General features: G+C 31.6%; 29 protein-coding genes, 1 long non-coding RNA gene and 1 pseudogene across 34 annotated transcripts; 16 read left to right on the plus strand and 15 right to left on the minus strand.

Moving 5' to 3' along the window:
* Positions 1–3,647: 3,647 nt before the first annotated feature.
* On the minus strand, positions 3,648–6,541 carry LOC107623448 (uncharacterized). 3 transcript variants are annotated; one of them, XM_016325709.3, is made up of 2 exons: positions 6,408–6,541; positions 3,648–4,791 (listed from the first exon to the last, which is right to left on the minus strand). In XM_016325709.3, the coding sequence occupies exons 1-2, from the start codon at positions 6,487–6,489 to the stop codon at positions 3,740–3,742; spliced, it is 1,134 nt and encodes a 377-aa protein (XP_016181195.1). In that variant the 5' UTR covers positions 6,490–6,541; the 3' UTR covers positions 3,648–3,739. The 3 variants fall into 3 exon arrangements, with proteins under 3 accessions (XP_016181195.1, XP_016181196.1, XP_088342136.1); XM_016325710.3 differs by having other exon boundaries at positions 3,648–4,831; positions 6,408–6,528; XM_088486010.1 differs by having other exon boundaries at positions 3,648–4,800; positions 6,408–6,496.
* Positions 6,542–7,484: 943 nt separating this feature from the next.
* LOC107621251 (syntaxin-132-like) lies at positions 7,485–14,416 on the plus strand. The gene is made up of 13 exons (XM_016323283.3): positions 7,485–7,628; positions 8,349–8,456; positions 8,617–8,673; positions 9,759–9,807; positions 10,483–10,571; positions 10,882–10,955; positions 11,452–11,494; positions 11,780–11,840; positions 11,939–11,964; positions 12,064–12,141; positions 12,733–12,813; positions 13,347–13,412; positions 13,583–14,416. Exons 1-13 carry the CDS (start codon positions 7,611–7,613, stop codon positions 13,757–13,759), a joined length of 927 nt encoding a protein of 308 aa, XP_016178769.1. The 5' UTR covers positions 7,485–7,610; the 3' UTR covers positions 13,760–14,416.
* Positions 14,417–16,304: 1,888 nt separating this feature from the next.
* On the plus strand, positions 16,305–17,157 carry LOC107621878 (ethylene-responsive transcription factor ERN1). Its single transcript, XM_016323859.3, has one exon. It carries the CDS (start codon positions 16,412–16,414, stop codon positions 17,024–17,026), a length of 615 nt encoding a protein of 204 aa, XP_016179345.1. The 5' UTR covers positions 16,305–16,411; the 3' UTR covers positions 17,027–17,157.
* A 3,148-nt stretch (positions 17,158–20,305) lies between these two features.
* LOC107624283 (tubulin alpha-5 chain-like) lies at positions 20,306–25,338 on the minus strand. The gene is made up of 5 exons (XM_021115045.2): positions 25,078–25,338; positions 23,813–24,027; positions 23,548–23,747; positions 21,864–22,372; positions 20,306–20,743 (listed from the first exon to the last, which is right to left on the minus strand). Exons 1-5 carry the CDS (start codon positions 25,188–25,190, stop codon positions 20,434–20,436), a joined length of 1,347 nt encoding a protein of 448 aa, XP_020970704.1. The 5' UTR covers positions 25,191–25,338; the 3' UTR covers positions 20,306–20,433.
* CSD3 (copper/zinc superoxide dismutase 3) lies at positions 23,914–29,954 on the plus strand. 2 transcript variants are annotated; one of them, XM_016325072.3, is made up of 7 exons: positions 23,914–24,040; positions 27,575–27,713; positions 27,795–27,992; positions 28,081–28,112; positions 28,310–28,385; positions 29,000–29,053; positions 29,759–29,954. In XM_016325072.3, exons 1-7 carry the CDS (start codon positions 23,996–23,998, stop codon positions 29,785–29,787), a joined length of 573 nt encoding a protein of 190 aa, XP_016180558.2. In that variant the 5' UTR covers positions 23,914–23,995; the 3' UTR covers positions 29,788–29,954. The 2 variants fall into 2 exon arrangements, with proteins under 2 accessions (XP_016180558.2, XP_088342137.1); XM_088486011.1 differs by lacking the exons at positions 23,914–24,040; positions 29,759–29,954 and adding an exon at positions 29,483–29,680 and having other exon boundaries at positions 27,523–27,713.
* A 155-nt stretch (positions 29,955–30,109) lies between these two features.
* On the minus strand, positions 30,110–33,170 carry NCBP (Putative cap-binding protein). The gene is made up of 6 exons (XM_016325071.3): positions 32,912–33,170; positions 32,433–32,528; positions 32,238–32,342; positions 32,047–32,124; positions 30,560–30,679; positions 30,110–30,475 (listed from the first exon to the last, which is right to left on the minus strand). The coding sequence occupies exons 1-6, from the start codon at positions 33,053–33,055 to the stop codon at positions 30,344–30,346; spliced, it is 675 nt and encodes a 224-aa protein (XP_016180557.1). The 5' UTR covers positions 33,056–33,170; the 3' UTR covers positions 30,110–30,343.
* A 5,677-nt stretch (positions 33,171–38,847) lies between these two features.
* On the plus strand, positions 38,848–45,332 carry LOC148582047 (uncharacterized). Its single transcript, XM_088495178.1, has 3 exons — positions 38,848–39,744; positions 45,043–45,162; positions 45,291–45,332. The coding sequence occupies exons 1-3, from the start codon at positions 38,848–38,850 to the stop codon at positions 45,330–45,332; spliced, it is 1,059 nt and encodes a 352-aa protein (XP_088351304.1).
* Positions 45,333–46,761: 1,429 nt separating this feature from the next.
* Positions 46,762–49,193, plus strand: LOC107624132 (uncharacterized). Its single transcript, XM_016326595.3, has 3 exons — positions 46,762–47,336; positions 47,564–47,883; positions 48,861–49,193. The coding sequence occupies exons 1-3, from the start codon at positions 46,979–46,981 to the stop codon at positions 48,975–48,977; spliced, it is 795 nt and encodes a 264-aa protein (XP_016182081.1). The 5' UTR covers positions 46,762–46,978; the 3' UTR covers positions 48,978–49,193.
* Positions 49,194–55,759: 6,566 nt separating this feature from the next.
* LOC107622556 (glutamate dehydrogenase 1) lies at positions 55,760–59,738 on the plus strand. The gene is made up of 8 exons (XM_016324500.3): positions 55,760–55,938; positions 56,048–56,161; positions 56,935–57,231; positions 57,311–57,427; positions 57,941–58,191; positions 58,315–58,390; positions 58,466–58,552; positions 59,231–59,738. The coding sequence occupies exons 1-8, from the start codon at positions 55,831–55,833 to the stop codon at positions 59,414–59,416; spliced, it is 1,236 nt and encodes a 411-aa protein (XP_016179986.1). The 5' UTR covers positions 55,760–55,830; the 3' UTR covers positions 59,417–59,738.
* Positions 59,739–59,841: 103 nt separating this feature from the next.
* Positions 59,842–63,526, plus strand: LOC107622559 (putative galactose-1-phosphate uridyltransferase). The gene is made up of 4 exons (XM_088486013.1): positions 59,842–59,892; positions 60,893–61,402; positions 61,849–62,139; positions 62,991–63,526. Exons 2-4 carry the CDS (start codon positions 60,914–60,916, stop codon positions 63,255–63,257), a joined length of 1,047 nt encoding a protein of 348 aa, XP_088342139.1. The 5' UTR covers positions 59,842–59,892; positions 60,893–60,913; the 3' UTR covers positions 63,258–63,526.
* A 194-nt stretch (positions 63,527–63,720) lies between these two features.
* Positions 63,721–66,403, plus strand: NDF5 (NDH-dependent cyclic electron flow 5). The gene is made up of 3 exons (XM_016324501.3): positions 63,721–64,353; positions 64,587–65,033; positions 66,044–66,403. The coding sequence occupies exons 1-3, from the start codon at positions 63,829–63,831 to the stop codon at positions 66,236–66,238; spliced, it is 1,167 nt and encodes a 388-aa protein (XP_016179987.1). The 5' UTR covers positions 63,721–63,828; the 3' UTR covers positions 66,239–66,403.
* A 327-nt stretch (positions 66,404–66,730) lies between these two features.
* LOC107622555 (protein SINE1-like) lies at positions 66,731–69,563 on the minus strand. Its single transcript, XM_016324499.3, has 3 exons — positions 69,402–69,563; positions 67,678–69,011; positions 66,731–67,399 (listed from the first exon to the last, which is right to left on the minus strand). The coding sequence occupies exons 2-3, from the start codon at positions 68,998–69,000 to the stop codon at positions 66,917–66,919; spliced, it is 1,806 nt and encodes a 601-aa protein (XP_016179985.1). The 5' UTR covers positions 69,001–69,011; positions 69,402–69,563; the 3' UTR covers positions 66,731–66,916.
* Positions 69,564–73,305: 3,742 nt separating this feature from the next.
* Positions 73,306–78,850, plus strand: LOC107621250 (Pentatricopeptide repeat (PPR) superfamily protein). The gene is made up of 5 exons (XM_021112945.2): positions 73,306–73,564; positions 74,044–74,219; positions 74,730–75,147; positions 75,240–78,433; positions 78,515–78,850. Exons 3-4 carry the CDS (start codon positions 75,031–75,033, stop codon positions 78,333–78,335), a joined length of 3,213 nt encoding a protein of 1,070 aa, XP_020968604.1. The 5' UTR covers positions 73,306–73,564; positions 74,044–74,219; positions 74,730–75,030; the 3' UTR covers positions 78,336–78,433; positions 78,515–78,850.
* Positions 78,851–78,907: 57 nt separating this feature from the next.
* On the minus strand, positions 78,908–194,123 carry LOC148582048 (uncharacterized). Its single transcript, XR_015882680.1, has 2 exons — positions 194,010–194,123; positions 78,908–80,022 (listed from the first exon to the last, which is right to left on the minus strand). It is a non-coding gene; the product is annotated as an uncharacterized LOC148582048 (long non-coding RNA).
* LOC110262499 (NADPH-dependent aldehyde reductase-like protein, chloroplastic) lies at positions 78,984–88,211 on the plus strand. The gene is made up of 2 exons (XM_021112949.2): positions 78,984–79,882; positions 86,757–88,211. Exon 1 carries the CDS (start codon positions 79,003–79,005, stop codon positions 79,843–79,845), a length of 843 nt encoding a protein of 280 aa, XP_020968608.1. The 5' UTR covers positions 78,984–79,002; the 3' UTR covers positions 79,846–79,882; positions 86,757–88,211.
* Positions 84,286–85,687, minus strand: LOC148582049 (uncharacterized; annotated as a pseudogene).
* Positions 86,834–89,526, minus strand: LOC107622666 (glucan endo-1,3-beta-glucosidase 8). The gene is made up of 3 exons (XM_016324648.3): positions 88,641–89,526; positions 87,482–88,147; positions 86,834–87,383 (listed from the first exon to the last, which is right to left on the minus strand). The coding sequence occupies exons 1-3, from the start codon at positions 88,994–88,996 to the stop codon at positions 86,942–86,944; spliced, it is 1,464 nt and encodes a 487-aa protein (XP_016180134.1). The 5' UTR covers positions 88,997–89,526; the 3' UTR covers positions 86,834–86,941.
* Positions 91,375–92,331, plus strand: LOC107621247 (E3 ubiquitin-protein ligase RING1-like). The gene has a single exon (XM_016323280.3). The coding sequence runs from the start codon at positions 91,375–91,377 to the stop codon at positions 92,329–92,331; it is 957 nt and encodes a 318-aa protein (XP_016178766.1).
* Positions 99,993–101,771, minus strand: ANAC087 (NAC domain containing protein 87). Its single transcript, XM_016325188.3, has 3 exons — positions 101,564–101,771; positions 101,189–101,466; positions 99,993–100,809 (listed from the first exon to the last, which is right to left on the minus strand). Exons 1-3 carry the CDS (start codon positions 101,721–101,723, stop codon positions 100,414–100,416), a joined length of 834 nt encoding a protein of 277 aa, XP_016180674.1. The 5' UTR covers positions 101,724–101,771; the 3' UTR covers positions 99,993–100,413.
* On the minus strand, positions 106,459–111,281 carry LOC107623054 (apyrase 2). The gene is made up of 9 exons (XM_016325186.3): positions 110,642–111,281; positions 109,319–109,447; positions 109,162–109,218; positions 108,986–109,078; positions 107,728–107,933; positions 107,527–107,618; positions 107,190–107,407; positions 106,926–107,115; positions 106,459–106,841 (listed from the first exon to the last, which is right to left on the minus strand). The coding sequence occupies exons 1-9, from the start codon at positions 110,948–110,950 to the stop codon at positions 106,729–106,731; spliced, it is 1,407 nt and encodes a 468-aa protein (XP_016180672.1). The 5' UTR covers positions 110,951–111,281; the 3' UTR covers positions 106,459–106,728.
* On the minus strand, positions 113,285–116,863 carry LOC107621246 (aquaporin SIP1-2). Its single transcript, XM_016323279.3, has 3 exons — positions 116,549–116,863; positions 114,285–114,557; positions 113,285–113,434 (listed from the first exon to the last, which is right to left on the minus strand). The coding sequence occupies exons 1-3, from the start codon at positions 116,861–116,863 to the stop codon at positions 113,285–113,287; spliced, it is 738 nt and encodes a 245-aa protein (XP_016178765.2).
* Positions 118,290–124,250, plus strand: LOC107621245 (uncharacterized). Its single transcript, XM_088501620.1, has 15 exons — positions 118,290–118,389; positions 119,089–119,183; positions 119,257–119,370; positions 119,659–119,763; positions 119,881–119,952; positions 120,470–120,582; positions 121,342–121,473; positions 121,574–121,642; positions 121,888–121,975; positions 122,068–122,139; positions 122,350–122,450; positions 122,559–122,676; positions 123,353–123,412; positions 123,567–123,677; positions 124,122–124,250. The coding sequence occupies exons 1-15, from the start codon at positions 118,290–118,292 to the stop codon at positions 124,248–124,250; spliced, it is 1,479 nt and encodes a 492-aa protein (XP_088357746.1).
* On the plus strand, positions 125,817–131,893 carry LOC107623111 (ARM repeat superfamily protein). The gene is made up of 9 exons (XM_016325266.3): positions 125,817–126,187; positions 126,938–127,288; positions 127,380–127,595; positions 128,715–129,361; positions 129,613–129,709; positions 129,807–129,860; positions 129,946–130,052; positions 130,201–130,397; positions 131,068–131,893. Exons 1-9 carry the CDS (start codon positions 126,020–126,022, stop codon positions 131,703–131,705), a joined length of 2,475 nt encoding a protein of 824 aa, XP_016180752.1. The 5' UTR covers positions 125,817–126,019; the 3' UTR covers positions 131,706–131,893.
* On the minus strand, positions 132,040–133,418 carry CRR3 (chlororespiratory reduction 3). The gene is made up of 3 exons (XM_016325267.3): positions 133,045–133,418; positions 132,694–132,824; positions 132,040–132,314 (listed from the first exon to the last, which is right to left on the minus strand). The coding sequence occupies exons 1-3, from the start codon at positions 133,248–133,250 to the stop codon at positions 132,190–132,192; spliced, it is 462 nt and encodes a 153-aa protein (XP_016180753.1). The 5' UTR covers positions 133,251–133,418; the 3' UTR covers positions 132,040–132,189.
* LOC110267895 (peroxisomal ATPase PEX1-like) lies at positions 143,372–145,586 on the minus strand. 2 transcript variants are annotated; one of them, XM_088499673.1, is made up of 3 exons: positions 145,328–145,586; positions 145,069–145,242; positions 143,372–143,816 (listed from the first exon to the last, which is right to left on the minus strand). In XM_088499673.1, exons 1-3 carry the CDS (start codon positions 145,526–145,528, stop codon positions 143,793–143,795), a joined length of 399 nt encoding a protein of 132 aa, XP_088355799.1. In that variant the 5' UTR covers positions 145,529–145,586; the 3' UTR covers positions 143,372–143,792. The 2 variants fall into 2 exon arrangements, with proteins under 2 accessions (XP_088355799.1, XP_088355781.1); XM_088499655.1 differs by lacking the exon at positions 143,372–143,816 and having other exon boundaries at positions 144,858–145,242.
* LOC107621243 (F-box/kelch-repeat protein At3g23880-like) lies at positions 156,045–157,376 on the plus strand. Its single transcript, XM_016323277.3, has one exon. The coding sequence runs from the start codon at positions 156,045–156,047 to the stop codon at positions 157,374–157,376; it is 1,332 nt and encodes a 443-aa protein (XP_016178763.1).
* On the minus strand, positions 165,021–175,873 carry LOC107622012 (serine carboxypeptidase-like 20). Its single transcript, XM_016323952.3, has 14 exons — positions 175,740–175,873; positions 173,409–173,554; positions 172,103–172,179; positions 171,829–171,951; positions 171,266–171,368; positions 171,129–171,169; positions 170,651–170,752; positions 169,783–169,863; positions 169,434–169,685; positions 168,300–168,365; positions 167,528–167,649; positions 166,559–166,672; positions 165,365–165,410; positions 165,021–165,275 (listed from the first exon to the last, which is right to left on the minus strand). The coding sequence occupies exons 1-14, from the start codon at positions 175,871–175,873 to the stop codon at positions 165,192–165,194; spliced, it is 1,491 nt and encodes a 496-aa protein (XP_016179438.1). The 3' UTR covers positions 165,021–165,191.
* LOC107623907 (Phosphoenolpyruvate carboxylase family protein) lies at positions 191,069–192,390 on the plus strand. The gene has a single exon (XM_016326307.2). The coding sequence runs from the start codon at positions 191,167–191,169 to the stop codon at positions 192,253–192,255; it is 1,089 nt and encodes a 362-aa protein (XP_016181793.1). The 5' UTR covers positions 191,069–191,166; the 3' UTR covers positions 192,256–192,390.
* Positions 194,124–195,101: 978 nt separating the features above from the next.
* Positions 195,102–210,162, plus strand: GYRA (DNA GYRASE A). The gene is made up of 27 exons (XM_016324875.3): positions 195,102–195,747; positions 196,406–196,475; positions 196,596–196,661; positions 197,512–197,613; positions 198,846–198,890; positions 199,003–199,101; positions 199,203–199,289; positions 199,745–199,815; positions 200,804–200,912; positions 201,002–201,064; positions 201,774–201,839; positions 201,957–202,045; positions 202,852–202,900; positions 203,474–203,560; positions 204,230–204,323; positions 204,508–204,578; positions 204,691–204,780; positions 205,527–205,652; positions 205,751–205,908; positions 206,474–206,555; positions 207,586–207,750; positions 207,858–207,959; positions 208,301–208,437; positions 208,750–208,870; positions 208,958–209,012; positions 209,164–209,263; positions 209,750–210,162. The coding sequence occupies exons 1-27, from the start codon at positions 195,323–195,325 to the stop codon at positions 209,856–209,858; spliced, it is 2,838 nt and encodes a 945-aa protein (XP_016180361.2). The 5' UTR covers positions 195,102–195,322; the 3' UTR covers positions 209,859–210,162.
* A 415-nt stretch (positions 210,163–210,577) lies between these two features.
* LOC107624345 (protein C2-DOMAIN ABA-RELATED 7) lies at positions 210,578–213,070 on the minus strand. Its single transcript, XM_016326846.3, has 4 exons — positions 212,959–213,070; positions 212,663–212,795; positions 211,366–211,461; positions 210,578–210,981 (listed from the first exon to the last, which is right to left on the minus strand). The coding sequence occupies exons 2-4, from the start codon at positions 212,771–212,773 to the stop codon at positions 210,676–210,678; spliced, it is 513 nt and encodes a 170-aa protein (XP_016182332.1). The 5' UTR covers positions 212,774–212,795; positions 212,959–213,070; the 3' UTR covers positions 210,578–210,675.
* Positions 213,071–214,538: 1,468 nt separating this feature from the next.
* LOC107624344 (3-ketoacyl-CoA synthase 2-like) lies at positions 214,539–220,149 on the minus strand. The gene is made up of 3 exons (XM_016326845.3): positions 219,303–220,149; positions 215,302–215,761; positions 214,539–215,096 (listed from the first exon to the last, which is right to left on the minus strand). The coding sequence occupies exons 1-3, from the start codon at positions 220,107–220,109 to the stop codon at positions 214,768–214,770; spliced, it is 1,596 nt and encodes a 531-aa protein (XP_016182331.2). The 5' UTR covers positions 220,110–220,149; the 3' UTR covers positions 214,539–214,767.
* Between the last annotated feature and the right edge of the window lie 4,503 nt (positions 220,150–224,652).

A 224,652-nucleotide genomic window follows, 5' to 3' on the forward strand; every position in this document is an offset into this window, starting at 1 on the left:
CAATTATGAAGTATATTTAAAAATTGGCATTATGTTTTCAATTATTTACATATTTACTTAACTATTTTTTCTATTAATCTGTTAAATCAAACACATAAAAGCATATAATTTGTATTTATATTTACTAGAATTTTACATACATAAATCAATACAGTTTGCACCTATATTTTTAGAATTTGCATACATAAATTAATAAAATTTATTTGTTAAAATAATTTAATATTTATACTGGCTAAATAATGACCAAAATTACTAAAAGTTACTAGTTCCCAAAAATTTTTCATAAAATATTAGTTTATAAATGAATTAAAGAAAGTCATGTAACTCTTTTTTCATTTTTAAATTATACAAGAAAAAACTCTCTTTAATATATATTATATAGAATTAATTATCAATTTTTTCATCAATTAAAAAGTACATATGCCATAATTTTTATAAAAAATAATTATATCAATTAAAATTAAATTCATATTTTAGCTAATTAATATTGTTTTGTCTTAGCAAATTAATTTTATTATTGGTATTAAAAATTTAAAATTTTTTTTTTATTTTTTTTGCAAGACTCATTAAGGATTAAAAAAAAAAATTAAGAGAGTCAAAGACCAACTTATATATAAAAAGAGGTCCAATGCAACATAAATGGCTTCTCTTTTATTGTGTCTAAGCAAGCCAAGCCACCAATTTTTTAGGTCACTGAAACTAGCCAAATTGCTTCCCCAACATAAAGATAAAATAGTACACGTGTTGCAAAAAGAGTTATGTGATGGGAATATCTGTAAACTAAAATCTGTACACTATAATTCTCCTTATTGTAATGGTATAATTTGGCCCTACCAAATCTTATACAGTTGTACCTAGGCCCAGGTGATAAATGAGAAAATTAGAAAAAAAAAAAAAACCAGTTAATAACATTTATTAACGCCAATTATTGTAAGGGTAAGTCTATGGTGCCGTTGGAATGTGACGCGTGCATCTGTATACTTACCAAAGAGACGCGTGCATGTGTATACTTACCAAAGAGACTGTGTTTGTAGGGCGACTATATTGAGGGATGGATTGTTCCATTTTTTTGTTTATGCCATGTTTATTAATTAGGATTAATAAAGTCTTTATTGTGTCATTGGGCTTGGACTATGCTTTTTGGGTTGGACTAGTTGAACTTTGATAGATTAATGTATCACTAATTTATAATTACAATTATTCATTAATTTTAACCGTAAAATTTATAAATAAAACAAAAATAAAGCTGAAGGACGTGATAAATTAATAACCCATAGCATGTTGTATAGTAATTCTTTGTGATCATTTTGAAAATAATATATTAATAACCCATATTAACATTTTTTTAATCTTCTAAAGTACAAATTAAATATAATATTTTTTTTTTAAATAAAAAAGACTAAATTATCAAAAGTATTCTAAACTATTAAATCCTTGAGAAAAGTTTTTTCAAACTTGTAAAAATTAAAAATATTATTAAATATTTTAAATTATGATAAATATACCTAACCATTATATATTATAGATAAAATTTTACTCTCCTCCTCTAAAAGATGCTAAAATAATACTCGCGTCCTCTTTATTTATAAAATGTACATTTTTTCTCTAATAATTTTTAAAAAACTTCATCTTTAATCCATTTTAAATTTTGTGTTAATTAATGTTAATTTTATCCATTTTTTAAGAAAAATAATTTTTTTTACAGAAATACTCTTTAGAAAAAATTTTATTTTTTTGTCATTAAATTTTGCTTACCAAAATATTCTTTAATAAATTATTTTTTATTGATTAAATTGTATTTTTACTAAAATATATTTTTTTTAAAAATTTAATAATTAAATTATTTTTTTCTAAGATACCCTTCAATAATTTTTAATTATTAAATTGTGATTTACTAAAATTTTCGTTAACAATTATTTTTATATCTTACTATTAATTTTTTGATATCAATATATATTATTTTAACATTAAATAAAAAAATCTTACCACTGTTAATATTTATAACAATTAAATATATATTGATATCGAAAAATTAATAGTAAAATATAACTACAATTGTTAACAAAAATTTTGGTAAAATTATAATTTAATAATTAAAAAATTATTGAAGGGTATCTTAAAAAAATAATGTAATTATTAAATTTTTTTAAAAAATATTTTAGTAAAATTTAATGGAAAAAAAATAAAATTGTTGTTAAAGGATTTTTTGTGAAAAATAATTTTTTTTTTTAAAAGTGGATAAAAGTTAATATTAGCTAACACAAAAAATTTAAAATAAATTAAAGTGGATGTTTTTTAAAAGTTATAAATAAGGAGAATGTACATTTTATAAATAGAAGGGAGAAGAGTGTCATTTTAGTATTTCTTAAGAGAAGGGAGTAGAATTTTCTCTATATTATATTATTATCAAAAAGGATTTTAACGATCAATATTGATGTCCTTTTATGCAAAATATATTTTTTTTTTGGTCAACAAAAAAAAAAACACCATTTAACAATGGATTTTCTTTTTTTTTTCTCTTGGTCAACTTCAGCCTTTCTTCGTCACGCCTAATTAATTAGCATTATGTGAAAACTACCCAGTGCACCTAACACCAAGTCCCAACTCTCAGACCCTTATGTGCCCAATTTTCCTTCATTACAAAACAACCAAAGCATACTTAATTAATTAGCATCCAAAGAACCAAAACGGGATAGTTGGATCCGTCACAATGCGGTGATAAACAACGTGAAACAGGCACATTTTCTACACACACGGCATCTTTATAATGCAACACCTAATGACAGCATCACATGATGGTTTTTATTATCAGCACCATAGAATTTCCCTTATTGTAATGGTATAATTTGGCCCTACCAAATCTTATACAGTTATACCTAGGCCCAGGTGATAAATGAGTAAATTAGAAAAAAAAAAGAGTTAATTGTGTCCTTTTTTTATACGCTGCAAAACGTATATATAAAAATTTAGGTTTCAATATTTCTCTTCATATAACAAATAACAAAAAACAAAGAAAAGAAAAGGAAATATAACAGCACACAACTTGGTGTTGTACATCGAAATTATTTCAAATAACATCAATCACCTTTTTGAAATTGACAAAAAATACATAACATTAGTCTTTGTGATTTCAGTATACTGACATGACTTATTGAGATAGACCATTAATGATACTAATTATATTATATGATTATATTATAATTTAGAGGAGTGCTAAAGAGCCAGTAAATTTTGTATTTTGTAATTATCAATTGACTATCAATAGTATTTTTAATGGTATAAAATTACATCTAATAATAAAAGATTACTTACTTTTTTTTATAGTTAAATGCTGACCAGATTGTTAAAAAAGTACTGACACCTTAGAGCCGTATCTAATAATATGTATTATGACACGTGCCATAATAACGTGAATGGAAAAAAAATTGTCATTCAAAAAAGAGGCGCAGGGAGACACTTCCACGGTTCCACCCCTGTTCCCGCTGCCTCGATCAACATCCCAATTCGCGTGCTTGATACAATTACGTCTGAATTATCTTTGTCCCTAAAATGGTTCAGAAATATCAGTTGCATAGGTTGCTGTCTCCATTAATCCATTTACAGCCTCTATTATATCTTATGGAATGTGGTTTGGGAGAAGTCATGTGTATGAAGCATTAAATGCTGCTAACCACGTCGGTTATCATTCAAAAGATACATAGTTTACAATGTATAGAGTGCATATAGATACACATAACTGCTATTCTACTAAAACTTTGGCCTTCTCCATGTCTGCATTACCTTCGTTTTCATTCAAGGCTTCTTTTATCTGTTTTTCAATGTCAGCCTTTTTTTGTAGGAGTGTTTCTATCTTCTCATTAATCTTCCCAAGCTTTTGTTTCAACTTGGTGACATCGTTGGACTTTTCCTTTCCAATAGGCTTTCTCTTCTTTCCCCCTTTAACCTTCTCTTCTTTTTCCTCTTTCTCCTTCACTTGGTTCACATCATCTTTCTGTTGTTCTGCTTCCTCTTCTCCCTCAATTTTTGGTTTCATCTCTCTCTTTTTTATTGACTTCTCACCTTTCTCATCATCCTGATGCTCCTTTTCTTTTTCCTTCTTTTTCTTCTTCTGTTCTACAACAACTTCTTTAGTTTTTTCTTTGTCCTCCTCTAGCTTGATTTTCTCACTCTTGTCCTTCTTTTCGTTTTTCTTCTCCTCCTTCTTGTCTTTCTTATCTTTCTTCTCATCACCATATTCTCCTCCCTCCTTTTTCTTCTCTTCAATTTCTACATCATCCTCCTTCTTTTCCTTTTTCTTCTTCTCATCCTTCTTTTTCATCTTCTCTTTACCATCATCTCCTTTGTCTCCTTTTTCCTTGTCCTTTGTTTCATTTTCTACATCCTTCTCCTTCTTTTCCTTTTTCTTCTTCTCTTCCTTTTTCTTCTTCTCCTTACCATCCTTGTCCTCGATGTCTTCATTTTTTTCCTTGAGATCTATTTTGCCTGCCTTGCTCTTCTTTTCCTTCTTATCATCACCTTCCTCGCCATCATTTTCTTTCCCTTTCACCTTCTCATCGCCACTTTTACCACCTTTTTCTTTCGTTTCCTTCTTCTTCTTCTTTTGCAGTTCCTCCTCATTCTTTTTCTCTTTCGATTCGTTCTTCAGCTCCAGTTCTACCTTCGTCTTGTCCTTTTTCTCTTTGGATTTGTTCTTCAGCTCCAATTCTACCTCGGTCTTGTCCTCCTTCACATCACCCGGGTTTTTATCGTCAATCTTGATTTTCAGGGACACTTTAGATTTGTCTTCCATACCTATAAACACTGATGATGTAAAAAATCTTTTTGACTGAATCTGACAATCCAAAAATCAAAGAAGTAAGAAGTATGAAATTCACCTTCCCCTAAGGAATTCACTGATATTTACTATCTAAAACATTCAAACAACTCTATACTAATGTGAGAACAGAAAAGCCTCATAGCAAACAGGTATTATCATGCCAAAAAACACACAAATATGAATGAAAAAAATTGGTTTTATCTATCATTATAGTTTTGTTATATTACTCAGCTTCATTGTCATTGTGTATGCTTCTTAAATTGCTACTTTGTCTTTCACCACCAATATAGTGCATCATTTCAACAATATGGATCCGATTCAAATACATTCAATTTAATTAAAACTAAAAATGCAGCTCAGCATACAAGGAAGAGGGAACTAAGAAGCATCAATGGAAAAGAAACTATAATATAGCCAGATGATTTCGGGTGATTAATGATTAACAAACTTTGAGAGCAGAGTTTGGAAACTCAAATAGAATGTCAAATATAGATTTTTTAAAAAGTTATTTACATAAAATAACCAAAATAGAGCATCTGTTCCAAAGGATGCCAACCACTATGGGAAGGGTCATACTTGAGACAATAAAAGAAATAAGGGATAAGTGCACTTTTTACACTTAATGTTTTTGAATTATTTCAATTTTACCCCAACTGTTTCTAAATTACAATGAAATTGCAACTGTCTAGAAACATCAAAGGTAAAATTGCAACAACAACAACAACAAAGCCTTGTCCCACTAGGTGGGATCGGCTACATGAATCAAACGACGCCATTGTACTCTGTCATGTATCATGTCTACAGAGAGACTGTTTACTAAAAGTAAAATTGCAACAATAATTAAAAGTAAGGAGGATTGGAAATGCTATCTCAGTCATCATATATTCATATGGCTACATTAGATTTTGTCTTTGAGATGGAAATACAGGGATACAGAAACAAACACGGATATTTTCACTATCTATGTATAGATAAGAATCCAAACCCAGCCTTTGTAGCCTTATTCCACTCGTACCAAAAGATTTTTTAGTTTAACACTACTGAAGTGGATTTGGAAATCAATTCCTTTAATCTAATTCAAACCGAAGCCTCAGAATTTCACACAACTTGTGGACAGCCAGCAGAAACTTCTTTGGGTCCAGTTTGACATAGGGGATGAAATTGTGGTGAAAAGCTGATGAATTATGATTAATAGAAACTCATCTTTTAACATTTTATTGCTGTTTCCAACCCCATACCAAACCAATTCATGAAATAAACTATTCAGTAAAGAAATAAAAAACAAAATAAAATAAAATTCAGCTGCAACGATCATTTACATGAAGAACCCTAGTCCATCCAAAATCAATGCAAAACACGAACCAAATCAAACATAACATACTGCATATATATTATCGATATAAAACATATTTTCAATAATTCAATTTCTGCTGTCACGAAAACATAACATTAGCAGACTATCACAATTCCAAATTAAAAAAAAAAAAGCGATCAGGGAGTTGAATACAATCCAGGCAGAGATGGAGACAAATCAAAGATACAGAAAAGCAGATTTGTGAAAATCAAGAGATTACGGAGAGAAATACGGTACCTGAAGAGAGGAGAAAGTAGGTTAAGAGCAGAGTATAGAAGTGAAACAAACGGTGGCTTCGTAGTTTCTGGAGTTTTGTCATTTTGCGGTGAGTCACTATTACGGACCTCACTTACTTGACACGAAATTAGAAATCTTCTTTTTTTTAACGTTTTCATCACGTCCGAATTTAATTTTTAAAAGAAACATTTTATCCTTTATCCTAAAAATTAATCACAAAATCAATTATAAAAATATATATTACTTTGATGTATATTTGTTTCAGGTTTAAAGTAAAAGATAGAAATATAAAATAAAAATGTGTAAAGTAACAATTAGATATTTTAAGATTACGATAAATACGTTATGTTATGTGTTTTTATTTATTTATTATGTAAAATTTAACTGTTATACTTATATGTATAGTTAGTTATGACGTATTTATTTATGAAAGATCTTATGTAAATAATAATTTTTAGAATAAAACTTCACCTATTTTAATAATATTATTGTAAATAAAAAGATGTTAATAAAAATTACATAAAAATTTAAAAAATAATAATATTTTATTGTCTAAAATTATATTTTTTCATACTCATCTAAGCAAGAAACCATTATAAATAACAAAATTTATATACATATATTTACTATGGCAGAAAATTCAATTTGTAATTTTTTTAATAATTAATTAATCTAAAATCAAAATTTTTAAGAATCTAATGGTCATTTTACTCGTAAGAATGTCATCTTTTAATGCTAAAAAAATCAAACATAGTCAAAATAATAAAAATATAATTTTTATTCAAAATTAATGAAAAAAAACAGATAAAAAAAAATTGGTAGGACGTAAAAGTAATAGTGATGCATGGATGTGGTGTAGGCGTAGGGCTTTCTATTTTGATAAATTTATTTTTTTTTTATTATTTTGCTCGATTGAAAGTTGATGATCTGTGGCAGAAGCATGTTGTGTGTGTGTCCGCATTGGTTGGTGATTCCGTTTCCAAAGCATGCATTGTTACTCCGTATGATGACAACGAAGAAACGAAGGAAATAAAAGTAACAGAAACCTAACCATTTTCCTTATCTCCGTGCCTCTGGCTCTGGGTTTGCACTTGGCGTATGGCCTGGTTTTTTCTTAACCAGGTCGTCCTTCCCAGCTCCCATTCTTCCTCTCCTTGCGTTCCATTCCGCCATTGACATTCTTCAACTTTAATTTCTTCCACAATGAACGATCTTCTAACGGTATTTAATCCTCTTTCACGTAATAATGTTGATTCATATTTCTTGTCTAATTTGTGTTCATCCAGATCCAGTTTTGTTTGGGGGTTTTGTATTAGGATTGTAGATTTTGGATGTATTTGTTGTCTAACTGATATTTATAAAATGAGGAAGTATAGGGAGCTAATGGAGTATCTGTACAATGTGTACAATGGGAGTTTAGGAATGTTCGATTCAGTAGGATATCAGATGTTTATTATTCCGATACCTGGATGGTTATTTTGGATAACATGATGTATTGTGTTTGAAAAATTAGTTATATTTTACTTTGGATGTTCATTTTTTAACTCATATTGGGTCAAATAAATAATCCATTGTACGCATTCTACAAATAATCCATTGGCTCCCTAGCGGGATTCTTATAAAATATTGCATCTATTGTGACGTTTTTGTAAAGGTGAAATTAGGAATTTCAATTGTTTTTTCCTTTCTTTGTTTTGGTACTATAGGGAGTAGATTATAAAATTTTTCCTATTGTAACGTTTTAGCTTGGAGTGTTCTATTTTACACACTTTGTATTCTACATGCATCATAGATCAGCTTATTCTTCAATCCTATGCAGAGCAAGAGCTAATAGAATAGCAGTAATGTCTGTGAATATTTTACTTAGGAATTAGAACGTGTAGATGGCATATGCAACATTAAGGTGAAACTATATTTATTAACTTGACCTTTTTTCTTTAGGAATCATTTGAGATCCCACGTGGCCAAGGTCGTGGTGGTGTAGACATTGAGTTAGGAGCATATGGAATGAACTCAGGAGAACTGGGCTTGAATCTTTTCTTCAAAAAGGTGTTTGTTCTTAATCCTTATACTTATGTTGAACACCATTAATCAACTTTTCTTTCTTTTTTCCCCCCTCAATTTTGTAAAATTACAGAATGACTTTAAATCCATGTTCAATCATCTTGTCATCTCATGGAATGTATGGAATTTCTCCCTTGTCTTGTAGATTCAAGAGCTCGATAAACAATATGCTAAGCTGGATATGCTTTTGAGAAGGCTCCAGGTAAGCTGTCTCACCCTTAAACACACCTGTAACAAAAAATTTACATTGATAATGAATCAGTTTTGTTGTTTTTATGATGAACACCAAGATATTAGATATACTTGTACTAGTGTCTTAACATAAATATGATAAATACAGAAGCGGTCAATCCAGGTAAAATATCGATATTAAGGGTTATACAACCATATAAATACTTTTCTTCTTGAATTTCTCCTTCCTGACGTACACTAGCACAGTTAGAACTTGGAAGGGCCACCAAAAGAACCATTAGAGAGATGGCGTATATCCTAAGGACTGAAGCAGTTTCCTCTTGTAGAATTCAAAGTCTTTGGCTTGAGAGGGAAAAAAAACTAGAATTTTTAAAGGGATTTCTTCCTCTTTTTTAACTTCTTAGCTTTAGTATACAGTTCTGTAAATGGTCTTATTAGAGGTGTTTTGTTGATAGATATATTATAGAGATTGGCCTGCCTTGTTAGGTGGGTTGATCTCATAGGGATGACACATTTCTGTTTCTTCTTGTAAGGACACCATATTCTTTACGTACTTCGTTCATTTTTTTTTTTTCTGATTCTCTTCATGAAAGTTGTTCCTGATAAGAAAATTGATAAAAAAACCACCCAAATTCATATATCTCATCTTATAAGTACTTTTAGTTCTCTAAAATTAGCAAGTAAGGACGTTGTCAGAGAGTGAAAAGTGTTTGTTTGCAATTGATAGACAGCTTGCATGTCAAGAGTGAGGGAGAAACATAGGAGAAAGAAATGTTGCGATTCGAAAACCATTTATGAAGGACAAAGAATGAGAAAATTCTAGCTTGAATGCAGTTGAAATAAGCCTTGAATTGTTGCTCTATTTAGTCAGATTTTTAACAAGTTAATTGACGAAATAGAAAGTGGAATAAATAATTTGCTTTTGCTCCAACTTCAGAATTTTCAAATTGGTAAGAGTAGAGCACTCTGTATGTATGACTTGTTTAGGAAAATTTTCTATTAAGTGTTGTGCACTTGTGCTTGCTTGTTTCTGTACTTTATCTAGTAAAAACTGCTTGCAATTTTTTCATCATTTTGCTCAAAACTTGCTTACAGGAAGCCCATGACGAGTCAAGATCTGTGACCAAGGCTCCTGCCATGAAGGGTTAGTATAATTCCGGTCTGTTTTCTTAGTTTCTTCCTATACAATTCTTTTGCATGTTTTATTTCATGTGCTTCTTTTGAGCTAAAGATTGAATTTAGTTTCATTATCATAAATGTAAATTCCATACTGAATAAATAAATGAACAATAAGCATGCTAATGCTTATTAATCCACTTTTCTTTTTATTTATATTATAGTTTGAGACTAATAAATTATAAAAAGTTATCATTTAAAATTATGAAACTCTTTTATTATCAAAACTAATTATATATCTTGTAGTGGAATGTCTAAAATGGCGTGTTTGATTGATAAGTCTTTGGAACACAGTTAAAAAATGATGTAAAGTGAGGGTGGTCTTTTCACCTTTTTATTAGATTTGTTGGGATGTGTATATGAAGTTCATTGAAACTGCAAAGGGACAACTATGTTGAATGGGACAGTCGCAAAGTTGGAACTGCATAAGAAAGTGTTGAAAAAAATGAAACTGCTAAAGGCAGTGGGATCAAAGTTGGATAAGTTGAGAAAATGATGTGCTATGGAAGCAATGATTGCAGATGTTTGATACCACTTTAACTTCAGCCAGAGGATACATTTGAATATTGGTGTTTGGAAGTTTAAGATTGACTTCACAAGTACTAGACTAATTAATTCTGTTCGATCCACACATCCTTTGCAGCTATTAAAGAGAGAATGGAGAAAGATGTTGATGAAGTTAAAAAAACTGGATATTACATAAAGACAAAAATTGAAGAACTGGACAAAGAGGTGAGATCTCTAATACATGTTTGTCAGGTTGCATTTGGATTTTGTCTCCAAGACTAAAATACAGAGACAGATATGGATATTTCCTGATCCTATTTTTCAAGAAGTAAAGAAAATGCAAGAATTTTCTTTCTGGGACAATTTTTTTGTCTGTCACAGCAGCCTGATGAGTTTCTGTGTCCACTGTCTTTGTATTTCTATCTCAGTGACAGTATCCAAATGTAGCCACTAAAGTTTGAATAAAGACGTAGATTCTTGTTATACAGTCCCTTTTCTCCTCCCTTAACACCACTTAGTCCATTTTCTGTTGCAGAATTTGGCAAATAGGCAGAAACCTGGATGTGGAAAAGGATCAGGTGTTGACCGATCACGAACAGCAACAACTATGTTAGTGCTTTTCCAACTCTCTAGTTATTATTATTATTGTGTGATATAAATGCCTTACTGGTTTGAATTTCAAATTATAGTATAGTGCAATTATTTCTCTTTTCTTTCTCAAGTTTTCAAATATTGAAGTCACAAGTTCTGCCACTGCATAAGTAGAATTTGTTTAGATTCTGAAAGGTGAAAAATGTCTCAGTATACAAATCTACAAAGAACCTTGCATATCATATTCTTCAATCTCCAAGGATGTTGACATTGTTGCTATTATATTCCAGAAATCCAATTTGTAACAGTATATTTGAGGGCCCAAAAGAAATGAGGAAAAATTGAAAAGCCTTGCTTCTCTTTGCCTGATTTTCTCTTTGCAGACAGTGAAATCTACCTATAACATTGGATCACAAACAAGGATTACACAGAAGTATTATATTGTAATTGTTATTTGCTTGATGTTTGACCAATGTTATATGCACCTGATTTTTTGTATTAAATTTTTTTGCAGTAACTTGAAAAAGAAACTGAAGGACAAGATGGCTGAATTTCAGGTTGGTTTGTCTAAACTTGTCTCTTTTGTTTTAGAGTTGTGTTTAGTTCTTTCATATAGTGTGTTTAACTCGTGCAGATGTATACTATATGTAAAATACATATAAGAAAATATTATGTCATAATTCTTCGTGAGATTTTGTTTAATTGTTATGTAAGTTATCAGGGAATTATAGAAGTTAAACCACAAGTTTTATGATTTTTGAACATATGGAATTTATTTTCTCAATTTTATTTTTCTATATAATGAAATCTGGGTTATATCTAATTTTTTTAAATCTTTGCAGACCCTTAGAGAAGCCATTCATCAAGAATACCGTGAAGTTGTTGAGAGACGTGTGTTTACAGGTTAGTTTTTTATATATAAATCCATGCAATTTGATTCCATTGATTTTCTTTGCCGTGGAGTTAAATTTTTGGTATTCCCTGTTTTTCATGGTTGTTAGTAACGGGCACAAGAGCTGATGAGGAGGTATTTTCATTTTTCCCTGAAACTTTTTTTTTTTTTTTTTTTGATAGGAAACTGTATGCCTTTGAGAAGTTTTTCTTCTAATCATTTAACAATGTACAGACAATTGACAGATTAATTGAGACTGGAGACAGTGAGCAAATCTTCCAGAAGGCAATTCAGGAACAAGGAAGAGGGCAGGTTTGTCTCATTCTGATACTTTCTCCATCTCTTCCTCTTCATTTTCCTATTTAATTTTCTAGCTTTTTTAAGTCTTAATTTAAGTCTTTTAACTCAGTAAGATATATGTTATTTTTGTTTTGGTTTTGGTCCAGTAAAATTTAAAAGTTATCTATTGTTGTCTTGGCCGTTTGTTTGCTCCGTTAAATGTTAACGATTCTTAACTATCAACTTCACATAAAAGACCACTGCACCTGAGTTTTCACCAAAAATTTAAGTTGTATGTCATCATTTATTGAAGTCCTATGATGGCAAGTACAAAAATATTTTACTTCTAAATTTTACTGAATTAGAACCACGGGGACAGAAACCAAAAAGAGCATATTTTAGAGTCCAAAAATTTATTTAAGCCAACTTTCTAACGTGAATATCTTATACTCTCCCATAACTTTCATCATATGCACTTTTTCAAATCCTGTTTCTGGAATGAGTAAGGAGCATTGTTGATGTTCCTTGCTTCTTGGTCATTGGTAAATAGGCTGAGGACAATGAATCTTAAGAATTTACCTTCTTTTAGTTTGTGCCTCTCAAACTTCTATGTTCTCTATGTAGATAATGGACACACTAGCAGAAATTCATGAGCGGCATGAAGCAGCTAGAGACGTTGAGAAGAAGCTTGTTGAATTACAACAGGTAATTTGTTTCAAATAATCTGCATCAACTACAATGTGATAGTATCCTACTAGGTCAGATTAGCTACATGTATCAAAGGATGATATCCTGTACACAGTGGCGAGGAATTAATAGTAGTTACTTTTTTTTCCTCCCAAGATAGACTAGTGGTTACTTTTTTCACCATGATGTTGTGGTAGTAATTACCTTTTGGTTTCTAAATCTATTCTGTTTAAATATAGGTACAGATTTTTAACACTTCATCACCCTACACTCTTTCACTAGGGCACATCAGTGACCATTACAAAGTACAGACTAGTATGGAGTTAAAAAATGTGTGCAATGAAGATATTTAATGTGTATAAATAATAAACTAGTATGGAGCTTTTATATAATAGTGTAAATAAAACTGATCCATACAAAAGAAAGATAAGATATACGTTGCATTGCTACATCTGTAGGACTAGGAAGTTAAAGATGCAGTTAGAAACCTTGCGAAAATTATTGTAATTTATTTTCTTTTGTCTCTGAAATGTATTTACATGTCTTGGCAGATTTTTATGGATATGGCAGTATTAGTCGATGCACAAGGTGACATGCTTAACAACATAGAAACACAGGTATTTGGATCATTCCATAATACAAAGCTGTTGGATTGTGTTTGGATTCTGTCTCCGAAGAGAAATATGGAGACAGAAATAGAGACACTATTTTCTTTCCTAGAGACAGAAAATTTCTATATTTTCTATATTTTCCAATGAATGTTTGTTTGTATTTTCTGTTGAATCAGGTTTTAAATGCAGTAGATCACGTGCAACAGGGCAATACAGCCCTCCATAAGGCAAAGAAAATTCAAAGGAAATCTAGAAAATGGATGTGCATTGCACTCATAATATTTCTTGTCATTCTTATAATCCTCCTTACCAGTGTCATCAAACCATGGCTTGCCAAAAAGCAGGGTGTTTAATTACTGATTCTTGATCCATATGCCTGTGTTTGGTCTGTGTCCCGCTGCTTTTTCATATTCTTTCATTCTTTTCCTTTTTCTTTTCGTTTAAAATATGCACACATTTTAGAGTAAATAGTCAAACTAGTTCTTCAAATTTCACTCATTAGTCAAATTAGTCTCCCAAATTTATCAAACATAAGCTATGTTTGTCTTTGCTTAGAGTAATTCGGAGGATAAACATAATTAACATTAATTAATTTGGAGGATCAATACGATTTAGTGGAAATTTGGAGATTAATTTAACTAACGAGTGAAATTTGAAGCATCAATTTAACCAAACACAGTGTATATATATGTGTCTCTGTTTCTATTGTGTCTGTTCCTATCTCCATTGTCTTTGTGTTTGTGACTCTAATGTCTTTGTGCTCTGTTCCTTTTGTCCTAGGAAATGAACCAATTCGTATCCCATCTTTCTCCTTTGTCACTTCCTTGTTCAGCTTTTGTTTGTTTTTATACCTTTCTCAGTGTTGAATTGACTTCAATGAATCCTGCATCAATATACAGAAAATTCAGTTGAGTTGTGTACTAATTTCTGATTTTGGTGGACAAATTGGGCTAAAAAAGCTCAAAAAGTGTATACGAGTTTCTACTTGAAGAAAACACATTGCTTAATAATAATTGGTGTACATTTAATTTTCTACTAAACTATCTCCGACAAAAGCTAGTGAGTGTGATCATAATTAAAGTGAAAGTTGATTCGTTGAAACAGGTTTGCTCATATTTTATATTTTAATGATATAGTTACACTGATTAAAAGGTTTAAAAAATCATTATAAATACAAAATACATAACTATAATAATTTCCAAAAGAAAAATTTTTAAATTATACATAATTTATTTACAAGTTGTAATATTAATTGCAGTACAAATTCGATTACAAGTTACTATTGTAGATAATAATGGTGAAAAAATCAGGTTATTAAGGTTAAGAGTGCGTTTACTTTCTATTAAAAGAATAAGTGTATAAGAATATTTTATATAATTGAAAACAAAAGTTGAAAATTAATTGTTCTTATAAATTTTTTACAAATATCCAAGTACATGAGAAGAATGATATTTTTAGTTAAAAAACTCACTTTTAATCCCCCTCCTCCTCCCCCCAAAAAAAAGAAAAAAGAAAAAAAGAAGCAATTGTACCTGAGATACAGATAGATCATAGATGCATGTTAAGGATCATTGTGCAGCCTCCAAGTGGAAGTCATTCAGGCATTTGTCATAATCCTTTCAAGTTTCAACTGCGGAGAAGGACAGACACTAGCTTCTTGCTTTGGTTTTGTCTTACTAAGTTGTGATCTTTGCCTTAGATTCTTTTTCTTTTTTCTTTTTGTCTTTTCACCAGAAGAGAAAATATTTACAAAAATACCGACAGTTGCACTTTGCAAACATGTAGGGTGTAAGTATAATCTGAGACAGTTCAATACTTTCCCTTTACTATTATTATTACTTGAAATTATTGAACATTTCTTATTTAATACGTGCAGTGTGATTTTTTTAAACAAAAATGTAGGAAAAATAATTATATATGTATCTTAAGAGTGGAAAACTTAAACAACAATAGAATAAGATTGTGAACTATGTATCAATCAATAATACGTGTGTGGATTTTTTTTTTTTTTTTTTTTTTGTATTAAGAACTTAAAAAAAATGAAAAAGAACAACCCCCAAATTTTGTACCCAAGAATAAGGTTCATACAGATGTAAACAACTAAACATCAGTTTAAGGTAATGATAGTATAAGGTTCTTTTACCAAATTGCTAGAACGAAATGTATGTAGTGCAATTATGCCTTCTAGAAAAATTTGTAGTTACAATTAAAATTACATTAATTTAATTATGTGGTGTCCTACGTCCAAATTTAAGTCTTATCCTACAGGTCTCGAGAATTAGTGATATTAAAAATTATATGTGTTACCAATTTGTTATTTATTTATTGGGGAAGACTAAAAATTTCTAGTAAAGCACATCATTTGAATTGCAATCTATCAAGAAAAAAAAAATCTAAACGCCGTTTGAACTTTGAATGCAATGCCAACAAACGAGACAGGTACATACGGCGGCCATTCTTATGACATTGAAGATAAAGTAAGTTAACATGTCCATATCATGCTGAAGTTTTTAATACTTCAAATTAAAGAAAAAAATACTATCAAATGACAAATTTCAATTTAAAAAAAAATGCTAGTTCATGTGCAATACATTAAGAGCCCACTTGTACTTCTTAAAAACCTTATCAACTTTCGTCATCATTATATATATAATTTTTCAATTAAGTTGGGTTAATTTAGTGATTAGCTCACAAATCCGTTTAAACAAGTGTTGGAATTCGAATCCTGCCTTATTCATGTAGTAATCCATTTGACAGTAGCAAACCCTTAAATGAAGTTTTGATTTACGACGAATTAGTCATTCACCTGATGAGTTGGAAGATGTTTCCTGAAACCAAAATATATATATAATTTTTTTCAGGTCACAAGCAACTACTTGAGGAATTAATATAAAACTTTAGGTGTATTCTGCATCCTTCAAATTCAGGACTTTCTGCATCAACCCATATTACTTTCAGATTGTTCTGTTATTCTTTTATCGACTGTGTCAACCATCTTTTAGCGAATGGAAATTGAATTCCAGCAAGCAAAGCAGTACTCAGTGAAAGATTCCAGCGAGCAAAAAGCAAGAAAAAGAAACAAGAAGAGTAGTAAGTTTGTTGGAGTGAGACAGAGAGCATCAGGGAGATGGGTAGCTGAGATTAAAGACACAACGCACAACATCAGAATGTGGCTTGGCACTTATCAGACTGCAGAGGAAGCGGCCAGAGCCTACGACGAAGCCGCGCGTCTTCTTCGCGGCTCCGGTGCTCGGACCAACTTCATCACTCATCATTTCTCGTCGTCCTTGGATCCTCCTGTCGCTTCCCGGATTCGGAATCTTTTGAACAGCAAAAAGGGAATCAGCAGCAGTGATGAGATCATTGAGAACTCATCATCATCATCATCGCTTTCGGGTTCGAGTGAGACAATTGTTACAGAAAGCACACCAACAATACTATGTGATGATAATGCTTATAGACCAGATTTGAGTAGTTTTGAAAGACAAGTATCAGGTTCAGGTTCAGGTTCACCTTATGCAATTCATGGGGTTCATGGATTCATGGATGCTTTTCAAGTTAAGGACTCTAACGAATCTCTCTGGGATCTTCCACCTTTGATGAGCTCGTTTTTCCCTTAATCATTTTTCCCAGTTTCTTTTTTTAGGTGTGTATAAGTTTAATCTTGCTAGGATTTTATTGCCATAGTTATTAGATTCGCTGCGATTTCGAATTCTATGAAACTCTTCAAAATCAAAATCTTTTAATTGAAGTCGTCGTTGTGATGAAGAAAGGTTAAGCATTGATTGTCCTTGTTTTCATCCCTAATTTATAAATTGCAAAAGAGAAAGAACAAGAAAACAATGATAATTGTGGAGTAATGTGAATAATAAATTAAAAGAAAAGATAAAATTAAAATTAAAAATTATGATTAGCATTTAAAGGTATTCATATTACGTACAATTATTCCTAATCTTACCGTAACTTTTGATACACAAAACTGGTCGTCATCATTCTTCGATCTTCACCTTGCACCACTACACCTCTAGAATGATTATTTTTATTCTTTAGTGGATGGTTATTTTCACTAGGGGATGAGCGACCCCAATAACGGTGTAGGACAAGCCAAACAGCGAAGGCGAGGAGGAGTCTGTCGGCGCCGTTCGTTTCGGTCTGGAGGAGAGGGACGCCAATCGGGTCCTTGTTGACGAACCATCGGCGGTGAGGAGGATCCGGCGGCGACGGGCCTATGATAATGCCGTGAGGAGGAGACGCGACGCCGTTGGGAGTTCTGGCCAAACCAGCGACGGATGAGGAAGCTTGGCCGCGAGGTTGGTGTCGGACGGGGTAGAGAGCGATGCCGGTTGGGAATAGTTAGCGAAGCAGCGACCGCGCCCACGAGCCCAGCGACGAGGAGGATTTCAGTATGGAAAGAAAGCGATGCCGCACTTGGGCTGGTGACGATAGCGGCCAATGATGAAAAGAGAGCAATGATGTGGGGGCTGCTTGGGGTAGGGACCATGTTGGTAGTGTTTTGGGAGAGGGAGCATATGGTTAAAATTTTAAATTGGTGGGGGGATAAACTTTTTTTTTTTTTGTTACTTGAGTTGGGGTATTTTATTTTTAGAGGAAGTACATAGAGCTAATGGAATATTTGTACAATGTGTACAATGGAGTTTTAGGAAGTATTAGAGATATAATGATTAGTGTTACTTTTTCCCATCAGCGTAAGCTTTTGGGATGAGTGATATCATGACATGGTATCAGAGATTTAGATCCGAAAAGTCAAGAGTTTGATCCTTATTTTTAATTTTTAATGGGCCAAGAAATCAGTCCGTTGTTCACATTATTCAGATTTTCTATTGTCTACCTAGCAGAATTGTCAACTCTGCTAGGTAGACAATAGAAAATCTGAATAATGTGAACAACGGACTGATTTCTTGGCCCACTGAAAATTTGGCCCAATACAAGTAAAAAGTAAACAACCCTACCCAAATTACTTAAATAAAAAAATTACTCAATTATGCAAAAAATTTAACCGTGTCAAACCTTAATTTACCACACTAATTTATCCAAACAGCTTATTCTCCTCAAACTTTCTGCCACCCCACCTTCATCAATCATTCCACTTTACGGGCGTCAATCGCACCATCACCTGCGTCAATCACACCCCTCCCCTGCACGTCTCTCTCTCCCGCGCTGGCAGCTAACGTTGCTGACGGACTCCTCCTCCTCGTTGCGCGTTTGTCGTGCTCCGTGCGTCTCTTTTTCCCTTGTCGAAAGCCAACCTCAGCGTCGATTTCAACCACCGCGAGAAAGAAGGTCAGCTCTGTACTCTCCCTTGCCGCGCTGCTTGGCTCACCATCCACCATTACCGCGCGATGCTCACCCACTCATACTTGTTGTTGGACTCCTTGTATTCGTCGCTGGTTGGCACACAAACACCATCACTAGTGGGTTTTAATTTTTAAAAGGGTGTTCATGAAATGCATTTGGTTGAGTGAATGAATTTTGCTTCTCCTGTGCATAAAACAACCATCTACGTAACACTTAAAATAACTATTCAACTTTCTAGAAAATTGAACATCCCACATTTGTTAACTGTTTATACTTAAAGCGAATCTAATAAGATAACCATCCAATTATTCATTAAAACAACCATCTGCACCAACAATAACCATCTGATTTTGTATTGGGCGGTGTCGTCGGGAGTCCACGTCGGTGTCGGCACAATCGGGAGAGGAGGAGGAGGGGATTGCAATGGCGCAAGTGAAGCTGTGGCGGCAAAAAAAAAATCAGAGATTAAAAGATTATGATGAGATTAGAAGTAATTGTACGTAGTTTGAATTTTAATACCTTGTCTTTTTTCCGAAAGCTAGAGTTTTATAACGAGAATATGTTCAGTTAGCCATAAAATGGAAACAAATCTACATGACTCAACTTAGGAGTTCAAAACTTTGAATTAAGATCCGCAACCACATCATGCTAAATTGCAAAATGATATTGATATTAATTTACATAATTTAATCACAGCAAAGCACATTACTGGCTAAGACAATCCGGAACGGAGCCTCATGTAGGAAAAGGGAAATAATGGTCCCTTCCAAACTTTAAATTTATTTTATAAATTATATATAAATTTTAGTTTAACTTTTTTAAAAAAATTATTTTACTTTTTTTTATTATAAAATTAATTTTTAGTCCCTCCCTAAAATTTAACCTAACTCGGCCCGTGAAAGCAATGAATTATTGGTGGATATAAGTTATCTAAAATGTGAGATCAGACTTTAGTGGGTGAATGATTCATGACATCCAAAGATGATATGCTTACATCTTGCTTATCATTCCAAAGACAACATCTTCAGTTTTCACCCCCTTCTTGTAGTAAGAAATAAAGGTAATTAAACAAGTGAATGTTGACTAGAAAAAATATAAAAAATAAATACTATTTTTTTATTATTTGTCCAAAAAATATTTTTTTTTTATAATTTCTCAAATTATTCAAATAATTAGTCCAACCAATTTTCAACCATTTAAGTAATTAATTTAAACGATTTCTGTAAATATTGACTTGTTGACGTGTTAAAGACTTCATGCTTAAATTAATTATTTAAATGATTAGAGATCGAATAAAAATTTTAAATTATAAAAATTTATTTTAATTTTTTTATAAATAATGAGAAACTGAAAAAATACACTCGAAATTTGGATTTCGGACCATGAAACTTGAATCAAGCACTGTATCTTACATGCATAGTTGCATACTAACAATGGCTAAACCTTAATTTGAAGCAAGAAATCGCAAGTCCTGTGAAATTACCTGTCAAAATCAAACTCATCGTGTAGCAAAGAATAAATTTTATTTAAAAAAAAAAAAAGCTAACATAACTATAATGATATGTATTCAAAAAGGTATTAAAAAAAATAAAAGTTTTATATAAATTATAGATGAATGATGATTGATTATAGAAAAGATGTGATATAGCATAGAAAACAAATAGAATATAATAATGTGTGGTAGAAGATAAAAAAGAAAAAAGAAAAATGTTTAGTAATCTTCTTCAACTTCTTGATCTGCACCTTCTGCACCAACTTCTTCGTAGTCCTTCTGGAGAGCAGCAAGATCCTCACGAGCCTCAGAGAACTCACCTTCTTCCATGCCTTCACTGACATACCAATGAACAAAGGCTCTCTTTGCGAACATGAGATCGAATTTGTGGTCAATGCGAGAGAAAACCTCTGCCACTGCCGTGTTGTTGCTTATCATACACACTGCTCTCTTCACCTTTGCCAGATCTCCTCCCGGCACCGCCGTTGGTGGCTGGTAGTTGATTCCGCACTTGAATCCAGTTGGACACCTGCAATTTCATCGTAATATTATGAAAAAGTACCAGTAGACAATAAAAATATTAAACAATATGAACAATAAATATATTAGATGTTCATTTCACTAGCTGTATGGATGGTTATTTTAATATTAAGATTTAGATGGTTAATTTAGAAATGTAGTATATTTTTATTTGATTGATAGTTATTCATATTGTTCAAGAGAGTCATTATTTACCTAACACTCTTCTAATATTATTCCTACATCAAACACTCTTAATAATTATAAAAATACTATTATTATTAATTGATCAAACTAGCTATAAACACAAAAAAATAGTTATAAAATTAATTATTTATATAAAATATATATTAAAAATATATAATAGTTGAAGTTATTGATTATTTTTATGTATACATAATATTTTTGTTAACTAATTGGATATTTAAATTATTTTTTAATAACAATTATTCTAATATAATTATGTTAGAGTAATTATAGTATTTTAAAAAATATTGTTAAAATTAAAATAACTCTTTCTAAAAAGTATTGTTTAAAAAAAATATTACTAAAATATAAAAAAAAATTACTTTAATTTTAATAATATTCGCATAATCACTGCAATTACCATGACATAGTTATATTAAAATCCACTGATATACAAAAAAAAAAAATCAAACCATCAATCAATCAAGCGAATAAAAATACAAATTTGACATCTCATATTTTTTTATTATACTACAATATTATAATAATTAATTTAATAATTAAATTTTAGTGTGTATATAATATATAATATTTTTTTTAATTAACAAAAGAAACAAAATACATATTATTTAAAAAATAATAATGTCACTCTTATTATTTATAATGTTACTCTATATATGATTTTTTAACATTGTATGTATACATAAATTTAAAAAAAAAAATAGCATCATTAAAATAAGAGCAATAATAGCCAATGAATTATAACTCAAATGACATAGTCTCTCCATACTCAATTAAGAGGTTGCGGGTTCCAGTCTCTTATCTTTGGTAAAAAAAAATAAGAGCGATAATATCTATTTCTATTAATCATAAAAAAAAATAATAATGTGTATTATAAAAGGCTTAAGATGGAGATTATTTAGAGAGGGAAAAAGTGTAGTTACCAATCAACAAATTGAACGGTTCGCTTTGTCTTAATATTTGAAACAGCAACATTAACATCTTTTGGGACAACATCTCCACGATACATTAGGCAGCAAGCCATGTACTTTCCATTTCTTGGATCACACTTTGCCATCATATTTGCCGGCTCAAACACTGCTCTGGTGATCTCGGCCACCGCCAGCTGCTCGTGATACGCCTTGGCGGACGATATCAGGGGCGCATAGGAGGAGAGCATGAAGTGAATTCTTGGATACGGCACAAGGTTTGTTTGGAACTCTGTTATGTCAACGTTTATGGCTCCCTGAAATCTCAATGAAGTTGTTAATGAAGAGATGCACTGAGATATCAAGCGGTTCAAGTTGGAGTAAGTTGGTCTTTCAATGTCCAATGATCTTCTGCAGATATCGTATATTGCTTCGTTGTCCAAAAGCACAACCACATCGCTGTGCTCAATTAGAGCATGGTTCGCAAGAACTGTGTTGTAAGGTTCAACCACAGCGGTAGATACCTTCAACAACAACATTATTCAATAAAGCACTAATATTTAAGCATGAATTTGATCAAACATAGAATATATATATATATATACCATAAGATATCATCAGGCATGCCTTTATCATTAGTACATCACATATTGACACACTTATTGAAATATTTTATATTTCAGTGATTGATTTTTTGTGTACATAACTTTTGTTGTAAAAAATATAGTCAAAAGTACAGGGAGGTAAGAAATGTAAAAGAGTATCATCCAAATTAAAAGCACATAAAGTAATATATCAATCTTAGATGATATAATAACATCTTTCAATTCAATTTATTCTAATCTTAGCTTATTTTGTAATGATTTAGTGTAATTTAGGAGTGTTCAAGATATAATTTGGCCCAAAATTAACTCCAGACCCAATATATATTTTGTTGGGTTTAGATTTTTTTTTTTTAGTGCCATTTTAGGGCCGGATTCGAATTTTGCTTCGAATCATCTTATCTAGAATTGGTTTTTTTATAGTAGAAAGGTTTAATTATTCTGTTGGTCCCTATAGTTTTACAAAATTTTCAATTAGGTTCATATACTTTTTTTTCCTTTTAATTGAGTCCTTGCACCAAATTTTATTTTTAATTAGGTCCCTATACTTTTTTTCTTTTTATTTGGGTTCCTGTACCAATTTTTTTTTAATTGGGTCCCTATATAATTAAACCAATTACTGTTAAGAGGGACCTAATTGAAAAAAAAATTTGGTGCAGGGACCCAATTAAAAGGAAAAAAAAGTATAGGGACCTAATTAAAAATTTTGCAAAACTATAGGAACCAACAGAGTAATTAAACCTAGTAAAAATATATATTTTAGAATAAAATGAGTAGAGTAAATTATATTTTTATATTTTAATTTATATTTTTTATATTATACAATATTACTTTTGTTTTAAAATATAGTATAAATATAATGTAATATTTATTAAATTTAATTTTTAAAATTAAAATTTTATTATTTTAGTATATAAAATTTACAAATTTATATATATTAATTTTGCATCAAACCAATCTGGTTTAACTCGGTTTATTTCGAGTTACTTTCGCACCAAATTAAAATAGATCTAATATCTTTTTAGGGCCGTACCTGTACCTAATCAAAATCGACCCGATCCATGAACACTCCTAGACTGTAATTAATTAATTAATACCTGGGGAGAAGGATAAATGATGAAGCCAAGTCTTGACTTCTTGCCATATTCAGCAGACAAGCGTTCCAAAAGCAATGAGCCTAAACCAGAACCAGTGCCACCAGCAGCAGCATTGAAAAACATGAATCCTTGCAAGCCACTGCAATTTTCAGCCAACTTCCGAATACGGTTCAAGCATACCTCTTCAACTTCTCTTCCAACTACAACATATATATTATTTTATTATATTCGATTCAACTAAATTCACTTGAAAACACTGACTGACCTGTATAACGTCCTCTTGAAAAATTATTAGCAGCATCTTCTTTGCCAGAAATTAACTTTTCAGGATGAAAGAGTTGTCTGTAAGCACCAGATCTTACTTCATCAACTACAGTGGGTTCAAGATCAACAAATAAAGCCCTTGGAACAAAGTGACCAGATCCACTTTCACTAAAGAATGTGCTGAATGCATCGTGTTCTGAAACTTCTGCCGAATCACTACAATACACAAGTAGGTACAAATTGGTATTTATCATTCTATATTTTATAGGAATAAACTTTTTTTTTCTTCTGTTAATTATTTGTTACAATTATGCTACGTGTACACTACCAAAATTAACCAGCGGTATAAAATACATGTTAGAATACAAATATCCAAAATTTATTAAATCAATTACTCAATTCTCAAATATCCGAAATGAATTATCAAATTTATTGGTGATGTTGGTTACTAAAGCATAATAAGAGTAAATACTCTATCCGGCCCTGACAATTATCTCGAAAGAATAACGAGGTAAAAAAAAAACACCAAATCTGACCCCTAATAGCTCCATTGCCAAAAAAATCTGACCTCGTTGTCCTTTCGAAGTAATTGTCAGGAGCGGGTTGGATTTTTTTTGTCAAGGGTCTCGTTGTCTTAACATAATTATCGGGGTTGTTTTGGATTTTTCTCTAATAAGATGCATGTTTATTCATCATTTAACAAATTTTCATCACACAACCAAAGAATAATTGAATACACTATAATTAAATCGAGCAAGATGAATAATCAATAAATAACATTGAAATTAGCAAAGCTGAAATGTCAATTCAATCCACGGCCTACAACCGACCATAACAAGAAGAATCCTTAGAATGCATGCAATGTTTCAAAGGCATTAACTTTCTTCAAATGAAAAAAAAAAGGTAGCAGAAGTTCCAAATTGGTTAAATGAACCTTTCCCATGTTTGTTGGTTTTCTCTTCCTTTTTTTTTTCCTCGGTAAAAAGATACACATTTGCTATAATGATCCAATAATGAAAAATTCATACAAAATACCAAAATTGATAACACTGATAAAAAAAAATGCACCCAAAATAATAAGAAAATCCTTGGCATTCAAAGAATTTTCCAGCAAGTCAATCAGAAAGAACTTATGAATAAAACTAAGAATTACAGTAAATGCAACAATGAAAATAAAAAATCGAAAGCACAAACCAAATATGATTATATTTTTTGAAAAAGGAAAAAAAAGCTAAATAATTTCGTTAAAGATGAGAAAATATAAACCTGGCCATGACCCCATCAGGTTGAATGCCATGTTCAAGGCAATATAGCTCCCAACATGAATTCCCAACCTGAATTCCAGCTTGTCCAATATGAATGCTTATTATTTCTCTCATCTTTCTTTCTCTTTATTTTTATTTTCTATATGAACGAAGAACGCTAATGACAATAATTATTGACTTTCGAAGAAATACAACCAAAATGAGAAGGAAAATGCAAAAAGTAAGAAATGGAGAAGGAGAAGAAGAAAATCTTATTTTATCCCTTTTCTCCCTAACTTTGCAATTAACATCTAACACAAACTAAATCATTACGTTAAACTCGAAAGCCCAAAAAACTAAGTTTTAGCCGTTGATTCCATGTTTAAGTTAATGGACGAATTTCTGTTTTTTCTTTTTTCTTTTTTTTAATAATATTGACTAGCAGCTGTCATTTGTTGCCAAATTTACGGGGATTGAAGATTTTTTTTTTTTTTTTTTTTGCTTGAAATATTAATTGAGTTTATTTGATGGATTTTCTTTACTTCAAGCAGAATGCGTCTTTTTTTTAGGACGAATTTCGTAAGATTTATGCTTTTTAAAAGTATACTAAGTGTATTTGATAAATTAACATCAAAGTAATTGTAGAAGTTATAAAAGTTATATTCGATAAAATTGTTTTTAAATTTTAAAATACTTTTAATAGATATAAATGTCATAAAAAGTGAAAATAAATTTAATTTTTTATTAGGTATTTTTATAAATATTTCTAATTTTTTAAAATGAAAAAGATAAATATATAATTTTTTAATACCAAATACAAAGGTACAACTTAGTAAGACTTTCATTTTTTGAAAACAACTTACTAAAATTGATCGTTGAGGACTCTAATTTGGATTTTGTGTCATGGATTCGTTCTAATCTCAACAAAAATGAGTTTCTCTTTGCAGCGGCCTTTTGGTGGATTTGGAGGGATAGGAACAATGACATCTTCCACCAAGATGATCCATGGAGTAAGGAGAAAATTGTTCACTTAGTTAAACATGCTGCTCGAGATTTCTCTAATCTTGTTATCAACCAAAAACATATTATTCCTTCTTCTTTGAAATATAACTGGGAATCACCTCCAATGAATGTCTGTAAAGTGAACTGCGATGCAAGCGTTTTTGAAAATGAGCAATTAGCTGGCTTTGGATGTATTATTAGAGACAGCATGGGAATTTGGATACAAGGTTGTTCTGTCAGTATACCTCTTTTTAGTATTCTCTGTTGTGAGCTTCATGCTATTTGGAGAGGGCTTGTTATGGCTTGGGATTGCGAGTGTAAAGAGGTCATATGTGAAACTGATAATCTTGATGTGTTTCTTCTTGTTTCGCGAGGCGCAACCAGAATGATTAGGAATGACTCTGATCTGCTTGACAAAATCAAAGAGATGCTCCAGTGCAATTGGACAACTACTTTAGTGCTCATCCAGCGAACAGCAAACAGAGCAGCTGATTTAATGGCTAAGACTGCTGTTTTAAACAAGCAGGTGTATCTATAGTGGTTACTGTCTCCTAATAATTTAAACATTATTATTAGAGAGGAGTACTACTCTTTTTCTTAGGTATTTTTTCTGTGTTATGATCAGTCACAAAAAAAACATCAAATTTGATAAATCGAAATAAAGGTAATTTTCAATAAGAAAAACTTATAACAATTGTAAAAATATTTCTATAAGAAAAAAAATAAAATTTTTGGAATTTAATAATTTTTAGTATTTTTTGTTATTATTTAATCAGATTAAATATTAAATTATTTTTAATAAACAAATTTTTTAAATTTATGTGTGCAAATTTTATATATATATATATATATATATATATATATATATATATATATATATATATATATATATTAATTTATGTATACAAAATTCTGATAAATATAAATATAAATTATATATTTTTTGTATATAAAATTTTTATAAATATAAATGTAAATTATTGTTGATTAAGTATTAATCAAAATTATTGAGATTAGTTCGAACAAAATATACCAATGAGAGCCAAAGTGAGTTGCTTTTGAAAGTTAGAAACATCACTCAAATAACTTTTGTTGATTGATTTTGTCATTTGTGCAAAGAGAGTTATTCACAACTTATCCTAATTTTATGTGTCTTGAGAATATATATGAATATTGTTAATTAAAAAATTGATATAAAAAATATAATATTTAAATTTTTAATAAATTTGTACTCATTTATTAAGATAAAAATTTAAAATCTTTTACCAAGAATAGATTTATATGTTAACTAAACCCATGTTATTACCAAGGGTATAAATTTAGGATGAATCTTAATAAATAGGTGCATAAATAATAAATTTCTTTTTTTTCTAAAATTATGAATAAGACTCAAATCTAAAATGCTGATGAAAAAATTATACAATTTGAACTATATAGCTCTTTGATAAATCCTTCTTTCTTGTTGCTATTATATTTTGTTATTGTTTAATTTCATTTGGATGAGTTTATATATCCAGAGATTGAAACAAGAAAACATCAGTGGCAGTGAGAGAGAGAGAGAGATGGAAACTGGAAAGGGAACCGTCAAAGCTGTGGCTCTCATCGTCGGAGATAACAACGTCAAGGGTTCTATTCACTTCCTTCACCAATCCAATGGTTTCTTCTTCTTCTTCTTCTTCTTCTTCTTCTTCTTCTTCTCAATTTCACTTCACTGTGTATGTCGATGGATGCTTGCAGGTACTACTCATGTTTCAGGAAGGATAACAGGACTCTCACCGGGGCTTCACGGCTTCCATATCCATGCTCTTGGTGACACTACCAATGGCTGCAATTCCACCGGTCCTCACTTCAATCCTCTTAACAAACACCATGGAGCTCCTGCCGATCATCACCGTCATGCTGGTGATTTGGGTAACATTCTTGCAGGCCCTGATGGTATGATTTTTTATCAATTCTTTTTATTTTCTCAATTCTTTCTATCAATTGATTTCCTAACAACACATTTTGTTCTTTTCTCATTCAGGGGTTGCTGAGATTTCTATCACAGATTCACAGGTAAATTACACAACTAAACTTTGGTTATTGCTGTGTTTGTAGAATTCAAATTTGACATCTTTTTTGTTGTATAATTCACATTTCAATTTGACAAATGAACCTTTATTTGTACTTATCTCTTTCAACTTTAAATGTAGTTCAATTGGATCTAGAATGCTTTAGTTCTTCTTTCTGATGCCTTTCCGTTTTCGATGTAGATTCCGTTAAGTGGAGTGCATTCTATACTCGGCAGGGCGGTTGTTGTGCATGCTGATCCTGATGACCTTGGAAGGGGTAAGATAGGCCAAGTAGTTGAACATGTCAATGTGATTTACTCTTTTTTTTACTCCATAACCGTTACTACTCTTGGATTATTTTTCCTTAATATTGAGATGTTGAAAGAGAGAATTATGATTTAGTCCTGGTTGATTCTGTTCTGTTGAAAGTGCACCTTCACATTCTGTATCTGGGTGCTTGGTTGGATGTTATTTACTGCGAATAAAATCTGTTATTATGGGAAGTACAAAGGATTTTGTTCACTTGCTTAATGACAATAAGCATTATGCTTCATATTATTTACTCCAGCTCTTTCAATCTGATTGATATCTTGTATTTTTTGCACCATGTATGAGTCTTATGCTGAAGTGCCTTATTTGTTTGTTTAAAGGTTTATGTTTATTGCTTGCTTTATAGATGCATATAGTGTAAAACCTAACATTTTGGTTGCTTTGAATACTGTCTCTGAGACACTGGAGATAGAAATGCCTGCATGTTTCTTTGTCTTGTCTTTGTATTCATATCTCAGACATAGTCCACGATAAAGTGTTACCATTTATCTATAAAATTGATACTGCTTTGTACCTATTCACCATTTTTGAGCTTTTGAGCATTTGTTTATCATGAAACAGGTGGTCATGAACTCAGCAAAACTACTGGGAATGCAGGTGCAAGAGTAGGATGCGGTAATACTTCTGAACTTTAGATTGTCTACTGTTTAGTATAGTGATTCCCCATTACTAAGCTATGAGCTATTCTGGGTGTGTGGTTTGTGGAACATTTTTTAGATTCCTAGGAATCAGAACATGAGAAATTTGAAAACAGTCTGCAAAACCACATGCTCATAGTTATTGAATGGCCACAGCATATGTATTTTTCTTGTCAAACATGTTTGAGTAAGGACAAAAGAACCTTCCCTAGACACTTATCATGATAAGTTATTATGTTTTGGGTAAATTACACTCATATATGCTGAAGTTAGACAATAGTACATCATCATCATAGCCCTTAAATTATTCATGTAATTTATTCTTACCTTTTCTTTGGTTTAAATGCTTGAAAACTTAATTATTCATGTACACAATTACACATCATCATCATAGCCATTAAATTAGGTTTGCTCAGCATAATAGGCAAGGAAGAATGTCACATATCCTGCAGTTCAGTTCAGGTGTACAGCCTGCTGCTTCTTGCTTTATATGCACCTAAAATATCACAGCGCCATCCTTTCTAGGACTTTTACAAAAATGTCACTATTTTGAAACTATTTACGCCAACGTTTTTGCGCTACAGTGGTAATTTGAAAAGAATATATTTTGAATATTAGTTCATGAAAATGGGTCTTTGGTATCTTATACGTTGAAGAGTGACAATTGTTAATTGTGTATCAGGTATCATTGGCCTTCAGTCATCTGTTTAAGATGGTTTGCTGCAGATACTTGATATATTCGCAGGTCTATGGTTTCAATATAAGATTAGAAGCATGATGTAACTACTTTTATAGCAACTATAGTGTGACATGTTAAAAGTTTCATATCAACTCCATGACAATCTTGGTTCACAATATATAAGGTGGAGTTATCTTGATCTTGAGATTGATTTGGCAAGAACGGTCTTCAACATCATCCCGGATAGTGCATCCGCACATTACAAATTAAGAAACAAATAATCCCAATTCTTGAATCAAATGCGCCAACACATTCTGTTACACACTGTTAAAATTTCGTTGTTAACAGCATCGCTTGCATAAAATGTAATATTCATATTAAGCGTTAAGAGTTAATCAATCTATCATCTGAATGAAAATGCTTCTCCTTCAAAAAGGATAGGATAAGAGAGATAAAAATTATTTACAACTAAACACTGGGTGGACATGAACATGTTGACTGCAAAGCTGAGTTAACTAAATATAATGAAACTAGGTAAATCAGTAACAATGTTAACTGTCTCACAATGTTGACAAAGAATGTGTACGGCTAGCCTCTCAACCAAGTGTTCCTGTAAGATGAATTGTCCTTTAGGGAGGCATCATGGGGCTTGTACTCCATAATATAGCCATGAGGAAGCTTTAAATGGCGCTTAATGGAATCTCTGAGAGCCATTACAGCCTGGAAAGCGAAGCAAGATATAATTAGAGACAAGCATGAATATGCATTTACACACATATGTCCAGAATCCATAATAATGCCAACCTGATTGTCAGAAGCGTTGCGATTCCAGACGCTAAGTATATCTTCATTAAAACGAATGCTAAGTACTGCACCACATATCTGATCTCCATAATCCAATTGGTCACCTACTAAGGCAAGAACCTGCACTCAACAATGTAATGCTATTACTACTTTCACCATTTCCGAGTCCAATAATAAAAGATAGAAATACAACAGTAATTGACAGCATGGATAACAAGATATTTTGTTGCCATCATAGATTTATTCTGAAGGGGAAGGAATATGTATTTGGTTGGGGACAAAAGCATAGGAAAGACTTTAATCAACAAAATCAGGTCGATATAATTAGAAAAGTCATTAAATTGTCACCATATGCAAAATTGTCGGTAAAAATAAAACCAATAGGAATTGCAAACAGAAGAAAATCAGCTAATCCATTTGCATTTTTTTCCAAAATGATGAAACTAGTTCAGTCAAAAATCATATGCAAGGAAACTGATGAATAGGATTACTTTTTCAATTAGTCACTAGCAAATATTTCCTCTTTAATTTATCCGAAGCAAACAAATTTTCTTTAATAGGATTCCTCACTAATTAATTACATCATAAAGAGGAACTCGAGGTTTTGCAACTACAAATACAAATTCAAATTCAACTGTAGTCAAGGAATTTATTCTAGGACTAGTTCTATATGGTGTTCAAAATTCATAATTTGCTTTTGAAACAATTTTATTTTCAAATTGCACAGATTCAAGCAATGACCAAGTCTTCCACTTGGGGGGTAGCTACTAGCTAGCTACATGGATTGTTCGACACTTTTGCATTCTATTGTAAAGCGTGTCTATAGTCAAATTATTAAGTTATAAATATTTACTAATGAATGTATAGCGGTTACTCACGCGGGGTGTAGTAAGTGAACAAACTGGAAATTGGACGGAAAATACCCACATAACCCACTCTAAAATCCATCAGGCAGGGAAATTTGGGGATTTGGCGCTCCACATGTGATCTTTGTGAGATTTGCCACAATAGGCCGAGATTCTGGCAGCGATCTTGCCAGGGATGGCTAAGACCAAAAACCAAGATCGCATATGATCTCATCCCAGGTTGTCACTGAGATGGGATGGGAACCTCACTGGGATCGCTGAGATTAACTACGATGTTTAAAGATTCATTTTTGTCTTCAGTTTCAGTAATTTAAATCAAGGCAGAAACATATACAGTTCATATGCCACTCAATTATTAATTATTCTTCAATTGTAAGGGTATATTCAGATAGCAACAAGATTAGCCTACATGTATCAATACATAACATTACAATCCCTAAAAATAAGTAAAATATTTTTTTTTTCAAAAAAAAAGAAGTTTTCCGCTTTTCTGTAGTATAGATTTAAATAATCACTGGAAAACTTCTTTTGAAGCTTTAATATTACTAGTACAGAAATTATTAGCAGACATTTATCAGGGAATAAAAAAGAAAGAAGACTCAGAGAAAATATTTGACTCACCAGGTTCTCCCAAAAACGACCCGAGACAGCTTTTTTGAACCGTATAATCCATTTACCACCATTGCAGTTAGCAGAGTCCTATTTTCAAAAAGGAAATAAAAAAACTTATAGTGTGTTATTTGAAGTTTTACAGCTTATACATTATCAATCAACAAGAGAATGCAACTTCAGCCAAGTCTTTAAGTACCTACCTCCCAAAGGGGTCGGATTCCTTCCTTAAAAAGATGCAAATCTGTTGGACTAGGCAAAGAAGAAGGTCGAGCAAGATGGCAATAGCAAACCCAAAATCCTTCAACCTATTTATATAAACAAACAATTGTCAAATTAAGAATACATGACAATGGATTTATATTCAACAACAAACCTCAGTATAGTATTCTACTTACAGTACTGAAATCAACAATCTTCTTAATGTTATCCTCATATGATGTTTGATTTCGAACTCCTGGTGTTCGCCGTGTGTACCAAAATACAAATTTGTGCTGCTCAAGGAAATAACCCAACAGAAATCAACTGAAATGTCAACCGACACCAAGAGCTTCTATGGAAGCGAAAATGGAGATAAATTCGTATAAACACCAAACATAGTAGAACATAATGTCAAGCTGATAAGAGCTTAATCTAATTAGAACGAAAACAAGCCAGAAGAACCCCTTCTTTAGGAATGAAAACAGAGAAGAAAAATGAAACTAGCATTTAATTTTCAATGAACTGTACCATGCTATTGTCGCAAGTAATCGTTCGAAAATACAGAAAGTACAAAGATTGGATTCAAAGTTGAGATTCACCTAAAACAAGATAAATTAAACTAAAATGGAGGAGAAAAATCCTTCTTTTTTCTCTGAAAGAGGATGGAGAGATGAACCTTTAGAGGGTGAAGACCAGCTTTAAGATCACGAGCATGGCGCTCCTCGACTTCGGAAGAAGAATCTAGGGTTCGCTGAGCAGTGTCAGAGTTAGTGTTGTTGTTGTTGCTCTCCAATTCCTTCTTCTCCGCTGTGAAATCCATTATCGGCTGCTAAAACCCTAATCCCCTTTTCCCCTTATTGTGTTGTGTGTTTAATCTTCGTTTCTTCATATTGGCGTCTTCAAATCATTATTCTATCATTTCATTTTTTATTTTTTAGGAGTATTAGTAAATAATGACTATTTTAAACAATATGAATATCTACCAATCAAATAAAAATAAATTACACTTTTAAAGATCTAAATTAACTATCTAAATTTTAATGTTAAAATAAAAATCTATACACACCTAGTGAAATGAATATCCAATATATTTATTATTCACATTATTTAATATTTTTATTGTCTACCTATACTACCTGTGTGACTAAATTTTATCACCTATCTTACAAATATATTAAAATCAGTTACAAAATTTATTTATTAATATAAAATACATATTAAAATATAAATATATATTAAAAATAAATTAAATTATATATATTTATATATAAATATATTAATAATTAATTTTTATATATAAATAATATTTTAAAAATTTTATATATTCATCTATAAAATTCACAACATAGATCGATTTGATTTTTAAATTTTTAGTTACAATATTATAATTTTTCATATTGAATTTTAGATATTATAGTAATTTTTTATTTTCTTTAACATTACTTTAGTAAATAGAATGATGAGCTGGTACTTTTTTACTATGTAGAATAATAATGATATCTAATCAAAGTTAAAATGTCCAATCAAAATGTGTACAAACATTGAGGTACCTTCCGATCTCTTTAATGGAAATTGGGTACGTGAAAAGCTCGAATGAACTCCTGAACGTGAGCGAGAATTTTGGCTGTACTCAGGATGGTAGCGATTTCTTGTCGCCAATTCCTTCTCCAGATTCTGGACTCTGTGTCTAATTTGAGTTTCTACATGATTCGAGAGTTGTCGCTATCGATACCACCAAAGGAACGCTTTTTTGGAGATCAGGTATGGGAGTCGTCTTGGCGAGAGGGAGTTTTTCAGCATTTTTGAAAAGTTTCCGAGCTCACTCTACTCCTAAGGCGGCCCCCTGGACGCCCGGTAGCACCTCCCTCCTCTCGTACCTTCTCGGGACGAGGGATAAGATCCATGTTCCGCTCGCGTCAGGTCCCCCACATACGGCACCAATGTTCGTTTGCTCGTTGAGACCGATGATCGGTTGTATGGTTAAGTGTGAGCAACGGTGAGATGTTGAGAATCAGGACCTGGATGCGAGCTTGGCGAGGGGGAGTGGGGCCACGATTATCGGTAAGTCGGCGGTATAAGCTACTTGCAAGGACACTTCGATGCTAAAATTAGTGTCCGTATGATGAGGCGGCTAATTAGGATAAAAGAATGATGTACCTTAGGAGAGGGGTAGGTCTCTCCCTTTTTATACTTTATACTAGTGTGGATCTTTTCGCTCAAACCCATTCGCCTAAAAATTTCTATCAGTTGTCTAGTTCTTTTCCAGGAGGTGGTGTGACCTGTGGGTCACTTTAGCTTGTACGAATAAAAAATCTGTCAGATCTAGCGATGCTCATGGATCGGATCCGATTCGCATATCTGCGGTGTTTATTCAAATCCGATTTGAAAATTGCGGATATGGATCCGATCCGCAAGACTATCGGATTACGGATTTTTTGTAGATATTCGCATATCCGCGTATCCGCAAAAATAAAGAAATAAATAAGTAAATATTCTTTTTATGTTTTATTTCAACTAATAATTATTATATATGTTATATTATTTTAATTTATTATTTAAAAAAGTATGTTTAATATTATTTTAAGAGTAAACATATTTAAAAGAATAGAAAAATAAATTTTATTGATATTTTTTTAATAAAAATAAACTTTTAAAAGTGTTTTTGTGTCTTGTGGATATATCCGATCTGCATATTTGTGGGCCGGATCAGATCGGATCTGTTCATACCCTGACCCAATGATAAAGGTCCAGGATCCAGGCAAAGAAGCCCAACCCAAAGGGTTGGCCCTCACCCAGTACCAGCCTTCATCCCAAGAAGTCGGTACTGAACACGACCTGCTCCAAAGAAGTCGGATACGAGGGTTAGCTGGCAGATAACACTCATTCGAATGAGTAACTGCCCCTAGAAACTCTCTAACCACTTCATAGAGCCATATCTTAACCTCCCTAAGATATGGGAACGATTATCCACCTAAAAAGGTGGCACTACTTCAGCGGTGGTTATTGGTTCACCACTATAAATACACTGACACCATTCAGGTATCTCTAAGTTCCAATACTCTCTAACCTGCTCACACTCTTGCTAACTTAGGCATCGGAGTGTCTTTGCAGGTACCACCCCCCATTCTTTCACACATACAAGTCGGACGGAGGAACACCGAGTAACAGATCCACTCGAAAGCCACCTCCTTCATACGTTTGGGCCAACCAACACCATCCAGCCCATTAATCTCCGGTTACCCACCGTAACATTGGCGCCGTTGCCGGGGACCCGAGAGATCAACCAGTGATGGCGGATAGATCCCCTGAAGAGGGTCATGTGGAGACAGATTCTGAACAAGAGAATCTGAACACTGGAAACAATGAGGCAGACCAGACCCTTCACCAGGAAGCCAATGATCAACACAGGGAAGGCACCTCCGGAATCAAAAACCCGAAGGTAAATTCTTCGGAGGGGCGCGAATCAGAAAAAGAAGGACCATCCCACGCAATTGAGCTCATGGGATTAGTCCACAGTCGCCTCGAGCAGCTAGAACAGGAACGGGAGCGACAAAAGGAAACCGAAAAGAACCTAAAAGAGGAGATGGAGCGACGAAAAGAGTTAGAAAGAAAACTCTTAAAGTTAGAATCCTCCCTCAAAGGTCAGAACTCCCACGACGGTAGAGAAGATTCGCCCTTAGGGGGGGAAGATCCTTTTAGTGAGGACATAATGAGGGCAAAAGTTCCGAGAAACTTTAGAAGCCCCGATATGGACCTCTACGACGGAACCACTGATCCAAAGCATCATCTGAGCAACTTTAAAAGTCGGATGTATCTGGCTGACGCTTCTGATGCTACGCGATGCAAAGCTTTTTCGACAACCTTGTCAAAAGCAGCGATGAAATGGTTCGACAGCCTCCCTCCGAGGTCGATTACTAGTTTTGAAGACCTCTCAAGGAAGTTCTTGATGAGGTTCTCCATCCAGAAAGACAAAGTAAAACATGCACCGAGTCTCCTGGGAATAAAACAGGAGGTCGGGGAGTCCTTACGAGCCTATATGGAAAGGTTCAACAAAGCATGTTTGGAGATTCAAGACCTGCCCACCGAGGCAGTCATCATGGGGCTAGTCAATGGTCTTAGAGAAGGTCCCTTCTCACAGTCCATATCAAAAAGACACCCCGCCTCTTTAAGTTATGTACAGGAAAGAGCTGAAAAGTACATCAATATGGAAGAAAATGCTAAGCTAAGAGACCTGAGTTGGCGACCTGGTCACTCTCCCTCAACAAAAGAGAGGGAGAGGGAAGCCAAGAAGAAGGAAGAACTCGGCCTCGATAGGCCAAGAAAATATCACTCTTATACTCCTCTAAAAGTTCCTGTAGTGGATGTATACAGAGAAATTTGCAATACTGAAAGGCTGCCTCCCCCCAGGCCCATTAAAAATAAAAGAGGGGGGAGCTGCGGTGATTACTGTGAGTACCATAAGATATATGGGCACTCCACAAACGACTGTTACGACCTTAAAAATGTGATAGAAAAGCTGGCCAGAGAAGGTCGGCTTGACAGATATCTCATAGAAAGGTCGGACATTCATGGAAAAAGAAAGCGAGATGATATGGATAGAAGAGACCCACCACCACAAACTCCGGAGAGACATATCCATATGATCTCAGGAGGGTTTGCGAGAGGGGGACTCACAAAATCTTCTCGTAAAAGACATCTCAAGAGAGTTTACCAGGTCGGAGAGGAGTCATCCGACCTCCCTACCATTTCATTCACAAAGGAGGATGGGCAAGGAATAATCCCGGGGCACGATGACCCAGTGGTAATTACCATGATCCTGGCAAATGCCCATCTCCACAGAACACTAGTAGACCAAGGAAGTTCAGCGGACATCCTCTTTAAGCCCGCTTTCGACAAACTGGGATTAGATGAGAAAGAGTTAAGAGCCTACCCCGACACCTTGTACGGATTAGGCGACACGCCAATAAAGCCACTAGGATTTTTGCCCCTCCACACCACCTTTGGAAAGGGGGAAAATCAAAGACTCTGAGTATAGACTTCATAGTCATCGACGTGGGGTCAGCCTATAATGCTTTAATTGGCAGAGCTACCCTTAATCGACTCGGAGCGGTGGTATCGACGCCCCACCTCTGCATGAAATTCCCGACCTCAGCGGGGATAGCAACGGTGAGGGGAGATCAGAAGTTGGCAAGGAAATGCTACAATGAAAGCCTAAACCTGAGAGGAAAGAACAAAGAAATCCACACAATAGAGCTCGGTGGAGCAAGGATTAAAGAAGAGCTGCGACCACAGCCCGGGGGAAAAACCGAGGAGATTCAGGTCGGCGAAGAGGAAGGAAAAACCACCCACATAGGAGCCAACCTAGGGGAAACCCTAAGACAAGGGTTGACTAAGCTCCTAAGAGATAATTCCGATCTCTTCGCCTGGAAGGCCTCCGACATGCCTGGGATAGATCCCGAGCTCATGTCCCACAAACTCTCGGTCTACTCGGGGTCCCGACCTGTGCAACAAAGAAGACGCAAGCTCGACCCAGAGCGAGCCCTAGTAGTGGAAGAGCAAGTACAGGCGCTCCTGGAAGCTGGCTTCATCAGAGAAGTCAAATACCCAACATGGCTAGCCAATGTAGTGCTAGTCAAAAAACAAAATGGCAAATGGAGGATGTGCGTCGACTATACCGACTTAAATAAGGCATGTCCCAAGGACCCTTATCCACTACCAAGCATTGATGCCCTAGTAGACTCTAGCTCGGGGTATCAATACTTGTCGTTCATGGATGCCTACTCGGGGTATAACCAAATCCCGATGTACGAGCCAGACCAAGAGAAGACATCATTCATCACACCCAGAGCCAACTTTTGCTACGTGGTCATGCCATTCGGATTAAAAAATGCAGGAGCCACCTACCAGAGGTTGATGAATAAGGTGTTTGCCTCTCACCTAGGGAGCTTAATGGAAGTATACGTCGACGATATGCTGGTAAAGACCAAGAAAGAAGTCGACCTCTTGCCTGACCTTTCACAAGTCTTTGACACCATAAGGTCGCACGGGATGAGACTAAATCCTGCAAAGTGTGCCTTCGCGGTGGAGGTAGGAAAATTTCTGGGATTCATGCTAACGCAAAGAGGGATCGAAGCCAATCCCGATAAGTGTAGAGCTATCCTGGAAATGAGAAGTCCGACTTGTTTAAGAGAAGTCCAACAACTTAACGGCCAACTTGCAGCTCTCTCCAGGTTTTTGGCAAGATCAGCACTAAGATCCCTTCCACTGTTCTCCCTATTGAGAAAGGGACGCTAGTTTGAATGGACTCCCGAATGCGAGGAGGCGTTCCAGGAGTTCAAAAAGTTTTTGAGCCAACCTCCTATTTTGACCCGACCTGTAGCCGGAAAAGACCTCGTCCTATACCTATCCGTGGCAGACAAGGCTGTCTCAGCAGCCTTGATAAGAGAAGATGAGGACAGTCAACACCCAATCTATTTCATCAGTAAAGTTCTACAGGGCCCTGAGCTAAGGTACCACAAACTAGAGAAATTTGCCTACTCCTTAGTGATAGCCTCACGAAGACTACGGCTTTACTTTCAAGCTCACACAATAAGAGTCCGCACGAACCAACCCATGAAGCAAATCCTCCAAAAGACGGATGTTGCAGGAAGAATGGTTCAATGGGCAATAGAGCTCTCCGAGTTCGACTTGAAGTATGAAACTCGGACGGCGATTAAAGCCCAGTGCCTCACCGACTTCATTGCAGAATACGCAGGAGATCAAGAGGATAAACCAACTACATGGGAACTCTATGTAGATGGATCCTCCAACAAAACAGGAAGTGGTGCAGGCATAATATTGGTAGATGAAAGGGGAACCCAGATAGAGCTTTCCCTCAAGTTTGAATTCCCAGCTTCAAATAATCAGGCAGAGTATGAAGCCTTGATCGCAGGACTGAAGCTGGCAGAAGAAGTCGGTGCTACAAAGGTGATGATATACAGCGACTCCCAAGTGGTGACCTCCCAAATAAGTGGAGAATATCAGGCAAAGGACCCAAACATGAAGAGGTACTTGGAAAAAACTTTGGAGCACCTTGGGCGCTTTGCAGAAACCGAGGTGAAACACATAACTCGGGATCTAAACAGCAGAGCAGATGCCCTATCAAAGTTAGCAAGTACCAAGCCAGGAGGAAATAACAGAAGGCTGATTCAAGAGACTCTCCAGGAACCTTCAGTGGTAAAAATAGAAGACAAACAAGAAGTCTTCGAAGTGGTCGGATTAAACCTCGGATGGATGAACCCCTTAGTCGAATACCTGAAATTCGACATCCTCCCCAAGGAGGAAAAGGAGGCCAAGAAAATCCGAAGGGAAGCACAACACTACACCTTGGCAAGAAATATCCTCTACAGAAGAGGGATATCAACGCCATTATTAAAATGTGTACCGACCTCCAGAACCACCGAGGTATTAGAGGAAGTACATAGTGGAATCTGCGAAAACCATCTCGGAGCAAGGTCATTAGCCAGGAAAGTAATCCGAGCTGGATTCTATTGGCCAACCTTGCAGAAAGATGCCACAGAGTTTGTGAAAAAGTTCCAACCATGTCAAATGCACGCAAATTTCCACGTGGCTCCTCCAGAGGAGCTCATTAGCATCACTTCTCCGTGGCCCTTTGCAAAATGGGGAATGGATTTGTTAGGTCCTTTTCCTCAGGCGCCAGGACAAGTCAGGTACCTAATAGTGGGAATAGATTATTTCACAAAGTGGATAGAAGCCGAACCACTGGCCACTATCACTGCACAAAGAAGTCGGAGGTTCCTCTACAAAATATCATCACAAGGTATGGGATACCTTATTCCATTACCACAGACAATGGAACCCAGTTCACCGACTCCACCTTTAGAAGCCTAGTAGCCAGTATGAACATCAAACACCAGTTCACCTCGGTGGAACACCCACAAGCCAATGGGCAAGCCGAAGCAGCCAACAAAGTCATACTGGCAGGGCTGAAGAAAAAATTACAAGATGCGAAAGGAGCTTGGGCTGAAGAGCTCCCACAAGTACTATGGGCTTACAGAACAACCCCCCAATCCGCCACTGGAGAAACACCCTTCCGACTAGTTTATGGCGTAAAAGCCATGATCCCAATAGAGGTCAATGAGCAAAGCCCAAGAGTGATTTTCCACGACGAGATCGGGAATATACAGGGGCACAAAGAGGAGCTCGACTTGCTCCCCGAAGTCCGAGAAGAAGCCCAGATAAGAGAAGCAGCATTGAAGCAAAGGATGACCGCAAGATACAACAAAAAAGTCATTCGAAGGAGTTTCACCCCAGATGACTTGGTCCTAATCAGAAACGACATTGAAGTCAACAAATCTGGGGAAGGAAAGCTCGCTGCTAATTGGAAAGGACCATACAAGATCAACGAGGTCTTAGGAAAAGGCTATTATAGGGTAACCGACTTCGACGGCAACGAGTTACCAAGATCATGGCATGCTTGTAATATGAAAAGGTACTACAGCTAAAAGCGAACCCTACTCCCTGATGTACTCTTTTCCCAACTTCATGATTTTTTCCCAAAATCAAAGGGTTTTTTCTGAGAAGGGTTTTTAACGAGGCATCACAGTAGGGGCTAAGGGAAAATAGATTGTCAAAAGCCCTTAGTAGCAATAAGGTACCTCCTCAATTAATAAAGATCTCTTTCATTTTAATATCTCTTTTAAATTCCCTTTTTTATTCTCTTTCTACGAAACGCGCCGATTTAAGCTCGACAAAACGTGAAAATCCCATGAACCGACCTAGATGGTCGTCAGGATAAAACGACGAGGTACAAGTCGGCGTAAAGAGGCTATAGAAGTCGATCATGATAAACTCGGGAGCAGTCCGACTCATAAGTCGGAATGCGAAACCGAGTAAAACTAAAATGAATCGCAAAAGTAGCCTAAGTCACGAAAAGCTCAATGAAACGAAATTGAGTACTAGGAATAACAAAAAGAGATAGGAAAAAACTAAGAAAAGATTATAAGGCTGCCCTGAAGATCAAAAAGATTCAGAAAAGCAGACAATCCCAAAGAAAAGGTTTTTTCCAGAAAAGATCAAAAATCAAAAGAACTACGAATAGAAAAGCATGCGCGCACAAGGTAACTCAAAACCCTTATCCAAAAAAAGGGTATTTATTTAATCGTTAAAATTAAACCCTTATCAAAAAAGGGTATGATAAAACTATTTTGTTTACGGCCTTAAAAGGCCAAAAATTGTTCAAACATCAACAAATAAATATAAAGAGTTTAAAAAAGGGGGCCCACAAGCCGGACCCCCAATAGCCAACAAATTACTTCTTTGCAAGAGGAGTAGAAGGATCACCACCACCAGGACCAGGAGTTGGAGAGAAAGTCAGAGGAGCGGTAGAAGAGCTCGGAGCGTCCTTAGAGCGAGGAGGGGACTCTATGATCCTCTGCCCCCGAGTTTTCAAATCGGACTCGGACTCCACCACGGGGACAGGAGGATCCACGATGGCACCATCAATAACAATCTTATCAGGGTCTAAAGGAGAAAGGTCCAAGTCAGGAGCAATGACTCCGACCTGCTCCTTAAAAACCCTCCAAGCCTCATCAGCACCATCCGCAATAGAGTCCTCCAACTCGGTATAGGCCTTCCGGGCATTCAGCAAGTCATTCTTTACAGACACAAGATCATCAAATAAACTGTTGTAGCTGGCTTGCGCTGCCTTTCTCAAATCCACCTCCATGTTGCATTGGGCTTGCAACTTCTTCTCCTTCTCCCGGAGGCTATCCCTCTCCTCCTTCAGCTTGGCGACTTTCCCTTCCAACTTCCTCTCGTGCTCCTGATATATGCGAAGCCTGCCTTCCAGCTCCTCGACCCTCGAGGTCATCCCTAAAGAGCTGAGAGGAGTCTTCTCAAATATATCTAAGAGTTTGCCACAAACTCCCGCCGTCTTGAGACTCTCCTCAACCACAGCAGTGAGGTAGTGCCAAACAGAAACATCATCCATGCTCATACGAGCATGGGGATAAATGTTCTTTCGGACGAACGCAAGAGCGTCCGCCTCACCAGAAGCGCCAGACTCTAAGGTCTTACGCTTCTTCTTCTCTGGTTCAGGAGTAGGTCGGACAGAGGGGGGTGGCAGAGAGGAAGCAGAAGAGGAAATCACAATAGATTGGGAGGGAGTCCCGACGTTCCGAGGAGGAGGAGGAGGAGAGACAACCGCCCTAGCACCACCAGACCTGGCACGAGACCTCGCCTTGGCCTCCTGAACTCTTTGGTAAGACTCCTGGGCATTTGTTTTTGCCATCTCTGAAAAAAGCAACAATTGATAGATTAGACAAGTCGGAAGAATTAATCAGACAAGTCGGAAAACCAAATGAAAGCTACCTAGTTGCGCCTGGATAAAACTCGGAGACCCCTGGAGAAACTTTTTCGTGTCCAAGTATGGAGACCTCCCCCAAACTTCTCGGAGGAACCCCACAATGGCTGGCTCCACATCATCCAGGTCGTCAAGACCATATTTTTCACAAGGGGAGGCCTCCAACCAGTATAAAGGAAAGCGGGGGGAAGAATTATCATCCAGGAAAAAGGGGTGGTGACCCTCTACAGCTTGCACTTTGAAAAAATAGTTTTTGAAGTCGTGGAAGGATTCGTCAAAAAGGGTGAAAATTCTCCTACCTTGTATGGCTCGGAACGATACCCACTGTTGTTTATTGTTTAGCCCACTAAAGGATTTTGTCATATGAAAAAGATAGAAAAAAATCTTTAAAGAAGTCGGGAACTCTAAAGCCTGGCTGATGAATTGATAAATTTTCAAAAAACCCCAAGAGTTGGGGTGAAGCTGGGTAGGAGCGACTCGGCAATGACGTAAAACAGACATCTCAAAGTCTGAAAAAGGAAGAAAAACACCCAAACGGGTGATCATACACTCATACATAAAGAAAAAATGGGAGGCCGCCTCATTAGCCCTCCCAAAGCAAACCCGGTCTTCTGGACCCGGGGCCACTAACTCATACTTCGGCTCGTCTTCCTCAGAAGAACAAATTCTGTGGCGAGTACGAAGATGGGTGATAAACTCAGAATCGACTGAGGGTTCCTCCCCTAAGACTGTGACATCAACCCAGTGAGAGAGAGCATCTACAGAAGCCATTTCTTTTTCTAAAAAAGGGGTGACAAAACCTACAAGGGGAAAAGAAAATCACCAACACGGTCTCTAAAGGGAGGGGGATGCGAAACTAAAGTCTGCAAATCAAATTTATCTACAAAGGCATATTAAAGAACTAACCTTTTATCTGGAAATGAGGGTTGGAAGCAAAAGCCTTCGAAAGCACAAGAATACAGTACGAACGAATGCAAGGGAAATTTGAAAGATCGCAGAAACGAAACAATGAAAGAGAGAGAAAGTATTTATAAGAACGTTAGGGGCATAATGGTAAAATAGGGGCAGTCATTAATGAAGATGCACCGTTACCAAGGCTATTGAATCCCTACGCACACCCCTAACGAACACGACGCATGATTAGACGTAACTGTCAGAACCAAAAGGTCACGAAAGGTCACGTCGGTTTCAAACCATCACGTCGGTCCTCTTACAAATCGGCTACGACCCCGAGTAGAATACTCGAACCCAAATCTTAAAAAGAAATTGGGCTCGAGTAGGGGCACTGTTCATACCCTGGCCCAATGATAAAGGCCCAGGATCCAGGCAAAGAAGCCCAACCCAAAGGGTTGGCCCTCACCCAGTACCAGCCTTCATCCCAAGAAGTCGGTACTGAACATGACCTGCTCCAAAGAAGTCGGATACGAGGGTTAGCTGGCAGATAACACTCATTCGAATGAGTAACTGCCCCTAGAAACTCTCTAACCACTTCATAGAGCCATATCTTAACCTCCCTAAGATATGGGAACGGTTATCCACCTAAAAAGGTGGCACTACTTCAACGGTGGTTATTGGTTCACCACTATAAATACACTGACACCATTCAGGTATCTCTAAGTTTCAATACTCTCTAACCTGCTCACACTATTGCTAACTTAGGCATCGGAGTGTCTTTGCAGGTACCACCCCCCATTCTTTCACACGTACAAGTCGGACGGAGGAACACCGAGTAACAGATCCACTCGAAAGCCACCTCCTTCATACGTTTGGGCCAACCAACGCCATCTAGCCCATTAATCTCCGGTTACCCAGCGTAACAGAATCCAAACTTAAAAATTATGAATATCGGATCCGATCTGATTCGATGATTTTAGTGCGATCGGATCGAAATTTTAACCATATCTAATTCAATCCGATTCACATTCACCCCTATTAAGATCAGTAATCTACCGAATGGATTTTCGGCCCTTATTAGGCTGGGCCAAAAGAGATGTATTATTGTCAAGGTTGCGAGAACCGGACCGGTCAATAAACCGGTAAGGTCACTGGTTCAATGGTTTACTGGTTCGACCGGGGTTCAACCGGGGTTCAACCGGTTTAATTAAATATTAAATAAAATTATTAAAAAATCTAAAAATAATTTTAAATATATAAAATCAAGGCTTAACCTTGAAGTATACTACAATATCACTAGTGATTGACACAATAGTAAATACTGCTAGCTTTTCTTTTTGGCATTACAAGGGTGTGGCTACTTTTCTCTGCCAAAGATGTTTACAGAAAGTATTCAAGTCTTATACAGATACAAAGATACTCAGCAATAAAAGTTTCATGGATAATGTTCTTCTCAAGATCATTGAACAATTTAGCCACAGCTTTGTTATCACCTTACCAATTGATTTCGGAGCATTATTGTTCCAAAGCTTCAAATGTTTCCGGAGCAGGTAAAGATCATGATGCTTCATCTTGAATGGTTGAGTCCTGTTGTGGAAGGAGTGTTCTCTTTGACAAAGATAGATGACATTGCAATTGCTCAAGGTTCTAAGGCTCGGCCAATTTTCAAAGTAACTGCTCATTGGAGGAAAATTTTATTCAAGCAAACTTCTTATACTCAAGAAATTCAGCAACATAGTTGGTAGTAAATACAACCAATATAGTTATTTTCTCTTAAAATTATTGGTATTTCTTCCAGATATGCTTAATCTTTTACTCTGTTTCATGTCATGCTGCTTAGTATTCCTTTTCAATTACTTTTGCTATTTTGTATCATTTCTAGCTTTTGATTGGTACATTGAGGAAAATCATGACTATATGGCATTTTGTATTTGTCAGATGATTAATCTTTATCTTACAATTGAAATTAAAAAGCTCTCGCTCTTTTCAAGATAGAATATAATTCAGCAACCAAAATCATGAAGTAGCAAACAAATTCATGAAGCCAGCAAACAAACAAATAACCTCAGAAAATGAAAAATCAAAATCAAAATCGAACAAATAAAGCAGCAAACAAATTCATGAAGCAGCAAACAAATTCATGAACAAATAACCTCAGTTCATGAAGCAGCAAACAAATTCATGAACAAATAACCTCAGAAAATGAAAAATCAAAATCAAAATCGAACAAATAAAGCAGCAAACAAATTCATGAAGCCAGCAAACAAATTCATGAACAAATAACCTCAGAAAATGAAAAATCAAAATCATGAAGCCAGCAAACAAACAAATCATAATCAGAAGGCAGCAAATAAATCAAGAACAGAGTCTTACCGGCGGCGAGTGAGGACGCGGTGTCGGCGACGCCCCAACGAGTAGGCGAGCTCGACGACGGCAATGAGGAGGCGGGCTTGGCGAGAAGCAGGATGCGATGGTGGTTGCGGCCCTCAACATCGGCGCTGCTATGGATGGGTGTGGGTGGCTCAGTGGCTGCTTGCTTGGGTGGCTCGGTGGTGAATTTGGGGCTTGGTGGGTGAATGCAATGGAAAGGGGAAACTGGAAAGTGGAATGGAAACTGATTAGGGTTGCTGTGGGTTACGCGATTTCTCCTTTCTCTTTTTTTTTTTAAAAAAAAATCCAAAACGACGTCGTTTTCTTCCTCAGAGTGCAAACCATCAAATCGTAAAAAAACCGGACGGTTCTCCCGGTTCACCGGTTAATCACCGGTTTGACCGGTTTTTTGCTAGACGGTTTTTGGCGTTATCCGGACCGGCTAAGTGACCGATTCTCATTTTTCCGGTTGAACCGGCCGGTCCGGTCCGGTTTTCAGAACCATGATTATTGTCATGCCTTGGTTGTATGTCTGCGATTAAAACTTAAAAGTGAGGTCATAATGAGTCATACATTAGTATAGCTCGCTTGTGTGTTCGGTGGTGGTTTCAAAGGTTACGATACAATATTAGAAATTACTAACACCTATTTTTGGTATAAAATAGTGTGCACGCAATTATAATTACACAATGAATTTTGAAAATTAATTAGATAAATGTTGTTAACAACAATTGCTTTAAGAGAAAGTAAATGAAAACTTTTATTTAAAAAAAAAAAAATCATAATTTCATGATTCATATAAAAAATATTTTTGTATTTTTTACAAAAGTAAAAAATAAAAACTTATTTTAACAATATAAATAGATAATTCAAAACCAAAAAAAAAAAAAAAATCCAATAAGAAGCGTATGGTAGAGGATTTTCTCCTTGTTGGGGCATGTGGACCGTTCCTAAATTTGTCATCTTTAAGAATAGACAAAAACTCAACTCAAACCATCTCATCATTTCATTTTATTTGCTTTCCTTATTATACCTTTTCAGTTCACTCTTCTCCCACATGCTACAACACACCCTTCTTCATTTGTTTCCTCAACTATCAAATTCTAGACAGAGATCATGGATATTGAAGAGTGGGAGTACCTTCCAGATAATGGGTACCTTGATTTCAATGATGAGGGTGGCAAGCAAATCTTCCTTGGCAAGAGAAACTTAGAGCCAAAAAGTGCTTTTGACATGGATTACTTTTGTTCATCTCCACCAAGAAGCCCAAGGACCATGATGCACAACAATCACAATCACAATCAACTTGTTCCTCTTCCAATTCTTTTACAACCCAGAATCGGAAACTCCTCATCAGATAAGAGAGACATCACAAACAACGTTGTTTCCCCTAAGACAGTTGATCATGATACTGTCTCACAGGTTTTCTTCAAGACCAAGGAAAACGAATTCGCCGACATGAAATTGGACACAGGTATATAAATACACGTGTTATTTCACGCATTTTTAATGTGTATTTTATATTTTCGACAAATATTCTATATAAATAACTGAATTTTTGCATATACATTGGTTTTTATGTATTTTATACGGATAGCTGATTCTTAGCATTAGAGAATGTTCTAGAATGTTCTATATACATATAATACCTTGGCTAGAACATTGTTTGGTTGATTATTGGTGTTGCTAACATGCATACAGGTAGCTTCAAATTTGAGGAGAAAGGCGAGATGATTACGTCTCCAAGAATGATAACTTCGCCTAGAATGAAGATTGAGAAGAAAGAAGTTCTTGGGATGGAGTGTGATGATGAGGATGAAGAGGAAGAGGATCGAAGTTGGGAAGAAGAGAATGAGGGTGGATTCAACATATGGAAGTGGAGCTTGAGTGGGGTTGGAGCTATCTGTTCTTTTGGTGTTGCTGCAGCCACCATCTGTTTTCTCTTCTTTGGAAGCCACCAAAAGAGGAACAACATCCTTCACGACAACAACATTCGCTTCCAGATCTATGCCGAAGACAAGGTTAGTTAAGAATTGTTAGAATTTAATCAAATCTGTTAAATTATTTAATAATTTTTATCTATTAACTTCACATAAAATTTAATATATCTGAATTTTTATCATCTGAACATATTTTATAAAAATAATAATTAAAAATTATTAAATAAATTGATATGATTAATTAAATTGCATAATATATGACACGAATCAATATTTTAACTGCTATCTCTACATAAATAATTAGGAAAAATATAGGGAGTCAATGAAATATTTGTATAATGTGTACAATGGAAGTTTCGGGAGTATTTTAGTGTTATATTTTTCCATCAATATAAACTTATAGGATGAGTGGTATTATGATATGGTATTTTTAGATCTGAAAGGTTAAGAGTTCGATTCTTTGTGAACTTTAAAATTAGCTTATGATCCATTGGCTCCCTAGCAAGACTCAAATAATTATTCTTAAAAGAGTAGGAATTTATTTGTAGAATATTCATAAACATTATTTAAAAGACAAAAATATTATTTATAACATAAAGTTTTTTTAAAACCTTTACTTTTTGAAAAAAAATTATATTTCAAACTAAGTCTCTCTTTGAAATATTGAACAATTTTTTTACTTTAGTAGATGATTTTTTTTTTTCTAATAGATCTTTTGAGATAAATGTGTTACATCACGGATCTGGCTAATTTTTATATTATGTATCCGTGTCACAATAAAAAATTAAATTTTAGAAAAAAAAAATAAATGGTGTTGTAAAACTAATTGCAAAATATGTAATCAAAATATTTAATTAACTTCTTACTATTTTAAATGTCATATAAACATTAATATCTAATTAGATGACCGTATAAAAATGTAAAACAATTAAATTCGTGATACTACTTTGAATGATGAATATTTTAGCCAGATTAGGTTAAAATTTTAATAAATGCATGGTTATGAAATTATTGGATAATTGGGCTGACCCATGAATATAATTTGGATATGATTGCAGAACATTAAAAAAGTGGTACAGCATGCAACAAAATTTAATGAAGCAGTTTCTGTAGTGGCAGGTGTTCCTATAAGCAGAGCTCACATAACCATTGGAGGTTACTATGATGGACTTTGAACCAATTATTATGTGATTATTTCTTGAAAAAATTATTGGCTGTTTAAGCAAAAATATACTTCTGTAAATAACATGATGCAGGGATACTTCTGTTTTCCTTGTAGATACACTAAATTAGCTAGGGAAAAAAAAATTAGAGTGAAGATTATTTAGATTTGTCTCTATTAATTTTTGTTTTGGTTATATTAGTGCAAAGGAAAAGATTAAAGAGTTCAATCTTTCTATCAAATTAGTCATTAAAAAAGAGCTACAATTATGAAACTTCAAAAAACAAAATCTATATATAAAACACTATGCATGATAGTGTTTGAATACTATATTTTTATATTAAAATACAAAATTGTGGGACAGAAATTTTTGTAATTGTAGAAATAGCCATAGATATACATATTTTTTATTTTTATATTTTGCATTTTTTATTTCTTTATTTTTACTTTGTATTCGAATCAACACTAACCAATTCTTCGCTTTTTAGTTTTTATACTAAAAATATTCACCAATTAATATTTTCCTATCTAAATAAATACAATCTAAGACAAAATGAGAACTAAATATCTAATTGCAATCCTTTTAAAACTTACTAAATTACCATTTTTTTTAGTACAACTAAATATTTTTTAAATATTGTCTTTTATTCGGTCTTTAGAAAAAAGAAAAAATAAAAAACAAATAATTTCTCTAATTTTTTTACCAATGGTACCGTAAAAATGAATATTTAAATTAATTAAATATTAATAAATTTTTAAAAACTTAGCAAAAGCTAAATTTTAAAGGACAAGTAGTATTTTCATTTTTTTTATACTATTTATCAACATGTCACCGTTTTTTTTTTTGCAGATGGTAGCAATTTTTTTCTTTAGTGCTTAAGGCCTAAATGGAATAATAGCCAATGAACTATAATTCAAATGATATAGTCTCTCCACTCTTACTTAGAGATCTCGAGTTTGAGTCTCACGCCTAACTTTGGAAAAAAAAAATAATAATAACTTCAATAAAAAAGTTTTGAATGAAACAACTCCTTCACCACATTATAAAAAATCCTCAAGGAAAAAATATCTTCAACATGAAAAAAGGTTGTGACTTTATGTTATTCTAAACTTGACCCTTCATCTAAAATTTAACAATACATATTATTTTGTTCTTGGATTTACCATACCAAAATAGCGAAGGTTGAGGTTACTATCAAATAGTTTCTTCTCCTCTCTTCTCACGTCTCCATGACAAAAAAACATGGAGATATTTATTATGATATGCATGAAGTCACCAAGCTGTGAATAAGAAAGAAAACGAAAATATGGTTGCAAACAAAATGAGATTTATTAAGAGATGGCCCACTTGGGAGAACTACTCTCTCAATTTGCATCCATGGATGATTTCTAATGGCACACGTTGTTCAGTGATTGTTAAGTTGCATTGTCAATATAAGTGACTGGTTGGTAGGTGTTAGTTGGAATTACACAAATTTGTTCAATGTATTTTGAAAGAAAGTACAAATTTGCATAACCTTTTTGGAAACATGTTAAGGATACTTGTCAAGGATTCGGATAATATTTTATTTTATTTTATTTTATTAAAAAATAGAATTAAAGGATTCCAATAATATAAGATTCGGAACTTGAGAATCAGGAAAAGGGTGAGTGACATTGGACAAAAGGGAATCTCAATTATATACTTGAGAAATTTTGTGCTTTTAATTTTTTTTATTTTACAAAATTTTATGAAAATGAAAAGTTGAAACAATAAAATATGGTTATGTTTTTGAAACATTATATTCTTCGGAAAATGAATAATTTTTTTTTCTTAGTATCTTTTCTTACATTTGATTCTAAGGCTAAGTTTGTTTCTGATAATAAGACAGGACAAAACATTGAGAATAAGATAAGACACTGAAGGACAGAAACATAAATTTTTGTGTTCTTGTATTCTGTTTGGTGAAAAACTAAAATAAATTATGAAAATTTAACTTATTCTCATTTTTTTCATTTAAAAAATTTGAAATAAAAAATATAATAATAAAAAATATAATCATAAAAAATTAATAAAAATAATAAAAAAATAAAAAATAAGTTGTGTTTCTTGTTAGTATTTATGTGTCTTTTCTTTTAGGATGGACACAAAATACATTAATACATTGTCTCTGTTCATGTCTCTTTTACCAAACACGATTATGTGTTTCTATGTCCCTATTGTCCTATCCCTATAAACAAACGCAGCCTAAAATATGATTGACAGTAAAATTTGAATACATGATTCTATTAAGAATTAAAGTATGTTACGTTATTATAAAGGTTTTCACAAGTGTTAGGTGTAATCTAGCACCATACATATTTTTTTTTCATCATATTTAAATTTTATAAAATATAATATCATAATTTAGAAAAAAAATATCCATCTCCGTTTATTGGTGAAAGTGTTGAGCTGTAACTTTCCTTTTGCTCTTGCATCTGATGGCTTTTTTCATTGATTTAAATATTAATAAATATTATTTTTTAAAATTATCATAAAAAAATCTTCTAATAATACACGTGAGTTATTATTATTATTATTATTATTTTTTGTTACCCACGGTATCTCCCAATCCGATAGGCTAAAGACTAATTCGTCGCGGATCGGAGCTCCATTTAAGGGTCTGTCGCTGGCCAATGAGTTGCTGCATGCACAAGATGAGAGTCAAACCCCCGACACTTACTTAAACAGACGAGTGAACTGACCACTCGATCAACCTAAAATTATTATTATTATTATTATTAACGCACGTGAATACTACACACAAAATTGGGTTTACAAAGATTTTTTTTTTGTCAGTGGATTGAACAACCTCCAATTATAGATACTCCAATAGATTGGATAATTTTCAATCCCTAGGTATACAATACACCCACACACTCTTCACATATTTTATCACATTTTTTCCTCAATTACAAAGATCTGACACCTATTTTGTATAAGGTGCCTGCAAAATGGGCTGCCATTTTATTTTTGGCCCAATACAAAATGTAAATGGAGTTTACTCAGAGGCCCAACTCCTTCGAAAAAAAAAAAGACGGCAATGGTGGTCAGATTAGACTGGAGGGAAGCAAATACCAAAAAAAAAAATTTAAATACCAAAAAAAAAAAAGACTGGAGGGAAGCCTTTTTGGAATAGGACTTGATTAAAAAATTACTAGAAGCTTTTGGTTCTTGTGATTGTTGGATCAACCATATCATCAAGTGTGTGACTTCAATAGTGACATGCATATCATTTTTCACCTTATTTGTTTATCCTTGCTGCTAAAGGCTAAAGCTCTTTCCAATTTGTTTTGGAAAACTCAAGCATCTCCTATGGATGAATGAAGTTAAAAGGATTTAGATTGTGGTGGAAGAATACTGATAAATAAAGAGAATTACTGGATAAGCTTAGAGAAACTCACAATAAGCAAACAGTGGATGGATCATGGATGGGTTTATTTTAATGATTTTTCAATTGAATAAGGCTGTGCATATAAGCAATTTTTGTTGGAATGCATAAATACCTCTAATTATTAGATAAACAATGTTACGTTATCAGTAAATATTATTATTTTAAATTAATATTTAATTAGTAATAATTTTACATTTATATTTATAAGTATTTATATACATAGATTAATATAATTTATACTTATATTTTTTAAAATTTATTACATAAATTAATAAAATTTATTTGTTAAAAATAATTTAATGTTTGTATTTGACTAAAATTACTAAAAAATAATGTTCCCTAGAGTTTCTGTTATTATATTACATTTGTATTCATAATAAAATATAAATTATTTTGTTGAATTTTATGTTATAAATTATAATATATTTACAAAACGTTTGACTGAACTTCTAAACTTTTGAATGAATTTGAACCCTTCAATTATCTAAGAGAGCATCTGGTGCATGGCTTTGAGAGCATCATATCATAACCACGTTCTTTTGAGTCAACGTAGACTTCGTGCAAGGCAAGTACATGGTGACAAAGAAATTATGTGGCAAAACGTTGTTGTATTTCAAAGTTTCAATAATAAATGGACAATAAAAATAAAAATATGACTCAAGCTTTGTAATTTCTATTAACACGTGGAATAAAATATTTGAGAATTAACTATGTACTAAAAAAATTTAGACCCCGATTAAATCCTAAAAAATATTATCCATAAAATAGATTTTAAGTGATTTAAAAATATAATAAAAATAATTAATAAATATTATATTTTTTATAAGTGAATTTTATATTTAATAAATGATTTATTTAATTAATCTGAATTTTTTAATATCATTTAAATAAATATTTAGAAAGTACATAAAAAAACAGAGTAAAATTTGCTTTTTAGATTTTTTATTTAAAAAAATGGTCATTCACAATATTTTTTTTTTTGAAAATCACTAAATATAAAATTAGAAATAAGTATTATTTTGGTTCCTAAAATTTAGGGTTAAAATCAAATTCATCCCAACGTTATTTTTTGCATTAAAATTGTTCTTTTTATTTTTTACGGATAAAAATACTCTCTACCATCACCACCTTTACCACTACTACCATCTCTTTTACTCTCACTAAATATCAATAATCAGATTTAAGAACACAATATTCAACATCAACAATAATCCATTATTTAAATTCAGAAATAACAACATCAACTACATCTCTTTTCCTCTCTTCCTTTCTCCTTCTGGACATTTTTTTTAAGTTTATATTTTTTATTAGGAATAATTTAGTAATAAAATAAAAAATTTTATTAAAAATGACAATTTTAATATACCAAAAATAATGTTGGAGACTATTTTAAATCCAAAATAAGTTGAAGGCGAATTTGATTTTGATCCTAAATTTTAAAAATTAAAACAATACTTATCCCTATAAAATTATTAAATATTAAAGATAAAAATATCTTAATTTTTTGATAGTATTTACAAAAATTTGTATTAAAATATAATTTTTTAAATTTTTTTAGAATATATATTAAATATTTTTGTTATCGCATTTTTTAATTTTTTAAGAATTTATTTACTCTTAACATTTTTTAAAATTATTTTTGTTAACATTATTACGAACTTTTAAATATTATTTTAGTAGGTTACTCAATATTTGACGAAGAGTTAATTGATTTGAATTTTGACCAGCAAAATTAAATGTACATTATCACGTGGAGGTAATGTAACGTGGTTTAAGAAACCTTTATTTTGAAGTTTCCAGAATATATTATAAACTCTGAATGCCAACTAGAAGATAAGAAAGCCGAACATGCTGGACAGTTCAGATGCTAGTTTTTCTTCTAAATAATTAAATTTTAAGAACGAGCAGGCAATTATTTAGAATAAAAAATAAAATTAATAAAAGAAAGAGGATAGAATAAAATAGGCACACCGACTAATAAACATATTCTAACAAATCGGTGAGCATTTTCTCCTACTTTGATGGATACAGAACAAAAAATGTGTCCTCTAACAATTTTCCATCTACTTGGATGAAAAGGACGCAACAACATCTTCAAAAATGAAATTCATAAAGCCATATCAAATCAAATTATAATTACTAGAATAATTAAAATCTTGATTTAATTCTTAAAATTTATACTAGAATAATTTTATAATTTAAATATTATTAAAATTTTACGTTTTATACATTTAATTTATTTTTTTAATTTTACGTAAAATTTTAATTTTTTATAGCTTATCTTATTTTTAACTAGGGTTGTATTAAGATGGATTTTTAAAAAAAAATTGGATAAACATATATAAGAGACATGCTTTTTTAATTGATAATTCAAAACCTTTTCTTTATTAAAATAAAATTTTAAAAAAATGTATTAACGCATTTTTAACAATTTTGAAAAGCTATTTTTTCTCTACAAAAGTCAATCTAAATGCACCAATAGCCAAGTGGAACAATTTGATTTCTTTTTTTTTTTTTTGTAATTTTGGTTCCACCCCTTGTAGTTCCGTTTTTTACTTTTTAGACTAATTTGCTAGAGGTGTTTGCGGTGCAGTTTGGTTCGGTTTTAAGAAAAAAAAGTCATCCGATCCGAACGTTTAATTTATGTGTGGTGTAGTTTGGATTGGATGAACTTTTTTTAGAAATCCGATCCGATCTGATATGATTACAAGCTGTTTGGATCGGTTTGGATTTGTGATTTTTTAAATAAAAAATTAAATACATATAACAAGTTTCAACATCAAATTTTAAATAATTAACAATGACATAACAAGTCTTAGCAATATCTTAAAAAGCAACGATAACATAACAATAGAAATAAAATTATAGGTTAATTAAAATAAATAAATAAATAATATTTTAAACATAAAATATTTATTAAATAATAATAATATATAAATAATAAAAAAATATATAACAAATTGAACATATTATAAGTATAATCATGAATATAATAATAAAATAATAATATTATAATACATTGTGCGGTTTGAATTGAATTAGAGCGATTATAAAAAATAGATCCGAAATCCTATCCAATCCAACCATTTACAAAAAATAGAATCCAATCAAATTCGAATTAGTGCGATTTTAATTGAATTTTGAATTTGAACAACCCTACTAATTGCTGTAACGCTGACTTTGATCCACGTATTGTTTCACGTTTTGCTTTATACTTATCCATGTTAGATGCCGCCAAACTCTTACTAGTAATTAATTGTTAAACGTTTTATTATATGCTTTTTATAGTATGAAATAGTGGACGTGTTTTTCTTCTTCACGTTTATCTTGTATTTTTTTTTTCTCCACACGATACCTATATAAATACACTCGCAACAACTATTTTCCGCATCTTTCAAATAATAACTACTTTCTATAAGATTGGATTTGTGTGTATTACATTTTGGGAGAAAAATGAATGCATTAGCAGCCACAAACAGGAACTTTAGGTTGGCTTCTAAGCTTCTTGGAATAGATTCAAAGCTTGCCAAGAGTTTGCTGATTCCATTCAGGGAAGTGAAGGCAAGTGTGTGAATCTCAAAACAAGAATATGTGTTTGTTTGTTTGTTAATAATTAATTAGTTCTTCGTTCTTGCAAAATAATCTTCCATCACCATTTTTTCTAATGCAGGTTGAGTGTACAATACCAAAAGACGATGGAAGCTTAGCAACTTACGTTGGATTCAGAATTCAACATGATAATTCTAGAGGACCAATGAAAGGAGGGATTCGATACCATCCACAGGTTTTCCTTTCTTTTCCTTTTTTTTATTAAAAAAAAAAAACAGAAAGAGACCATTTTTTTAAAAGGTAATATAATAATTTAGTTAAATTATATCATCATTTTTAATTAATAATTTCGCATAAAGATAATTTCATGTTCATGTTTTTTAAAGTAATTGAAAATTTTAAAATATTAAAAACAGGCTCAAATTTTTAAATTTTTTGGTTATGAGCTATGATGCACAGAAACTAACGTAAGTTGGCACAGATGGATGAGGATTTGTGCCTCTTAATCATCTCTCCCTTTGTACAATAGAGGTTTAGGGATGTCCGATTCAGTATTAGAGATATAACCATTAGTGTTATCTTTTTCCATCAGTTGAAACTTTTGGAATGAGTGGTATCATGACATAGTATCATAGCTCTAGATCCGAAATGTTAAGAATTCGATTTTTGGTGAACCCAAAATTAGCTTAAGTTTTTGGGATGAGATGTTTATTATCCCGACTACCCGAATGGTTATTCTAGATAATATGAGTATATTCATTTTTTAACTCATATAACCCATTATACACATTGTACAAATATTCTATTCGCTTCCTATCAGGACTCAATTAAAAAAGTGTCTATACTTCACATGTTATGAAAATGAAACAAACTAATTGGTTCAATAAGATTAATTGAAGACCGAAAACTAATTAATTTAAAATAATAAAACATAAAATTATTGCTTTTCTTTTTAAAATTATATATAAACTATAAAATAAATAATGAAATTGTTTGGCACTGTGAAAGGTTGAAACGGACGAAGTGAATGCTTTGGCGCAACTAATGACGTGGAAGGCAGCAGTAGCAAACATACCATATGGTGGTGCGAAAGGAGGCATAGGTTGTGATCCTTCAGAATTAACTGTTTCTGAGTTGGAAAGACTTACCCGAGTTTTCACTCAGAAAATTCATGATCTCATTGGAATTCAGATTGATGTTCCAGCACCTGACATGGGAACTGGACCCCAGACTATGGCCTGGATCCTAGATGAGTATTCCAAATTTCATGGCCACTCACCTGCAATTGTCACCGGCAAACCTATTGTATGTTTTCTTAAATGCAATTCAAATGTTTAATTATAAATTGCACCTAAATTCAATTAATAAACCCTAATTTGCGTAGGATCTTGGTGGATCTCTGGGGAGAGATGCAGCTACAGGGCGAGGAGTGCTGTTTGCAACTGAGGCTTTGCTTAATCAGCATGGAAAGACAATATCAGGCCAACGCTTTGTCATACAGGTACTCATATTATCTGTATTTTTATACAAATTAATTATTTTTTAGTATTTATATTATATAATTGTTTATCTAATATTTTATAAAATCAATTTAATTATTTGACTCTCAGTGGAAAGTAATTTTATAAGTGTCTTTTAAAAGAACGGAATGGATATGATTGGAAGATTGTATAGACATGTATCAAAATTAAACTCATTGTATATACTCTAATATTAGATACTCAAATTAAACAACCAACTTGGATTGGTCGAGTGGTTAGCTCACTCGTCCGCTTAAGCAAGTATCCAGATCAAATCCCGTCTTGTGTATACAGCAACTCATTGATTAGAGGCGGACTCTTAGACGGAGATCAGATGTACAACAAATTAGTCCTTATCCTCCAGAAACCATGAGCAACTTAAAAAAATTACTCAAATTAAACGTTTATAACATTTTGACATGTTTGAAAACAAAACTTAGTATCATATAAAGAATTTATATATGAGATGAAATGGATGTTGTTAATCTGTTCAGGGATTTGGGAATGTGGGGTCTTGGGCTGCCAAATTAATAAGCGAAAAAGGTGGAAAAGTGGTAGCAGTGAGTGACATAACCGGAGGAATCAAGAACAGTGAAGGTTTGAACATCCCAAGCCTACTAAAACATTCTAAAGAACACAGAGGAGTAAGAGGATTTCAAGGTGGAGATCCTATTGATCCCAATTCAATATTGCTTCAAGATTGTGATGTTCTCATTCCTGCAGCTCTTGGTGGTGTCATCAATAGGTGCTTTAATTTACTCCAGTTTCTTTTTCTCTATTTTCTTCTATAAAATACACATTTATATACTCAAATTCTATTGTGCTAAGTCTTAACTTATTTGGTTTTCAACTTGTGCTATAATCGAAGGGAAAATGCAAATGAGATCAAAGCCAAATTCGTTGTTGAAGCAGCCAATCATCCAACTGACCCAGAGGCTGATGAGGTTGGTTTTAATATCTTCTCTCCTTGCCTTCTCTCAATCAGAAAGTATAATGTTAACCATTGTTCTATGTTGCAGATTCTCAAAAAGAAAGGAGTAGTGATCCTCCCAGATATATTGGCAAATTCAGGAGGAGTTACAGTTAGCTACTTTGAATGGGTGCAGGTACTAATCCAATTATATTCTAGCGAGTTTGAAAATTAGTTATTTTTAGGGGTGTAAGTTATCGAATCGGACCGAAAATTACCGCAAAACTGAACCGAAAATTACAACAACCGATTTAAAAACCGAAAAAATCGTTTTTTTTTTGTTTTTTCCTGACAAAACCGATCGATTCGGTTCGGTTTTCGGTTGGCTCGATAGAAACCGAACCGAAGATATGCATACATTTCAATGTTTTAACCATTTTAACTTTTAACCTAACAACAAAAATCCTCAACCCCTAACCATTTCAATGTTTTACTCTTATTATTTCAGTTTATTGACTATTTTAAACCTCTAATTATTGTGATTTATATTCTTCTCATTAGAAATTAAAAACCAAAAAAATCGACCGAACTAAACCGCTGTTAGTTCGGTTCGATTCGGTTCGGTTGTTGTAAAAACAGTAAACCGAATATATCGGTTCGATTGGTTTTTGGTCCAAAACCGAACCAAACTGAACCGATAACACCCCTAGTTATTTTTACTGATATTGCAAAACAGTATATGAAATTTCCAATTCTATATTTCTGTCCATGTGACACAATCGAAATATAAACCCAAATATGAAATTAGAACAATATTGGAACATGTCTAAAAAGTCCACAATCCAATAAATGATAATTTTGGCACACATGACAGAATATACAAGGGTTCATGTGGGATGAAGAGAAGGTGAACAAAGAGTTGAAGACATACATGACCAAAGGTTTCAAAGATGTGAAGGAGATGTGCAAAACCCATGATTGTGATCTTCGTATGGGAGCCTTTACCCTTGCTGTTAACCGTGTGGCAAGGGCTACACTCCTTAGGGGTTGGGAAGCTTGATCACTCTTCATTCTTCAGATCATTGTCTTTGCTCATTATTTCAGCAATGTAGATTCAGTGTTCAAGTTTCAGTCTCTGCAATACCATACATTTTTTTTTGTTTGTTGTTGTTGTTCTCAGCAACCTTTACTAATTCAGATAAATCTCATCTGTAAATGCTTCGAAAATTTTGTTGATTTGTTCTCCTCACATCCACTTTTTTGTGTTTTCTTTTTCATGGTTTCTTTATATTCTTATTCTTATGAAAAGAACTTCATTGAATTATTGTATCAACATATTTATTTTGACATAATGTTGTATAAATATATCTGTTTCTCTGTTAGTCTTGGAGCATTGAGCAGGGAATATTGTTATTTATATTTATTTTATTATTTTTCTTTGTATTTAATTTTAATTTTTTTGGTAAAATTTGTATTTAAAATTATGAGATTCTGAGTGATAATTCTGGAATAAGAGATACTAAGAATAAGAAGATTGTGACACCTAAGAAAAAGGGATATAAAAAATTGTGCTTTTGCATTTTGTTAGAATCTAGTTTGTTTGATAGTTTAAAATTTTAGTCTATTGAACATGTTGAAACATAATTCGGTGACACAATTCTTACATGTAAACAAGATTCATTAACTTTGACGGAGATATTAAGTAGGGACAGAAAGCGTGATAAAGTTAATTGCTAAAGACTATAATATCGTTTTTCAATCGATAAGTTAGAGATTATCAATTCATAAAATAATTAGCAACTGAATTGAAGTTTTATCAAGGAAATAAATTAACATTTATGTCTTTCTTGTGTAAATTTATGAAACTGATTTTATACTATTAAGAGATAGACATTTGATAATAAAATTATTTGAATTTTTTAAATTATACTTCTTAATCTAATCTCCTCCCCATTCTCATACTCAATTCTTTACCATCATTAATTCATTATCTAAATTATTTTTCATCCAATTCTCATCTGTCATTATAAGTCGCCTATTTGATTTGAATACAGAAACAAAGAAAGTATTGGACTGGCGTATGGGAAGGAGGAGTGTTTCACCTCGTTGTGGGATCAGAGAAAGCAGACCATGCGAGTTGTGTTCCTCAAAATGTAAAAAAAAAATTACCCAGAACAAGAAAAACGGAGGGTCCAAATTCCACGTTTCAAATTTCAAATTTCATCAGCTGCAAATCGGACCATGCGATTTGTGAAGCAAAATTTCATGACCAAAAAACTCGCATGGTCCGAGTTGTGTACTCTGAGTTTTTTTCAATTTTTTAAACACAAATCAGGCCCTCCAATTTGTGTACTCTGAATTTTTTTTAATTTTTTAAACACAAATCGAAAGGTTCAATTTGTATACTCCCACAATTTTAAAAAATACCAAAAATTACTATGTTAGAATATATTACTCGTTTTACTTCCGTATCAAAATTTTTTAGCCTCATAAGTCATCTACTTTTATTTTCGTCTACAAATGAAAAGTGAATAAGAAAAGGAACAAACAGCGTGAGATGGCAGCAACTACAAGTGGTAGCGCAGGGAATCGAATCCCAGAGCTGAGAAAAGACGCAATCTCAAACCGATGGGTAATATTCTCACCTGCCAGAGCCAAACGACCCTCCGAATTCAAGTCCAACTCGCCGGCCGTCTCAGACCAACAGCTTCACCAGCGATGCCCTTTCTGCATCGGCAATGAGCACCAGTGCGCTCCTGAGATCTTCCGCTTTCCACCTGACAACCCCGATTGGACCCTCCGCCTCATCCAGAACCTTTATCCTGCTCTCTCCCGCGACCTCCCTTCCCCCGCCCCTGCCCGACTCGCTAACAACCTCACCGGTTCGGTTCTTGATGGCTTCGGCTTCCACGACGTCATAATCGAGACCCCGGTTCATTCGGTTCAGCTATTGGATTTATCGCCGCACGATGTTGCCCAGGTTTTCCTCGCTCATATCAAGAGGATCCACCAGCTCGCTACCAATGACTCTATCAAATATGTGCAGGTTAGTTTTTTTTTTCTTTTTTGCGGTTTGGAGTTCTTGACAATCTTGTTAGTTTGGTTAGTATCTTAGACACATAAATTCTTAGTGTTAGGGGATATTAGATTCGTAAGACTCGCATTCAGTTTTCCTTGTGCGAAGTTGATAGTTGAGTTTAACACATTGCTATCTAACGATTTTCAACTATTATCTTCACGCGAAGACATCTGCATACAAGTTTTCATCTATTGGATTTGTTTGATTGTTACTAAATACATTTTAAACTATTAGTATTTTAATCAAATGGAAGTAGTTTCAAGCTAAATTTCTGACATTTTCAATAATGACTTCAGAAATTACGCTAAATCTAATCTTGCATTTTTATCAATAATACTTTCCTTCTTCATTGTCTTCTTGCACTTGCTTCATATAATTTATCATGTATAAACTTGATGTATTAACATTTGAAGGTGTTCAAAAACCATGGTGCTTCAGCTGGTGCATCAATGACTCATTCTCACAGTCAGATGATAGCTCTTCCTGTTATTCCACCTAATGTTTCCGCTCGTCTCGGAAATATGAAGGATTATTTCGAGAAGACAGGCAAATGTTGTATTTGTGAAATTCAACAGGAGGATCTTTTAATTGATACATCTGATAACTTCTTTTCACTGGTTCCGTATGCCGCTACATTTCCTTTTGAGATATGGATTGTTCCCAGGCATCACTCAGCTCATTTCCATGAATTGGATGCCGAAAAGGTAGTGTTTCTTTGTTCTTCAAGTGTTAATAATGATTAAGTGAAAATTATTTATTTCTATTTCAATATAGGACATATGATATAAGTCATGGATTAAAAGTCTTAACTTTAACCGAAGAATTAGTGCCAGCTGTTATAGTTTTGGTGCAGGGGACATAAACGTGTTGAACAATTAGATTTGAAATGTTGTTAGACAGTTAGTTGTTTCTGTTGTGTAGTATGGTAATTTTAGAATACAATTGCATTAATTGTGCTTGGAATCATGAGATTGGTGAAGTGCTTATAAAACTATAATAAGAACTCGGTAAAGACGAGTAGTATTTGTGTACGTGGTGTTGCTTAGATGTTATGCAAATAGCACTTAAAGCAATAGGGGATTTTATTGCTATTGCAGAGCAATTAGATATACAACAACCAAGTTTTCTCTCTCTAGGCGTAATGAAAAAATACAACTCCTCAGTCATGCCATGTTTGCAGCTAATCAATCTTGTGCAAAACCCTGATTTCCATTGAAGAAGCTGGAAATTGGCAATGATCTCGGAAGAGAATGATAGCTATCTATAAAAAGTGATTTGTGGTCTAACAGACATTGTGATTTGAGAATTTATTATGATGGTGCAGATTGAGCTTCTTTAACAGAACAGATTGCTTGCCCTAAACCCACATTGTGTATTGTGCAATGCCATGGTTTAGCATATTTGATCATATGCTCCTTGTGTAGCCATATCTAGAACTAGTTGCGCACTATTATCATTTATCAACTATTTATATTCGTTTATTAATTTGTCCTTTTCAATTTCAAGGAGTGATTATTGTTATTATTATTACTATTTCTTGACTTTGATTTTGTAGGCCATTGACCTTGGAAGGTTGTTGAAACTAATGCTTAGAAAGATGTCTCTGCAATTGAACAATCCACCGTTCAATTATATGATTCACACTAGTCCATTGCACAGTAATGCATCAGAATTAGCATACACTCATTGGTTCATACAGATAGTGCCTCAACTAACACTGACTGCGGGTTTTGAAATCGCAACTGGGTGTCACATAAATCCTGTTTTCCCGGAAGATGCTGCGAAGGTTCTGAGAGAAGTAAATGTACCAGAGTCAGGATGAACCAGGTAGAAACATGAATGTATTGAGACCTAATTGATCAACTATCCTGTGATCGATTGTATACTTCGAATCTCCATTGAGGGAGTTCAACATCTTGCATGTGACTTCAATCCTAGTCCTGAAACCATAAGTTATCGGATATTGGAAGCAAACCATTTACTATGAATAAGTATGTTGGCAAAAACCTTGAGATACTGAAAATTGGAATGAAATGTTGATTATGAATATGTGGGTTCATTTAGGAACGAGTTATGTTGAACTTATGAATGGTTCCATCATTTCAGTTTTCTTTCTTTTATAATGAGTAGTTTCCACAGATTATATGTCCCTTTGTAAATAAATTGAAAGAAAGAAAGAAATTTCATTGATAAAATGTGTAATGAAAGACAAGCCAGTGTGTTGGGAAAAGGACAAACACTAAGAAATATCTTGGAAATATCTTAGATTATAAATGTGTAATGTAAACTTCACAGAACCAACCTCAGCCCTCACCTTATCCTCTTATCAATTCTCTCTTGGTCCCTCCAAAATGTGCATAACGAGACCTCACTTGCTATGAACCTTAGAAAGCATGGCTCTAATAACTTCCCTTTTACTCCCCACTCAATTCAATTCCAGCAGCTTAGCTATAACTTGTGCTATTAACACACCTTCACACACTTATTTTAAATTTCCCTCAGGAAACCACACTTTCAACTCCTGCAAGCCATTGGCAGCAGTTGCTTCTTCAGTTCCATACCAACCCACCAACAACTTGGACTACCTTGAAAAAGAAGAGTTCATTGGACATGATGGAGTCACCTTTGAAGCAGTCGGCGATGGCTCCGTCGTTGCCAAGATGGAACTGAAAAACGGAAGCGTTGTGAGCATGTTGCTGCCCAGTGGGGTGATCACCTCCTACAAGGCTCCCATGTGGCATGGCGGCACGGTGGAGCTGCTGCACACTGCGGTGTCAGAGGGAGATCATGGTGCTGCCCTCATTCAAGGAGGGATCTTTTCAAACTTCACTTTCACAACTGATGACTGCCAAGTTTCTTTCTCTCCAACTCATTGGGTCCTCAGTAAAATTAAAAGCCACCCTGAGGAATCCATTAAGGTCTTGTTTTCCTTTGCATAACTCAGTAACTCCATAATGGATTGCTTTACTCCCATAAATATGAACACAACTTGTTACAGTTAGTTAAGAGTGGAAATTCACGTGCAGTTGTCAAAGCTGATATTTAACTATTGTCATTACATATTAAAGCAACTGCACGTGAGTTGTCACCTATGTAGTAGCTTATAATGTTTTAATTTATATACTTAGATCCTAGAACATATGTGGTGCAGGTAGAATTAATAAATAAATCATCAGAGGACAAGATTGGAATTAAGTACATTGTAACTTTAGAAGAAGATGGGTTGCAGTCAGAGTTTGAAGTCCAAAACTCAATGCATTTACCCCTTCAGATAACAGGGTCCATCCTGAGCCATCTGACAGTGAGTTCACCAGAAGCAACCTATGCAGTTGGATTAGAAAGATCAAATTACTGGAGGAGGCCCCTTTTGGAATCAGAATTTATTTTGAGTCCTCCTCCGGATTCTAATTACCAAGAAGGGTTTGGAAAAATATGGAACATACCAGCACTTCAGCAACTAATTCCTCATTGGGGTGCAACAAAAGATCAGAACAAAGAAGATATGAGTGGTGAAGAAGAGGATGGGTATAAGAATTTACGAGACAAGATTAGTCTCATTTACACAGATGCCCCTCGTAGTATTACAGTTATTGATAGGGTAAGTAATCCTCTAGTTTTGGTAGCTACAATAGGAGAGAATAAATCACTAATTTAGTTCTCAAAAAATTATGATTTTGATTTTTGACAATTTAGTTTTTAAAAATAATAAATATCTCTGTAATTCTTTAAACTAAAAATGTTTGATAAAATGTATTTTAAAATAAGATTTTGCTAACTTCTGTCTTAAGACACATGTTAAGAATGGGAGCCACTTACATAAAGACATTTAAAACGTCTTTTTTTTAATATATTTTTTTAATAATTAAAATTTAACTTATATAATCAATCAAACTGTATTATTTTTATCAAAATTATACCAAATAAATTGGTTTGACCGAAAAATTGATAAATTAAATCTTAAACTGATCTAAATTAATATTTTTTTATAAAGATGATTATAATATCTCTATTATAAAAAATGACTTAAAATATATATATATTTTATTTTTAAAAATTCTAAATCCTAATTCTTCTCTTCTCTATATGCAGTCATAGAATTAGAATTTAGGGTTTTTAAAATTAATATATATAATAAGAGGATTTTAGATATTTTTTATAATAAGAGTATTATAGTCATTTTCTATAAAAAAATTAATTTAGATCAGTTCAACATTTAGTTTATCAATTTTTTGGTCAAATCAATTTATTTGGTCGAATTTTGACAAAAATAACATACTTTGATTTTTTTTGGTGACTATACTTTGATTGATTTTATAGGTTGAATTTTAATTATTAAAAAACGTCTTTAGAAAAAACGTTTTAAGCGTCTTTATGTGAGTAGCTCCCGTTAAGAATACTATAAAAAAAAATATTTTATTAAATAGCTAAATCTTTAAAAAATATTTTATCAAATTTTAGTAGTGAGGAGTTCTTATTTGAACTAAAAAGTTGATGGCTAATTAAGGTAACCCACATTTGGCATCTAATTTAATTTTCAGTCCAAAAATGTGATTTATTTCATGCTAATTCTTTTCATGATTTCATGAAATAAATGTTTCCTTGTATCAGGGTAGAAGAAACTCATTGTCAATTGGAAGGATCGGATTGGACGAGATGTACCTCTTCAGTCCTGGCTCAAAAGTTGAAATTTACAGCAAGTATTCTTACATATTGGTTGGCCAAACTGCCATTCTCAAACCAATAGTAGTAAATCCTCAAGATGTTTGGAACGGAGGGCAATACATACACAATCCAAATCTATAATATGATGCTTAAGCTAAGCTTATATTACAATTAATAGAAAATTATGATTCATGTTTGCAATTTTGGTTTCTCTTTTGAATTTTTATTTCCATTCGATATTTGTATATAAAATATTTACTTTGACTTAATTATTAAAGTATTATACTAATTCTAAACCATACACAAGTACACAACCACCTCACATTTTTCATCTCATAGTAATAAAATTGCAAGTTGATAGGATGTATGATATAAAATGAGTCACTTAAATATTTTTTGAGAAAATAATCGTTTTGGTATCTAAAAGATTCTTTGACAAATTTGACAAAATGAACTTCTAAATATAAGTTTTGTTTGACAAAACAGCCTAAACATCTCGAGTGATAAGCTAACAGTTAGCCTGTTTTGTCAAACAGAGCTAATATTTGAGGTTCATTTTGTCAAAAACAAATATTGAGGTTCGTTTTGTCAAATTCAGAACCTTTCAAGTGCATAAATGACTATTTACTCATATTTTTCTTTTTGTTTTCCTAAATTGTGACTTTGTATAGAAAATCAAGAGAGAAGTGCTCAATTTTATTTGATCCTTTACATCTACATTGAACTTACCAACATTCAGTTGGAATTGACTGATACTTTACATAAAGGTATACCTAAAATGCTCTTAAAATATAAGTCTGTAAACAAGGAATGAACACATTATGTAGGAACAAGATAATGACCATCTTCCTGATTGGTGATCCATAGTAATGGAGTAGCCATTGCAAGAAGAGCAAATGAAAGGCCACAAACCACTTTATATTTAGTCTTCTGAAATGGTTTTCGAATGCGAACCGTCTCAATGTTATCACTATTTTCAGGAGGCACCTGCAAAGCAGAACCAACAGGAATGTCATCTGTTGGTGAGACTGGTTCTTGCCCATCTTGGAACTCATCATAATCAAATAAGCTTCCGTTTGGATTACAATCACAGTTCACATAGTCTGTGAAACAGTTTTCGTCATGTTCGAAGTTGGATCTTCGGCTCCTCTCCACATTGCCGGTCGATAGACTCCTGACCCTTCTGCTCTGCCTGTTGGAGCAACACGAAGTCTCGGCATCTGGATCTTCTAGAGAGTGAATGAGCTTCTGAGGGGTCATAAAGTTGTTCATGGTGTCGGAATTAACTCCAATCTGTGATCTCTGAGTACAATAAAGAAAACAGGAATACTCTCAAACTCTTGGCAACATAAAAATAAATGAAAAGTTTCAATTAACCACAAAATCACACATTCTGACTTGAGATGTATACACACGGAAAGGTTATGCTAAATAATTGTACATTCAATCTACACATTGCAAGGTATGAATTTGTCTCTTTTTTGGTAAATACTATTCAAAAGAACCTCTGTTCCTAATTTCTTCAGCCACCTTTTTATGAAATATGAATAATGAATACTATCAGAGACAGAAACACTTACTCGGGGACTTGTGGTGGTACTTCTGGATACTCTATGACAAGAATTCATGTTCACGAAACCAGCAAACTCGTCTGATAAATTTCTTGCTTGATTACAAAACGGATTCTCAGTGTGTCCCGACCAGGCATTTTCCTGAGCTACAGCTGAGAACAAACCATCTCTGAGAGACACATCAATCCGTCCATTTCCTTGACTCCAAAGCTTCCGGTTCACACCCCTTCGACTATATTTTGAGTGCTGCGAAGGTTGACTCGCTAAAATAGGAGACTTCACTGCATATTCATATCCAGGAAAAAAGTCCAAGGTTTGTGGTTCTGGTGAAATACATGCAGTAGGAGAATGATCTTCATCACCATAAAAACTATCTGCCTCCATACAGTCACTCCTAAAATTTGACCCTGTTACTGATGCAGGACTCTTTACACATGATTTTTTGCTTGCCGTAATTCTCCTGGCAGTTTGCAGAGCTTCATACGCAGCATCTTTGACACATGCCATGTTGTCAAATTGACAGATCTCCATCTTCTCAATTATCTGTTCTAACTCTGAGAAAATACTCCTAGAGTCTATACATTTCATCAACAAGTTCACCATTTGAATGGCTGCAAGTCGCTTCTGAAAATTCGCCTCCAATATCTCAGCTCCAGCATTTAGTATTCTTAGTCCTGCTTGTATGAGTAGTCTTGCATAGGCTTCAACAATCAAAGGATTGGACTTAGCTAAGGACATAACCAAATCCATGTGTGCATTGGCCTGAGACTTCCCCTCTAACGCCGCAGCCACATTCAGGCAAACCTTGTTAACCATTTCATCGGAGGCAAACCGCCAGTTGTCTGAATCCACTAGAGCCTTCAAGCAGAGCGCAGCACCGGAGGTCAAACACTCCTGAGTACTCGAGAGTCCATCACATAGAGGCTTACAAAGCGAACAAATTATGTTCCTCTTCTTGTCTTCTGCGGTTGTTGGGTCAATTCCATATCTTGCAATAGCTAGAACCACCTTTGAGCAAGCTTCCTGAATCTGTAAAGATCCTGCGCTTGATGCTAAGGTCTGAACTATGGATTGCATAATACTACCTATCATGGGAACAATTTTGACACTATGAACCTGTGCAAGAACTTCATAGAGAGAAACTGTGAGCTCCTTCGATAAGGAGCCGATTTTCGCAGTCTCGAAAACTTGTGCAACAAAGATCGGAATTGCCTCGATGTCCAAATCTTTCACATATGACTTCAATGATCTCATCACTGATTTGTAGCTATCTGGATCTTTGTCAAGATTTTCTAGCTCTCGCAACAGTGTTGGACTAAAACTTTTTCCCATTGCTTAATTAACTGAAGCAATATAACAAACACCATGAATACAATAGTAACAAAGTAAATTTCAAAAGCACCTACTTCCATCGCATGGTAAATATATTAATCATTTTGGGCATTCTATATTGCCGAATTGCAAGAAAATTTGGGATATTAACTGAAAGTGCTAACTCGAAACCCAGTACCTCATTTCTTCATCTTGAGATATTAAAAAAAAAAAAAAAAAAAAAACAAATAAAGAACCAACCTTGTGAATCATACAGAAAAGGTATAAAGAGTCGAGTTTCTTTTGATTAAAAAGATTGCAAAACAAAACACACATAGAATTCAGAAAATGGATTCTCCAGTTAAAAAAAAAAATTAAAAAGAATAAGTTATAATTCAATCAAGAAGGAAACAGAAACACACCTTTACAGAGTAAGAAGGAATGTTTTTGAAGCTGTGTAATGTGAGTGTCACTGTCTGAAAGTGTTTTTGGGTTTCAACTTTCAAGTTTTCAAATGTAAGCGTTATTTTAGGGGTTTGTGTAAGAAAAGATTAAAAGAAACACGTTCTGTGTTTTCAATTTCTGGCTTTATATATACATGGAATGTTATATTTGTATTCATCAACTATTTAATGCACAATCAATTCATTTCCATTTTAAAAATTCTTCCTTGAAAATTCCACCGCTATCCTTTCTTTGGTGCTTAGTCAGCTTAGATTTTCAAAAGCAAAACTATCTAAATTTTGAATTTACAATATGTCTCACACTTGAATGGTTTTTTTTTTAGTATTTTTTTTGTTCTATCTATAAAATAAATAGTAAGAGATCATACTTAATTTTTTAAAATAAAATTCAAAATTTAGAAGATTTAAATCCATTAGAATAATAATACACTAATGAATATGAATTAAGAGTAATTACTATATTTTTTAAATAGGATCATTTCTGATATTTTAAAATACACAAAAAATCTCTAATATTTATTTTTGTTAGATAATAGAATCTTTTCCCATTAGTTACTAACAGTAAAATTTTATGAACAAATAAGTCCTAGAATAAATTATAAAATAATTGCCAAAAATTTTAAAAAATCAAAAAATAATTTTTAAAATTTTTTAAAATATTTCTTTCAAATGATTATATATATTCTTTTAAATTAGCAAATTTTAATTTTTTTACATTTTCAGTCTATTTATCTTAAATTTAATTATTTATATACAATTTTTTTATATATTTTCAAAAGGCACTTTTTTTAAAAAAATTAAAATAAATAGATTCATATTTATTTTTTACCATACAATATATTTTAATTTAATTTAATTTATATATACCAAATTCTATAATATTTTTTAATAATTAAAAAGATTAATGAGATATTATTATTTGAAGATATCGGAGAATTTTCATTTAACATAAAAATTTTCACATCAATTATTAGAAATGTTTGTACAGATCCTTACAAGGTAACACTTTAAAACTTATTAACCATGTCATCTATCAAATTAAAATTATAAGCTTTGATAAACTACAAAATCAATATAGATGATTTACAAAATCTCAATGTAAAGTTTTTAATAGAGAAAATGACAAATAGGTCCCTCACCTTTTGTTCTGTGGACATTTTCGTCTAACCATTGAAAAATATTTTTAAGTCCCTGACTTTCACAAAACTTGGACGGATCAGTCCCTGACGGAGGCATTTGGACGAAGGGACTGATCCGTCCAAGTTTTGTGAAGATTAGAGACTTAAAAGTAGGGCTGGAAGTGAGCCGAGCTAGACCAAGCTCAAGCTCGGCTCACGAAAATTGAGCTTGGCTCACGGCTCGGCTCATTAACAATCGAGCTTATTTCTTAAGCTCAAGCTCGACTCACCAAAAGCTCACGAGCTGGTTCGAGCTCACGAGCTGGCTCAAATAAGAAACATAAATACATAATCTATAATTTTATATCAATAAATTATAACTTATATATTTTTAAAAATATTTGAAAAGATCAATTTTATATATTGTTTATCTATCAATAAATTATAAATTTTTTATTTATGTCCTATATTAAAATTATATGTAAAAAATAAATATAAATATTAAATAATTAAGATATATATATATATATATATATAATCGAGCCAGCTCACGAGCTAATGAGCTGAGCTTATCCAAGCTCAAGCTCGGCTCATTTAATTTATGAGCTCAATTTCAGGCTCAAGCTTGGCTCACCAGCTCACGAGCTTAGCTTATCGAGCTGTTAACGAGTCGAGCTCGAGCTGGCTCATGAGCTGGCTTGACTCACTTCCAGCCCTACTTAAAAGTATTTTTCAATGGTCAATGATGAAAATGTCTGCGGGGCAAAAGATCAGGGACCTATTTGTCCTTTTCTCTTTTTAATATTTTGTAATATTTGAAAAAGAAATATCTTGACAAATGCAAGTGTTTTGTTTATGTTTATTAGAAAATTTAGAAATTCAGTTGGTATAATGTTACACAAAATATACTTACAGTTAAAACTATGTGTCACCACAGTTAATAATTATGCAAAAAAAACACAATTTTTTTCACTTGAATTTTTTTTTTCTAAATTTATTTTATATTAATATCTTAGGAGTTTAGGTATATAAATAATGTAATGACCTTCATAATTCAATAACCTCTCAAGTTTAGTTATTATTATTGTGGTTTTTATATCATTTTGATATAAGTATCATATGTTAACGATTAAATAATGTTATTTCTTATGATATTTTATTGTTAATAAATAAAATTATTTTTTAGTATATATTTTGTTATTTTTTATTTATTATATATTTTTCAATAATATTTATTTTTCTGATTAGCAAAAATATTATAAGACGTTGACTTTTGAAAAAAATTTAAATCATTTGAAGAGACTGTTGTAGAATTTTAAAATTTTTTTAGGTACTATTTTGAGATTTTTTAAAATTTTCGAGGAGTATTTTGTATTTCACTCTGGGAATTGATTTGTCCAACTCGCACATAGGGGTGTTCATCAAAAACCAAATTGTGGTTAACCGGTTAAAAAATCATAACTACATTTTGGTTAACCAGTTTAATAAAACAATTTTAAAAATTATATCCATATTTTTTAGAATTGGTTAACCAAAATCAAATTAAAAAAACCGATTTTTAATCGGTTAACCAAAACCAAATTAAAATCAAAACCTAATTTCAAAACCAAATTACATACTCTCTCTCTCCCTCTCTCCCCCTTCCTCTCTCTTTCTCTCTCTCTCTCCCTTCTTTCTCTTCTTCTCTCTCTCCTCTTTCTCTTCTTCTCTCTCTCCTCTTTCTCTCCCTTCTCTCTATCTCTCTCTCCTCTTTCTTTTCCTTCTCTCTCTTCCCCTCCCTTCTCTCTCTCTAAGAGAGGGGAGGGGGAGAAAGAGGGAAAAGGAAGAAAGAGAGAGAGAAGAGGAAGAGGAGAGAAAATGAGAGAGATGAAAAGAAGGAGATAAGAAAAAGTTACTCGTATCATTTAGAAAGAAATTTATTTATAGAAAATACTGAAAATAGATAAGAAAGAAAAAGGAACGAAAGCAATGGAAGGGATTTCATTATTTACAAATGTTACTCGTATCATTTAGAAAGAAAAAAAACGTAGATTAAAAAAATTAAATTAAAAGAAGGTTTAAAAATTTGGGTTTTTGTATGTAAAAATATTAATTTTTGTGTAAAAATCTATTTTTATATGTAAAAACCAATTTTATGGTAAGTCACAAAAAAAAAAAACCAATTTTATGGTATAAAAACCAATTTTTTAGTATAAAAACCGGTTTTTTCTATAAAAACCGATTATTTTTTAAAAATTGGTTTTTACTTTAATAACCGATTAAAAACCGATTTTGAATTTCACTAATCGATTAAAAATCGATTTTAAATTTCACTAACCGGTTAATAACCGATTTCATCATGTAAAATCAATTTGGTTAATTAACCAATACTATATTTTTGGTTAACCAAAAAACTGGTTTGATTTTTAGATTAACCAAACCATAAACACCCTTACTCGCACATATAAACACTTAACAGCTACATGTGAGAATCAACGTTCCACAATAACAGACTAATGGAGGGACACTATATTGTCTAACGGAAATAAATGTCGAAGACTTGTAAAAACCAGACCGACTTGTCTGGTTAGACCATAAACCGGGCACCTGACTGGTCTGAACTAGTAATTGGATCGGAGGCTCTTCAAAACCGGTGCAACCCGGTTTGAACTGGTACATTTTTTGTTAATAAAAACCGGTGACCCATCCGGCTTTGAAAAATCGGACCGGTTCAATGTTATCTTTATTGTTTTTCTGTTTCCTCTGAAACCCAAGAGGCCAAGACTCCCCCCATCCCCATCCCTAACCTCAATCATCTCACACCAAAGCACAGACACACAATGTCAAAGTAGCAGCGGCCTCTCATTCACCGGCCGCGTCTCCGTGCCTCTCATCAGCAGCTCTGCCTTGTCTCCGCACCCGCAGTTCTTGCGCACCCGCCTTCTCGTCTTCTCTGCTTCTGGCCTTCTCTGACTCCGCCTCTTGCTTCTGTTGCATTGTCGAAGCTGAGCTAGGTTGCAAGGGGTGAGCTTTACATTTTTTTTATTTTGGTTTATATATGAATCTGTTTCCTTTCTCTTCTAGCTGAGCTTTATTGTATATTAATCTGTAATTAGTAATTACCAGAAGGAAGTTCATTAATAGAGGGCAGCAAAGCTAAAATCTAGATTGCTCTATGCTAATATTTTCACCTTTGGAATGAAACTTTGCAACATTTAACAGACTGGTTAATTAGGTCCAAATCATAATTTATGGGACAATTTAGAGCAATTGAGTAGTCATATGGAAAAAAAAATAGACAGGATTTTGTTAGAAAACAAAATTAACCTTTGACTGCCAATCATCATCATAAGACAATATCATTGTTCACTTGCAAGCTAGGATTTCATAGGGGAATGAACCTGTATTTGTATGATCATTTAAATGATTTCATTAGAGGACATTGTTATACTAAAGCAGTTAAGTATTGATTAGTTTCTTGTAATATTTTTATTAATTTTCAGGAAATGGAGAAGACATTCAAGTATTGAGGTATGAGCATGGGCAGAAATATGATCCACATTATGACTACTTCCCTGACAAAGTTAATATAGCTCGAGGTGGACACCATCTTGCAACTATTTTCATGTATCTCACTGATATGACCAGTAGTGGTGAAACAGTATTCCCCAATGCAGAGGTTTGTATAGTAATTGATGCACTACATTCCTCCTAGTTATAAATTTATTACTGAACAACCATTACAGTTCATTTCAATTTGAATAATTATATCTCTAGTTATACCAATCTTTTTAACATGTGATCTGAATTTTAAGTTTTCTTATTATTTTGTATTTTTTATTTATGTAGGACTGAACCAACAGTTCAACTTGTAACCAGTAATAAGTTGAACCAGTAATCTAGTGACCCAGTAGTTTAACCGATTTGATCACTGATTTGGTTTTTACAACACCAAAACCATTTTTCACCTTTCTCCAAAATTGTTGTTGACTAGATTAGAAGAAATTTTTTATTTATCCAATTTTTTGAAAAGGTGAATTCTGAAATAATATCATGCTTTTCTTAAAAAACAGGAGTTGCCGATTACCAAAATTTTCCTTAAAAAAAAAAAAGCAAATTTAGGTCCCAGAATAATTAAAGATAGGGTTCTTCTCATCTTCACAGAATAATCTCTGTCTTCCAATTTCAGCGCTGGCAATAAGCTGTGTTTGGAACACAAGATTCTGGTTAAGCTAGGAGGTTGTGCTGGAGGTTCCCGCCGATGGTGGCTCAGTAAGTGCAAGGCCTTATCATTATTGTTTGGTGCCCCATTGCATTAAACTTTTTAGCATAGAGTTTGGAGTGCGATATGGAATGAGAATTCAGGATGAGTTTTTTCATTTCTTTTGGAAGCATGTTGAAATTCAAAGTGGTTAGAGCCTTGTGTGGATTTTGTTATCAGTGAGGGTGATGTTTAGAGGAATTATTAGATGCTAACCCACCAATAATCTATGCTTCCTTCCCCCCTCTCTCTCCGAGGGTTCTTCTTCACATGCCCCAAATCCTATTCTTTCCCGAGGAAATGTATGCATCAATTTTGCCCCAACCCCATTCCAAAGAACTGTAAGGTAATGCTATTTCAACCAAAAAGTTCTGCGCTTGGTTATAATCATGCTCTTTTATGTTGAAAAGTTGATGTCTTTTAAGTTTCTATATGTAGCTACTAAGCGGAGCAGTGAGTTTAGCTGCCTTCAACAACACTGTAGTGAGCTATGTGAATGGCTATGATGAACTTCCTGAGAGGAAAGGTGAAGAAGCGGGTTCGGAGGGATTTGACTTCTTGCATCTCATGGAAGAACGTGGCCTTCGTGCAAATTCACAAACCTTTCTGTGGTTGTTAGAAGGATGTATTAATTATGGATCATTTTCTGATGGTTTGAAGCTTCACGGGAAAATTCTAAAGATGGGTTTTTATTCAGAGCAGGTGTTGTGTGATCGGCTGATCGATTTGTATCTCAAATTTGGTGATTTGAAAGGTGCAGTCAAGGTTTTTGAAGATATGCGTGTTAGACCTCTGTCTTGTTGGAATAAGATTATTCATAGATTTGTTGTGGAGAAATTTAATTGTCACGTTCTAAGTTTGTTTCAGCAAATGATGAAGGAAGAGGCGAAGCCTGACGAGAAGACTTTTGCAGGGGTTTTGAGGGCATGTAGTGCTGATGTTCCTTTCTATTATGTGGAGCAAATACATGCCAGGACCATAACTCATGGTTATGAAACCAGTCCATGGATATGTAACCCTCTGATTGATTTATATTTTAAGAACAACTTTGTAAATTCTGCTAGGAAGGTCTTTGATGATATACAGAAGAAGGATAGTGTTTCTTGGGTTGCTATGATCTCTGGTTTATCGCAATGTGGCTATGAACAAGAAGCCATTCATCTTTTTTGCCAGATGCATACATCAGGATTCTGCCTTACCCCGTATATATTTTCGAGTGTTCTAAGTGCCTGTACAAAAATAGGATTTTTTTATTTTGGAGAGCAGCTCCATAGCCTTGCTCTGAAGCAGGGATTCTCGAAGGAAATATATGTCTGCAATGCCCTTGTGACGTTGTATTCTCGATTGGGGAATTTGATATCTGCGGAACAGATTTTCAATACAATGTTAGAGAGGGATGGAGTTTCATATAATTCACTCATCTCAGGTCTAGCTCAACAAGGATATGGTGACAGGGCTTTAAAGTTGTTTAAGAAAATGCATCTCGATAGCCTCAAGCCAGACTGTGTCACAGTTGCAAGTCTTTTGAGTGCCTGTGCATCAGTCAGAGATATTCTGAAAGGAAGACAACTCCACTCATATGTAATAAAGGCAGGAATGTCGTCAGACATAATCCTGGAAGGTTCACTTCTTGATCTTTATGTTAAATGCTCGGATATAGAAACTGCCCATGATTTTTTCCTGACAACAGAATCAGAAAATGTGGTGCTGTGGAATATGATGCTCGTGGCTTATGGTCAGTTAGACAATCTAACTGATTCAGCTCAAATATTTACACAGATGCAGATGGAAGGCATTGTACCTAATCAGTTTACATATCCAAGTATTTTGAGGACTTGCACCTCGTTGGGAGCCCTTGATCTAGGAGAACAGATTCATACTCAAGTGCTTAAAACTGGCTTTCAGTTCAATGTATATGTTTCAAGCGTCCTTATTGACATGTATGCTAAACATGGAGAACTAGTTACTGCCTTGAAAATCCTTAGGAGAATAAAAGAGAAAGATGTTGTTTCATGGACAGCCATGATTGCTGGTTATGCACAGCATGGTATGTTTACTGAAGCTCTTAACCTCTTTGAAGAAATGCAAGATCAAGGGATTCAATCTGATAATATAGGATTTGCAAGTGCAATTAGTGCATGTGCAGGTATCCAAGCACTTGATCAAGGACGGCAGATTCATGCACAATCATGTGTCTCTGGTTATTCTGATGATCTTTCAATTGGTAATGCACTTGTTAGTCTTTATGCTAGGTGTGGGAAAGTACGAGAAGCATATATTGCTTTCGATAAAATATTTGCCAAAGACAATATATCATGGAACTCATTGGTGTCAGGTTTTTCACGAAGTGGATATTACGAAGAAGCACTGAAACTATTTGCTCAGATGAATAAAGCTGGACAGGAAATCAATTCATTCACATTTGGCTCTGCAGTTAGTGCTGCTGCCAATGTTACTAATGTTAAACTAGGGAAGCAGATTCATGCCATGATTAAAAAAACTGGTTATGATTCAGAAAGCGAGGTTTCTAATGTTTTAATCACGTTATATTCAAAATGTGGTAGCATTGATGATGCTAAGAGGCAGTTCTTTGAAATGAATGAAAAGAATGAGGTTTCTTGGAATGCTATAATTACAGCTTATTCTCAACATGGCAAAGGATTTGAAGCTCTAAGCCTTTTTGAGGATATGAAACAGCTTGGTGTATTGCCAAATCATGTTACCTTCGTTGGAGTTTTGTCTGCATGTAGCCATGTGGGTTTGGTGGATGAGGGAATTAGCTACTTCAAATCAATGAGTGAAGTACACAATTTAATTCCAAAGCCTGAACATTATGCATGTATCGTGGATCTTCTTGGGCGGTCTGGTCTTTTAAGTCGTGCAAGGAGATTTATAGAGGAGATGCCAATTCAACCAGATGCAATGATCTGGAGGACCCTTCTAAGTGCATGTATTGTTCATAAGAATATTGATATTGGAGAGTTTGCTGCAAGACATCTTCTAGAACTGGAACCCAAAGATTCAGCAACATATGTTCTGCTTTCAAATATGTACGCAGTGACTGGAAAATGGGGTTGTAGGGATCGGACAAGGCAAATTATGAAAGATAGGGGGGTCAAGAAGGAGCCTGGTCGAAGTTGGATAGAGGTTAACAATTCAGTTCATGCATTTTTTGTTGGTGATCAGAAACACCCTCGTGCGGATATGATATACGAGTATCTCAGAGATCTGAATGAACAGGCGGCTCAAATCGGTTATGTGTCGCAACACAATAACCTTTTGAGTGAGGCAGAGCGAGGTCAAAGGGATCCAACGCAAATTATTCACAGTGAAAAACTGGCTATTGCTTTTGGATTGCTTAGTTTGTCTAGCTCCACTCCCATCCGGGTTTTCAAAAACCTACGTGTTTGTGGCGATTGCCACAGCTGGATTAAGTATGTTTCCGTGACAACGAATCGTGCTATTATTGTAAGAGATGCTTATCGCTTTCATCATTTTGAAGGTGGTGTTTGTTCGTGTAAAGATTATTGGTAAGGAAGATGGTCAACGAAATGAACATTCTGGATTTTCGTTATGCAAACTGCTTATGAAAAGATTCACATAATAATCTTAGCATTTCTCCCAAATCTGTGGTAAGGCTATATCTTTTTGAGCTACACATTTTACCTTTCATGAGAAAAAAATTCATTATTTATATGTTCTCTACTTTACAGGTAGTTAACAGGGTATCCTATGAGATGTGTATGATCCAAGGCTGTAGGGTGTGAAGGGAAAAGGATCATGGAACTATGGAAACCTAAAATTAAATTGCTCCTTAGCGATTGTAACAGTACACACAGATGGATAGTGATGGAATATAAGTAGAGCAAGCTTCATGCCTCATGAGAAGACTCATTAAATTGTTCATATAAATCATCTTGTACAAATTTGTTTGAAGCCAAATGTGAATTTCAACTTGTAAAATTGTAAAACTTGTTACTATAGTAGGCAACCACTATAGTATTACTGTAAATTGATCCATTTAATTTAACAATCATGGTATAAATTTAGTTGTTTTATCATATTGAAATAGAAAGGGGAGATATGGAATTACAATTTAGTTAAATAATTGAAGCATGGAATTGATTTGATTTAAAGCAATCGAAATTAGACAAAAAGAAAAGCAATCGAAAGTCCAAAGTCCAAACACTGCAAAGGAGCCATGGCTTCACCAGCACAGGGACAGGGCGGTACTACTTCTTCTTCCACACAAACCCAAACTCTTCCGTTTCCTCTTCCACTGCAAGATAGGGTGGCTATAGTGACTGGCTCCTCACGTGGAATCGGTCGTCAAATCGCCCTCCACCTCTCTTCACTCGGAGCCCGACTCGTACTCAACTACTCCTCTTCCAACTCCTCCCCAGCCGACTCACTCGCCGCCCAAATCAACGCTACGTCCGCCTCCTCTGCGCTCCCGCAAGCCATCGTAGTCCGCGCTGACATCTCCGACCCCACTCAGGTCCGGCACCTCTTCGACTCCGCCGAGAACGCCTTCAACTTGCCGGTTCACATCCTCGTCAACTCCGCCGGAACCCTAGATCCCAAGCAGCCCTCCATCGCCGACACCTCCGACGAGAGCTTCGACCATGTCTTCGCCGTGAACGCCAGGGGCGCCTTCCTGTGCGCGCGGGAGGCGGCGAACCGGCTGAAACGCGGCGGCGGGGGGCGGATCATACTGTTGTCTTCGTCGCAGGTGGCGGCACTAAGGCCGGGGTTTGGCGCGTACACGGCCTCAAAGGCGGCAGTGGAGGCGATGACGAAGATCCTGGCGAAGGAGCTGAAGGGGACCGGGATCACCGCGAATTGCGTGGCGCCGGGGCCGATCGCGACGGAGTTGTTCTTCAGTAGCAGGACGGAGGAGCAGGTTCAGAAGCTGATTGAGGAGTCGCCGATGCAGAGACTTGGGGAGACCAAGGATGTGGCTCCTCTGGTTGGGTTTCTGGCCTCTGATGCTGGCGAATGGGTCAACGGTCAGGTTATTCGAGTCAACGGCGGTTACGTGTAAAACGGTTATGGCTTTGGTCCTTATGCCTTTCACCAAGGTTAGTTATGATGACAGTTACGGTTTGTTATAGTTGGTTATCAGTCCGTTATGCTGACCTGTCAATTTCAATTGTTCTGTTGCTCTGTCAAGTGAAAACTTAAGGCATATGGATTTTGTATCATGTTATTTACACCAGCACTTAATTTTTTTTTGGTGACTAAATAGAAAAGAAAGAAAAAAAGAGACAAAACCAAATTAATTGGCTAGGGTCATATCTAAATCTATTAGATGTTGAAGCTCACTCCATGGTTGGCTCCAATTCGAGTGAATGTCCGCCACAGAAGCAGCTGCTTTAGCCATACAATCTGCAACACTATTTGCAGTCCTCTGAATTAAAAGAATAGAGACTCTCCAATTCCAATTCATAACCTCCTGTATATGTTTTGCCAAATCCCATTCCGGAATATCCTTACCAAGCATTCTTTGGTTTACCAAGAAAAGAGCTTCTAAACAGTCTGTTTCACAAATAACCTCACGAAATCCACTCTCCCAAGCAAGAAGTAAGCCTCTCCAAATTGCATATAATTCAGCAAAAAGAACACTGCACACTTCGACTTTCCCAGTGCAACCTTTCAACCAACATCCATCAGGATTGCGAATGATACAACCAAAACTAGCATAGCAAGAAGGAGCAAACCAACTAGCATCACAATTCAATTTAACAGAATAAACTGGAGGTGGAATCCAATGCAAACAAAGTGAAGGAGGAGACAGAGATTGATGCATAGCAAAAATAGTGTGAAACTCCCTTACTGAACTACGAATCAAACTCACCACTTTACTAGCACTCCATGAATCATCTATATTAAATAAGTCATGGTTCCTGCTTCTCCAAATCCACCAGATGGTCGAAAAGAGAAGAAAAATATTTTCACTCCTTGCACCTCTATAGAGCCAATCATGTAAATTCGAGTTATCTGAATACAGGCCTAAAAGGTTCCAGACCTCCTTGGCACTAGGGCACTCCCGAAGACAATGAAGAATTGATTCAGAACCATTCTGACATCGTTGACAGGTGCTAGATAAAGCTAAACCACGACCCAAACGAAACTCTGCTGTAGGAATAGCATTATGAAGACTGAGCCAAATCAAGAACTTGTACTTCTCAGGAATATGCAGTCGCCATATCCACAACCAATTATCATGCTCATTCCAGTCAAACTTTCTTTTGGCTAGCCAACTATACCCACTCCTAGCTGAGTAAAGTCTAGAAGATGCCACACCCCACGACCAACCCGAACTCTCTCCAGCATTCAAATCTGGATTATAAGCATTCAAACGCTGTTTGACATCTTCTAGAATGATAGAGAAAATATCATGGAGATTCCATTGACCATCTTTCCAAACGTCTCTAATGGTTAAATCAGAGTCAGATATATGTACAAAAGGGACATCTTGAGCAATTGGACCCTCAATACTCCAATTGTCAAACCAAAAAGATTGATCAAGTGACCCAACGCACCAAGAGAAGGCATCCTTAAGAGCACCAAAAGCCTTTGAGATACTCTTCCAAACATGAGAAGCATTGCAAGGGACAGGGCCATCTAAAACTCCCTCATTCCTCATATACTTCGCCCTCAATAGAGCAACCCAAGGCTTGTCCTGACAATGAAAAAGTTGCCACACCAATTTACCAAGTAAAGATATATTAACACATGCAGGATCTCTAACACCCAGGCCACCAAATTTTTTTGGAGTGATCACGGTCCTCCAATTAACAAGAGAAAGACCTTTACCATCAACTTGACCCTTCCAAAGGAACTGTCTCATCATAGAAGATAATTTATCGCAAACCCAATTTGGAAAAAAAGATACATGCATATGATAGACAGGAATGGATGCTGCAACAGAATTGATCAGGCAAAGTCTCCCTGCTTTATTTAGAAGCCTTCCTTTCCAATTAGCTAATCTTCCCCTCACCTTTTCAATCACCGAATGAAAAGAAGCCCTACTGGTACGGGAATGATTAAGGTTAACTCCAAGATATCTTCCTAAGTCCAAAGCAAAACGTATTGAAGAAACACTAGTAAAAATATCTCTTCTACGAGCAGTCACATTTTTAGAACAAAAAGCTTTAGACTTTTCAAGATTCACTTTCATGCCAGATGCCTTGCAAAAAATGTTAAGAGAATGCATGACCATTTGGACCTGACTCTTTGTAGCCTGACAGAAGAGTAAGAGATCATCTGCAAACATCAAATGAGAAAATTTTGGGCCACCCCTAGTGACAGAAACTGGTTTCCACACACCCTCGACCACCTTATGAGATATATAGCAAGCAAGTCTTTCCATACAAAGCACAAATAAGTAAGGAGACATTGGATCGCCCTGTCTAAGCCCCCTTCTAGGAGCAAAACTATCCAATCTATTCCCATTCCACATAATAGAAAGAGATGATGCACGGACACAAGTCATAATCAAATTAACAGTGATGATAGGAAAACCAAAAGCAATGAGAGTACTCTCCAAAAACCTCCAATCCACCCTATCATAAGCTTTTTCAAGATCAATTTTAAAAGCAAGAGTACCTTTCTTGGATTTTGTATGCTTCATGAAATTCAGAATTTCTTGGGCCACAATAATATTATCAGGAGCACCACGACCCGGAATAAAACCTCCTTGTAAAGGACTAACAATATCTGGAAGAAAAGGCCGAAGTCGGTTAGTCAATACTTTTGTGATAATTTTATAAACAACATTACACAAGCTAATAGGCCTGAAATCCTTCATAAAGGTAGGGTTATCAATTTTAGGAATAAGCACAATCAGAGTTTCCATGATGCTAGGATTTAAGAACTCTCCCAAAAAAGCGCTCCGGACAATATTCCAAATCTCAGTGCCTACTATCTCCCAATATTCTTTAAAAAAATAAGCTTGAAAGCCATCTGGACCAGGAGCCTTAAAAGGGCTCATACTGAATACTGCTGACTTGACTTCCGCAAAAGAGACAGGGTCAATTAACCTAGCACAAGCCTCAGTACTTAGAGTGGGCATCGGAACATCCAATAAACAATCAACCTCAACCTCTTCCGTTGTACCAAAGAGATTCTTGTAAAAAGAGAGAGCTTCTTCCTGGAGAATATCTGGATCAGTAGACCAAGACCCATCTCTAACATATAATCCATGTACTCTATTATGGTTTCTACGTACCAAAGTCTGAAGATGAAAGAATTTAGTGTTTCTATCCCCATACTTGACCCACTGCTCTCTAGATTTCTGGTACCAAAAAAGTTCCTCTTGCAACAAAAGCCTATTGTAATCTTCCCTCAGTTCAGCTTCTTTAATTCTCAGAGATAACACATCGGTAACCTCCAAACGTCGTTGAATCTGATCAATCTGATATTCCAGCTTATTTTTTCGCACAAAAATATTTCCAAAAATCTTTGAGTTGAAGTCCAAAGAAGCCTGTTGAACCATCTTAAGCCTTTCGGTAACACTTCCAAACTCTTGATTCCAAGCCTTACTAATAACATGTTTATAAGAAGGATGTGTTGCCCACGCAGCTTGGAACCTAAAAGGACGTGAGCCTTTCACTCTGGGGCTACCATGACAACGAACTAAAATAGGACAATGATCAGAATGAAGCCTGGTAAGAATTTCAGAATAACCCTCAGGAAACATTGTCATCCACGCCTCATTAACTATAGCTCTATCCAACCTTTTAGCCAAGTCCCTGCCAGCCTGAACTGCTCTATACCAAGTATATCTCCTACCAGTCACTTTAAGATCAAAGAGCTCACAGTCATCTAGAGTAGTAGTTAATAGACTAGCTCTGTGAGAAGAAAAATAAGCACCTGTACTCTCATCTGGTGCCACAATCTCATTAAAATCACCAACGGCCATCCATGGTCTAGTATGGCCTGAATTAATAGAACGCAAATGATCCCAAAGCATACATCTTTTTTCGAATTGAGGACTCCCATATACTGCACTACAAAGCCAAACTAAGTTACCCACACTCACTTTTACTGTGATACATTGGTCAATTTGATCAATAACCACACAAGAAGCAATAGCAATAGAAGATAGAAACCAAATGCCACCCCTGTGTCCTACTGCTTCCTCAATACCAACACAATGAAAACCCAACTTATCCCAAAAATTCTTCAAATTATTAAACATGGTATGAGTCTCAAAGAGAAAGAAGAAAGATGGTTTATATATTCTCACCAAATTTTTGCAATGCACACGGGCCATCTTGTTAGACGCACCCCTCACATTCCAGGCTATGATATTGAAACTATCCATAAAAACAGCAAAAAGAGAGCTCCAATAACAAACTCGAGACTCAACATGATGTCCCTGTCTTCGACGATCCTGCCTTTAATGGACTCTCAAGTTGCAGCCCAAATTTCTCCGTCGAAACTTGTACCATACCCGCCGTCGATGCTCCATCCTTATCTACTGGTGAATTCTGCAAAGAGTTTGGGCGAGGACGCTTTCGCACAGTGCCATTTGTTGTCTCACCTTGCTGCTGATGATGAACATTGTGCCGGGTCCCCGAAGAAGCCACACTAACCGGTTTTCCAATATTGATGCCCCTGCTTAATTTTACTTTGGATCCAGTTGCATGTGTTGTACGTTGGTGATTAGGCCTTGTCCAAGTATTGGTAGCCTTGTTAGGAGTCTTCTTTACTTTTGGTTGGACCTGATGGGTGCTAAGAGAAGGCTTTTGACCCATTTTATACTTTCCTTTCCTAATCACTTGAGTCCAACCTTCCAAATCCTCATGTTGTGCATGGTCTACATGAACAGCATGCAAATCACTCTCCACCAAATCCGGGACAGTAACATTTACAGTCTCATCTCCAAGATTCTTGCCAAAATGAAAACTTGCCTTTTCTACATGTACTGGATTTTTTGAATTTGAGCTTTCTGGCTGCTTTGCTACATCGCTGATCACCTTGGTATTAGTTCCTCCTCCTGCATTGCTGTCAGTCTTGCACACCTTCATATCATGACCAAACTTGAGACAGGAGCCACAAATAAGGTGAAGACTTTCATATTCAACCTCATATTCAACACCTTCAACAAGAATCTTCTTAGTCACTGGCAATCCTAAATCTATCTGAACACAGGCTCGAGCATATCGTCCTCTTTCAGCTAATTTTGTTGCCAAATCAACCTTAATGGGAATGCCAACTGCAGCCGCAACACGGAGCATTGCATCTTCTTGGTAGCACCAAATTGGTAATCCGAAAATTCTAATCCACACTAAAGTTGCTCCAAAACAGTTTTCACTTGATCTAAACTCTTGATCCCAAAGCTTCACAGCCACATAATTTCTCTCGATCATCCACGGACCTCCTAAGAGAACCTTTTCTCGCTCCTCAGCTACATCAAACTTCACAAGAAAGTAGTCAAATCCCACGTCCAATAAATCAAAACCTCCCTTAATCCTCCATACCGTTCGGAGTTTATGAGACAATGCAGTGTAGCTATAATGTTTACCTAGCACCTTAATCACTATAGCATCCTTATAAGGTTCTGCCAAGCAATTCTTAGCTTCTTGGGTAAACGTGACACTCGGTGGCAAGAGATCTCATTGCTTCCCAGAAACTACCGCAATGTTATCTCCCGATAAAGTTTCAACAAGTGAAAAAGCTTTAGCAATCTTGGAACCCACAACTTTGTCCCTGAAAGAAACCTTCAAAGGCTTAGAAACCCCTCCCGAAATATGATCCTCCTTTTCCCCTGATGCAATCCCTCTCCCGCTCTCCCCCTTATCTCTTCCGCCGATATTACCGGCTGCCTCACCGTGTTTCACCCTCAAAGTCTCTTCCCCGCTCACTCCACTGCTCATCTTCAATTTTCAAAATTGTACATAGTACGGAGTACGTACTCCCACTAAACCCTAAAACAACTAGTCACTTTCGTTTAATTTACACCGATTTCTTAATTGAGAAATCAAAATAGAGTTTTTGTTCTTCCAAAACTCTGAAACTCTTTCACTTCTTCTCATACTTCCCTCAGGTTCTCACCTTTTCTAACATATTCTTTCAATTGCCAATTCTTGCTCTCTCTCCAATTTTGATGAAACCACAATTACCTCTATTATTCGTGCATAACCTTTGTTGTGAAAAACTTTAGAATCTTTGACAATGGATTTGTTATATATTTATTAAAATAAAAATTTCACTAATAATAATCATGAGCTAAATCATTTCATAAAAGAAGGTAAATTTGCACCAATTGTTAAATTTGATCACTGATTGAAGAACAACAAAGAATACTTATCCCACTAGATAGGATCAGCTACATAGATCAAATAATTATTGGGTCCTATTATCTATCATGTCTGCCATGAAATATTGAGAATTTAGGTTTCTTGAATTTAGGAATTAGGCTTCTTAAAGTTTTAGGTTAGGATTATTAACAATTTGAGGTAAAATATTGAGGATATAATTGTATTTTGGTCCTTCTCCATAATTTTCATTTAAAAAGGTTTATAAAACTTTTGATGTAATTTATTCTTTTTAGTAACATAATTCCATTTCAACAATTTAAAAGAATGAATTTCCTAAACTACTCGCCACACGAGTGTGTTTTCACCTGGGTAGTGTATTGTGTGATCCCATGTGATTTTTCCGCGCCATGTGAGGTGTGAGGTGTGACGAGTGAGAGATTTTCTTTTATTTTTCAATGGAAACTCAGGTTAACTTCACGTGAAGTTGATAGTTAAGAGTCGTTAAATAATTTGACATGTTTGACTAAATTATCATCTAACAACTCTCAGTTATGCACCTGAGTCTCCACCTTATTTTTCTGGTTGAATTGTTTAACTAAAATTTTTGTTTTTGTTAATTAAATCTTGTGTATGCTCCTAAATGCTAATTTTCCCATATCTTTCTTTTTCTTTTGTTATGAAATAGAGTGGCTTCCACACAAAGCAGTTCCAAGACATGTGAGGAGTGAAATTAAAATAGTTCACGAACTCAGAAGTCAAATGTATGGGAAATTTCTGACTTTTGAAAGCCATCAAAGGCACAATACTCATCAGATCTACAAAATTCTTTATTAAGAGAACAAATCTGCATCTCTTGTTAACAATATATGCCTAAAAAAATAGAATCATGGCTAATGCAATAAATAAGAAAGCTACTGCTGATGAGGGTGTCAAAGAAGAAGATGATGAAGGGTTTATCTGAATAATAAAGTCGCAAGTGGGAGTAGAAATATTCTTCATAGTAATTTGGGCTAAGCCTTCAAAATTGCAAGCCATGTCGTTCTGATTTTGCGCTTGGTAGTACATATTAAATGCATATGAGGCATTCCCATTAGCATCAAGATTGTTGCATGAAGAACCATATCCCAATGCAGTGCAATCCGCAAATGTGCAAGCATAGTTTATATTATCAGCTAGTTTGCTAAGATCCGTGGCATCTGGATTGAACATGCACCATTTTGGGTCCAAGTATATCACATTCTTAGCACCCACTAATATTTTGTTTTGACCTTGACCAGAAAGATCCATTGGGAACTTAGGTTGTCCATCGTACCTGTCAATTTGGTCAAACATGTTAAATCATCTAATTATTTTTAACTATCAACTTCACATCAAAACAGCTGTGAAATGATCAAAGATTTAAGTCAATACCGGAATATTCCCCAATGACGCTCAAAGTTGCCAGGAGCAATGCTCTTAGCATCCTCATCAATAAGGCCAAAGAGATAAACTTGAAGGTGCCCTGGTCTTAGAGGTGTACCTTTACTTGATGAAATCCTTGGAAGAAGTCCATTATAGAACCTTACAGCATTGGCCACGTTGGCATTCTTGTCTCCATCTGTGGGCCACCCTACTTCTCCAACCAAGATTGCCACGTCACCATACCCAACCCCTTTGAGAGCAGAAACCAAGGTGTCAAAATTTGCATCAAAGACATTGGTGTAAAGAACCCCATTGTCGTTTATGGGGTTTGATACCCCATCAAAGAAGGCATAGTCAAAAGGGAAATCATCATTGCCATAGAGACTCAAGAATGGGTAGATGTTAACGGTGAATGGTGCATTGTTGTTGTGCAAGAATTGCACTATTTGTGTCATGAGATCTGATATGTCAGGCCTAAAAGTTCCTGCCGATGGAACAGGGTTGTTCTGTGGGGATTGGTACACGTCAGCATTTAAGGGCACTGTGGCCTTTATCTTCTCCCCCATCCCAGCTTCATTAAGGGCATTTTGTATGTTCTGTAGGGCAGGCAATGTCACATTCAAGAATGAATTGTTGTATGATTTCAAGAATGGTTCGTTCCCAACTGCTACATATCTGTAGTACAATATGCATAAATATTATGGTCACTTAATGCTTGTAAACTCTTTTAATTCAAAAAGTATATGATTAGTGATGATCAAATTATTATTATAGGATGATTCAGAAAAGTTTGTATGTTGGAGAAATGAAGTGGAAGATGAAGATTAGATCAAAAGCAAAGAAAGAAAAGAAGTTAATCACCTTTGTTGTAAAAATAAACCATTTTGCAAAATATTAGCTTTTCTAAACTTTTGAAGAGATGCTTTAAAACAAAAGAATACTAATACTAATACTACTACCAAGATGTAATTAGAAGATAGAGAAGTAGCATTAGAATCAACATTTCGAGAGAACATAAGATGAGATAAAAAAAATATCACATCCAACTCAAAGGATTTCTCATCTTATAAACTCGTTTTTTTTAATGTGGGACTAACTTCATGTACTACTCGGACTTGCAATTGTTAATAATTCATAGATACAAATTAAAAGGAAATAATGAACTGACTTGATGTTAACTCCACCCTTGAAGTTGTAACTGGTAACATTCTTTCTGACCCACTGAACAGCTCGATCATAGCTAGTCATGGCAGCAAGCTGGTCATTGGGAATGGCAACCATAACTTCAATCCCAGACCCAGCAAGTGCACTCATGATTCTTCCATCTGCATCAAACAGTTTCACTTTCTCTATTCCATTGTCCTTCATCATCTGCACCACTGTGTCTGCTCTCAATTGCTGTGTAGCTTGTGTTCCCCAATTCACTCCAACCCCTTCCACACACCAACTCATCATAATAATTATACTAATCACTTCAACAACTGCTTCTACCATAACCCATCTCTCAAACCATTTCCTCCCCATTATAATAATAATAAAACAACAGGTATTTTGTAAATACAAGAAAAAATTAACTGTTTAATAATAAGAAGTTAAAATAGGATGCCAAGTATTGAAAACTTTCCTTATATATGTTTAGATATGTAGAAGAAGAGGAAGAAGGAAAAAGAAAATAAAAGTAACCGTTTTACTAATGATACGCGAAACTTTAGCACACTTTACAACCCCACGATGAACTGAATGAGAATTAATAAGGAATTCGTCAAATATATGAGTTAAGAATTAAAAAGAAAGGAACTTTCTCTTTTGGTAATTTTAATTAATTACTTATTATTTGTTTACTCTATTGGCCTATTTCTACTTAACAGCGACAAACGTGGAACGCTCAAGAGACTAATAATAATAAAAATAATAATATAAACCCAGAAATAAAGATACAATCTTTTCATTTTATTTTCTGTTAGTTATAATAGAACCTTGTTTTTTTGCAGTGGACTGAGGAATGAATGAAGAAGTAAAAGTAGAAATGAGACGATCTGATAAAAGCTGAAACTTATAACAAGCAGCTATATATTAGTTTGTGAAATTAATGGAAGTGGGAATCACGAATAATTGAAGGAGAAAAAGAAAAGAAAAGAATGAAGTGTGTTTTGCTTTGCTTAGTGAAGATGGAGAAAAATGGAAGGTAGAAAGAAAAAGAAAGCGTGTGTTGTTGATATCATGGCCATGTTCTTCCCCCCGTGAAGCTGGGGTTTGGTTTCTTGAAATTGAAAGCGATGGCTTCTGAGTTTTAGAATTTACACAAAGAAGAGTGGGTCGAGGTTCTGGCTTGTCTCCTCTTTGATTCGTACTTCACGTAAAGTTGATAGTTGAGAACCGTTAGATAAAAATTTAGTCAAGTCGTTAGATAAAAATTTAGTCAAATCAGTTAATTACTTTTAACTATTAATTTCACGTGAAATATATAAATAAATAAAAATAAAGAATCACGTCCATTTACATGAGATTGATAGTTAAAAATTATTAGATAATAATTAATTAAATATATTAAATTATTTAATAATTTTTAATTATCAATTTTATATAAAAATAACTGCTTATAAATTTTAATCATAAATAAATAATCATTGAACGAATTAATATGTTATTCAAATAGATTTTGCCATCTTAAACGAGTGAAAATAATAATGGATAATAGAATTGATGGGGAGAGTGTAGAGTGTCGGCTTCCACATGAATGTGTTGCTGTTTACCAATAAATAAGGGTGTAAAGTGTAAATCTTTGGAGTCAGATGGTCGGTGATTGCATCGAATTCCACCTCACCATCAGAAAATGAGAAATTCTAAGAAATGTTACCTTTTCAATAATATCAGGTTAATTCCCGCTGTAATTTTTAAATTAAAATTATATTTTAGTTTATTCTAAAATTCATTCTTTGTGTGTAATTCAGGGAATGTTATTTGTCCTATCCTCTTTTTGACTAACTTATTTTTTAGGTAAAATATAATTCATATTTTTAAAAGTTGTATTAAAAAAACCAACTATATTAAATATATATAAAAAATTATTCATCAAATCAGCTATTCATATCAAATATATGTTAAAATATAAAATATATATTAAAAATAATTATATAATACATATATTTATACACAAATATATAATAAATAATTTACTGATTAATTTTTATTGTGTCTATAATATTTTTTAAAAAAAAATTAGCTATAACTTTGAAGTGAGATAAGGTATACTTCTATTTAATTGCATCATACAAAAATATGAAATATAAAAATTAAGTTCTTCCAAATACAATAATATATGCCTTTGTACCAACGAACTATATCTCAATCGGCATAGTCTCTTCATACTTACTTAAAAGTCGCGGCTTCGAGTTTTTTTATTTTTGGTAAAATAAAAAAAAAAAGCAACATATGCATGCCTTCACATTCTAGGAAAGAAACCCTTAGGAATAGTTGGGATGAACCTATTTGGAGTGCCATCCAAATTTTCTCATATAATTAGTTGATTTAACTTTAAATAACTCCAATTTTCATATCCTTGGACTTCTTTATTAGATACTAGTATTAACTAAACGGAAAAAAAAATTAGTATGTCACAAAGAAAGAATAATCTTGTTCAAATTTAACCTTAAAAATACATAATATAGAACATGGAATGAAGGGTGGAAATTAACTACCTAAAAGAAACCAAACTAAAAACTTTGTAGTGTAACGGAGATTCTGGACATAATCTGTGATACCTGTACAAGGTTAACAATTTCCTCCTTAACAAGATTTCTTTTAAATTCTACATGTAACCTTCATTGAAAAAAGGGTTATTATTATGCACTAGGAGTAATTAGAAAGGATTATTGCTTAGAAGTTATGTTCAAAAAAGGGTTATGGAGAATGATAATAACAATAATAATATGAATGGGGTACAGTGGTGTAACATATGCTCAGAAATGGTGAATCCAATTACTGAAGCTGATAACAAGTGCCCCATTTGTGACACAGAATTTGCTGAGATAATAATGGATAACATAAGGGATCAAAGTGATAATTCTATTGATTTAAGGTCTACTTGGATGTTCATACTTTATGCTCCAATATTTCTAGGCTTGATGGGTGCAATTAGCCCTCTTATTCCCCCCGGCGGCGGCGCCACCCCTCCGGCCGGCGAAGACGAGACGGAGAACGAACTTATGCCGACGAGAAGAGGATCGACTAGTTATGTAATGCATCTCTTTCGAGGTCTTCATGTTAGGAGCTTTGATAATAATAATCGTAGTACTCGCAGTAGAAGTATAGACGCCAGCAACATGGTTGTCATTGATCCGTTTACGGACGGAGCCTTGATTTTTCGAGTTCCGAACATGAATCATCATACAACAACAAGCAATCAAAATGAGGGAACGAGCATTGGATCCTTCCATGAGTTTCTGGTGGGATCAGGATTTGATTTGTTGCTGCAGCAGTTGGCACAGAACGGAGGAAGTGGATATGGGAGTGTTGTGAACCCGCCAACAAAGAAGGCGGCAATAGAAGCATTACCGAGTGTGATTATCAATGAAGAGATTTTACAGTGCATGGTTTGTTTGGAAGAGATTGAGATTGGAAATGAAGCAAAGGAGATGCCATGTCTCCATAAATTTCATGGTGACTGCATAATCTCATGGCTTAAACCTCATAGTTCATGCCCTGTTTGTAGGTTTCAGATGCCTTTTGAGGATTTCACAGCTGAGACTAATTTGGAAGATAGAAACGATGGGAATCAAAATAGTGAGCTTGTCACAGGATCAAGAAGGAACTGGTTTCCAATGCTGCAATCCTTTAATAATTTTCTTCCACCACCTTGATCATGCACTTCCTCTGTCTCCTATGCCAAAACTTGTATATAAGCTCTTGTTAATTTTTTTAGGAAAATGCTATTTGTACACCAAAATCAGTCACTAAAATCAGCTACTAATGTATTTATACATGTATGATTTAATTTATTTTCAATATGTATTTGTATTCCAACATGTATTTTATATTGGTGGCTGACTTTGGTAACTGATTTTGGTATACACGTAGTATAATCCTTTTTTTTTTTAATATATATGTGTTAGGTTATTTTGCTTAGTGGAGTTTAATGTTCTTTTCAATTATGTATATAATTTCATTTTTGAATGTTTAATTTCATTATTTAGACCTAATTTTGGTAGCATTAATTTCCTACCTTATTTTTGTGGATTATTTTTGCTTAACAATTTAAAAATAAATGAAAGCAATTGTATGATATTTGTAATATTTTTGTGTGTATTTTTTTATAATTTTTTATTTTATAAAAATATTAAGAACTAATTTATCTTTCTATTATATTGGAGAATAACTTGTTTATTTTGTTTAAAAATTTCGATAATAATACCATTAAAAATATAAAAGAAAACTTTTTTTTAGATAAATTTTTTTTTATATTTATTATTTTTGACATCCTGAGTTTTTATTATTTTCTAAAAAAAATATACTTTTTATTTTTAACAAATACCAAAGTACTAGTAGGAAAAACTCATAAAATAAAATAATAAAAATTTATATACAAATATTTTTATATAAAATTATTAATTAATTTTTTTATATGATTTAATATATTTTTATACAAATAAATCAATAATTCACTTATGTTTGTGGCGATTAATTGATCCATGAATTTATAATTTAAAAATAATATATACTTATGTTATATAATGCAAAATTAAACCATATAGTTACAATATTTTCTTGGTTGACTTGCGTATAGTTATGTTTCCACCTTCATATGAATAATACATACATTTTTTTAATTAAAACAGGGCCTAAGCTCAAAGGAAAAAACATTAAAAGCCCATGTTTCCGCAAAACGTAACTGCCAAAATCGGGCCACAGTGAACAAAGTTGATCACCCAACCCAAAAAGATAAATTATTATAGAACATAACTGTCCTTCAACGTGGGCTTCGGCCCATCCAAGACAAAAGAAAATATTGTTACCCAACGGGATGTAGAAAATCCCCTTTGTTATTTATCCTTGACCTTACTCGTATAAACAAGAAAAAAAAAAAAAATTAACATGTGTGTTACTTTTTTGTATATTTTTTATAATATAAAAATTAAAATATATAAAAAAATACATAAAATATTTGTTCCAAAAATTACCTAAAACATTGATTTGGGTGTGAACGTGAGGTCCATACTCCAGACTCCCTATGAGGCAGTATCCGACTTATTCTTACACCGAGGTGCTGCTGTCTAAGTTCTTTGTGAGGAGGTGGGATGATACCTGCAAAAGACTCTTATGTTTAAGTTAATAAAGGTTTTAAGCAGAGTTTTAGTAAAATAGAATGTGTATATACTTGATAGGTGTCAGTGTATTTATAATAAGATCGTTAATCACTTTTTTTAGAGTAGTTCCACTTTTGTTAGTAGATAACCATTTCTTTTATCATAAAATTTTGTTGGGATCTATTTTTTAGGAGAGATAAAAATAATAAGATAAATTCAAAAAAAAACTTATTTAAATGAATAAAGTGGGACCTCTTATTGTGTGTTCGACCTCTTTAAATAAGTCGAATAAATGATAAAGACCTTTTTTTTGTGGGTCGACTTTTTTGTCTTGGTTAAATCTGACTCTATATTTTGGGACATGGAATAAACTATTATTTTTATACACAAAGAATAACATGATGATGGCATTGAAACAGTAGTATTTCCATGTATTCAACACAATTCAATCTCAATTTAGCAATTTGACTCTTCCTCTCATTGGACAGAATCTTAGCAAAGTACTTGCAATAAAATATCTAGATTCTAGACACAACCCTCCAATGTTACATAAAATGCTCAAACTCAATAACCAAAGTACACATATCACGTGGAGCTTGCTTCCTTCCAAATCACAATGCTATCTTGTATCTACTTTAATTTGCTTCTGATATCCAAGTTCTAAATAATAATTTTTTGGAATCAATATTAACATGATTAATATATGTTTGTAATAGGCATGGGGTTTATGGAAGCAAGGAAGGTCATTAGAGCTTTATAGTCAGATTTCTAAGTGTTCTCTCCTATTAATCCCTTTTTTTTAACAAAATAAATATTATACATTAATTTTTTTTTATTTTTTAGTATTTTAAGTAAAGATTAAATAGATATTAGAGAAAGTGTACAAATTTCTTTAATATGAAAAAAAAAATTAATACATTTGAGATATACCAACAAGTGACGATACAAATATATATATATATATATATCAAAGTCTCATAGTATAGTATACTCTATAGTTATATGCGGCTTCAAGGATCTAAATATTATTTTCATTAAGAAAAATAAATAAGTAAATAAACAAACATTTCTTTATAAAGAATCTTATCGCTATACCTAATTAATGATAAGCTACGCTTATACGCATATATTGTTATTAATTAGGTAAGACACCTACTTCTTTGTTTTCTTGTATATACAAGATATTCTAGAATAATACGTCCGAATATTTGTTTATTGCTAATTATATATAATTATTAATTAAAACGAGTATAGGTAAAACATTAAAATAATTAGATAAGAAGATAAGAGAAAATAAAATAAAATGAAGACTATTTGATGGAATGAATGAAATGGACATGAAATTAAAAAATAAAGAAAATAAAAATGTCATATGACATATGAATCGTTTTCACTAAGACACATGGTTATGTGATGGAGGTTTCTCATTGGTTGGTGAGCACCACACATCACCCTTCTCCCACCATGTTTCCATGCAACAAATCCGGTTTTTCTGATTCACAAACAAGCATATACCTATCATGATACTAAATTCTTTTCTTTTATAAAATGCTTATCAAACTTTTAACAATTCATTTTTGAATTTAATTTTGATGTACTTACTGTGCATCTAATCACATAAAGTCACGCCATAAAAAATAGGAGACCACTTCGATAAAGACATTAAAAATATATTTTTTTTTAAAACGTTTACATGTGTCATGATATTATTTGACATCTTTATTAAACCGGTTAATAATTTATTTTTAATAAACCAAAATAAAATCGGTTTATTATAGCAACAATAATAAACTCAATTGTCTACACTATAATTATTAGACCCGATTTAATCCGACCGATTTACATAATCTAAACCGAATTATATTTATTTTTTTGATAAAAAGACAAATATATTCCTGATTTTATTTAGAAAAAAACAGAAAACAAAAAACCATGATCCAGTGGATTATGTTGGTCGGTTCGACCGAATCGGATAACAATTGAGTTTATTGTTATTGTTATAAAAAAAATCAGTTTTATTCTAGTTTGTTAAGAAATTCAAAAATAAATTCATTAATACGTCCAATAATAATACGATACATAAGTGTCTTTATAAAAAGACATTTTATGCGTCTTTATGGGAACATCTTTCTAAAAAATAACTACTATTTTCATTGATCGCATGCGGATATAATTGTAGGACTGTAAAAAATATTTTATACTATAAGGCTCGTAAATTTAATTTTATACAACATAATTAATTAAAATTTAATAATGCAAATTAATATACATGTAAAATTGCTAAAACCATACTTTAATTAAAATTTTAATATTATATATATAGTTTAAGTATCATTACTCAATATATACAAAACTTATATAGCCTTTGGTTCAAGCTTCATTTCATTTTCACAAACTTTCCGTTTTTTTGCAGTTTTTTCTCGCCATGAATGAAAAGGAAAGAAAGACAGCAAGATCAATTGGTGGTAGTGCATGCATTATTAAAACAAAAGAATAATTAATAAGCCAAAGAAGTCGCAACCACATATATATAATAACCAAAAGGCTGTTAAGTTTCCCTCAAGCATAAAACCACAATGAACTCTTTGCTTTCAATGGAGAGAAATGTGCACATGAAATCAAACAAAAAGTTTAGTTTTGATAAACTGGAAATATAAATTATATTTTTTTTTAGATAACTATTTATAATACTAATGTCATGAAATTACTCGTTCTAAAAGTTCAAGCCGATAAAAAGATGTAATATAAATAGTTATATTTTTAACATTTTTTTAAACAAGAGTTTTTTTTGAATTTGCTTGATTTTTTTATAAATCTTTTGTTTTTTATTTATCTTATGCTATTTTGACATAAAATTCTGATACGATGTCATAAAATTATTCATCTTAAAAGCTTAACTTAATAGAAAATGACAATATAAATAAGGGTAAAGTATATTTTTTGTCCCTAAGTTTGACAAAAGTATTAAACATATCCCTAAATTTTATTTTGTTTCAATTTTGTCCCAAAAATTTTTTATTTGCATCAAATATACCCTTAACGGCTAAATTTTCAAAAAATTTAAGACCAACCTAACAATAATGTATGAAAATTATGCTTGATTTACTTGTGTTGAGGGTTGTTCTTATGAAATTGTTGTTGAATTGGCCTTAAATTTTTTGAAAAATTAGCCGCTAAGGGTATATTTGATGCAAATCGAAAACTTTTGGGACAAAATTGAAACAAAATAAAACTTAGAAGTATTTTTAAAACTTTTGTCAAACTTCAGAGACAAAAAATATACTTTACCCTATAAATAATTATATCTCTAACAATTAATATAAAAAATAATTACTTTTATTAATGTAACTTTACGTAATTTAATATATTTATAAATTATTTTTATACAAACAGTATATCAAACTTAAATTAATATGTAGAAAGAGAAAAATGGTATAGAAAAAGAAAGAAAAGCAGCACACAGTTTAGGCAGAAAACAGCTCAATGCAAGCTGAAGGTGTGTAGTGTCTGTGTTGGTAGGCATGTGATGTTTCTTTGGGCATAAGATTCAGACGTTAGTCAAGAAACCTCTCCATTGTTGCTGTTCTTGTCACATAAACATGTTTCTAATTATTTTTATTAATTATTTTACTTGTTAAGCCTGATGAACTTTGTAATTATTACCCAGTCTCTAAATTCTTACCCTTTACCTTTTAATATTTCATAGGTTCATCAGTCCTCTCTCCTGGCCCAAGGTATCTTCTGACCGTGAAAATTTAAGAACATATAATTTTATATAAAGTTGATAATTGAGAATTGTTAGATGATAATTTAATAAATTTATCAAATTATTTAATAATTTTAAGTCATTAATTTCACATCAAGTTAACTACACCTAAATTTTTACTATTTTCTGCACGGATTTAGGAAAATTATTATCAACATATTATATATTTAATTTGTATTTAGCAGTTTAATTACTTTTTATTATTCAGGCCATGTAATAACTATATATAGTATATATTTTAATTTTGACATATAGAGAGGTATAATATAAAATATAGATTATAAAAAAAAATAGTATAAAATATTTTATAAAATTATTTAATCAAATTTTAATTTAATTTTTTTCATTATTCAAGTCATAGATATCAAAGAAATCTCGTTATTTTTATCAAGTATGACAATACGTAATTAGATATAAGCATCATTTTATATGCTTACATGAAATATTATTATAAGCATTAAATATATGGTGGAAACTCAAGTGCAGTCGACTTCAGATAAAGTTGATACTTGAGAGTCGTTAGATGATTTGACTAAATTTTCATCTAATAGCTCTCAGATATCAACTTCACATGAAATCGACTTTACCTGAGTTTTCATCTAAATATATATTATAATGCTAAAATCAATCACTGATAATATATATCTAATTGTTCTGTAATTCTTTTTTCTTATGATATTTTTTAATCCAACAGAATAAGAATTATTTTGTCGTAGATTTGAGTTCTATTTAAAAATTTATCGTTGTTGCATGCACAATACGAAAATTAAATTTTTGATATTTTTTAAAGTGGACTAATAAATTTAACCACTAAATTAACTCAAATTGGTTAATTGTTTCATAACTTTTAAGATAGATACTTTGGAGGGTAAGATAATGTTCTAAATGATCTGAATATGTGTATAATTAAATTAAATTACAGCGTAAATTGATGCAATTGTTAGGCTTTTAAGCATCTAAGCACATACAAGTAATAATAGAGAAGTGCAAGCAAAATAAATTAATGATGAAATTAGAGCATAGTATGCTTGTAGTGTACTTGAAACTTTGATCTATTAACTGCAGGCATGCCTTGGTGTGAGGCACTAAGCTAGCTGGCCAGAACTTTTAAATTGTAAAGTTGAAATAAGAAATGCACAATTTCTTTGGAATTAATGCTCTCCCTTCTGTTGGTGGGATGTCACATAGGCATATTCCACACACCATCAAAATTGTTGAGATGCAATAACAATAGCAGCATTCAAAGTATATGACTCCTAAATTTAGGTTAAAATCATTTGGAGTGCCAACAATTATTGTTTTATATCCATGCATGTCCATCATCAAAAGGTCATTCATGTCTACTATTTAGTTTTTGATATACATACAAAAGTACATAGAAACATACAATTATATATATATATATATATATATATATATATATATATATATATATGCACATACCACTATACCTTTTTTTTTTATAGAGTTAAATCAAGATTTTTTTTGTTGTTGTCTAGAGTTAAATCAAGATATAAAGGTGAATACGTATTTTATATAGCAAAAGTTTATAAGACCAACAGTTTTATTTAAATTTGGAAGCGAGTACTTAATCAGCAAAAAAAAGTAAGCAATTTTATGTCATTAGATATAATCTTATACCATTAAAAAATATTAATAATAGTTAATTAATGAGTAATGACTATAAATTATAAAATTTACTAACTTTCTAATATTTTTTTAATATATTACAATAATTATTATTAAAAGATAATAAAAAATTAATTTAAATTATCTAAAATTATTTTTTTAATATTTAATAATTATTATTAAAATAATTATATAATTTTAGATATAATAAATATATAATTATAAATATTATGTGTATAAAATTATAAATATTATATTATATAAAATAATTTTAGATATTTTTCTCTCTAATATTACCGTTTATATGATTATGAAAATCAGATTAAATTGGCTTATCTAACCAAGTTATACCAAAAAATAATTGTAAAAAATCAATAAAAGAGTGGTGAATCAGTTGAGCGGTTCATTTTTTTTTTTGGTTTAGAAATCGATAAAAGTTATATTTTAAAAATTAATTTTTTTGGAAAATATATATTTTATATAAAAATATACTATTTTATTATATACAATCTAATTTCAAATAAATTTCTTTTGAAATTTTAAATCTTTGAATATTTAACTTTATCGATTTTAAGATGATTTGATTTTCACAACCTTGCTACTCTATTTGTTTGTTCTATCTTGTTCATCATAAAATAAAATAAAAATTTGCACATTCTTTATATATATCTATATATTTATATTCTCATAAAGCGTTACACCCTAAATAAATGACAATAAGTGCTCCATATACAAGAAGATTTACAACACGCAAAAGTTGGAATCATACATACAGTAACGATGATATGATGAGCAAAAATAATTATTAAACAAAAGAAAAGAATAAAACAAAAACACACTTACATATCAAAAGAATAATGTACATACATACAAGATCCACATTAGCTGTCTTCTATGAGAAAATCCTAAAACTCTTCTGACAAATCAAGTTTGGATATTACAAATCTATATATAGATATATCCATCCATGAACTATATAATATATATCATGCTGTTATGGAAGAAGGAAAATATGGTCACACAGTCAATCCTAAATTAAATTATAAATAGATAAAAACTTACATGCAGTTATCTCTATATAAATATAAAATTAATATTAAAAAATCGTTAGATAATTTAATAAATTTAACTAAATTATTATCTAACAATTTTCGAATATCAATTTTATATAAAGACAATTGCACGTGAGTCTTCATCTTATAAATATCATCAGAAATAATGTTTAATAATGTTTTGGTAAGAAGTTATAAATCCCAGAGGCCTAATTCCAAGTCAGAGAGAGGAGGAGCAACTACTTCTGATGATGATGATGATGGACCGTCGTACATTAACAATGCTCTAATATTATTATTATTATTCCTTATTCCCATCATATCTTTCTTGTTTTGCTGAATAGTAATATTATAATCTGATGATGATGCAAACATACTATTGACATAGTTGTTGTTGGTGGTGGTGGTGTGTTCATCATCATAATTATTAGAAGGATCCATGAGAGGTGGGAGAGAAGAAAAATCTACAAGATCATCATCTCCAATTGAGTTCATGTTCTTCATTATCCTAAAGAGGCCAGATGGAATAGTTGGGTTCAATTTTTCTGTTGTGTTCTTATGGAAAACCCTCGACACAACCCATTCCTCCTGCAAAAGAGAAAAGCAATCCTTGAAAAATACAATATTAAAAAATCAGGTGAAAACTCAGGTGCAGTCGATTTTACGTGAAGTTGATACATGAAAGTCTGTTGGATAAAAATTTAATCAAATCAGTCAAATTATCTAACGGCTCTCAGGTATCAACTTCACGTGAAGTCGACTGCAACCTGAGTTTCCACCTTTTGAGACTACATATATATAATTAGGTGAATATTCACGTATAGTTGTTATTTTTCTGTAAAGTTAATAGTTAAAAATCATTAAATAATAATTTAGTCAACGTATCAAATCATATAACAATTCTTAACTAATAGCTTTTCACGAACACAATTGTTGGTGAATTTTTACAAAAGAAATTGATGAGTACCTTAGCAGGTATAGGGAGGTTGTAAGTAGCAAAAAGGCCTTCCAATCTGAATTCATGCATAACCCAATTGGTTTTGTGTCCATTAGGGGCTCTACCTCTATAGAACACAAGGGTTTTCTTCATACCAACAAGGTTTCTCCCTTTGTAAATCTCTTTGTCTTTTCCGGTGGCCTTCCAATAGCCGGATTCCGTGGCTCGATTCGTTCTGATCCCAGTTGGATACTTTCTATCTCTTTGCCAGAAGAAGTACCAATCTTTCTCCCCCATCTTTGCTTTCTCTAAATAAACATTTACAATTTTATCAAATATGTCAACTGCACGAGAGTTTTCACTGCCAGAAAACAAATAAAGAAGAAGCAAGAAATGGTGACTTACTAGGCAAGTCCCAAGGCTCACACTTATTGAGATCAACTTCTCCAATGGCAGTTGCGGTGAAACTTGTGTTCAAAACCTTGTGAGTGAGATAATAAGAGATGATCTCCTCATCTGTAGGGTGGAACCTGAAACCGGGAGGCAAATCCAAAGCCGCATCCATAGCGATGAGCAATTAATTATGAAGTGATGAAAGATTAAGAAAGTAAAATAATGAAGGGAAGAAGGTGTGCTTAAATACACAAGACAAGATAGACAAGAGAAGAGAAGAGATACACTACACGCACCTCTCACACGTTACGCTTCACGGATCCGTGCTTTGCAAGCCACTTCCTATGCAAGATTACAAACATAATAATATTTAACGATTCTCAACTATCAATTTCAAATAAAGTTGACTGAATCTAAAATTTCACGCCGTATTAATTTATGTGTATAAAATTCTAATAAATATAAGTACAATTTATATGTACAAAATTTTTATAAATATTGGTACAAATTATTACTAATAAAGTACTGGTAAAAAATAATAATATTTGATGGCTATATATAATATTGTTGTTTAAAAAATATACATAAAATAGTGCATGCAACATTATTTTTCTTAATTATTAGTATACTAAAAGTGTTAGGATAGAATCATAGAAGTCTCGACCATATTTCTCTTAAAAAAAAGCTTGTGATTCGTATTGATATATGTTCCACGGTTCCACCAATGTTGTTTGTTGGCTATATCTGTCTCTAATTCTCTACCCGTTTGAAAACGAATGTGATCAAAGAAAACGGCGATAATGAAACGGTGGTGTATCCTTGTGGAGTGTGGACCCTTGCTTCCAAGTCCCCACCACTTTTTTCTTGGCTTCAGTTGAATTAAATATTTTTTTTTCATAGCCTTGTTTCCATTGCAGATTCTCCATCGTACTCCAACACCTCTCAAGAAGTTTTACTGCTTGAGGGTTAATTCGGAAGAAGAAAACACTAACATATACATGAGGACAAATAATTTGAGTGAAAGCATCTAAGTCTTTGGGCCGTTAAGTCGATAAAAAAATTATTTTTAATAAAATTTTTTTTTTTATAATTTACATCCTTTTTTTTTAAGATTTTTTTAAAAAAAATATTTTTTATATAATAAATGAATAAAAAAATACTTTTATCTTATTTTATCCAAACATAATTGATAAATAAAAAAATCTTTTTAGGCGAAATATTCAAATTAAATATAAAATTATTTTTATTTTTATAAAAAATATTTTTTTTAAAATTATTAAAAAAAGATTTTTTCTAAAATTCACGTGCAAACAAATTCTAAATAAACTATATTATTTAATATACGCCTTCTTATGTAAAACTTCTGTTACCTTTTTAACAAGTTTAAACTATTAAGTAAAAATATATAAGGAGTGTCAGGGATAAGTAACTTTTGTATTTTGTAATCATCAATTGACTATCAATAGTATTTTTAATGGTGTGAGATTACATCTAATAGTAGGAGATCACTTACTTTTTTTTATGGTTAAGTGTTGACCATAAAACACAAAAATTACTGCCCCTAGACTTTCTCAAAATATATAAATAACTATATATATTATCTAAAAAAGCGTATTATCTAAAGTTGTGAAAAAGTGTGATTCTTGTCCTAATTAATTAATTCTGTATTATGTGCTCTTTTAAAAATATAGTAGTAATTTTAGTAGTAGCTGCTGCTTTAGTTGAATCTATATATATTTGATTTCTCTATATTCTTGCGCAGCTTTAGGTGGGTGATGGTGGTTGTTTTTTTTAGCTAGGTAACTACAATTTCTAATAAGGTTCGGCTATTTTATACAATAAGTTCATATTTGCCACCCAACCACGTTGAAAATATTCTGAGTATGTATATATACATAATTGACGTTTAAAAAAAAACAAAGATATAAAAGACTAATAAGAAAATAAAATATTTAGTGTATAAACAAATTTAAAACATACTTAGGTTTATATAACAATAGTTAAAATATTTAATATGAAATGTTAGTTGCTGCTTCCAAATTATTAGGGAGGTATATATGTACGTAATTATTATTAAGTAGAGTAATTTTCTTCTAAATATACTACTAAAACCTTTTTTTTATAGTGCAAATTTTGGAATACGATTCTCCAAACAATAATACAGCTGATTAAAAAGCATTATTATTGCCTCCTTTTGAAAAGAATCCAAAATTATAATACTTTTTTATTTTATTATTCTATACAAGATATTTGATTATTCTACTGTAATAAATTTGATCATTTTTATTAAAAAAAATTCACTCACACTATTTCTCTATATTTCAACCAAAATATTTAATTTTTCACTCCCTCAAACATGCAAATCACATAATCTCACTCAACAGGGACAGTTTCAAGTATATTGGTGTGGTCAAGCACCCCACTACAATTTAGAATTTTTTTTAGTTGTATATGATAATAATATTTATTTGTCCTTATTAAATTATTAAATTTGACTTCATAATAATTTTTTACTTAACTTTTGGTACTTAATCGTTAATTTAAAAATTTTATATTAGATATTCGTTAGAATGATCAATTCTCAGATTTAAACGAAATTAGTGTTCTTTTTTTAAAATCAACTCAAGAGAATATTATTTATCTTCTTTTTAAATTAGCTTTAATTTTTGCGTAGCAACTATATTAATTGAAAGAACTTTCTTAACTATGAATATCAATAAGAGTCGGCTTTTAATTGTGTTGGGAAGTGAATTTTTAAATAATTGTTTAGTAATATATATGGAAAGAGCGAAAGTTTGATGGTAGTGTTAAGAGAAAAATTACTTAATTTTTTAAAAATATAAAACCTAAAAAAATAAAATTTTAAATTATATATTATTATTTAAATTACTATTTAGTGTTTTAATTTGTATATTAGATATTTTGAAGGTTAATCATATTTTACAATAATAAAATATAATCATAACAATAATCATGTTATATTTGCATAAAAAATAATTATCTGTATAAAATATATATTAAAATATAAAATACACATTAAAATTAAGTTAAATAATATATATATTTATACATATATATAGTAGTTAATAGATAATTTAATATTTACTTTTTTTTATACATATATTATTTTTATTATAAAAATTATTATCATGTTATATCAATTTTATCTTACTATCAAAATTTTCTAGATCCGTCACTGTAGCTCATAAAATGTCCAAAGCTCATAAATCATAAGTTAGATACGCATTTTGTAGCATTGAAACTTGATTTTTATTCTTCACCGCAACCCCTAACACCTTCCATTTTCTTCAATTCTAATCTTATATTCTCATATATTATAATAATAATTGTATTTTCATGACATACACCATCCTCAAATGAAATCCAAACCCCCAAGATTTAAATTAGCTACGCGGTCTCTAATGGGTGGATGATATTAACATTAATTATTAACTTGTGAGACAATAATCATATCCCATTATCCATCACCTCATCCTCATGATACGGAACAGATTCCGCTGAAGCATTCTTTATTTTATTCAACATGTTTATTACTTCACTACTAATAGTAACTCTGTTAAAATAATTCGTATGAGATAATATAAATTATAAAGTAACTAAAAATAGAGATAAACCAAATAAGGAAAACGTGTGGACCCCATTCTAGGGTTGTAGGTTCTAGACCTGACATGACATGGCTTATTATGAAGCTCTTATTATTTTATTTAACTTGATCTTAATAAAAATGAAAGTTTGACTTTTGCTCAACGAAAGGAAACGAAACTGAACAGCAAAGCAAAACGGAAAAGGGTTGGTGTTTGCCATAGATAGAAGAAGTAGAACTCAGAAAAGAGAAAAAAAAGGGTGACGTTTTGTGACGTAGAGAGTGAATGCTTGGTAGCTAATAATTACTACAAGGGAGAATCTATGACTATGCCCTATGCCCCTATCACTCAATCATTGGCGCCACCTAAAATACCCTCAACCGTCCGATCAGAAAACTGTCAAGTTATCCACCGCTAGCTGCCGCGGTTATTATGTTAACGAATATTCGGTGCTTCCTCCTCTCTTGCGTGTAAATAACATGTTGATGTTGCAAAACTTTTTTGTTATTTAATTTTAATTTGCCATATTGGTATTTTAGGAAGTAAATTAATGAGGAGACTAAAGCAAATAATTCTAAATGAAAAAGTCTAGGGACTAACAACTTTGTTAAATCCTGACCAGCATGTAACTAGCAAAGAAAAGTGAATCATTCTCACACAATTAAAATCATCATTGATGGCTATTTGATGACTACAAATCACAAAAGTTGTTGGCTCTAGCATTCCTCATTTTAAATTTTACAGAATAAAACTAAAGTTAAATATTTTTATACAAATTTATCTAACAATTTTCTTTTTTACAACTTTTTTTTTTTGTCTTTTCTTACTTATCATCTATTATAATTGTCTCCTCTTATCATTCATTTCAAAATTTTTGGAAGAATTAGATCATGACAAAATATCAGTTTTATATTCAAAAAATTTAAAGTTCAATTCTTGGTAAATTCCAAAAACATCAGTCAAATAAAAGGAAAAAAAAATTATGTAAAAAATAAAGCAATCCAAAAAATTTTCTTGCTTAAAAAATGTATTAAAAATATAACCATTCTATTTGCTTAAACTATCACCTCTTAGCCATGAAAAAGACACATAGTGCATCAAGTGTCATAGCAAACACATCAAATTTAATTGTGAATAGTAATTTAGTAGCAATTATAGGTGTAAAATGACACTAAAAATTTGTAATAGTGACTCATCTTAGGGCATGTTAAACTAAATTTATCTTGTTACATCATAACATAATTAATCAAACACTAACACAGCACATTCAGCAGTAACATTTTATTGCAATTCAAACTGAAATGACAGGAACGAAGGCAATAATTAATTGCTTCCATGAATCAATCAAAATTGGAATAATATCAATATCACCATTATGTAAGTTTGTCTCTACCTATTACAAATATGAATGAACAAAATGAATCGAATATGGAAACCGATATTTTTCCAAAATAATTACAAATGAAAATTGACGAGTCTATCTTCTTCTCTGAAAGATTTGTGATAGTACTCCGTTTGAGCTGTATTTTGAACGAATAATTCTAATAGTAATTGGTTTTCATACTGGCCTCATTACGAAGATGACACAGCTTCTATGGCGCTGCCGAGGGGCCATGCTGCTTCAACAAGAGCATCACGGTACTGAACCTTTTTCACCAATGTAATCTCTTGCCGTGGATCTAGACCTACAGATAATCGGAAGAAATCAGGGAAACAAGAAGATAAGGTTACTAAAATTTTGCATAATTCATCATTGCAGCAAAACCTACCAAATCCAGCTACAAGTAATGTATACTGGTATACGAGATCCATGCATAAATATGGTAGGTTCCCCTCCTCCACACGTTGATAAGCTGATTTTGCTTCCTCAAGTTTTGTTTGACAAGCTCGCTTAGCTGCGACCTCGAAGTCCACAGGACGAACTTTTACAACGGGCAAGTTTGGATTGGCAAAACCCGCCTATGAGTGATAAAGTGATTAGCATGGCAATATTGCTAAATTATATGATTCCATGAATATGAATAATAAAATACCTCCGCAGCACGGTCAAAGAAAAATGAGGCAACAAAAAGGTTTTTCTGTCCATCCCCGCCACCACCATTCCAAATCCCTCCGAATGTGCACTTCATATGTGTACATTTTGACTCATTAACTTTGAGAGCTTTAAGAGCCATGGTTTCGCATTCATTCAATCTTGAGCCAGATGGGGAGGATGAGGAATTGAATGACTTTCCTCCATAATTGTAATACCCTAAGTCGAACCAAAACGATCTAATTGTCATTGGATAACATATGCTGAAAAATGCACAAGAAATTCGGAGTTCTCTTTCCCTGTTGATTAACATAGAACCTGGCATGTCAAAAGCTTACCATCAAAGCCAGCTAAAACACACGGGTTCCCAGAATCATCAGAAACCTTTAAAATTTCTGCGCGAGCTGCTAGCAAACCATAGTGCAAGTAACTGAAAGTAAGATGTTAATATCATTTAGTCATGGATGACGAAAAGCTATTTCAGAATACTCATATCAGAAAATCAGGATTAACACTAAAAATAAGGACACTCTCAGAACCTGTGAACATAGAGGTAATATTTTCTTCCCCTTAAAAACATCTCCTTGACATATGGATCCTCTCCACCAAGTACTTTTGGAGCCTTGGCAGAATCTGTCTCTGAGATGGCATATGCCATTTGAACAGATCCACCTCCAAGATCAACAACCCCAACAGTCTTTGAATAATCTTTTCCCAAGTTCCCCAGCAAATAGTTAATAGTCACCTAAGCAAATTAGAAGGCAAGATAAGAAAAACAAAATACTGCATTTGTTCTTTCAAGGAGAGTACAAAGACCTCAGTTTCCCCTTTTTTTTTTTATCTGCAAGAGGTGTACATAGCTGCATGTCAAGTAATATTAATTCAATAATAGCAGTGGTTTACCATTTGCTTTTTGGATAGATAAAGAAATTATATTAGAAGAGAAAATAATGCATAAAAGTCTATAAGTCATCCACTCATCCAAATAAATTGAAAAAAAAAAGAGTTAGCCAAACAAAAATGATCCCCTCTTATAAGTACCAAATGGTTGCCAAATAATTAATCCTATCCCAACAAACAACTGGGCTTCTACATATCTTCTCATTTGAGACCCTACCATCTTTTTTCATAGATTATATATGCTACTTACAACTTCTCCTAATGAACTCATTTTTAATCCTATTTTGTCTAGTGTGTCACTCATCAATGCAACCAACATTCAAATATCTAATTTTCAACTTATTCTTCCATTAAATTTTATTGTTTAGCAATCAGTTGTATGAAACACTATAGGTATTTGTATCTGCAAAGAGCAGGTAAAACTTCCCTTTAATTAGGTACAGCTTTTCTACCACAAATACAATTAAAAACACTCCATTCATTCATGCTACCCAAAGCTATAGTTCCAAGCTCCCCATATTTCCGTCATTAAGTATGACAAACTTGAGATAATTAAACTATGTGATTTGTGATGTAATGATATGGTCCCAATTTTCACCTCTAGCTAGATTTGGTATGCCTATTGTCAAATTACACTCATTAGTCCATGTTACTTGAAATTAAAAAACAAGTTCCTCTAAAGCCTGTCTCCACAACTCTAACTTTACAGTTATTTATACACTCACAGCACTATTTGCAGTTTGTACATTATCACAAACCTAGACTCACTGTATACCAAATACTGGAACAGGCTTTTAACCATCCAATCAATGTCACCAAAAGATGGTCAATTTTCCCAAGCCTACGTGCATTGAAAAGTTAAAACTAATCACTAGTAATTAAGTCAGCAAACCATACCCATTGAAAAGCACCTTCTTGGGTTCCATCCAGCACAGTAACAGCATTAGGCCCAGATTTCAAAGTGCTCCTTTGCTTAAGCAATTCCCTGACCTTAAATTACCAAAATTTAGAAACAACAGTCAATACAAGAGGGGTGGAGGAGGGGGATTCAAGTAGATGAAAGAAATATCTACCGCTTCCAAGATCCTGTCAGAAGCATCCCCTTCCAAAGCTCTCAATCCTGCAGTTGCCTATATTAGGATACATATTCAATCTCCATTTGACAGTTAGCATGTAAAAGGAAAGAAAGAGAGAATAAAGATCATACACATGTCATATGTACATACATACCCCTACTCTAACAGGTGTTTTGGGGCGAAACTCCAGAGGAACAACACTTTCAGCTTTGTCCAGAAGTGTAATCAGAGACTCCGCTGCCTGTTGTGGATTCTGTGCATACGCACTCAAACCTGGTTTAATCTGCAGCATCAGAAAACAATGACATCAGAAAGGCATAAAAAGAACCATAATAGGCATTAGAAAAGAAAATGAGCAAGTGGATTGAATTTAAAAACTTAAGAGAAATATTACAACACATAATTTAAATTTTTTATTCTTTTGGTATGAGAAATTCCTACTAATATATATTGTGTGTGGATCTAATTTTGAATCCAAAATCACTTGAGATGCAAATTATAGTCTACTTGTAGGCCACCTGCTATCCATGCACTGCAGTGATGTAACTTCTTGTCCGTCATAGATTTATCCTTCATTGGATTTTATCTGTTTGATAGTGCATGTTTGGTTGCATTTCCTGAGATGAAAGCTGAAAAGGAGCAGCACATGTGACTTTAACTTTGACAAAGGAGCACGAGGCTTCAAAGTAAGCATAAACCTGAGAAAACCCTGAATCAGTTGATTGATTTCTTTGTGGCAATTTCGTCTTACTTAAATTTCTTACAATCTCATCAAGCTCCAATAAACAAAGAGCTTTGATTGCTTCATAGCAGTTTTCTCTATCATCCCAAAGCTTCCATGACAAATATAATAACCCCCTTCATTGATAATAATGTCTCTCATTTTATCAATAAAATAAATAAATAAATATCTTTGATCAAGAAAGCTTCTCAATCTTCAGTATAAGATTCACTCACTGCTCAGACCAACTAAAAGCCATTAACCTCGAGTGATGTTAGTTGAGACTACAGGATGCCCGCACACCAAGTTTCTAGTTAGTTGATGCTGCAGCTTAGCTGGCAGTTTGTACAGCTGCCTAATTTGAAAACTTAACAGATTTGCTAGTTAATCACTTAGTTTGCCATTGATAAATAGTTAGAACCATAGTTAATTAGTTGTTAGACGTAGAGTTAACTTAACTATCATGAGTTGAGATCTTCCAGGCTTGTATATATACAGTTTTGTCCACATTGAATCATTTGAGATTCATCACTCAATTCAGAATCCATCAACTCTCCACTTTCATCACCTTCTGTGCCTCGTAGAACAGAGTCTTAACAAGTGAAACGAATGTGTGGAAGTGTATAAACTCTATTCTAAAAAAGTAAAAATAATGAGTACAACACAAATTGTAAGTTTAATATCTTATTGCTTATACATGGCAAATCTTACTATGAACTAGTGAAGCAAAATGCAAATCGGCAGAATATCACCAACCTGAACGAATAGCTCGAGATCTTTGCCAATGTGAACAAGGTCGAGATTGCGGTCGAAGTGGAAAACGTGAACGCGGCTGCCGGAGCTGCCAGCATCGAAGACGACGGCGTAGGAGCTAGAGGCTCTGTTATCGGGCGAAATCTTCCGGTGCGTGAGGGTGTAATCTTCGATGGACTCGTTGGAGGAAATGGAAGGCAACACGTAAAGCACAATCGTGACGAGCACCAAAGGAACGGCCACCATCATCAGCGCTCCGCGTAGCTGGTAAATCTTGTCGGAGGACGACTCGTGCGGCAACCGCTTCAGCATTCTTCCGAATCCGAGTTCTGGCAGCTCCACGGAGGAGGACGACGGCGAGGTGGCAGTATGGCCGTCGAGGAGCTCGGTGGAGGATGGCGACCGGTGGCGGATCTTGCCGTTGCAGGAAACGGCGGCGGAGGAGGGAGAGTTCAAATGCTGCGAGTCCAGCTCTGTTAGCGTAACGGGAGTCGAAGAGATGAAGGAAGAAACCGATAAACGACGTCGTTTTGGCAATGAGAGTTTTTTCCTTTGTGATTCGTGTGAGTGAGGATGAAGATGATAAAGAGGATGTGGATGGGGGTGCTAGCTGTCGCTGCCACTTGGTACTCACTGTCTTGTCACTCACTCAATTTTTTATTTTTGATTATATAACTAAATAGGTCCTGAAAAAATTTGCATTGAAGGTTTTTTTTTTCTAAAAAAATTCATTAGATTGAGGTCTTTAAATTTTATAAATATAAGATATATAAATATTTATTTTACAGGTTATGTTACACATCTAATATGTTAAGTGCCAACTTTAAATGTTTTATACTACAAAGGATATTTCCTGCAAAAAAGAACTCAAAGAAACTTTTTCTTCATGAGTTATTTGTTTTTTTGTGCATGCAGATCTGGTGAATACTTTGGAAACAATTGTGAGGTCTCCGATGAAAAAATTTATAAAGATGTTGTAGGTCGATGCTGATGTTAGCATGATTGAGCAATTTGGTATTAGATTCTATTCTGCATACTTGGTTACTGAAAAGAAGATTATAGCAACCAAGTATAACGATGATGAGCAATATATTTGATAATCGTAGGCTGATAGATCATTCACTGTGACTAGTGATTCCAGTGAGAAATAATTTGGAAGAGAAAAGAAATGCTTCCTCTTCCTTAGAAAAAAATCATTGTGCATGCTTAGTTTTTAGACTTAGAAAAAAAATTTATAATGTTTTCGAAATTTTTTTAATTGAAAGTTGATTTAATTTGACTTGCAATAGGAGATAATAGCCGAATGATTAATATTGTTTTTGGTTTTAATAGTTAGAGCACTTGGAGGAGAGGAGGATTAAGAATCTTGTAAAGAAACACTTATAATTCATTCGATATTTCATTTATCTTTGAAATGAGAAAGTTATTGAAAAAGAGATCAGTGACAATAAAGATGATGAACCAAAGAAAAAAAAAAAGAAGATGATGTTGAGAAAGTTGATAAAAGAAAAAAAAATGACTCCAAGAAGATGAAGATCAATGAGGTTTTTCATGCAACACATAAACAAAAGATGAATAGGAGAAGAAAAGACAAAGAACAGAAAAAAGAGATGATAAAAATTGGGGACTAAGAAAGGTAAGAATTTTGTAATTTAAGATGGATTAATTTGGGTATTAAGATAACAAAATTAGAGTCGAATTTGATCACATTAATATACAGGTGGAATGTCAAACTGGCACTTAACAGTACATATCAATTCTGTTAAGACAAAAATTTATTTAAAAACGAACCAAAATTAACGTTTCTCAATTTAAAAAACGTAGTTGGTCATTTACAAAAATAAGAAATTTAATTGATACATAATTTAAATATCAGAGACCAAATTAGACATTTACTTTTAAATATAATTCAAAATACTTTTTTAACTAATAATTAACAAGTAAAATAATTAAATATATTTTTCCTAATATATCTAATCCTACAAACATAGAATTAATTCGTTATGAATCTAAATATATCATGTGATGACCAACTTATATTTTAATAAATTAATTAAATCTAAAATAAATTAATAATTAAACCTATTAATAATATTATAATAACCATTTTTATAAAATATCAACACGTATTTTTATATATAATGATTGATTTATAGTCTAAATTTTGATAAATAATTGATTATTTTATTATACTCTATTTAATTTTAATTAATTTTTTTATTTTATCAATTCAGTTATCCATCTAACTTTTAGAAACTTAAACTAACCTAAGTTTACATATCATTGCAATATTCGTAGGGGCTATACATGTTTACTAATTAATCACTTTCTATATATTTTGTCAGTCCATGCAACATATGAGTCTTATACTTCTCGTTTGAATTGTTTTATGCATATAATAATTTATTTGAATAAAATTTAATATCATGACGAATTAATATTTGTCTTGTCGAACTAAAAATATATACCATGAAAAACCATTTGAATTAATTTATAAACTTAAGTTTATTCATTAAAAAAAGATAAATATATTTTCAATAAATGAGGAAAAACTAATTATGAGCATAATATACACATAATTAAACAAATTTAAAATTACACTAGCATGGCATAGGAGTACATAAGAGTGAAATCTACTGTAATAGTTCAAGCTTTCTTGTGTTTTACTACTCTTGGTGGAAAGACAATACGAAATAACCAAGAAGCCAATATTGCACCAATGAAAGGGGCAATCCAATAAACATAAAATTGCTCCCATGTATTGTGTGAATTCTCTAAGTATGCCCAACCAAAGGCCTGAAAAGTCAACATTCAAAAATCAGTGAGGTTTGCTATAATAAAAATTAGAATTCACTTAAAAAATAAATTCTTTTTTTTATTTTATTTAAAATTTCTAATTTTTATATTTATTTTATTTATAAACCATACTAAAAATTTTTTGTTTCCAAATTAATTCTCAAAATAATTATATTTAATGTTTGAAATGTTAAAAATATTTTTATTTAATTTATATGTGACTGTTTAATGAATATGTTTTAATTTTATCAATAATAAAATTGTAAAAGAAGAAAATTCAACTCATTTAAAAGTTATTTTGAATAAAAAAAACTGAATTCAGTTTTACTAATATATTAATATTATCTTAAATTGTTAAATTTAAGTTTTAAATAAAAATAAATTCTTTTTTTACGTTAAATTTTTTAAAAAATATTCGGTATAAAAAATTAAGTCACATTAGTTATTATATATATATTATTATATACTGATCATATTATGCATATATAAAAAATAAGTCACTAAATTAGTTATTAATATAAAATATATATTAAAATATATATTATTTAATTTATTATTAATATATATTTAGTGAAAATTCAGTTACAGTCGACTTCATATAAAGTTGATAACTGAGAGTCGTTAAATGATTTGACTGATTTGACTAAATTTTCATCTAACAGCTCTCAACTATCAACTTCACGTGAAGTCGACTGCACCTGAGTTTTTACCTATATATTTTATACAAAAATGATTAAGCATGATTGTTTTCTTAGACAACTATATGCATGATAAATGTAATGAGTGAAATGAAAATTTATTTTAAAATAGTTTTGTTAGCATGAAATAGTGAAAGAAATGATATACTGACAATGGCAGGATTCAAGGCTGGGCCGGTGTAAACAGAACCGAGATGGACAACAATGACAACTGCCATGGCGATTAACCAAGTCTTCATGATTGAACTACGAGGGCCTTTCAGTGAGATTACAAGTACCACAAAGGTAATCAGAAATGTCAAAACCCCTTCAACAATTGCTCCAGTTTGTGAGTCAACTTTCAAAGTAGGCCCACCAATCATGTGCCTGTATTTTAATGGCATTACTTCCATGATTGCCACTGCACCACCAACTGCACCCAGTGCCTATGTATGCAAACACATTTTATTCATATGTCATGCATAATTAATGTCTCTTTCTAAGACTATTCCTAACTAACAGCAATGAAAATACTAGTGTTTATTAGCTCCGGATTTAAACTCCGTTTAAGGATCTGCGGTTAATTATTTACTGCATGCACAAGGTGAAATTCAAACTCCATCATTTATTTAAACGAAAATGAATTGATTATTTAACTAATCCAAATTAGTTAGTGTTTATTATCAACTCTTAACATAGACTTTTACAAGATTGTTTGTTTAAAATAAAACCATATTTTTCCAGAGTACATAATACAGATGATACATTTTGATAATACTAATAAATTTAGGTCCCAATCTTTTAATTATTATTCTTTGTCAACTGAGATAATAATTAAAGAATTTGTTACTCATGTCCGTACAAAATAGTCTAATAAAAAACATTAACCAATTTATGTTGATATAATGATTAGTTCATACTAATATTTTTACTCGTAATACTATTACAAGAATATAAATCTTTTAAAATTATATAAGTTCTGGTATTATAAATTATGACACAAAAAATTTATAACATTAAACAACTTTTATAAAATGGTCGTAAGGGGAAAAAGTCCCTGTCGGCTAAAAAGACCAGAGTCTTAAACAAAATTAAATAATAAATTTTTTAGTTATTATTTTCAAATGAAAGAGTTTAATTTTTTCACTTAATTTTAACATTCGTTATCTAAAATTTAAAAGAATTTAACATGTATATTTTTTTATTTGATTAGGTATTAAATTTATTGCACAAATAGAAATAATTAATTTTTATGTTTGTTATTTAAAAGTAATATTTTTTTATATATATAAAAATATAATTAGATATTAACATAAAAAATTTATATTGATAGTTATAAAATTAACTCATTTTTTTAAAAACAATTGAATCTTGATTCTAACTTTTAATCACAACATTAATAATTTTTTTAAATTATATGTAATAAATATTTAAAAAAAAGAAGTGAAAATATATATTAAAAAGATAAGCAGTACAAATTTAAAATTAAATAAAAAATATGTATATAATAATATTTTTTATTTAAATTATATTATGTTGTTAATTTTATTTTTTGTAGAACATAAAGGTAGAGAAAAATAGAGAAGGAGAGAAAAGAGAGGGAAAGATAAAGAAGAAGAATGAGAGTGAGGGTTTATTAATTTTGGAAGCTAAGAAAATTTTTTATTTTAATTAGAATGAAAATATCTGGTGACATATTTTGATTTGTCAAATTACTAATATAAAATATGAATTATAAATTATATATAGAATGAGAATGATAGAGAGAAATAGAAAAAAAGAGAGAGGTAGATAAGAAAATATAAGAAGGATGTTTACTAATTTTAGAGGAAAATAGTTTTTCTAAATCTTAATAAGAGAGTGTTATGTGAGACATTTTAATTATTAAATTATTTTTTTTTACCAAAGATAGGAGACTCGACCCCGCAACCTCTTAATTAAGTATAGGGAGACTATGCCATTTGAGCTATAACTTATTAGCAATTATTAAATTAGTTAGTAATATACAAATATAGGAAAAGTATAGAGTACCAATATATTATCTACCAACTTATTTCCAACAATAATTAATCATTATATTTTAAACACATATATAAAAAGACACATCTAGAAAATATATCTATAAAGACATTTCTATTAAACACAGCTATAAAAAGATATTTTTATTAGACACATCTACAAAGACACAAAGACACTTCCATTAAGAACAGTTATAAATAAGAGTTGGCAAAAGTTGGCAGAAATGTTGTTGGTAATGTAGCTGAATTGATATATAATATATAATATAGTTATACTTCAATTTTAGTATTTTAATTTTAATTTTACTTTAATTTAAATACAATTAGAGAATATTATATTGTATATTTTGATTGTTAAATTGATAATTAGTCATTAATAATGATATATAAGACAAAGTTTCATAATGAAGTAATGTTACCTGAGCTGGAAAACGAAGAGCCATGGAGAAAAGGGAGTCAGAGCCAGAACCAGCAGCATAGAAGGAAGCATTACCAGTGGGGTTGAAACTGGCACCTCCAAAGGCATTGCAAATAGTATTGAATATAGAGAAAAATGTGAAGAACACTAAAGTTGTTACCATCATAGCAGGGTAATCAACACCACCATGTGATAGGTGATGAAGATCAACCATTTTTGTTATATAACTTGTCATCATCCCAAACGTCGCTGATATGAATACCCACATACATGTCACCGTTGCATCTGCAATCGCTACCTTTATTGCATTCACCATCTTTTCTTTTTTTTTTTTTTTTAATCTTTTCAGATTATTCTCCTTTTTGCATCAATTCAGAGTTTGAAACAATTTTTGTTTTGTTTTGGATGATATTGTGTGTGATTGGGTTACCAAAAATTGTGCCGAAATAAGCTCTTTGATTTGGATGTTGTTATTTAGAGTCAAAGGCTTTTTATGTAAATTATTAGAAAGCACCAATGTTTTAAGTGACTTGATTGTTTGTTTGTTTCTATGAAACACGAACATATTGTGGATGTCTATTGTATAGAACTGTGTTTTAATAAAAAATAATTTTTTTACGGATACGTTTAGACATACTAAATATCATCACGTATTAATGTGTTTAATCTTATTCTTAACATGTATTTATGAAATAAATTTAGAAATATTATATATTATTATTTATTAAAATAAAAAATAATTTAAATATTTTATATAATTAAAATAAGATATTAAAAATAATTAAAAATTAATTTATATTTTAATATCAATAAAATATCAAAATATCATTACAATTTATCTAAATGATGTTTTATATTTTACATATATTAATGTTTTCGTATCTTATAAAATTTTAAAACTTACGTGTCGATGTATCCCGTGTCTGAGCATTATAGGTTTGTTTATTTTTCACTATTAATTACTTGCTTTATTTTTCATTTTACTTATTATTATAGACCAAGAGAATGAAATAATCTTCTATTAGTTAATAACTAATATATAATTAATTTAGGTTGGTCCAGTGATAATTTATTTGTCTATTTAATTAAATATTGAAAGTTTGAATTTTATTTTGTGCATGCAGTAATTCAATAATTAACGATAAATTTTTAAATGTAACTTAGATTTATGACAGATCAATTCTTAATTTGTCGAAGTAAAAAATATGGTCAGACAAAAAATTAAGATTAGTAAAAGATAACAAATTATTTATTCCATAGAATTTTATCAAACATAGTGGATAATAGGAAATTATTTCACATTCCCATGCTACTTAGAATGACACGTTGGCAAACCATAATCGTTGACCAATAAGAAAATATATTTGTTTTTGTTGAAAAAAAGGGGAATAATAATTTTGAATAGTTCAAACTATATATTTTATGTAATGTACGTGTACCTACTAGAATTTTTGTTAGCGCACATCTCTTGCAAAGAATAAATAATGGCCATGTATGAGAATTCCTCTTCCGTAGAAATCGAACTCAAATTTTATAGACAAGAATAATAATGTAAAGAGAAACATTATTTTCTTTCTAGCATTTCTTGTATTTTTGTTATCTGATGATTGTTACTTGAAGCATGCATGAATTTGCCTATGAATCTTAGCATATTCCATGATATTGTGTAACCAAGACTATGATTTGATATAATAAGCAATCTCTTAGTTGAATTCCAATTTAATTTGCAAATACATGCATGCATGGCTCACCAAAGGAACAATGAAGTCATAAGATTAGAGCGTGAATCTGTCATTCCTATTCTTAAACCAAGACTTATATTGACATTGGCCAATCTTATTAGTAAGTTTTCTTTTCATTTCTACTTCTTGCTTTTGCTTTTGGTAATAACAAAAAGAGGAAGTATAGAGAGCCAATGGAGTATTTGTACAATGTGTATAATAGGGGTTTAGAGATGTTCGATTCAGTAGAATATCAGATGTTTATTATTTCTGTACCTGGATGGTTATTCTGGATAGTATGGATGTATTGCGTTTGAGAAATTAGTAGTATTTTATCTGGATGTTCATTTTTTAACTCATATTGGACCAAATAAATAGCCCATTGTACACATTGTACAAATACTCCATTGGCTCCTTAGCGGAATTCATAACAAAAATTTTGAATCGAATCGAACCGATCACCAAACAAATTCGATTCAGATAAAAAACCGGTTAGTAATGAACGGATAAAAAAATTAGTTAATTGGTTGAACTAATTTTATACTAGTTAATCGATTTAAAATAATAGAATAGAAAAAAATTATTTTTATCTAAAGAAATATATTATTTTATTATATTCAATTCAATTCCGGTTGAGTTTCGATTGAATCTTTAAATTTTTTAACCGATTCAATTACCAGACACTATTCTTAGAATCTTTCTAATTTATTAGCAACTTTTTTGTTAAAACTAATTTTTGTATCAACTTGAGTTCTTAAAACATTCCAAAATAGTGTTAAGTGGTAGTTTGAGTTGCTAACATAGTTGACACAATGAGTAGAACATGGTTCGGACCGAGCTGAATTTCTGAAGCTGTGTAAGAGAATAGAGTATACAATTCGAGCATGGTATCATCTGCAGTTTGAGGATATGATGGTACTCATTCTTTTTTAATTTTACCTTACCAAAAACATTATGGAAACTAATTCATTTCTTTTTGGGCTCACAGCAACTCTATGCTCTTTTTGATCCTGTATATGGGGCTTCCAAATTAGAGCAACAAAAATTATCCAATGAAGAAATTGATCAACTTGAACAGAATTTTTTGAAATTCCTCTTTCAGGTATTTTAATTTAATATAATAAAATAATATATTTATGTATAAAATATATAAATTTTGTAAAAAGATTAATTTTTTGTGATTTATTATTTTAAATCGGTTAATTATTAAAAAACGCACCAATTTAATTAGTTAATCAATTTTTGACTGATTTACTATCAAGCGATTTTTATTTTAAACCAAACTGATTTAGACATTTAGTAATCGAATAAGACCGAACCAATCAATTCGATTTAGTTCTGAGAATCATGATATAAACAAGATAGAAATATTTGTGAATGATTAATACAGGTTATGGAAAAGAGCAACTTCAAGATTGCGACTGATGAAGAGATTGATGTAGCTCTTTCAGGCCAATATCTTTTAAATCTTCCCATTACCGTTGATGAATCTAAGGTTTGCAATTATTCTTATATATATATATATATATTTTTTTAAGTCATAATATTATACAATATTTGATATGCTTGATTGTTTAAGTAGCAAATAACATTTTTTTTTTATTGAATGTAGCTTGATAAGAAACTTTTGAGAAAATATTTCGAAAGACATCCTCGTGACAACCTTCCAGATTTTTCTGATAAGGTATAATTTAAATCTAATAGTAGTATATATTAGTTATAAAGTAGTTTCATTATGTTATTCGTTTATGCAAGATGTTATTATTTTTGTTGTAAAATATACTGAACTGAATTATGTCTCGTTATTATGTTCAGTTTAAAATAAACATAGACACTAAAAGGTGAATTTAGAATTTAAAAAATTAAATAAGAATATTTTTTAAAAGAATATTATCAAAATTTTAGTTTTTGTTCTTAAAAATTTCACTCCCATTTCTATTTTCTAAAAATACTGAATAAATTAAAATTTTGTATTTTAAAATTAAAAATTCAGTTTCAGTATCTGATTACTAAATACAATATTTAAATTTCAATCTCTTAATTTCAGTATCTGAAAACAAACTATACCTAAGTTTTTTTTGGATATATATATTAAATTAAAAGATCTACAATAGCAATCAAAATTATTGTCCTTTTTTTTTCTTTTTCAAGTTTCTGAGTTATTTATAAAAATGAATAACTAACACTTGGTACTATTTTAGTATGTTATCTTTAGACGTGGAATTGGAATCGATCGCACAATTGATTTCTTTATAATGGAGAAAGTGGATATGCTCATTGCTAGATTTTGGGCCTATTTATTGAGAAAAACCAGGCAAGGAATTATTCCACCATCAGTTTATTTATTAATTAATTAGACCAAACATGATCCATTTAGCAAAGTCTTGATTACTATTAAGTTTAAGGCTTCTGCTACGTTACCAACAGCATTTCTGCTCATTTCTGTCAATTCTTATTTATTATTATATTTAATGGAAGTGTCTTGTAGATGTGTCTAATAAAAATATATTTTTTATGGCTATGTTTAATAGAAGTGTCTTTATAGATATATTTTTTGGATGTGTCTCTTTATATATGTGTTTACAATATAATAATTAAGAGTCCCGCTAGGAAGACAATGACTTATTTGTACAATGTATACAATGAACATCCCCATACTATCTAGAATAACCATCCGAGTACTAGGGATAATAAACATCTTCCCAAAAACTTAAACTGATTTTTGTATTCACCAAGGATCGAACTCTTGACCTTTTGGATCTAGAACTCTAATACAATGTCATGATACTACTCATCTCAAAAGCTTCAACTGATGGGAAAAGGTAACACTAATGGTTATATCTCTAATACTCTCTAAACTTCCATAAAAAATATTCTATTGGCTCCTCATACTTTTCCAATCATATAAACATAATTAACTTTTCTCATAAAAAAAATTCTTTAAAGAAAAAAAAAATTCATCTCATCTTCATATGTGAAGTTAATATTTAAAAATTCATCTGATCTTCATGTATGGGTATTTATTATGTTGATAAAGTTTTGTGACATATATATGGTGAATGCATGCATGCAGGTTGGAAAAGATTTTCTTAAAAAGGTTTAAAAGACATCATAAGAATGCTCAAAAGAATAATGACGACACAGACACAGAAGATTATCAAGAAGACGCATATGAACGAATACGCCTTGAAAATATGCCTTTGAGGTATTACTAAGAAATGTAATCCATTTCAACATCCCAAAATGCCCAATTTTATGCTTAATATTTTGATTGTCTTGTCTAAATTATTTGCTACAATTTACAGTTTTGGCAATTTGTTAAACAAGACCAAAATCCAAGAACCTACATTCGAAAGAATAATTGTTATCTACAGGTATTACTACCATATGTCTCTAGTCTCAATTGTGCTAATATTTTATGAGAAACTATTCTATCTTTAAATAAAAAGAATGATCATTAAAAACTAAAACCTTTTTGTTAATATACATAGAAATAATCAAGATTAGCCCAAAAAAATATATATCGTTTAGTATATAATAACTATTGTTTAGTATATACCAATCTTCAATTAATTGTAATATATTGAAGTGTAATTAGAAACAATAATTGTTTATTTAGGCAAGCAAGTTCAAAGTCGAAAATAGACCGAGGAATATTTGTAAAGCATTTCAGAAGCATTCCAATGGCTGATTTGGAATTAGTTCTTGTGAGTTACCTTATTATAATATATATGAAGCTTTAATTTCTGAAAGTATTATTTCAATTGTATCGTTACCTAAAAACTTTTGTGCTTGATAGCCAGAAAAAAAGAATCCAGGTTTGACACCAATGGATTGGGTCAAGTTTATTGTTTCTGCTGTTCTTGGCCTGGTTAGTATTATCATTAGATTATTTGTGATTAAAAAATATTATGTATATATATGCATATTGATCACCTATTTTTCAATTAAATACTTTGCCACTAGAATAATTAAGTAAAATAATCAAACTTGAAATTTTTTAGTAGTATAATAAAAAGTTATGAGATGTTAAATATGTATTTATATTCCGAATAATAATTAGTGACAGATTTTTTTTTAGGTTACTGTAGTTAGTACACTTGAAACGAGCACAACTGATTGGAAAGTCATTGGAGTTGTTCTCTCCACATTAATTGGTTATTGTGCTAAGACATATTTCACGTAAGTATTTTAATTAAATTTTATTAAATAATTTAGTAAAATATATCAAATCATAAAACAATTCTGACGGTTTAGTTAACGTTGCTATTTATATTTTACTTGAAATAGGTTCCAACAAAATTTGGTTGTGTACCAAAATTTGATTACAAAGTCAATGTATGACAAACAACTTGATAGTGGAAAGGCTACACTTCTCCATTTATGTGACGACGTAATTCAACAAGAAGTGAGTGAAAAAAATATACAGAGTAAAGCGATAAATAAATTTTTGAGAAAAGGATAAATTAATTTCTAATTTTTTGGTTTGTAGATGTTTAAGTTTTTGAATATTTGAAAATACAGTTAAATTTTGTATCTTTTCAAAATTTGGACACATCGATCCCTAGATCTAATTTGTTTCATTTTAAAAACTCTCCTACGTGTGTATCTTTATCGACCAAATTAGTTTAATGGAAGCCACGTTTGATTTTTTCGCTGAGTCTAACAGACCTAAATGAACAGAAGGATCGATTTGTCAAGATTTTAAGAAGGTTATTTGTTTAAATGTATTTTCAAATTCTCAGGGATTTAAATATTCACGAACTAAAATGTTAATTATCTATTTGTCCTTTTGTCTAAATCTTTAAAGATTTAAATTTTAGACCGACTAAAAAAAATATATCAATAAAGTTCTCTAGAATAACAAATGTGGATAAGTTAGTTCAAATTAAAACTTTCTACCATAATTATATAAAGCTAATTTAAAGATAGTGTGTCCACATCTGTTGTTCTAAAGGATTTTATTGATTTTTTTTTCTTCTTTAAGAGTTTATTTATCACTTTACTCAAATATATATCATGAGATGTTTTATTAATTGTTACATGTATCTTAAAAGATGCAAATCTTAAATGTTTATTTGCAGGTTAAGGAGGTAATAATTTCATTCTTTATTCTTATGGAACAAGGAAAAGCTTCAAGAGAGGTATTTAATATTTATACAACAATATTAATTGAGGAATTTTGTGTGTTTCATTTCCCTTATTTATTGCAAACTTTAATTTGTGTTTTTATAATATTTAAAAACAAAGAGGGTGTTGCTAATGCTACTTATAAATTTGTATGGCAAATTGATTCAGTGTCTTGATAATTGGTGTGAGGAATTGATTCGGGAAGAGTTTGGGGAAACTTGTAACTTTGATGTGGATGATGCAATTCAAAAATTAGAAAAGCTAGGAATTGTTACCCAGGTCAGATTTAATTTCCTCTATATTAAGCTAATGTTACTAAAATTAAAGTAATATTTTTTTAATATTTAAAAATACTTTTAATTTAAAAAAAATTATTTTTAATAATTTAGCAACCATAATAATCACCACTTTAAACTCCATCTTATATTAACTTAGTCACTTCAAAAATTTTATAATACTTTAGAAACCAATAACTTGATTTTGAAACTATATATAAAATAATATTTTTTATTTAACAATTTTTAATTTAAAAATAAAAAAATTATAAAAATTAAAAATATAATTTTAATAACATTTTTAAGTATTACTTAAATTGTTTAGCTGCTATGGCCATAGGTATACTCTACCTTTTTTTTGGTGAGTTATTTTTTTTAACTCTATATAGATATAATTACCTTTGTTGATTTGAGTTTTTTTTTTTTTTTTTTTTTTTTTGAAATATAGGACGTGATTGGTAGGTATATATGTGTTGGGCTGAAACGAGCAAATGAAATCATTGGAACCACCACCGAGGAACTTGTCCTTAAGGCAAAACAAGGAACCATTAATCCTAACTCTAACTCTAATTCTTGATGATGCTGTTTTCAACTATTTTTCAAACTTATGCGATATGTCAATATGTATGTAAATTCTACATGAATATAATTTTATCATACTATGCCACTAACATGAATGTGTGCAAACATTTCGAATACTCAAGTTTAGTTGCATAGTTATATGAGATACATCGTTGTTTGAGAGGAAATTATTGTTTGTTAAATTATGTATGTGTTAACAATTCTGCTAAGTGAACAAAATTTGAGATACGGATAACGTAAATAATGGGTTGCATTTTAGGTTCATTGACCATTTAAATTAAGAATTATATTTAATTAATTCAAAATTTGATTTTTAAAATTAAAATTAACTTTTTTTAACATAATTAATTCAAAAACATTGTTCCAATTTTTTTTCAATTGTTTTTCTTAGCTACCAATTTTTTTTCTCTTGCAAATCACACATTTATAATAAGAGTGATAAACGAGCTAAATCCTACCTCCTTAATTACATGATCTAAGAATACAAATTTGCTTCATCTAATGACGACTTGATATGCTACAGTGTGATTTTGTTTTTTAAAAACCCAATCCAAATATTTAATACTCGTCAACGCAATAGTGATGAGGTGAGGTGAGACCTCACAAGCATGAGTAAACGAAAACAATTAGATAAAGAAGGGGACATAGATATTTTAGGACTCAAGTAAGAAAATGCATGACAAGAGAGCCTAATAGAAAAAAGGAGCCTAAAAAATAATTGATTGAATTTTTTTTTGGGTAGTAATTTAAAATATTTAGAATGAAAAGAATAAAAAAATATTTAGAAATAAATAGACAAATTTTTTTATTTAAATTAAAAAAAAATATTCACTGATTTAAATAAATGTATAAGTATTTATTAAATTATATTTAGAGTCATATCTCAGATACCATAGGAGAAACTGAAAAACAAACGTATCTCGAATGTAATGATTCCGTTTTGTGATACGAGACGCGCTGGTCATATTTCGGATGCACTCGAAATATAAATATTATATATAAATATACGTATGATTTAGTTTATTTTTCATGTGTATTTATGTTCTAATATGTATAATTTTATAAAATCCAAAATAAACTTAAACTTAAAACTAACATTAAATATTTTCTTAATTTACATTAAAGATTGTAACATAAATTTTGTATGCTACATTGATTATTATTGATAGGAGAGGCTCCCTTAATTTATTTCGTTTTACTCTATAATGTTTGACTATCAGATCCTTTTCCTATCCGTATTAAATTGTTTGTTTTTGTTATTTTTGGAATTAATATTTGGGTATTAAAAATACTTTTTTCATGAAATTTTATAACAAAATAAAATAAAATAATATTTAGTTAATATGTGTTTAGGAATATACGTTAAAACCAAATTATTTAGCTCTTTAAAAATATAATTATACTACGTGTATATTAAAATTAATTATTATAAATATATAAAATTATACATATTAAAATATAAATATATATAAAAATAAATTAAATCATACATATATTTATTTATTTAAGCAAGGCTTAATAGTTTAAATATCGTATATATAACAACTCATTAGACATTTTTAAATAAAATTCAAATATGCGACTAATTAGTTTTTAACCTGGGCGGGTCGAGATATATGGCAACCCAAAAAAAAATGCAAAGTAAAATTGGCCCAGATATGGTTTCCTTGTTGCCTGCATTAAGCTGCAAGCCTCCAACGCTAGTTGTTATGAATAGAATTTGTTGTTGAATGCCAGAAAAACCCAGAAACCACTCTGAATAACATGTTTCCGGCGGTTTTCACTGTTCTTACGCCCTCTAATCTCTCTGCTTTCATCCCAATCAACACAAGACTCTCAATCTTCTCAAAACCAAATTCCAAACTCTCTCTCCTTCCCAGGGTCAGTAGTAACGGTCCTGATTCCACCTCACAACACTCTTCATCCCTTTCAGTATGTTCAAATTCCCTCTCTCGTTTCTTTTCTCTTTTTATTGTGATATATGTTTATTAGAACCTTATAGCTAAGTGTCACACTTTTGAAGGCCATGCTGTTTCATTCAAAGTTGTTATGTTTGAACAATTTAGTGCCAATATGCTTTGCTAGTTGGTGATACCAGGAAATATTATTCAAAATTTAGGGTTTTTGATTTTGATACATAGATTGTTTGTCCCTTGAAGTAGTAAAACTTTGGTAGTGAGTGTGCATAATATAAATTCAATATAGACAGCTATTCATTTGATGTAATACTTACTTTTGATAGAAGAAGAAATCTGTTAAGAAACAAGAAGATTACAAGATAAGAGGACAAAATTTCTTCTTTCCATCGGTTAGCTAGAAGGAGAAATTTATATGGATAATTGTGTTATTATTTACTTGTCTTGATGTTTTTCTTTTATTAAAAAAAAAAGGTAACTCAGATAAAAATTATTGAGAAAAATAATGTAGTTCAATCTCTATGCACATCTGATATGTGAAACCGTAACCCTCTTAAGAATACAATGATTTGAGCACAGAAGTAAAGACAAAGTCCTGTCTCCACAATGCACCTTGAGAAATGCAAGCAGTTCTTTCCTGCTATGTGGACTCAGAATTGCAGAAACTACACAACTTTACAGAACCCTGAACATTTTCCTTCTCCAAAATTGTTCAAATGTTATAGTTAACATTTCAGTGATAATGAGTACTTGAATTTTGTTTCAGGGTATTGATGCAGTAGAGAGCACGTCTTCTGGCCTTGGTGATGGTTATGTGGCCTTATTTGTCCGTATGTTAGGCCTAGATCATGATCCTCTGGATAGAGAGCAAGCTATAATTGCTCTCTGGAAATATTCACTTGGTGGAAAGAAGTGTATTGACACTATAATGCAATTTCCTGGTTGTATTAATCTTATTGCAAACCTCCTTAGATCAGAGTCTAGTGCAACATGTGAGGCAGCTGCAGGTCTTTTGCGATCAATATCTTCAGTCAATCTATATAGGAATGCTGTAGCAGATAGTGGAGCAGTAGAAGAGATAAATAGATTGTTGAGGCAATTGTCCTTGGCCACTGAGGTATGTGACCTCTTATTCTGTAAATTTAATTCATATTCACATATTTCACTGGTGTTCAAAATTGAGAATCTTTTGTATTCATTTTTGGCAGGTGAAGGAGCAGAGTATGGGTACACTCTGGAATTTATCTGTTGATGAGAATCTCTGCAGGAGAATGGCAAAGAGTGACATTCTACCATTATCTATTAAATACCTTGATGATGAGGATATGAAAGTAAAGGAAGCTGCAGGAGGCATTTTGGCAAATTTAGCATTGAACCGCAATAATCATGACGCGATGGTTGAATCAGGTGTTATACCAAAATTGGTGAGGATTCCTTTGTGTTTATTGGAACGCTGTTAGTTGTTACTCTCCTAATAATATATACATATTACATGCCATTCTGGTTTTACATGCTGAAAAGTATTTTTTTGATCCTTCTCTCTAGTGTTAAGCCTATCAAAGTGCAAAAAGGTCCTATATTCTTTATTAAATAATCTCAAGGTACAGTGTGCATTATGCAATAAGACTATAACATTCTCTGTTCAGATTTATCATTGTATTAGTATATATGATTTTCCCAGTTGTTAGAGAAGATTTTATTGTTGTAATCCTATGGACCAGTTCATTTTGCCCAGTTATGCTGGTGTATATCATTTTCCCTTTTTCCCAGTTATTAGAGAAGATTTTATTGTTGTAATCCTATGGACCAATTCATCTTGCCCAGTTTTGCTGGCTTTGTTAAATGGAAGGAAGAAAATCCTTGTGTTAGTAGTAGCCTATGCCATTGTCTGGTCTATTTGGCTGGAGTTGTATTCTTATAATTTTAATAAGAGAATTTTGGGAACAAACAAATCATGCTCATTTTAGAATAATTTCTCTCTAAGATTTGTTCACTTGTTGAGAGATTCAAGAGCTTTGCTCTCTGGATATTTCCTTTTTTCCCCCGTAATTCACCTTTGTGAAGAGGATCTCTTGTTGTCCGAATTTTTTTACTCAATCTTTCTGATTCACATATAAAATTCTTTTATTAAAAAGAAGTGATACAAAAATTCTTCTGGGTTAAATCGACAGTTTGTTTGTTTGTACTCCCCTGGTATGGTGTATTTGTATTTTCTCTTAGTCATAACTCATTATCTCTCAAGGTTAGTATAACGAAAGGGGTAGATAAGTCTGTTTGTATTGCATTTATTTGGTATTTCATCAGCAGAATATAATTTTTACTGTTCATTTTCTTTTATCTAAAAAATTCTTACTGTTCAGTTAGCTATACCTTTTTCTGATTTCTGTAATACTGAAATTTGTACAGAACCCCTGGTTTTTATTCCTCACAATTAAAATTGAATGGAAATAAAAAACTAGGAGACATTTTGTAAAGTTTGTTGATAATTTAATTGGTCATTGGTTCCATCAGTTCCTAAATATGATTCTCTGAGTTTCTTTCAGGCAAAGTTCTTAATATCTAATTCAGAAGGTTCTAAAGTTATTAAAAAGGAAGCAAGAAATGCATTGTTGGAACTTGTTAAGGATGATGATTATTATAGAATTCTTGTTATTGAAGAAGGACTGGTTCCTGTGCCATTAATTGGTGCTGCAGCATATAAATCATTCACCCCACGATTACATGCGTGGCCCACACTACCAGATGGAACTGAAATTGAAAAGACTCCTGGACGAAATTCCAAATTTGGTGCATCAGAATTACTTCTTGGATTAAATATTGATGACAAGAATGCTAACATAGATGAAGCAAAAGTCAATGCAATCATTGGACGGACACAACAGCAATTCCTTGCTCGTATTGGGGCTATAGAAATGGAAGAGAAGACGGTATCTGAATGTTCAAATGATCAGCTGCTTACACTTTTGCCTTGGATGGATGGTGTTGCTCGTTTGGTGCTGATATTAGAACTTGAAGATAAGTCTGCAATTGTAAGGTCTGCTGAGTCAATTGCTGGTGCATGTATCAATGAACATATGCGCATTGCATTTAAGGAGGCTGGAGCAATTAAACATTTAGTACGTCTTTTGAATTGTGATCATAATGAGGTCCAATTTGCTGCAATACAAGCTTTGGAAAGGCTGTCTGCTAGGTAGGACCATTGTTAATTTTGTGAAGTCTGATATACATTATAGGATATAAGTGGAACAAAAGAAAATTGAGGAAAATCTTAACGTAGCACATAACAATTATATTTTATGAAATTAGAAAGCCATGGCCTCTGCTAAGGTAAGACTTGGTTGTCGTAATAAGATGAATTGCTAAAATAGTTTTAGGTTTATCCATTTATTGTGTAATCATAATTGGTAAACTGAATCGATGCATAATGATTTCTTGATGCAGCAATATTGTTTGCCGGATGATTGAAGCTGAGGGTGTTTTACATCCTTTAATCAGTATTTTAAAGTCCTCAGAAATAGCTGAACCTGTTGTGGAGAAGGTATATATGTATTTCTTGTTTTAGTTAATTCTGGCAAGAGCCTGGTTTGTTAAAATAGTTACGTCAATGCTTTGAGGTTGATAAGTTGCTTCTGCAGGCTCTGAACATAGTCGCTCAGATACTAGACCCCAGTAAAGAGATGCATTTGAAGGTTAGTATTACATATCTTGCTGCAGATTTTGAGCTGATTTTTATCTGGTTGTTTATTAAATATCAAGTACATTGATTCTTTTCAGTTTTATGACGGACCAGTTAATGGATCTGAGAAGATGTTTGACACAGCGAAAAGTGAAATTCCAGCTGGGTTAAGAACTGAACAAGCCATATCAGAAACAAACTCCAGGTTGACCATAAGGATCTAAAGCAGACTTCGATGGTGTTATTGAAGTTTAATTACACGGAGTTCCTAGATTGATCTGAGCAAGAAGCCATAAAACCTCTCCGAAGTTTTTGTTGACATTGAATTTTTTCTTTTCTATTTGGATCTTCAGGAATGCTATACTGGAATCTGATTTCATTGCACGTCTTGTTGAGATTCTGAAGTCCTCTTCACCCAGTTTACAAGAAAAAGCTGCATCTGTGCTCGAGTTTGTTGCACTAGCTGACCAAACGTTGGCCTCTGTTATTTCTGCAGATATTGAATCTGGTCTCAACTCTGTTTTTCAGCAAAAGCTTCTGAAAATTTCAGGTAAGGAATTTCTTACTTGTAATATGCAATACATGAATTGTTACAAGTACATATTCTTTTAATCTCTTGAGCAAAAACAATAATGTTTTCTGCTTCAATATGTGTGTACTTGGTTGATTATATAGGAATGATTAATTTGATGTTAGATATCCTCTCTCTATTTATATTGAAGAATAAAACTCACTACAAAAGTATGGTTATAGTGTCATATGAGCCCAATTCACTAGTCAACTAATACATGTTCCCCAAAAATATTGCTTAAGCATATGCTTACAAGTTCCAAATATGATTTATTCTATTTTTATTGAGTACTTTGGTGAAGGTGGTTGCGAGTAACGCTAGTCCATACATGTCTAGTGAATGGAAGTCTTTGTTGAATATTTTCGCATTCAAATTGGCAATTATGTTTAGCCTCAACATGCTTTGTTCTTTTCAACAATGGGTTTTGATTTCTTTGATTCCCAAAACCTTCTCAGTGATATTAGTCACTGTAAGTATCTTGGATATTTAGAGAACCAGCTCAACCGATAGACTTAGCTACTCGGCAAAAGTTGAACAAAAGGGTTTCTCAACATATTTATTGGGAAAATGATTTCTTGGCTGTTCGTTGATCCCGGGATATATTACCTATGGATCAAATTTTGGCTCATAATTTGTCTTGTCATTGCAGCGGACATGGAATCTGATGTTGAAGAGCAATTTTCAGAAGCATACACAATTGAATTCGAAGAAGCCGGTCGTGCCATATCTGCAGCATCCCGGCTGATGACAAGACTACTCGATAATGAGCAGTTCCGGCACAAAACAGATTCCTCCCATTTCATCGGCTTGCTTCGTGAAATACTCCGGTCGAGGATCCCTCTCTATCACAAAGATTGGGTAGCTGCTTGCCTTGTCAAACTTAATTTTCTCTCTAGTTCCAACACTTCTTCTGATCCAATCAATGTGGAAGTTACACTTTATGAGACAATTCCGAGGCTTCTGGAACAGATTAAAAATTCGTTTTCTCGAGAAACACAGGAAAATGCTGTAGTGGAACTCAACAGAATAGTGTCTGAAGGAGTGGTGGATTCCAGTGGAGCTATTATTTCCGAGGGAGCGATTTATCCATTGGTGAAGCTGATTGAAGAAGGGAGTGAAAAGGCAGTTGAGGCAAGCTTGGCAATACTGTACAATCTGAGTATGGACAGCGACAACCATTCGGCAATCGTGGTGGCCGGAGCAGTCCCGGCCTTGAGACGAATTATTCTGGCTCAGAGACCGCATTGGGAACGAGCCCTTCGTCTGCTTAGAAATTTGCCAACATGATGAGTTCAACTGTCTGTCAGGAGCAGTGCAGGGCTACAAATCTTGAAATTGCTTCTTTTTTGTTGTAATAGTATATTTGTTGTCTGAACCAGTGTAATATGCATGAGATTTTATGTTGAAATCTTAGTGCAGTTATAGAATATCTGATTTCAAAGATGTTGATAAATAAAACAAGTAATTTTTACAAAGTATCAACGAAACAGAAATTTAACTTGATTCATTGATTATCTATCAATTAAGTAAACTTAGTAGGCATTTGTTTGAAGGTTAAGAAATATATTTCAAGAAATTATATTCTTAGAAATATTATATTTGGAATTATTACATTTGGATATTATAAAAAACTTATTTTATTTGAGAGGCATGCTATGACAAGATATTTGTATACTTCTTCTATATACATGCATTTATATCTCAGAACACAGTGTTATCTGAACTTGGAAATTGACCTTCATTGAATCTGTAAAGAACAAGTGTACTAGGCTCACAAGAGTAGGTCATCAAGAAAAGGACTACTGAATGGTAACTTGATAACTCCACTAGCAACTAGTAGTGACATAATCCAAATTGGTAGCATCAATTGGAAAATAAACTTGAGAATTCCTTTGCCTGCAGCAATTTAAATGTTTGAAGAAAACATGTCATAAGCATTGGTCCACATTAACATTATTTCTTTTCTTTTTTTTTTTTTTCACTAAAATTCTTTCTTTTAAAAGTCACTAATAATTGATAACATGACATGATATTACTCTTTTCAAAACCTTAAACTCAGAGGAGAAAACATATGAATGATTATATCTCTAATAAATTCGACAAAGTATCCAAAATCAATAGTAGACTGAGTAGTTTTGTCCAACTTTTTGGATAATTTTGTTGTATTAATTGACAAGTACATAACAGTTGATTTGGTAATTGATTTTTACACGTGCAAATAGTATTTTTGTAAAATTAATATTATAAAAAAAATGAGAAAGTGAAAATGGAATACCCGATTTTTGAAATCGAGGCTCAGCATTAGTAAGAAGCCACTCGCCAGTTGTTCTGATTTTCTTCTCCACTGGCCCTTCAAATGCTTGGCCCAAGAACAAGTCGAACACTGACTTCCTCACGTCCGAATCTCTGTTCATTCATTATAAACCAAAATTAAGAATGAATGAGTTAAGAAGAAGGCGGAAACGCACTTGCAGTTATCTTCGTGGGAAGATGATATTTAAAAACTATTAGATAATTTAGTAATATTTGACTAAATTATCATGTAACAGTTTTCGACTATCAAATTCACACGAAGACACTGCATGTGAGTCTTCACCAAATTGAAGGAAGAAGAAGAAGAGCATGCCCCGCTTGTTCGCCATCTCTAAAGCTTCCAGCACCAACAATGCGTTCAATTTGGATTACAGTGGGTTTTGGTGGTCTTCGAGGCCCAACTTTTCTTCTCTTGGACGAAGAAGAAGGAGGAGGAATAGGAACATCGTTATTGGGTGAAGAAGCAAGAATTGTTTTGTTTATGGGAATAATATTCGATAAGCAAAGCATCTTCATCATGCATACAATAAAGTAGTGATGTGATGAACGTTGTTCTTCAAATTAGCATATGCATGTTTAGAACTTCAACTTGCAATTTGGATAAGATATAACAAACAGGATTCAAAATATCTGCACCACTTGTCTGTTTTTTTTTTTTCTTTCTAATGCTATCATTTTGTTTGTGACAACTGAGAAATCAAAATGGAAAATTCATTTATAGAGAGACATGTAAAATTTTTTTGTTGTCCACAACATTTTGGTACAATAGGTCAAAGTTTGTCGTAGATTCAACTTCTATTTAAGAGTTTGTTACTAACCATTATCTTATAGGAGAGTGCTAAATAAACAATGAAAATTTTGAATAACATAAACAATCACCAATCAAATGAAAATATACTACACCCTAATTTAATGCTACTAATTAAATTTACTCTTTTAACCCTATTAATTCACATTGTTTACACATTGTTCAAAAATCTTGTTGGTTACCTATACTTTTCCTTATCGTAAACAAGGTGGTATTCAAACTGGACTAATGAGCTAGTGTACTTATTACTTACAAAATAAATACAATTTATTTTCTATATCAAAAATGCTAAGACTATAATTGGTAAAAAAATTTACATATTTGATAACAAGTTATAGCTCAAATGGCATATAATCTCTTGATATTTATTTAAAAAATCGTAGATTCGAATTTCTTTATCTTTAGTTAAAATTTTTTTAAATAATTTATATTTTAATTTTAATAAATATATAATAAGTATATTAAAACTTAAATTCGGTATAATCATTTTAGGTATACACAAAAAAAATTACTAAACTAAATTATTTATATAAAATATATATTTAAATATAAAATATATATTAAAAATAAGTTAAACAATTTATATATTTATACAAAAATACATGATAATTAATTTAGTAGCTAATTATAATATATATATATATATATAATTTTTGTGTGGCCATATTGTAAATGGTAATTTATTGACGTGTTAGCTTAGATTAAAACTAAAATTGCTTAGACTAATTATTTAAGTAATTAAAAATTAAATAAAAAAATAAATGGTAGAACTCGTTTTATTTGTTATTTCAATATTATTTTATCATCAACACAAGGATTTAACCTTTTCTAGCTAAAAGCACATTTATATTAGCTAGTGAATTCTCATTCACTAATTCTTAATTAAAGGTGTACTGATTACCTAAGTCTGCCATCCCTTAAATTTATGCACAGATTTTTTAATTTTATTTCTTACTTTTATCTTTATATTGACCTCATGTTGTTTTTGTTCTTTTTCTCTTTTCTCTCTTCTCTCTCTTTATCTATGCATTAGGCTAGAATTTAGAGGGAGTTATCTTGATTTACGTATTATTTTTTACACCTCTTTGCTATATTTCTCTTCTATTATTAGATTAGGATATAGGATTTCAAGTCTGTCCTTCTTATTCTTCGATTTGATAGTGGCGGCTATGAAGATTTTGGATTAGATATTAGATGTTAGTAGGTATAGACAAATCTAGGGTTTATACTGTGTATTTTGAATGTTCGATTTCAAATATCTATTAGTTGTTTCTTTTCTTTTTTCTCCCAAATTAAAAAATTTAATTATTTCAAAAATTCAAGTTTCTCAATTGTATACTGCTAGATATTCCCTCCCCATTTTCTTTTATCTTCATTGGAATATGATATATTTTTCATTGAAAATATAATTATAGAGAAAACCTACTAAAATCATGATATTTAAACAAAAAGATGTGCTCATTACCTAAGTCTGCCACCCCCTAGATCTATGCATAGGCTTTTTTATTTTGATTCTTGTTTTTTCTCTTACACTAACCTCATGTTATTTTTGTTAGCTTCATGTTCTCTCTCTTCGTCTTCTCTTCCAATTCTTTTTATTACTTATATCTATTGCTGCTAGCTTAGGATTATAGAAACGATTGCTCACTTAATATACTAATTATTTGAATGAGGTTTTGGATGTGAAAAAAATAAATTATATGTTCAAGTAATTAATTTTTGAATATTAAGTAGGTTTTTAAAAGATGAATGGCATTAAATGATTCTCTAACCTATATAGTATCACTACAACAATTCCTTAAGATAGCGACGGTTATTTTGCGGCGGTAGTGTGAAACCGCCGCGAAAAGACAAACTGCGGCGCATATAGCGGCGGTTAGAGGTTGGGACTGCAATCAGGCCGACATTTAGCGACGGTTTTTTTAAACCGCCGCTATATTTCCATCAAATTTGCATTTCGCGGCGTCCTTTCGAAAACCGCCGCTATATGTGCGCCGGGTGACTTACTGTTTTATATTTTGCGGCGGTTTTGTTTAAACCACCACAAAATGCGTATTACCACATATTGTAATGTTTTCTTTAGTAATAACTAGGGGTGTTCAAAACCGATCCGGACCGATCTAAACCGACCAACCGAACCAAAAAAACCGAAAACCGAATAAACTGATAACCGAAAAAAATATATTTTGCTGTTTTTATTGCGGTTCGATTCGGTTTTCGGTTCTAACAATAAAAACCGAACCGAACCGGTCACCTGAAAAAACCCATTATCCCATTACCCCATTACCCCATTAGCCCAACCCCATTATTACCCCATGCCCCCACCCCCAAATCAGATTTCCCTAACTCTAACCTAGCGCGTTCAAACTCCCCCTCCCAGCACAGCGCCGAACCCACCCCTTCCAGCCCCTCCCAGCACAACGCCGATCTCACCCCTCCCAACCCTTCCCATCAGCGCCGAACCCAGCCCCTCCCAGCACAGCGTCGAACCCAGCCCTCCTAGCCCCTCCCAGCAGCGCCAAACTCAGTCCCTCCCAGCAGCGCTGAACCTAGCCCTCCCAACCCCTCTCAGCAGCGCCGAACCCAGCCCCTCCCAGCATCGCCGAACCCCCTCCCTCCCAGCACCGTCGAAGGTCAGAGTCCACCGAGTCAAATAAGGAGCCTCCAAGTCAGGTATTTGTTGAATATATTTGTTGAATGTATTTGTTGAATATATTTGTTGCTGATTATTGTTCATTGTTGAATATATTTGCTGAATGTATTTGTTTGAATTTATGCTTCTGATTTTTTAATTATTTGTTTAGTGTATTTGTTCAATGTATTTGTCATTGATTTTTGGAAGTCTTTTTCATTGATGCAGGGCACGAGATAGATTTATTGGCTTGGATCGAGGATTTGGGTCCAATGCTGTGAAAAACTTACCAAACAGCAGATTCTGTGATATTTTATTTCATTATAGTTTCAATCTTTATCATGTTGTTAATCTTTTTTTTTCCTTGATTTTTTATGTTCAACCTATTGATATTTTTGCTTCTGCTTCTGCTGGTTATTGGCTAAACACGTACCAGTACCAATATACTTGGTTCTAACCTTTTAGTTGGTTGTTTGTTATTATTTTTATGCTGTCATTAATGGATTAACATCTTTTCTTTTTGTATTGTTAAGATGTTATATATATTGATTCTGTATTATTATACTACTCTTTTTATAAACTGTTTAGAGGAATAGTTCTGGCTCTTATCTTTCCGTTCCTAAAATGTATTTTGCTCCACTCTCAGCCCTCAGCTCTTGCTCATTTTCATGATTAATTGAACTTGATTTTTACTGAAGAAATTCCATTGATTTGTCATGAATGTCACAGCCTTCACAACATTTTGTTGTTAATGGTGAAAGTGAAAAGTTGTACAATTTGCAGTAGGAATTTCTGCATTTTGTCCAATTCCAGTCAGTACATGAAATTAGGAATGTTTGAATGGAAGTGTACGTTCTAATGTTTGTTAGTTGCTTATACTTCAGTACTTCACTATTTTTTTTATATTTCAGTCTTGGCTCTAGTAGTTCTTGAAATTTTTAGACTTTTTTTTCAGTAATTAATTGGAAAACCGAACAAACCGAACCAAACTAAACCGATTTTAATCGGTTTGGTTTGGTTCGGATGACTTTGATAAAAAAATCGAACCAAACCGAACCGCAGTTTAATTAGACGATCAGATCGGATGACTTTTCTCTCAAAAACCGAACTAAACCGCACCGCGAACACCCCTAGTAATAACCATCTGGGTATAATCTAGTTAAGTAAACACTAGTATCTTAAGATACATATGTTTAAATCATTGTTACATCTATTTATATATGGTCCAAAAGTGTATAAAGAGTATAATGAAGAGTACATTTAATAATACCCATAATGAATATAATAAATAGTACATTCAATAATAAATAATAATAATAATTATAAATAGTTTTTATAAATTATTAAAAATCAAACATTTTCTAAAAATAATAATTATAAATATTTTCTATAAATTATTAAAAATAATAATTAAAAATATTTTCTACAAATCATTAAAAATGTAAAATTTTATATCTTTACCAAAATTATAATTTTAAATTTTAAATTTTTTATTTTAATAATTTGTTGAGCATTTATTAAAATAAAAAATTTAAAATTTTTATTAATAACAATCTTAAACTGTATTCTTAGATATAAGAATTTATAATAACAAAATTAAAAATTAATTAATATTTTACCAAAACTAAATACTAAATAGAATAAAAATATTTTTAAATAAAAACCAATTAATGATCTGCATATTATCATGGTTAATAAATTCAATAATGCTAACTGACCAACAAATATAATGTTTTTGGCAAATATTTCACTAATTTTAAATATTAAAGACTAAATTCTAAATCTTAATAAATATTTTTAGAAAATGTTAGATTTTTAAGAATTTATAAAAAATATTTATAATTATTATTTTTTATTTATTATTGAATGTACTCTTTATTGAATTCATTATGGATATTATTAAATGTACTCTTTATATACGCTTGAATCATATATAAATAGATATAAATTAATTCGATCTACTATGGTCCAAAATTAATTGAAAATGGACCGATTTGAATTACTAGGGACGTCCTAGCATGCATAATTTGAATCACCCTATTTCGAACTTCCCTAAGATTACATGCAAGCATAATTCGAATTGGACAAATTTGAATTACAAGCATCACTGCTAATTCGATTAGGACTAATTTGAATTAGTGTTGGTTTGTCTCATTCGAATAGGACTGATTCGAATTACATAAGAATGTACTTTTGGGATATCCTGGTAATGTTTTTCAATTTGGTAGATTTATTCTCTTAAAGAAAAATCTGCTAATGCCATGAGAGAAGGTGATGTTGTGTTTATCTTGTGTTAACTGAAGTTATTATATTGTGTGTGTGATCAAGTTGATGAAAGTGAGAAGATGATGATGTGTTTATTTGCTTATACAATATGCTAACTTTTATTGTTTAGTTTTTTTTAGATCTATTTGTATTAATTTGTCTAATTTGGTTTAAATTTTAATGGATTTATTGAAATTAGGAATATGTTGTTGGCTTTATACAAAGTTGTGCTCAGGATTACAAAAAGGAAAAGCCTCCCTTAAAGAGGTTGACAAGATCCTTGAAACTCAAATTTGATGATGCTGATATTTTTGAGGATGAATTTGCATTTGGTGAGGGGGCCAAATGACATGGTTTTGCATGTCATTTAACTAGAGCTACTGATTAAGATTTATAGGACATTAGATATAGGTAATGCAAATGGTGTCCACTCTTCTTTGGTATATAATGTGAAGTCTTTTGGTTGTCTCAAATTTAATTATGTAGCCCTTTATCTTTGTAGTTTAGCTCTATATAGACCAATAAAATGCAATAACTCTTTAGTGTTATATGTTAGATTTTATTTGGCAAACAATTTATATTTGAAAAGTTATATATATACTATGTTGCGAATTTTATTCAAGAGAAAGTTGAGAATTCAGTTGCAAATGATAATTGATGAGAATTTATATGGCATGTGTTGAATGTTTTCTCACAAGAAATATAAGAATTAATTATAGAGATTGAGAAGGATATTTAAATGATCTCATTTTGAGTTGTTTTAAACGATTTTTAAAGAAGACATAGAATGACTTTGTTATCAAAGTTATTGAGAGAACATAACGTAATAACTAGTTTAAACTCTAAATAGATAGCTGGGTCATCAAGACTAGGTTGAAAAAAAAATCAATTTGAAAAACGGTCATTACGTTCTTCGGTTGGATAAGAAAAGCTACTATTATGATTACCTTTCTATATGCTAAGTTAGAGTAGGTTATTAGTTTTACACCACATTCAGATGGAGGAGGTCTAACCATTTTTCTAAAAGTTATATTGTGATTTCAAAACACATCACACTTCTCACGTTTTGTGTTTTTCATTTTTTTTACTTTTTCATATGAAACCAAAGCTGCTAAATGTAATTTTTTCTTTGAGTGTGTTTATTCTATTTACTTCTTATTCTTTTATTTATACTCTTTAGCTAACAATATTATAAGTGAGTTATCTACCCTTGTTATAGAGAATAAAATATTTGCAATGAAGTGGAAAAGAGGCGAGACATTTGTCACAAAAAACAGTTAATTGATTCTCTTGGTGATTATTATTTATTTGATTAATGATATATTATTTATCTTTACATTAGTTGAAGCATCTCAAATTCTTTTGATTCTTACTCTTTTACATGAGCTGAAGCATCTCACATTTTTTTTATTCTTATTCGTTTTTTATCTTATATATATACATGTTTATTTTTTTTTTTTTGAGTTTTAGTAATAAATTTATTTGTATTTTTTTTATAGATCAAGAGGCTTTTTTATTCGAGAATGTACTAACTTTTCATGGGTCAATATCCAACAATGAAGGTATATATATATATATATATATATATATATATATATATATATATATATATATATATATATATATAGAAAAGGTTTATTTGAGTTTTGATTCTATTGAAGTGATTGTCAAGATGGGATTAAAACTGATTGGTTGACAATCGAGTTTTTGAATCAGATTATATGTTCAGGGATACCAAATCATGTTCTTAAATTGAAAAAAAAAAATGCTCCTATTATTTTGCTAAGGAACATAAATCAGGCAAATGGATTGTATAATAGAACTCGACTCATTGTTTAAGATTTTGGAGATAATATTATTGGTGCTGAAATTGTGTCTGGAAATAAGATTGATGACAAAGTTTTTATTCCTCGGACGAATTTAGTACCTAGTGATCCTGTATTCCTTTTAAATTTCAGTGCAAGCAGTTTTCCATTAGTCTTTGTTTGCGATGACTATTAATAAGAGTCAAGGACAAATTTTATCTTTGGTTGGTATTTATCTTCGACGAGCAATTTTTTCTCATGGACAGTTATATGTTGCGATATCTAGAGTGACAACAAGATCATGATCGAAGATATTATTGTCTAACAAAGATGATAACTATCTTGGAACTCCACACCTAATGTTGTGTATAAAGAAATTTTTCAAAAAATATAATTTGGTAAGTGGATTATTCAACATAATTCTTTGTTTAATATATTTTTTTCCATACCCTATAGATCCTATTTTTCCCTAATTCCTATTGTCTTTTGTGTTTGGGGTTCGTTTTGTTCCATATGCCCTAAATTCTATATTTGGCTATTGTTTAGAAGAAGCATCGTGAATCTATTGACTGAGTGTTCTTTATTGATATGCAAGTCTAACATTGCTGACAATGAATGGGTTTGGATTAGGGTGCTGCTGATGATGATCACCACCTTATTAGAGGGAAACAAAATATGTATTTAGAAAGTTCTACTATTATTGTTTTAGTTCAGTTGTATTTGTTTGATGCTATTTTAAAACATAAATATTTCTACTAATGTAAAAAGTAATAATACGAGAGAATTAAAAAAAAGTTGAACTTATGTCGTGAATAGAAATTTTCTATCCGTGCGTTGCACGATTCTTCTGCTAGTATAGATAGATAGACAGTTAGTTAGTTAGTTAGTTAGTTAATGTGGTTGTAAGTTGGTTATACTTTCAGTTACTAGTTCTATTCTGTTATAACATAGTATACTCTAGATGAGATCAAAGTATATGTAGTATGTACTGAAAATTATACTCTACTAGAAGGAAGCTTTTGTATTTCGGTATGATTTGGGTGGCATGGTTATAGGAACATGTAGTGTTCTACTGTGCTTGTGTTTTGATCAGATCTTAGTTCTTATTGTTTGACATCCCCTGCCATTGTGCAGCGCCTTGTTTCATTGTTGCTGTAGATAGGGTTCTTCGGTTGGAAGACTTTCAAGAGGTGTGATGTTTTCTTGTTAATTCCAACAGTTAACATTTGAAATCAATGTGTTCTAGGATAGGGAATGGATCAGCTCTTTAGATTACAAAAACGCTCAACCTGATCCTCTACGACAGTTTGCAGAAAAGTTAGTCAGTGAGATTAACACAACAATATGGAAGACATTATTCGCTTTTGCACCTAAACTATATTTGTTTTACTTTGGTGCTGCAATTTGCTCCTATAGAACATTGCTTAACTAAATTAGTTCAAACCTTATGCAATGACTTGGATTTCTCATTGAAGGTCTTAGACTTGGGGTTTGATATGCGCTTGTTATCGACTCAAAAAGGCATATTCGACAAGTCACGGATGAAAAGGGTGCCAAGTCAACATTTAATTGTATGTCACAACTAGCTTGGGAGGTTGAAAGAAATTTCCAGCCTCTAGACTTTGAGAAGGTTAAACAATTGAAGCACATAAAGTCTTGAGTTGTAGTTGGTGTAACCACTTACTGGTTTGTCAACAAATACGAATCATCGGTGAAGCTATGTAATTCTTTTTATTTTGGAAGAAAGCAAACCTAATATTTCTATTCTTTCTGCTGAGAAAGCTAATCCTGCCATTCTATTATAATGCACAGCCTACATGAGTAACACAGAGTGATAAAGGTTCAGTACAGAAATTTCTACTTAGCTGATCATATCACCAAGATGATGATGACAAACTATTACATAACACCAAACAACATCAATCTCACATATGCGTAAACTCCTAATTTTCATTTATTACTATCATGAACATACTCTGCACACAAATATTGGATAGTATCTGCCTCAATTGTCTTCAGTCACCGGAGCAGCAACTTGCTCTACAGTAGTAGCTTCATCGATCACTAAGGTAGCGTTTGTTTTCGGACGCAGGACACAGAGAAATGGACAATACATGTTTAAAAAGTGTTTGGAAGCAGAGACATGGACACTGAACACATTGTCTCCAAGACAGTTTTTTATACATTTGTGTCCACTCTTTTACGAAGGACAATAATGGACACGGACTTTTTTATAAATTTTGTTTTTCTTTTTGTTCATAGATATTTTTTATTATTCTACTATTACCCCTTCTTATTTTCCCTACAGCGTTGTTCTCAAAGTGGTACTTTCTTCTTCCTGTTCTTTCTCTATCTCTTTCTTTTTCAGGTACTCTCTCTTTTTGTAGAATTTTTTATTGGGTGGATAATTCTTTCCTCCTTATCGTTTTTACTTCAATACCATTTTAACCTTGTATTATATTATTTGATTTGTAATAAAAATAATTAGTTTTAAAATTTTTGAGATAAATATTATCAAAAGTAAAATTGATCTTTTTAAATACTAAAAAATATTTATAAGTTGTAATTGATTTTATATAATTTAAAGAAAAATCAGTTTTTAGATAAAAAAATAATTTTTTAAATAAAAATAGATTTTTATGTGCAAAAACTATTTTTTTTCATGTAAAAACGGATTCTTTTTTAAACTGATTTTTTATTTAAAATTAATTTGACTTATTAACCTAAACAAAATTTTTTATTAATCAAATTTAGATTTATTTTTTTTGTTAATCGTAACCATATGTATTCCTAAATATTAATAATAAATTTAAAAATAAAATAATTATATTTATAAATTTTATTTGAATATAAATACTATTATATATTTTTTTATTAAAATTTTTTGCCTCTTCAAATATTTTTTCAAGTTCTATCTGTACTCCTACGTACTCTCATTCTCTATTAAATTAATTTATGCTTGATGTAGAAAATTTAGAATCACATGGCTATTTTAGTCATTTCATATAATATTTTAGTCTTATCAATATGTATCCAAACATAATACTGAATATTAAGAATAATTTTGAGTGTCTCTGTCCTATTATCTCTGTATCAGTGTTATGTTCTGTTCTATCTTTAAAAACACACGCAGCCTAAATATTTAAGCACTTCGAATCCATGAAAAAGTACTACGCAAAGAAGACCCCACACGATACCGAATTGCTCCAGAAAATCACGGTAGCTTCCCTGATCTAGTCATCAGTAATCTTTAGACCCAAGAGGAGACATGCAGATGAAGTATTAGTCAAAATATCTTAATGTTTTCGAGATAAACAATTCAACAAAATAATTTACTTTGAGTAACAGAAGAAAGCTGGAAATTGCTCATCATGAAGTATTCAACATCAACGTCAGGGTTGTATCCCAAATCTCCATCTTCATCTACATTATGCTCCTCTTCATCTATCTCCTTGGTCCTTGCTTTTTTTTTATTATCTGAAGAATTATTCTCGCTGGCAGACTTCCTCTTGTTTTCGTTGTCAGTAGTCTTGTTTCCCAGACCAAGAATATCATCGAGAAATAGTTGAAGAATTCTGAGACGAGAATTAGTTGAAAAATCCTCACTTAACAAGCAAATTATTATACTTTATATATTATGTACTCTTTATATACTCTCACTAAAAAAATTACAATAAAAAATTTTTTTGGAATAAAAAATTTTCTTAAAAAATATTTGTTAAATTATTACATCTTATATATTATGTACTCTTTATGTACTCTCACTACAAAAATTACAATAATTAGTCTATTATTGATAAAAAAAATAATCTAGATGATAAATAGCGTTGTCAAAAAAATAATAACAGATCCAAAACCAAATCAACGTAATAAAAGAAATGGTCACAAAGAGGAGTCAGATCCTTAATTACCTAGATTTGGTGGCCATATCAAGGAACTAAAAATTCAAAAAAGAAAAAGAAAAAGAGAAAGAGAAAAAAAGCTCAGGTGAATTCAAATTAAGTGTAAATTATATAAGCGCCAGTGTTTAAATTTAAGTGTAATCCTATTGGATGAAACGGAAATGAAAGTTCAATATCTATAACAATATATAAAATAGATTGAAGGGTTTGGTATCTAATTCTGTTTTCTTATTTTACTCTTTATAAACTAAAACAGTAAAACTACTTATCCAATTATGTTTTATAAATTGTCTATTAATGGTGTAACTCCTCCATTAACTTAAGAGTTATGCACCTGCTCACTCTCAATCGTAAAATATAATAAAAAAAACTCTTCTGCAAATTAATAATAACAATGTCGTTGGTTGGTATTTAATATTCTTACATCCTGTTTGAAACCTTTAAATGATGGAATTAGAATTCAATTCCATCAAGAAATGAATTCCTACAAAAATAGAATTCAATTTCATAGTTTTAAACAACTAACTCATTTAATGAGATAGAATTGAATTCCATTGTTTAGAATGACTTGTTGATGAATTATATTATTTTTCTAAAATATTTTTACCCTTCAATAAATATTAAGTATAATTTTATTTATCAATTAAATTAAATAATATAATTATATAAATCACTTATAAATAAAATTGGTCTAACACAACCTCACCAATTGATCCATTTTGAACTTAAAATCACCATTTCTCTCACTTAGTTTAAGATTTATGCCATCCTGTGAAATCATACTAATTCTAGCTGCCTATTTAACCATCTTTGCTTCTTTTTCTTTTTATATATTATATATATACTTAATATTCACATGTTTCAATTAATCCAAGTCTTGAACTATGCCCTGTTGGAGAAGTGAATGAACAACAATCACAAAAACCTGGTTGAGGATAGCAGCCTCAGCTTGTTCGGAATTGAGTTCCAAAACCTCCCAATCATCCTCGGTGTGAGGCTCTATCGTAACAAGAGAAGCATGAGCCACATTGAAAGCAGCTCTCACCTGAACAGTACCGTGATTCGGCAACGAAATGCACTCCACAAATTGTTTCGAAACCTATACAACCGAATTGTTCAGAACACGAATCGAATTTAACAGAAAAAAACATGATAATGAGAACGGTGGTGGCAGCAGTAGTTACCTTGATGGCGGAGGGAGAAGAAGTGGCGCCGGACCAAGCGACGAACCATAGGTTGGGAGGGTGGGTGGGAGAACGAAGCTCGAGGGCGAGTATGTGAGGGAGAGGAGAGGAGCGCGTGGATTGGAGAGTTTGGATGAGAGGGAGGGGAAGGGAGACGAAGCAATTGTCGATGGCGGCAACAAGCTCCACCTCGAATTCCATGGATGGAATTGATGAAGTGTGATGAAAAGAAACAAACACTCTAATTTGGAAAGGGGTATTTTTGATATTACACCGTTTAAGTGAGATTTAGGTGAGAATTGATTTTGAAATCGGACCAAAGTAGGTTTGATTTGTAAATGGGGTAAAATGAGAATTGGAATGAGTTAATACTCAATTTGATCCCTGAACTTGTATACAAGTCTTAATTTAGTCCCTAAAATTTTAATTATTTCTATTTAGTCCTCAAATTTTATAAACGTGCCTCACATTAGTCCCTAAGACGATTTTTAATTCAAAAACGTTATTGGAGCGTTGAAATGGACAATCAAATGCCACACTGAAACATGTAAAATGATGTAGTTTTGGTTTTAGCATTCAAATAGCTCAAAATGATGTCATGCCACTTGTTTTGTTAGATCAAGTTTCAATAAGCACCACTTATGATGTTGTTTTTGGGTTACTCGAGTATCAAAACCAAAACAACATCATTTTACAAAATTTAGTATGGCATCCTCCTGTCCATGACAGCGTTCTATTAACATTTATACATTAAAAATTGTTCCAAAGACTAACATAAATCATGTTCGCAAAATTTGAGAACTAAATAAAAGCAATTGAAACTCCAGGGACTAAATTAAGGCTCGTATGCAAATTTAGGGACCAAATTGAATATTATCTCGAATTGAAATTCTCACCGGAATTCAACTTCATGTTTTTTTTCTATTCCAAAGCAAAGAATAGAATTCAATTCATCTATAATTTCAAATCAGATGCATTCTAAACAGGTTGTTATATTCTGTAACAAAATTAATCAAATTAATATACAATGTTTATTATATATTTGAGTACTAATGTTTAATTTTAGATAAAAAATTATACATACACCATAACACCAATGTATTCCTTAATCAAACAATATAGAAGTTATAAAGTTAACAATATAAAAAGTCAAAATTAAAGTTTTGTGTCTAATTTTTTCAGACATCATTTGTCCTTAATAATAATATTTTTTTAATATTCCATTTCCATCATACAATATAATATATAATATAATATATAATATTTATATATTTATATTTATTTAACAAACAAGATTATGAATTCAATTATAAATACTTAAAAAAATAAAATAAAAAACATATTCATAAGACTAATAATAACAAATATAATAAGAAAAAAATATATAGATCTCTTATTTTTTGGTGTGTATTTATAAATTTGAATGAATAGATATATCTTACAAAGTAACAACTATAAAATAAAAATAAATTTATTACTCTAACTTATAAAAAAAATTTAATGAATACTCTTCAAGTCATTCTTTTATTTATTATACATTTATTACGAAAAAATGTATTCATATTTTAAACTAATGTAGAGTATGAGTTAAAGAATTAGAAATTAAAGAATATGCATTTGCATTCTTATATTAAATGAAATCCCTCCATATACAAATACTATTTTATATAAGATAACTATAGAAATCTCTCAACCACTCCCAATTAGTATAACACACAAAATTTGATAAGATATTAAACGGTACTTTTAAATTAAAGTTGATTAAAATAATTTTATAATTAAAATAAAATATATATATATTAAAATAATAAATCAATATAACATAATAATTTTTAATATACTTTAATTTAGTTTTTTTCTTTTTTATTTTTATTTATGTTCTTATATTTTAGAGTTTTGATAATGATATATATTTTTAAAAATCTACAAATAAAATCAGGATATATCTCACTTCAATACAAACACAACTGTTAAAAAAGAATATAAAGATATTCATATTTTATTTAATGTATTTAAAAATGCACGGCATAAATAAGATTAATTCTTTATATTATAAATTTTTTTTCCAATAAAAAAATTAACTAATGATAAAATTTGATAACGGTAAAATGTATTTTAATTAAAAAAAATTTAAATATTATATTAAATATTACAAGTTAATGGATAAACAACTTTTAAATTCTTGAATTAAAGACATTTATCGAATAACTAATTTAGGTACTAACTATTAAAAAGTGTTACTATATTAATCCATCACAATAATTATGAAACACCTAGCAACATTTATTACTAAAAAAAAATCTTAATTTAATAATATTAAATATATAATAAATACTTGATAAGATAAAAAAGATAGCAACGTAAACATAAAAAAAACAAAGATAAATTACAGTATAATAAATAAACTATTTTATAAAAATATTTTTGCATTCTTAATTAATAAAATACTCATCATATCATCAATTTATGGTAATAATTTAAAAAAATAAATTAAAATATGTGACACATTAATGAACGAGATTTAAATCTGTAAAAAAAGTCAACATATAAAAATACAATAGAAGCATAAAAAAAATAATTTGTTTTATAATAAAGATCTATTATATTGAACGCACTAAAATTACACAAAATTAAAATAATTAAAATCACTGAATATTTTGTTTTATGCAATCAAAGTTAAAAATATAGGTATGAAAATACATGGTAATAGAGCTGGTCCAAGTAACAGATCCTTACCTGATTAGTATCCTATATACTTAAAATATGTAAAAACATCGATATAAGTTAACTTACCTACACATTAAATCTTCTTAACATATAGGATTAACAAAATTAACTAACTTAATTTACACGATTTATTTTATTGCTGAGCACTAATTTTTTATTTTCCCAAAAAATATACAACATATAAAGTTTGTATTTTTTTTTTTATAAGTGTAGGTCGACCACGCTATTACTCATTCAATGCCTCAACCAGATCCTTATCATGAACCAACCTCAAACAATACTAGAAGCCATGTAAATATGAATGGTCAATACTCTATTTATATCTCTAATATTTTATCATTATCATATAATATTTATTTAAAATATTTTTTGTATCGAATAAATATAAAGGTTTGTTATTGTACACTACTATATAAAATGTCTAATGACAAATAAAATTATAAATTTAATAAAAAATAATTTTGTAATAAATAATTAACAAATAAAAAGATTTAAAATAGTCAATACATTCATGAGACTAATAATAATAAGAATAACTTTGTTAATAAAATTTTGGTAACAACATATATCTTTTAAAATTAAAAAGTATAACTAGAAAAAAAAATCAAATTTAAACACAAATACAACAATTGAAAGATAGTGTAAAAATATTGATATTTTATCTCATGTATTTAAGTATATTCTGTACAAATTATATGGATCTTTTTTATTATCAGGTCTTTATTCAATTAAAATTTTAATAAATGGTGAAATTTGATAATGACACAATGTGTCCTAATTTCTTAAAAAAACAAAAAGACTAAATACTAAATTAAATGTTACAAGTCAACAGGTAAATAAATTAAAAAACTTCAAATTAAAAACATAGATACGTATATATTTTTGTGAGTTACTAGATAAATTTTTATTGAATAACTAATTTAAGTACGAATTAAAAAAAATACTACTACAACTATTATCCAATAGCAATAATTATGAGATACATAATATCATTTAGTGATGGAAAATAAATTTTAATGTAGTTACAGTAATTAGAGAATAAATAGTTGATTATAAAAAATCATCAAATTAAAATTTAATAATGTAAAAAATATTAACATAAACACACAAAAAATAACAAAATAAAGTACAATAAACAAAGAAATTTTTATAAATATTTATGCAATTTTAATAGACAAAATCTTTATCATATTATTATTTTATCATAATAAATTTAAAAAATTAAATTAAAATTATTACAAATTAATAGGCGACATTTAAAACTTTCAACAAATTGAATAAAAAAAAAATACAATAGAATCATATCATTTTAAAAATACTCTTTGTATATTTTAGTATAATGCAGAATAAAAATATGCTCTATTAAATATTTTACCTCATATATTATCTAGAATTTTAAACTTTGATAATCTTATATGATTTTTAGACAACGAAAAAATCTATAAAAAGACACTACATCTTTAAAAAATATGTTTATTTTCCAAAAAATAATCCTCAATTGGAAAGTTGTATATATATTCTTTGTTCACTCTTGATTCTATTATCTAAAATATATGAAATAATTAACGAATTTTTTTCGAGTATCTAACCATACAATCATTGACACATGTTGAAAAAAAGGTACTATAACATAATATTTTATTTACCTATGCGAGTGTAGAAATTAGACACCATGTTCGAACATCTTACAATTATGCTCGGAATTCTCAAGAGAATACAACAGTGCTTCAAACTACACTACCTACTCCAAGGATATGTACCCACTGTAATGCACGTCTATTTCACCATGAAACATTTGACATGTGTTGTAATGGGGGAAAGTCTCTTTACCAGGTGTAAATGCTCCTCAAGAATTATTTAAAATTTTCTTAGACCCTTCTGCAGAAGGAACCATTTTAGGAAACACATTCGTGGTTACAATCATGTTTTTTCTTTCACTTCGTGCGGTGTACACATAGACGAACGATTAGGCTCCGTTTGATTGATGTATATGATGAGACATAGACATAAAGACACAGGCATTAAAGATATGGACATAAAATATTTGTGTCTATGTATTGTATTTGGCAAAAATAAGGAACAAGACACACATATTTAAAAAAGACTGAATTACCCTTTATTCAACCACAAGTTTTATCACCATCACTGTATACCCATTACCCCAAATACTATATATCATCACCATTAAATTTTTATTTCTTCTAATATTTTTTATTTCTTCTAATATCATCTTAAATTATCATTCAAATATTAAATATATAATTTTTCTTGAAAAAAAATAAAAAACTAAAGTTCAGAATTTATCAAAGATTAATCAAAATTTAAATAAATAAAAAAATTAAATATACAATTTTTTTTTGAAGAAAATAGAAGGATAAATTTGGTTGTAGAATCTAAAAGAAGAAGAAAAAATAGAAAGGTTTGGGGAGATAAGAGGACAAATTTTAAAAATTTAATAAGGGTAAAAGAGTAAAAAATCAGTGTCTCACCAAATTGGAGGTACACAAATTTAGTGTCTCCGTGTCCTCCCATGTCCTTCGAAGATTTGTGTCTCACCAAACCAAACAGCAGACATGTGTCACCGTGTCCATGTCATAATAAGACATGGACATCAACCAAACACTACCTACCTATAGCAAATCATGGTATATATATATTTTGTGCTCAAGGATCAATGTACCACAGTATAGGAGGATTTCATCCGGATCAAGGGACGCGGCTACGCTTCTTGCAACTGTATATGTATGATACTGAGCACGAGTTACAAAATAGGATGCTGGAATACACAACTGCATGAAAGTTTGGTTTTGAAGCTATAACAATTGTTGCACCGATATAATCCTTTTATCCATATATTTCGCCAGCTTGCACAACGACTAGATGTACAAGAGTGTAGCTTGGTGATTAGAGAGTGACCTGCTAATCAACCACAATAGACAATACAGTCTCCCAACTGCTTCACAAGTAACAACCATAATAGCCAGTGATGACATTGAAATAATGGTGCGTGGACGAGATATCAAGATTCAAACTCATGCTGGTAATTTCAGAAGGATTCAAGAATTTGTTGGCTATTATGATCCACTACAATATCCTCTTCTTTTTCCATTTGGAACGCATGGATGGGATATGAATACTCGAACTCAAAGTGGGAACAAAGTATCATGCCGGACATATTATAACTATATGCTCCAGGTACAAACTCATATTTGCTACATAATTTATTGACTTCCTTAGATGATAGTTTGAACCATTACATTATTTCACAATTTCTAACTATTTTCTAATATCCTCAAAATTCGTAGATCCGTCCCGATAATCACTCAACAGTTTTGCAAGTGGGGCGACTTCTTCAACAATATGTTGTTGACAACTATGTGAAAATAGAAACAGGTAAGTTAAGATGGGTTCGATAAAGACAACAGAAACTTCGAGCTAAACTATATCAAGGCTTACAAGATGCTTTGTACACAGGAGAGACTAATGTTGGTAAATATTTTTCAATTTAATAGCTACACGATTGATTATTACGTGTTTTCGAAGTTAAAATTTCAAACTAATAATACTTTTCTCTATAATTGGTTTCAGAAAATGTTGGTAGAAGAACGATATTACCATCGTTGTTCGTGGGCAGTCGTCGAGACATGACCCAACGGTACGATGATGGAATGATTATTGTTCTTAAAGAAGGCAAATCGGATATTTTTCTCACTATGACATGCAATCCATCATGGTCAGAAATAGCTTCGGAGCTCAGCCCTACTCAAACTCCACAGGATCGTTCGGATCTAACAACTAAGATTTTCAGAGCCAAATTCGAACAATTAAAGGAGGATGTTATTACCAAGGGTGTATTGGGAAAGGTGAAAAGTTATATTTATATCACTGAATTTGAGAAAAGAGGATTACCACACGTACATATGTTGCTAATCTTAGAAAATAATGACAAGTTGAGTGATCCTACCACATTTACATGAGGCAATGCTAAGACATATGGTCTATGGTCCTTGCGGAACACTTATTCAGTCTTCACCATGCATGAAAAATAGTCAATGTAAACGCAACTACCCAAAAGAGTTCGTAGCAGAGACACGACGAGGTCACGAGATGATGACTCATATCCTCAATATAGGAGGAGATTTGATGCTCCAATCTCTATAAACCAAAATGTCATATAAATAAAGCTACGTTAATTTTGAAATGATGAAAAAAATATTTATCTGACAAATTTAAAGGATGAATGGTATATTAACACCAATATTAAAATATGATATAAATAAAGTCACGTCAATATTAAAATAAAAAACAATAGTGATCTTATAAATTTAAAAAGTAAATAATATATTAAAAAAATAAAATTAATTTCTTAAAAATAATAAAAAAGCGGCTAAATAGGCACGATCGTACCTGTTGAGCCGTTAGTCACTATAATCCAAAACAATCGATACAGTTATCATTAATATATTTAGACATTTTAATAACACATTATAACAGCAAAAATAAAATATCTTTCAAATCTTTCGTTATATATTTTGGAATATATTAATTTTTAATTTTTCAATAAAAAAAGTAAAAATTAAAAACGACATAACTCATAAATATCAAAACTAAAAATATTTTTACAATTATTTTAACTCACTATATCTCATTAAGTTCTAGTATGAACATTTTTAAATTTTTTAATTAAAAATCTTATTACATCTACAATAGAATTAAATTTTATTTTTATAAAACTTATCGAAATATATTTAAATTAATTAGTTTAAATAATTCTTACCTAACATAACAGGTGTTACTTGGTCGATTTGTTATCTCTTGGAATATATGTATTCGTTTGGTATCAGAAAAAAAAAATGCTAGATAATTAAATTTTTTTAAATTAAGTTAAACCAAGTTAAATTTACGAACCGCACATTTTTTCTTTTCGTTCTTCTTCTTTCTCCTTATCTTCTTTCATTATCATTATAGTATTTTTTTTCTCCTTTTTCTGCATCTTTCTCTCTTTTTCCTTTTCTTTTTTATTATTTTTCTTTCTAAAAAAAACAAAAATAAAAAGAGAACAAAGAAAAGAAAATACATCACAAAAAAGAAGAGTAATAAAAAAAGAAAAAAAGAAGAATAAAAAGTAAAACAAACTGTAGCATTCTATTTTATATATCACGGTTAATAAAATTTTAGTGTAAAAACTAAGAAATTTTTGTGTTAGAAAAGAAATTTTGATGCTATTTTTTTGTTTGATATTTTTTTTCAAACTCTTCTTCCTCCTCTCCCACCTTCTTCTTGGTATCATAATTATTTTTGTTTTACACTCATAATTTTTTTTATTTCACCTTCTAAAAAATATAAAAAATAATTAAAAAAAAAAAGAAAAAAATATCAAACAAAAAAAAGTATAAATAAAAAGAAGTAATTATGCAATTTTTTATTTTATTTTTTAGTTTACAATAAAAATACATAAATTATGTATGAAGAAGATTGAAAAAGAACAAAAAAACATTAAAAGAACTGTAACATCAAGTCGAGAAATCTTGAAAAATTTCAGTTTGAAAAATTTCGGTGTTAAAGTTAAGAAATTTGTGTCTCACAATTAAAATTTTTTTATACTATCTTTCATGCGAAGAAGCATGTAATTCAGACTGTGGTTTATAAGTTGTAACTACAGTGATTCTATTTATTGCATGCTGATATGAATAAAGGTGAATGTAAGTACACTCCTAATAAAATCATTAAATTTTGAATTTGAAATAAACGACTAATGCAACTACTGGCTGATTTTTTTTTATATAAAAAAAATATTGGTATTTTTTTTTAGAAATGGAATTATTTGGTATAATTATAGATGAATAAATTTTGTAGGTAAAAAGTCAACACGTGGGAGAGGTGTTGCAACACGTGGAAGGCGTGTTGGATAAGTGATAACATCCTAGCTAACACGTGGGGCGTGTTGGACACGTGGCAACATATTAGCCAACACGTAGGAGGCGTGTTGAAACACGTGGAGGCGTGTTGAATGATTTTCACAATGCGTGATATACTTCAAATATCAATATCCAACTAAAACACGATTTTTCATTTCCATATTAAAAATAACAGAAATATTTGATAACCAAAGAAAATTAGCCAAAAACAGTCATAACTTGCCTTATTTAGCATTTATTAATTGTTGTAATAATTAATAAATACTAAATAAGACAAGTTCTGACTGTATTTTTTGTCTTTCTAGCATTACCGTTCTATCTCTAACTAAAACAGCAAACATTGGATGCAATGCAATCATATTTCCCTCATGCATGACTTTGAGACATTAGCACGTTATTATCACTTGGCAGATACACAAACTGTATAACAAATCATTCATTCAATGAATTTATTTCTTCAATGATATCGGTATATTTAAAGGAAGTCCAACATTTGAAACCTCTTCAATCTCCAACTATAATTCTATGGTCAAAACATTAAAAAAATCACAATCTAAAAAAGTGAAGAGTGATACTATAAAAGGTTGACATCATTATGAAGATATTTCAAATATTGTAATTAGAAAATTTAGATGTTTCTTATCTTCTTTTAATTTTTTCTTGTGTATGGGAACATATTCTGTTGATCTGTCCTAATAATAGCTATTTTATTTTATCAATATGAACAATTGACACACCAGATTAATCATAATAGTTATTCAGATGTATGGATTGACTAAGAATTGCAAACTTAAGTTGTTACTTGTCCTATTTTTTTTTACTTTCTTTCTAGCAGAGAAAATTGACAAAAAAAAAAGAGTGTTCATCTCATCAATTACAATATTGCATGAATATACAAAGATTCAAGGTATAAATCAATTAAAAAGAGAAAAAATTTCATTCTCCTCCTCTCCTCAAAGATGTTAAAATGACATTTTCTTTCAATCTATTTATAAAATATACATTTTTTTCTTTTATAACTTTTAAAAAATCTCCTCTTTATTCTATTTTAAATTTTTTGTGTTAGCTAATATTAACTTTATCAAATTTAAAAAAAAAAATATTTTTTACAAAAATATACTTTAGTAAAATATTTATTTTTTTATTATTAAATTTTGCCTTACCAAAATATCAAAATTTTGCTTGCAAAGGCATCCATACATTTCTCACCCAAAAAGTAATAAACTTACCAATCAGATGTCCATGGGTTTACGGAGAAGTATCAATAAGATTAAAGTAATTTTTTAGTGTGGATAAATAATGAAATGTATCTTTATTTTATTTTTTAAATTATTTAAAATTTAAAATTATAGATTAAAATTAGTTAAATTTTAAAATTTGATTAATTTAAAAAAATAATTTTTGTCTAACATAAAAAAGATACTTAAATCTTTTTATAAAATTCAATAATCTTTTTTTAAAAAAATATAAAGGTATTTTAATAAAAAAAATTGATATGATATATATTTAAAAAATATTGTAATAATTAAAGTGCTCTTCATATTTTTATAAAACATTTGTCTCCTCAACTCTTCCATCTTAATCTCAATAATAAGCTTTGAGTTTTGGATATCTTTTATCCTTCAGCTTGGGGAGTATATTAAACAATTCTTCTACCTTAGTCCATGACAACAATAAAAAAGTCTCACGGCCCACAAATTCAGCCCAACAAAATTCATAAATTCAATTTTAATTTTAGCTTTTATCATTTTATCTTTTATATATATATATATATATATTATTATAGATAGGAGACTCGAACCCGCAACCTCTTAATTGAATATAGAAAGACTATACCATTTGAATTTCATTGACTTATTTTATTTTTATATTACCATTTTATCTTATCTTTATTTTTATCTCTCGTACAATACTCTATATATATTTAGTTTTACTTTTATAATTCAAACTATCAAAAAATACATAACATAGTATTCTTTATGTTTGCGTACTCTTTTGTTTCCTCTTTCAATTTTGTTATATATTGTTTTTGATTTCTTATTCCTGCTATATTGTGGAGTTTCCTCGTACGAATGAGGAGGGATCCGATTGCTGATGATGTTGATGTTGATGTTGATGTTGATGCTGATGCTGATGCTGTTCCGAGGAAGGGGAAGGTTGTCACGACAAAACCACCACCTATCCTTTCGGACGAGCTCATAGAGGAAATCCTGCTGAGGATACCGGCGAGGTCTCTCGTTCGATTAAGGAACAGCGTCTGCAGATCATGGAGAACCCTAATTTCCAGTTCCCAATTTGCCAAGGACCACCTTCGACGTTCAATGGCGGTGGATCCAGCCTTGACCCACCCACGTATTGCCTATTATAGCGAAACCTACGTATACCCCACAATCGGAGTGTTTTCCGTACGATCTGTGATGGAGAACCCTCCCCATGAACCCACTAAAGTAGTTCCCTATGACTATGAGGGAAGCTTCCGCCTCATTATTGGCTCTTGCAATGGATTGCTGTGCTTGCGCGATGAAGAGGGCCAGGATGGATTTATAATCTCCCATCGTGCCATGCTGTGGAACCCCTGCACTGGATTCACTTCTCAGCCGCTTGAAATTGGAGGTCTCCTCTCCATTTGCGGATTCGGTTATGATCATGTGAATGACAAGTATAAGCTTTTTGCACTTGTGAAAAAGAAATCAGGCGAATCCGTCTCCAGAATGTTTACATTCGGCCCAAATTCTACCTGGAGAACAATCCAGGATTTCTCCCATAAAATTCGTAACCGCAATTACAGGGGTTCTATGGTGGATCATGTAGGGCTTTTTGTAAGTGGCACTGGCACTCTTAATTGGCTTTTTCACCGCTATCTTAGTTTTGTGTGGGTTCTTTCCCTTGACTTGGTCAAAGAGACTTATAATCAGTTTTTCCTTCCCGGCAGGGATTCAGATGATGATCACTGGGTGGCTCCCCAATTGGGTATCTTGAGGGATTGTCTTGCTGTTTGTTATGAGACTAAGAAAACTCATTGGACTGTCTGGTTGATGAAGGACTATGGAGTTCCTCAGTCTTGGACTAAATTGGCCATAATCCCCCACCACCCGCTACTCGATCGTCGTCCTTCAAGCCTACGGCCTATATACATGTTGAAAAATGTTCTTCTTGTGTTTTCTCCGTGTGACAAGTTTGTTTTATGTAACTTAAGTGATGGCAGCGTAGATTTTCCTAATATTGACAGCTCCAGTGATGACATGCCCAGACATCGTCCTTTAACTCAGCGTTCATATGCAAGGATCTTTCAACTCTATCATGAAAGCTTAGTTTCACCGTCGCACTTTGGTCTTCCAAGCTGCTCATCTGAGATGCGGTTAGGGCTGCATATGGATCGGATAATATCTGCATATCTGCGGTAATTATCCGCATCCGATCCGAATTTTGCGGATATTATCCGATCCGCACTATGATAGGATCGGATTGCGGATTTGGCAGTGATATCCGCGAATTCCGCAAATCCGCATATCCGCACATCACATATAAATAGTATAGTTTAAGAAAATAAACCCTAATGTAATATGAATTTTAGTGTGTTGTTTTATGAATTTTATGATATCTTGTTTTTTATTTTTTTATGTTGTACTTCGACTTAGGATAATTAAACTTAAATCTTGTGTTATTTTTTTTTTTTTTTTGTTATTCAAGAGAACTTTATTGATAATATTTTAGAATTAAATATGCTTAAACAGGTGAAAAATATATTTTTTTTTTTGTAAAAATAGCCAAATGGAATTTGAAAATATTTTTTTTAATTATGCGGATATACCCGATATCCGATCCGATCCGGATACTTAGAATTAAATATACTTGCGGATCGGATCGGATCTGACCTGAAAAATTGCGGATATCGTATCCGATCCGATCCAATGAGTACAGTGCGGATCGGATAGAATTTTAGGCTATATCCGATCCGATCCGTGTGCAACCCTAGATGCGGTTAATGAAGCTAAGCCTATAATCTCTTAAAGATGGTTTCCTACACTATCTCTTGAATCCATAACTTTATTATGATTAATGTAGTGCCTTGTTTTTTTGTATTTTATAGACTCTGGCTTCATGTTTAATGTTTTTTAATTAGGTTCCTTATGAATATCGATCCTCGTTTGCTTTAGTTAGAATATGTATTTATCATGAAATGCTATATAATTGATGTTTTGTATCGGTTCGATTTGACAAAATTGCGAGTGCAACGTGCAAGTACTACGTAACACCATATTTAACATGGGAATATGTCAACTATAGAGATTAGTTTATCAAATAAACCTTTTCGTTATCATTAATTAGAATATAACAACGATTCAATCAATAATAATCTTATATGCCAATCATGGCCTTCCTAAGATGGTGAAAACAAAACCGTGTTCATGACAATTTGATTAAGAGTTTTAGTTCATTTGTATGCTGTGCTCTGAAGTTTTCAAGAGACATTTAGAATGAAAACAGGTTTAAATCTTATGTTTCTGTTTATTGCATGCTGATGTGAATAAAGGTGAATATGTAAGTACACTCCTAACAAAATCATTACATTTTGAATTTCAAATAAAACTAGTATTCATTTTTCAACCAGAATAATCAATGTCTACAAACTACTTTGAGTCTGAATAAGGATATAAATACATTGCTATGATCGAAACATTGTGGCATTCACTTCTCAATAAAGTAACCTCTAACAGCATGCTACTCTCTTGACAAGCTATACCCTCATGCATGCCTTTGAGACATTAGCACGTTACTATCACTTGGCAGATACACAAACTGTATAACAAATCATTCATTCAATGAATTTCTTCAATGATCTCACAATGATCTATAATCCTTCACCATTGAAATTTCACTGCATAATTTTCGTGGCACTTGCTCTATCTTTGTTCCCTCTTGCCATGCTTGACCTATACAAACCCCTAGACCTATATGTAGGGACGGACTTAGGGGGGCGCGCCCAGCTTTTTTAAAAAGAAATTAATAGTAATAAGTTATTAAGTATGATTTATTTTTTTAAAAATGTATTTAGTATTTAGTCTAGTATAAATAAAAATTTAGTCCAACCTAAATATTAATGATTTCTAATATCTAAAAAATAAGTAACAATATTAAAAAAATCTAAAAAAGATATTATTAGTAATATTTTTTAATTAAACAAAATTTTTCGAATTCCATAAAGTGGATTCTTTTTCTTCTTGTGATCGTCCTTCTTGATTCATTTGGTATTAATTCTCGTTGTTTCAACTGCTACAACTGAGAGATCTTTTTCAGCTATGAATATTGTGAATAATAACTCAGAAACAAGATGAAAGATGATTTTTTTGCTAATTGTCTTTTAATTATATTAAAAAGAAAATTGCTGAAAAATTTGACACAGATTCTATTATCGATAAATTTTATGATACGAAGAATCGACCACTTCGTTGGTAAAAAGTACATGCATTTTTTGTACTTTAAAATATATTCTCTATCGATATATTTTTATAATACATCTTACATTATATAATTTTTTTGCATAATTTTTAATATTATATACATTATTGGCTCCCCATAGTAATATTTCTGGATCCGTCCCTACCTATATATATATATATATATATATAACAAGTTGATCGTTGAAAGGGTAAGGATGTTTAACTGCAAATACCAGAGACAACCGAAATTAAATAGCACCTTAAATGATGCATAGCCACCCTGTTTGTTATATGTTGTATAATCACATAACAGAATAAGAAACCTATGAAGTGGTAAAAGGGTCACCAAGAAAACAATAACACAGTAGTAGACCATGCTGAACTCTATCATAGAGAAGTTTAGAGTAAAATTATGGCAAGTTTAGAATTCAGGTAATGGTACGATAATAGTATGAAGATGCAATACGAACGTACAGTAAACACATTGTATGAAAGAAACAAATCCTGTGAGTCACGCACTCTATCGTCCTCGCCTCTTTTGCTGCCTCCAGAGCTACCGTCAATCCAATGTGCTCAAAGCCTACACCCGCCTTTGAAAAGTCGCGAAGTAACTCTTCCTTACCTATTTCCTTCATTTTTTTATTCTAATTTTTATCTCATTGAATTAATTTATTATTATGTGTTTCAGTGTGTTGATATAGGAGTTTTGAAATTGAAAATATGCCTGGGCTATAAATGTTTTGTATGCCATTGTTTATGATATTAAGTTTCTTGTTGAGAAGGTATCGATTCCCATTTCATTCTTTTTCTTCTAAAAGTTTATTGTGAGGTTTTGTGTCATGGTAGTCTAATAGAGAATTAGCTTCAAATGGGAAATTTCCAAAGAAATTGAAAGGAGCTGATTTGTTTCTTATAAAACTATTTGGTGTTCTTGCGGTATGTATTCTTCTACATAATGGTTATTGTTTCTACATTTGGTTCTTGATTTAAAAAAAAAAAAGAAGATGAAGAATATTTTGGAATTCAAAACTTAGTTCATGAAAGTGAGGTTTTTTGGAAAGGAAAATTTAGTTACTTTCTTTATAATAATAGCGTTTTGTGTAAAGAAATTGAAAATAACTTCGCATTGAATTTCAATTTTGAAGAAACAGAGGCTATAATGTTATAGGAATCTTTTATATTTATAAATTATAATCATAATCACAAATAGGATTATCTATTGTAAGACCTTGGTATATGCTTATTGTGAATGAGAGCACCGTGAATCGTGAATTTATGTTTGTTGGACATTGCTGGTGAGTTAGTTAACCATTTATCAAGTTTTGTTTTAGGAGGTCTTGATTTTTCTCTTTTTTTTTTTGAAATAGGCCAACAAGATTATAATAGATTAAGTCCTTTAAGCTATTGCGGAGCTAATGAAAATTAAATGTGATTATTATACTGAAATTATGCCATTTAAATATTTTCTTTCGTTTAGAGAATGTATCCATTTCTACTCTGAAGAAAACAAAAGAAGTTTATTGAATGAGAAAATATAGGCTTATATTAAGAATTGTTGGATATTAAGTTTATTTTTCTAATTTCCTTTTTTCGTCACGCAAGGAGCCACTTTCAAGTCTGTGTTTTTTTACTCTCATATTGGTATTTGTACTTTTTTAAAAGCAAGAAATTTGTATTTCAATATTGATATTTTTGTAATTTTACAAAATAAAAATTTATTGTGTTTATATTATCAAAAAGGCAAAGTCTTTCCGTTAGAGTTATGTTATCCTTGGTCTTTATGGTATAAGGGCTTAAACCTGCTGTTTTAGAATATATAATCTTCAATTTAATAACTTTTACTTGCAATGAAACTTGTCACAGAAGCCAAAGGAGTGGTAGAAGGAGGGCATACGAAAAGGACTCATCTTTATGAGCACAGATTCTACCATGTTATTTCTCCTTCACTTGTGTTGTTAGACCTTTTTAGCTATGATCTTAGTGTTTCAAGTATCTTTCTTTTCCTCATCCTTATTTCACTGTTTAATACTTCTATTTTTATTGAATCATTGTTGCTGAATTGTATCTTCTAATTTCCTTTTTTCGTCATGCAAGGGTCACTTTCAAGTCTTTGTGTTTTTTACTCTCATTTTGGATTCAATTTTTATGTTGATTTCGTTTAGCTTAGGCACGTTTGTTTCTCATAATAGTACCGACAATTGCAAACTGTATCATTTTATTTCATTTCAAAATATAGTCGCCAAATTAGTCTTCATTTTTTCTTCATATTCAAAGGAGCGTAAAAAATAAGTTAATGTGTTTATAGTGTACAATTTTGGCCGCTGGTTTATTTTGTTCTTTGTCCGTTTCTCTGATTTTTGGGTTTTTTATCTTCTTGATTATTTATTTTAGAAATATGTATTTTTTTTCCGTCTTTTATGAAATAGTTATTTTATAAATACATAATTTGTTTTAACATTGCCTTCAAAATTCAAATAGCTTCAAAATTCTAACACTTTCTTTTGCTCTGCTAGCAATTTTGTGTACAATAATGCTATTCATTGTGTATAGAACTATAAAATATCAGTATCACCAAGAAGAGGTACGAGATTGAAACCATTCTTTTTAGATGTCATCATATGTTGTTACTAAGATTCTGAATGTTGATTTATATAATTGGTTCATTGGTTGATAGATATTTAGTATTGCATAAGGGATCAATTCATATTACTACTTTGTATTGTAATCATGTCAGTATACTCATTTGATCAGAAAATGTCCATTGGTTTGGGAGAAAAGAGATTTTTAGATTTTTTTTTCTATCTCATTAAATACCATAAAACGGTATATGGTAATCTTACTGAGTGTGCTAATATAAGTTATATTCTGTATTTATCACATGCCGTCACCAAATAAGCAAGAGATGAAATTTATGGGGAGAAGGTAAAGTACATTATTTAGTTGTTTCAATAAATAAATTATGTTCTCTGTTTATCACATGCTATTTAGTTGTTTGAATTGGGTAGTAATTATTTAGTCACATGTCATGCTTTTAAATTAAAGGCAATTCCTAACCAAATACATACCATGAAACTGAATGCCTTTAAGCTAGGGATGTTATTACAATTGATTTAAAGACCAAAATTTTATTTTATTCTTTGTTTTGATTTTTCATTTGTTTTTTGAAGGTTATTTGTGGAGCTGAAAATACTAAAATATCTCCAATTACATGACGAGTTTTCAAATTTTTTAATTTTATGTTTTTTCCATTCCAATATCTCAAATGTCTTTTTGTTCTTTGTTTTCAGTCTTAGTGTATTATTTGAAGCCTTTATTTTTTTTTTGTCTTTTTTATTTCTTTATTTATTTATACCTAATTCTATGTGAATGATTTCTTTATACTAAGCATCTTCACTGTATTATTATCTATTTCAAGAGAGCTTTTCATTTCATTTTCTCCTTATACTATGCATCTTGACTGTTATTTTTTATTGGTTGGCAAGTATTCTATTGTGGACTTGTGGTAACTACTTTATCACTTGAAATTGTTTGTTTATATTTTTAGTAGGCAGCACGATTTGGTTAGACACGAGTGAATAAATGCAACAGCATACGGGGAGCAAATTGATAGGATTGCCAATTTACGGATTCTCAAGTTTGTGAATGTTGCTTTGGAGCTTAATTTGTTAAACATTTTTACATGAATCTCCCATTTTTTCCTTTCCTGCTTCTTCTCCAAGTAATGTAGTAAAAATGTTTGTGAAAGTGGATCTAACAGGTAAGCGAATTTCATTTAAAAATGCAATGATGAAGAAAAAAATCTAAAGTTGTTCACAACAATAGGGCTTCTTTTAATTTAAAAAATTACTAAGGTTTATAAACTAGGAAAGGATATGCAATCTTTCAGAATTTTAAAATCACAAATTAATCATTTTATACAAAATTTATGCATATAAAGGAGAGGACTAATATGCTGGCTTTTATTTGATATATTCTGTTTCTTTATGGTTATTTGTTTGTTATTTTTTGTGGGCCTTACTCTTTTTTGTTTATTTCTTTCTCTCTTAATTGAATATTTTATTTTTTTTAGTTTTCTGTTTCTATTGGGGTAAATAATGAGATTTTTATTTCTACATGATGTCCATGTTAATTTTATAAGTATCATAAACATTTTTTTTATTTTCGTTGTTCTGAGTTTTTGGACAGAACAGATTTGAGAGTGAAATTTAGCTTTGTGCCTTTTTTATTTTTTTCATATTAAAATTATTTGTTGTTAGTAACTAGAATTTATTTGTATAAAATTTGTAAGAATTTGAGGTCCATGTTGATTTTACAAGTATCATTAACATTTTATTTCTTTTTCCTTTTTTTGAAATTTTGCACACACATGAATTGAGAGTCAATTTTAGTTTCTTGCGTTTTTTTTTTTAATTCTAATTAACGTTACATGTCGTAAGTTAGTAGCCATATTTGATTAGTATAATAAGTGCTACTATTGTGAATGTGGTAACCGACATACCCTCGTATACATAATTGTACACCACTTGAGTTTTAATTACTTGGATGCTATTTATATACATTTTTTGTTTCCTGACTCACCTGTTCTTTAATTGTGGAGCAGCTCTTGGCTTGGGAGAAGAGACTTTTTGGGCAAGTTAAATTAAGTAATACTACTACTTGCTTATTTTTATATGAAATTTAAGGCATTAAATATTTATATTTGGGTGTCTCGTGTGCTATTTGGTGATGTTTGTATGGTGTTGTCAGGTTTGCTGGGAAATGGGAATAAGAAATAAATGGATGTCTTTAAAGGCAATGGGAAAGATGGGAAGTGAAAAGGTGTCAAAAGACCCAAATAAACCAAAGAGACAACTTAGTGATTTTTTCGTTCAGTGTGAAAGGGTAAATCATTCTTCACAGTTTTTACTTTTTTTTTCACCATAGTATGCTAATTCTGAATGCATCTTGCTAGTTGTCTTATGCTTAATTGTGCATGATGCATCTTACTTTGATTCTTTTAATTAAAAAAATTACTAAGGTTTAAAAACTAAGAAAAAATAAGCTATCTTTCAGAATTTTAAAATTACAAATTAATCATTTTGCACAGAATTTATGTTTACACAAAAAAGGACTAATATGTTGGCTTTTATTTGATATCTTCTGTATCTTTAAGATTATTTTTTTGTTATTTTTTGTGGGCCTTATTCTGTTTTGTTTATTTTTTTTATTTCTTGATTGAATGATCTAGTTTTTTTGTTTTTTGTTTGTGCGGAATAAATACTCGAAATTGTTATTAATATATGAGTTCTATGTTGATTTTATAATTATCATAAACATTTTTTTCTGATTTTTGCAGTGAAAAGAATTCATAGTTAGATTTATATTTTTGCTTTTTTATTTTTTTCTTCTAATTAAAATTTTGTGTTTTAACTTAGTAATCGAATTTCATTTGTATAATTAACACTGATGTTGTGAATTTTATAATATGCCAGCTTTTATTTAGTCCTAACAAGTATTTTCACAAAAGACTTAATTGCTTTTATAACGGAATAATATGTGAAAATGCAGGATGTAATTAATTAATTACCCGCTAATTCATCAATACGATAAGTGAAATTAGAAGCAAAGTAGTTTAATTCCATGAAATAATTAAATGGATCATTATTCAGATCATATATTGTTGAATGAGGAAATACACAAATTTTACATATATCATCTCAATAACTTTAGAAAAATTTAATGATATATGGAAAATTTATAGACCACATTGCCTCTTGTTACAATTTGTGTACTGATTTCTCATATTTTCTTTCCATGAATAAATTGTTTGTAAAAGTGCAATGACTCTTTAGGCTTATATTCTGGAACAGTGTGGCCAGCTCCCTGTATCAAATGTAACAAAATAGAGTCAACATACATCAAATTAATCTAATATAATTTAGCATTAAATTTAATTTATTTTGTATACAAACCTTTATGGTTAAAAATGTAAGATTGAATTCGTATCCTTGTGTAAACCTTCAACCAAGAAAGGAAACTTAATTAATCAAATTTTGTTGGATCAAATTCATAAAATTGTTAACAAAAGATCTTATTTTCATAGTTATCAAACTCAATTTGACTTGGTCGGTCAAATAATAAAAAATCTGATCATTGGATCATCAATTTAAATTGGGTCATTATTTAAATCGGTTAAGCAATTAACCTGATAAAAAATTTAATTACTAGATTCGAGTCTGATAACTATATTCATTTTACAATGAGTAATAACTCAAATGGCATAGAATCCTCATACTCAATTAAGAGGTTGCGGGTTCGAATCTCTTATCTTTCCAAATTTTAGATAGCCAATAAGTAATAGCTCAAATGGCATAGTCTCGTCATACTCAATTAAGAGGTTGCGGTTTCGAGTCTCATATCTTTGGTAAAAAAAAAAAAACTATACTCATTTTACAACTCAAAGGTAACTTGAAAGAAAGACAATATATGTGGGAATAAAAGCTAGCTATTTTTTCTTTTCAAACATCTTTTTGTCTTTACATTTTTATTTTTGTCTTTATATTTTTTTATCTCAATACAGAAATCAAAAGTAGCTTTAAAGTTTGGATTTAATAAATCTGCATATAGTTCAACATCAAACATAAGACTACATTCATATTGTATTAATTCTGAGGATCTAGCTAGCTAGCCTCAAGATTTAGTTGGAAACTGAAATATTGCCAAAGTAATAACAATATCTATCTAGAGATATTATGCCAATATATGAAGTTCAACTCAACCAAGACCAATAAAATACAATCATGTTAGGTGAATAAAATCAGTTACTAAAATTAGTTATTTATATCAAGTATATATATTTTTTAAATAACATATGTATGATAATTAATTTTGATAGTTAATTTTAGCATATAAATAGTACTTTTAAATAAAATATAGATAATTAATTCCATATTTTTTTACTAAGTAAGTTTAACTAGGCAGATCAAATAATCAACACTAGAAAATAAACGATAATACTAAAAAAATAAAAATCAATTTATTCAAATAGTCTAAATTTATTTTATTTAATATTTATTTATTTTATGATATATTAAATAAAATAAAAATAATAATTTTTAATAATTTTTTTTATTAAATATTTTTGCAAAATAAAATTATGTACGTACCCGGCAACTTGACCATCTACAAACCAAGGCCTCCATTCATCTATAATCTTATATCCCAATGAACTTGTCCATGCTTGGCTTCCGGTGTATGGAACACACATGTCATGATCACCACTGCCAAACACACAATAGTGCCATTTTTAAATGAGTATAAAAAAAATTATACTATTTAAACTATAATTTGTTAATAGTCAAAATCGTCTCTAAAATATATCCTAATCTCTATTTTGATTTTCGAAAGATAAAATTAATCGAAATCGTTCCTGAAAGATACACGACTTGGTCACGTTAGTCTTTCCGTCAGTTGGATGATAATGTGTCACGTTAAGTGCCACGTGGCATAATAACGTGGTGGGTTAATGCCACGTGTCACAAGATGACTAAACTGACACGTCAACCAATCATCTTGTGACACGTGGCATTAACCCACCACATTATCATGCCACGTTGTACTTAACATGATACGTCATCATCCAACTAACGAAAGGACTAACATGACCAAGTTGTGTATCTTTTAGGGACGATTTCGATTAATTATGTCTTTCGAAGACTAAAATAGAGATCCAAATATCTTTCAAAGGACGATTTTAACTATTAACTCTATTAATTAAGCAACCAAAAAGTAGATGATTTAGGATCCAACATTTTAGAATTTAATAGGACATAATGAAAAGATTGAGAATAAATAAATATTAATCATAGAGGAGGGAGGAAAAATAATTATTTTTGTGAAAGCATTATTTTTTGTACCTGCTTTAAGGCTAGCACAATTTATTGTTTTCAGCTAAGAGGAACCAATAAATCTATTAATTAATGTCCAAATGTACCAATAAAATACTAGTATAAATATAGTACAGACTACAAATATTGGTCAGTATAAATAAAAATTGTTGACTTTTAAACCTTTTTTTTTTCTCTTTTTTGTGTGTTAATTTTTTGTAGGATGAAAATAAATTTGAGAAAAGTCACCTAAATATAAGTGCTCGATAACCGCGGAAGGTTAGGTATTGGTGATACTTGATCATGCTTCCAAGAGGATGGTGGTAAGTCAGTTTGTCTGTGCATAATATCCATTTCTTAACCAAACTTTTCTGTTTTCATACAATAATAATTATAATTTGTTACTACTTTTTGTGCTTTTTAATAAATAATTTATTTTAAAAAATTAAACTGATAGGATGAGACATACAAATAATTATATTTCTAATACATTATAATTAAAATATATTTTTTATTTTTAAAATTTGATAAAAATTTAAAAAATACTCCTAAGTTTATTTTGTTTTATTTTTTTCTTAAAATAAAGTTTTGGATTTACATCAAATATATTCCTGATGACTAATTTTTTAAAAAATTTAAGATCGATTCAACAACAATTTTATAAGAACAACCCTCAACACAAGCAAATCAAACATAATTTTCATACATTATTGTTATATTGGTTTTAAATTTTTTAGAAATTTAGCCGTCGAGGGTATATTTAATGCAAATAAAAAACTTTTAAGACAAAATTGAAATAAAATAAAATTTAAGAAGAATAAAAAATATACTTTATCTTTAAAAAATCTTTTTTGAATATAATAAAAATTAAATTCTAAAACTATTTTATTATAAAAATTATAATATCATGTTATAAAATACTTATACTAAAAGTTTAATATAATATAAGCTAACATAAAAAAAATATATGAATTATTATATTTCTAATAATATTATAACATAATTTTCTGAAAAATCTTACATCTGCTGTGTGAAGTACTTTTCTAACTGCATCATTGTTCAACCATTCGGAAGCAACTTCATCATCCTAAGAATAATAATGCTCAAACTTGTAATTTTATTTTACAAACATGGAATAATGATTAATGTAGGAGATCACAAAAAATATAAATCAATAATGTTGGAAATTAAAAGTGAATATATACTTTATAATATTTTTAATATTTTTATTTTTAAGATTTTATATATTAGAAAAGATGGTAAAAATAATAAAATTTTATTTTTTATTTTTATTTCATATTTTTTCTTTTCTTTATAACTCACAAAAATTTGAAAACAAAAATATTAAAAATTAAAACAAAAAATAAAAACACAAACCAAAAATATCTTAATAAATAATAACTTTTCAAATTGTTGGTTTTCTTTTCAAATTCATTTAAAATGCAATGCTTAACAAAGATGAAAAAAACTTAATTAAACCGAATAATAATAATAATTGAGAGTTATTAGATGATAATTTAATTAAACCTATCAAATCATTTCACGACTCTCACCTATCAACTTTACATGAAGTTAACTGTACTTAAGTTTTTATTATTAGGATAAAGTATACTTTTTATCCCTGAAGTTTGACAAAAATTTTAAAAATACTCCTAAGTTTTATTTTATTTCAATTTTGTCCAAAAAATTTTCGATTTGCATCAAATATATCCCTACCGGCTAAATTTAAAAAAAAATTAAGACCAATCTAATAATAATGCATGAAAATTATGCTTAATTTACTTGTGTTGAGAGCTATTCTTATGAAATTGTTGTTGAATTGGTCTTAAATTTTTTGAAAAATTAGCCGTTAGGGGTATATTTGATGCAAATTAAAAATTTTTGGAACAAAATTGAAACAAAATAAAATTTAGGGATATTTTTAAAACTTTTGTCAAACTTCAGGGACAAAAAATATACTTTACTCTAATAATAAAAACTTAAGTACAGTTAACTTCATGTAAAGTTGATAGGTGAGAGTCATAAAATGATTTGACAAATTTAATTAAATTATCATCTAATAACTCTCAATTATCAACTTTCACGTGAAATTAACTAAATTAAATGTAGTTGAGTTTTCGGCTAAAAAAGTGCAAAGCAAATTAAAGTAACATACAGTGCATGGAACATCAAGACCTCCATGGGTGAGTTGTGGCCAAGATGGGACAATTCCATTTTTGACAATAGCTCCATAAGGCCATGCACGACCAAACATTCTCTTCCGAACTGGCAAAGCTCTCTCTGTTACACCCAATTGCTTAAAGCTTTCTGGCAACCTATTATTATTAGATCTTGTACTTCTTGTGTCTGTTCCATTGCTATGGTAACATGGTTCCAAAATGTTATATATGTTTAGCCCACTAATAAGCTGAAATAACCATAATCATCATTAATTAGAGCATTAGAGAACAATATTAGATCATTTCATTATAATTTCTACCATTGTCTTATAATAATTGAATTACCTGGTTTACTTTAGAAAGCTGTGATGCGCAATCCTTAGTTTGAGGATTGTAGTAGCTTCCTTTGCAAACACTTTCTGTCTCCTACATCATGTATGTACCATTTTATAATGAAGAACGTTTTTTGAAACCCAAAGACAAAAAAAATTGAAGTTATGGTGTCAGGTCTAGCCGTCAAAATGAGTCATGACTCGTAAGTAATACTCTAACCAATTCCTAACAATTATCTCAGAAGGACTACGAGATCCCTCAAAAAAAATGTCTAACCCGGTTCTTGATTTTTTTTTTTGATTGATTAGCTCCTGTGCCAAAAAAAATAACATTGACTTTTTTTTAGCACAGAGACTAATCAGTCCAATAAAAGTAAAAGTCAGAAGTCGGGTTGGAGTTTTTTTTGTTAAGGGTCTCGTTGTCTTTTGAGATAATTGTCAGGATGTTTAGGGTTTTTTTTTTCCTTAATTGGACTAATTTACTAGTTAAACTTGTGGAAACGAATCGGCTCGTTTATTTTTATTTAAGAAAGATAGATAAATTCTTTTAAATTTTTAGACTTTAGTTGATTGAATATAAAAATATATAAATGTATAATAAAAATTTTTGAATTTGCATAAATAATTAAATATTAACTTAAAAAATGTTAAAATTATATAATAATTTTTCTTAATATAATTTTTTTGAAAAAATAAAAAATAAGCCAACCTGTTTAATTCGTCAATTGGACTAGTCAAGTCGAACCAATATTTTTTTAATCCGTCAAAATATAATGGATAAACCTGATTTTTCAAATTTATTCAGACACACTCACTCCTTTGACAACTCTAGTATTTAGGGTTTAGGGGTAAATTAAACTAGGTTAATATACAAAGTTTACCTTGAATATTTCTTCAGAAATAAGACCCATCCCATATGCAAACGGAACAAGAGCATTGCCATCAAATTTATCATCACAGACACCATTTCCTATCATGTAACCCTACAATAGAAATATAAAGAGTGAATACCCCACTCGATCCTTGATAATTATTTCGAAATGACTACGAGGTCTTAAAAAAAAACACCCAACTTGGTTCCTAATCTTTTTTTTTTTTGGATTGATTAGTCTCTGTACAAAAAAAAACAACATTGATTTTTTTTATACAGGGACTAATTAGTCCCATAAAAGTAAAGCTCAGGAGCCGAGTTGGGTTTTTTTATTTTTGTTAAGGACCTCGTTATCTTTCGAGATAATTGTCAGCGTTTAGAGTTTTTTTCCAAATTTAAATGAATTCGGATTGTATTAGGTACCAACTTGAAACCATATATAATATACATGTGAATTGTGATCACTTAATAAAGTAAAGGATCAAGACCTTGAAATTTATTATTGGCTGCATCCTTGCATCTTCAATTCCTGAGAAAGATAGAAAAAATATATATATAATAAATGTGATTCTAAATTCTAACACATGAAATTCAACACTTTCAGTTTCATGACATAAGTTATTACCTTTGACTATGTTATTAGCAAGAGTAGGCACATAAATCCCAGCAAATGATTCTCCAGCTAAGAAAAATTGGTTGTGTTGGAACTCGGGGTACAGTTGAAACCACTGGTTTAATTTGTTCAGGAATAAAAGCATAAGCATTCATTCATTTTATTTGAATATTTTTATTTTATTTTATTTTATTTTTTGAAAATAGTAAATAGATCTCTAATTATTTTTCATATGAACAAATAAATTTTTAACATAAATTAAATACTTATATATCTTGGTTTTTGAGTCATATAAATTTGTTTATTGAAATTCATAGATTCTTTTATTAGTGATCAAGAACACATAATAAGTATTTAATTTTAAGGTACATACTTTTATCATAAAATAATTTTTTACATACATTTAATAATTAAATAAAATATATTTTACATTGTCAACCTGAATGGTCATTTAAAAGAATAGATGGGATTGAATGACGGTCGTAAAACGTTTTATATTATCAGTGTATCAAAAATAATTAAACTATCTAAAAATTTATATATTTTATAAAAAATGTAAAAAAATCTATGACAACCTTAAGGAGAAAAACGTGTGTATCATGGGCAACTCTTATATCCCCAGTTTCATAAGCTGATTCATTTTTTGCGTAAGAGAACCCAACTCCAGCAGGAGAATCCAAGTATATGATATTTGAAACCTATAATAAAAAAAGGAGGTTGAATTATTTATATGTACAATTTGTTACAACAAATTATGTAAGATTTTTAGTTGAATATAATAATACAATTTATTACAACAAGAAACATATGTCATAGAGAGTTAGAGACAAAAGAAAATAATTTTCATACCTTTGACCAACTATATTTGTTGAGAGTCAACTTAGGCAAGACTCCTTTAGCCTTTGGTTTCTCAAAATTAAATGGACCTGAAACATATACAAATAAGAAAAATATACCATAGAAGAATGATTAGAATATCTGGATAATATGTGCTGAAACATGGGTAGAAAGACAGCTTTTTGACAGATGGTATTTTACGGCGATTAACAATTGCTGCCATTTATAAATAGACTAGTTTATGATTTAGTAGCGGTTAAAATTGTCGCAAAAATATATCGCGGTAAAATACTATTTAATGATGATTATTTCATGATTACTATTAACTGTTATTAAAAGTTTAACCATACGCTATTTTTCAGCGAATTGACAACCGCTGTTGCTATCCAGCTCTATAATCGCTACTAACTGTCGGATGTGATGTAGTAAATGATGTAATAATAATTTTTAAAATATAATTTTTTTATTAAATAATTAAAACTGTAAAAGACGGATAATTAAATTTGTTTACCGTAGTATGATAAAAAAAATTGAGATGTTAAGTAGGTATTCTTATATACAGTATTTGATTAATTAGTGATTATTTTTCATATAAAAATATAATTTATATACTAAAATCAATTACTAAAATTAGTGATTATATATATATATATATAATGGTTAAAATTTAAAGGATTTTTTAATTTATATTAAATAAATATAATATTTATGAAAATGGATAAATAGTAAGATATTATAAAAATACATCTTGAGACACATCTCGAATATTGAGAGAGTAGTTACAAAATAAGTATATTTTAGATGCTGTGACAGGGTCACAACAAGTCACATCTTGGATATACTATCCGAAATATGCATATGGGCTGATATTGGATATTGAATCTGCGAAATATGCGCGTTTTATGATGGGCTCTCAGCATTCGAGATATGCTCATTTCGTAATTGTCCCGAAGATTAATTTTTGTAATTATCCCACCATTTATTTATTTTTATAAATACTATATTTATTTAATTTAAATAAAAAAATTCAATTCCAAAATTTATTTAAGTATGTAATTGAACAAATCAGTAGTAAAAAACAAAACAAAAATCTTTTAATTATAAAAACCCAAAAAAAAAAAAATTTATTTAGCTTTTTTTTTTTTTATGTTTGAATAATTTTCTATTTAAATTTTGGTAATCCAAATGAGATCTGAGCCAACAGAATGGGATGATAATTACATTTGTAAATGGAAAAATAGATAGATTAGGATGAAAATGTTATCATTAAAAAGTAGAAATGGAAAAGCAAAAATAATAGAGTACTAAAAAACTTTACCATGCTCATATACAAAACCATCGAAGCTGGAACAACCGGGTCCACCATTAAGCCATAGAACCACCGGGTCCTTTTTCGGGTCGCACTCTGATTCAACAAAATAATAATATAGGTTCTTTCCATGATCTTCATCTACCGTCACATACCTTGATTCACCAAATTAAGAATAAAAATATAAGAATTTTTGCAATTCAATATTTCATATATGTATTTATATATTATATATGCATCTTAAGAATTATAATTAGAGATAGTGAACGGAGAAATTCGCTTCATTAAAATCTGTTTTTTAGTGAGTTGGTCTGTCTCGCCCTACCTAATGAGACGGTCCTAACATGAGTAAAATCTCATTCCGCTCTGTTTAATAGTGGACTGGTAGGTCAAGACCGTCAAATCTCATTTTTTTTATTTTTTTTGCTATTAAATATTAAACAATATAAATTACAAAAAAATATTAAAAATTATAATTTTTAAATAACAAACATTAAAGTCTTTATAATTATAAATATGTAATAAATATAATTATAAACTAAGTTTTTTGAAACAAAATAATGAAACTAAAATTGTCCAAAGTAAAATAAATATTATTTAAAATTAAACATCTACAAGTTTAGAACATAATCAGTCAAACGTAAAATATAATCCAAAACACTAAATTAGAATTAGGGGTGTGCATGGGTCGGGTGAAACCGGGTTTGATGTGACCCAGACCCGACCCGAAATATATACCGGGCCTATTTATTAGACCCGAACCCAACCCTAGACCCGATGAAACCTATACACTTTTGGGCCACGATTATACCAGGTGAAAACCGGGCCGTTAACACTACATTACCTTGATACTTTCTTATAAGTTAGCACGTGAAAATATCCAAATGTCCAAGACTCCAACCATTATTTGACATGGTAAAATTTACTTAGAAAAATATAACAAGAACCAACTCTTCTCTAAAATTAAAGCATAATCATAATCAATAATAATATTGTCTAATAACACCAAATATTTAAATCAATATAAATAACACAATATTATACATTAGTCTAAAATCTTACGCATTTTAAATATAAAACATTAACTTATAGTCTTATAATTACTAATAACACAAAATATTAAGGTTTACAATACTTAAATTACACATAAGAATAGCCATCATCCATCACTAATAACACAAAATATTAATTGTATATGATGACCGGGCCACCAGGCGGACTTCGGGTGACCCGAGCCATGGCCCGGACTCGACCCGAAATAATGACTGGATCTATTTTTGAGACCATTACCCGACCCTAGATCCGGTGAAATCACACCAAAATAGTCCCTAAAGTGTTCGGGGGCGGGTCGGATCTTCGAACCGGGTCAGGCCATGCACACCCCTAATTAGAATATCTTCAAAAAAATTCTAAGTCCGGCGGAGAAGCCCGCTTATCCCGCCAAAGTTCACGATTTAAACGGCGCGGGATTAGACAGACTTTTGATGTGTGCTGGTATCTATTTTTTATCCCGACCTGCCTTTTTTAGCAGGTTATGCAGATCAACTTGGCAAATTTATACCCGTTTACCACCCCTAATTACAATCTTAGTTATTGAAAGATTATGTGTGCGTTTAATTTAGCTTTTGCAAAATTAGACGTTTCAATTTGTTCATGAAATATCTAACTAATAGAGTAATAAATCTCAATGTTATATCTAACTAATTAAAAATATACAAACGAAATCACACTTGCTCCTTTATATAAGGATGTACGCGGATTAGATCGAATTGAGTTAGAATTTTAATTTTATACCCACTAAAAAAATCAAATTTAATATACACCTTTTTTTTTTATCTTTAGATCTGATCCAATTTAACAAATTTTGGATATCCAAATACGACGCATTTTAAAATTTTAAAAAAATAATAAACATTGTTTTTAATTATTAAATATTATTTGCTTAAATAATATAAATAAAATAACTAATATTAAAAAAAAGACAATCTAATAAATATTTTTCTATCAGATAATATCTAATTCAAAATAGTTATAGATCAGATCTAAAATTATTCGATAATCTAATGTAGCGAATCAGATATTATCTGTAAAATTTAAATTCAATTTAGTATTTGACTGAATTTCTTTCTATAAGTTCTTATTTTTATAGACATTTTGAATCATAAATATATAATATTAATAACTAGATATAAACTAATAAAGCATATAATTTGTTGTCAATGAGTTATAGCTCAAATAGCATAGTCTCCCCATACTCAATTAAGAGGTTGCGGATTCGAGTCTCCTATTGGTAAAAAAAAAAAAAAAACATATAATTTGTTGATAGAGTTATTTGAGTACCCGGCATAGTGTTTGGAAGGTAGTTTTCCATCAAACCCTGGAACTTGATTCACAATATTTTTTGTTGGTGCTGATTGAGTCACCAAGAAAAAGTGAAATAAGAATAAGCTCACAATTCTATTGGCACCAACCATCTTTGCTAAATCTACAAAAGATACAGTGTAATCACAGCTATATATATAATTATATATAGTTAGAAAGGTATCCAATACATTAATTGCAATAAATACATAAATATTATTAACAAAAGTACAGAAACATTTTTAATGCAAATAAATCCACGGTTCAAAATAACATTAATTACCTATATAAAAAATCAGTAAATAATTAACTATCACGTATAAAAATATACGTATTATTCTTGACACAAGTACACAAAAATTTTTAATGAGAATTCACAGTTTACATATAGAAATATGTATTTGGTATATTACAAAAAAAAATTATTATACTACTATAAATACATTTTATTATTCATCTATTACAAATTTGATTCTTTTATTATGTTAGGTTTAATTATTCGGTTTGTTAATTATGTTGGAAAATAAACCATAATATATATACACAAAACATTATGCTTCCAACAAAAAAAAATTAAGCATAAAATAATCAACTATACTAAACATACCTAATTAAAAAATAGTCATTTATATAAAATTATATACTTTGTGTAAAATTATATAAATACATAATAGTTAATTTAATGATTAGTTTCTAATATGCACATAATGACACCTTGCGTGAAATTAATAAATTATATACTTGAAGAATGACCAAGAAAATAATTCAACAAACAATTAATGCTAGCTTTATTATTAAGGCAAAATACTAAATGATACAGATTTCACGGATGAATAAAACCCGCTAATACTAGGGGATACAAAAAAAGAGTTAGAATTTGTCTTATTTAATATTTATTAATTGTCTATAAATAAAACTCGGTAATACTGGAGAACAAAAAAAAAACTAAAATTTGGTTTATTTAACATTTATTAATTATCGTGACAATTAATGAATACTAAATAAGATAAGTTCAGGCTATTTTTGACTAATTTTTTTTTATTATCAGACATTTTCGAATAAAACCATAATAAGTTAACATAACTTAACAAGTCATTTGTTTTATTTATAGTTTTTAGAATCGAACCGGTTAAGACTATTCGGTCACTACTGAATTATTAATTTAAGCGGTAAATTACAAGTTAAATTGATTGATTTAATCATAATTAAATAATTATATAAAATTTAATTTAATTTTTTATTTTTATAATAAATATATTTTTTTAGTTATTTTGTATCAACTAAACTATTATATTTATATTTTAATAACTCATTAATTAGTTTATATTTAATATATTTCTAAAATATTTAATTTATAAAAAATAAAGATCATAATCATAAAAATACAAAATAATAATTAAAAAATATTTTGTTTTTAAATTTATAAATATAACTTAATTTTATTTATGTGATTTATTTAATAAAAAATATTATGCATAACAAATAACAATTTAATTCATTAATTAGTTCATATAATTAATATAAACTAGGGGGCAAGTTTTTTTAATAATTTGCCAACAAATTCATAGGCTGATGTCATGCTGAGGTCCTTACTCACATACGCTAACATCATCAACTTGCGGGTTGGTTGAATCTGTTTTACCGGTTTAAATATTGGCAAATTCTATAGTGTAGATAGTAAATTGGCATCCACATGTGTAGATATGCGGTGACAATCTCTAGTTATAACAAGTGGCATAAGAAGGAGACATAATGTTCAGTGCGCTAGAGATGTTGTAAAAAAAGTTCAATAGAACTACGTGAGGAGGTTCCTAATTTGGTTGGATAATGAAATGTTAGGATGAGTAATTAACTTTGGTTGATTATGGGCTCAATTTTTGGCTTTTTTTCTCGTTTTTTGACAAAAACTTGGTTTTGTGTCAAAGACCTTTCTACTCAATACCCAATAAACCCAAAATAAATATACTGTTCATTGTACACATCATTACTGCTAATTCGTCCATTCTATTTTTTACCGTAATTCGTACCATTAGAAAACTCCTCATTGACTCCTCACCAACCCACCCTATTATTATTATTATTATTATTATTATTATTTAGACTTGGCATAAATACTTGTTTCAATATCAATTTTCTGCACATGGAGGATGCTAATTAGATGAAAGCCCAAACTTGAAACGGCGTAGTAGCGGCACTGATGTTCTTTTTTATTTTTTCTGTGAGTAATCATAGTTGCAGTTATTTTTGAGTTTGTTGGGTATTAAATAGAAAGGCCTTTGACACAAAACTAAATTTTTGTCCAAAAACAAAAAAAAAGCTAAAGATTGGGCCCATAATCAACCAAAGTTAATTATTCAAACTAACATTTCATTATCCAACCAAATTAGGAATTTCCTCACGTAATTCCATTAAAACTTTTTCTATAACATCTCGGACACACTCTAAATATTATGTCTCCTTTTATGCCACTTGTTATAATCACAGGTAGCCATCACATATCTACACATGTGAATGTCAATTTATTATCTACACCATAAAATTTGCCTTAAATATTTAAATAGTCAGAATATTAAATCAGACCGATTTAAAATTTATTTCACTAATTTTTTAGTTAAACTGACAAGTTCAATCCATATTCAATGAATATGATTTTATCATTAAGTCATAAATTTTATTCCAAATTAAATGACAATATAAGTTTTAAATTTTATGTCTCTTTATGCAAAATTTTTTAAAAAATCGGTTTCTATTACAAAAAAATGGTAAAAATCTATGATGCACGGACACTTACACGGATACGGGACACGATACGATACGGGACACGCCGACACGCGAATTTAAAAATCTTACATGACACGGAGACACGCATACATATAAAATATAAAGTATTTTTTAGATAAACCGTAATGATATTTTAATATTTTATTGATATTAAAATATAAATTAATTTTTAAAATTATTTTTAATGTCTTATTTTAATTATATCAAGTATTTAAAATATTTTTTGTTTTAATAAATAATAATATATACTATATCTAAATTTATTTTAAGAATATATATTAAGAATAAGACCGGACATGCTGACACGTGATGGTATTTAGATGTGTCCAAGGGTATCCGAAGAAAAATTTTTTATTTTTTATTGAGATACGGTTTGGACATAGCAGACACGCGTGTCAGACGAGTGTCGGTGAGTATCGTGTCCAAAATGTGTCTGACACGCAGACACGACAATTCAGCAAAGTGTCCGTGCTTCATAGATAAAAATCGATAAAAATACGAAAAGACCATCAAGACCATCAATAATTTTTGGCACCATGTCAAACAATTGTTTTATTAAAGATAAAACATTAAAGTCTACGATTAAAAGCTGTCTAACCTTTTTTGCGCCTTCTTGCATGCGTTATTGCACGTTTATATTCTCGTCTTACTGATGACATGTGCGTGCATCGATATTTATTTTATAAAAATCGGTTAAATTGATTTTTAAATTTAATAATATCTTCAATGTTTGTCGTTGATAAATTTAAATCGTCTTTTTTTTTCACCTCTTACGGGTGTTATTGCGCATTCATATTATTGTTTAAAAATTAAAAGTCGAAATGTTCGTGCGTCCATATCTATTTTATAAAAATTGGGTAAATCGTTGATGTTTATTTTTTTAATTTTAACTCATTAAGGTGTGTTTAGTTTGCGTTTTTATTTTTTATTTTTATTTTTAATATTTTTTATTTTTTAAATTTTGTAAAAAAAAAGTAAAATAATAAAAACAATAAAATTTTATTTTTTGTTTTCACTTTCTGTTTTTACTTTTTTCTTCATAAAATTTAAAAATAAAAAATTATTAAAAATAAAAATAAAAATAAAAATAAAAATATAAACCAAATGCATCTTAATTGTGCGCTTTTCACCTCTTATATTTCACCCCTTTTCACTTTTCTTTTTCTCAAAACTCTCATTTTTGCAATTTAAAATACTAAATAAACATATAGAATTTTTTGAAAGCGAGGACACAATTTTCTGAAGAAAAACAAATGAAAAAAACATGAAAACTTATTGATGTTAAACATAAAATTTGTGTGGTGGTAAATACATAAATTTTTTGAAAATATTGAAGAAAACAAATATTTTAAAGATAAATAACTGGAAAAAACAAATAAATTTATTGATGATACACATAAATTTTATTATGATAAATGCAAAAAATTTTGAGGTAATAACAACTTTTTCTAATAGATCAACACAGGCAAAATTGTAGAAATTTATTGAGAAAAACGTAGAAATTTTTTAACTGAGATATACGATCTTTTGAGGTAATAACAACTTTATCTTGGATCATTGATAAAAGAAAATTATATATGTAGGCATTAACTCAAATAAAAAAGACAAGGTTAAATTGTTTTATTCTATTACCTCTTTCTTAATATTCTCCACATGTTCATTTGAATCTTTTATTGTAACATCTTTTTCATTCTTAGGATCTTCAGATAAAAATCTAACGGTCACTCAATAACACATTCTTCTTAGCATTGAATATCATCGTGTACTTTATTAACAACATTTTTTCTGTTAGAGAAAAAATACATTTTTTATTGATTGCATGTTTTCGTCTTGCCTATAGATAATCACATAATATTGACAAGTGATGTCAGCTTATTTATGAAGGTGGCACTGATTGATGGGTTTAGAGAAATTGGATCGATCAAGTTATAGTTGGAGTCTGAAATATGCATGTTTTGGATAACCTTCATTAGTTAACAAATACAATTAAGAATAACACGATGGAGTGGTCGTAACTCGAAGATGTCATTTTGTGACAATAACATGATAGGCTTCTCTAATTAGTTGAGGTAGCCAATAGTTAAAGCAAGAAGGTTAACTTTACAACATAATTAGAAGATTTATCTGAAAAAATAATAAACAATTGAAAGATTTGTACGGTGTAGCTGAAGACAACATTAGTTATTGTTTTTCGTTAATTATTTTTCCTGCATATATAAACCATGAACATGACATATCTTGTAGCAAAGGTAACGGCAACTGCTTCAAGGGGGTTCTATGTTGGCATTGTTGAGCTACACACTCACAAGATTGATGCATTGGGGATAGATGTTGCTTTTGCAAAAGGTCATGTGCTACTTCATTGTTTTCTGCAATGTGTTAGCACATATGAGATAAAGTTTGGTAATGTACAAACAGAGCATATAAGCAACAATGAAATTGTGTCATCCAATCTAAACATATACTTCAGAAGCACCTTTGTGGCGGGAATCTATTAGCTTTCTCTCTTTTTTTTTTTTGGCTAGCTTTTCAAATCTGTTCCGCCTGGCTTCTTTGACATTGGGAAGATTTTGCTTTGTCTCTCTCTCATGTTAGTGTTGTAATGCTGGAGGTCTGAATGCTCAGGAAAAAATGGTTCGAAAGCAATTGAGTATAATTGTTTGGTGTTTATTAAGAATTAGTGAGATTTATGCTATTTTACATTTAAGAATGGAAATGCAATTGGAATCTTGACGTTGCGCTTCAGATGAAGTTCAGGCGTGACCCCATGGTTTGGTTGCTTCGATGAGGAGTCCACATGTGTCGCTTCTTAGGGAGAAACATAGGAAAATGAATGGTTTATGATGCTAGTTGTACTTAATTGGCACCTGGCCGCATTTTTCACTGCTACAGAGAAGTAGTGGCATATGTCTTTGAGTACAATGCTGAGACTGAAGACAATCCATTCTTTTAGTGCAGCTCTTGGCATGTATAATTTAATAGATGCTGAGTGAAAATTTAAAATGACATGACTTTGCACTGTAGAAAATGCAAGGTCCAAGATGGAGTGTAATATTTTGTATGTTTAATTAGATTATCCCTCTACAGACTTTAGAAGTTAACTATGCTTGCAATTGATTCTTATCCTCTATATTATGCTTAAGTCATGCGACAAAGAAATTTTCTTTTAAGGACTATGATTTAAAGTTCAGTGTAACCTTGGTTTGGAATGGCTTATGCTTACCTTCATGTGTAGATATACTTGGGACCTTTTTGTAAATCAATTGGGGATGCAACAAAGTTTTAGCAGCATGAAAACTAATACTAAATGCATGTAAGCTACTATATCATACCAAATAATTACACCGTTTTATTGTACACACATGATAATTTGTAACGAAAAATGCAGAGTACACTTGAGATAGAAGGTTTCTTTCTCAACAGGTTGCAGCCCATTTTTCAAGTTAAACCGAGAACAACCCTGGAATGTAGAGGAGGAGACCCTTTACTTGGATATCCGTTGGCCAGCTTTGAGAAAGCACATGTCATCGCTGATATGGACCCCATGAGCATCTTGAGAGCACAATTTCATTCGCAGCCATTTCCGCTTGCCTTTGTTCCTATGTTAGAGTTATAATGTCTTCATCCAAAAAGAGTTTTGGTTGCTCATATAGTCTAAAGCTTTCAAACTCATAAAGTGGGAACAATTGAAAGCAAGTTTCTTGTTTCATTTCAATAAACCAAATCGATATGCTATAGTGATCATTATTGGTTGTGTACGACATGTAGCAAGGCTTATCCTTCCGCAGAACCAGTGCATTGCAATATGATTTTGCCTTTCTAGGAATTCAAACACAACGCCATAGATAACTACTTATGAAGAATACTACTACAGATTATGGATTTCCTAAATTGAGGCCACCAAAATTAATCCAAAAAACAAACCCATTCTGTGAAACATAGTCAGGGCCCAACTTCGTGATATCACCATTGGAAACTCTTTTTGGTTCCCAGTGTTGGAATTGCCTGTTCCAGAGAGTATACCAATTTTTTTTGTCTTCAAAATTCTGTTTGAACACATGCACCATGCAGTACTGTGTGCTGGAGGGATAGTACAAAAAAGCAAAAATTGAGATGCATGTGGGTACTTTAAAAGAGCGTGATTATGGTAATTGGCGGACACTGCTTTTGAGGATGTTCCAGATGAGCAAATGTTCTTGCGGCAGCCAATAATGAATGTTAGGCAAAGGTTTCCAAAGCAAGAACCCACAAGATTAAAATCATTACACTTTGTTAGCTCTGCTAGGAGGCACAATGTTGTTGGTGCACCAGTTGAAGTATTAACCATGACAATTGCATTATTAGTTGTTCTCCATTGCGGGAACAAAATATGCAATATCAGCGTTTGTTCAAAAGGAGGAAAATTTCGGTGATGTTGCGATAGAAACTTATATTCCTTCAAATCAAAACACCAAAATATGTTCAATGCCCTGCATCTACAAATTGATGAAGTATTAGCTTTGCAGAAGATGTAGAGGATAACATCCTCTGGAAAAAAAATGGAAGTCGAATCAGAGTTTGCAAATACACTTTCCATTTTCTAAGCTGACTTAAAGATATGCATGATGTCGGTAACAAATGTAGAAGAAAAGCATAAAGAGACCTAAGTGGGAGCACCTACTATTGGAACACAATTCAAGATCCATTAATGTCGCACCCCATGAGATAAATGGCATCTTTGTGTGCCTTATGTGGCCTGGTTGAGTATTTTATTTCTTATTTTAATCCACTAACTTCTGGATATTTATTTTCATATTTGTGTGTGATAAAGAAGACTTGATGAAATTGTAATTGTGATTAATTGACATCAAATGACAAGTGAAATCATACTGTGCAAAATAGCTTTATCAGGCTTCTATGCATAGTTTCATAGCCATCCTGTAAATCCCATAAAATTAGCGACTAATTAATCAATAAATTAAATTTTAATAAAAGAAATTAGAAATATGAATTTTATAGTTTAATGAGGTAGAGCTAATTAAAATAAGAATTTTTATACTAATTTTAAAAAATTTGGCCCGAGATTAGGCAGAACGGACCGAAGCGGGCAAACCGGGCCCGTATTGTGCCCAAGGCCCAACCTACACTCCATTAACCCAATGAGCTTCAGCTCATTTCATCCCATAATCAAAGGAAACACATTCTTGGGAGGGAGAGCAAGGGAAGAAGAACTCAAACCCTTGGTTCCACTTCAAATCACCATATCTCCTCACTACGAGCTCCAATCGCCGCATCGTTTGCGGCCACGCGTCCATGGCGTCAAGTGTAACGACCCAATTTCTAGTACGTTATGATCGTACTAAAAGTAAGGCGTTACTAACCTATTTTACATATTAACTATTTAATATTGAGCCTTTAGCTCGATATCGCGTTTCAATCTTTAAGAAAATGCCAGAAAATTTTGTTTTCAATTCATTAAAAATCTTATATCAAAGATCACCAAGTAATGATAATCACATAATTATTAATAATAATAAATCTTATACAAGTAAATTAAAATAAAACTCAGATACAACACCTATCCCTCTGTATAAAATTACATGATATTGTAGTAGATGTGCCGTAGGAAAGATGCATTAACATGCCACTGCATAATTAGCTTTAATATATACCTTGTACTACTAATAAGGATGCCTAGACCATTTGATTAATCATTAACGACATAAACTAAAGACTAATATGAGACATGCACCATGCTTAGGCCTAAAACTAAGGTCATTACAAACAACAGAGGTAACTTTGAGGTATCTTAACATCTGGCTTCTTATAACCTTGCTGAAACTGAATGCAATCTCTGAGATCGACTTCACACTGGGTATATTGTCTCATAGTACACATGCAGTAACCTAAGCCTTACTTGATCTTCATATTCTACCCAACGAAGAGTTCTCCTTGTGTCGTTCATGGGAGTATATCAGCAGATATGAAAGTGTGAAAAGTGTGATTCATATGCACCCTCGGTTTCAAAATGTGTTTCCTTGATTTCTATTATATCTTCATCAACAAACATAGTAGGAGTAAAGAGAGAACCAATGCCATTATACATGAACAACCTAGTCCATGTTGGGTCTTCCTCGATAACATGAACATGCCAAATAGAAATGTGAAACACTTTCTCGTCGTGATCAGATGCAGCAAGACAAAGCTTTTGGTTGAAAATAATGAGCATGTAGCAATGAGCCAGAGCTTGTTCAAGAACAAAAATCTGCTGAAAAGTGTTAGATAATATAGAGAAGCATACAATATAAGGTTTTGTTCTTTCAACATCCTTATGTGAGTATGTTACCCAATAAATACACCCATCAAGTGTAACATAGGTTGCATCTATAGTTTGCACATATGGTGGACATGTCATTACCACATGCCAATCTCTTGTAAAGCTTGTATAGATGGCTAGTGTGCATGTAGTACTTTCCGAACTATGCTTGAAGACATGCATAATGGCATAATCAAGAGTGTACGGATAGTACATAAATGCATATAGATATACCATGTCAGGTTTAAAAACACAAACAGGATCTTGAATAATTTTGGACCTTCTGCTAATAGGGTTCCAAGCTAGCAGGTAAGACTTCCTTCCCATAGAGGAGTATCGTATGCAAAAGATGCCATCTTCAACGCTAATAATTTGGAACCAACCTTCATATGTCAACAAAAAAGAAAAATGAAATGAAATAGTGTAACCACTTGAAGAATCCATCCTTATGACCTAATCAAATGACTTCAGCAGAGAGGATGGATATAAAAAATGCAACATCAGTGAGCAGCCATGATGTTTTCACCTTTCAGCAATGATTGACACGAATTCATAGCTGTTAAGCTTCGCTCTCCAGTAGTGAGATGTGCAGCAGGCATTTAAGATGGTTGAAGCATCAGCAAGGTGGAATATGCCTAAGAGAACCTCATTAGGGAGTTCTGGTAGGGGAAGAGAAACTGGAGGAATATCACTCATCCTCTTTGAAATATAGGGATTGTACAAATTAGATTTATGGGAGTGGAAAGATATGAGAGTTTGGAATAGAAGTTTTAGCTAAGTATGAGATGTGTTCCTCTGCTGTGAGGACTGGTCTTCATTTATAGAGGAGTATAGCTTTAGTGACATGGTTGAATTTTTTAGATGTATTTACCCAATTCAATTTTCTTTAAATTCAAGTATACAGATATTGATGTGTCTTTTTTAGGTAATATTAGAGGTTGTAAAATAAACTATATATCACAGTAAATAGTGAGAACAACTTTCAGCTCTGCTATTATCAGTGGAGTCAGAGTTTGTGAAGCCAATTTGAGTGAGGCAAGGAATCCTTTAAAGATCTTCTAATGCTCATTCAGTAAATGGTATTTTGACATGTTCCATTTTTAGCAATTAATGTACTTTTCATACACTGTTGACATCTTTTATTTTATGCTCACTGATCTCGAAGTGATGATGGAAATATGCATGGAGAGTAAGTGGAGGTTTATTGTTTGCAAATGTAAGAAGATGAAATCTCAGCATTTCCAAGACATATCTTGATACAATAAAGAGAAGTTTTAATTCTAGCTATGAATATAATCAAAGATAATCTCGGTGAAGATTTACCATTAATGGTGACATGACTAACAAATCAGGCTTAAGTGTGTGTATTCTTTATTCTATCCCTCTGCTTGATTTGTTTACTTTCTAATGAGTTCTACTTTGCAAAGAGGGTAGTGTGTTTTTCATTTCGATTTTTCCTTGCTATTTGGTTCCTCTAACATAAACAGGCAAACCCTCCATTACTTTAATAGCGTTAGACTTCCATAATAAATATGTGAAGGGACTTCTTAGAAATGACAACACATTATGAGATAAAATTTTAAAAACCTGATTATAGGATATATAGATAATTATCTGTGTAATTAGAATGCCATAAATGAAGTAACCGAAATAAGATACAATTTGACAGAAGTGTGAATTCTTCATTTCATTCCAATGTATTTAAATTAAGTTGCATTAGTAATTGATTGAGGCACCATGTTGCTAAATTCAGCTAGACTAATTGTGGAGGGTTCAAGTTTAAATTAAACAACGAAACCACAATAAAAAATCTAAAACCTAATTTGAAGTATATTTAATTGACTCTACACTATTGTGTCTAGGGAATTTGTTTAAAGAGTTTTTTAAATGACTACAAAATAAAAACAAAATGTACAATTGAAAGTAGAGAGAAAATAGTAAATATTATTCTAGGTCTTCCAACTGTAGTGCAATACACTTGCTTTCTTTACCTGTGCATGTAATCATCCCCATAGCCTCTTCCTTTCCAACAACCTCTCCTATATAATTTGCATGTCACAATAAGGCCATTTAAATCTAAACCTGTAATAAAACTTAAGATCATATCTTAACAAAATAAGAAGTATGTCGATGTAACATACCAAACAACATATTTTCATCCATTGGAGCATTTGCCTCAAGTTCAACAAATGGGCAAAATTTGAATGGGTTAAAAGCGAAAGTCTTAATAGGAAGGACTTCCACCTCTATCTTTGTATAGAAGTTAAGCTTGTTCTTATGAGCAATTTTTCTTACCTTCCCATTATTCATTTACGTAATAAAATTTCGCATACTATACACGACATGCTCTTTTTGTTGGGAATAAATAGTATGACCACAATCCAATCGATCATGTGTCAAATAATTTGATATTGTTATTATATTAAAATATTAATATAATAATATCCTTGATTAAATTTAAGAATTTATCATTTTGATAGTGATCATAATATTGAGAGATAAATCTTTTATAATTTAATCTAAGTTGTTCTTAGTCATCGGATTATTAAAAAAAGGACATTAATAATCCGGAAAGATCAATATATATATAATCGTCTTCATTGGATGAAGATTAATAGATCTCTTTTATTAAATTATATATATAGATAGTGCATATAGAGATATGACCATTGAACATACTCAATTTGAGAATTTCTAATGGTTATAATTACCGCATATTTGTCAATAGGATATTCTCTAGATGAACATGGTAATAGTTTCCTTTGACTTGCGACTGTCATAGTAATTAACAATGTATTTATTATACTTTGATTCCGGACACCTAATTCCCTAAGGTGCTAGTTGAATGGACATTGGGTATGATTTAAATACTTGTAGAATAAATGATTAGTCAATAAGGAATCCGTCAACTCTCGGTAAAGAGTTTGAGCTCTATGATTATAGTGACTGAGATAAATAAAACATTGGTCAAGGAAATTGAATGAATGAAGAAATGAGTTTCTTAAGTCATTCACAGATCATTATAATAATGGTAACAAGTTAGAGTTTGACAATTAAACCATACTCTAAGAGTTAACCAAGAGCTGGAAAGATGGAAGGAATTATACTTTGTTCTTTTGAGATTCTTAGTAAAAATATATTACTTCATATTATCGGGTCGTTTAGGAGTGTTGCTAGACGCAAACCTTGATTAGTAAATTTAGTATGACTAATTTACTACCTACTTAGTATTGAATTTATGGGGTCACACACTAACGAGTGTTCTAATCTTTGCTATAGAATTATTTAATTATTATTTTGATTTGAACAAATAAATAATTATATTAATTCAAAATGGAGTATTATTATATTCTTTGCTAGCACCAAGAATTTAATAATAATATGATAATTGAGAATATTAAATGAGATTTGAGAATAATTAATTATTCTATTTCTAAATTTGGATGAGATCCTAACTGATTCTGTTTCAAATTGAGTTATGATATGATTCATGAATTTGAAAGATTCATATTTGGAATTTCAAGATATGATTTAAATTTGAATTGAGAATCAAATTTAAAATCAGTAACAAATCTCATACTATATATATGTATGCCAAAAGTAGAAGAAAAAAGAGAGAATAACAAAAGTTTTATTCCTTTACCTCTACACATATAAACGTATGTGAGCCTGATTCTTGAAGAAGAATTTTATGGCATGCAAAGAGTTGCAAGAGGTTTCTCAATTTAGATCAGATGTCAATTGGTCAAGGAGTTGACAGCAAAGGTTGGTCTCGGTGTGGATCGGATGCGCATAGCGCCTTCGTACCATCGAAGGAGAAAGCGATTTTTACTAGCGTACACAGGTATTTAGATTTGATCTATATATTATTATTGGAATAAAGTTTAAGCACAAAAAAATCTTTAGGATTACTTTCTTTTCTTCCGCTGCATGTTATGAACACATGGTAATCCTTCACTTTTATTCTCTCCCTGAACAAATCCAACATAGGCTTACATATTGTTACATGAATTCTATCATCCTGCAAAATATTTTGAAACCCAAGAAACCAAAACTTGTTAGAAAGGTATTAAAGAAGAAGATGCAACATATAACAATCACTCATCGAATACTTGCTCATCTTGCAAAACCATCTCCAAGCTAAACACCTCATTCTAGTTTCACTGGCTAAAAAACTCATACAATCGGACAACACCCATGACCAACGACCAAGCAAGCTTGGTTGGATTGATGTTTTTGATCAAGTCTGTTTTTGCCGCCATTCTTTGCACCCTAAAACTGTTTCAAGCAAAACTTCTACCAGGCACAATTAGCAATAGATTTATTTTTTCATGTAACATGTACCATTCTAATATTTATATAGAGTTGTTTCTTTATCAATAAATGAAATGGGCCAAAAAACTGGAATTTTTAAAGAGCACTGGTGAGCGTCAAAGTGGGATGTTCCAAATTCAATCCTTTATTAACCGCAGGTCCTTACACATGGGTGGGAAGATATGCTACTTGCATCTGGAATTCAATTTTGCCAGGACCTCTGACCAACGAAGCCGTCACCTCTGCACTTCTTTCGGAGGAAACACTGTAGCTACAGCTACCTCGTCTATTGGGATGTTACTTTGGTGACCAGCCCTGCTGAAAGGGCAACATTTTTTTTTGGATGCTAACACTGTTGGCGGCCAATTTTTGGAGGCTTCTTTATGCATAAGCCGACGCATTGCAATGGGTTTGCGTTTTCATCATAATGGAGGAAACACTATTCATGTCGGGCGACATGTCATCACCTCCGAAGCTTTAGAGTTTGGTTTTTTTGTGGGAACACTGTTCAAGTCTCGTGTAATGCTTAACTATTATATTATAAATAGAAAATAGATTATTATGTTGATCCCTATAATTTTACCGAATTTTCAATTAGATCCTTATATTTTTTCCTATTTAATTTAGTCTCTATACTATTTTTAATTTTGTAATTAGATACTTTCTAAATCACATCCTTTACTTTTTTCCTTATTAGTTACCTTCTTTATCAAACAATCATGGAAGGTTTTCATCACCATCCCCACCCTTTCTTTTACACCTTGGCCATCACCAATGGCACCACCACTACCGCTGCAACAACAAGCACCTTCAGTAACACACCATGGATGAACAGTAAAATATGGAGCAAGCTTCCTCAGAAGCTCATCTATCGCATCTTCGCCTTTCTCTGCTTTCATTCGAGCTCATTCTATATGAAAGAGATGATACAGCATTACCTTCAACAACTCTTTTCTTGAATTATTCCTTCAAGTCTCACTCACACGTCACGAGTTTATCTTCTTCAACCACAAAACTCTCGCTACATCTACAAGAAGAAGAACAACAACAATGACACCACTGTCACTTTCACCAACCACAACAACAAGAGTTCACCGATCTCATAGAAGATCTTCTCTTAAAGGAGCAAACAATCATGGATTTTATGGAACAAGACTCCCTTGCAAAGATACAAAAAGAGATTTGAATTGGAAGAAAAGGAGGGAAGCCATTGAAGCTCTCATGGTTAATGATGAATGAACGATTATAAAAAAGGTTTTGGATTGAAAGAAAATGAAAAAAACACCATAGAACTTTTTGTCGCCATCACTAAAGCTTTTTTGATGAACAGATAAGTATTTTTCGTTCATTATGACGTCATATTTTTATATTTGGATGTTTTGTCAAATTTTAAAATTTTTCAAAAATTATTTTATCTTTTGCGTCTTTTAAGATATTTTTGTTAGTATTAAAATTTTTGAGATATTATTTTAATAGTTTATCCTATCTTAGGAACTAATTTAATTGATAACATTTTTCAAAAACGAATTTAAAAAATAATCAATGTTTTAGAAATTAATTCGAACATTAACCGATATAAAATTTTGAGAAAAGGACAAATAGGTCCCTGACGTTTTGCCCCCACGGACATTTTCGTCTCTGACTATTGGAAAATACTTTTAAGTCTCTGATCTTCACAAAACTTGAACGGATCAGTGCCTGACAAAGACATTTGGACGAATCAGTCCCTGACGGAGGCATTTGGACGGAGGGACTGATCCGTCCAAATTTTGTAAAGATCAGAGACTTAAAAATATTTTTCAATGGTCAGGAACAAAAATGTCTGCAAAACAAAAGGTCAGAAACCTATTTGTCATTTTCTCTAAAATTTTTAAGGAATTTATATGTGTATATACTTTAACTCTAATTCATTAGTTTATTAACTTTATGGCCTGCAGGATTTTGGCACAATAAAAGAGGTGCATGATAAGAAAGAAAAAAGTGGGAGTGAAGAAGACAAGAGAGGGGTGAAACCAAATGGAGAGCAGTGGCAGCATGAAGCTCACACCAACAACCACCGCATTCCTCTCTTCTCTTCTCCCAAACCCAAAGCCTCATTCAATCCTCATCCCTTCTTGTTCCGCATTCAAACCCAAACCCCTCAAAACCCTCACCGTCACCACACCCAATAATACTCCCTGTATTCCCAAATCCTACGCCGCCGATGTCTCCTCTTCCATTTCCGCTGTTACAAACACAACCGCCGCATCGTCTCCCCGAGACCTCAGGTCACGCCTCCAAAACGGTGACACACTCTACGGCCTCTTCCTCCTCTCCTTCTCCCCAACGCTCGCCGAGATCGCCGGCCTCGCGGGCTACGACTTCGTCGTCGTCGACATGGAGCACGGCCACGGCGGAATCTCCGACGCGCTCCCCTGTCTCCACGCTCTCGCAGCCACCGGCACCGCCGCAATCCTCCGCGTTCCTGAGAGCTCCGCCACTTGGGCTAAGAAAGCCCTTGACTTAGGCCCACAGGGGATCATGTTTCCGATGATCGATTCCGCGGAATCCGCCATCGACGCCGTGTCGTTCTGCCGGTTCCCTCCCGCCGGGATCCGTGGCTCGGCTCACTCCGTCGTCCGGGCTTCCGGTTACGGCATCGATGAAGGTTACCTTGGTAGTTACCAAGAAGAGCTGTTGATTATGTGCCAGGTTGAGTCCGTTGAGGGAGTGAAGAACGTTGGTGAGATCTCAGCCGTTGATGGCGTTGATTGCATCCAAATGGGACCGTTGGATCTGAGCGCCAGTATGGGGTACTTGTGGGACCCAGGGAACAGGAAAGTGAGGCAGTTGATGAGGGAGGCTGAGGCGAAGATTCTGAAAAGCCGCAGCGGCGGTGGCGTCGGCGTTGGGACTTACCTGTCTGGGTTCGCTATGCCGCATGATGGGCCCGGGGATCTCAAGTCACGTGGGTATCACATGGTGTCTGGTGCTGTTGACGTTGGGTTGTTTAGAAGCGCTGCTGTGGAAGATGTGAAGAAATTCAGGTTGAGTTTGATTGATGAAGATCATGATAGTGAGGAGGAAGAGGGTAAAGATGGTGATGAGAAGTACTGGAGTGAGTGAGTGAGTGAATTTTGATTCTTAGTTTATCTTGTTTTCACTGTTATGTTCCTCAGATTTTGTAAATTAGGTCATGTAGTTGTTGGATATGCTGATTTTGCTGCTCAATGAATATTAAAGTTTTGACTTTTTGATGCTCTGTTTATTCTATGTTTATTCTATGTTATAGCTTTTGCTGCTGATAATGCATTTTGTGAATGATTTGAGAGTATGCATTTCCAAAATGATTTGGTTTCTGGAGGTGATAGTGATGATGGTCTAAATTGGGGAACTCTGTATCTGTATAGTATTTGGAATTAGAGAGAGCATGGCAAAAAAGCAAGTTACATAATCTCAACACACCATCAGCGCTGAGGAAGTTCAAGTTACATAGTCATGTCAAAAAAAAGAACAAGCAAATCCTTAACATTCCTTAGACATATGTTTGCTTTTGAACATACACTTTTACAGGCTGTTCCTCCTGAATACTGCAATGGTATAATTGTATATTACAGAAACATCCCTAAAAAATAAACAATGTCCTAAAAAATTAAGCAATAGAAGGAAAAATTTAAGCAATAGAAGGAAAAGGAATATCTTGGGATATTTTGTTAAACTTAACTCCTATTGGGTAAATAATTTAAATAAGTTTTTTTGGAAAAAGAATTTAAAATAAAAAGTTTTTTATTAATAACAACTTATAAATGAGTAAGTCACCAAAAAAACTTATAAATGAGTTATTTTGTGTTTGGATTTTTAATTATATAAATACTTATTTTAAAGTTGTTTTGGATAAATACCTCAAAAAATACAATTTTTTTTACACAAGAAAATAGAAATTAAAATAACGATGATAACAAATATTTTTCAATATTGAATGTTAATTTTATATAACCTAATCACTAAGATTATAATTGTTTAGGCAATTGATTTTTTTTTTGCTCTCTTATTAGTTTCATTTTTTAGACAATTAGTTTTTGCCACATAATATAATTAGAAATTGGTTCTTCTACTTCACCTTCACTTTCATAATGGTGTTTTTGTATGGAGTGAATATTAATAAAATTTTAATTCACAATAGTTTTGATGGCAATGCCAAAGAAATTAGTGTGTAGTTAGTGTTTGCTGTTTTATTGTGTATGATATGGTAAGTGAAAATAAAAAACAAATATAAAATGTGTGTCAATGTATATTTTGTTGCTGTTTTTTATTTTTTTTACTCTTATTAGCCTCCTCCTTCATTGGGCTCAAGAATTTGTTATAACTAACTATAAAAATAATAGCAAGTTATATAAAAATAAAATCACATGTGAAAAATAAAAATAAAACTGAAATTTCATACCACACACAATGTTAAATACAAGGTGGATACTCAGATGCAGTCAACTTCACGTGAAGTTGATAGTTGAGCACCGTTAGATAGTTTGACTGATTTGACTAAATTTTCATCTTACGGCTCTCAGCTATTAACTTCACATAAAGTCGACTGCACCTGAGTTTTCACCTAAATACAAATTTAATAATAAAAATAAAGTGATAAAATGATAAAAAAATAAACGGAAGGAATACATGCAGTAGGTGATTCAGATGCAATATTGTTTTAAAATTGTGGTGGTGAGTCAATACTTTCAGCAGATGAATCATTAGGTAAAGGTGGTGGAAGGCCAATATTTCCAGCAGATGAAACGTTACGTAAAAATAATGGTAGAAGGTCCGTGCTCTAACAGATGGAATGGTGGTTGAAGGGTCAGTTCAGCAGAAACAAAAAACATTTTCACATAGCCAAAGTATAAAAGTTGTGAATTAACTTTTTGAAAAGTTAAAATTTTTTTTAAATAATGTCAAACACGAATATTATGACTTTTCATAATTCAAAAAAAAAAAAAAAAGTAGCTTCTACTATTTTTTAAATGGGATATAGCCAATGATAATTCATAAAAATATTAATTTACAGTTTTACATTACCCACATTTGTAAGACCTTTCTTGAATATTAAGGCCAACAATATAACTTTTGGGGCCAAATTAATATTCCTTTATTTTAAAATAAAATAACTGTTACTTTGATTTTTTTTTATATCGATCAAGGTAGTATTTTAGATTTTGTATAAAAAAAAAATAAAAAAGAAAAGTATTATAAGAAGATTTTGATTGTTTTTTTGATTCACAAAAATAATAAGATATAACTTAATTAATAACACTATTAACGTCTTTGTTATTAGTTCTAATAATTTTTTGGAGTAAATGGTTAAATTCATTCATAAAAGATATTTATTTTTTAAATTGGTTCCTCACAAATTTTTTTAGTTAAATTTGTCTTTCAAAAGTTTTAAGTTAATTACGTTGGTCTTTCCACCACTTTTTTTTGTTGATGGTATCAAAGTTTATTAAAGTAACAGTTAAATAATATCACAACATACACTTAAGAGTTAGGAGTCTTAATTGATTATTAACATGATAAGTTCATGAAATTAGATCAAACAAAACCTATTTAAGGGGACCTTGAGGCATTAGAATCGCTTGATTTGGAATTAATTTAATCTAATTTCATAAACTTATTATGTTATCCGCCAATTAAGACTATTGGATATATGTTGCAGTATCATTTAAAGTGTCACATCCGCAAACTCTAATGTCATTAGCAATGAAAATGACATAAGCACTATTATGACTAACTTAAATTCTTTGAAAGATGAATTTGATTAAAATAATTTTCAGAAACCAATTTAAAAAATAAATAATCTTTTAAAAACTAATTTATTCACTTACTTTATTTATCAGTAAATCAATATTAAATTTATTTAAAATATTAAAAATTAAATTAAAATTTAGCCCATATATTAAAAACTATTAATGATTTTTTTTCTCCCTAAATACACAAATTGCATACATTGGACCAAGAAGTGAAGCTTGGTTTGGCAAGAAATTATCCAAATCCAGGAGTTGGCGCGCAAGAACACTCACTCGGAAACCCTCTTCACAGTGAGGGTTTTAGGCTTTTAGCTCACTGACTCACTGTTTGAGCGTTTTGCTACCACTTACTGCTTCCACTCTTTCCTTCTTTGCCTTTCACACTTCCCAATGACAACCCTATGAAACCCTCTTCTTCTTCCTTCCAAACCCAAACCCTTATCCTCAGCTCCTCCGCCATGGCATTTCCCTCCGCTCTCAGACTCTCCGCCATCCTCAGACTCTCCCCCTTCGCCCCATCCCGCCTTCCCTGGCTCTGCCAAACCCCGTCGTCCGACCTCCGCTTCCTCTCCGTCTCGTCTAGACGGCTGTCGCGGCGGCCCGTTGCGCCTGTCCAAGCGAGGCGCCGCGAAGAGGCGGCGGCAGCAGCACAAGACGGAAATGGGAGTGTGATGGTGAAGGACAGCGGAAGCGACGGAAGGATTGTGCTGACGGAGCTTCACAAAGAGGCAACTGAGGCTTACATGGCGTATGCTATGTCAGTGCTCCTCGGTCGCGCCTTACCTGATGTTCGTGACGGATTGAAACCCGTCCATAGAAGGATTCTGTTAGTATCGTCTCTTTAATTTCTGTGGGAGAAAATTTACAAACTGATGTTTTTTAATATACATATTATTTATTAGCCTACTTTTTTCTTTGAACTTTTTATTTGTTTATTGTTGTTCGGTTTGTTTTTAGTTAAAATAGATTCATTGTTGGTGGTGGTTTTTAGTTTCATGCAAATCGAATATTAGTTGAAAAAGTCCATGGATTTGCACCTGTCTTGAATTTTCTCAATGAAATGCATCTTTGGTTGCCTTGGCCAATGAATTTTAATAATGTTTGTTGTAGTTCATGTTCAGCTTTTGCCTATCATTCCATATTTCATTCATCGTGTGAAGTTTCTGTCATGTTCTGTCTATAGTTTGCAGTCTGGCAATAACGAAATCTGTGGCATTGCTGTATTGACAACCAACAATAACTGCTTTTGATTGTAGTTTTAAAGGTTTCCCTAAACTACATGTGAATAGATGAATCAATGAATCAACTTGTGCATATTTTTATACCTAGAGAAATTTTGGAAATTATAGTTCAAAGTAGTTAGCTTAATAGTAAATTGGGAGTACATACAGTCCTAGTCCTGCGTACAGCTTCAACTGTGTTGGTGAAATTTCACAATTCTTATTGAGATACGATTGCAAAACAAGCTAATATTGTGAATGCAGATTTGCAATGCATGAGCTTGGCCTTTCATCCAAAAAACCGTTCAAGAAATGTGCAAGAGTTGTTGGAGAGGTTAATATCTAGCTTTAGATGTTAAACTCTTTGTAAAAAGAAGTGCATTTGGGAGGTGTAATATCCATTGTCATTTTCATGAATTGATTGATATCCTAATATTTGATGCTATTATGGTAGGTATTGGGGAAGTTCCATCCTCATGGAGACAGTGCTGTATATGATTCCTTAGTGCGAATGGCCCAGGTAAAATATTAATTTCCTTCTATTTGTTGTTCATCTTGCTTTGTATTCTGGGATATTGGCAGTTTATCTGTAGTATCATATAGCATGGGTTTCTAAGCCATAACTAATCATATTTTGCATGTGGGGTACCAGCTGTCCTTGCATGTTTCAATGTAGATCGATTCATTATGACAAGTAATGCTGGTTTTGGGAAGAGGAGGAATGCTAAGTGTTAGTTGTCATCTGCTACATATGCTACTGTTTGGTGTATTTGGTTAGAGCATAATTGTCACACCTTATCAACAGATTTTGAGAAGCTAGTTTTCTAGGATATGATTGGGTGCTCACGCTTGGCCTCTATTTGGTGAAAATCACATAATCTTAGGAAAATTTCCCTCTTGGATATCTTGAGTCTAGAAATCTCTCCATATTTTTTTTTTAATTTATTGCCTATTAATCTTCTTTTTAAATAGGGTCCCTTGCCCTCCGATAATTTTTTGTATTTTGTTCCTCTCTTCATTTCAAAAAAGTTCTCTATTACTCTCTTTCTTACACAAAATATAACAGTAATCAATGAATTATCCTAATTTAATTTTTCATTTTTAAATTTTCTTTAAATGTTGAGATAGGATTTATATATACTTGATGTTGGCTTGATGTATTTTAGCATTATATAACTTATTGATGTGGCTTCCTTTATGAGTTCTAGAGCTTCAAAAGTTGTAAATATCCTTTTACTGAGAGTGCTGTTTTCTGTTAGTATTTTGGTAGGTATTTTATTTCCTAATATATTTTTGTGAGCTAATATATTTTCTCCAACTCACTCTTTTCTTCTCCTTTTGTTATTGTAATTTACGTCTCTTTATTTCAGGATTTCTCGTTACGTTGTCCTTTGATTCAAGGTCATGGGAATTTTGGGTCAGTTGATGCTGACCCTCCTGCTGCTATGCGTTACACAGAGTGCAGACTGGAAGTATGTCTTAAAAAATTGATTTGGCTTTTGAATCCAGATTCTACTATTCTATCACCTTCATTTTTACTATAGAGTGTGTGTGTGTGACATAATGATTCTTTAATCCATAAAAGTTTGTACTTGTTAACTACCAATGGGGCATTTGATATGTGGAATGGTTTTACAGTATAGAGGAATGTGAAAATGAGTATGTAAGATTCTTGTGAGTAAATAGTAATCCATTTTTATTCCCACTTACCTTGTGGGAATGATCACTTTGCATGGGAGAGAATCTTTATGCAAAAGTAAAGTTTCAAAATTGTCCCTGCTGTTAATTGGCCATCACTTGTTGGTTGCTGGTAGTGTTGGATTGCCACTACATTGCTGCGGCTACCAGATTGCCATTGCCAACTTTGTCCAACCATTGCTGTCATTGGACCACTATTGCCATCTCTGCTGGATCACCATGTTTGCCTTGGATCACCAACACTTGGACATCGGACTTTCATCACTGCAGTGGGTGCCATGTCATCGCTCATCATTCCCTAAACGACAACTCCTGTTGCCACTAGGGCATTTTGGCTTCTGCCATTTCCATTGGCACCAATTAGCCGCCCGCCCCCGTGGGGTGGGTGGGGGGGGGGGGGGAGGATTATGATATTCCCATTAATGGGTGTTAAACAAAAAATGGATATGTACCCTGGTATGGTTTGCAAGTCCTGCATGGTCAGTTTGCATCCTGAACACATCTAAATGTCATTCATGAGAAAGCTAATCTTGGTAAAGGAAAACCATTCTGCATAAAAGATGCCCCTGATAGGTAAAGATATAGTAATCATTGTTTGCTCTGGGATTCTGATGTCGGCAAATGGTTGTTTATCTTTATCCATGTTTGTTGTCAACTGTTAGTAGTTTTAAGTATATGTAACTCTTCAGCTGCTCATGAGATCAGTTTTCTGTGTATGTAGTAAATGTAAATTGGACTTGTAAAAAAAAAGGGGTTTTTCGAGATATCCTGTTCCTATATCATGATTTTAGCCCTATTGCAGGGGCTGTTGAACAAATACTTCAATTTACAATAAATTTTTTAATCAATAGGACTGTTGAAGAATCAGCATCCTATTGCATTTAGTCTTGCATATTTGTCCTCTTTGTTGTCGTCGGTTTAGTTTTCGTTCATGTGTGTTTAGTTGATAATTATTATTTGCAAACATTTTGGAGTATGTTAAATTGTTCTTATTCTGAATTTGCAGGAACTGACTGAGGCAATGTTGTTGGCTGATATAGAACAAGATACAGTCAGTCACTTGTGTTCCTTTAGCCCTGTGATTAATGGTTTAGTTTTTCCCCCTGATTTAAAGTGTAACTGATCCTCTTCTTTTTGTTCCCTCTATTTCTTCCTGGTTACAGGTTGATTTTGTTCCAAATTTTGATAATTCACAGAAGGAACCATCACTTCTTCCCTCTCGACTTCCAACGCTATTATTGAATGGTTCTTCTGGGATTGCGGTGATTTTGGGTTTCCTTTTGCTTATTTGAATTAACAAAAGCTACTGTTGCTTATAAATTGTATCTTCTCATGTAGAGCTGTCAATGTTTACGTTCACTAGGTTGGCATGGCGACTAATATCCCTCCTCATAATCTTGGGGAACTAGTAGATGTGCTGTGCGTGTTGATACACAATCCAGAAGCTACTGTGAGTGCCATTGTCAAAATTTTGAGTTTCTTTATATCCTATAAGGAAATAATGGAATCTATTTATCCTCTATTGTCAAAAGCATACATTCTTAAAAGGATTTGCTATTGTTTTATACCTCCTACTACTGAAACCTATTTGATTTCAATATCAGTAAAGAAGTAGTGAGAAGGGATGGTAAAGCTGAAAAAGAAAGTAAAAACATATAACCTTAGAGGGTTGAGAACTTGGTCTCTCTAGTCTCTATCCAATTCCTCAATTCGACGTTTCTCTCCATACATTACCTCCCCTCCCTCCTTTCCATGGTGATTTAGTTATACTATACCCAATATCATATCTATTGTACTTGTATGGAGTTCAGATTTTCTGTTGCCAGTCCTTTTATTAATATGCTTTTTTCATTCACTATTCTATGTTTCTCTAATCAAATTTCCGATTACATTTGGTGTTTGTAGCTGCAAGAATTGCTTGAATACATGCCTGGACCGGACTTTCCTACAGGAGGGCTGATTATGGGAAACCTTGGGTGAGTCTTATATTAAGCCTTAAAGATGTTTGTCGGTATCCCTCTTTTGCGCTTATTTTATTATATTATATATTTGATATTTTTTGGGGGAAGTTCTAATTTACTCCCTCTCCAAATTCAGGGCACTCAAATTTTAATCCTTAAAAACCTATAAAGAAAATGCAACATAGTTGCTGAACTTTCCAACTCTTTCTGCTTTTTTCTAGTGTTCAGTTAAAAGTCAACAAAAACTCAGTCTGTCACAGTAATAAAACTCACACAAACATCTTTTGCACTGAACTTTTAATAGGAAAAGTTGAATTTACTGTACTCCAAGTCATGTTCTAGTTAATCTTATCCTAAAATTTACATCATATGTGAAGTTAGATGGTAGGACAAAAAGTTGCACATTGCAAACTTTAGTGCATGTTTTACACATTTTTAATTTGAGAATAAAGCTTTTTATCAAAAAGTTTGAGTAGAAAGGGTCACCTGATCATAAGCTGAATGTTTGTTGGTGATAGTTGTCATAAATGCCAATTGTCATGGGCAGAGATATTATATTCTGCAGAGTCTATCATGCTTTTCATGCACCTATGCTTACCATACTCTATTACATTGGATGCGACTATATGTTGGTGATTATATGCAGATGGCTTACATGCCATAATAAGCTGTTTGCACTTTGTCTGTTGTGCTCTTTAATTTGAAATGTTGATGATCTAATAAAAGTTATGACTAATGAATTTCATATAGGTATGCTACAATGAGCCTTGAGAAATATCTGGCTATATCACTATAACTGGAGCTTGTAAAATTTGAAACCCTTGTAACTAGTATTGATCGTGATTTTTTGTTAGTTGTTTTTGTTTTAATTTTCTTTTTTAAATTTTTTTTATAGGTTTATCAAGCTTTTTCAATTGCATTTGTGCTTCCTTTTATGTATGCACTATCAGAAAATTATTTTATAGTTTGATCTATGGTTTTATATATGTTTGCTTTTCTTAAGGATCTTAGAGGCTTATCGTACTGGTCGAGGACGTGTTGTTGTGAGAGGGAAAACTGATATTGAATTGCTTGATTCTAAGACAAAACGGGCTGCAGTAATAATTAAAGAGGTGCCTCTCCCAGTTATCTTAGATACTGTCTTTTGAAATAATTGATTTATTTTATGTGAAAGCTGATTAGAAAATTATGATGGAAGTAGATTCCTTACCAGACAAACAAAGCAGCTTTAGTTGAGAAGATTGCTGAACTTGTAGAAAATAAGGTATTGCATTTTAGTTAGTGCTCATTTATTTACTTATTTCCACAAAATCTTGTTATGGCCAATTTATCATATGAATGAATTTGTTTTAGACAATCTATGAGACACTGAATCCATTTCATTCATATGGCCTACACCTAACATGACAAGGTTAGTTCTTGTCATTAGTGTTGATTCACCATTATATTTACTTGTGTATGATGTTTTAAAGCTTCGCATGGGTTGCCTTTCCCTTTATATAGAGTGATGCCGGCCTTTTTCCACTTGTCCATTTGACACCACATTTCTTTTGTTTTGTCCACTTTTCTATAGCCATTTTGCCAAGTAATGGTTACCTGGTGTGTGGATAAATACAATTATTATGAACATGATAATAACTGAAGTGTAGGAAGAGGATGTTGCTTGATTTTATGTAAGCTTGCATATTTTGTTATCATCATATTCTTTTGTTGTTAAGACATGTGAACACTACACTCTTTGATTTATTTAAGTTCTTTATCATTCCAATTTAAGTATATGAACTCTCTCTCTCTCTCTCTCTCTCTCTCTCCTTTTTTTCTTCCATGTACTTGTTATTTTTGTTTGTTTGCGTGTCTGTTGTGTGTTGGGGGTGGGGGGGGGGGGTGGGGTTGGTGTTGTTATAGGCCTTATTTACTGGATAGCAGCTACCATATATGTTTTGTATGCTAATTTTGAAGTTCTTTTATGTCAGAATTTAGATGGGATAAGTGACATTCGGGATGAAAGTGATCGCTCTGGAATGCGTATAGTCATTGAGGTAACATATATGTCTCTACTTGTTCAAGCGTTGCTTGTGAACAAACAAAACTATAAAAAGAGATGAGAAAATTAGATTATTGATTACTGTGTTAGACTAAATTCATCCACTTTGCAGCTAAAGCGGGGAGCAGACCCTTTGATTGTTTTGAATAATCTATATCGCTTAACATCACTTCAGTCTACATTTAGCTGCAACATGGTGGGGTAAGTACGTTCTAGTTTACAAATTTTGTCCATTTAAAATATTCTAACCAATGAACCTTGGGATAGAATTTTGATGGTTGATTGCAGCTATTTTAGTTAAGGGAACTATGAAGAATATGTGTTACTTTGGTATATAAATTTAATTCCAACATTCCTGCTTAGAACTTATGTGGGTATTTTGGAGTGTTTGAGTAACATAGAACTGACTTTATGGATATATGAGATTTGACAACAAAGTTTACGTAATTTTTATCACATTGCTATCAAACCAGCCATGTTATATGGGGCGGAGCTTGGGGTAACAGAAGGTGAACATGAAAACAAGCTTAGTATGGATGACATAAGGAATTTCAAATTGCTCTATCTAGTAAAGGAATTTTCTCTTCTAGGAGATATAGGGCCCATTTGGATAAAGTGTTTTTTGTGTTTGGACATGCAATAACAAAAGTGCTTGTCTTGAGTGTTCTTTTTGACTTCCTGAAAACAACTAAAACTGACTTCTTGGGAAGTAGTAGGCTCAATTGCTAATGGGACTGGAAAAACAACCCACCCACCATCCCCAAAAAAAAATAAATAAATAAAACAGATGGGAGCTGGTTCCCTTTTTAATCTTTTACCTTGTCTATTTACATAGTTTATTATAGCATACACTGTTTTTGATTCATGTTGTTGTGTCCACTCATTAGACCAGACTTTGTTATCATTGTTGTATTGTTTCTCTCTTCGTGCTTATGTTGTTATTATCATGATGTTTCATTTATATTTCTTATCATAATATGAACGCTTTTTGTTTGCTATCTCTGTAGTATTCTTAACGGGCAACCCAAACAAATGGGGCTGAAGGAATTACTTCAGGTAGGTACTGGCAGTAGCTGACCTCACAATAGTGCTTATCATATCCTTTTCGTCGATATTTGTAGAAAGCGAGATATTTATGTTTAATGTTACAACTTGACTCAGAATATATGGAGGAGACTTAGAACTTATAGCGTATTCATGGACCAAAACTAGTATGAAGTATAATAGTCTCCACACGGATGCTGACTTATATAGAGAAACAAAGAGAGAGAGAGAGAGAGAGAGAGAGAGGATATTGGCTCTTTGTTGAGAAGACGATGTGGTTTTACTCAAGACAAACATTCTCTGTCAAGTTTTTTTCAATGAAATAGGTGCTTGGTTCTGTCATGATGAACGGCTGTTCTTGTCCTCCTCAAATGTCATGGCCTCATGGGACAAAAGATCCTAGGTGGTGATCTATATAATTTCCAGGCAGTAGTATATAGCATAAGACAGTTGCCTGCTTTAACTAATTCTAACTATATTATAAAAGAACATCACTTGCTGCTAACTGCTGGTTATATTCTGATATTGTTCCATAGATTCGGCGAATTATTTTTGTCCAATTGCCTAATATTAACTTCACTCCAGGCATTCATAGACTTCAGATGCACTGTTGTTGAGAGGCGAGCAAGATTTAAGCTTTCCCATGCACAAGCGAGAAGACATATTGTTGAGGTATGTGATAGATTTTGTAACGTTTATCTACAGTTGCATTTTCTTATGTTTTTAATGTGCATAGGGAGAATAAAGTTTTCAGGCATATACCACCAGTGGAGTAGTTATTCTTGTGTGTTTCATGTTTCAATTGGTTTAAAAGTGATAGCTGTAGAAACCTTTGTGACACCAAAGATGTATTGTTTTCCCAATCAAAGCATTTGCTGTTGCATTAGAATTACCAGCATATGCTGTATTGGATGAAGACATCATCGTTGGTCAATGAGAGTGATGACATGGTTAGCTGGAACTTTTCTTGATAGGAGTCGGTCCTTCAAGGATTGTGTCTTTGTAGTTCCTATATACTATGTTGGGGACTTAGTGAATTGCTTGAGAGGAAAATCCCTCTAAGCACTGCTATTCCATACACCATGCAATGGGATCCCATGGATTTGATTTGATAAATATACAAAATAAACTAAGCACTAGATATCAAATTGTCATTCAACATTTTCTCTTCTATACATTTTGCTAATATATTTATAATTTTCTGTTATTTGAAATGCCTAAGGAAATATATGCTTTTGGAAAATCTGATGCCTGAAGATTGAACTAGCTTTAGTCTGTTTTACACTTTCATTTTTTCCCCTATGAGCACCTTGGAAGTAAGCATTTTTCCTGAAAACTCAGGGTATTCTTATCGGGTTTGATAATCTGGATCGGGTGATTCACATAATTCGTGAATCTTCAAGTAACTCAATTGCTGCAGCTGCTCTATGTAATGGTAAACTCCTTAATTTTGAAGCATGTTTATCTATTTTGCACGATTTTATTCCTCCTTTAAATGTATATCTTCTAGACATTATCAATTGGAAATTATCCTCTGATTCTTGAAATCCATTAAACTGTGGCTCCAAATGCTCATTCATTCATCTTTTTAATGTGAATTCTCTTATATATATTTGCAGAATTCGGTCTCTCTGGGAAGCAAGCTGAAGCTCTTATGGACATTAGCCTTAGAAGGCTGACCCTTCGTGAGGTTTGTTGAACTCATCATACCAATTGCTACACTAGAATAATTTACTTAAAAAGTTTTCTATAAAAATACTTATGATAAAGGTAGTGGTAGAATAATAAGTTGTGCTGTGCAGAGTGGAAACTTTGTGGCTGAAAGTAAATCTTTGATGGAACAAATTTTGAAGTTAGAGGAACTGTTATCTAGCAGGAAAAATATACTGGAGGTATGGCTTAACTTCAAGTTATAGGTCTCATTACATATTGTTTTGCCATGTTGGAGATTATTAACCTTTTGTGTTAGCATATTAAGAGTATTTATTCTGTGCGATAATGATGATACTTGATCGTTTTGTGTGGAAATTTGTGGAATTGAATTATTTTCAAGTAAAAACCCAATGGTTGAAAAGGGATTTTTATAAACCCACGGATTCCTTTCCACACTGATATTCATAACTTCATTATTTCTAATGTGACTAAGGAGTCATGACATGAAACATTAAACTATTAGTGACACTATCTACATTGCTCATAAACCTTGAGATCTAGCATGAGTGGTAGTTGTTTGGGTTGTTTAAACATCATGTCCTGGGTTCGATCCATAGGACAGCATGCAAGTTTCATGGTCAGCCTCCTACCCACCGAAATGTTAACTTAGACAGGGCTAGGGTTAGTCGTTGGCTCTCAGTTGACTGATACCCGAGGGTTTAAGTATATTGACCCAAAAAAAATTTACATTGCTCATAAACGTCATTTAATTATTAATAAAAAATTACAAATGGAACTTTTATCTTTTTGGTTTCCCTCCAATTCCTTGTGGCTTAACTTTATTCAAAACCTTCTAATGACCCATATCCTCTCTCTCTCTCTCTAGATTATTTCTACTTACTCCCAACTCATTGTTGGCTTTTGCAATTGTTTAAAGAAATCATTTATTGGAGATGTCTATCTGACCTTTTTCTCATACTTTTAGCTTATTGAACAAGAAGCAATTGAGCTTAAAAATAGGTTTGCCAACCCCAGGCGTTCTACGTTGGAGGACACAGATAATGGTCAACTTGAAGATATTGATATTATCCCAAACGAAGATATGCTATTGGTAGGTGCCAGCAAGAATATAATGCTTAATTTTTACTTAATTCATTTACTGGTCACCAAGTGATTCATGTGCTGCTGATGTTATGTTCTTACTTTCAGGCACTTAGTGAAAAGGGTTATTTAAAGCGGATGAAGCCAAGCACTTTTAACCTACAAAATCGTGGAACCATTGGCAAATCAGTAGGAAAACTGAGAGTGAATGATTCAATGTCTGACTTTCTTGTTTGTCGGGCACATGATCATGTCCTTTATTTCAGGTTGTGTTCCTCTTATGCTTTCAAATATAACATATGCTGCCTTGCTTAATTTTTAGTCCCTTGAGATGGTGACATGGTGTAGAGCGTAGGGGATGAAGACCCAAGATTTTTAAAAATTTGTTGTGTAATTTCAAGAGACTTGCATATCCAGAAGCACAAAAAGCCATGATCAAACTGTGTCTGAACCTAACAACTGAAGCATAAATTGTTAATTAGGAACCACATTACATAATCAATTATCATCTGTAATTAATATAGTATAACGAATGGAAATATTCACTTCATTTTTCATTGTAATGCGGGTAGGACCTGGACTTGGTTGTATTGGTATGTACATTCTTCCCTAAACAGCTTTCCTGAGTTTACAGACTTCCTAAGTAGGCTTTGTTTAGTTATTTGTTAACCCTTTGTCAAGGGAGTAAAATGATAGTGACTTCATTAGTATCATTTGTTTTTTATTCTCTTAATTGTACTCATTATTTTACTTGTCAGTATGTAAATCGTTGTATTTCAGCTGATGTAGTTGCATTCAAATATGGAATGGCTTGTGAAATTTAAATTTCAGTGATAAGGGAACGGTATACTCGGCTCGTGCATACAAAGTTCCTGAATGTAGCCGGACTGCTGCTGGCACCCCACTTGTTCAGGTATCTATTTATTAATATTATTGCTCTCTCTCTCTCTCTCTATATATATATATATATATTGTCCATGTCATGAAGATTTGACTAAGTTTTTATGTTGGTTGTCGAAGACCTAACGCAACTCTCCTTTATCTGGGCTTGGGACAGATATATCATGAATGTAACATAGGCGAAGTTCTATATATATATATATATATATATCGTGAATGAACTCTTTCAGAAGTTTAAACTGTTAAGTTGAGGCATATAGATGGTTTTAAATTGAGACAGCATCCGTTCAGTACTGGTTTTGGGCTTGAAGTGAGAAATTTGCACATGTTCAGTTTATGTTTTGAAATTTAAAATATTGAAGAAGGGACAACGTGGGTTAAATTGATGACCATTTGATCATAGAAGTTCTAATATCAGGTTATGAACCATTTTTACAAAAGTTTTAATTGTTTAAATAGAGGCATATAAATAATTTTTTTTATATAATTATTAGTAAAATAAAATCTTAAAATTGCCAAAAGGATTCGGATGAACTCATGTAGCTGTAGTAAAACTTGATTCCAACTCCCTAACAAAGAAAATGAATAATAGATACTTGACCCATTTATTTTGTAGTGAGCTCAATACTTTGTTTAAAGAAAAAAGTAAAAGTATTACTGAATGGATTAATGTCACAATTTTATTAACTGTATGTTAAGAGTTCCTATTGGAGGAAGTTGATCCCTAGTTACAAAACTTGAGAACATTTGCTAGAACGAAAAGTGGGCATACACATTAAGGGGGTGCAATAAAAGGGTTCGGATGCTAAACGGGATATTGAGGTTAAGATTTTAACATTCGTACCAATAAAGAATTATTAGCCTAATTTATCGAGAGTTGGGAAACATTTGTGATTTCTATGCTTGGGAGAAAATACTTTGAATGGTATTATCTTATCCTAACATTTTGCTGTCATTTTTTATCAACTGTTGGTCAAAATCTGATCTGAAGCACAAGTTGGTGATAATAACTACATGTTATTTGTTTTTAACATTTGAGCCAGATATTATCTTTGTCTGATGGTGGAAGGATAACGTCCATTATTCCTGTGAGCGAGTTTGCTGAAGATCAGTTTTTGCTGATGCTCACCATGCAAGGCTACATCAAGAAAGTTTCCTTGAATGCTTTTTCATCAATCCGGTCGACTGGGATCATTGCAATTCAGTTGGTTTGTTTTTCCAGACTGAGTTCTCTTCATCCAAATTCTATTGTAGATCTTCTAGATTAGTTGTTAACATCATTGCCTTAAGTATTATTCATTGTTTAACTTGAAAGGTTCCTGGCGATGAGCTGAAGTGGGTCCGTCGTTGCACAAATGATGATGTTGTGGCGATGGCTTCACATAATGGAATGGTCATACTGAGCTTATGCAGCAAGGCAAGTTTCTGCTTGTTATTTCTACTAAATGCAGAACTAACTTTTGAATTTTGTAAACATTGACATATAAGCAAATCATACATTGTTTACTTAAAGCTTTGCATTAATCTTAGGTTTTTATGTGTGTGTATATTTTTGTTCTTTTTTGTTGAAATTGATTGCTTATCCTATTGGAATTGTCTCCATGTCAGTGAATTTGTTCTTTTTATAGAGAATCAAAGCTTGGCATTAATCATATGTTGTTTCTTCAAGAAATGACATGTGATGTGAATAAATACTGTCAGAATTAACTGTTGAATAGCAGTATTTTGTTTTGACACAACTACATTGTTTAACCTCAGATTCGCACACTTGGAAGAAGTACAAGGGGGGCGCTAGCAATGAGACTGAAAGAAGGGGATAGGATGGCCAGTGTGGATATCATACCTGCAGCATTGTGGAATGACATGGAAAACTCCTCAAAGTTTCCTGGGAGCAAGTAATAATGCCAAGCCACTGAATTGTTTGTGAATTTGATAACTGCTAGTGTTTTGAGATTTCTATTTGACTTGGGTAGACTTGTTAATAAGCTAAAAAAAGGTTGTAATCTAGTTGTTTGGTAACAATTTGTTATATTTTCTGTCTTTATTCACCAAATTATTTAAATGCTTAGATATCATATACTTTTATTTGTTCCTTATCTCTTGAATGTCCCTTGATGAACTGATATGAACACTAGTCTTTGTGAAGGCAATGCTGGAGTAATTTATCACGGATGTCATTGTCTAATTTGCTTACTATATGCCTGCAGTGCAAAAAGCCAAAAGGGGCCATGGTTGTTGTTTGTGTCTGAAAGTGGCTACGGAAAACGGGTTCCTTTAAGCAGTTTCCGGATTTCACCTTTGAATCGAGTTGGTTTGATTGGATACAAGGTAATTCAACCATCACTCAGTTGTCAACTTCAACAGTATGAACTTGTCTGTTCTTTTAAAACGTGTGTTTCTTTGTTGGTTATTCAGTTTGCTGCTGAGGATCGCTTGGCTGCTGTTTTTGTGGTTGGATTCACATTAGCAGGTATTTTTTCTCAGTATTGCACTTAGTATGACATCCTTGGTTCCAGTTTCGATCATTAGTTATTTTTGTTTAATGTCGGTGCTGTTATTGTGATTTAAATTGTGTACTTGTGAGATTTCATTTAGTATCATTATCTGTATGACTGTATCAGAGGATGGCGAAAGTGATGAACAAGTGGTTCTTGTAAGCCAAAGTGGTACAGTCAACAGAATCAAGGTCCAGGATATTTCTATACAGTCTCGATTTGCAAGGTAAGATAAGGATTTGTTCTATTATATTAGCAGCTTGTTTTAATTTTTCCGAATGGAGTTTAATTCTTGAGTAGATTAATATAAACAAATAAATCAAGATATTTAGGGGAAACAAATATGCCTCCAAAGAAATAAAACAAGCAAAGATCTCTTTCATATATGAATGTTTGACTGGTTTCTGAGTGTATATATGTCTGGTTTGGGTATACTGATGATGTAATGTACCAATGTGTGTCTGTCCTTCAAGCCAATAAATATGCTGTGAACCAAAACATAGATATAATTCCTTTGACTTTGCATTTGGTCTAGTTGCTACATTTTGCGTCTTCCTGTTCCAACATGAAATTAACCTTGTTACCAGAGCAGGTGACCAGTATGTTACCCAATCAGGCACTGGAAAATTTCAATAAAATTACCTGTCGCATCATTATTCCGATACCTAGCTCTTGCTGGTTTACCGATGGTTGTTTTTGTTGAATCTGTTAGGGGTGTTATTTTGATGCGCCTTGATCATGCTGGAAAGATTCAATCAGCTTCCTTAATCTCAGCAACAGATTGTGAGCCTGATGAAGTTTTAGCTATCACTCAAAGCTAGTTGTAGATCAGCCTCCAAGCCCCTCTTATCTTGAAGGTTTTCTCTCCAGGTTAGGAGAAACCGTGGTAATTTGTTCTTGGCGCCTTGTAAATTTAATGTATGTGGCATTAGACGAGTGAAAAACATGCACTTTAGGTTATAGAATTTTTGAGTCACTAGGCATTATTAATCTGTGTCTGTCGGCCGAAGACAACTACTAATTCCTAGGTTTGTCAGAGTTTTCGGAATGTGATGTATGTATTGGTGCAAAACTACAAGATGTAACTGTACCACTATTGGATATCCCAACTGTTTCTGTTTGAAATTCTAGTTCTTAAATATCCGAGAATCTTATCCAAATTTGCCATGGGAGAGTTTGGTCTTTGGTGTATGAAAAATTAGCATGGAGTTCAGAATTTGGCATTATTCACAATTCAATTTTTTTATGCTTGGATTATGATAAAATTGATCATTACAAATTTCATAGCATTGAGAAATCAAATGAGTTCAAACTAATTACTTTTTAATGATACCAAAACTTGCCCAGCTGTTACCTGTTGAAATTATTTAAATAAATTAAATCTCAAAGGCAATCAAAAATGGATCAACCATACTCAAAAGTATGTTTGGGTAGTTACACTATCTGCTTTTGGATTTTGTCTTTAAAATAGAAACGTAAATGGACAGATAGACTTTTCTTTTCTATTCTTAAAAAGTATAGAAAATATTAAGATTCTGTCTTTCGAAGAGAAAAATTGTCTTTTCTTTCTCTTCATAACAAAATGAGTTTCTGTAATTAATATGTTTCTCTCCTAAAAGCAAAATCCAAACGCAGCCTTTAAGGTCGTAGCTCTGCTAGACCCTTACAACCAGGTACATCAACCCACTCAATTTCACAAACAAGTTCACCACACTCAACATTTTTCAATCTCAAGATCATCTCTTGGATTATAGTCCCTTCTTGCCAAATGCAAGAGCTCTCTTCAGCAAGGCAGTTAACCCTATTTGGCTGAATCCTCTTCACCACGCACCCATCTGGAAGCCTCTCCAACCCCATCACCAAGCACTGAAGATAAGGCCTCAGTTCTATAATCGCCTCACCCATTTTGTCGTCCGATGATAAGGTGTCTTTGTCGTAAATCGTCTGCATGGAGAAACAGAATGCAGAACTAAAGCCATTAACTAGTGTAATTCAAGAATTACCTTATTTTTAATAACAGATTTAAGTGCAAACAATTTTAGCTATGAAAAATATAAACTAACTCGATATCCATTAAAGATTGGATTAGTTCGACAAAACTATACAGAGTGGTTTGGTGGGTTTTTGTTAAACTAACTAAATATTTGAAATAAATATGATCAGAAGGGTTTTTATTTGTTTTTTTTATCTCCGCCACTTTATGAGTGGTAAAGATGCATTTATGCTATTGTTGTGACATCATGATGATGGCAAATTGGCAATGACCAATAACGGCATTCATGAAAAAGAAAAAAAGAAAAAAAAAAGATCATTTTGTTTAATACGTACCAAATTTATTGGAGTATTAATATCCTTAATAGAAAGAATCAGTTCTTCATTCCACTCTGGATTACAGTTGTCTTTGATGACCTTAGTTTTGAGCTTCTGCACATCAAATTTCAAATTAAAGAATCAATGTGTTACCTTATAAAATGCATGTATTTTCAGTGAGAAGATTCTACATTTCAATAGGAGATATGAGTTGTTTTCTTTTTATCCTTGTAATGAAATGATGCGTTGAGATCACACCATGAAAGCATAGTTATTAAAACCGGATCAAACCAGTATAAGATTCATTCGAATCAGCCAGTCCGATTTAATGATTGGACCACATAAAGTAAAGAACCGATACGAATCGATCTTGATCAAATTCGATAAAGATTAATCCAACCGAACCGCTTGAGTTTTAAAATTTTCTCAAAATAAAAGAAATAGGGTTCGAACCCCCTCCTCAAGGAAAGAAATGGTAGTCAACAACTACCAAACTGTCTTGCTTATTATTAATATATATGCAAATTAAAATACATATAAATATTTTTCAATAAATAATTTATTTTTATTTAATTTATTTTAATTTTAATTATAAACTCACTCATTCTTAAATTAATTATATTTTTATTTAACAATATTTATAAATTCACTTATTTTTTCTTTTCATAATTATATAATATCTATTAATATTATTTTTCAATAAATACTTGTAGTATATAATAGTATAATAGACATAAACTAATTAATAAATTATTGAAATTCAAAAATAATAGTTATTTTAATATAAAAACAAAATAAAAATATTTATGATAGAGTAAAATTAACAAAATACTTATTGTTCCTGTTCCATATTGTTTTAGAATAGCTAGATATTTTTAAAATGTTAGTGAAAATATGTATTTTAAATTTTTTACTATGTTTTGTTTTTTATTTACATAGGACCGAATTAACCGGTTCAATCAGTGACTTACTAGTTAAACCAATAACCCAGTAACCTAATAACCTAACCAGTTCGATCACCGGTTAACAACTATACATGAAAGAGATACAATCAAATTAAATTGGTCTGTCAATTAGACAATGATATGTCACAAAATAATTATATTACGTATAATCATCTAACCGACAAAAAATCAATCTAATTTACAATTATATTTTCAGATTCCCATTAATCCAAAAAAATTAAACAGGCATAAAACTAAAGAGTATACGAGTTCCAAAAATTCTAATGCTTTTGCAGTAGAAATATGATAATTACCAAACTAAAAAAAGAGTTTTCCTGTAACAAAGATCCTTGAAATAATAAGATTCTAACCTGTTCCCCTATGTTGGCAACAACATAAGGGTCACTAGAAGAAGTATCTCGAACTGCGAGATTAATGCCTTTCTTAATCCTAAGTTTGAGGAGACCCAAGATACTGTCCATCGCAACACACCTTTATTAATTTCTGCACACCACAAAGATAAAAAGATATCAATTTAATTGTTACAATTTATCTATCTCTAATCTGCTGTTAACATTGAATGAATAAAACGAGAATTGAATGTTTAAGAAAAACATTATATCAACATAGGAAAGAGCAAAACTGGAATCATTAATGGGTTACGTACGATGTTGTTGTGTGTCCAAATTTTTATGGATTCAAACCCCAAAACAGAGATCAGAGGAGAAAACTAGTTAGCCAAGGTCAAATCATAACCTTGGCTTGTAACAAAGTTTGTGATCTCCTTGTGTTATAGGGGCCTAGGGCATTTCTATTCTCTGTGGCCCTCTATCTCCAGCTACTCCTACAAACTAGTGTGACCACAAATATTATTAAAGATTTATATTGTGTTCAATGATCATACTCAAATTAGTACTTAAAAATATAATGATAAATCAAATTGGTATTTTTGTTAATTGGAAAATGATGTGACGTATTATCATTTAATTTATAGAACGGCTAATTCGATGTACAATTGTATCTTTTAGAAACAAATTTAAAATATTTAATCTTTTGAAAACTAAATTGATATGTTTGTAATTTTTTAAAATTTATTTTGATTATTAATCTTAAATACAATTTTAATGTATTATCAGTATAAAATTATTTTATATGTATATTTAATTATACAACGTCATGTAAAAAAATAACTTATTTTTTACATTAATTATATAAATAATTCTCTAAAAAAATTATTATGATTGGACAATTAACAATTATATATAACATTTTACATTATTGCATCAAAATTAATTTTATCATTAATCTTTTATTATAAATTAGTTTATTAGTTTACTATGTGCAGCCAAACCATATAATATAATATAATCACAAACTCACAATCTAGTTATCAAAATTAGGGGTGATATCGCGGGTTGGCCCACCTAATTTGCCCCGCGCCATCTAAGTCTGTCTCATAAACGGGGCGGACCGACCCGTCTCGCCAACTAAAATGGATTTAAAATGCTAGCTCATTTTACTTTATGGCGGATTGGCTGGCTAACCCGCTTGACTCTTTTTTTTTTTTCAAAATTAAAATTCATTAAAATTAATAAAAAAATAATAATTAAAAAATCAAATATAAATAAAAAATAGTTAAATTATAATATAATTTTTTTATTATTTTTTTTAATTTTTAACTTCAATAAAATTGTTCAAAATAATATTTGTCAATAGAACCATCTTTATTTTAAAAAATAAATCACATAATTTGAGTAAATATACGAAATTGTAAAATAAAATAAATAAAATTAATAAATAAAATAAGAATACAAACAAAAACAAAAAAAATATTTTAAAAATTTTATAATTATTAATTTTATAATAGTAATCACTCTTTTATTTAATAAAAAAATAAAAAAATAAAAATTTTCGGCCCGGTGGACCGATCCGTCCCACCTCGCCAAAACCCGCCAATTTAGCGGATTTTTTTAATTTTATAGGCTCCAAATTTTAACCCAACCGACCCGACAGGTTCAACCCGTTTTTCCACCCCTAATCAAAAACCGACACAATCGAGTAGGCTTACTCGGTTAGCACATTAACGTAACATATTATTTCTTCCTAAACTAAATCATTTAATTGACTTTAAATTGTATTTGGTAGCATTTTTAGTAGCCATAATTGCTCTAATAGTTGTTAGTCCATATAATTCATATATAAAGTCAGAACTAGGGTGACATTTGTATATCCACGCATATTTCATTGACCCTAAGAAATGAAATATATATATATCAAAGAGAGTAAAATCACACACATCTAATCTAAGTTTAATTACCAGGGCATAACATAATTAGGCCCTAGCATCATATTTGGGTAATCAAGGGTAAATTAATTCTAGATAGATAGTAAGAGGTCCTAAACCATATCCCATGCATAGATAGATAGATACCATAAATTCCAAATAAATAAAACATTCTTGAAGGTATTATTATTATTATTTGTTATTACTAGTGGGCTTTGGTGGATTGAGTTTGACTGGAAAATCATCAATTTCATCCCTCCAAGGAGTATTCTTCAAAGGTGGTTCAATATTCTTCAATGCAACCCAGACAGCAGTGTTTACCTTGAATCCAGATCCAAATGCCATTTGCCAAACCCTGTCACCTTTCTTCACTCTTCCTTTCGCCTCACAATATGCCAATTCATACCATACAGAGCTTGATGATGTGTTCCCGAACCTGTAAAGTGTCATTCTAGAAGGTTCCATGTGCCAATCATCAAGCTCAAGACTCTTTTGCATCCTATCAAGAACAGCTCTCCCACCTGCACCAGTAACAAATCCATAAAACAGATGAAGTCAATTTCACGTAAACCTAATAACTGAGAACTATCAGATTAAAATTTAGTCAAATCAGTCAAATTAAATTTCACAAAAAGTTAACTGCAACTGAATTTTCACCGTTATAATTCCAATTAAACTTGGATTAAATCTTTAAAACCCTAAACTTAATAGAATTGGAGGAATTACCTGTGTGGATGCAAAAATGGTCGAAAGCTAACGTGAAATTGGGGACGTAAGCCTCAATCATGATCTTGAGAAACTTGCGTTTAACGAAGTTGACGACGAACTTGACTTTCTCCGAGATCGGGAGAACAACCGGACCGAGGGAGGTGATGTGGATCTTGAGAGCGTCCCTGGCCACATTCATGAGTTCTTTCGACAGAGAAACGCCGACTTTATGAGCCTCGTCTTCTTCCTGAAACACACATTTGTAGCTGTTGTCGTCGGCGCCGACGTGCGTGCGAAGCGTGTGGATCAGTTGGTATTTTGAACGGCAGCGATCGGAAGGGTGGCTCGAGAGCAGAGCTGCCGAGCCACCCATTCGGAAGAGGCAGTTGGTTAGCATCATTGAAGGGTTGTTGCCTCTGTAAATGCTTGAAGTTTCATTTTCTGTACTCAGCACCAATGCATACGAATTTGGATGTACCTGTTACATTTTCTGTTAGTTGTTTAATCTCTTCAAGTGCTAATATAAATTACCAAGAGTTAGTTAAGTTAGTTACCATGTCCGTATAAAACTGTTTTACGATGTATTAAATTACATAATATTCTACTAGTAATCATCAATTAGTCTTTATTGGTAATTTTAATGGTATGAGATTTCATCCAAGAATGTGAGATTACTCACTTTACTTTTGGTGGTTAAATGTTGGCTAAATTTTAATAAAACTGCCGGTCCTCTAGACTTTTCCTAGTAAAAATAACCACTTTTACAATGATTGTCTGAATGATCATACAAAAAAATAGTTGTATTTGTACCAAAAAATTAAAATTTGACTATATATATAAAATACACATGTTTAAATTATTTTTAATATATATTTTATATTAATAATTAATTTAATAATAATTTTTTTATGTACATATAACATAGTTGTACTGTTAATAAAAGAATAAAGTGTTGATTAATGTTGGTTTAAATATGTAGTGAATAGAAAAATGGTGATTTTTTAGTACTTGTGATAATAAAAAACGAATTTAATTTTTGACAAAAATAGATAGTTAATCATATATATGACCACATTATCACCGTTTAAAAAATAAAGGAAATTAGTTAAGGTTATTAGTTAAATCTCCTAGGGATCTTATTTAAGTCTAGATTCTCATTTTTTACTCTATTTTCTTCTTTTTTTTTTTAAGTAAGAAGACTAAGTAGTGTTTTATCTAAAATATTATTTACTTTTATTTTCTTTTGAATAGAAAAATGTTAAAGCTGGCTATCATTCAAAAGTGAAAAACAACCACCAAATCTTTAAAGTGTAATTGTTTGTTTTCCACTTTTAAATTGTACGATCCACATGCATTTTATTATTTTTGTATAGAAGCAATGGAGTGATTTGAACTCTCTTGAATCTTAATAAATTTGGAAGGTAGAATGGACAAAAGTTCTAGGCATGAGTCATCATTACTCCAACTTAAAACACTACTATTTGCATGTGTCTATGATGAAGCTTTGTTTTGTAACAGTTGTAGCCATTAGGCATTAAATGTGTAACAATAGTTAATATGTTGTTGTGATAGATACAAGATTCAATTAATGCATTACACTATATATATTTTTCTGTAGAATCTGAGTTCACTGTACTTCCTACCTATAAAGTAATATAGTCTACGGTGATAGACCTACATTGAATATAGCAAGCGTTTTCCCTCACTAAATCTAGTACAAGATAATTAAGAACACCCACCAAATTTAAGGGATAAACACATGGTTTGGTATTTATAAATATCTAAACTTTTGTTTTGGGGTGTAAATACCTCTATAACCACTTAGGTAGCGTTTGGTAGAGAGATAAAGACTGAAAGACTGAGATCGAGAAACAGAAATCGAAATAAATTTCAGTATTTTGTTTGGCGTAAAGTAAAAGACAGAAATTGAAACAATAATAAAACTCTAATTTAATTTGCACAAAGAATAAAATTGAAATTAATTAATTGAAATGAGGATATTTTAGGTATAAAATGTTATTAAAATTTCAGTCTCCGTCTCTAAAAATTTTAGTCCCCTGTATCCCTACTTTTTGGAGGTACTGAAATACTGAAATTTTAGAGACAGAGACAAAAATTTTAATACCAGTCTCTGAACCAACAAACATGATACTGTGTCTCAGTCTCCCAATCTCTGTCTTAGTACTTCAAAACAAACACTACCTTAAATCTTGGTTTTTTTTTTTTTTTTGGTTTTATTACATAAAGGGTAAACCTCGGATATGGTCTGTAATATTTTTCCTAAACATAACTTTGTGCTTCATATTTTTAAATTTTTATTGCATTAAAGTGTCGCTTTAGTGGGTCAAGTCATGTTGTATTGTTGTAAAATAGTTCTATCTCAAAATTTATTTATATATATGACACACATAGAATAGGTGCATTTATTATGAGCACCTATTTTGTCCTGTAGTTTATCAACTATGTTACATAAATATAAAAAAATTATTTATAAATAAATTATTTGTATATTAATATTGAAATATGAAATGGTCGCATATTTATATTTATAATAAAATTTTATAAATTAAAATTTGATTAGCACTTTATAAAATAATATAATTAAACTAGATTATATTTATAATCAAAATACAAATAAGAGTATGAAAATATATATAGTAATGCTTAATGTTTGGTGTAAAATGTTTGATTGTGTTGTTTTCAAAATATATTATTATTCTGCTATTATCTCTTAATGGTTAGATTATTTGAATGTAAAATATTTGATTATTTTAGTGGTTAATTATTTTATTAAAAAAAATATATAATATATAATATATGGAATGGAGTCTATATATATAACATCATGAAAAATGATAAAACCTTTTTTTGATAAATTTAAAATGCGTATTTTGCTTTTACAATAAAAGTATATATACTTATTGTATTTTATTTTTCTCATTATTTTCATACTTGTATTTTTAAAAAAGAAAAAAAAAACATGCACTGAGATGTATAAATAAAGTTACAAATAACATATTTCTATCATTTTTTAATTATAATAGAATTTTATTATTCTATTTTTTAAGTTTTAATCATGTTACATAGGCACAAAAAATTTGTCACACACGCTAATCAATCACTCATCATATAAGAATATAAAATAACTCTATATTCATATTTATAATCATCTTTGTGTACCTTATCCCCTACATAATTACTAGTTTAATTTGTGGCATGGGAATGAATTAATGAGTGCATGCATTCAGGTAGTGTTATATACGGTGAAAACTCTGGTGAAATCGACTTCACGTGAAGTTGATACTTGAGAGCTGTTAGATAATTTGATTAATTTGACTAAATTTTCATCCAACGGTTCTCAGGTATCAACTTTACATGAAATCGACTTCACCTGAGTTTTCACCGTTATATATATATACTACTGAAACTTTCATAACGTTTAATGCATACAGTATCAAATCATCAAACTCTAAAAACTAAAAAGAAATAAAAGAAGAACATAAAACAAGTAAAATTTATATACTTCAGTTTATCAACCTTTTATTTCATCATATCCAACTATGATGCATGGCATCTGAGTGAGAAAATAATGGAAGCAATCCATGAAGATGCATGAAGGAAGATAATTAAGCAAAGATGGTAGTTAAAATCATAAAATGTGAGCATGTGTTGTGTTAATCAAACATAAAATTATTAAGTGATTTTTAATACTATTTTCATAGGAGTAGTATAAATGTTAAGTTAAAATTTTTATGTCTTTACGTGAAATTTATAGTTAAGAACTATTAAATAATATGACTTATTTAATTAAAAGTGAAGATTTACATGCAGTTGTATTAATGTGAAGTTGATACTTAAGAATGTTGGATAATAATTTAGTTAAACTTGTTAAATCATCTAATAATTTTTAAATATTAACTTTATATAAAGACATCTACATCTGCATGTGAGTTTGAATCTTGATTCAATTTTATAATTATCAATTTCATATGAAAATAACTGCATGTAACTATCTATACCTGAAGGAGTTGTTTGGCAAAATCCACAGCAAGAACACCAGCACTGCACCCCATACCACTGAGATCATAGGTGAGAATGTTTCCTCTAAGCTTGTAGTGATTAACAATGGTGTCTGACAAAGACGGAGTAGGATTGAACAAACAACAATTCACAACAAGAATCCCAATGTCCTTACTCTGAACACCAGTTTTCTCAAGCAACTCATCAACAGCTCCAAAAAGCACCGTGTCAGTTTCCTTTCTCGCTTCATCAAAAGTGAGCTTCGGTGGAATATGCAACACTCCCTCCGGTAGATACGTCTTCGGCCCCAAACCAGACCTGTCTAGAATCTTCGCAACCAACTTGAGGCTCTCTTCTGAGAGAAAACCCACGTGCTTGGCACGTTCTAGAATCATCTCCGTGGTGCAAAGACAAGACAGGCCTGGTTTGAAGCACGCGAAGTCTACCAAAAAAACATATCTTGTTCTCCTCACAAGATAGTGGTATGTGAAAGCCGCCGCTAAACAAAACGAAGTTATTAAAGAATGCCTACGGTTCAGCGAAGACTCTTCGCCAGAACCGTAGTAATAAGCGGAAGCCGCGGCTCCCGCTAAAAGCGAGAGATATAAAAGATTGTTCATTATATTAGAAATGAAGAAGTTGAACAATGGGTGAGTATACTTGAGGATTATTATTGTTGCATAGAGGGGGTATTGGAGATTTGAAGAGTAGAGTAGGTGAATGGATATATGATGGGTATGTATGTGTGTGTTATTCTCTATAAATAAGGAAAAAAGAGTGTGTTTGAGTTTGTGAAAGTGTGACATGGTGGTGGAGAAAGTTAAAGAGAGTTGTACTGAGGGAGATAGAAGTCATAAGTGTTAGTAATTGTTGTTGTCAGAGTTGGTTTGGATTAGAGTAGTCCATGTGAACTAACTTCTTTTTTATGTGACATTTTTTGGTTGTCCAAGGTATCTTTCAACCTGAGAGGTAAAGGACTAATTTGTCGCGCATCGAGTGGCCAATGAGTTGCTGTATGCACAAGGTGGAATTCGAACCCCCGACACTTGCTTAAGCAGATGAGTGAGCTGACCACTCAACCAACCCAAATTGATTCTTTTTTATGTGACATGATACACGTTTAAGATTTTTGTATTCTAAAAAAAAAAAAGTTATCAATATAAATTATATATATTTATACATAAATATATAATAACTAATTTTCGATATTCGTATAATATATTTTAAAAAATCAACTATTTATATATAGAATATATAATATATATTAAAATATAAAATAAATATTAAAAATATTTATGTGAAATAATATGTCTTTATAAAATATTTAATAATAAATTTAATAATTAATTTATATATATATATATATAATATTTTTATTCTACATAAATTCTTCATTAGAATAATTTAAAAAGGTAATAATATAAAATTATTTTATTTATTTTAATAATATTTAATTAATTAATATAATTATATAAAAAAATTAGACTATTTTAAATTAATTTTTATTTTCTCTTAAATATTTTTCTAAAAGAGTAAAAATACAGTTATAATTGAATATCACCTCAATCTAAAGAAAAAAAAATAGTTTTGGTATTAAATAAGAGCCCACCAAAATTGAGGACGGTGATATTATTATTACCTAACACAACTTAAAGAAAATCTGAATGTTCATAATACATTTCACTAAATTAATAGCTTGGAACTTCATCAGTCTAATAAAGTTTAAAAAAATTGTAAAGTTCTACTTGTAAAATATTTTGTTCTATTATATTGGCGGAAAGACTAAAATTACTAAGCATTTGAAGGTTAAGATTTAAGGTAAAGATTACTACAAAACTGAGTATTTTTTACTGTCATTAAAAATAATATCTTAGGTAGTTTTTCGGTGGTCATTAATTGCTAGAAAAAGTGTCCAAAATGAAGTAATTTTTACCGTTACTAATTGTCAAGTAAAAATATTTTTTAATATTGCTTTTATAATTGATACATGATATTATTGACAGTAAAAAAATTAAATAAGCACTACAAAAAGAAAATTTTATGTTAACAAATAAAAAATTTATTTTAAAAATTATATATTAATCGTCAATAAAATATTCTTGAACATTTTTACAATTAATCACCATTTAAATATTAGATTAAAAATGTTAAAAATGTATATTATTTTCTTGTAGTATTTATATGTGAAAATTAAAAACAGCAAACAAAATATTGTTTTTACTATTTTCAGTTTTTCTTTTATAAAATATAAAAAATAAAAATCACTGAAAATAAAAATAAAAAATGAAAGTATAAACTAATTATATCCTTAGCTTTTCCTTTTGTATGGTTATAAAAATTTACTATATATATTGAGATTAAAATCATGTCATACATAACATTATACATTATATATATGTAATAAATAAATAACAAAAAATATATGAACTTTGATATAATCTATCAATTCAATATAATATATATGTCTTAGCTTATAAGTCCAAAGAATAATAATGTGATGCTTTTATACCCTATGCACTTTATCATTTAATTTATTGGATAACTCAACATATATTGGCTGCCTGTTCTTTTTGGGTAAATCTCGAATTCTCATCATTCCACTATCTATCCTTTAACTGGAAAGAGGGAGTGTGGTGGGTTGGTTTAGAAATCACAACAAATTTGGCCAACTATGTGGGCATCAATTAACTATCTCATCAATTTTTTTCCTTCAATTCTGTCATGCACATGTTCTTTTTAATGTAATGTTGGCAAAACAAAAATGTTAGCTATATACTAAAAATTAATTTTTGTTAGAAATATAATTATTAATGTTGTTTTTTTTTATTAGCTTAAATTTTTGTGATAAGTGGTTTTATGAAATAATATTAGAACTCTATGTCCGAAAAATCTAGAGTTTAATCCTTGGTGAATCCCAAATATAAAAAAAATAAAAAAAAACCTATGCAATAAAAGACTACTCTCGTCAAATAAATTATCGTATATTTGTATATAAATTTATATATTAGTTTTGCATTTTTAATTTGTATATATGTATTTTAATATATATCTTTTAAGAATGACTAATTTAAAAACTTATTTTAGGAATATATGATTGCAAAAACCATGTGAATATAATATATAGTGGCGGATTTAAGGGGAGTTAAGGTGGCTATAATCCCCTCCTCCGAATTTTTTTAAAAAAAATTAGTATTATTATTTTTTTATTATTATATCATTAATATATATATATATATATATATATTATAGATAATTATATTTTAATATATTAATATATTGAAAAAAAATTACATGTTAGTAACTTAATATGTATAAATTATAAAAAAGTTTTTAAGTATACAGTACATCAGTGTTTCAGTGGTTTTTAACCGTTGATTTTAATTATATATTATATATTTTTTATATTTAAGATCAACGATTAAAAATCACTGAAATACTAGTATATCGGTACACTTGAAAAAGAGAATGTTTTAAAATTTATTTTAATGATAAATTAATTATTTTAGTTATATAATATATCGTAAAACAAATTTAAAAATATAAAAATTCTAAAGTATATAGTTAAATATTGACTTTATATAATATAATTATTAATTTTAATCTATATATTATAAATTATATTTTATTAATTTTTTATTATATTATATTTTAATTTATTTTTGTATTTAATTTGGCCCTCTTGTAGAATTTTAGATCTACCACACTATATATATATATATATATATTGTTTTCAAATAAGTTTGATACGTTCTTCTATAGTACAATTTCACACGGAATGTTTGATAATTGATATCACATGGGAACGAACGAAATTACATGATTCATATGAAATTACATATTAAGAAGAGTGTGTTTAGTGTGACTGTTTGAAATCATAGGTACGGAGAGAGACTGATTAGGGCAAAATTATGCCAAGAAAAACTATGTGACAAAGTTGGTTAAGATAGAATTATCCAAATAATTTTTTCATTATTTCTTTACCAAAATTCAACTTCGAATCGCTTAAATAAAAGCAGCATGCATCTATCTATTCATATTTAATGCATAATTATTTCTTAGATTTGTACTGTACGTTCCCATTCCTATATCATATTGTTAATATTCTTAAAATTTTTACCTACTAGCACCAAAACATCATCAATGCAAATATATACAGGTACTTTTTTTTAAAAAAAATTATTATTTCAAGGTATTGTTTGAGTTCTGGAAGAAAGTTTGGCGTGGATTAATATGGTCCAAAGCTAAGGTTGACAGTGGATAAATGTGAAGGCGGATATTTTTTTCTTGCTCTCCATCTTCATTAAAAAAATTATGTCTTCCATTCATGTCTTATACTTGTTATGGGTCCGCATTTAATTATCTCTGTAAAAAAGGAAGATATCTGCATGTATCTATATGGATATTATAAAAAAATAAAAAATTAATATAATTCAATATATACAATTTAACATAATCTAACACAATTCAACATAATTCTACATATACAATTAAAATCCATAACATATTTATTATAAAAAACATCTGTTAAAAAATGAATAAATTACTATTTGTACCTATAAAAGATACAAACGCTGATAAATATATTCATATAAGAATAAAACGACAATTATAATTACGGAAGATAGCTTCCGTATTCCAAAAATATCCAGATATTGATTACGTAATTGGTCCGTTATGATACTTTTGGTATACGGAAATTATTTTTCGTGATTATAATTGTATTTTATTCTTATATAGATACATTATTTATCAGTTCATGTATCATGTATAAATGATAATTTATTCAATATCATAAAAGATGTGTTTCCAATATATAAATGAAGAACAGAAATCACTCCATGGAGGCTGCTGAGGTCTAAACTTTGGATTGGAGGCATAAGGAATTAAGGTTAATAAGTTATGTGTATATAAATAAGGTTAATTACTAAATTAGTCTTCATATTTGGTGTATAAATATATATTATTTTATTTATTTTTTTTATATTTTATATAAAATTAATTTTATAATTAACTTTTATTGTGAACCTAAGATGATTAGATGACAATTAATATTAATATTAATATTTTTACAACAATTAAAATCAAATTGATGGGTAGTAGTTTTACACGGTACAGGTTTTTTTTTTTTTTTTTAATAATTTTTTTTGAAGAGTAAAAGTTGATTCAAATTGCATTGTCATTTAATTCGTCACTTTCGATCAGATCATGTTGCTGTCCCTGTCATTGAAGTGCCGTACCATGCATTATATATGCATGCACTGATGCACCTAAATAGTTTATTTGATTTGAAGTTTGAACTTTATTAACTTGGTCAAATTCGGTGGAGTCTGAACCACACAGATCAACCAG

Source organism: Arachis ipaensis, chromosome B10 (assembly GCF_059453495.1).
Source record: "Arachis ipaensis isolate K30076 ecotype BB chromosome B10, ASM5945349v1, whole genome shotgun sequence".
NCBI classification, from domain to species: Eukaryota; Viridiplantae; Streptophyta; class Magnoliopsida; order Fabales; family Fabaceae; genus Arachis; species Arachis ipaensis.

Excerpts from the sequence above, each read along its gene's own strand:
- LOC107623448 (XM_088486010.1), bottom strand. The coding sequence starts at position 6,489 with ATGACAAAACTCCAGAAACTACGAAGCCACCGTTTGTTTCACTTCTAT. Across the intron at positions 4,801-6,407 it reads CTACTTTCTCCTCTCTTCAG|TGTTTATAGGTATGGAAGAC; the intron begins GTACCGTATTTC and ends TTACATCATCAG.
- LOC107621251 (XM_016323283.3), top strand. Across the intron at positions 10,956-11,451 it reads TCACGAACAGCAACAACTAT|TAACTTGAAAAAGAAACTGA; the intron begins GTTAGTGCTTTT and ends ATTTTTTTGCAG. Across the intron at positions 11,841-11,938 it reads TGAGAGACGTGTGTTTACAG|TAACGGGCACAAGAGCTGAT; the intron begins GTTAGTTTTTTA and ends CATGGTTGTTAG.
- LOC107621878 (XM_016323859.3), top strand. The coding sequence starts at position 16,412 with ATGGAAATTGAATTCCAGCAAGCAAAGCAGTACTCAGTGAAAGATTCC.
- LOC107624283 (XM_021115045.2), bottom strand. The coding sequence starts at position 25,190 with ATGAGAGAAATAATAAGCATTCATATTGGACAAGCTGGAATTCAGGTT. Across the intron at positions 23,748-23,812 it reads TTCAAGAGGACGTTATACAG|TTGGAAGAGAAGTTGAAGAG; the intron begins GTCAGTCAGTGT and ends TATATGTTGTAG. Across the intron at positions 22,373-23,547 it reads TCATTTATCCTTCTCCCCAG|GTATCTACCGCTGTGGTTGA; the intron begins GTATTAATTAAT and ends TTGTTGTTGAAG.
- CSD3 (XM_088486011.1), top strand. The coding sequence starts at position 27,557 with ATGAGTTTATATATCCAGAGATTGAAACAAGAAAACATCAGTGGCAGT. Across the intron at positions 28,113-28,309 it reads TTTCTATCACAGATTCACAG|ATTCCGTTAAGTGGAGTGCA; the intron begins GTAAATTACACA and ends TTTTCGATGTAG. Across the intron at positions 28,386-28,999 it reads TCCTGATGACCTTGGAAGGG|GTGGTCATGAACTCAGCAAA; the intron begins GTAAGATAGGCC and ends ATCATGAAACAG.
- NCBP (XM_016325071.3), bottom strand. The coding sequence starts at position 33,055 with ATGGATTTCACAGCGGAGAAGAAGGAATTGGAGAGCAACAACAACAAC. Across the intron at positions 32,343-32,432 it reads AGATTGTTGATTTCAGTACT|GTTGAAGGATTTTGGGTTTG; the intron begins GTAAGTAGAATA and ends TTATATAAATAG. Across the intron at positions 32,125-32,237 it reads GAATCCGACCCCTTTGGGAG|GACTCTGCTAACTGCAATGG; the intron begins GTAGGTACTTAA and ends TTTTGAAAATAG.
- LOC148582047 (XM_088495178.1), top strand. The coding sequence starts at position 38,848 with ATGAAGCAAATCCTCCAAAAGACGGATGTTGCAGGAAGAATGGTTCAA. Across the intron at positions 39,745-45,042 it reads CAAGGTCATTAGCCAGGAAA|GTAAAGATCATGATGCTTCA; the intron begins GTAATCCGAGCT and ends TTTCCGGAGCAG. Across the intron at positions 45,163-45,290 it reads AGGCTCGGCCAATTTTCAAA|ATATGCTTAATCTTTTACTC; the intron begins GTAACTGCTCAT and ends TATTTCTTCCAG.
- LOC107624132 (XM_016326595.3), top strand. The coding sequence starts at position 46,979 with ATGGATATTGAAGAGTGGGAGTACCTTCCAGATAATGGGTACCTTGAT. Across the intron at positions 47,337-47,563 it reads CGACATGAAATTGGACACAG|GTAGCTTCAAATTTGAGGAG; the intron begins GTATATAAATAC and ends ACATGCATACAG. Across the intron at positions 47,884-48,860 it reads AGATCTATGCCGAAGACAAG|AACATTAAAAAAGTGGTACA; the intron begins GTTAGTTAAGAA and ends ATATGATTGCAG.
- LOC107622556 (XM_016324500.3), top strand. The coding sequence starts at position 55,831 with ATGAATGCATTAGCAGCCACAAACAGGAACTTTAGGTTGGCTTCTAAG. Across the intron at positions 57,428-57,940 it reads GCCAACGCTTTGTCATACAG|GGATTTGGGAATGTGGGGTC; the intron begins GTACTCATATTA and ends TAATCTGTTCAG. Across the intron at positions 58,553-59,230 it reads GCTACTTTGAATGGGTGCAG|AATATACAAGGGTTCATGTG; the intron begins GTACTAATCCAA and ends CACACATGACAG.
- LOC107622559 (XM_088486013.1), top strand. The coding sequence starts at position 60,914 with ATGGCAGCAACTACAAGTGGTAGCGCAGGGAATCGAATCCCAGAGCTG. Across the intron at positions 61,403-61,848 it reads ACTCTATCAAATATGTGCAG|GTGTTCAAAAACCATGGTGC; the intron begins GTTAGTTTTTTT and ends TAACATTTGAAG. Across the intron at positions 62,140-62,990 it reads ATGAATTGGATGCCGAAAAG|GCCATTGACCTTGGAAGGTT; the intron begins GTAGTGTTTCTT and ends TTGATTTTGTAG.
- NDF5 (XM_016324501.3), top strand. The coding sequence starts at position 63,829 with ATGGCTCTAATAACTTCCCTTTTACTCCCCACTCAATTCAATTCCAGC. Across the intron at positions 64,354-64,586 it reads ACCCTGAGGAATCCATTAAG|GTAGAATTAATAAATAAATC; the intron begins GTCTTGTTTTCC and ends TATGTGGTGCAG. Across the intron at positions 65,034-66,043 it reads GTATTACAGTTATTGATAGG|GGTAGAAGAAACTCATTGTC; the intron begins GTAAGTAATCCT and ends TCCTTGTATCAG.
- LOC107622555 (XM_016324499.3), bottom strand. The coding sequence starts at position 69,000 with ATGGGAAAAAGTTTTAGTCCAACACTGTTGCGAGAGCTAGAAAATCTT. Across the intron at positions 67,400-67,677 it reads GTACCACCACAAGTCCCCGA|AGATCACAGATTGGAGTTAA; the intron begins GTAAGTGTTTCT and ends TATTGTACTCAG.
- LOC107621250 (XM_021112945.2), top strand. The coding sequence starts at position 75,031 with ATGCTTCCTTCCCCCCTCTCTCTCCGAGGGTTCTTCTTCACATGCCCC. Across the intron at positions 75,148-75,239 it reads CCATTCCAAAGAACTGTAAG|CTACTAAGCGGAGCAGTGAG; the intron begins GTAATGCTATTT and ends TTCTATATGTAG.
- LOC110262499 (XM_021112949.2), top strand. The coding sequence starts at position 79,003 with ATGGCTTCACCAGCACAGGGACAGGGCGGTACTACTTCTTCTTCCACA.
- LOC107622666 (XM_016324648.3), bottom strand. The coding sequence starts at position 88,996 with ATGGGGAGGAAATGGTTTGAGAGATGGGTTATGGTAGAAGCAGTTGTT. Across the intron at positions 88,148-88,640 it reads AAGGGTGGAGTTAACATCAA|ATATGTAGCAGTTGGGAACG; the intron begins GTCAGTTCATTA and ends ATTGTACTACAG. Across the intron at positions 87,384-87,481 it reads CGTCATTGGGGAATATTCCG|GTACGATGGACAACCTAAGT; the intron begins GTATTGACTTAA and ends CCAAATTGACAG.
- LOC107621247 (XM_016323280.3), top strand. The coding sequence starts at position 91,375 with ATGGAGAATGATAATAACAATAATAATATGAATGGGGTACAGTGGTGT.
- ANAC087 (XM_016325188.3), bottom strand. The coding sequence starts at position 101,723 with ATGGATGCGGCTTTGGATTTGCCTCCCGGTTTCAGGTTCCACCCTACA. Across the intron at positions 101,467-101,563 it reads TGAGCCTTGGGACTTGCCTA|AGAAAGCAAAGATGGGGGAG; the intron begins GTAAGTCACCAT and ends ATGTTTATTTAG. Across the intron at positions 100,810-101,188 it reads ACCTCCCTATACCTGCTAAG|GAGGAATGGGTTGTGTCGAG; the intron begins GTACTCATCAAT and ends TCTCTTTTGCAG.
- LOC107623054 (XM_016325186.3), bottom strand. The coding sequence starts at position 110,950 with ATGCTGAAGCGGTTGCCGCACGAGTCGTCCTCCGACAAGATTTACCAG. Across the intron at positions 109,079-109,161 it reads CTGACAGGATCTTGGAAGCG|GTCAGGGAATTGCTTAAGCA; the intron begins GTAGATATTTCT and ends TGGTAATTTAAG. Across the intron at positions 107,408-107,526 it reads TGTTTTAGCTGGCTTTGATG|GGTATTACAATTATGGAGGA; the intron begins GTAAGCTTTTGA and ends GGTTCGACTTAG.
- LOC107621246 (XM_016323279.3), bottom strand. The coding sequence starts at position 116,863 with ATGGTGAATGCAATAAAGGTAGCGATTGCAGATGCAACGGTGACATGT. Across the intron at positions 114,558-116,548 it reads CTCTTCGTTTTCCAGCTCAG|GCACTGGGTGCAGTTGGTGG; the intron begins GTAACATTACTT and ends TTGCATACATAG. Across the intron at positions 113,435-114,284 it reads CAGCCTTGAATCCTGCCATT|GCCTTTGGTTGGGCATACTT; the intron begins GTCAGTATATCA and ends TTGACTTTTCAG.
- LOC107621245 (XM_088501620.1), top strand. The coding sequence starts at position 118,290 with ATGGCTCACCAAAGGAACAATGAAGTCATAAGATTAGAGCGTGAATCT. Across the intron at positions 122,140-122,349 it reads TTTCTGCTGTTCTTGGCCTG|GTTACTGTAGTTAGTACACT; the intron begins GTTAGTATTATC and ends ATTTTTTTTTAG. Across the intron at positions 123,413-123,566 it reads AAGGAAAAGCTTCAAGAGAG|TGTCTTGATAATTGGTGTGA; the intron begins GTATTTAATATT and ends AAATTGATTCAG.
- LOC107623111 (XM_016325266.3), top strand. The coding sequence starts at position 126,020 with ATGTTTCCGGCGGTTTTCACTGTTCTTACGCCCTCTAATCTCTCTGCT. Across the intron at positions 129,861-129,945 it reads GTAAAGAGATGCATTTGAAG|TTTTATGACGGACCAGTTAA; the intron begins GTTAGTATTACA and ends GATTCTTTTCAG. Across the intron at positions 130,053-130,200 it reads ATATCAGAAACAAACTCCAG|GAATGCTATACTGGAATCTG; the intron begins GTTGACCATAAG and ends TTGGATCTTCAG.
- CRR3 (XM_016325267.3), bottom strand. The coding sequence starts at position 133,250 with ATGATGAAGATGCTTTGCTTATCGAATATTATTCCCATAAACAAAACA. Across the intron at positions 132,825-133,044 it reads AGAGATGGCGAACAAGCGGG|AGATTCGGACGTGAGGAAGT; the intron begins GCATGCTCTTCT and ends ATGAATGAACAG. Across the intron at positions 132,315-132,693 it reads GCCTCGATTTCAAAAATCGG|GCAAAGGAATTCTCAAGTTT; the intron begins GTATTCCATTTT and ends AAATTGCTGCAG.
- LOC110267895 (XM_088499655.1), bottom strand. The coding sequence starts at position 145,528 with ATGGAATTCGAGGTGGAGCTTGTTGCCGCCATCGACAATTGCTTCGTC. Across the intron at positions 145,243-145,327 it reads CTTCTCCCTCCGCCATCAAG|GTTTCGAAACAATTTGTGGA; the intron begins GTAACTACTGCT and ends TCGGTTGTATAG.
- LOC107621243 (XM_016323277.3), top strand. The coding sequence starts at position 156,045 with ATGAGGAGGGATCCGATTGCTGATGATGTTGATGTTGATGTTGATGTT.
- LOC107622012 (XM_016323952.3), bottom strand. The coding sequence starts at position 175,873 with ATGGTTGGTGCCAATAGAATTGTGAGCTTATTCTTATTTCACTTTTTC. Across the intron at positions 171,952-172,102 it reads ACAAATATAGTTGGTCAAAG|GTTTCAAATATCATATACTT; the intron begins GTATGAAAATTA and ends TTTTTATTATAG. Across the intron at positions 170,753-171,128 it reads AGCCAATAATAAATTTCAAG|GGTTACATGATAGGAAATGG; the intron begins GTCTTGATCCTT and ends TTTCTATTGTAG.
- LOC107623907 (XM_016326307.2), top strand. The coding sequence starts at position 191,167 with ATGGAGAGCAGTGGCAGCATGAAGCTCACACCAACAACCACCGCATTC.
- GYRA (XM_016324875.3), top strand. The coding sequence starts at position 195,323 with ATGAAACCCTCTTCTTCTTCCTTCCAAACCCAAACCCTTATCCTCAGC. Across the intron at positions 199,102-199,202 it reads ATGGTTCTTCTGGGATTGCG|GTTGGCATGGCGACTAATAT; the intron begins GTGATTTTGGGT and ends TACGTTCACTAG. Across the intron at positions 209,013-209,163 it reads GGTTGGATTCACATTAGCAG|AGGATGGCGAAAGTGATGAA; the intron begins GTATTTTTTCTC and ends TGACTGTATCAG.
- LOC107624345 (XM_016326846.3), bottom strand. The coding sequence starts at position 212,773 with ATGGACAGTATCTTGGGTCTCCTCAAACTTAGGATTAAGAAAGGCATT. Across the intron at positions 211,462-212,662 it reads TTGCCAACATAGGGGAACAG|AAGCTCAAAACTAAGGTCAT; the intron begins GTTAGAATCTTA and ends TTTGATGTGCAG. Across the intron at positions 210,982-211,365 it reads TTAATACTCCAATAAATTTG|ACGATTTACGACAAAGACAC; the intron begins GTACGTATTAAA and ends TTCTCCATGCAG.
- LOC107624344 (XM_016326845.3), bottom strand. The coding sequence starts at position 220,109 with ATGTCACACTTTCACAAACTCAAACACACTCTTTTTTCCTTATTTATA. Across the intron at positions 215,762-219,302 it reads TTGCCAAACAACTCCTTCAG|GTACATCCAAATTCGTATGC; the intron begins GTATAGATAGTT and ends AAAATGTAACAG. Across the intron at positions 215,097-215,301 it reads CCATTTTTGCATCCACACAG|GTGGGAGAGCTGTTCTTGAT; the intron begins GTAATTCCTCCA and ends TTACTGGTGCAG.